This window comes from Mangifera indica, chromosome 9 (genome assembly GCF_011075055.1).
Source record: "Mangifera indica cultivar Alphonso chromosome 9, CATAS_Mindica_2.1, whole genome shotgun sequence".
In the NCBI taxonomy this organism is placed as follows: domain Eukaryota; kingdom Viridiplantae; phylum Streptophyta; class Magnoliopsida; order Sapindales; family Anacardiaceae; genus Mangifera; species Mangifera indica.
Genome location: NC_058145.1, coordinates 15,609,949 through 15,894,627, shown reverse-complemented (window position 1 = coordinate 15,894,627; position 284,679 = coordinate 15,609,949). Strand labels below are relative to the sequence as shown.

The 284,679-nt window shown below is 33.2% G+C and overlaps 30 protein-coding genes, 1 long non-coding RNA gene, 1 other non-coding gene and 4 pseudogenes across 47 annotated transcripts; 24 read left to right on the top strand and 12 right to left on the bottom strand.

Moving 5' to 3' along the window:
• Positions 1–1,449: 1,449 nt before the first annotated feature.
• On the bottom strand, positions 1,450–3,056 carry LOC123226143 (transcription factor bHLH106-like). Its single transcript, XM_044650633.1, has 2 exons — positions 2,666–3,056; positions 1,450–2,162 (listed from the first exon to the last, which is right to left on the bottom strand). Exons 1-2 carry the CDS (start codon positions 2,966–2,968, stop codon positions 1,740–1,742), a joined length of 726 nt encoding a protein of 241 aa, XP_044506568.1. The 5' UTR covers positions 2,969–3,056; the 3' UTR covers positions 1,450–1,739.
• A 2,551-nt stretch (positions 3,057–5,607) lies between these two features.
• Positions 5,608–9,629, top strand: LOC123225261 (armadillo repeat-containing protein 7-like). The gene is given in 7 exon segments (XM_044649183.1): positions 5,608–6,292; positions 6,386–6,422; positions 8,107–8,180; positions 8,286–8,379; positions 8,522–8,604; positions 9,213–9,303; positions 9,506–9,629. Coding segments are annotated over 6 exon segments (423 nt in total). The 5' UTR covers positions 5,608–6,220; the 3' UTR covers positions 9,276–9,303; positions 9,506–9,629.
• A 4,209-nt stretch (positions 9,630–13,838) lies between these two features.
• LOC123225223 (probable auxin efflux carrier component 1d) lies at positions 13,839–17,318 on the bottom strand. Its single transcript, XM_044649131.1, has 6 exons — positions 15,821–17,318; positions 15,061–15,334; positions 14,894–14,979; positions 14,658–14,815; positions 14,481–14,557; positions 13,839–14,181 (listed from the first exon to the last, which is right to left on the bottom strand). Exons 1-6 carry the CDS (start codon positions 16,941–16,943, stop codon positions 14,115–14,117), a joined length of 1,785 nt encoding a protein of 594 aa, XP_044505066.1. The 5' UTR covers positions 16,944–17,318; the 3' UTR covers positions 13,839–14,114.
• Positions 17,319–22,543: 5,225 nt separating this feature from the next.
• LOC123224796 (3-oxoacyl-[acyl-carrier-protein] reductase FabG-like) lies at positions 22,544–25,785 on the top strand. The gene is made up of 3 exons (XM_044648520.1): positions 22,544–22,924; positions 23,981–24,210; positions 25,401–25,785. Exons 1-3 carry the CDS (start codon positions 22,603–22,605, stop codon positions 25,677–25,679), a joined length of 831 nt encoding a protein of 276 aa, XP_044504455.1. The 5' UTR covers positions 22,544–22,602; the 3' UTR covers positions 25,680–25,785.
• Positions 25,786–27,467: 1,682 nt separating this feature from the next.
• On the top strand, positions 27,468–46,322 carry LOC123225473 (hydroxymethylglutaryl-CoA lyase, mitochondrial-like). Of its 7 annotated transcripts, none has more exons than XM_044649423.1 (8): positions 27,468–27,703; positions 28,188–28,386; positions 28,657–28,836; positions 29,761–29,841; positions 42,382–42,545; positions 43,849–43,985; positions 45,240–45,355; positions 45,873–46,322. In XM_044649423.1, exons 1-8 carry the CDS (start codon positions 27,576–27,578, stop codon positions 46,122–46,124), a joined length of 1,257 nt encoding a protein of 418 aa, XP_044505358.1. In that variant the 5' UTR covers positions 27,468–27,575; the 3' UTR covers positions 46,125–46,322. The 7 variants fall into 7 exon arrangements, with proteins under 7 accessions (XP_044505358.1, XP_044505357.1, XP_044505361.1 ...); XM_044649422.1 differs by lacking the exons at positions 28,657–28,836; positions 29,761–29,841 and adding exons at positions 41,139–41,318; positions 42,209–42,289 and having other exon boundaries at positions 27,469–27,703; XM_044649426.1 differs by lacking the exons at positions 28,657–28,836; positions 29,761–29,841 and adding exons at positions 41,139–41,318; positions 42,209–42,289 and having other exon boundaries at positions 27,558–27,696.
• LOC123225474 (3-oxoacyl-[acyl-carrier-protein] reductase FabG-like) lies at positions 35,667–38,768 on the top strand. The gene is made up of 3 exons (XM_044649429.1): positions 35,667–36,066; positions 36,986–37,215; positions 38,385–38,768. The coding sequence occupies exons 1-3, from the start codon at positions 35,745–35,747 to the stop codon at positions 38,661–38,663; spliced, it is 831 nt and encodes a 276-aa protein (XP_044505364.1). The 5' UTR covers positions 35,667–35,744; the 3' UTR covers positions 38,664–38,768.
• Positions 46,323–56,935: 10,613 nt separating the features above from the next.
• LOC123226408 (putative SWI/SNF-related matrix-associated actin-dependent regulator of chromatin subfamily A member 3-like 1) lies at positions 56,936–61,886 on the top strand. The gene is made up of 3 exons (XM_044650926.1): positions 56,936–58,723; positions 60,112–60,403; positions 60,891–61,886. The coding sequence occupies exons 1-3, from the start codon at positions 57,206–57,208 to the stop codon at positions 61,694–61,696; spliced, it is 2,616 nt and encodes an 871-aa protein (XP_044506861.1). The 5' UTR covers positions 56,936–57,205; the 3' UTR covers positions 61,697–61,886.
• A 5,121-nt stretch (positions 61,887–67,007) lies between these two features.
• LOC123226203 (probable mediator of RNA polymerase II transcription subunit 26b) lies at positions 67,008–70,659 on the top strand. Of its 2 annotated transcripts, none has more exons than XM_044650737.1 (9): positions 67,008–67,976; positions 68,073–68,141; positions 68,252–68,334; positions 68,721–68,773; positions 68,893–69,011; positions 69,137–69,164; positions 69,281–69,591; positions 69,667–69,757; positions 70,085–70,659. In XM_044650737.1, exons 1-9 carry the CDS (start codon positions 67,506–67,508, stop codon positions 70,207–70,209), a joined length of 1,350 nt encoding a protein of 449 aa, XP_044506672.1. In that variant the 5' UTR covers positions 67,008–67,505; the 3' UTR covers positions 70,210–70,659. The 2 variants fall into 2 exon arrangements, with proteins under 2 accessions (XP_044506672.1, XP_044506671.1); XM_044650736.1 differs by having other exon boundaries at positions 67,015–67,976; positions 68,884–69,011.
• Positions 70,660–75,757: 5,098 nt separating this feature from the next.
• TRNAR-CCU lies at positions 75,758–75,830 on the top strand. The gene has a single exon. It is a non-coding gene; the product is annotated as a tRNA-Arg (tRNA).
• A 44-nt stretch (positions 75,831–75,874) lies between these two features.
• LOC123225898 (tubulin beta-5 chain) lies at positions 75,875–79,563 on the bottom strand. The gene is made up of 4 exons (XM_044650229.1): positions 79,429–79,563; positions 78,262–78,660; positions 77,766–78,035; positions 75,875–76,877 (listed from the first exon to the last, which is right to left on the bottom strand). The coding sequence occupies exons 2-4, from the start codon at positions 78,653–78,655 to the stop codon at positions 76,198–76,200; spliced, it is 1,344 nt and encodes a 447-aa protein (XP_044506164.1). The 5' UTR covers positions 78,656–78,660; positions 79,429–79,563; the 3' UTR covers positions 75,875–76,197.
• Positions 79,564–88,633: 9,070 nt separating this feature from the next.
• Positions 88,634–96,057, top strand: LOC123225897 (stomatal closure-related actin-binding protein 3-like). Of its 3 annotated transcripts, none has more exons than XM_044650226.1 (13): positions 88,634–88,834; positions 89,832–90,134; positions 90,454–90,582; positions 91,103–91,195; positions 91,356–91,496; positions 92,052–92,120; positions 92,753–92,836; positions 93,523–93,703; positions 94,476–94,592; positions 94,780–94,838; positions 95,255–95,389; positions 95,478–95,630; positions 95,789–96,057. In XM_044650226.1, exons 2-13 carry the CDS (start codon positions 89,850–89,852, stop codon positions 95,825–95,827), a joined length of 1,485 nt encoding a protein of 494 aa, XP_044506161.1. In that variant the 5' UTR covers positions 88,634–88,834; positions 89,832–89,849; the 3' UTR covers positions 95,828–96,057. The 3 variants fall into 3 exon arrangements, with proteins under 3 accessions (XP_044506161.1, XP_044506163.1, XP_044506162.1); XM_044650228.1 differs by having other exon boundaries at positions 88,638–88,834; positions 95,481–95,630; XM_044650227.1 differs by lacking the exon at positions 88,634–88,834 and adding an exon at positions 89,401–89,525.
• A 1,428-nt stretch (positions 96,058–97,485) lies between these two features.
• On the top strand, positions 97,486–100,051 carry LOC123225896 (G2/mitotic-specific cyclin S13-7-like). The gene is made up of 6 exons (XM_044650225.1): positions 97,486–97,642; positions 98,140–98,357; positions 98,448–98,837; positions 98,938–99,345; positions 99,437–99,615; positions 99,714–100,051. Exons 1-6 carry the CDS (start codon positions 97,606–97,608, stop codon positions 99,883–99,885), a joined length of 1,404 nt encoding a protein of 467 aa, XP_044506160.1. The 5' UTR covers positions 97,486–97,605; the 3' UTR covers positions 99,886–100,051.
• Positions 100,052–100,452: 401 nt separating this feature from the next.
• Positions 100,453–109,001, top strand: LOC123225895 (calmodulin-interacting protein 111). Of its 3 annotated transcripts, XM_044650222.1 has the most exons (12): positions 100,453–100,609; positions 101,057–101,369; positions 101,583–101,741; positions 102,048–102,940; positions 103,688–103,892; positions 104,397–104,604; positions 105,850–106,376; positions 106,933–107,359; positions 107,448–107,528; positions 107,646–107,836; positions 107,909–108,096; positions 108,309–109,001. In XM_044650222.1, exons 2-12 carry the CDS (start codon positions 101,079–101,081, stop codon positions 108,355–108,357), a joined length of 3,219 nt encoding a protein of 1,072 aa, XP_044506157.1. In that variant the 5' UTR covers positions 100,453–100,609; positions 101,057–101,078; the 3' UTR covers positions 108,358–109,001. The 3 variants fall into 3 exon arrangements, with proteins under 3 accessions (XP_044506157.1, XP_044506158.1, XP_044506159.1); XM_044650223.1 differs by lacking the exons at positions 100,453–100,609; positions 101,057–101,369 and having other exon boundaries at positions 101,601–101,736; XM_044650224.1 differs by lacking the exons at positions 100,453–100,609; positions 101,057–101,369; positions 101,583–101,741 and adding an exon at positions 101,782–101,956.
• A 3,479-nt stretch (positions 109,002–112,480) lies between these two features.
• LOC123226168 (transcription factor MYBC1) lies at positions 112,481–114,634 on the top strand. The gene is made up of 2 exons (XM_044650676.1): positions 112,481–113,756; positions 114,059–114,634. Exon 1 carries the CDS (start codon positions 112,816–112,818, stop codon positions 113,749–113,751), a length of 936 nt encoding a protein of 311 aa, XP_044506611.1. The 5' UTR covers positions 112,481–112,815; the 3' UTR covers positions 113,752–113,756; positions 114,059–114,634.
• A 2,826-nt stretch (positions 114,635–117,460) lies between these two features.
• On the bottom strand, positions 117,461–122,870 carry LOC123225865 (cAMP-regulated phosphoprotein 21). The gene is made up of 4 exons (XM_044650176.1): positions 122,490–122,870; positions 119,407–120,022; positions 118,523–118,805; positions 117,461–117,704 (listed from the first exon to the last, which is right to left on the bottom strand). Exons 1-4 carry the CDS (start codon positions 122,593–122,595, stop codon positions 117,654–117,656), a joined length of 1,056 nt encoding a protein of 351 aa, XP_044506111.1. The 5' UTR covers positions 122,596–122,870; the 3' UTR covers positions 117,461–117,653.
• Positions 122,871–123,970: 1,100 nt separating this feature from the next.
• Positions 123,971–127,661, top strand: LOC123225422 (probable nucleolar protein 5-2). Its single transcript, XM_044649364.1, has 8 exons — positions 123,971–124,196; positions 124,431–124,472; positions 124,705–124,884; positions 124,973–125,137; positions 125,904–126,104; positions 126,259–126,756; positions 126,833–126,967; positions 127,047–127,661. Exons 1-8 carry the CDS (start codon positions 124,119–124,121, stop codon positions 127,425–127,427), a joined length of 1,680 nt encoding a protein of 559 aa, XP_044505299.1. The 5' UTR covers positions 123,971–124,118; the 3' UTR covers positions 127,428–127,661.
• A 1,314-nt stretch (positions 127,662–128,975) lies between these two features.
• LOC123225421 (bZIP transcription factor 17-like) lies at positions 128,976–132,137 on the top strand. Of its 2 annotated transcripts, none has more exons than XM_044649363.1 (2): positions 128,976–130,998; positions 131,555–132,137. In XM_044649363.1, exons 1-2 carry the CDS (start codon positions 129,243–129,245, stop codon positions 132,001–132,003), a joined length of 2,205 nt encoding a protein of 734 aa, XP_044505298.1. In that variant the 5' UTR covers positions 128,976–129,242; the 3' UTR covers positions 132,004–132,137. The 2 variants fall into 2 exon arrangements, with proteins under 2 accessions (XP_044505298.1, XP_044505297.1); XM_044649362.1 differs by having other exon boundaries at positions 128,976–131,007.
• Positions 132,138–149,244: 17,107 nt separating this feature from the next.
• Positions 149,245–150,765, top strand: LOC123226329 (annotated as a pseudogene).
• A 2,454-nt stretch (positions 150,766–153,219) lies between these two features.
• LOC123226328 (bZIP transcription factor 17-like) lies at positions 153,220–158,458 on the top strand. The gene is made up of 4 exons (XM_044650836.1): positions 153,220–153,406; positions 155,231–155,443; positions 155,540–155,852; positions 158,314–158,458. The coding sequence occupies exons 1-4, from the start codon at positions 153,220–153,222 to the stop codon at positions 158,456–158,458; spliced, it is 858 nt and encodes a 285-aa protein (XP_044506771.1).
• A 9,648-nt stretch (positions 158,459–168,106) lies between these two features.
• On the top strand, positions 168,107–188,613 carry LOC123226327 (annotated as a pseudogene).
• Positions 172,636–179,878, bottom strand: LOC123225282 (protein FAR1-RELATED SEQUENCE 5-like). 3 transcript variants are annotated; one of them, XM_044649206.1, is made up of 5 exons: positions 179,369–179,878; positions 173,797–175,828; positions 173,608–173,705; positions 173,356–173,420; positions 172,636–172,986 (listed from the first exon to the last, which is right to left on the bottom strand). In XM_044649206.1, the coding sequence occupies exons 1-5, from the start codon at positions 179,798–179,800 to the stop codon at positions 172,794–172,796; spliced, it is 2,820 nt and encodes a 939-aa protein (XP_044505141.1). In that variant the 5' UTR covers positions 179,801–179,878; the 3' UTR covers positions 172,636–172,793. The 3 variants fall into 3 exon arrangements, with proteins under 3 accessions (XP_044505141.1, XP_044505142.1, XP_044505143.1); XM_044649207.1 differs by having other exon boundaries at positions 173,356–173,417; XM_044649208.1 differs by having other exon boundaries at positions 172,791–172,966.
• Positions 188,614–203,830: 15,217 nt separating the features above from the next.
• Positions 203,831–208,134, top strand: LOC123225462. Its single transcript, XR_006504126.1, has 4 exons — positions 203,831–204,143; positions 205,161–206,450; positions 206,545–206,891; positions 207,724–208,134. It is a non-coding gene; the product is annotated as an uncharacterized LOC123225462 (long non-coding RNA).
• Positions 208,135–208,725: 591 nt separating this feature from the next.
• LOC123226194 (psbP domain-containing protein 6, chloroplastic) lies at positions 208,726–212,062 on the bottom strand. Its single transcript, XM_044650715.1, has 3 exons — positions 211,681–212,062; positions 210,399–210,715; positions 208,726–209,014 (listed from the first exon to the last, which is right to left on the bottom strand). The coding sequence occupies exons 1-3, from the start codon at positions 211,976–211,978 to the stop codon at positions 209,012–209,014; spliced, it is 618 nt and encodes a 205-aa protein (XP_044506650.1). The 5' UTR covers positions 211,979–212,062; the 3' UTR covers positions 208,726–209,011.
• A 2,562-nt stretch (positions 212,063–214,624) lies between these two features.
• On the top strand, positions 214,625–217,110 carry LOC123225440 (annotated as a pseudogene).
• Positions 217,111–219,322: 2,212 nt separating this feature from the next.
• Positions 219,323–222,556, top strand: LOC123224888 (exocyst complex component SEC15A). 2 transcript variants are annotated; one of them, XM_044648640.1, is made up of 2 exons: positions 219,323–219,492; positions 220,042–222,556. In XM_044648640.1, exon 2 carries the CDS (start codon positions 220,056–220,058, stop codon positions 222,414–222,416), a length of 2,361 nt encoding a protein of 786 aa, XP_044504575.1. In that variant the 5' UTR covers positions 219,323–219,492; positions 220,042–220,055; the 3' UTR covers positions 222,417–222,556. The 2 variants fall into 2 exon arrangements, with proteins under 2 accessions (XP_044504575.1, XP_044504576.1); XM_044648641.1 differs by having other exon boundaries at positions 219,984–222,556.
• A 3,074-nt stretch (positions 222,557–225,630) lies between these two features.
• LOC123226326 (protein NRT1/ PTR FAMILY 3.1-like) lies at positions 225,631–230,113 on the top strand. The gene is made up of 4 exons (XM_044650835.1): positions 225,631–225,763; positions 227,478–227,695; positions 227,856–228,415; positions 229,007–230,113. Exons 1-4 carry the CDS (start codon positions 225,631–225,633, stop codon positions 229,962–229,964), a joined length of 1,869 nt encoding a protein of 622 aa, XP_044506770.1. The 3' UTR covers positions 229,965–230,113.
• An 8-nt stretch (positions 230,114–230,121) lies between these two features.
• LOC123226528 (cytochrome P450 94A1-like) lies at positions 230,122–232,053 on the bottom strand. The gene has a single exon (XM_044651053.1). The coding sequence runs from the start codon at positions 231,953–231,955 to the stop codon at positions 230,435–230,437; it is 1,521 nt and encodes a 506-aa protein (XP_044506988.1). The 5' UTR covers positions 231,956–232,053; the 3' UTR covers positions 230,122–230,434.
• Positions 232,054–234,547: 2,494 nt separating this feature from the next.
• Positions 234,548–236,357, bottom strand: LOC123225341 (cytochrome P450 94A1-like). The gene has a single exon (XM_044649277.1). The coding sequence runs from the start codon at positions 236,317–236,319 to the stop codon at positions 234,799–234,801; it is 1,521 nt and encodes a 506-aa protein (XP_044505212.1). The 5' UTR covers positions 236,320–236,357; the 3' UTR covers positions 234,548–234,798.
• Positions 236,358–239,698: 3,341 nt separating this feature from the next.
• On the bottom strand, positions 239,699–240,706 carry LOC123226325 (annotated as a pseudogene).
• Positions 240,707–244,074: 3,368 nt separating this feature from the next.
• On the bottom strand, positions 244,075–245,967 carry LOC123226446 (WAT1-related protein At5g07050-like). Its single transcript, XM_044650963.1, has 7 exons — positions 245,742–245,967; positions 245,605–245,667; positions 245,398–245,514; positions 245,055–245,304; positions 244,824–244,982; positions 244,585–244,736; positions 244,075–244,486 (listed from the first exon to the last, which is right to left on the bottom strand). The coding sequence occupies exons 1-7, from the start codon at positions 245,942–245,944 to the stop codon at positions 244,282–244,284; spliced, it is 1,149 nt and encodes a 382-aa protein (XP_044506898.1). The 5' UTR covers positions 245,945–245,967; the 3' UTR covers positions 244,075–244,281.
• A 9,158-nt stretch (positions 245,968–255,125) lies between these two features.
• LOC123225430 (70 kDa peptidyl-prolyl isomerase-like) lies at positions 255,126–258,676 on the top strand. Its single transcript, XM_044649371.1, has 11 exons — positions 255,126–255,343; positions 255,518–255,604; positions 256,349–256,609; positions 256,866–256,943; positions 257,014–257,094; positions 257,222–257,416; positions 257,494–257,580; positions 257,665–257,828; positions 257,911–258,033; positions 258,131–258,405; positions 258,478–258,676. The coding sequence occupies exons 1-11, from the start codon at positions 255,181–255,183 to the stop codon at positions 258,575–258,577; spliced, it is 1,614 nt and encodes a 537-aa protein (XP_044505306.1). The 5' UTR covers positions 255,126–255,180; the 3' UTR covers positions 258,578–258,676.
• Positions 258,677–260,213: 1,537 nt separating this feature from the next.
• LOC123224750 (cytochrome P450 98A2) lies at positions 260,214–263,680 on the top strand. The gene is made up of 3 exons (XM_044648453.1): positions 260,214–260,792; positions 262,088–262,485; positions 262,959–263,680. Exons 1-3 carry the CDS (start codon positions 260,309–260,311, stop codon positions 263,601–263,603), a joined length of 1,527 nt encoding a protein of 508 aa, XP_044504388.1. The 5' UTR covers positions 260,214–260,308; the 3' UTR covers positions 263,604–263,680.
• Positions 263,681–267,317: 3,637 nt separating this feature from the next.
• LOC123224752 (cysteine proteinase inhibitor 6-like) lies at positions 267,318–269,853 on the bottom strand. The gene is made up of 4 exons (XM_044648455.1): positions 269,489–269,853; positions 268,983–269,202; positions 268,015–268,160; positions 267,318–267,640 (listed from the first exon to the last, which is right to left on the bottom strand). Exons 1-4 carry the CDS (start codon positions 269,687–269,689, stop codon positions 267,515–267,517), a joined length of 693 nt encoding a protein of 230 aa, XP_044504390.1. The 5' UTR covers positions 269,690–269,853; the 3' UTR covers positions 267,318–267,514.
• Positions 269,854–270,025: 172 nt separating this feature from the next.
• On the bottom strand, positions 270,026–276,687 carry LOC123224751 (phenylalanine--tRNA ligase, chloroplastic/mitochondrial). Its single transcript, XM_044648454.1, has 10 exons — positions 276,282–276,687; positions 275,984–276,174; positions 274,985–275,191; positions 274,774–274,891; positions 273,486–273,562; positions 271,794–271,973; positions 271,611–271,655; positions 271,265–271,369; positions 270,371–270,484; positions 270,026–270,273 (listed from the first exon to the last, which is right to left on the bottom strand). The coding sequence occupies exons 1-10, from the start codon at positions 276,466–276,468 to the stop codon at positions 270,223–270,225; spliced, it is 1,275 nt and encodes a 424-aa protein (XP_044504389.1). The 5' UTR covers positions 276,469–276,687; the 3' UTR covers positions 270,026–270,222.
• Positions 276,688–278,078: 1,391 nt separating this feature from the next.
• LOC123226324 (zinc finger protein 1-like) lies at positions 278,079–278,810 on the top strand. Its single transcript, XM_044650834.1, has one exon. It carries the CDS (start codon positions 278,079–278,081, stop codon positions 278,808–278,810), a length of 732 nt encoding a protein of 243 aa, XP_044506769.1.
• Positions 278,811–282,902: 4,092 nt separating this feature from the next.
• LOC123226322 (zinc finger protein 1-like) lies at positions 282,903–283,649 on the top strand. The gene has a single exon (XM_044650833.1). The coding sequence runs from the start codon at positions 282,903–282,905 to the stop codon at positions 283,647–283,649; it is 747 nt and encodes a 248-aa protein (XP_044506768.1).
• Positions 283,650–284,679: the final 1,030 nt, after the last annotated feature.

Genomic DNA, 284,679 nt, shown 5'->3' with positions numbered 1-284,679 from the left:
TGTTAACATGTAGTTGCATTAAGTTAAATTTATATAAAATGATGTGATATTGGGAAGAAAGAGCATGCGGCAGGTGGGGCTGAGAATATAGCACGTCCCCCGACAAGAGAAGCTCAAGAATCTATGGAATTGTCTTGTAAGTTTACATGAATTCAAAAGGGTGTTTGGTTCAGAAGGAATTTTCCGACCCTAATTCCATTACACTTTTCTTCTTTGTCCTTGTCTCTTTTATCACTTCACTGCCCATCATTGCTCCTTTTTGTCAGCTCTCCTTTATTCACGCCTTCTCCTCTTTCTCAATCATCATCCCACGTTTCCCCTTTTATTTTTCCCCATTCTCCCCACCTCAATCTATCACGTTTGCTGGAATTATTGATTATTAATTTCTTTATCTCCTCTTTGCGACAATGTTGTGAAAACCAACTAGATCTATACCTGCAGAGAGTAAGAATTTTTGAGCCCCACCTCACGTAAAGCTGTTTCAAGGAACAGATTTTTGACCAAAAGTCCCTAGAGCTTACTTAACAGAAATCTAAACTAGTACTTATTGGATTCTCTCTACAGTTAAAATATTGTTTTTTATTGACTGAAGAATTATTGTACGAGCTCACTTATTATTACTGTTTAATTTCGTATTATCAAACTCTATTTTATCAAAAGTCTTTGAAACTTGAATCTTGGTTTTCTATTCTGGGCAGGAAGTAAGTTTTGTCATGGGAAAATGGAATCTCGAAGAATTAAAGTTATATTCTTCTTGTCTCTTAATATAACGTATGAAGAATAAATAATTTACCAAGCTTTGACTCCGAGGTAGATGACCAATGGAATTTCTCAACAAGTTCACAGTAAAAACTGATCACGCAGTCTAATTCGATAAGACTGACCTTGCATTTTAGTCTAATAGACAATAATTAATAGTTGAATAGAAAAAAAAAAAAAATCAAGTAAGAGATTTTATTTTTTTGTTGATTAAGTCTCAAAAAGATGATATCCTAGTTTCTCATGCTTTAAACAAAAAAAATTCCTGTCCAGATCAAACCAAATGGCTTCTGTATTCTGGTTTACTTTCAGGAAGAAAACAGTAGTAAAGATGCAACTCTAGTCTACACTGGATTGTAGAAATGAGTATAATAAAAAAGCTGAAAAAATTTAGAGATCCTCCTTTATTTTTGTAATGGGAAAAAGAATGTTTTCATCACAAGAATCAAACGCAGTGTAAATTATTTATTCTCGTGAAGGTATATAGTATAACTCCTGTCACGACTGCTCTCTCAGTAGGTGTTTCAATAAAACTGTACAGAATCCTCAAACAACATTGAAGTCTTTCGACTTTCGGGTTTTTTTTTTTTTCTTCAAATCGAGCATTTTACAAACGAATAGATGCTCAGGAATGACCTGCCCGCAGTCCCATGAAGTGAAAGAAGTAAACAATAGACCAACTATTAAATATATATGAAACTCGGGAAATCACAGAAACATTTCTTTTAGAGACACATTACGTACAAATTTCTTCATCTTCATCACAGAGGGATTCTTAGATTCTCTCACTTTTTACCCATGGAGGAAGATTATCATACAATAACTAAAACCATAGCCTGACAAAGTTAATTTTTTTTCCTTTCTAAATTCCTTTTTCTTGGGTTAAATAAAACAAACCCACACAACTAGAATTACAAAAAGCTCAGACACACTAAACCTTGAATTGAAACATGAAGAAAAAATTAAAAAGAAATGAAGCATTAGATCATTACTTTCTGATCTAATACTCGTCTTCTTTTAGACCGTTCACTAGTATTAGATCTTTCAAGCAAAGATTTTAATGCATTTTGCAAGAAATGGACTGATTCGATGCTGTGATCTTTCTCGGCTGCGACGATAAGGACATTCCGGATTCTTCCTCCTAATGTAACCATTTCTGCTTTCAATGTGGTTAAATGAAGAGATTTTAGTATCTCAATAATGTCGGGTAAAAGATCAGATCGATCCTCGCAGCACAAAGAGGCCTTGAAGATCAATCTTCCATCGCTAGTGTAATTGCCCGAAAGCACCGTAATTTCATCGGTTTCCGATGGGAAGGATTCGAGGTCTGTGAGCTCAAGAGTTTGTTGTTTAAGTTCTTTCACTCGTTGAACCACCTTTGCCAGGAGAGAAGCTTTGTCTATCTGAGAACATTTAAAATGAAATTAAACAAAGACGAACGACACTGAAAAAAGATTAAGAGAGAAATAAACAGCGAAAATATTTTATAATTTTAATAATTAATTATTTATATTCTCATTAAAATTAAATAAATTTATAAAATAATTATTAAAAATATATTTTAAATCCTTAAAAAATTATAAAGAATTATTGTTGTAGCTTCTCACAACAAAAATATTCATGTTTTCCCTTTTGTCAAAATTTTTTTACTGTAGAAAAAGAAAAAGGAATATTCATAAAAACCCTACTTGTAAAAAGTTTAGGCACTTTCCCAAACATTCTTAGCCCCATAAACAAGGAGGGTTATGTTGCTTTTTCTTTTTCAGAAAACTGTACTTGTAATTTGAACGTTCAAAAGCTTCAAACTTGAAGGTTTCACAATACTGAATCATCCAAGATATAGCCAAATTTATAACAATAATTTGAAAATGGCATTTGAATTCAGTGCATGCGCTTGATGAATTACCTTAGAATTACACGGAAGAATAGTTCTGAGCTTATCGAGATGAGAGTTAATTCTCTCCCTCCTTCTCTTTTCAGCTTCCTTATGATTCTTCAAGGCGGCAAGAGCTCTATCCTGCGGCGTCGTATCGGTGATTCCTGAAACCTCCAGGGGGTAATAGGAGGAGGATGAACTGCAGAAACTCTGCTGCTGTTGAAGCAAAGGATGATTAGAGAAGTCATGACAAGAAGCACCGGGATAGCCGAAGTATTCGACGCCGTTTTGGGCAAGAAAGCGGTAGAGTTCAGAGTTTTCCGGCTGCATCATGACGATGATGACGATGATAATGTCGTTTTGACTGAGTGGAAGTGGGAAGACTGAAAATGCAAATGAGAATGTTTTTTCAATGCTTTCGGTGGGTGGGTTTTTGATTTGTCTTTAGGGGTTTTTATCTGCGGAGAAAAGCTAGTCCCACTTTCGAAAGTGGGGCCCCATAAATTTATCAAATATTAAATTTTGTTTTTTTAAACATAAGATTATAAAATAAAAATTTATTTTAAAGATTAAAAAAAAAACAAAAAAAAAAAAAGCAAGGCAATAGCTGATAGCCTGACAGCTCAAGGACGAAGTTTGACTCATAAAAAGTAAGGAATGCAGGAGTTTTAGATAAATAAGATTTATGTTATAAAATTATATATAATAATTTTAATATTTTTATTGGGAGATATAGAAAGCAATTATTGATTATATGTTACTGATAATATTATGAATGTACAACAAAAATCTAGATGATTGATCTTTTGATTGAGCTTGTTTTTCATATGGTTAGAGAAAAATCTGAGAAATAAAACTAGAAGAAATTTTAGTAGATTATTCAGAGATATCAAATTATTTAAGTTTAAATTAAATATTAAACTAATTTTTTAAATGAATTGATTTGAATATTCAAATTAAAATAAGTTTCAATTGAATATAAAATTATATTATTTTTTAATTGAATTTAAGTTTTTATTTGTCAATATCAAGTTTATTTTATATTAACTATTTTAAATTCAAATAAAATTTAAATTAGAGTATTGTTCAAATTTAATTCATATCAAATCTAACCTCTACGAACAAGTGGAATTAGATTTGATTTGAACAATTTAGGCATGAATCATAGTTCAAATTGTAGTTTAGGAAAAAATAAAGGCCAAAGGACTATTTCCCACCTAAGGTATGCTACAATCTCAAGTTTTCACCCTTTAACTATGGAAATACCAAACACCTACCTATGAGCAGTTAAAATTAACGGTGGTAAGGGTAAAATCGTCATTTTCTTTATAATATTAAAAAATAAATTAAAATATAAAGTATTTTTGTCCCCCTAAACTTTAAAAACTAAAATTTTTCCCCAGCCTAAAAAATGGTAGTTTCACCCTAGGGTTTAGTTTTGAAATCTTCGACGACATCTCCGGCTCCATTACCGATGACCTCTCCCTTTCGAAGCATCCTCTCCTTCCGACGATCTCTTTCCTCCCATTTGGATGCCTGATCGACGTCGGAGAAGCCTTGGGAGACGAAGAACTTCGTCGGGGAAGACGATGATACGAAGATTTCAAAACTAAACCTTAGGGTGAAACTGCCATTTTTTAAAACTTAGGTTGGGAAAAATTTTAGTTTTTAAAGTTTAGGGGGGCAAAAAGAGATAAAATTTTCAGGCATTAGGGTTTTGTTAAATTTAACCGGTCATGGGTAGGTAAACGATATTTTTATAGTTAAAGGGTGGAAACTTGAGATTGCAGCATACCTTGGGTGGAAAATAGTCGTTTGGCCAAAAAAAAAAAAGCCTAGTTTGAGCTTGTAACCTAACTCAAATATTAGAATTTAAATCCAAACTGATTCATATATTAAACTAAAAATAGATTCTGTCTCACCTTGTCTGATCACTTCTTATGGAAGGGAATTCCCCTACTTAAGCCGGGATATAGATTGAAAAAAAAAAAATCTTAATTATGGTCCTTAAATTCTTCCTACTTACTACCTGTTTTCACAATATAATTTATAAAAATATTTATTTGTTATAAACAGTCTGAACGATATTGTCTGTTTTAGGCTTCAAGTCTGCACGACTTTAAAACGCATCATTCAAGTTAAGGGCTTCTGGCTCCTGCCTATATATACGTTTAGTAGACTGCACGAGAGCGATGTGGGACTTCAGGTCACAACACACCCCCCCATCGCGAATCGTGCTGATAACGTGTTATAAACAACCTGAACGATATTGTCCACTTTGGGCTTCAGGCCTGCATGGCTTTAAAACGCGTCGTTCAAGTTAAGGGCTTCTGGCCCTTGCCTATATACACCCTCAGTAGACTGCACGGGAGGTGTTGTGACCTGAAATCCCACATCGCTCCCATGCAGTCCACTGAGCGTGTATATAGGTAGGGGCCAAAAGCCCTTAACTTAAACGACGCGTTTTAAAGCCGTGCGAGCCTGAAGCCCAAAGCGGACAATATCGTTCAGGCTGTTTATAACACGTTATCAGCACGATTCGCGATGGGGGGTTGTGTTGTAACCTGAAGTCTCACATCGCTTCCGTGCAGTTCACTGAGCGTGTATATAGGCAGGGGTTAGAAGCCCTTAACTTGAATGGCGCGTTTGAAAGCCGTGCGGGCCTGAAGCCCAAAGCGAACAATATCGTTTAGGCTGTTTATAACACGTTATCAGTACAATTCGCGATGGAGGGGTGTGTTGTGACCTGAAGTTCCACATCGCTCCTGTGCAGTCCACTGAGTGTGTATATAGGCAGGGGCTAGAAGCCCTTAACTTAAACGACACGTTTTAAAGCCGTGCGGACCTGAAGCCCAATGCGGACAATATCGTCCAGACTGTTTATAACATTATTAAACTTTTAATTATTTATCAAAATGTTGTTTTTATGGTAGTATTTAACAAAGGGGACGAGGAGGGACAATGAAGGGCCAAAAAGAGGTGGGGATGGGAATAGAATAGAATTATTCTCAGCAGGTAAAAGACAAGGATTCCCCCATACTTCCATTGAAGGGACGAGGATTATCCCACCATGCGGGGATGGGAGTCATCCCAGCGCTTTCTCTACCATCTCATTTATCAGTATGGTGTAAATGCATTATCAATGATCAGACCAACCATTCAAATTATATATGTTTGATAATTAATTAAATAAAAATGTTTTGAGTGTTTTTTTAATATTTATTTAAATAGTTAATCAAAATGGGACTAGATAGCAGGTGACGGGTGGGATATGTTGGAGTTGAAGATGGAAGAGAATTGGGATTATTGGGTTCTTAGACGAGATGGATTTCGCTGATGGCTGAGAACAAATGTTGTGACAACAGCTTGGTGGAGTGCTCTTGTTGTTAGGTTAGGGTTTTCTGTGGGATGAGAAATTTGTTAGGTTCAGGGTTTAGATCAGTTTTGTTTTCGAAATACAGGATCTAGGGGATAGACGGAAGCCTCAGGGGGGTAAAAGGTTATCTCTTTTTAGATTATTGTGGTCTTGAGAGGTTCACAGCAATATGACGGAGAAAAGGAAAATATTAATTAATTCAACAATGTATGTTCACCAATGATCAAAGGCAAGAAGAGCGAACAGGCCAGTATGGGACTCCAAGACTGTAATATCTTTAGGTGTTCTTTCAGATTGTTTACATGAATTGCTCTATCACTTTTTGACAAACGATTTTCGCTTTTACTAAGGTCCGTTTTCTAACTATTTTGTAGGAATTGGTGAGCCAGTTTCAGAACGCAACAGATGAAGGTATTTTTTTCGATCGTGTTTTATGATTTTATGATTAAATTTTAATTTTGCCATATGGGTTAGTGTTGTTTCAGTTCCTTTTGACTTCTGCGTTCATATAGAAGAGTGCTTTGTTTGCTTCTTGTCAATTCATGGATTGCTAAAACTATCTTCTTCAAGCTACTATCAAAACCAGGCCAAGTAGTCTAAAATTTTCAGGAACTGCTGGCATGACTTCTTATTTGCATCAATTGAAATTTGCAGGGATGATATTCATTAAATCATCTCCATAGCCTGTGACTGCTCATTCTTTTTGTTGCCACTTTTTGGATATAAATTAATCTATATAATTAAGGTTCTTCCACAAAATAAATCCTTTTGTTGAGATAAAATCTGTAACTTTTATTTCTTTGCACTGCTAGGTTGAAACTCTAAAAGTCTCTGCAAATGCTTGATTGTTTTTTTGAACTTTGACGTATTGGAATTTCTCATACCGCTTTATAGCTTTCTTTATAAACATCTTAAGCTTTTGACCTGTAAAGAATATTCCAAGTTGTTGTTCTTCTTTACAGTATTAGGAATGAGAGCACTTCTCCCATTTGGTAGAAATATTTTTGTGAGGGAAACCTAGCATGAGTAAGTGCAGAGCTATTCATTGTAATTTTGTTATGTCTAAACTAGTTGTTTGCGGATCTTACAATGGAATGTATGCTTGTAAACATTGAGCCACCTTTCCTAGCTTAACTTTTTACCCATTGCTTTTATAACAATCAATCCTGTTTGTATTCTTCTGTTCAGTATCTTGTTTGTTTTGAGCTAAGGCCTAAAGGTCATTCTGACTTTGCTAGATTAAGTTGATAAAACCTTAATATACAATTTTTTCTCTCTTGTCTGTATAAATAAATAATTTCTGAAACCATGTGGAAATCCACCTTTTATCCTTCGCAAGAAGTGAATCTCCAGAGTTTAGGTTTGACAAATTTTCTGGATTTAGATTTATGATGTCATGTTATTATTTTCATGTTTTAGAAAGGTCTTCTCCTTCTCTTTATGCTTGTGTGATACCATGAGCAGAAAGTAGTATTTTAAGGCAAGTTTCTGGTACTTGTAAATTTTTTTTTAAACTTTCTCTTAAACAAATTATTGAGACTGAAACAACTTTAAAAAAAAAAAAAAATCATATTTATGCACCTCGTTGGAAGTTTAAGTGAACATAACATCAAACATTATCATTACATGTGTTCTATGTGTTTTAGAATTTAAGTCCTTATATTTTGTTAATAGTTTTAAGTTTAACAAACATCAGGGTGCATTGTGTTCCATGCAAGTAATATTTTATTAAGCATCAATTCCTCCCCTAGGAAAAATGACTTAGGATAAGAACCCATGGATTTCAGTTGATGTAGTATAGTAAGAGGTTAAGAATGAGATTAGGAAAGGAAAAATCAGAAATTAGACAGAAAGTAATGCGGAGAGATGAGCAATTGTGAAGACTTAGGCTACTGTATTCAAAATCAACCATACATTCTCCCAAGAAACCAAAATCCTTCTAATATAATAATCTGCCTTGAAGAATTAATATTCCTAATCCTTAAAAAATAATGTTTCTTACCCAAATGATAATCCTTAAGTTAGAGTGTGCATTAAAAATACTCATATTTGAAAAGTATTGTTAAGAAATTGATTGGCTTTCTCCCTTTCACAGGGACAAAGGAGAAGATTGCTGCAAATTTAGCAAATTTTATGTATGATCCGTACAATTATTCATTCCTGCGCCAGGTGTCAAAACCCTTACTTTCAGACTAGAACACTTTAGTCATATATATGAAATAAATTTCTTTTTCTTTTTCCACTGATCTCCTTCTATTGATGATTTTTAAACAGCTTAATGTTTTGGAACTCTGCCTGGACTGCATAACAGAACCAAATGAGAAGCTTGTAGAATTTGGGATTGGTGGGATCTGCAGTGCTTGTGTTGGTAAGCCTGGCAATTGGAACTTTTTTGGTAGTCTTTCTAGCAACCATGAATACTGTTTTCTTAATCTGCAAAGATTCTTCAAACTATCCTACTTTTTATCAACTGATTACAATTTATCCTTTTCCTTTCTTTATGTTGGCAGATCCAACAAACAGTGCTATAATCACTCAGTGTGGCGGTATCCCTCTTGTTATTCGATGTTTATCAAGTCCTATTAGTAACACCGTAAGTGGTTAAAATGTAATGTTTGAGTGAATCACATCTTTGCTCTATAATTATTTTGGTTACGAAATTGAATTTGGTACTTCATAAGGATGTAATGCAAATTGAATTATACATCTGTCAAAGAACTCTGTATAAAATTTTTTCTACCAGTTTCATTCATGTTTACCAAGTACATTAGCACTCTTTAATCATAAAAGTTCCTTCTTTTTGATAGTTAATTGAGAAATGCATTTAAACCTCTGTTTCATGTTCCACCATTTGGTGTTCTTGTCCCGCTTTTTGTAAATAACAAGTAATATCTTTGGAACAATTTCAGATTCCTCATTATGTCTATGATTTTAAACCTTACATATTTTGCTAGGAAATTATTTGGGTCATATTGTGATCATCTTTTTATTTATTTTTTCTTTTTTTTTTTCATAATTATAAATTTCTTTGTTTCGTAATTAGTCGATAAGCACTCAACCATGCTAGTGTTTTAATTAGATCAAGTGTTGTTTTGAACTGAAGTTTCCAAGTACATAATTCTTTAAATCTATAAATAATAATAATAATAATAATATACATCTTTATATGTGCATCTAATCACTTCCTTATTATTGTTACAGACGAACCATGCTCTTGGGCGCTTTACCATCTGTGTGACATTCCTAACAAGGAAGAAATTTTGAAGCCAGAAATGGTTGATGTCATTAGGAGGTATGCTACTGCCAAAACTGTAAGTGTGAGCTTCAGTAATCTTGCAAAGGCATTTTTAGATAAGCACGGCCTTGAAAGTAAATGAGAAAAAAAACCCGCTCTCTGGTAGTGAACCATTTACTTCCATACATACTTGTATGAAATTTTATTTCTTCTGCTGCATCCATAATTTCTGTAACGACACCATTTTGCATAATTCCAGATTCAAGATAGGGCATTTCGGTTTTACTTCCTACCAGCAGTGAAATTGTGCAATATTTGAGTTGTACAAAGAGTCTAATATGATTGGCTGGCAACTACAATGAAATTACCTTTTCATGTTGAAATTTATTGTTTGAAATGTTATAGCAGATAGTTGGGAAGCTATAAGTAATCCTGAGAAGTACTTAGAACACAGAATTTACAGGGTCTATGATCTTGTATTATAAAATATAAGATTAAAGTAATATTGCACTTAAATTTATTTGTCGGTAAGTTTCTGAAGAAGTTTATACAATCTGGGAAGGGGTTCACTGATCAGAAAGTCTAACATACTTCAACCCAGATGCCCTTAGACACAGCCATACATTACATAGGATTCACACTAGGAAAGAATGGACAATTAGCTAGAGCCGTGGGTATTGTAGCGAAACTAATTACAAAAAATATTTGAAACATGAAGTTGAGAATGAAACGTTACTTTCTAAGTGCAGTATTTTCTGATTATAAGCACATATTATTATACATAATTTGTTATTTAATTTTTTTTTTTTTTTGTTTATGTTAATATTCCAACTATGGGATTTAACATTTTCGTAGAAAAATTTAGAAGAAAAGCCATCCTTTTAACTGTAACATGTCTAAAAAGATAACTGGGTTTCCAATGGTAAGGTCCTTCATGGGCTTCTCATGAATCAAGGGAACAAAGAGTGTTGCAGTCATTATTTTTATTGAAAGAGAAAGTAATTGAGAAGTTAGGCATCATAATTTATTTATTAAGGGTATTATTATTTTCATAAAGTTATATTGAATGGTATTATTGTATAACAATTTTTAATCTTATAGTGTGACTAAGGGACATGATGAAAGAAAAAGGTTATATTGAAGTCATAATATATGTATAAATGAAATTAAAACATGAAAATTTCTTGAATTATTGAAGAAAAGTAATTTATATTATGATATGGGACTAATAATATTATCTATCAATCAACCAGTATGAATCAAATAATCACATCTTTATCAAAGTGATCTCAATATATTAAGTACAATTAAAATTAATTTTATCTTTACAACTAATTAATTAATTATGTAAATAAATAAAAATGAATTAAGAGAGTCTGGCGACCAATGGAACATGTGCTGCACTGTACATTCATAAAATACATAAGAAGTTGTTGGTTTCATCATTTTGCTCACTATGGTTACATCAACATAATAATTTTCTTTATGGGTATCAAAATAATATAAACTTTTTTTAATAATTTATATAATTTGTTTATTCAAAAGTATGAATTTAGAATAGAAGCAAAGCTGAACCACTTACATTATTACACCAACAATTATATAATTATATCATACATTTCATAAACACCCTTTTAATATTCTTTTAAAAAATTCTCTCAGAACCCTTTCAAATTTTATAAAACTTCCTTTGTTCTTAGTTTGCTGAGGAAATATTATCGAAGAATATTCAAACTCTTATTTTTATATTCTAAATCTTAACTCTTTTACCATTCAAAATATCCTTTTGAAATATTTTTATTATTTTTTATTTTTATTTTTATTTTGTGGGTAACAAGAGATCTTATCTGAATCAAATCATCTCTTTGAAATTGAATTAATCATATAAAATATGTCAAACTCTGAATTCAATCACTGGACCTACCATCATAAAACCAAATAAGTTATAAGTTTAATTTTTTACATCTATATTTTTATCATCCAAACTACTTTTTAAAAGAATCATTCTTATTGTTCTTGTTCATGAACATCTCCTATATGTTTCCTGATTTTTTTATTTTTTATTTTAAGTTTCCTGATATTAAAAAATGAAATAAGCAGCTTTTTTCATTGTGAGTTGAGAAGCATGAAGAGAGGGAAAAGCTGAAAGCACTTTGGCAATATAAATAGGCAAAAACAGTCACAAGTTGTCTGCTTTTGATGGAGATTGATGAGGCTTCCAGTCCACACAAAAGCACTGTCATAAATAAAACCACATTTTTTGCAGGTCCTGTTTGGCTTTGCTGTCTGTCTCTATTCAATCAATCAATTTAGAAAAGGATTTCCCTTTTCCATAAATTAGGCATGCTACTTCTTAAAATGCGGCTTTTCATGAATTGAAATGATATAACATCATTTGTTTCTCCATTTTTCAATGGGTTTGTTTGATTTTATTTTAACTATTTTTCTTTTTATTTTTTTATTAAAAAGAAATTGTTGAGAAGATGTAACATCATTTGTCTGTCCAGTTCTCAATGGGCTTGATTTTATTTAAATATTTTATTTTTATATAGTAATTAGATGCCAGGTTCATTAGAGTCTGTTACTAAAAATTATATATAAAAAATATATAATTTTATTATAATAATATTATTAAGATATCTTAATTAAAAACAAATATTTTCTAATTCTTATTAAAAAACACTTAAATCTAATAATACTCTTTTCATTTTTACTCTTTTTTGTTTCCATCTTCACCGTATATCTCTATTTTCGTTTGTTTTATTTGTTGTATTATTTGATAAATTATTATGTTATTTATCGTTAATTAAATCATGCAAGTTTACCATTACTCTTAAGATCTCCGGTTTGAGGAATGTCTAGAGTTCACTTCAATGTTTCCTAGTTAAATCAAGTATTTCTGCTAAAAAAAACTAAGCTTTCTATAAGGTTGTGTTTTTTTAATAAAAAAGCCAATGAATTCAATCAAAAAATATAAAGATGAAAAAAAGTTAACCAACGGAGAGGTGTTAGTAAAAATTCATGGATTCAATTAGTAAAGTAACTTTCTTATCATTTCAATTAATAAAAGTAACGATCGAAAGTGAATTATAGATTAAAAATTGATATTTTGAAATTTAGAAAGTCAAAACTGCCATTTTGACAAATAATGGGTGGGAAATGTCTTTGGGCCATTTAGCATCAAACTATTAACTAAGCTATTTAATTTACTTTATGAAATGGATTTGTAAGTGTAGCTTGCTTGCTTAATAAGAGAATCATCTACTATTATTAAAGTATTAAAGCTTTTCATACAAACTAATGTAGTATAAAAAGAAGAGTTGAAGATTTCTAAAAGTTTAACTAAATAATAACTTAATTAATATAAATAAATGATGTGACCAACCCATTAACTTGTAAACTAATGTTTGTACACTTAAATTTTACATATTTCACTTGAAAAGTACCAAAATTTTCACGTATCAGTATTAAATACATTTTTTACGGGCAAATGCTTATTTTTTATTTAAGTTTTAATGAAAAAATAAATATATACTTACGATAGATGAAAATTTTAAATATCTATTCAAGTTTTAGTCCGTTACAACACACATAATTTTTTTATTATGATTAAAATGTAAAATTATCATTTTATTAATAATATTAAAATTATATCTTTTTTTAATTTATAAAATTAATAATTTTGTTCAAAATTAAGTTTTAAAAAATTTATTTTTTCCTTAGAATATCAAACCTAAAATCTGGTAACTCCCTCCAACAAATGGCAGCTTCATCCATCTTTCCCTAGAGGAAGTGAAGAAAACACTTAAAGATTTGAAGAAAAAAAAAATATGTATTTTTAAATATTATTATTAAACAACGATTTTATCTTTATATTAAAAGATAATTTTAAAAAAAGTTTAGACATTAATAAGGTTTTTGAATTTTTACCTGTTACAAGTATAATTTTGAAATTAAGTAAAACTTGAATGAAAATACCCCTTTGGCCTTTTTTTAAATATTGAATAAATATGTAAGCTTAAATGTTTTTCCAAAAGTAAAAACAATTTAAGCCGAATTATGTTTTAGGACTGAATCTCATCCGAACCGAACGACCCCCTTAAGACCGGACCGACCACACAATTTTTTCATCTTAAAATTTCTAAGATTAAAGTGACCGAATCTTCCCTTTGATTTGAAATAAAAGACAGCCGTTGCAGAGAAATATCGAGGACCAACTAAGCTACGAAGGCTGCGGATACAGAGAAAAGAAGCCAACTTTGACAGAGAAGGCATATGTATGGAGGCACAGCCTTTATCACATGAACATAAACAAGAATCCGACAGGAGGTGGCTTCAGCTCTAAGTTGCCAGCATTCAACCAAACAAATCCTGTAAAACCTATCAGCCATAGCCTCTGCTTTTTGATTTTCTAATAGTGATTTACAGCTGGTAATTCAATGGCAGTATAGCCTTCGTACCTTTTGGACAATGCCTGTTTGTTTGGTTTCATATTAACGCTTTTACAGACAGAACTTTTCATTCTCACTTTCTGCATAGAGATTCCATTTGGGTTATTTTATCTTTTTGACCATAGAAATATTGCAGAGGAATTTAGAGGAAAGGTAGAACGAGTTTCATACTTTCTTCTTTAATCAAATGAGTGAACAAAAGCTAAACTGAACCACAAGGCTTGTTGGAGATAAAAATAAACATAACAAAAATTTCCATGCCCCAAAGATTTTTATGCTTCACAGCTTAGTCTTTCTCTCTCTCTTCTTCTTCCCCCAAGTCAAGAAAATTCTATATTCTTCTGTTAGAAAAGTCCAAAAAAACCCGAATTTCAAATGGGTGAGATTACTGCTTCAACTAGTGTTTTAATATCAGCTTCAGAGCCCAAGCAAGATGTAGTAAACAAGAGTAATGGGAAGGGCTACTAGCATTCCAAAAATGACCCTGCAACAAAATAAAAATAGAATTATGATGATCCATCATGATACATATGCATGCTTGTACATTTAAAATTAAATTGAGTTCTTAATCTATCTGTATTGAACTTGATGAGTTGAGTGGATGTGCATATGTTAAAAGCACGCATGGCCAACGCTACAGTAAACATTCATAATGACCCAGAATAAAGTTGAAGAGTATCTCTAGCTGTAAAACTAGCATGGGCATGCAATTTTTTATGAATAAAGGTGATTCCACAGAGATATAATCTGTAAGTGAATACAGTAAAGTTTTTTTGCACTAACCCTGTGCTCAGTATGTCAGGATGAACATTGTACTCCTTGGCAAAAACAAAGGGCACTATGCCTTGTGGAAGGGCAGCCTGAATATCAAATCCAGTATTAGTTGTAGATTAACAACGGCAATATCAGTAACTACAAGATTACGCTATACATGGTTTAGTGTTTTGAAACATTATTCACCTGCACTATAGCAATATGCAATAAGGGGCCGTGAAGGCCAACTGCAATTGAGGCGGCAGCCATAACTGCAGGACCTGCGAGGAATCTCACAGCCATTGCAAAGGTTGCAATTGAGTTTCCACAGGCAATAATCTTTGGCTGTAATGCCATGAACAAACCTACAATACACCACCGATTATGAACAATAGGTCTCAAGCAACAAAAGAACAGTTTCTAAAGGTAAGTTTGTAGCATACCAAGACTAAACATGGCCATTCCAAGACCAGCATCAGACAGAATGGCTATTGACCGAGCAATTATCGCAGGCATCTCTACATTCCACCTGCAAAACCAGAGTATTCATATAAAATTTTGGCCCTCAAAGGCTGTCTGAAACTGAAATGATGATTTATTCTCTGCATACTTGAATGAGACAAGAGACCAGGTGAGACCAATGAGGCTGGAGTAAGTGTTAGGATTCCTAATGAGTTTTCGCCACACCATAATCAGAATGAGTCTGGTCATAACACTAGCAGGTGGCATAGCTGTTGGCTTGGGTTCACCAGCACCAGCTTTCGGGTGAAGCTCAGCTGTGGAGCTTGAACCAAGTTTGGAGAGAACTGGCCCTTCATGGTCAGCTCCATTCGTCACCGGCTTGTTCCCAAAACTAAAATCATCTCTACCTAAGTCATCATACTCTAAATAAAACCACAAATCAAAATTGTCATAACGCAACAATTAAAAAGTAAGATACAAAGATCTTTCTTATAATAAATAATATGACAAACAAAAGCTATCACTTAAACTTAAAACACTAACTTTTAAAAGTGATCACATATCAAACAAAGAAACAGATTACTCTGTTTTGGAAAGTATCCTAGCAAGCCAATACTAAGTAAAATAAGCAAAATGAAAAGACAAATACAGTTACCCCAATAGTAGAAAAAAAACAAACGAAATCCAACAAAGATTACTTCACCCACAAAGGAAAACAAAGTAAAACAAGCCATCCAATCCTAAACCAAGATTCAACAAGACAACATGGACAATAATCCAAAACTTTCTACACATGAAAAATTATTTATAACAGAATCACAACATATAAGAAACAATCAAAATTTGAAAATAACAGTAATAATAATCAGTAACCAGTAACTAATAATTTGAAAGACTTGTGATTATACCTTTCTGGTGAGGAATCCCACCAAGCTCATTCCCATATTCAGATCCACCTCTGAACACATGAATTCCTCCTTCTGAAACGGGAGAAGCACTTGAGCTCCACACAAACATATGTAAATCCTTGCCGTTTTCACCACCATTTGCCTTCCTCTTTGCACCAGGCCCGGCCACAGGAGAGAATATACCTGCCGCTGTGGGAGCCGGATAAGTGCCTCCATTGGCTCTGTTCACATTACCAAATACACCGACTCCATTTTCTTCATCAAAACCCAAGTTCCCAAAGTTAGATTGTCTTGGGCTCACATTGCTTATATTTTTCCCATTAACCATGGAATAGAAATCTGTATGGTTGAAACTAGAGCCTCTTGGAGTTGGGTTCCTTGATGACTGGAGAGAATAAATCTCTGCGTTGGTTAAGTTTGATGGCCTTGGGGTTAAGGAAACGCCTGAGTTAGGTCCGTGTGATCTTCTTGAGAAAATTTCTGATCTTGAACTTGTTGACTTCCTTACTGTCACATGAAGCTTGCCATCTTCACCAACTTCAGCCTCAGTTTGCAATGGCTCTTTACCATCCAAAGAAATGATATCAGAATCAACTCTAAAGGAGATAATAGAACCAGCAGTGTCAGGAAATTGTTCGGCAATTAAGAGTCTAGCTCCTCTGTATTCAAACAGAAAGAGCATCAATGTATACCATATTATACACTGAAGCACAACTATTTGAACCATCAAGCTTCCTGAGTACTCTCCATACATTCCCTTCAACAAAGGGATGCCCATAACAAGAGTGTTGGGTAAAGTAGAGAGCGAGAACAGCGTTATAGACCATTCAAGAGAACCTCTTGAGCTGGTTCTAGACCAGATAGCCAGCACCCCCAAGACTATGATTTTTTGAAGAGTGTCAGCAGCTATGAACCTTAAGTTCATGGCATAAGGGTTGTTTGTTGAGATGAAGTGAAAAGACAACAAAGGTACGGCAAAGAGAGCAACAAATCGGTTGATGCCCGAACACTGATCCGGGCTAAAGATTTTCCACCATTTCACGGAGCCATAAGCTAAGATCATAGCTACATAGAGCGGCACAACGGCTGTGAGCACATGGTAGAGATCTGTTACCGAGATCATTGTTTCTGGTGGATTTTACAAGATACTAAAATAGTAAAATGAGAAAATGAGTAGAGTTTTGAGAGAAGAAAAGGAATAAAAACTGAGTCTTTATAATGTTGAAAGAGTTTCAGACTGATTTTCTTTCGCTTTCTCGCTGAAAGAAAGAAAAAACAGTCCTGGAAGCCAAAGGAAGATGAGTCGCTTCAGTGATGAACTATAAAATTATACAGATAAGTAGAGCAAGAATCAACCCATTTGCAAAAAGAGCTAAACAAATAAAAAAGCGGTTGCAATCATCGGAAAGATATAATTTTCCGGCGTGGTTGAGAGGGGGGATACAGAGAAGAGACCAGATGGAAGGTGAAGAGTTATATTAATGGGGATTTAAATAGAAGAAAGGAGACACAGACACAACTAAAAGCTACTGACTTTTAAGCGCCTTTTTATAGTCTTTTCGGAGATGAAAGAGAAAGAAAGTGTCAAATGAGTCAAAAGACCTCTGTTTTTTCCGATTTCGAATTCCAACTATTATTACTCCGGAATTTAATATATGAAAAGAAAATTATCTTTCTGCAGTGAGATTAGCAGAAACATGTCTCAAAAGTTAAGTTAATTACTGTGACCGGAAAATCTAAAATCATATATTTTAAAAACTAAAAAGAAAGTTTATTTACTAGGATATTAAATTAAAATATGTTAAATATTTTTTATTTAAAATAAATTATTTTTTAAAAACTAAATCAATTATATTTACTAAGCTAAATTTTAAATTTATTGATTAATTTTATAATGAATAAATAAGATAAATTAATAAATCAATCTTAATATAATAAAAAAAATTTGACCTATATTTTCTTTTTAACTCAAATTACATATAGTAGATATATCAATTACATTAGATTAAATAGAGGCTCGACTTAGAGTTTAGAATTCAAGCTTGACCCATAAACCTTTCAGATTAGACTGTAAGCTTTAATATTAAGTTTATGGGCCAATTCGACCCATTTTGTTTAAAAATTAAAAAAAAGGGCAAAAATAAGACTTCTACGCAGAAGCCTTATGGCTGGCTTTTTTTTTAATTTTTAAATTTTTCTATATACAAATATTTCAATTTTAATTATTTCATTATGTTTTCTCTTATCAATTCTCTTTTAAAAATTGTCTAAATTTATAAATAATAATTTTTTGTATTTATAATTACATTTTCATTTCAATTTTATCATTACAAAATATTACAAATAAATTTAACATTAAATAAATCTAAAATTTTAGATATTAAAGACGAGTAGATAAATTGTATGATATGTATATTTTATTTATATTTATAATTATATAGTAGGTAAATTAATTTATTTATACTATATTATAAACTTATAATTTTTTTAATTATGTAATCACGGTATTCTTTCATTACAAATGAAAGATTAATAATAAAATATTTAGAGTATTATCTTTGATTTTAATAATTAAAAATAATTTATATTTAAAAATTTTAATTAAAATAAAAAAATATTATTTAAATAAATTGACTCAATTAAGACTCGTCCTGGAATGTAGGGCGGCCCATTGACTTGTATAATGGTTATTTTGTAAGATTTTACTTCAACCTTACTGTTTTTCGCCATTGTTACTACAGATTTAAACTCCACAGCCTTCACCCACGGCAAGAATGGTTTTTAGGCACATTTTTATAATAAATACTTAAAATTTTCACATGCCATCATCTATATATCTTTTCGATAACAGAGATGATTATTGAAGAAAATCGAGGTAGATTTGCATAACACTTTGGATAATTAGTTTATTTTTTAGGGGAATAAAATTAATTAGGAAATAAGAAAAAGACAAATTAAGAAAAGGGCAAAATACAAAGTCAAGAGACAAAAAAGAGAGGAGGTGAAAACGAACAAATCAAAAGAAAATCCTGAAAATTGGCAGCATCCAAGGGGGAATCAAATTCCCTCACCACGTGTAACTTTCTTAATTAAAGTAACTCTGTATCTTTTTTTTTTAAATTAAACAATTATTTTTAAAAATGTAATATGAAAAATTATCTAATTTTATTATTACTTTTATTAATTATATTAAAAAATATTCCAAATATCAATGTATTTATTCAAAAATAAGTATAAAAAAATTACTTTTCTCGGGTCAGAAATTCTGAATAAAACGGGGGACCAACCCAGTACGAGGCTGTCGTTGCGTGATGATACGTAATCATTAACAGCCGGTGCCCTTAATGTCTTTTCAAATCTCCCTTCGTAATGGCAACCCAACACCAAATCAGACATATTCATTGGGTTTTTCACTGCTTTGTGCTCCTTTCCCAGTCGCAGGCGGCGCCGCTGTCAATTATAAACATAATTTAAACTTTTCACACTCTCTATCTCACCTACATCCCTTGTACTCGCTCTCTGATTGGTTTATAAATTTGATTGTAAATAATTAAAATTTATTTGGCGAGTGTAATGAGTTTAGAAAAAAAAATCAGAAACAGAAAAGTGTTTTCATTGTTTTCCAAACTGTGTTTTCTGTCTGTAAATTTATTCAAAATGACAACACTGTCCCTATCTTTTTTACCTCGAATCCTACTTCAAGATTATTCTGAAACCAATAAAAAATGTTCGTATTTTCTAATTGAATATGAAATAAAATATTAAAAATGAATAATAATGACATATAAGAATGATATATTGCAGGGAGGAAGCATTGCTGGGGTGTTTTTGAGATTCGAGTGCAAGGCAGACATTAATTTCCTTGCAAATTAAATAAATAAAGAAATAAAATAGTTGATGATAGCAGTCACTCCCTTCCCATTAAAGAAAGGCTGATTGAATGATCAAACGATAGAGGACGGCCCAAAAGGAGTAGTTCCAGTTATAAAAAACAAAAAAAAAGGAGATCGAATTTTTATTTATCCGGTATAATTAATTCGACTTTAAGAAAACAATTTAAATTCAGTGAGATTACTCTATAAAATATATATATATAAAGAAAAAAAAGTCAGGTGTGAGAGTATAAATATATCAAAATTAAATTATTAATTTCTTTGATATAATAATTATAAAATTAATTAGTAGATAAACAATTTTTCTATTTGTGACCGGTCTTGTCTCGAAACCAAAGCCCAACCACCTTGACTGACATATTTTCTTTTTTAGACAACGCGGTGTATATATACATGAACAGAAATTAAAGTCAGGTATCTCCCTGAGCTTTGCGTTGGACATGTGGATTGGGCCAGATTAAATTGGCCCGAAAGTCATTTATCAGGGAGTTCTGTTGTTTGAACCTACGTAATATATATTTTTTAAAGCACTTATTTTAAAAATTAATTTTTAAACATCCTTTTCTTGTAAATAAAAATTTTGATAATATAATCTTTTAACTCCCATATTACATATTGGAGGGGATATGTGGTATTAAGATTTTCTTTTGTATTATAATTTGAGGAGGAAATTCTTAATTCTTTGTAGAAATATGACTTAATTTGTACACAAATTACTTGTTCAACGTGTTTGGGTTGAGGCGAGTCAACCAGTCAACCTACCCATATATCCATTTGTATTATTATAACAATTAATTAATAAAGATAAGTAAGATAGTGAAGCGAAGTTGGAAACTTCCTTGACTGCCCTCCATTTCCATAAAAAAATCTCTCATGCAAAACTATATATTAAAATAGATTGACTCCAGCAGCCTAGCTATCAATACCCATGTCACTATTTATGAATGACGCAAATAAAATAAAATATATATTTTTTAATATATATTTATATATATATTATTATATAATTAGATATTATTTTATTTTTAATTTAAAATTATCAATTATTTTATTTTATTTTTAATTTAAAATTATTTAATTATATAATAATACATATATATGTATATATATTTATATTTTTAAAATAAATATTCGTAATTTTATTTAAATAAAATTGATATAACATGTATTTATAAATAAAATGTTTTAGGGAATTCTTTCGTTTTAAGTTGCTAATAATTTTAGGAAGAATATATTGCATTTTCCTGCCCAAAGTTTGATCTACGAACTTCTCCATCCTCAGTGACACAAATATACTTTTCCATCCGAATTGAAAAACTAATGATTCACAAGATAAAATACTAATTTCATGGTCTAAAAATAAAAAATAACCTTTACCTAATATAACTTAATGTTTTAGATATAATTGTAACCTTTATAGGTATTAAAACTTGTAATTAAGTCCCTATGAAACTTAGCCACCATTCCATTATAATCTCATTATTGTCAATAGCAAAGTCGATGTCAAATAAGTGAGAAAGATTGATATTTGTGGAATAAGTTATTGAAAGTTACAATTAGTATCAGATGAAGTTGAAAATGAGAAGATTATCTTGTAAATATTTGCCAAAAATACATTAGGAAAACAATAATATAATTAGTCGAAGATGGAGAGATTCGCATTGAAAATCTCTATGAAAGTCGAATCAACGGTTAATGTAACTGAAAAAAAAAAGAGACCAATGCGTGAGATATGTCTTTGAAGTTTTGTTGACTTGAAATGAATGAAAAACAACAATATTAATAGGGAGCCAACGATAGAGAGATTGGTGCAGAAAGTGTGCGTTGAAATTGAATCATGATTGGAAAGGAGTTGTCAAAAATGAAAATGTTGGCTAGGTTTATGGGTGGATTTGGGCTAGGCCGAACTTGACCACCCCTTAGCTAGAGTTTGACTTAGAAAAAAAAATGATATGATTCGAACTCAACCCAAGTTAGTCTAGCCAAAAAAAAGTTGGTTCAAGTTTGACTAGAATAAAAATGGCTTGGCTCAGCTCGATTTGAGTTTGACTCGATTTCGTAGCTCGAATTAATTATTTGAATTAGTAACTTGATTCTGTTTGAATTAATAGTTTGAATGTATGACTCAGATTTATAACTTGAGTTTGTGATTCATTAATAAAATAATATTGTTTTATCCAAATAATATTCAAAATTTCTGATTCAAGTCACAAATTAGAGTTGAACCGAGTCGTGTTTTCGAACTACCAATTCAAACTATTAAATTCGAATTGAATCGAATCACGAATTCCAACAATTGATTCAAGCCAGGTGTTTGAGCTGGATTCCAGTCAAATGCCCTTTGGCTCGAATTAAAAAATGAGCTAAATCTTTTAGTTCAAGTTCGATTCAAATTTTAATTAAATGAATTTGAATTGAATTAAATTGAATCGAACTGATTTTCAAGACTGAGATGATTTAGATCATATCCAAACCTAGCTAGGTTATAAAAAAGAAGACGATGAGTGTGAAAAAAATCTAGAAAAAGAGAGTTTTAATGTAAATTTAATATTTAAAAAACTTTTCTTCAATTTTTGTTTATTTGGGGTGATAAGGTTATTTTGGAAAGTGAAATAATTAGTGGTAATATGGTAATCTCATTTTGTAACAGTGTTTTAGGATTTGGGTGAGATAATCTAATATATACAATTAAGGGGTGGAAATTATTTAGGCTAAATTTGGGTGGAAACATGTTATTTACTATTTTAGGGAAAAAATTATTTCCAACCCTTCCACTTTTGACAAAATAGGCAGTAAATAAATAAAGTTAAAATCCCCAAAAGAATCTTAACGTCATCTTCCACCCTTCTAAATAATATAAGGTTTTTCACTTGACTGACTTTTACAAGAATGGCGAGTGAGGTCTCGGATCGCTTGGAGCCCTGGAGCCAGATCAACGACAAGGTCGTAATGGTCACCGGTGCCTCTTCCGGTTTAGGTCTTCAGTTCTGTCTCGATTTGGCCAAAGCCGGCTGCCGGATCATAGCCGCGGCTCGGCGCGTCGACCGCCTGAAGTCTCTCTGTGACGAGATCAACAATTCAGGAAGTATTAGAGCTGCAGCTGTGGAGCTGGATGTCTGCATGGATGAAGCAACAATTGATAAGGCCGTACAGGAGGCTTGGGATGCGTTTGGGAAAATCGATGCTCTGGTTAATAATGCAGGTGTTCGAGGTAATATATGTAAAATTTTGGGTCTTTTACTTTGTTTTTGTTTGTTTGCTCTCAGAAATAATTGAATAAAGGTTGTCGGTCTGTTAGAATCATCATAAAGTGTCGATGTCACGTGGTCACTGAGGAATTTTTTAGGCATTTAGATGGAAAGAGACACAATGTTTTTGTGTGAACACACCGGATGACGAGGTATGGTCGTCTCACCGAAGTAATTGGAATAAGGGCATTTTTTTGTTTGTTTATGCTAAATTGGGTTTTCAATTGAGTTATTTATTTGAAGCTTATATTGAAGGTTCTTATTCAGTTTGTTTGGGAACTTAATTCTGGTTTTGAGAGAGTGATTTAATAAAAACGGTTTCTAGTTGACAGTTCATTTGCATCCCCATGTCAGTAATTTTACCAAAAACTCGGTGGATCAATATCTCTTTGTTTTTGTTTTACATTATTTATTGATATTGGCATGTCTATGTTTCTTCCAGATGGCCCTATGCTTAGCTTACTGCTTTCCTTTATCCTTTCTGGACATGAGAAAAAGATGGTGTGGACACTACAAAAATGTTGTGGAAAGTGTCTTCTCTTTTATTAATGGTTGCACCATGTCTAATCATTTCATAAGTTTTGCAGTTAGTGGGCTATGACTGTCGACTTTTTTGTTACAGAAGTTCTTTTTGTGTTTTTTTATTTTTTGCAAAAAAAAAAAAAAAAGATGAGACCCTCTTATCTCTCTTTTCTCTCGAATGAGTTTAGTATTTATAACGTGTTATGGATTCTGATGTGGTTACTTATGGTATCAATATGAGGTGACAGACCAAATTACAAGTACACTTACAAGTATGCTTACATGATTTGGTTTATTCTTCACCTGATAATTTGTTTACAGTGATTCTGATCAGTAGAATCAGTTTCAGCTTTCTTGACTTGAGATTAATTTTTTTTCTGTATTGTAGCATGATTTATTTGCCTCTTTCTACATAGTTTTGATTTCTGATTATGTTTGATGTACCTATGAGTGATAACTATGCCTTATTTTTTCTGTGTCTTTGCTGTGTATCTCAGGTAATGTGAAGACTCCACTGGATTTGTCTGAGGAGGAGTGGAATCATGTTCTCAAAACAAATTTAACAGGATCTTGGTTAGTGTCAAAGTCTGTCTGCATACGTATGCGTGATGCAAATCTGGGAGGATCAGTAATCAATATCTCTTCCATAGCTGGTCTTGAACGTGGACAACTACCTGGAGGTGTTCATTATGCTTCTTCAAAGGCAGGCTTAAATACCATGACTAAGGTAATATCAAAAGACATTTTTTCTGGTTGTTCTAGAATAATAATTCTTAATGTTTTGTTTCCAATTGGTTCAAGGAAGGTCATTGTATTATGCCTATAAGATAGAGTTGTACTTTCACTGAGTGTTAAATTTTAATGCTTCTACCTTTTAGCCTCAGAAAAAAAATGTGAACACTGTCAAGTAAATGGGGAGAGTGGACATCTAAGCTTTATGTACAAATCATGGAGTAGAGATAATGAGACTGAAAATTTATGGTGAAAACATGTATGGTCACAAGCATTTAGTTGCTACACAAATGGTGATTGTTATGTACATAAACCATGTGAAAAGTATAATATGGTTATTATGTTAGAGTCAACTTTAGCAAGGAAACTCAATCCTGAACCCACATTCAAGAGTAATTAGAGTCAGAACTCAGCTCAAGCCGAAAAAGCTATGTTTAGCCACAGTATAAAATTCTGTATTTATGAATTCAAGATTCTTTCACGTATGAAGTTTATGATTTTTCTGGGAAAAAGTTGCTGTTAATAGGTTTTCCCCCAACAATGCTTATTTAGCTGAGACGTTGCACCAGCTTCTATTTTCTTATCTTCCAAGGCCCAACATCTCTTTCTTGGCAAAAACTAGAAAAGCTGAACACAGTAACTCCAACTGTTGGAAGTGCCTGGTAAAGCTATCTAGCTCATGCTAGCTCTTAAAAATCTGACATAGTTGTGGACTATTAGATGAAGCTAAAAAATTTTCACATTAAGATGAACATAGCTGCATCGTGTATCGTTTTAGTAATTTTCATTTTCAACCTCTTTTTTCCTTTCTCTTTACCTATAATTTGTTACAAATACGTTCATAATTCTATCCCAACAGGTAGATTTGAACATCTTTTAGTACATCTATTGATTGTCTTGAATAGGCTATAAATTTTGGAATCAGATTCTCATTTTCTATTATTTTGTGAAATGGGATACCACTTTACTATTGGTTTAGCGTTATGCCTTAATTTAGGATGGGAACCTAGCAATTCTTGGGCCTTTATCCAGTAATATGCACTATAATTTGCATTGCTTGTGTTTTATTTCTCAGTTCACACTTCAGGCGTTTTTATAACCACTGTCGTTGATCTGTTCATTCATTAAACTGTTTTCTGCTGAAGATCTATATTATGTTGCCATAATGATAATGCTGGTTGTTAGGTTATGGCTCTGGAATTAGGGGTATACAAAATCCGAGTGAATTCAATATCACCTGGACTTTTTAAATCAGAGATCACTGAGAGTCTTATGCAGAAAACCTGGCTAAATAACGTCGCCTTGAAAACAGTCCCTTTAAGAGATCATGGAACCCCAGATCCAGCATTGACATCGCTTGTCCGATACCTAGTTCATGACTCTTCAAAGTATGTGACAGGTAATATATTTATTGTTGATGCGGGGGCTACGCTACCCGGTGTGCCTATTTTCTCTTCCCTTTAATTTCTCACGAAAACTATGAAATTGTATGTACTTGCCCTTATGGATGTTAGCAGCACTCTGGCTTGAAGTTTGTTTAAATAATAAATGGAGAAACCATATTTTGTCATGTTTTGGTATTTCTATTTTCTACCAGTTCATTTTAAAATCTTAATTGACAAGCCGTGTCAAGTCTTCAACAGGGGGATACAGTTGTATTGATGGGTTACATAATTAATTTAGCAAAAACAACATTATTTGTAGCGATGACTGCGATTAAGTATAAGATGAAATGGTTTTATATAATTAAATATTATTTTATTTTTAATTTAAAATAATCAAAAACATGTTATTTAGATATTTAAAAATTAGATGGCATAATTTTATAATAGAATTGATGAAGAAAAAATTTGTTTTGTTCTCAATTGTGGTGTAAACATGGCGTATGTTGTCTTTGTTGTTCCCTATCCCTAGATTTATTTTGTATGTACTTGAATACATAGCAATATGGTTATATTTTTTTTCAATATATTAACCTTAGTTTCAATTAAGGTTAGACTTGAAAATTTCTTCTTGTGTTTAAAATTTATGTTAGATATTGCATCGTTGGCTAAATATATATCATCATCGTTTTTCTTTCTAACTAAACTTGGACTCATTTTTTAAGCATATATTGATGATGATTTCATAATTAACAAGTAAAAAGATGAAATGATGAGATATATAAGGTGAAAGTAAAACATATGACCAAAAAACTAAGACCGAATAACTATTTTTTACCCAAGGTTTAGTGCAGACCGACATTAGCTATAAAAAATTTAACTATTTACTTTTTCGTTAAATTTTTTCCATTATTATTAGAAATAAAATTATTATTTAATAAAAAATATTTAAAAATTATAAATTTATGATGTTTATCTTTTTTTCTTAGTTTAAAAGCTAATAATTTATTTCTCATCTTCTCCTAATCTAAAGTTTAAAAAATGATTATTTTTTTTTAGGGATTGCATTTTTCTCTTGTTGTTCCACTGATAATCGGAGTAGGGCAATTTTTATCTTCTCATCTTTCAGATAAAGACGAATCATCGGTGAAGATCTATGTGATATACAAATCAGTCAGACAAAGTGTTTAAACCTTTCTTTGTAAACCTTTCTCTGACCAATGTGTGTGTGAATCAATGCATATATCAGCTAGTGTAATTTGACAAAAAATTAACAGTGAAACTTAACAGATATAAGTATTTAAATTTTTTATAGTTAATAAGTGAAAAGTTGAATATACATAAAACCTTGGATGAAAAATAATCATTTGGCCAAAAACTAATATAACCGTCAAAACTTGTAAAGAATTGCTTTAATGATAATAAATCTCTTTTAATAATTTTATAAATTAAATTTTTGACTTATGGTCACTTTAATCTGAAATTAGATTTGTGGTTGATTTCGTTATAAAAGACAATTGAACTGAAAAAAAGCAAGATGCTTGAATCCTTATCACGCGTAATCGACCTAGGAAAGCAAGCTAGAAAACGAACAAGTAATGATATTGTAGTTCAACCCCTATAATACAAATTCAAAATAAAGGATACTTATGTCTTCATAAATAAAAAATTAATGGTTTAATGAATGGACAAAAAACAAAAATAAGATTAATATTTATTTGTTTCGCATTTAGCCTCATTAAACGAATAACATTAATTAGAGGGGTATTGCTAACAATTTGCAGAACAACGAGGACACGCATGGAATAATACAGATATATTAATCCACGTGGCTCTTTTTATTGGTGCATATAAATACCTACACTAGATCTTCCCGCAATTTGGCCAATTCTGTTCATCTTCTTCCATGATTACGATCCTCTTCAGTTCATCATAATCTCATCAGACCTTGTGATTACTGTTTTACCCTCAAGATTAAATGCTGAAAGCGAAGGCATTGAGCAAGTATTCGGGTCGTGTTATTGCTCCTTTAATGTCTAATTTCAAAGAATCTCATGGCGTTGACGACTTCTCAAACTTCGGACTCAATACATTAAACGGTGGCAAGCAAGCATCTTTTTTTTTTTTGGTATTTTTTTGTACTAAAATTCTTTTTACTGTGAAATTTTTAATATTTTTTGCGAATTTGGTATGACTTATTGAATATTTGGTGGTACAGGAAATGCTCAAGTAATGAATTTTTTATTGAATTAATTTATTATAGAAGACAAGCGAAGAATTTGATTGATACTAGAATATTCAGTTAGTGATTATATAAATTACACTTTTTAGATTTTCTTAATGTAACTTTTTATCCTAGTGAAGATCGCGTAGTTATTTGATAGAGGTTTTTTTTTTCTTTTTGGAAAAGACCTCCCAGTGGCTTGCTTATTTATTTATGTTATTTTTTAGTAGTTTTAATTTTTTGGGATGTGCATTTTTGGTTAATGCTGAGCAGATTGAGCATGATATTACTAAGGAACTTCTTCTTTTCCTTTCTGTTAGGATCGTTCTGTAACTGTTCGTTTTTTTCTTTTGCTTCACCTGGCAGTGATGAGTATACAGGAGAAACTTTGTTTTGGAGTAAACAAGTGGGAAATATACCTCAGGGGAATTTCATTCATCATAAGTATGGCAACATACAATGGAATAATATGGTGCATGGTAACAGTCGTGGTGCTTTTTATTTGTCAAATGGTCATTATAGCTCCAATTCCAATGATAAATCAACAAGAGAATTGCCAAAGAAGGTGAATCAATTTTATATGGAGTTTATATACCTATATTCATCTTAGCTCAAAATTTTATTATGGTAGAGTTATGATCCTTTTTTATGTTCTTTTGAGTGGTTAATTTAGTTTGAATGAATTCTGTTGTTTTCTTAAGATGAACATTATTGTCTTGAAAAATTTATATTTCTCAATTTTCTTTTCCATACTTGCTTCATATACATAATCCTTTATGGTTGTTTCTTTTTTGGAAATGTAGTCTAATGCAGTAACACTACAATGATCATGCAGCTTTTAAGAAATATTCCAGAATTTGTGAAGATTGTGGAGATTGGCCCAAGGGATGGTTTACAAAACGAGAAGGATATAGTACCTACTGCTGTGAAGGTCAAGCTGATAAAATTGCTAGTTTCTTCAGGATTGTCAGTTGTCGATGCTACGAGTTTTGTCTCACCAAAATGGGTGCCACAGGTAGCGGAGGCTTGGTTGTTTATGAAATGATCAGTCTTTCTCTATACTCTCTTCCATTTGGTGCCCAGGCTTTTATTTTTTTGCAGGCTGGATTTTCTTGTCATTTAGTTTACTCTGATATATGACTCTCATGTTGTCTTAATGTGTACTTGTACTGTATTTCGATCTCTTTGCTTTTGATATGAAAAATCATGTTACTGGTTTGAATTTGTTGATCCACCTCATCCTGAGGTCTTTGGTTCAAGTATAGGATTGGCCCATGTGCTCCTACATAATGATTAGAAGTATGTGATTCCTCCTTTATGTTGGCTTCACTGACGTCCAGATGCAGGACTGGGATAAAGATGTGCTATTAATTGTGAATGATTTTTCAATTGAATCAAACCTGTGATCATGAATTAGTGCTTGGTTGCATGGTCCTAAATTGATTCAGGAGGATAGTTGTTTAAGTGATTTCATTATGCTGTGGGAGCTGCAAAAAGCAGCACCCAGCAGTGCACTTTTATGAGTTGGCAAGAAAATAATCATAAAATGATAAATGCACTCTATATAACAGATAGTCAAGTTATAGAATAAGGGAATTAAACAGATTGTATGTTTTTTACCCTGGATTTACAGTTAATAGAAGGGTAATATATTTGTGTTGATTGGCTTCTGCGAGAGGTTAGAAGGTCGTAGATGAAGTTTATTTTAAAAGTGGTGAAAATTACAGGCCAGTGTGTGGTGGAATGTCCTTTCAATTTTTGTATAGCCTAATTTGTACCCTTCAATTTACATTGGATAAAGATTAAACTGCTATACTCATGCTTCCATATTTCTTGCTTTGGATTTTGATGTTGGTTGTATGTGTGCAGTATTTGAAAGAGGCTATCCTCCATAATAAGCTTAAATGAGATATTGAGCTCTTTTAGGGTTGAACCACAGCTAGCAGATGCAAAAGATGTAATGGAAGCTATTCGAAATGTTGAAGGTGCTAGATTTCCAGTGTTAACTCCAAATCTTAAAGTAAGTTTTTTGTAATTCAGAAATCTTCAGTCATAATCATGCAAATATTAGTGTGAAGTGAATTGTTGATAATTCTTCCAGGGTTTTGAAGCTGCTGTTATATCTGGAGCCAAGGAAGTTGCCATTTTTGCCTCAGCTTCAGTCATTTTCAAAGTCAAACATCAATTGTAGTATTGAAGATTGTATGATTCTATACCGTGATGCTGCGTTAGCTGCTAGGAAGCTCTCAATTCCTGTTCGTGGGTATGCTTTTTTTTTTTAAATTCCTGTAATAGATACTTATTTTTTCTCTCTCGAAAAGGAGTCCTCTGCCTGTCCTATGTGTTCACCAAGCCTTAAACTAGGTCTACTACCAGACCTTACAACCTTGGCTGCCAAAAACTAACAAAATATAATATCCAAGTAGTTGGCCCCTGCGGGCCTTTGCCCTTTTAGTTGAATAAAAGTGTTTTCCCTTCTTGATTATAAGTTATCTGACTTTGATACTCTCCTAGCCCCTTATTCTGGTCTGTAGGAATAACAAATTTGGTTACTCATGTGATTTTTGTAACTAACATTCAAATAAAATTGGCCTTGAATTAAAATTTTGAAGTTATTAAATTTTGTCTTTGGGATATTATTTTACAGCAGTACTAAATGTACAAGCGGCTCACCATTTTAAATGTTTGGACTTGAGTGTTGTTGAAGTAGAGCAGGGTAAAGCTTCTTCCTGACAAAATATGGAGAACTATAATGTCCTTTCCTTGAGAAGCATTTGCTGTTGTTTTCTTACTACCTCTGGTGAAATTCTTATTTCCTTTGGTGAAGCTCTAAGCACGGATCAGATCAAACTCAACTCAGCCCTCCTCTTCCATGGTTGAGTGAATTTGAGAAATAAATTGCATAATTATTTGCTCTTATGGAATTAGGATTTTCAAAATTATTCATTGCCTTGTGTTCCTCTCCCAGTCGCAGGCGACGCCGCTGTCAATCATAAACATAATTTAACCTTTTCACACTCTCTGTCTCACCTACATACCCCTGTACTCGCTCTCTGATTGGCTTATAAATTTGAATGTAAATTATTAAAATTTATTTGGCGAGTGTAATGAGTTTAGAAAAAAAAATCAGAAACAGAAAAGTGTTTTCATTGTTTTCCAAACTGTGTTCTGTCTGTAAGACAACACTGTTCTTTTCCTTTTTCCCTCAAATCCTACTTCAAGATTATTCTGAAACCAATAAAAGAAAGTTCGTATTTTCTAATTGAATGTGAAATAAATTATTAAAAATGAATAATAATGATATATAAGAATGTTATATTGCAGGGGGTTTTTGAGATTCGAGTGCAGGGCAGACATTAATATCATTGCAAATTCAATAAATAAAGAAATAAAATAGTTGATGATGGCAGTCACGCCCTTCCGATTAAAGAAAGGCTGATTGAATGATCAAAGAGGAAGGCCCAAAAGGAATATAGTTTCAGTTTAAAATAAAACAAAAAAGAGCTCGAGATTTTATTTGTTTGATCGGCTTCGAGGGAACAATTTAACTTTGGTGAGGTCACTCTACAAAAAAAAAATATATATATATATATATAAAGAAGAGAATCTGGATGTGAGAGTATAGATATATTAAGATTAAATTTTTAATTTATTTAATAGAATAATTATGAAATTAATTATTAGATAAAGAGCTTTACCTGTTTTGATCGGTCTCGTCTCGAAACAATGGTCCGACTAACTTGATTGGCACATTTTCTTTTTTAAACCATGAAAGAGATACATGAACAGAAATTAAAGTCAGGTATCTCCCTGGGCCTTGCATTGGACATGTTGATTAGGCCAGATTTAAATGGGCCCCAAACTCATTTATTTGGGAGTTTTGTTGTTTGAACCTACGTAATGTATATATATATATATATTATTTTAAAGCACTTATTTTAAAATTTGATTTTTTAAACATTCTCTTCTTTGTAAATAAAAATTTTGATAATATAATCTTTTAACTCTCATATTATAAATTTGAGGAGATATGTATGTGGTATTAAGATTTTCTTTTGTCTTAATATTTGAGGAGAAAATTCTTAATTCTTTGTAGAAATATGACTTTATTTGTGCACAAATTACATGCTCAACGTGCTTGGGATGAGGTGAGTCAATCAGTCAACCTACCCAGAATCCATTTGTATTATTATAACAATTAATTAATAAAGATAAGTAAGATAGTGAAGCGAAGTTCGAAACTTCCTTGACTGCCCTCCATTTGCGTATAAAATTTCTCATGCAAAACTATATATTAAAATGGATTGACTCTAGCAGTCTAGCTACCAAGACCACCCATGTCACTATTCATGATTGACACAAACGAAATAAAATATATGTTTTTATATACACGTTTCTTTATACTATCACATAATTTTAAGAAATTAAATTAAATTAATATAATATGTATTTATAAATAAAATGTTTTAGGGAATTTATAAAATATCTTGTGTTATAAATATAATAAATAATTTATACTCTTACGGGTAAAATGGAAATTCGGAGTTTTAAGAAACGAAAGCTAAAATTGAGAACTTGAGAGCACAATGTACAAAGTTAAGAGTTGCAGCCCAGTGAAAATGAGGGAGGGGCCTTAATATAGACAAATTCTTTCGCCAGCCTCTGCCAAATATGCAACACTTCTATTTATATTTTTATCATTTATAAATAATTACATTAATTTTATTAAAAAAAAATCTAATAAAATAAAAATTAAAACAGAGAAACATAATTATTTAATATTTTATAAAATAAAATTGAATGTGTTTAAACTACTTTATTAAAAACCTTATTAAGAAAATTTAGTGGGACAAAATCTAGTGAAGAAAAAAAAAGTATAATATACAACGTACATTTTATCTAATATATAATAAATTTAAAAATTTGCTTTCTCTGATAAATTCTTCCCCAGATGAATGTTCCATTTTTTTATAGTGAGTTTAATTTGGTTACTTGTTGAGTCGTCGAATACCAATGTTATACACTAATTTTTCAGATGTTGATGTTGGTAATATCTTGGTAAATAGATCTGCAAGATTCTCACTAAATTGTATTTACCTTATATCAATCTTTCTGTTATGCTGGAGTTTAAAAGTGTATAAGAACTTCGGTGAGATATGTTTGACTCTGTCTCATTTGATGTCTTTATTTCTAATTTGGACAATACATGTTATATTGTCTTTATATAATATGAAAGAAGTATCTATTGTAAAAGAAAGACTGTATATATTTTGGATATGATGGATGACAAACTGTAATTATATGTAATCTTGACTGGCTTTATGGAACGCTATAATTTTTGAATGATTTGAAGAAGTTTCAACCAAGGTCTGTTTGGTGGAGTGCCAAGATTTGCAAGATTCTTACTGGATTGTATTTGCTTGACATCAATTTTTCGACTTTGTTAGAGTTCATTAGTGTAAAAAAATTTTGGTGAGATATGTTTGGTTCTATCTCTTTTGATGTATCTACTTTTAATTCGGGCAATATATGCTGCATTATCGTTACATAATATGGAAAAAGTGTTTGTTGTAAAAGAAAGATTGTATATATTCTAGACATGATAGATGACAAACCGTAACTATATGTATTCTTGACTGGTTTCATGGAGAGTTAGAATTTCTGAATGATTTGAAAACATTACAACCAAGGTCTGTTTGGTGGAGAGCCAGTATATTGTTGTGTTATTATAAGTAAAAACATATCCTATCTGTGAACGACCCTTATAAGGGTAAGAAAATTATCCAACATTTGCATATCCAACCAAATTAAGATTTTTAGGGGATTTGACAGAACATAATAATTTCAAATCTCTAGTCTCATATAAATAATGAAGTATATGTTTAATTCCGTTCCAGTGACAACAAATTGGTGCAAAGTTAAATTGGGTCAATAAATTGACTACGAAGGATATATCTAATCTAGTACATTGGGTCTAATATAATAAGACTTCAATGACATTAAAATACAGTATTTCAGAATCAAATATCTTTTCATCTTCTTCTTTAGAATGAAATGAATCCTTATTTGGATTGAGAGACCGAACAACCATTTATGATATTCAGACCTTCAAGTCCAAATTTATAATTTTGTAAATTTCAAGTTACAAATAATATTCAGGATTTTGGGTTCGTATTTATAACATTATAAAATTTAGGTCTAGATTCATGATTTTCAAGACTTTAAGTTCAGATTTATAATTTTTAAAACTTTAGATTGCAAATAGGATATAATTATAAATAAAAAATTAAATAAAAGAATAACAAAAAGTAAAATATAACTAAGACGTCTTAACTAGAATATCTGTATTTATAATATATAAATAAAATAATAATATAATTGACAAATAATTAATATAATAATATATCTAAACTAATCTTACGGCTAAAATGAAAATTCAGAGTTCTAAGAAGAAACGAAAGCTAAAATTGAGAACCTGAGAGCGCAATGTACAAAGTTAGGAGTTGCAGCCCACTGAAAAGGGGGAAGGGGACAAATAATTAATATAATAATATATCTAAACTAATAAATAATTTATAATCTTACGGCGAAAATGAAAATTCAGAGTTCTAAGAAGAAACGAAAGCTAAAATTGAGAACCCGAGAGCACAATGTACAAAGTTAGGAGTTGCAGCCCACTGAAAATGGGGAAGGGGTCTTTATATAGACAAATTCTTCCGGCAGCCTCCATTTCATTTAGTGCATTCCCGCCAATTTTTCCAAATTTACTTCTTGTCTTCTTCTCCTTTTGAACGCATTCCCAACCTATTTTTCAAACTTTACTGCATGTAGTGGAAAATCCACTGGACGTGCAACAATTGGTTTTAAGTTGCTAATAATTTTAGGAAGGGTAAATCACATGTTCCTGCCCAAAGTTTGACCTACGAACCTTCTCCATCGTTAATGACACAAATTATACTTTTACACCCAAATTGAAAAACTAATTATTCACAAAGTGAAATAGTAATTTTATGGTCTAAAAATAAAAAAATAAAATAAAAATAACCTTTAACTAATATAAACTTAACGTTTTAGATATGAGGATTTTACCTTTATAAGTATTAAAATTGGTAATTTAGTCTCCATAAAATTTAGCCGCCATTCCATTATAATCTCATTATTGTCAATAGTGAAGTCGATATCAAATAAGTGAGAAAGGTTGATATTTGTAAAATGAGTTATTAAAAGTTACAATTAATGTCAGATGAAATTAAAAATAAGGAGACTATCTTGTAAATATCTGTCAAAGATTTATTAGAAAAATAATGATATCAACTATATAATTAGCCGAAGATGGATAGATTGAGATAGAAAATGTCTATGAAAATCAAATCAATGGTTAATGAAACTGAAAAAAAAGGAGATTAATGTGTAAGATATGTTTTTGAAGTTTTGTTGATGTGAAATAAATGGAAAACAACAATATTAATAGGGAGCCAAAGATAGAGAAATTGGTGCAAAAAGTATGTGTTGAAATTGAACCATGATTGGAAAGGAGTTGTCAAAAGTGAAAAGGTTGGCTAGGTTATAAAAAAGAAGAGAGTAAATGTAAAAGAAAACTACAAAAAGAGAAAAAGAGGGTTTTAATGAAAATTTAAAATTTAAAAGATTACTGGTAATTTTTGTTTATTTGGGGGTGATAAAGTGATTTTGGAAAGTGAAATAATGAGTGATAATATGGTAATCTCACTCTGTAACAGCGTTTTAGGATTTCGGTGGGATAATCCAATTTGCTCTTTTAGGAAGACGTGTATTTCCAACATTTCTACTTCTGACAAAACAGAAAATCTATAAATAAAGGCGAAAATCGCCAAATGGGTCTCAACGTCATCTTCCACCCTTCTAAACAATATAAGGTTTTTCACTTGACCAGCTTTTACAAGGATGGCGAGTGAGGTCTCGGATCGCTTGGAGCCCTGGAGCCAGATGAACGACAAGGTCGTAATGGTCACCGGTGCCTCTTCCGGTTTAGGTCTTCAGTTCTGTCTCGATTTGGCCAAAGCTGGCTGCCGGATTATAGCAGCGGCTCGGCGCATCGACCGCCTGAAGTCTCTCTGTGACGAGATCAACAAGTCGGGAAGTATTAGAGCTGCAGCTGTGGAGCTGGATGTCTGCATGGATGGAGCAACAATTGATAAGGCCATACAGAAGGCTTGGGATGCGTTTGGGAAAATCGATGCTCTGGTTAATAATGCAGGCGTTCGAGGTAATATATGTAATTGAATAAATATTGTCGGTCCGTTAGAATCATCATAAAGTGTCGGTGTCACGTGGTCCTGAGGAATTTTTTAGGCATTTAGATGGAAAGACAAAAAGTTAAGTGCATGATAGGCATAATGTTTTTGTATGAAAACACCGGATGACGAGGTATGCTTGTCTCACCGAAGTAATTGGGATAAGGGCATTTTTTGTTTGTTTATGCTAAGTTGGGTTTTCAATTGAGTTATTTATTTGAAGCTTATGTTGAAGGTTCATTTGCATCCCCATGTCAGTAATTTTACTAAAAACTCAGTGGATCAATATCTCTTTGTTTTTGTTTTACATTATTTATTGATATTGGCACGTCTATGTTTCTTCCAGATAGCCCTATGCTTAGCTTACTGTTTTCCTTTATCTTTTCCGGGCATGAGAAAAAGATGGTGTGGACACTGCAAAAATGTTGTGGAAAGTGTCTTCTCTTTTATTAATGGTTGCACCATGTCTAATCATTTCATAAGTTTTGCAGTTAGTGGGCTATGACTGTCGACTTTTTTGTTACAGAAGTTCTTTTTGTGTTTGTTTATTTTTTGCAAAAAAAAAAAAAAAAAAAGATGAGACCCTCTTATATGTTATGGATTTGGATGTGGTTACTTATGGTATCAATATGAGGTGACAGACCAAATTACAAGTACACTTACAAGCATGCTTACATGATTTGGTTTACTCTTCACCTGATAATTTGTTTACAGTGATTCTGATCAGTAGAATCAGTTTCAGCTTTCTTGACTTGAGATTAATTTTTTTTCTGTATTGTAGCATGATTTATTTGCCTCTTTCTGCATAGTTTTGATTTCTGTTTATGTTTGATGTATCTATGAGTGATTACTATGCCTTTTTTTTTTCTGTGTCTTTGCTGTGTATCTCAGGTACTGTGAAGACTCCATTGGATTTGTCTGAGGAGGAGTGGAATCTTGTTCTCAAAACAAATTTAACAGGATCTTGGTTAGTGTCAAAGTCTGTCTGCATACGTATGCGTGATGCAAATCTGGGAGGATCAGTAATCAATATCTCTTCCATAGCTGGTCTTGAACGTGGACATCTCCCTGGAGATGTTCATTATGCTTCTTCAAAGGCGGGCTTAAATACCATGACTAAGGTAATATCAAAAGACATTTTTTCTGGTTGTTCTAGAATAATAATTCTTAATGTTTTGTTTCCAATTGTTTCAAGGAAGGTCATTGTCTTATGCCTATAAGATAGAGTTGTGCTTTCACTGAGTGTTAAATTTTAATGCTTCTATCTGTTAGCGGCAGAAAAAAAATGTGAACACTGTCAAGTAAATGGGGAAAGTGGACATCTAAGCTTTATGTACAAATCATGGAGTAGAGATAATGAGACTGAAAATTTGTGGGGAAAACGTATATGGTCATAAGCATTTAGTTGCTACACAAATGGTGATTGTTATGTATATGCACTACGTGAAAAGTATAATATGGTTGTTATGTTAGAGTTAACTTTAGCAAGGAAACTCAATCCTGAACCCACATTCAAGAATAATCAGAGTCAGAACTCAGCTCAAGCTGAAAAGGCAATGTTTGGCCACAGTGTAAAATTCTGTATTTATGATTTCAAGATTCTTTCACATATAAAGTTTATGATTTTTCCAGGAAAAAGTCACTGTTAATAGGTTTTCACCCAACAATGCTTATTTAGCTGAGACTTTGCACCAACTCCTATTTTCTTATCTTCCAAGGCCCAACATCTCTTTCTTGGCAAAAACTAGAAATGCTGAACACAGTAACTCCAACTATTGGAAGTGCCTGGTAAAGCTATTTAGCTCATGCTAGCTCTTAAAAATCTGACATAGTTGTGGACTATTAGATGAAGCTGAAAACATAGCTGCATCGTGTATCGTTTAAATAATTTTCATTTTCAGCCTCTTTTTTCCTTTCTCTTTACCTATAATTTGTTACAGATACGTCCATAATTCTATCCGAACAGGTACATTTGAACATCTTTTTGTGCATCTATTGATTGTCTTGAATAGGCTGTAAATTTTGGAATCGGTTTCTCATTTTCTATTATTTTGTTAATGGGATACCACTTTACTATTGGTTTAGCGTTATGCCTTAATTTAGGATGGGAACCTAGCAATTCTTGGGCCTTTATGCAGTAATATGCATTGAATTTGCATTGCTAGTGTTTTATTTCTCAGTTCACACTTCAGGCGTTTATATAATCACTGTCCTTGATCTGCTCATTCATTAAACTGTTTTCTGCTGAAGATCTATGTTATGTTGCCATAATGATAATGCTGGTTGTTAGGTCATGGCTCTGGAATTAGGGGTATACAAAATCCGAGTGAATTCAATATCACCTGGAATTTTTAAATCAGAGATCACCAAAGGTCTTATGCAGAAAACCTGGCTAAATAACGTGGCCTTGAAAACAGTCCCTTTAAGAGATCTTGGAACCGCAGATCCAGCATTGACATCGCTTGTCCGATACCTAGTTCATGACTCTTCAAAGTATGTGACAGGTAATGTATTTATTGTTGATGCGGGGGCTACGCTACCTGGTGTGCCTATTTTCTCTTCCCTTTAATTTCTCACGAAAACTATGAAATTGTATGTACTTGCCCGTATGGATGTTAGTAGCACTCTGGCTGAAGTTTGTTGAAATAATAAATGGAGAAGCTATATTTTGTCATGTTTTGGTATTTCTATTTTCTACCATAGTAAAATCTTACTTGACAAACTGTGTCAAGTCTTCAACGAGGGGATACAGTTGTATTGATGGGTTATATAATTAACTTAGCAAAAACAATATTATTTGTAGCAAAAACTACGGGCAGATGACTATTTCTTGCCAAAGGTTTGGTGCAAATTTAACTATTTATCTTGTTAATTATAAAAAAATTAAATATTTATTTTTTTGTTAAATTTTATTATTATTAACAGAGATAAAATCATTATTTAATAAAATATTAAAAAAATTATAAATTTATCATGTTTTTCTCCCTTCCCAAGTTTAAAAATCAATAATTTCTCTCTCACTTTCTTCTCGCTCAAAGTTTGAAAAATAATTATTTTTCTCTTGAGGTTTATAATTTTCCCTTGTTGTTTCTCTGACGATCAGAGTTAGTTAATCTCTATCTTTTCATCTCTCGGATAAGGAAGAATCATCAGCGAAGATTTGTAAGACACACAAATCGATCGGACGAAGAGTTTAAACTTTTGTTTGAACGATTTGATAAAAAAGTAATAATGAAATTTAACAAAATAAACAAATAAATATTTTAATTTTTGATAATTAACGAATGAAAAATTGAGTTTGTACCAAACTTGGGATGGGAAATAGTCATTTAGCCAAAAACTAACTAAATATATGACAAAGATAATCGTTACAACTTTTAAAGAGTTGCTTTAATGATAATAAATCCCTTTTAATGATTTTTTAAATAAATTTTTTGATTTATGCTCACTCTAATCCAAGATTAGATTTGTGTTTGATTTTATTCCAACAACGACTTAACTTAAAAAAAAAAAAGCAAGATGCTCCTGCTCCTTACCATGTGCGATCGACCTATGAAAGCAAGCTAGAGAATGAACAAGTAATAATATTGTACTTCAACCCATATAATACAAATTCACAATAATGGATATTCATGTCTTCATAAGTAAAAAATGAATAGTTTAAAGAGTGGACCCAAAAAAAAAAAAAGATTAATATTTATTTGTTTTGCATTTAGTCCCATTAAACGAATTAACATTAATTAGAGGGGTATAGCAATAATTTGCAGAACAACGAGGACACGCATGGAATAATACAGATATATTAATCCACGTGGCTCTTTTTATTGGCGAATATAAATACCTACGCTAGATCTTCCCGCAATTTGGCCAATTCTGTTCATCTTCTTCCATGATTACAATCCACTTCAGTTCATCATTATCTCATCAGACCTTGTGATTACTCTTTTACCGTCGAGATCAAATGCTGAAAGCAAAGGCATTGAGCAAGTATTCGGGTCGTGTTATTGCTCCTTTAATGTCTAATTTCAAAGAATCTCATGGCGTTGACGACTTCTCAAACTTCGGACTCAATACATTAAAAGGTGGCAAGTAAGCATCTTTTTTTTTTTTGGTATTTTATTTTTTGTACTAAAATTCTGTTTACTGTGAAATTTTTGATATTTTTGGCGAATTTGGTATGACTTATTGAATATTTAGTGGTACAGGAAATGCTCAAGTAATGAATTTTTTATTGAATTAATTGATCATAGAAAAGGAGCGAAGAATTTGATTGATACTAGAATATTCAGTTAGTGATTATATGAATTACAGTTTTGAGATTTTCTTAATGTAACTCTTTATCCTAGTGAAGATCGCGTAGTTATTTGATAGAGTTTTTTTTTTTTTTTGAAAAGACCCCCCAGTGGCTTGCTTATTTATTTATGTTATTTTTTTTTAGTTTTAATTTTTTGGGATGTGCTTTTTTGGTTAAATTCTGAGCAGATTGAGCATGATATTACTAAGGAACTTCTTCTTTTCCTTTCTGTTAGGATCGTTGTGTAACTGTTCGTTTTTTTCTTTTGCTTCATCTGGCAGTGATGAGTATACAGGAGAAACGTTGTTTTGGAGTAAACAAGTGAGGAATATACCTCAGGGGAATAGCATTCACCATAAGTATGGCAACATGCAATGGAATAATATGGTGCATGGTAACACTCGTGGTGCTTGTTATTTGTCAAATGGTCATTATAGCTCCAATTCCAATGATAAATCAGCAAGAGAATTGCCAAAGAAGGTGAATCAATTTTATATGGAGTTTATATACCTATATTCATCTTAGCTCAAAATTTTATTATGGTAGAGTTATGATCCTTTTTTATGTTCTTTTGAGTGGTTAATTTAGTTTGAATGAATTCTGTTGTTTTCTTAAGATGAACATTATTGTCTTGAAAAATTTATATTTCTCAATTTTCTTTTCCATACTTGCTTCATATACATAATCCTTATGGTTGTTTCTTTTTTTTGAAATGTAGTCTAATGCAGTAACACTACAATGATCATGCAGCTTTTAAGAAATATTCCAGAATTTGTGAAGATTGTGGAAGTTGGTCCAAGGGATGGTTTACAAAACGAGAAGGATATTGTACCTACTGCTGTGAAAGTCAAGCTGATAAAATTGCTAGTTTCTTCAGGATTGCCTGTTGTTGAGGCTACGAGTTTTGTCTCACCAAAATGGGTGCCACAGGTAGCGGAGGCTTGGTTGTTTATGAAATGATCAGTCTTTCTGTATACTTTCTTCCATTTGGTGCGCAGGCTTTTATTTTTTGCAGGCTGGATTTTCTTGTTATTTAGTTTACTCTGATATATGACTCTCATATTGTCTTAATAAGTACTTGTACTGTATTTCAATCTCTTGCTTTTGATATGAAAAGTCATGTTACCGGTTTGAATTTGTTGATCCACCTCATCCTGAGGTCTTTGGTTCAAGTTTAGGATTGGCCCATGTGCGCCTACATAATGATTAGAAGTATGTGATTCATCCTTTATGTTGGCTTCACTGACCTTCAGATGCAGGACTGGGGATAGAGATGTGCTATTAATTGTGAATGATTTTTTAATTGAATCAAACCTCTGATCATGAATTAGTGCTTGGTTGCATGGTCCTAAATTGATTCAGGAGGAGAGTTGGCAAAAAGCAGCAACCAGCAGTGCACTTTCGTGAATTGGCAAGAAAATAATAATAAAATGATAAATGCACTCTATATAACAAATAGTTCAGTTATAGGATAAGGGAATTAAACAGATTGTATGTTTTTTACCCTGGACTTACACTTATAGAAGGGTAATATAATTGTGTTGATTGGCTTCTGCAAGCGGTTAGAAGGTTCTAGATGAAATTTGTTTTAAAAGTGGTGAAATTACAGCCACTGTGTGGTGGAATGACCTTTTAATTTTTGTATAGCCTCATTGGTACCCTTCAATTTACATTGGATAAAGATTAAACTGCCATACTCATGTTTCCATATTTCTTGCTTTGGATTTTGATGTTGGTTGTGTGTGTGCAGTATTTGAAAGAGGCTATCCTCCATAATAAGCTTAAATGAGATATTGAGCTCTTTTATGGTTGAACCACAGCTAGCAGATGCAAAAGATGTAATGGAAGCTATTCGAAATGTTGAAGGTGCTAGATTTCCAGTATTAACTCCAAATCTTAAAGTAAGTTTTTTGTAATTCAGAAATCTTCAGTCATAATCATGCATATAATAGTGTGAAGTGAATTGTTGATAATTTGTGTTTCCTTCTTCCAGGGTTTTGAAGCTGCTGTTATATCTGGAGCCAAGGAAGTTGCCATTTTTGCCTCAGCTTCAGAGTCATTTTCAAAGTCAAACATCAATTGTAGTATTGAAGATAGTCTGATTCGTTACCGTGATGTTGCATTAGCTGCTAGGAAGCTGTCAATTCCTGTCCGTGGGTATGCTTTTTAATTCCTGTAATAGATACTTATTTTTTCTCTCTTGAAAAGGAGCCCTCTGCCTTTCCTATGTGTTCACCAAGCCTTAAACTAGAGCTACCACCAGACCTTACAACCTTGGCTGCCAAAAACTAACAAAATATAATATTCCAAGTAGGTGGCCCCAGTGGGCCTTTGTCCTTTGAGTTGAATAAAACTGTTTTCCCTTCTGGATTATAGGTTATCTGACTTTGGTACTCTCCTAGCCCCCTTAAGTTATTCATTATCTTATTCTGGTCTGTAGTAATAACAAATTTGCTAACTCATGTGATTTTTGTAACTAACATTCAAATAAAATTGGCCTTTAATTATAATTTTAAATTTTTTAAATTTTGTCAAGCGGCTCACCGTTTTAGATGTTTGGACTTGAGTATTGTTGAAGTAAAGCTGGGTAAAGCTTCCTGACAAAATATGGAGAACTATAATGTCCTTTCCTTGAGAAGCAGTCGCTGTTGTTTTCTTACTCCTTTTGGTGAAATTCTTATTTCCTTTGGTGAAACTCTAACCACGGATCAAATCAAACTCATCCCTCCTCTTCCATAGTTGAGTGAATATTGAGAAATAAATTGCATAATTATTTGCTCTTATGGTATTAGGATTTTCAAAATTTGACCAAGTAAAACTCTCAATTGTGGAAGAATTTTGGGCGTGGAAAGTGAACTTTTTTTAATGTTGTTCATGTTCAGCACGATATTGTTACTATTTGTCACTCTTAGTATTTTATGAGTGGATCTGATGGTTGAACAAAGGAGGAATTTAAGTACATGTACAAAAAGTGTCACTCTAGCTGACAATTTTAGTAAAACAATTGATTCCGGAAATTCTACAAACGAGTTGTGTTTGAGTGTAGAAAATATTTAGATTTCTTTTCCATTTACATGCGCATCAGATATTGAGATGATCATATGTTGGTGGATTTATTGCTGGGATTGGTTTGAATGAAATATACCATCTCTCTTATTGTGCTTTTTAATTACTGTGGTGAATGATTTCTTTAGTACTCTTTCTTTTTTGGTAAACCATGACTTTGTTTTAAGTCTTTGATTTGACATTGTCAAAATTAAACTGAGATACTCTAGGACTGATATTTTGAGTTTGAAACTCTTCTAATCAGCGCAATTTTGTGATTCCTTTTTATCACCTAGTTTATGTTCATAATTTTGTAATTAATTTTAGTATAAGCGTTTCAAGTAACTTGATTTAGATTTATATATACTTTCTAGTGATTTTATAGAACATCAAAGTTTGTTTCTTACCTTGACAGGTACATATCTTGTGTTGTTGGGTGTCCAGTGGAAGGAATGGTATCTCCATCAAAATTAGCATATGTGGCTGAACAGCTTTGTGACATGGGTTGCTCAGAAATTTCCCTCGGTGATACGATCGGTGTTGGTACTCCTGGTAATGTTTGATGCTTCCTTCAACCTTTTATAAATCAGATGATTGAAAATTTATTTTGCAAGTGAGCTATAATGTATCTTTACTGTGAAACTGTTGCTATAATATGATGCTTTATAGTGCTGGTATATCTATTTTCTGTTTCATGTAGTTTGTAGTATTCATAAACCAATAGGACCTATAAACTACTGAACTTTCTATTGTTTAGAATCCAATGCAAGGCTTTGTCAAAGGGATTTGCTTGGATTTTCTGGAACATATAGGCTTCCTTCTATGATATTGAGGAAACATTGACCTTTCAGTATTTCATCTGATTGAATGAAATAATGGAATTTAAATTTCTGTGATTTCTTATGAAAGAATGTAAATAAGACATCAGAGTTGAAGGTGAGCTATAAGATATTTGATGATGATTGAGAAATAAGGGTCTCAATGTTGGATCTCTTAAAATTGCTTGTGACTGGAGCTATTAAGTTAGAATCAAGTATCGCAAATTATTGTTGACAGATGGTGATTAAGCTTGTTCATTTAGAGAGGAAATGTGAGGAAATAATTTATAAGGTGACAAACACTTATTAAGCTTGATTCAAATGGTCTTACCATGAAATATTGACATGGGGTTAGGTGTCACTTTCAAACCCTTATCAGCTGTATTGATGGGATTGAGGAGCTTCCATTATATGAACAGTTTGAAGATGGACATCATTCAGATGCTGACTGTATTCATATTAAAGCAAACATGTTGGTTTATGCTACGATTGTACATGAATTAACTCCAGAACAGAATGTTGGTACATATTGTCACTGTTTTAAAATTTATATGGCAAAGGTGTACGATTCTTTTAGTAAGGAAATCAAATATGTGATCAGGCAGAGGCAGTGAGCTTAGTCATGAATTGCCCCTTACTCTTCTATGTTTTTATCAGAAGGTGTATTTGGATTGCTTTTCACAATGGCATAAGGAGGCAGTTTCAGTGAAACATTTCATAGCCAGACCTGGGATAAGTGTCATTGATCATTTGCAATTTTAAGATGACACTTCATACTATTGTGACATCTTGATATCCAACCTGAGAATTATTGAATCACATAACAGGCAATTTGAAACTTTTATCAACCAGCTTCTTAGAACTAATGTAATTTAAAATTGTAGTTGGAAAAATTATTTCAGCATCATTATTTAGAATGCATTATATTGTGTTACCTTGTGTGTATTAATGTATATTAAGTGTATAATTTTTCTTTCCATTGGTCCAGGTACTGTCATTCCAATGCTTGAAGCTGTTCTTGCTGTTGTCCCTATTGATAAGCTGGCAGTCCATTTTCATGATACCTATGGGCAGGCTCTCTCAAATATTCTTGCATCACTCCAAGTAAGGGACTTTCTATATATGACTTTGCTTGATTAAACAAATTGATATAAACTGTTTGAGAGGATCTTCATGGCCTTGAGAAAGATAAAACTTAGGTTGTCATTTTCTGCATATTGCATTTCTGCTTGAGACATTGTTCCAGTATTTATTGTCTTACACTTTTTTGCCAAAATCTTTTGACAGTCAAGATGTTATTGCTCAAGCTGAGAATTGTTTTAGATGACAATTCATACTTCTCAGGTCTTTTTTTTAAACTTCTAGACCCTGTTTTACATTTTATGAGTTGGTGAAGCTTTAGATGACTTCATGGTGTTCAATTATGACAATTTGTTCGATTCTTGCAAGTCTCACTCAAGTTATGTAACATGAGCTTTGTTTGTTCATTAAAGTTTGGCTGAAATGACTGACAAACTGAAACCAGAGTACCTACAACTAAAATTCAAATTGATTTCTTTAAGTGTTTGAAGCACATAGAATTTCAATAATTTCTTTATTTTACTTTTTAATTTTCTCCTAGATGGGGATCAGCACAGTAGATTCATCAGTCTCTGGTCTTGGGGGCTGTCCATATGCTAAGGGTGCTTCTGGTAATGTTGCCACTGAAGATGTTGTTTATATGCTCAATGGCCTTGGTGTCAAGACTAATGTAGATCTTGGAAAGCTCATGCTAGCTGGGGAATTTATCTGTAAGCATTTGGGACGCCTGTCTGGTTCAAAGACTGCAACTGCATTAAGTAAAACCACCATAGCTTATGCCTCCAAGCTGTAAGGTACTACAGCTAAGATCATCCTATGCTCTTCCACATTGTAAACTGAAATAATACATCTCTTTTTGCCCTTTCCATGAATTTTCTCATGTCTTGTTGGATATATTTTCATGTTATCCTGTAACTATTTTAATCTTAGCGTCCTTACAGGTGGCCCTCTATACATATTTTCTTAAATAAAAATCTATCATCTTTTGAAATTTCTGTATCATGTATGTTTGTTAAGTGGAATTTTTAGATCATGTTTAACGTTTCTGTGATTTGTACGATATCAGAAGTCCTTGTGTTATCACTGGGGTTGTCACCAGGCAGATTGCTGTTTGAAGGCAATGTGAGCATAAAATTATATTTTTATCTTCAAAAGGCTTATGGGGTTATTTTAGTATTTTGATTTGATTTGAATTTGTTTTGTTTCATTACCAAAAAAATGGTCTTCATGCTGATCACGGATCTATTTGGTGCTTGATATGTACACTATCAAGAAACTATGATATCAATGCAGAATGAAGACTTGATAAATATTTCCCGAATGGCTGAAAAATATCTCCATATTCCATTATTATATAAAGTGAAGCCAATGATTTAATTGGTGATATGATTGAGATTTAAAAGCTTTGTGTTTTTGTACTTCACTTGCTCTTCTTTTGCCGAATGGAACCCTGCTAGCTTCCAAGAAAATACTGAAACACACAGTACACACCCATTCGTGTATCATGAGATGGTCTCTGTTACAAACTTCTTATAGAGAGAACGACTGTTTCACATCTGTTTTATGGTGGGTTTAGTGAAAGAAATCAAGCCCTTAGACCTATGATTTAGTCAAGAAGGGTTGGTCTAAACTTATGTTTAGATGGACTAACCATAAGTAGACCCTGTTCTGACTGAGCCAAGAGGGATAACCAAGTTCAGATGGGTTCACAATATGTATAACAAGTGTTAATTGGAAGGGGAGAGTTGAAATATACACGAGGTAATAATTACCGGCGAGAATTCCAAAATAATAAAAATGAATTAGCAGCATTAAGGAAGAAAAGAGAGAGAGAGATTGGTAGGTGGGTTGAAGAAAGCTGGTTGATGGGAATATGTGAGTATGACAGTAGACTTCATAGCAAACTGAGGCTTTTACAACTCTTTAAATGCTATTACAGGCATCGTTTGTCCTGGGATTTTCCTCCACTGCAGATCAAATATACTTAACCTATCCAATGGAGATTGCCCTCCAGCTAGTGAATATAACCATTTTTTCTTCCCAAAAGGAAGAAGAAGAATTCAATTGTTCATGTCGCAAATGGGGAAGCCATAAAAGGCGAGCTTACGGGTAATATATGTTGTTAAGTGAAACATTTCCCTCCAATACTTCTTCTCAAAAGGAATAAATATTGCTATGGCGTCCTTCGATAAGATTGTGTTTTTGAGTATGATAGAAGGTAATTTTATTTAGAAGTAATTTATACATGATAAATGAGATAATTAATTATAGGAAATTAGATTATTAATAGCTTCATTCCAAGATACAGTAAAAACAAAAAGTAATTGATATAAATCTCATCTTCTTCCATAAACTTCACATCACACTGCCCAATTTAGTAGAAAATGTAAACACAACTAGGGCTCTTTTTCTACATGAAAACAACATTTTCTTTTTACACTTTTAGACTTGTTTCTTTTTGCTCATACTTTATGGAAAATGTAATTATACAAGGCGTGTACAAAAAGTATTTATAAAATACAGAACTAGAGACAGAAACCCTTTTTAATCGATCGCTTATTCATCATCAAAAGTCTTATTCTTTTCACCTTTCTTTCTTCTCCTCTCAATTTTCCCATTTTACTTTCTCCTGTTCTTTTAGCTCTCAAACCCAGCTTTCTTTTTCATAAATTTACCTGCATTGCATGGTACAATTTATAAATCTTACAGAGCACATTTCATTCACTTTATTAAAAGTGCCTGGTTTGAGTTTAATACACACTGAATTCCACATTCTTTGTAGATTTTTAGAAGACAGACGATTTCAAAATTTTATTTTCATTTTTATATTTGCAGTTATAATACTAATTATATTGAACTGTGCTGGGTTTCATGTAGTGGATATATGGCTGGAAAAGCAAGAATATATCAGTACCAAACATACAGTGGGGTCTGCCTCGTAATCATTCAAAGCTGGGAAATTAAGATGATTAGATGGTTGTAAGGCAATTCATTCATACTTTTACCTTCTTAACATTTCTGATATTACTGAAATATATTGCTATTAATCTGCAAATATTTTTACAGACTGACTGTCAAGAACTAAAGCTTATTTTATCATTAATTTTCGCCTAGAATCTTATAGATTAAAGACTGATCTCTGACTGCACCTCACATATAATTGTACGTTTCATAATTAAGCTAATATTTTTTTCTCTCCGCTTTCACTCAAGGTCACAAATCTATGTTTTGCATGGCAGAATTTATTGATAATATACATGTATTATTCTTTTACTGCGAATTATTCTTCTGAATAATGATGAAATAAACTCTTCATATTTAAAATGCGTAAGAAAGAAGAACATTATACGATAACTACAATCTGTAAGCAATCTTTGTGTATTGAAAGTTGGTTCTAAGTTAAAGGTTTCTGTAAAATTTGGAAGAAAAGAAGTAAAATTTACTAAATATAAAGCCTCCTATTAACTACATAGGAAGTAACAGGCGACTATCCGGCAGCAATATTAATGGCAGTAATAATGCTTCATGAAGAAATTTATATTTGGATTAATAACAATATATCTTCCCAGTTCTTATATAGTAATCTTTAACAAATTCATAGGTATATTTCCTCACAAAAAAAGGAAAAAGAACAAAAAAGCTTCGAAGTTAAACTTTCATATACATCTGTAATATTTGCTCTCAAGCATAAAAAATGCTCATAAGAAAGAACACGGAAAAGAAGAAAGGATAAAGAGAGAGCTTAAAGGCAAAGGTAACAGAAAAGAAGATTGCAAAGCTTAAAAGAGACGATCAGGGAGTCTCCTCTGCTAAACTTATCTGTTGTGTAGAGGGTTTGGACCGGTATAGACTTTTCTCTTTTCAGCACCAAAAATTTCATCTCCTTTTTTAACAGGTTGCGCTTTTAATCCTCCATGAAATCGAGCAGAAGTGTGGTGAGCGTAAGAGTGAGAAAGAGAACCAGGGCCTGCTTTAAATCTACTAAACGTCGCAAAACCTTCAGCACAAGGAGTCTCCAACTGTAGTAGTAGCAATAGAAGAAGAAGAAGAGACAAAACGGTTAACTCTCTTCTGAATCCCATGTGCCTGTTGGTGATGATGAGAACCAAAATCATGCCATGGAAATGATAAGAAACCGCTAGGGAAGTAGTGCAAATGGGAGGAAAAGTGTTTGGCTTATTTCAGAGAGACCTAGGAGTTTGAAGAATGGGAAGTCAATGGTGGAGTGAGAGTCAAAATGCATAGAACTTGCTGCACCCTGGTTAATTTCTATAACAATATGAAGCAGATTAATTGCAGAGGCTGTTATTGGAAACTTGATTTGCTACTGATTTCAGAGCCTAGCTTTGTGTTGCTGGGAAAAATGCCTTTAAAACCACGGGTAGAGAAAGAGAAAGAGAAAGAGAAAGAGAAAGAGAAAGAAGAAGAGAGACATAAGTGGTTTCAGTTTCATAAACTGAAAGAAAACCCCAATATCTCTCTTTCCAATCTTTATAAATCTTGGGCCATGTGAGATTTAATCATTTTCTTGGTTTTTTCCTTTTCTGTGCACAAACTAAAATAAATATTTATGTTTCTACCCAACCTTACCCTTCACATAAACCATATTCTCAGGGGTATTCTAGGCAGATTTAACCTTCACAAGGGTTTTGTTACGTACACACATTTTTTAATATATAATTAAATATAAAAAAAATATATTATTATGTTAATAATATATTATTTTATTATTAATATTAATTATATGATAATATATCATTTATATATCTAATTATATACTTTAAAATATATACATGCATATAGTTTTATTTCCCATCAATCACTAATCATCTTTAAAGTATATCTAAATTTTATTGGAAGTAACAAGAACTATATTTTATTTTATTCCATTAAATTTTACTAATAATAGAAAAAAAGTTCATCATATCTAGGACAACAAATTATCTATATGTATATGATAAATTAATAAATGTACATTATATACAATAATATAATATCAGATTAATTGATGGTTTTTAAGTACTTTTTCGCACAACTATTGCACAAATAAATTTATTTGATTGCCCTAGGTTTGATTTCCTTGGGAGAGACAACATTATTCAATAAATCTTGGCTAGTGAGGATTGCATATATAGAGAGAGTATTTTCTTTTTAATTTCCATGCGAGAGAATGAACATGATAGAGAAAAACAATTGTAGGCAGCAAATGTACATGGAGCTAGAACAAACTTAAGAACAAAAAGCTATTAAAAGTGTGTGTATGTATATATATTCCAAGTTCCAATCCTAGCTAAAAGTGTTGGTTCTTTTTAGGGTTTAAGGAAGATGGAAAACAAAAAGTTACAGACCCCTTAAGGAAAGAAACGCCAACTGCATCACCATCACCAACACCTTTAAACAAGCAGTAGATCCATGTAGAGCTCCCCAAATTGGAGAATTGGACTCTCTCTGCACCAAACTCTACCCCGCAAAATAAGCACACCATTTCCCCCTCTTTCGCACAGTCTCAGTCAGACCAACCACCAACATGTGGACTCGATGCCAATTTCTTATTTAAAATTGTGTTACTACTTTCAATATTTAGCTCTTCTTTAATTATGATCATAATTTAATCTTCACAATTTTCTAACAATCGACTATCTTCACAGTTTATGGTTGTGCATATCTAATCGTTAACATGTGTTCATATATTGCAAATTATCTCTGTGTTGAAAACTCAGCACTGGAGGAGTAGTGAGACTGCACTTATTGCTCACATGTTCAAAAGCTTTTTTCTCAAGTCTATTACCCTCCGCGTAGGTTGATTTGCTCAATCAATATTTTTTACATTAATCAATAAAATATAGACATAGGTGGAAAGCAGGAAGAAAGATTTGTCACATATCTTAGTCAATGACATAATTAAATCTGTGTATATGTCAAAAAGAAACCAAATATACAAAAGATATGACCTATTTATACATATATTGAAGACTGCAGCTTAGCTTAGCTTAGATTAGCTTTAACTTTAATTTTTCTGCATTATATGAAGGCTGCAGCCAGTCGATATTTCTTATGTAATTATATTTAAAAATGAATTAACATTTGAATTGATCTGGATTCATTCGCATACTGGGAAAACTTTTATTATTATCTAAAGAGAGAGAGAGAGAGGTGCAGTGGGCGGTGGGGCAGAAAGAGGTGGGGTTGAAATATTTATCAGAATGTTTGTAGTGGTTTCTTTCTTAGAAGAAATGATGATGTTTTAGGCTACTTTTTTTTCTTTATTTGTAGAAGAAATTGAAAGATTATCATCAGTACAACAAAGTCATTGTTGATTTTCACACCAACAAAGGTTGATCCAGAAATCCTGATACCACCATACTTGTAAAGTTTTAAAGCTTTTTAGATTTCAACCACTGACTTATTGTTATTAAGAATAATGAGGGAGAAAGATGGTCCGCCAAATAATTTTTTCAATTAATTCTTACAGCCAATTAAGGAGTACTGCAAATAATAAACGTGTATATTATTTATACATTGCGAAATTGAGTTGACTTAAATAGTTAATATTGCGCTAGATGGGGCCTTGCTCCATTCTTATTATGCCATGCAAATAACAAAGAGAATAACACACAAAAAGATTTGACTGTGCATGTGTTTCATCTTTAATCTTTATCTTTTCCACCATTTGTTTTAGCTGTGTTTGGCTCTCCAAATATATATTTTAAGATGAGAAAATAATTAATGTAGGCTTTGTATTCCTTCACATTTGTAAATCTTATTAGGGAAGTCACAAATTTCTTAAATAACTTATTGCAAAAGCAAATCAACAATCAAATTAACTCACTTGCATGTCAAAAATGATTAAAAAACATGTTGAGTTATGGAATTGAATTCAACCAGAATTAAATAATGCGATTTTTAAGCTTAAAACGAGTATTTTGAAGAAATGGGTAATTATGTTTGTATTTAAAAATCGAGTGTAATACTATTAACATCTAATTAAATTTTCTTTAAATCTTCTTTTTAATATAAGAACAGGTTTACAGACCTAAAAAAAACTCAAAGAAAAACAAATACATTAGTATGAAATTGAAACTTAAATATCCTTTGTCAAAAGTATCTTTTACAATCTCATTAATGTTAAATCTTTTAGAGATAATTAAATTGCGAAGACCCACACCACTTGCCATTAGAATAGGGCAAGAATGTATAAAAGGAAAATGAGTAGCGCATCTGCTTTGGGTGGCAACAAACAAAGATGATAAAATCCTTGGATGGGCAATGTCGCTATGAGTACACAGGGCATGATTAAGGCCAACAATATATATTATATTGCTCTACAAGCAATATGGGGTTTCTCCTTTTTATCATTTTGTTTTTACCTTTCTTTCTCTCTATTGCTTTCTTTTTCTCCAGTCAAACTCTACCTCTTTTCATCATTGGAACATAACTGCAATATGAACAATTTTTTCTTTCTGTGGACTTCTATAGTTACCCTTGTTAATTGCAATCATATATGCTCATTTTACTATTGTTAAATCATTCAGTCCAATTGTGATTATTTGACTTCTTTTAACCACTTGTGCTTGCTTTCATTTTATCATTCTTCTGCCCATATTTTCAATTCCCAGTTATTTAACCAACAAAATTATATGGATCCAGTTTTAAATACCTAGAAAATATGTTATCATATTATTAAATTATTTTGAATTAAATATAAACTACCCATTAAGCATTTGGGCACTATCTCTCTCAATTATTATATAATCATTTTATTTATCTAAAAACAGAGGTTTATGTTTTCCTAATGACTAGTATTGCCTGCCCATGAATCAAGCATGAAATCACATGCATCTAGAGAAAAATGAAGAATTAATTTAATTTTAATTACTTGATTAAATTCTTCAAGAGCAATAAGCTTAATCTAGGGTTAAGTTGCTTAGAATTAAGGTGGTCAAATCAAGCATGATGGCAGTCTAGCTGTCTCTGAATAATTCAACTTCAATTTTTTTTTGTTTTTTTGAATTTATGTTTCTCTTCTAACAGGCATCTAACATCTTTATGGTCTCTTAATCATAATTATAGTAATATTAATCGCTTTCTACCAGTTGATAGGCCTTCAAAACTTTATTAATTTCAACATTTTATTGTATGATAAGATTTAATCATTATCCTTTTCGGTGCCTCTTAACACAAGGTTAAGCCTCAATGCCAGTTAAAAAAAAAAAAAACCAAGAAAACAAAGAAAAGAGATAACAATATTATGATTTGGTATTTGAACATCCGTTTCTGTTTTCCAAATGAGAGTGTTTAATTATTACATGTCTATTCAATCTTAAGTATTCAATTGAATATTTAGATGATATATATGATAAATATATTATCTAAGTATTTAATTAGATACTCAAAACTGGATATACATAATATTATTATTTAGTTTGAACCTTCTTACATAAATATCAACCACTAGATAAATCAAAGAGCAATGTTATATGTATATACTTTTGGATATACAATTGAATACATAATTGATATAGTATTATATGATTGAGTGTTACTTTATCCTAAATTTAAAATTACTCAATCATATAGTAACACATTGTATATATACTTAACTGTATATATATAGTTTTATTGCAAGCCAAATATGTATGTGTATATACCTGTTATCTATGAGTATATTATAAAGTGACATTATTTAAAAGGGAATTTTATCACCTCTTCAAGGGTTTGGGATATGTATTAATCAAACCCTAAAAAGAACTAACAAATTTTAAAAAATTCTAACTCTCAAATCTCAATCTCAAAACATATTTAAATGTTAAAAATTAAGTTGTCTATAACCAAATTCTCAAGCCATTAAAATCAAAATTACCAAAAAAATAATTCTAAAAATCTACTCTTTCAGTCTCTTTGCTTTTTCTAATATATTTTTACTAAAGAAGAAAAATGATGTTTAAAATGTTATATATAAAGTTAGTCGAATTTAACGTCAAAGTCATATTATTAGTTTCTCAAACCAAACAGTTTGAGAAGTAGCATTATATGCACAAATAACGACGTGTCATCATATGATTGAATAGTTAAAAATTAAAAATAAAATAACATCTAATCATATGGTGATACATCGTTATTTGTGTGCATAGTTTTACTATATTTTTAAGTCTCTCCATTAAAACCTTGGGATGACACTATAAATTTTCCATATTTAGCATAACAATGAAGAATTTATTCTCTCCAATCTAAACTAACCAAGTTGTGAATTTATAAATATGAGGAGAGGAGTGGATGATTTCCTTTATCCTCGAGGGACGTGAGGGATAATAGGCCAAAAAATGAAAGTGTTTAAGGTATTAGAAGATATACATGGTTAGGCATGCATGGTGATCAGTTGAGATGACATAGCGGATTATGAGCCTGATTATGAGCCTAATTATGGTGCTGGGAAACAAGTTCTTGGTCAAAAAAAAAGCTGTAAAGTTGACATGGTTAAGTTATGCTAGCTTAAGCACAAAAGATCAATTCAGTATGCACATGTAGAAAGGACACATCTCATCATTTCGTTAGCCTATTCTTGATGACTTCATGTAATGCAATGTAGTTAGCAATTTTGTAAAGAACAATAAGCAAAAGAAATTGACTAGAATCCTGCAAGGAAAAAAATGCTCCATGAATTGTATTTGAAATTAGATAGACTTTAAGTAATCGCAGATTAAAAACAAATTACATTGTCTGCTTGATTTGCTCGGGATTAACAAAGATAATACCATGATGATTCAGGGATTATGGCCACCTACCAACAGCTCTACCAGTCATAATTTTTTCTTCAGGAAGCAACAAAAATGAAAGTGACAATATGTTTTCCTTATTTTTACCGGCATTAATAATAAACTCAACATTGGTTATTCATGAAATGGGTCGCTAGACCATTATGCTTCTGGCAGTGGCTTTCCTGCCAGAAATCCATTAAACAGAACAAGTTACTTCTCAGGCTGTGGAATTGGGGCTTCCTGAGATGCTCCTCTAATTGTAGCAAATGATAAATTATGGCCGTATTCTTGTGTCCATCCAGCAACCTGGGAAATAGCAGACACAGAAAGCCAAAATAATTGTTTGATGTTGGTTTCTGAATGATTTAACCCGAGTTTTTAATAGTGCCACTTCTGTTCAATTATATGGTTGCGCAAATTACTGACCTGTCTTCCCTCAAACCAGGCTCTATAAGGCACCGTTGTTTTCAGTCCCACCTCCTTTGCCAGTCCATTCACTAATTCAATCCTGATCTCCACTGAAGAAATTTAAAGCTTCTGTTACTACCACAAGAACCATACATAGAGTGTTGCAAACATAAATTATGAAAGATTTGATGAAATTTGTGCAAAAGAAGCTCTTGTGGCACCTATAAACCAAGACGCTGATGCCAGATTCGGTCAGTGTACCGGGAATATGAATGTTTGGTACTTCCAGATTTGGTACATCATATTTTATCACACTGTTGATAAGAGACAAGGTGTAATTTGAGCTCATAGTTTTGCCTTAAAATCGATCAAGAGGTACTTAACAAGATTCGGAAGACAAAGATAGTTGCATAGGAGTGAGGTCAAGATTCACTAGTTTACTCAGGAACTGAGACTCTGCAGAAATGGACGATAAACAAACATCGATGGTAACATCATAAGTGTTGATAAATCTGCTGACTTGTCTTGAAACTTCCTTTATAACTCCAAAACAAACAGTGGTAAGAGTTTCACTTTGAATCTCTCTTCTAACTTGAGAATAGTTACAAACTGAAGTTAACATTTCAAAAGCTGAATCTGATTCTCAATTTTGAGTTTTGTTGGGTATTAACGAAGCTTGGGCTGGCTTGATTAATGTTTTTTCTGTCAATTTTATGTGGTGTGAGCATCATTGTGGAACTGTCTGGATTCAATGATGAAATATTTTACATCCTGTTGATGAACATTCACACATTTGACCAATTGATTCTTCAGGGGAGTTGGAGTGAGTTAAGAATGTGATACTCATAGTGCCATAGATTGTCTATGACTAAAAACAATTCCCATGGATACTGAATAACTAAAGCTGCTGTGTTTAATTCTGACATGGAAGGCAACAATGTGTGAGCGAAAATTAGGAAAGATTCATCATAAATTGAATTTTTATAGGACTCTTTATTGAAACGAAAATGTCAATTTATGAAATTTCTGCTAAATAAATGTGTCGTCTCATTTAAATTCTGTAAGAGAGCTCTTGCGGATCACTTTAAGAACCTGTGAGAAATAAATTTGTGTTGATGTGATTTGAAATTGTGTGAGGTCTTACATTGGAGGTTAGACTGGATTGCCCCATCCATTGGAACGAAACTTGGGGGAAATGGGGAATGGATAGTAAATGTAAGAGTCCTTCCATAGTTCCATTCCATCGGAGCTGGTAAAAGGCTCAGCCCGTTAAGAATAATGTTTCATGAATATGGAATAATATTTTGCATATTTTATACATAAATCATATAAATATAAATTTTTATTTTTGTTAAATACTTTAAAATAAAATAATAATTATTATATGATAGCAAAAAAGAATTTTGAAAAAATTCAACAAAAATTAAACCGAGATAAACCGAAGATGGGCCGGGAGGAGCTCAAATTGAAGACGAGGCGAGGAGTCTGAATGAAGTGAAGGTACGAGAAGCCTTTTTTCTCTCTCCAAACCGCCTTCTTGGTTACATTCAAACTCGCACAGTCTCACTCCTCTCTGTCTCTTTCAATAACATCTAATGGTAACGCGAACTTTTTAAGTTTCTATACACACTCACTCACTTACTGTCAAAACCGCTGTCGGTTCATAGAAGCAAAACAAGACCTTCAAGATCAAGATCCAATTGCCCTCTTCATGTCTCTCGACGAATGGCAAGACTCCGACCCCGACCAATTCTCCCAATCCTCCAACGACACCTACTTGCTGGGCTTCGTTATCGCTAACATTGTTGGTCTCCAGTACTACTCTGGTACTATCAGCGGCCGTGAAATGGTGGGTCTGGTTCGCCAACCCTTAAACCCTTATGACTGCAACGCCATCAAAGTCGTCAATACAAGAACCCTTCAAGTGGGTCACATTGAACGCTCAGTCGCTTCTGTTCTATCGCCGTTAATCGATGCTGGGATGATTCATGTTGAAGGTATTGTTCCTAATTCTCGTGGCGGTACTGGTAATAGGTACAGAATTCCTTGTCAAGTTCATATTTTTGCAGGATTAGATTTGTTTGATGTTGTTAAGGATGAGATTTCTCGAGGTGGGTTACAGTTAATTTGTGATAACGATGTGTCATTCGGGTTGTCGGAGGCGGTGGTGGTGAAGGAGAAGATGGATGTGAAGTATGTAAAGAGCGTGGATGAGATATTTAAGTTGGTTGATAAGAATGTCAAAAAGAAGGCCAAAATGGGGGCTATGGATCCGCCAAAGGAGGTTATAAAGTCTGAGCTTTTTGTGCACCAAAAGGAAGGTTTGGGGTGGATGGTTAATAGGGAGAATTCTGAGGACTTGCCGCCTTTTTGGGAAGAGAAAAATGGGAAATTTTTAAATGTATTGACCAATTATTGTACTGATATTCGGCCTGAGCCTTTGCGTGGTGGGATTCTTGCTGATGATATGGGATTGGGTAAGACTCTCACTTTGCTTTCTTTGATTGCTTTTGATAAATGTAATGGTGGTGTTAGTTGCTCAGTAGATTCTAATAGTTTAGATATAAATGAAGTTGACGAAGTTGGTGAGGAGGGTAAGGAGTCATGTGCTTCAAGTGGTAAGAAACGTAAGAGTGGTCGAGTGAGTAAAAGGGGTACAGGAAGGGGAAAAAAGCGTAAATCGGAGAACAAATCTATTGATGGTGATGTTAAAAGGAAGTCTCTGAGTTTCTTTGATAAGTCTTCTACAGTTTTGTGTAAAAAGATGACATTAGTTGTGTGCCCTCCTTCCGTGTTTTCAACCTGGATAACACAGCTAGAAGAGCACACCATCCCTGGAAAGCTGAAGACTTATATGTACTATGGGGATAGAACTAAAGACATTGAGGAGCTAAAGAAGTATGATGTAGTGTTGACAACTTATAGTACTCTGGCTACTGAAGATTCTTGGTCTGATTCCCCTGTGAAGAAGATTGAGTGGTGGCGAGTTATTTTGGACGAGGCCCACTTCATTAAGAATGCAAATGCTCAACAAAGCCAAGCAGTAACTAATTTGAATGCTAAGAGGAGGTGGGCTGTTACAGGTACACCTATCCAGAATGGCTCAGCTGATTTGTTTTCATTAATGGCTTTTCTTCGGTTTGAGCCATTTACTATTAAGAGCTATTGGCAAAGATTAGTACAACGTCCTCTTACTCAGGGTAGTAAGGAGGGGCTCTCACGTCTTCAGGTAATGTTTCCTCATTAGTTTTCCTCTGTGTATGTTATAAATGGATTTTTGGTTGCTTGATCATGCATTCTATAAGTTTTGAACTTTGTCTGCTTGGTTCTTTGTTCCATCAAGCTGAGTTATTTTTTATTTTGATGATAATTCTCCCTTCTTCATCGCTTATTGGCAATTAGTTAGAGTTGACTGTGCTGTGCTTGATACATTACCGTTCTTTTATCATCATAATATGTACTTTTGTTACTGTATTCTTGTTAGTTTTCTGTTATTTCTTTCATTTATTGGTAAGAGATTTGTATAAGAATGCAGGAGACATAATCCTATTATACTTGAATTGTACAAGGTAAAACTTTAGTGATGAAGGAATGGTCATTCCCTCTAAAGGAACGGGTGTTCCTTCCAGTTGCAAGGTTTCAGAATCGAGGCAGAACCATGAACGGGCAGCTTAACAATTCTGTTCCACTGTGAATGACTATGCCTCAAATTCCGGTATCATGGACAGTCAGTGGAACAACCTTCTTCCTCTTTGAACTGCCATGAAGCAAAGTCCAAAGACATTTTGTGCATAATGTTGGACGACCAGACGAACAGTCCTGTACCTACTAGGAATAGCTACAACTGAAGCCTGAATGAACATTTCTTTGATGGAACAGTCGTTCCATCTTGTCTGCAGAGTCTTAGACATTTGAGAAACTGTCTGTTTTTTAGTTTTGTTTTAATTGTTTTCCTTTTTGTTTATTTTTTCGCAACTAGGGTTTTAGGACATTTTTAAAGGTTGTTTAGTCGTAAAAAACATCAGACTTCAGAGTGATAGTTTAACTCATTATCTGTTCCACCTCACAAATTTTCTTTTGTATTCAACTGTTTTTCCACTAAGATGTGAAAATACATAATGGACATAATTAATTGTGAATGATTGATAAAATACCTATTGTCTCCTGTTAGATCTTAGAATAAAGTGTGTACATTCTGTAGTTTGTAAAATATATTTTGTTTAGAAGTCATGCAATACTTCCCTTATCCTTTGCCATCAAACTATTCTCTGAGGCAGTGTAGAGAATTTTTCTTTTACCACTTCTATGGTCTGGAGAATCTTTTTCTCACTGCGACTCAATGGATTATAATTAGAGCCACGTCTTTGTTTATACAGCTTTGTATCATCTCATTGAATCCTTCCTTTCAATCATCATATTTAAACATTTTGGGAGGTTTGATTTCAGTTTAGGACATTTTGGTGATTAATTTCAAGTGGTTATCACATTTTATTTTCTTTCTCTTTCTTCCTGTCTCTTTTCTACTGACTTCTTTGAATTTTATAGTTCAGCATTTAACTTTTTTGCCTGTATTGTTTATTATACCTTGTTTTTCATGACTGCATATTATTCTTTCAGGTTCTAATGTCGACTATCTCTTTAAGGAGAACAAAAGACAAGGGTTTGATTGGATTGCCACCAAAAACTGTTGAAACGTGTTATATTGAACTTTCTGGGGAAGAACGTGAATTGTATGATGAGATGGAAAGAATGGCCAAGGGTGTTGTCCAGGAGTATATAAGGGCTGGTAGTTTAATACGCAACTATTCAACTGTTCTTAGTATAGTTTTACGACTTCGTCAGATCTGTACAAACTTGGCTTTGTGCCCATCAGATGTGAGATCATTACTTCCTTCCAACAATATTGAAGGTATTACAGAATTAGTTAAGCTTGATGCCTTATTTATTTATTTATTTATTTTGATATTTTCCATAATTCACCTTTCAGCTCATAGATTTTTACCTGCAAGACAGTCTGCTTCTGTGACTGTTAAATTTCACATAAAGACTCAATTTAATGTCTATTGAAATTTCATCGAGTTTTCTAAGTATCAGCAATTTGTATTATTCCATGACTTTGGTTGCCATTAAAAGCCATGGCAGCATAATGCAGCAGTGCCTTCTTAGAACTGTAATAGCAAGTTTGTGCATTTATGGGCTTAGATGAAGCAAATGGACAAAGGCATTTAGTGGTTGTAGTAAATTATCTGTCAGCATTTTCTCTTGGAATGGTTTAGACTCCCTGTGGTTCTTACCGGAAAAGTCAACTGTTTAACAGCATTGTAAATTATCTTTAGTACCATATTTTCTGCATTTCATATGACTGCGTACTTACAACCTGTATTTGATTCAAGCAGATGTATCCGACAACCCAGACTTGCTGAAAAAGCTGGTTGCAGTGCTACAAGATGGTGAAGATTTTGATTGTCCAATCTGCATCTCTCCTCCAACCGATATTGTAATTACATGTTGTGCTCACATCTTTTGCCGATCCTGCATCCTGAAAACCATACAGCGCACAAAACCCTGCTGCCCTCTTTGTCGCCATCCTTTATCGCAATCTGACCTTTTCTCATCACCCCCAGAATCATCTGACTCTGACAACACTTATAATTCTTCTTCTAGAAATTCCACCTCTTCAAAAGTCTCTACTCTATTAAAGCTACTACTTGAACTAAAGAACCAAAACCCTTCTATAAAATCAGTTGTGTTTTCACAGTTCCGTAAGATGTTGATATTACTTGAAGAGCCATTAAAAGCAGCTGGTTTCAAGTTCCTACGCCTAGATGGTTCAATGAATGCAAGAAAGAGAGCTGAAGTAATTGAGGAGTTTCAAATTCAAGGAACAGGTGGACCAACTGTTTTACTTGCAAGTCTGAAAGCTTCAGGTGCAGGCATCAACCTTACAGCCGCATCTCGAGTCTTCTTGTTGGAGCCATGGTGGAACCCAGCTGTTGAAGAACAAGCTATGGACAGGATCCACCGTATAGGTCAGAAGGAAGAGGTGAAAATTGTGAGGCTGATTGCTGGAAGCAGTATTGAAGAGAGGATATTAGAGCTGCAGGAGAGGAAGAAGAAACTGGCGAGGGAAGCTTTTAGAAGAACAAGAAAGGATCAAAAGGATGTCAGCATAGATGATTTACGCATCCTCATGTCATTGTAGGTCATTCATATCATCGTGTACGTGGTATAGTGCATAGTATATCTGGTATAATGTATTGTCTGAGACTTTATAACAGTTTTAACTAACTTTTGTGGTAAAGAGAAGGGTATGCATGATGCATCCACAAATTTTGTAAAGACAGCTAAGATGGGTAAAGGAAGAAATATTTGCAGGATTTTTTTGGTTTTTACAGGAAATTCTTGGAACTTTTGAATCAGCTGTTAGCGTGAGAAAACTGATCTTTTCTTGATTAGTTTTTCCCCGCAAGCTCACAACACATCAGGCATTGTTATTATTATTTCTGGGGTAACTCTCTTTTGACATATTTATGCTTACTTTTTCTTAAATTTGCATTAAGGTTAGTGAGATAGATATGCATACAACAAAATATTTAATTACTTAGCTGGTCAACTACCATATGTTCATAATTTTTTCCTATTAACAAACTTATTAATGCAAATTTTAAGAAAATAAGAATATAAATATGTAGAAGGAGAAAACTCAGTAATATTTGAAATATTCTTTCGAATTGTCTACATTCTAAATCATACAATTTTTCATGGGAAATGTTGTTGATCTCCAAGATAGAACAATAATTTATAATGTTAATGAAAATAGAGAGAAAACCTTTATAGGAAAACCAAAAAATAAAATAAAATAATATAAAAAGCAAAGGCAAAATATGTCAAAGATGATAAAGATCGAACAGGACTAAAGCAAGAATGTTTTATTAAGTTATCAAATCTTTATAATATATACTTGAAAGTGTCAAAATGAGGTCATGGGGAGAAACCCTTGAATTAGACAGGAAAGCCTCCTGAAAATTAAGTTTCTAATTAAGGATTAAGCAGTTCTTAAGTAAGGATTGAGGATCTAATCAACATAGGAAGTGTCAACATGTATACATCGTAGAGTTTAAGGAGAAGAACAAGTTGGATAGAAGAATTTGTAGTTGTTTCAATACATGTGAAAACTGAACCTGTCTTCAGTAAACCAAATGGTCAAGTTTGACTTTGGATGCAGCTGATGAATTCAAGTTGGTTCAGCAGGGAGAATTCTTAGGTTTGCTCTCACTTATAAATATAGTTGACCTTAAGACCATTGACTATAGCCTCTTTGGACTTTGGAGCTTAAACCATGGACACATGCAGCCAGTCTTAACAAACGCGGAATTTGACTTCTCATTTCTTACGTTTGAGTTCATTTTAAAGTCAAGATGACAACTTCATTATTGTTGTGCTAATTCTCTTTTTTTTTTTTTTATTGCAAATTTATATAGGTGGATACCAAATCTTGAATTGCATATAACAGACTAGTTAAAATCGTGAGATATTATTAGTTTTGATTTTTGTTAATTTTACGATTTTGTTATTAAAAAATATGTTGCGAGACAGACTCTTATTTAATATAAGATTTTGATATTAACATAACCCCCCAATGGAAGTCTTGAAGAGAACAATTAGTATTATTCTATAAATATGTTATTACTTGTATTGTTTCGATTTGTATATAATAAACTATTTAAATTTTTAAGATATTTATTTTTTATTTTGAGGTTTATTGGTTTCATAATTTTACTCTTAAAAACACATTACGAGAGAGGAGAGAATGAATTTATATTAATTTAAAACTTTCGATTTATGTTCAATGTAAGATATTTGACATTAATTTTTCTTGACAACGATGTTTAATGAGTTTTTATCTTGGTAAGTTATGTCCGCATTTGGTTGCCCTGATTTTAAAGTAAAGGTTGTATAAAACTTTACATTAAAAATATGTCAACCTCTAACATGCTATGCTAATTGATGATAGGTGAAAAGATATTTCAAAATTAAAAAGTTTTAAATGATAAAAGTAACAAAGTCTATGATTCAAGTATTAATTACACAAAAATTGACTTTGTCGTGCATGCTGTGTGATGATTTCTTTCAAAATTTTATTATATTTACCCCCTTAGAAATCTCCTTTTTTAAATATTATAAACAACAGTTTATCTCTTTTCTATTAGGTTTTTATTAATTAATCAATATGCTTTATTCTTAATCTGTTAAAATAAATAATAAAACCTTGATGAACCAACATAGACAAAGATGAGTTATTTTATATAAGATCAGATAAATTAAAAAAAAAAAAACCGATATATCAAGGTAAAAATTTCATTAAGTAACTCTTCTTTCAAAGGGTATCAGCCAACACCTATCTCTTAGTTGCTTGTACATTTGTCTATAATTGATGATCGTGTTTAAGAATAGATTTGAATTAAGTTAAACTTGAATATAGACCAATTGAATTTGGTTTAAATCTATTATAACAAATTTAAACTAACTTTGAGCTAAATGAATAAATTTAAAAAAAAAAGTCGTTGAGATAAATAATGTTATTAACAGAATAAAAAGTACTCCTAACAAAATATATAATGTTTTTATTAGGATAAATAGTTTCATTAACGTGATAAATAATGGTACAAGAAAAAGATTCTAATCAATTTTGAATTAAATTATCAAATTAGAATTTTATCTTAAATTCAATCTGAATCAAACTAAATACTAATTCAAAGCAAAAACAAAAAAAAAAGTGACATGAGATGAAAACAGTTTGTTTTTCGTAGCCACAAAAACACTTAGTGAAATATGAGCGAGTAGCAAAAATCATCATATATATATAAAAGATTAATGAAATAAAATAAATATTTTGTTTCAAAAAAATTATCGGTCGGTGATAAACTTCTCATAGTCAAAAAGTAAAATTGGGGTGAATGGTGTGACTTTTCCAAACTTATGGGTTTGGCGTTTTCACCAAACCTCGGGGCTGTCAGAAAACGCCGTACGTAAGAGTTTGACATTACATAAAGTAATGGTTAAGGACGGTCTCTCAAATACTAGGGTGTTTAAAGTTTCCCCCAGACTCCTAAAACATTTCCCCGTACCCAAGAAAGCGAAAGTACTTTCACTCACCCGATCACGTGCTTGAAACCCGACGAGCTTCCGCAAAAGATAATAAATGCACGTGGCATAAAACCAGTGGCTGTTTTCACCATCACCGTCGTGATCGTTCGTATGTTATCCAGTAAGATAGAATCATACGCGTCGAATTGTCGTGGAGTTGTGTAAAACGTGTCGTTTTAGTTAATCGCTTAAGCCACGTGTCGGATCTTTCGCCTTTGTTTGTGCTGTGCTGTTACGCTCATCCATACGCTTCATGTTCAGTGAATTTGATGAGAATTTCAATTTGACGGAATAAAATTAATTAAAAAAAAAAGGTACAGGAATGTGTGATTCTTGTTGAGTTTGTGTAAAACGTGGGCGTTTTGTCTATTTCTCATTGGTTCATCGTGCTTAATTCACTAAATCTACGGTTCAGGAAATCTTTCAGTACCAAAATTCAAAGATGATTAAGATAGATTATTTTAAATAAATTATTATTTTTTAAATAAAAATTATTATATATTTTTTATAAAAATCTATAAATATAAATAATTTTATATTTAAGTAATAAACAAATTATAATATTATTTTAAAACATTTTTATATTATTTATTAAATTCATTAAAAATAATAATATTTTAGTTTTAAAATTTAATAAATAAAAATAAAATTGTAACAAAATTAATATTACTTTGATATTAAAAGATAAAATCATTACCTATATTACTTATTATAATATCATTAATAATAAAAATATTATTAAAATTTTTTATTATTTAAAAATAAATAAAATAATATTAATAATAATAAATAAATTAGTAAAATATTTTTCCTTATTCCCACCCAACTACTCTCTCAAACTACATAAAAATTGGTGCAAGTACGTTAGGTCAAAATTAATATATAAAAATAATATTTTCGTTTCAAGAATAATTCATTAAAAAATAATTACTAATTTCAATTTATATTTAGAGGCTTGATCAATTTTAATTAATAATATTTAAAATTCCAAATAATATAGAATATGTTAATGTTTTATATAACTAATATATTAATTTTTAGGTTTTATTATATATATAATAATATTTTATCATATAAATAATATAATATTATTATATATTTAAAATTAAAAAATAGTATTTATATTTAATTTAAAAATTGCAATGTTTGACTTTTACTAGAGTTAGAAAAAAATGTTGAAAAGCTCAAAGCCATTTATTTGCAGTTGCCGGGGTGAAAAGTCAAAACATGTTTTAATTTAATGGTAGGGGGTAGCGTGTGAAGCAGGGGATTAATTGTACTCTTCAATGCTTATTTTCCTTTTATTATTCCCCTATATTGAAGATATTGATTGTGAAAACAAAAAAAAAAAAAAAAAAACATGAAAATTATTATAAAAAATATTTCAAATCCAAATGTGCAACTTCAATTTTGTAATATTTTTTAAATTTAATGTTTATGTTTCGTTCAAGTGAAAAATGAACCCATCCAATGATACATAAAATAATTCCAAAAATATTTTATTTCTGATAATTATTTTAACATTTAAAAAAATATTTTTTGATAAGTGAATTTTCTATTTACCATTTTAACCTTTTATTTTACATAAATAGAAAAATCCTACTGTTCGAGTTATCAATTATTATTTCAAAATACAATAAATCAATTACGAATCCTCTTAACTTTTTTTAAACTCTTAATTATATTCTGATTAATAAAATATTTTACATTTATTTATATTATTCCTATAAACCTGCAGATACCACTTAACAATTATACTAAATTAGTATTAAAAAGAACCATATTTTTAAAAAATCAGAGTTTTTAAATGTAAAGAGATTTTATAATTATTTTTAAAAAACTATTAAATTACCTTAATATCAACTGTAAAAATCAGCCTTTAAATGGCAAGACATCTAGTGATCTCCCCAAAAAAATTAGATGCTTAACACTTAATCATTGAAATAAACCCATTAAAATTAAATATGTTTACTTTTTTTATATTTGATGACATCAATATACGGAACAAAATATTCTCTATCTTTTCTCGTATTAAAGCGAAAATAATAATATGTATACATATTTTTATTTTTAAATATATAATTATATAAATTATATAATCAATTATTATTTTTTAATTTAAATTCATATAATAAATAATTATATATATTATATGAGCAAGAATTATTATATTTTTTTAATTTAAATTCACATAATTACTTATCATATTATTAAAAAAAGTCAGAGGTAGTCTAGGGTTTCAACTTTGGGGTAGATTTACCATTTTTTTTTTTATATATAAATTAAAAAATTTATTGGCGTCCTTGCTGCAGCTGGTAATGGTAAAAACAAAACAGGAACAGGAACAGAAACAGAAAAACAAAAAGCTGTCTGCCATAGCTTTCTTGTTTTGCACCTAATTTTAATTTACAAAATCTTTTCTTTGCTTTTCCCTAAATAAGGCTTTGGTTTTGGTTTTCCTTTTCTTTTCTCCACAGGAAACTACGTTGTTGGTGGTGATAGTTTAGTTTTGTGTGTGTGTGTCAGAGTGAGAAGTAATTGTTGTTCTCTTTGAGCATATCCTCAAATCCTATCTTGACGTAATCCATTTCCTCATCGGCATAAAAAACCCCAGAAAAAAACATGTTATCATTTACTCTTTCGTAGTCAATTTTGATAGGTAAAAACACCTTCAATCCTCTGTTTTTTATTAGAACACAACCAAATTAGTCAAACAGTTGAATTTTTAATATCTGGGCTCTCCGAAGTTCATCTGCAAATCAATTTTTAATTTCTGTGTATTGAAAAGACCCTATGAAATCCGTTTGAATCCTATATTTTCATCTAAAGTGACCAGTCTCGATCCGGGATTTGTTTGTTTAATCATGTCGGGGTCTTTAGATAAGTGGAGGAACTATTTCCGTACCGCAAAGGGGAACATTTTCGATATCATCGACCACGCGGTGATGGTGGCTGCTTTGGATTGTCCAAAAGAATTCAAATTGAGAAGGGACCGAATTGCGGAGAAGTTGTTTACCTGTAAAGTGATTTGGTGTTTAGGGTGTAAGAGGGAGGAGTTGAATGTTCCTGGTAATGATTCTGATGATGATGAAGATGATATGATTGGTTGTAAAATAGATGAAGGAGGTAGAAGTAAAGAAAATAAGGTTACTAGTAGTAGTGATGATCGTGATAATAATAATGATCTCCATGTGAGTATTGATAATGATAATCAAAATCTTAGTAATTTTAGCTATGGAGAAGCTGAGGCATTGACGGATGAGATTGAAGAGGAGTCACAGACTGTTGGAGAGGTGTTGAGAATCAAAGAAATTCTTGACAACAACCAAGATGAGGTTTGGATGAATGGATTGCTTTTGTTGAGATTTTTCAAGTTTCTTATGTGATTTCTGGTTTTTGATTGGCGGTGTTTTGGTTTGTGTTTGTTACAGTCTGATTCTGTGTTGTTTGATTGCTTGAGGAGGCTTCAATTGATGGCTTTGACTGTGGATGCTCTCAAGGTTTGATTGAATCTATCTTTAGTCTTTGAATTGGCTGGTCATTTGTCTTCTGTATTGCAGAAATTATTCTGGTTCTGGTTTTTGGACTAATGGAGTTCAACTCTTTTCAGGCAACCGAGATTGGGAAGGTTGTTAATGGCCTCAGAAAACATGGTTCCAAGCAAATTAGGCATCTTTCTCGAATTCTTATCGAGTATGGGTTTGCTTCTTGTAGACAACAATAGCTTTTTATGTACTTTTTCTGTTTGTTGATAGGGAACTCAGTGGTATTGCCGTTTGCTAAATTTGATCTATAGGATCAATTGCCTGGTTGGTTAACTGTATTTTCACTATTTCTTTTTTTTTTAAATGTTTTCTTAAACTTTCCTTCAGTTCATCTGTACATTTGCTCAGATTTATTGATCAATTATGTATCCTTTTGCTTCTTCAACTTTGTTAGTTAAGTAGTGGCTTGTTGGATTCACTTCTGTGATGGAACATAAGATGATGCTTGATTTTGTTCATTTTCATTATAACCACAGTTGAATGCAGTATAAAACTTCTATGATGGTTATTCTAAACTGGTTTTGTGAATTGCAGTGGCTGGAAGGATTTGGTGGATGAATGGGTCAGTGCTACAAAAGCTGTTGCAGGTGGGAACATGGTTGCAAATTATTTTGTAATTTCTAGAAATTTGTTTTAAAACTTTTTCAGTTTTGTTAATTGAAACTGCTTTTTAAAATTACTTTTATCGTTGGCTTAGTCGTAGCAGAAGGTACTCCAGATTCTGTAGACCCATCTGTTCTTGACGAAGAAGAAGGGCTTCCATCTCCTCCTCTGGATGATTTAGCTTTCTTCACTGCTCCAAGTGCTGGAATAGAGCTCTCAGAGGTATTGTTTTTCTCCTGCTCTATTTCAAATTTAGTTCTGAACCTGGTTTTGTATTTTTGTTTTATAACCATATGCTGACTAGATTATGTTTCTTTTGGATGTCTCTGTAAATGCAATACATGAAGTTTTTCGATGGCATGGATGATGATGGAAGTGAGTTCAATTTCAATTCTCTTATGCTTCTCTTATATAGCTTTAGCTATTCGGTTCTTTTTTGGAATTCCCCACTTCTAAGATCCATAATCATTAATGAGGGAATGTTGTTTCAGATCCTCGGAACAGTGGGGAATTCATCAAGAACCGTGAAAATGGAAGAAAACCACCAGTGGAGCAGCAAAATATTGTGAAGCGAAAACAGAGAACTACAGACGAGGTGAATTTGCATGCCAAGGAGAGTAACCGTCAACAGTTGAAGAAACAAGAATCTGTTGTGAAACCTAATAAACCACCAAGCACCAATTCTGGACCTGGTAGACCTCCCAAGCAAAATACAGCGCAAAGAATAAATAGTGAATCCATGTTGCATCAAAAAACAGATAAGGCTGCCATCCATAAGAGGCAACTGAATAGTCAACAAGATGTAAGTGCAAGTATTCTTTTATTTTTAAATCTATAACCATGAATTGTATCTAACCTATATTTCTTATTCTACTAGAGATTCAAGTCTTCAGATGAAGTTGCAGTCCAAGAAAAACTTGAAGCCACAAAGAGAAAACTTCAAGAGAGTTATCAACAAGCTCAAAACGGTTCGCCTCTTCCCCTGCAGATTTTGTTATTTATTCTGTTTTTTTATGGGAGATGTGGTTAATGCAAAGAAAGAATTGGGATTCTCATGAATTTAATCAGAACGAATTTGAAATGCATTTCAGAGAAGTTTCTTCAAGGTATAAAGAAAGATAGAACAGGAAATACAAGAATTAGACAAAAGGATTAGTCGAAATAAACTCAATGTTTAAACTCTGAAAACTTTGGCATAAATTTGAAACAAATGTGAAGTCTCTATTCAGCTGCACTTATTGTAGTGAGTATCAAGCTACTCTGACATTGGACTGTAAACTTTTGTGGTTCAACAGCTAAGAAGCAAAGGACAATACAGGTCATGGAGTTGAGTGATCTCCCCAAGCAAGGACTTGGCCATAGAAATCAACATGCAAGGCCTGGGAACAATAACAGGAATTGGGCAAATGGCTGGCGGTAAAGTCTTCAGTTTGCAGCCTGTTTTGATAGCCTTGGAAGTTTCTTCCATTTATGAAGCTGATGGGAGAAGACCAAACCCTCGGGTGACTGTCTTGCTTCTCTCAAGTTTCAGCATTAAGATTTTGTTCACTCCTGATGGAAGGGTTCATTCTGATTCTGAGAGAAAACAACTTTCAGAACTCCCATCGTACATTTTCAAACATTGAGTTATAGAGACTTACTTTGACAGAATTAGGGGGTGGGTTATCTCTTGTTCGTCCAAACTTCTTAAATTTGTACTCGGATGAATTTCTGTAAAGAGTCTTGATTATTTGCACCTGCCCATTAACATTATTTTTCCTCACAACTGAACATTTATTTGAAAGGATAATGTAGTAACTCTGCACATAATAAGTGCTCTTTTATGTTATGATAGGTTTCTTTGAATGAGCATGTAAGAAGATTGAATATATTTTCAAACTGTCTTTTGTTTTCTCTTTTTCCCCTGTTTATATGTTAGGTTTAAAGTTGTACAAGGGATTAAAATAAAAAGATGTAGACACGGGTGAAGTGAAAATTTGATTGAAAAAGTTAGGGGGGAATTTCGCCGTTTTTTATTGTTGAAAAAAGCAAAGGGAATGAAGAAAAAGAAGAGAATGAATTTGCTTTTATTGAAAAGAATGTAATAGAATGCATGTCAACATAGGTGATTTGGAATATCATAAAAGGTTCGGCCTAATCACTATTCCCACCCAAAGTTTAATGCAAATTATTTTTTGTCTGTTAACTATTAAAAATTTAAATATTCACTCATCTATTACATTTTCTTTCTAAGTTTAAAAATCTAATAAATTTTTTCATACATAACAATTTTATCCTTAATAGTAATAGTGAAATTTAATAGATAGATAAATATTTAGATTTTTGATAATTAATGGGTAAAAAGTTGAGTTTGCATCAAACTTTGGGTGGGGCATAGTCATTTGGCCAAAAGGTTTCAACTTTCTTCATTAAATTCTTAGTGAAGATGCTTAAAGTCTTTCTCACTTAAAAAATCAATAAAACTATGTATCTAAATTTGACAGTATCTAATTAGATATTAAAATGATATGATATTATATAATTATATAATTTTGACATAAAAATATAATAATATTTAATTACATACATAAATATTAAAAACTAATCAAAACTAATTGAAGCTAATTAATGAGGTCACTGAAGGAAATACGGGAGATTTGGTAAATATTTAATATCTTATTTAGACAAATATCAAACCTAAATTCTTATTTGAATTAAATTATCTTTTCAAAACTAAATCAATCAAATCAAATAGGTAAAATCTCGAATTTAATAATTCCTCTCGTGACCATTATTTCAAATTAAGTCGGCAATGCAATTTCAATCTGATCAGAATGGACCTCCCCTAGCCTACTATTTTTGACTACCCTTCCACTTTCTTTCTTTGTTTGATTGGTGAGAACTACTTCTTCAACTTTGGGAGTTAGATTTTAATACGACAACTCTTGACTATTTAGTCGTGAGTTAGTTGGAATATAAATGAATTCATCTGTATTTATATTAAGAAAATTATTTAATTTCATATACATTATGGAATAAGTGGAGCATCAATCAACTTTCCAATGAATTAAATTATATATGATGGGGTCTTTGATTAATTTAAAAATTTATAACCGTAATAAATAAATTACCTCATAACCTTTTTTTTGGTAGGTAAAAAATCTTATTTGAGTTAGATATATTGTTTCTTTAGGTTTACTAACTGATTTTACAATTATTATATCAAATAAGTTAAAAATTTAATTTTGATATGTTGTTAATAAATTTCAAATCTATGCTTTTATACTTGAACACCGCCCCTTCGTCATTCAAACTAATTGTTAGAGGCAAATTATCTCGCACTTGTCAATGTAAATTACGTAATTCCTCACACGTAATGTGATAAATATTCTATTTAAAAACTAAACATGTGGAATTGAAATCGACTTATTTGACACCTTTTATGTATTTTCAGACGTATTATGATGTATAGGAGATATGAGAAAATGTGTAAAATTGTTTACATGTGCTTTGTTTATGTTGATGTGAAACCCTAAATTTAGGAAATGCATATATCGTGGAACATGTGATATGAAATCAAAGGAAATATATGCATTTGTTTTAAGAAAAACATTCAAGTAATTGGATTGTTGGATGGTAGTTTAGTGGTTGGAGCTAATTATTCAAATCCCTTGAGTGATTATTTAGACCGGACTTACTTGTAAAGTAGATTCGAATCGAATCAAATTCAAACAAGAATCGATTTAAACTCAGCTCAAAATTACAACGCTTAATTTGAGTATGTTTGAATCATGATAGTCAAATTGTATATCGTATCAATTATCGAAAATCAAATTTTTCATATAGAATATTGTATGATATAATTTTTAAAAAATATATTAATAAAATAGTAAAAATTTTAATTGACACATCATTATTTTAAAAAATATTACAAACACTTTCGAAAGTTTAATATTTCTCAGATATGCGTTATTATGTCATCATATTCTTTAAAAAATATATTGATTTATATAGGTAATATGTATCGTATCGAATAATACATTTACTGTATCATATTAATTCGATATATTTCATAATATGTATCATTTTTTATCTGTATTATATTATATTATAAAATATATATCATATATCATAGGATATTGATAACAATGAAAAATGACATTACGAAATTAGCAAGAGTTACATTCGATAAGTCATATAACTTAAATTTTAATTATCTCTCAATGAATAATTAAATTAATTTGCATTGTAATTAAAATAATTAATCACATAAATAAGAATAAAATCAAAATCAGAGTTTTCTTATTGACCAACTTTAAATAATTAAGAGTGCCAAGCTCCCAAAATTTCCTCCATTTCGTCCACATATAAATTTAAAAAAGATTGGTGGCGTTGTTCTATTCTGACCTTTAAATATTCTGGTTTTGTCCAATTTATTAATTATTTTGTTACAGAAAAAGGGTCAAAAGTAGGTTAAATTGCGAATTTGCCATATTCCTTGTCTAAGCAAAAGATGAGTCTCTTTCTTGTTTGGTGGTGAAAGATCTCTCTCCTTTGATCTTTTGCTTTCTTCTTCAACCAAAGAATCTGTCACCTCACATCTACTTAATTATAAGAATATGGCGTCATCTCTAGCCTTATCCTGATAATCTAATTTATTATTTAAATAATTAATTAAATATTTAAAACTAATATAAATAGTTTTATTAAATCTAATATAACAGAACCTTATATTATGTTGTGGCGTTACCGATTAGAACATCTGAATTTTTTGTGTCCCAAAAGGATGTTGAGGCAATTTGAAAATCTTTAGGTGTGAGATATGACAACTTTGCAAACACACATGCAAGATATATCCTAAGCTGTGTTTGTATTTCAAGAAAGATCATAGGGAAAGTTGTTGAAAGTGTTCACTGGATTTTGACTGGACTAGATCCAAGGCCAGCTGAAAATTCATGGTAGGACATTTAGGTAATGTATTATTATGTAATGGAATAATTTTAAATTAAAAATAAAATATTATCAAATTATATAAATATATAATAATAAAAAATTTAATTAAATATTTAAAATTAAATAATTATAATATTTTTTGCCATGTGTACATGTTTAACTAAAATGGTCTTGTGGATATGGGTAGATATAAAGCGAATCGAATCCAAATATCTCTTAGTTCAAATTTAACTAAAATAAAAAATAGTTTAGTTTGAATTTATCTAGCCGATATTAAAAATTGTTCGAGTTTGATTTAAATAAAAATAGTTTAATTCGAATTTGATTCAAATTTATAGCTCAAATATGCGGTTAAAATTCATTATTTGAATTCATGATTCATTACAAAATAATATCGTTTAATAATAATTTAACATAATTTAAATCAAATTATGAATAAATCTGAACTAAATTAAGTTATTTATCTAACTCATCAATACAACAGAATCGAATTCTCTATAACTTAAATTTTACTCAATTTTAAAATAAATTAAACTTCCTAATTTAAACTTAATTTATATTAAAAATAAATAAATTCAAATCAAATCAAATTAAATCAAGTTAACTTTTGAGCCTACACTAACTCGTTTTGGATCTAGCGCTACTTGTGGAAATGTGTAGCAATCAAGTAACAAAAGGGCCTGGTGGTGTCGGTAAATTGTGAAGTGGGTAGTCAAAATCAAGTTGAATTGTGATGAATATAATTAAGTGGAAAGGAGAAAGTCTCTTTCAAAGGCATTAATGGGCTGAGTTGGGTGGGAATAGCTCATTGCTCCACGTTAATTATCCTATCCAACAACATTCCGAAATAGATTGAGGAGATTGAGGTTCACAAGTTTGCCATTTTTGCCTCCATATTTCTTTATAATCTGCCAAATTTCAGGTAAACTCACCAATTTATTATTTTATTTGCTCAACCCATAAAGCAAAATAGTAAATGTAGGTCTAATTTATCAATTTCTAATGTGCATTAATCAACTATCATCACCTTCCCGTTTCTTCAAATTTAGAGATGCATTTCTTTTAACTGATTTTGACCTTGTTAAAAGTGCTTTTAAGAATGTAAACAAAAGTGTTGAAATCGATGCATTTCTTCCAATATTTATGCAAAATGCATTATACCCAAAAGAAAATTTAATTAAAAAAGGTTAAGAAATGAAGTGACGTGAATGACATTTGAACAAGAAATTGAAGGCCCAACCCCCTTTATGATAAAGTGATTTAGTGGAAATGATGTGACTTGAGAAATAAATGACAGAGATGTTGACTTTAAACCAAATCCCTTTACCCCGATGCCCACCACTATCGTGGTTCACGCATCAAGAGTCAAAACCTTCTGCCCATGTCCAAACAGACCCTCTTATATTAAGTTTAGATTCCATTAGTATTGAAATTACATTTCTTAGATCTACTTTTAATCTCATATAATTTTTATATATTTGGTTTATAAGAGAATTATACTGATGCTTTTCTTTATAATTACTGTGCCATAAAAGGAGGAGCCGATATAGATGATGCAGAGATTAGCACAGTAGTATCCCGCAGGTAAATGCACAAGGCCAAGCAGCCAGTTTCAGGACAATTTTACTCCAAGAGAAATTGCGTAAAGCCTAAAGGAACAAACTTCAACGCAACATAAAGCTTAATGAATCAAACAATCATTGACAGATAACATAGTCCAACAAAGAGAGGTGCAATCAGTCGCCTGTTTTACTTGTGGTGGAAGCGGGCTTATCGCTCAGAGAGCACCATAACGTGGAGCCAATTGAAGAGGAGCAAGAGGTGAAACTACGAAAGGAAGGAGAGTTCTGGCTGTTGTTTAAGGTTTATTACAGCACTATTGGAGTTGGAAAGTGGTGCTGGTGAGACAGATACTGCATGCAGTTTAAGCCCAAGTCTGAAAACCCCATCGAACACCACCTGAAGCTCAAATTGTGGTCAACTCAAAACACTTCTCCTTACATTATCAGATTCCAGAGGATTCCAGAAAGCTAAAAGCGCCTGTAGCTCAGTGGATAGAGCGTCTGTTTCCTAAGCAGAAGGTCATAGGTTCGACCCCTATCTGGCGCGGCAGTTAAAATTTTTAATTACCGACAAAAGAAACAGTACTAGAATAAGGCAAGACAGAATTCAAATTGCATATTACCAATATAAAAGATAATACATCAACCTGGAATAAGATAATACATCATCCTGAAATTGAATAACAGAGACGGTGACTTTTATACAATCAAATCCATAACAGATAGATAAACTTAACACACTACTTCTTCCAAACTTTTATACCATATTCATCATCTTTCTCTTCTTCATTTTTACCCGGGAGCCAAAAAAGAAATACACTTCTTTCTCAACCCCCTATATCTGATACAGGCTCTCAATTCACATATCCAAAGCAAAAAAAGGTACGCCAAACACACATTCTACTTTAACATCTTCACATGTGCTCCATTGCTTCCTCTTCCTCGTCTTCATATTCACCTTCCTCATCAGCTGTAGCATCCTGGTACTGCTGATACTCAGACACCAAGTCGTTCATGTTGCTTTCTGCTTCTGTGAATTCCATTTCATCCATTCCTTCGCCTGTGTACCAATGCAAGAAAGCCTTTCTCCTGAACATAGCAGTGAACTGCTCGCTCACTCTTCTAAACATTTCCTGGATGGAAGTTGAGTTTCCGATGAAGGTAGATGCCATGGAAAGCCCCTTGGGTGGGATGTCACAGACACTTGACTTCACGTTGTTTGGAATCCATTCCACGAAGTAGGAAGAGTTCTTGTTTTGTACATTGATCATCTGCTCATCAACTTCCTTAGTGCTCATTTTACCCCTGAACATGGCAGAAGCAGTGAGGTAGCGACCATGCCTTGGGTCAGCAGCGCACATCATGTTCTTTGCATCCCACATTTGTTGGGTCAATTCTGGGACTGTAAGAGCTCGGTACTGCTGAGAACCACGGGAAGTTAAGGGTGCAAACCCAACCATGAAGAAGTGGAGACGAGGGAAGGGAATCAAGTTCACAGCAAGTTTTCGCAGGTCGGAGTTAAGTTGACCAGGGAACCTGAGGCAGCAAGTGACACCACTCATGGTTGCAGAGATCAAGTGATTCAAGTCACCAACTGCATAAATATATAACATATGAATCCATAATTAGAGTGATGAAACATTTTCCTCGTAGAACTTAGATTGCACAAATAATACTAATCAATAAAGTGAACGCAAGATAAGTTGTGTAAAAGTATTCAGTAGAAAATTTTTAATAAGGTTCACAAAATTACTATTGAATAACGACAACAATACTTTGAAATTCACAGCTGTGGTCCTATCAGTAGCTGACAATCTGTAAAGATAGCACTAGCCATTTATCAGCCACAAGGATCAGTAAAAAGTAATTCATGATTTGTCAGCGGGGACCATATTTATTTGCAATGTCAGACAACCCAAACTTACAGACAATGTGGTCCCTTTGTGATAGTTTTTGCATGACTACCCAAAAGTTAAAAACAGAAATCTAGGAACACTAAATAAAACCAGAAATCTAGGAAACTACAGTCACAACATGTTCATGGTTTCAGCATATCAAGAAATTTATATATAAATTAATGAAACAACCAAAAAATCAATATTACACCCATTCCCTCCATTCATGACACCTACTTAAAACAATATTAAAAGTTTATGCCAATCTTTAGATTAAACCCAAGGCTACTAACGCAAACCACCACATCAAGTACACAATAATTGAAAATCAGAACCAAAATCTTATTCAGAATGTAATATATCTAACCAACACAAACCACATTGTGTATTTATTAGGAAGTAATTAACTTATCCATTTTCCATGAGAGTAAAATTAGTGCTTGTTTTCATTTCTAACATAAAATAGTTTACATTTATATTTCAACAACAGCCCATTCAAAAGAAATTTCATGTTTTCATTTGCCATATCATATCATCAAACTAAATGCATAGATAAATCAATATACTAGATTTTTATAGTTACTTACAGCTAGGTGTAGTCAATTTAAGAGTCCTGAAGCAAATGTCATATAAAGCCTCATTGTCAAGGACCATGCACTCATCTGCGTTCTCAACGAGCTGGTGAACAGAAAGAGTTGCATTGTATGGTTCAACCACTGTGTCTGAGACCTTTGGTGAAGGGAAAACTGAGAATGTGAGCATCATTCTGTCAGGATACTCCTCCCGAATTTTAGAGATCAGCAAGGTACCCATTCCAGAACCGGTTCCTCCACCCAAAGAGTGGCAGACTTGAAAACCTGGAACACAAACAGTTGAATTACTTTTCCAGCCTCACTGGCTAAATATTGCTTAAGTTTGAATTTAGAGATAATTTAATCCAAGTTTAAAGCCAATAATCATTGGCACACTGGCAAAAATCATACTACTATCTCAACAAGAAAATGAATCCACAAAAACAGTAACAATTATGTTAATAAAATATCATACATTAGAGCACAAAAGCTAAGACAATGAATATTATACCTTGCAGACAGTCACAGTTCTCAGCCTCTTTTCTCACAACATCAAGAACTGCATCAATAAGCTCTGCACCCTCAGTGTAGTGCCCCTTGGCCCAGTTGTTTCCAGCACCAGATTGTCCGAAAACAAAGTTATCTGGCCTGAAAATTTGGCCATATGGACCAGTTCGTACACTATCCATAGTACCAGGCTCCAAATCCATAAGAACAGCTCGAGGAACAAACCTCCCACAAGAGGCCTCATTGTAGTATACATTTACACGCTCCAGCTGCAGATCTGAGGTCCCAATATATCTTCCAGTTGGGTCAATACCATGCTCATCGCAAACAACCTCCCAAAACTTGGAACCAATCTGGTTACCACACTGACCACCCTGAACATGGAGGATTTCTCTCATTTTTCCTGAATTTAGAAACAAAATTGTTAAAATATTAGAATCTTGAATGATCCAATGGAAATTACATAACAGATAAAATAGCGGTAATTCATTCAACCAATAAATCAAGTACATACCATTTGATTTTTCAATTAAAAAAAACCACAAGCATATTGCAAAGAACTAAAACTACTTCTATCGTATCAAAACAACAAGTTAACTAGATCTCAGCATATAATGGCAGAAATCTCACCCATGGAATCCAACAATTTTAAGCTATTTCAACAAATAAACAAAAATCCATTAGTATCAAGAACCTGAAATTTTTTTTTTTTGGTTAAAATGATAACGAAACACACGTAATTCAAGAAATCAAGTAGGTAAAAGTATTACAATTTGCGAAAAACTTATAGATCGTATACAAAATCTTCACTGGTAGTAAGGAATGTAAAATTACTAACTACAACTACATCTATTGAAATGTAGTACAGATCTATTAAGACTTCACTAAAATTAACTAAATGTCGAGATAACATAAGAATTCTAGAATCTTCAAATCAAAATCAACTAAATGACACTTCAAACTTGACTAACAACTAATAGATCTAATCCAAAACACTAACACAAACTTCAATTATCATCAGAAATCACCGGATTTCCTAAAAAAAAGTACCGGACCAGAAAGTCAGACGAAATATGCATGATTTCTTCAACAAAAAACAGAACAGTATGCAAATTTACAGTAATGTGATAAAAAAATCGTAGATCTAAAGAATAAGAGATGGGAAACTTACCTGAGTGAAGTGAGAACTTCAAATTATTGAGAGAAATGAAATTGAAATTAAAATTGAATGGGGTTGGTACCTAGTGAGGGCTATATATGCAGAGTGGAGAGTGAGGAGTGAGATCTGACGGTTTGTGTTACTCACATCCTGAATTTTTAATCACCATTGGATGCCGTCAGATGAAAATTATTGACGGTCCAGATGGATAATTGTCTGTTAATGATTTTTAAAACGGCAGAGATTTAAAGACAAAAACACCCTTTCTTTAAAGGACGGGTGGGAATGCCATTCGAGTGAAATTTTAAAATATTTGAAAAATTATTTTATAAATGAATTATTTTACAATAAAATTATGCATACAAGTTATAAATATCAATTTATATATAAATAATAATATATTATTATACATTTAAATAATTTAAAATTTATAATGTAATAATATTCAATTATATAATAATATTATATCATTTATACATAAATATATGCACATTATTTGTAGAGATAATATTTATCATTATTTTAATAATTTATTTATATAATATTCAACATTTCTTTAACTTTGGGTAACAATAACAAATCAGCAAAGAGTGTAATGCAGTAGGATTCTGGAATTTATCAAGGGGTAAATTGTCAGTGTGTAATACTTGAGGTGATATAGGCTTTAGGGGGGTATATTTTGATACTTCAAAATATACTAGGAGTGATAACGGTCTTCTCAAACTCCAGGCTCCAAAGTGATATTTACCACTGTTAGTATAAATATGGGCAAAAATGTCATTGAACTATTTGAAGCCATTGATTCTGGGGCCAAATGTGTCAATTGGGTGTGAGAAAAAATGGGGTGAGATATTTACCGCTGTTAGAATAAATATGGGTAAAAATGTCATTGAACTATTTGAAGCCATTGATTCTGGGGGCCAAATGTGTCAATTGGGTGTGAGAAAAAATCAGATGACATGTCAACTAACAAATATTTAAAGATGCTTCAGATGCAAACAAATGCATATACCGAACCACCGAATAGGGGCGCGTGAGGACAACCGCCTCCTCTATTGGAAAACACCAAATCGCGGCCTATGACAACCGCATCACGGGTTATTTAAGATGTCATAGGGGCGTGAAGATAAACATGAAGGCAAATAAAATTGGCCCGAGACTTTGCGGCAGGTCACACGTGATAAAGGGAGTTTATGGCATGTGACCTGTCTCTCTTGGCTCTTGCCAGTGAGGATTTGATCAAGGGTTAAGATTTAACTGTAGTTAAAATTAACAATAGAGTGAGGTTAAAGTTGTGGCTTCACTATCTCAGATCTATTTGTGGAGTGATGGGTTGCTTAGTTTGGAGATAAACTGATTAAGCATCTTCATCTGCATGTGTTGGTTAGTAAATGTTCTTTATAAAATAGGAAAAATTAATTAGATGAAAATATAATAATAATAATAATATAAAGCAAATAGGATGTTGAGGGCTTAAGCACATGATGGCAAGAGAGCTGATAGTTGTTTCCTTTTAGTTTTGGGCTTTACAGGGTCAAGTTCGAGTTGAAGAGGCTCTGAAATAAAGAAAGGTGAAATCAGTACCATAATATAGAGCCCAAGAAAATGTACCAATTAGATTGACTATCCTATCCTATCCTGTTGGGTCATTTGGGCTGCCGTAGGCCCTTTTCCCTTTTTTTTTTTAAATATTACTGTGTTTCTATTATTCTATATGCTTCATCTATACTTAAATTTGTTATAATGTGAAATCTATGTTCAGTTTGAAATTCAACAATATAAGGGTTCTACAAGTGACACAATCAATTGATGTTTCAACAACGCAAGAAAGACGATTGGGCCTTCAGCCTTCCAATTGAGGACACATTTGCAAGAAAGCAAACACTAATAGGTTTTGCAAACCAAATCGTGTATCAAAAATTTAATTTTTCAATATTGTATATTATATTTTAATTGACACATTATCATCTTAAAAATATAACAAAAATCTTTGATATTCTAAAATTTCTTTAATAAACCCCTTCTATGTTATCATTTATCTAAAAAAATATATCAACTTATATAAATAATATATATCATATTATATCATATAATACACCTACTACATTATGTCATTTTAATACACTTTATAATAATATTATTTTTTATTTGTATTGTACCATAAGATTTTAATACCCTTGCTTCACCTATTTGATTCTCTCCCTCTCTTTTTCAACTTAAAAGTGTGCTAATAGTTTATGGCACAAATGTTAAATTATAAGATTAAAAATAAATAAATTAATTAATTACCAAACTATCACCTCATATACTTCAACTTATCCTTAGATCGGTTTAATAAAATATTAACATTACATCACAAAATACTGCAGAATCCAGCTAAGCGTTGTGGGGGTCCTTGTGCTACAGATAATTTTAATTAGTAAATAATTAATACAAATTAAGAAGAGCGTGTTGGTGAAGTTGGAGCGGCCATCCCCATTATCTAAATGATGACTGTTATTAGAGTCAATGTTTATCAATGCGGTTGTGCCTAAATTCGTTGCTTAATTAGCGGAGTTTGTGGTTGTTGATCAAGCAAATGCCTTCAAACACAAGCCCTTTAAATTATGATTAATCAATCGGGTTTATTTTATTTTTCTTCATTTAGTATTAAACGTTATCGTTTTGTTCAAAAAAAAAAATTATATACTCTTAAATAGGGAATTTTCGTAGTTTTATAAAAGATTTTTTAAAAATATTTTTAAAGGGTTTTTGCTAATTATAAGTGGGTTTTTAATAATATTTTATCTGCAAATAATGGTTGCCAGAATTTATACTTAATTTTATAGGATCCAAGGCAGTTTCAAATTCCGTACAATTTTAACTTATTATTACTAACGCCATGGTTTTAAGTTACAATGATCATTCACAATAACAGATTTATATAATTAGGCCATTTATTTTGTTTCCCTCAAGAATTAGATTGATTAAAGGGTAATTAACGTTTGGTTTGATTACATAGTATGCCCCCAATTAATCAAGTTTTTCTCTTTTTGGTAACTTTACAAGATTTATTATTTAGTTGTTAAAGTTGAAATTATTAAGTATTTATCAATAAAAAATATATATTTAATTAAATATTTAGATAATATATTATTATATAATTAAATAATTTTAAATTAAAAATATTTAATTATATGATAACGAATCATTTGAATATTTAATTAAATACTTAAAATTGATAAATTACTTAAATTATATTTAGATAAAAGTTTTGTGATATATTCATTTGTAATTAGGTCAATAATATGTCATTAATACGTTAGAAATTTTCCTTTTAATGGGTCTTTTAATATAATATTATTTTATTTGCTCTTGAGAAAGTTTTTAACCTTGAGCCAATTAAGAAGAAGTTTGAGGATGACAAGGTACATGAAAATGCTTCAATCCAACCAAAAATCTCGGCATTTTGAGATTAAATAACATAATCGTGGGGTCAAGTAAAGACAGCTTCTCTCCTTTGGCCCCCTCCAACAAGTTAAGCTATACTTATAACACCTTTAATCACCTCCAATTTCTAAATGCCTTTTCAAAGGCCTCCTTCTCTAGGTATATGCTTTTCTAAAAAGCTATCTAAATCATTATTTATAGGCAAAATTAAAGCATAAACATGTATTTACTTCATCTAATTCATAAAGATAACAAAACAATTATGTAAAAATCAGTATAAATTAACTTATATAACTATAAAAATTCTTATTTGAATTGAATTGTTTTGTTACAATTGAATTAATCATATTAAATAGGTAAAATTTTAAATTTATAAATCGACCCATATATTTATGCATGCTAATTAACCTAAATTTTGCATCCTTAAGCAATTTTATTTGTTTTATCATCCCTACGCACCTGTGCATTGAATTACATAAACACCAAACTTAATGCCCAAAATTGGAGAGAAACTTGTGGGTGTTATCCTTGTGCATGGGAAAAAGATGCTAAATGAGAAACACTTAAAAAAAAAAAAGGAAAATGTAAGGCAAAATGGTGCCATAAATGAGACGCATAGGCTTCCAAATTAAATACGTTGGGACTAACACATGGAGTTCAAATTTGGACCCTACCCATGTGCTTTGTGTTGAAGATTGTGAACATTTTCATGAATTGCTATTCAGTAAAGCAATTCACCTTCCTTCAGGAGAAAAAGCTACACCCCAGCCCAACTGATTTCCAATTTTCCAACCCCCATTATTGCCTTCAACACCATCAAAAGATTAAAATGAATACAAGACAAGGACATGAAGACAACCAAGGACTTCAACTGCTGGTATTGCATCATTTTCTTTGGACTGCTTTCATTTAATCTTCATTTTTCAATAAATTTCTTAGCCAAACTTAATTGATTACATAATTATTTTTTATTTATCCTAGAATTGTTTTGAAAACTTTTGGAAAATGGGAATTTTGCAAAACTCTAAAAATATTGGTAATGGGTACAACTTTTTTCTGGGCAGGTGATGTTGATTGTTGAAAAATTATCGCAGTCTCTTTGTTTTAAAAATCAGATAAGGTTAGCCAGTCTGATATGTTAGACCGTCACCCACCAAGGAAAATGATTTCAGTTTATGGAAAATTTGTCTTCGGGAGTTAAATCGAATCGAATTAGATTATTCAAATAGTTAAATGGGGTAAAAATTGAATTTAAACTGTTTAACAAAAAATTATTGGGTCTTTATCCAAAAACTAAAATAATCATTATAGGTATATATCATCAAATTAAATTTATTTATATATAAAAATAATTAAAATTATATATTTAATGATTGATTATATAAAATTATTTTAAATATTAGTTTTAAATAATTAATTAATTAAATTATTAATCAAATAATCTAATGATTGGTTATATCAAACCATCCTTTTCACCGTATTAATGTATGATACAATTCTGAAAACATTTGTCTAAAGTCTGTGAATTGCCCAAGTTAGAAATAGGCTTAAACCTGAGGAAAAAAAGTAATAGCTTGATGAAAATCATTAAAAAATTTAATTACCTTAAACGATACGTAAAAGGGGGTGAAGTGAAAAGTGTGGATTGACCTAAATAGTAGAAAGAAAAGGGGTTATTTGAGGAAAAGTCGAATAAAGTGGGTAAGATTGCAAATACAATTTGGGATTCCATGGGCCACACCACAACTTAGCCAATCCTAATCATGAGTTTAAAGTTGATTTCTACTGTTAATTAATGATTAGGGACAATTAAGTTTCTGTACCAAATGCCCCCCACCCACAATTAATCTTTATTTATTTATTTATTTCCATTTAACCATCATTTCAACAACATGCTTCTCTCCAACCCCCACATTCACCAACTTCAATTTCTCCCTTAAACTAATCTACGTCTTTTTATTTATGATACAAATAAGTTCACTAATTGAATTATAATATTTTGTCCCCATGTCGGTTTCGTATAAAATAAGTGATAGATTTATCTAATTCTTTGATAAATTAATTGATTTTGATGTCTCATATATATATATTTCTAATTGTTGGTTACATAGAAATCATTGTTTTTTTGGTGGGATTGTTGGTTAAAAAGTGACTAATTGATAAAAGAACGCACCAATAAAAGATATTGTTTGTTTTTAATTTAATATTTTTTTATTGAATGTCTAAACCAAAATAATGTTTTTATTAACAAAGAAATCAAGTGTTGAAGCTTTTATTAGGGGTGGATTCGAATTGAATTAAGTTTTAATTTGATTCGATTTAAAAAAGTTAACTTGTATTTTAACTTAAACTCGACGAGCTCTCATTAAATCAGTTTAAATTTAACTCAGCTTGAGAGAAGTAAAGTTTTAGTTTAGCTACAATATTAAGACTTAAGTTGGGTTAAATATAAGAGGAATGAACAACGTTATTTTAGTTAATTTTGACTCAACTGCATTATCAAACTCATGAGTTTAGTGAGTCGAATACCTACCCCCTAACTCAACTTTAATATATACTTTTAAACTTGAGTTTATTTAAATTGATTTCATTTTAGACTTGTATTGTGTAGAACTGAAAATCTAGTTTGAGCTAACTCAACTGAAACCCACCCTTAGCTTTCGCTCTAAAAACACACACTCACATATTTCTCTATCAAACGTAATTTGATTTCAAGTTGACCCTATTCATGACAAATATTAAATGAGAAGATTATGCTAAAAATTAATGTAACACATTGATGTAATTATCATCTCATATACAAACATAAATATTGGCATAGTGTCATAAAAGTGATTGAAAACAACAAATTTATATTCTACCCTAGTTTGGTAAGACAACTTAGATAAAGCTAATCTAATAAAATACTCCAACTTAACTTACCATTCACATGATCATAACTTCTTTGACAAAAGAACTATTATCATTTCAATTCAATTTTCTTATATTATCATCATCTAACAATGTTTTTGATGTTTTTCTTATAGTGGAGCCTGCCTACCTGCCCAAAAGTAAACATTAATCAAACCCACTTTACATTTTTTTTTTCTTGAATGGAGAAACTTAGCCCTCATCATATCTCATTGTCAATGTGAGAGAAAAAAGAAACCCATCACATTGAAAAGCTTTGATTACTTAGGGGGTATTTCGTATTGTTTTGTTTTGACCTTTTACATGTCAAACACTAAGAAGCCACCTCAAATGTATATATATGTAACAAGTTATTATGTTTGACTTATCTGATTTAATAACTGTGAAATCGGTCATTACATTATGAATTTGTTATATTTAATATGATTTGTTCAATTTTAAAAATGATGATTCTGCTCCAGTAGAGTTATTTGTTAAAAAAAAAAAGCAAATTCACTACCTGTCATGGCCATTTTTTGGTTCACTTTGTCTAATTTTAATTATTTAAATTATGATAAATAGAAAAAAAAATTCAACACTACATATTAAACACTAACAATGTTGACATTTTTTTTTTTAAAGTTCCGTGAGGAATTAAAAATAACTTTCATAATTAAAATATTATCTAAAAAAGTTTTACATGTGATCTCGTAGAGAAGAAGAAGATTTATAAAAGATTATTATTTTATTAGCACAAAATTATTGTAATTCCAAACAAATATAATTTACACAATGTTGGATGTTTATATATATATATATATAGTGGGTAAGAAAATATTTATTTGAGGAAATAGAATTAGGGTTACTAAAAAGTTGGGAAAAAGAAAAAAGAGTGAAAGAGGTAAGTGTTTTGATGGAGTTCAATGTGATGTCGCAAATCTCCATGCAAAGGAAGACCCACATTTCTTTTACAGCTTCTATGGACCCATTCACTTCTCCTTCTGCATCTCCATTATTTATCCTGCAACTAATGTTTTTAAGATCCTATTTATTTATATTTTGATCATATAAAAACAATATTATAATCTTTTAATGCCAGCAATTATAGTAAATTTCACAGCAGACAACCCTTAATTTGGGAGATTTAGAAATATTTTTTATTTTTCAATTGCAAACAACTTTTATGCTAATGTTATAACAATTTAATTATTTCAAAAATAATATAAAAATATAGTTATTTCGAAATCATCCCAAATTTATTCTGCCCGAAGACTCCATTTCACTTTTACATTTTTACCCAGGGATGACATTTTCGTAAATAGCTTAAAAGTTAAGGTTTGCCTTCCAATATTACGTTACGCGCCATTTTTTCACAGCCTGATAAAGCCAGTACCACGCGCACGACTCCATCCGCCGTCCACGTTCTACTCGTGGATGGCGCAGGTTGCTGATTATTGGTTGAAAAATCCTGGGTTTTTTTATGAAATCAAATGAACACCTGAAGTTTTCTTTAAAACATGCTAGCTCCCATTCCATTCAATTTTGTTAATAAAAACTATTACATTTGGAAAATGTCTTATTTGCCCTTCATTAGATTACTTGAAATTTTTTGAAAACTCCCATTCACCATATTGTGTAAGCAAAAATCCCCCATCACCAAATTACAAAATAAAAAATCCTCATAATTTATAAATTGATAATTCCTTCAACAATGGTTAATAATTATAACAGACTTATTAGGATCCTATGACAATTGTAGAAGATCATTTTCTAGCAAACATATGAGATCACTTTGTGACATTCACTGAAGACCACTAAAGGATAACAATAATCGTTTGAGATTGTAATAAACATGACAATAGATGCAAAAATTAAAAATGTCATATAAAAACATTGATTAAGCCTAAGTATGGCCTTTTGACATTTGTCCAACAATGGGTTAGCCATAATTAGTGTAAGATCCAAAATTTTATTTTTATTGATGTCAAAAGATCAAAATTAGCCTTCACACTATTAAGAGGTTAGATTTAGTCTTTATTATAAATTAAGAGGAAGAAGAAGAGAAAATAAAAACGAAAAAAATGGAGAGAAAGGGAAAAAAAAATGAAGGTAAAAAAATTTTAGGGATTCATAAAAAGGTTAAATGTTAAAAAATACCCTCTATAACAAAATAAATATCAAGTTTACCTAACCTCACTATAACTTTTAAGGAAAAACTTAATTGAATGAGGGCTAGTCATGTTTTAACAAAAACTGTGGGTGCTTGAGACATTTCATGAAATCTATGGGAGTTTGCTCAATAATAAAAAAAATATTTATATTGACCAGAGAAAAGAAAAGAAATTGGAGGTCAACAGATATAGAGTTTAGTTTATTTTTTACAAAAGAATTATAAATTTATTAAAATATATTTTAAAAATAAAATAAGAGATTTCTTGTTATCATTGAAAATAATAATCAAATTAGGTCTTCATCGAATATCTTAATTAAGAAATATAAATAATAATGATAATACATTATTTAATAATATAAAATAAAAAAAAATTCAATTCATAAACTTATGATTTCATTTTAGAATTTTTATATCAAATTGGGGTATTTCAAGATAGTTGGAACATCCTATATTTCACAAAGTGGATGATCCGAATCCATGAATGGAAGAAACCGACGACCCAACTCACATATTGTGATTCTCCAACCAGATGGGACCAGCGCGTGGAGTTAAAAAAACCAGGAATCCTGCTCTTTTATTGTTATCAGCGGACATTTTTAACATAATTACAATGATGCTGTAAAAATTACTTAAAAAAAAAAAAAAAAAAAAGAGAAAGAGACATTCAAGTTGCTCGGGTTGGGAGTGTAAGGAAGGGGACAGACGAGTCAGGAACAAGAGGCTTTCCTATCTTTAGTTTCTCTTTCTTCCTTTTAAAAAAGCCTAACCCAATACCCACCTTCTTTAGATTCTTCTTCTCTCTTGGTTTTAGTTTTACTTCTCATCTCCTTCAACAATCTCTCACCATGTACCTGTTTTGACATCTCACATTTCCTTGTTTTCCTCACACTCCACACACATTGTGCCTTGTTTTTGTACTACTTGTTTGTAAGTATTGTGTGTTCTCTTTCTCTCTCTTTTTAATGCTCATTTTAGCTGCATTCTGGTTTTGCATCTGGGTTTTTAATTTTCACCATGCTGGTGATGTTTCATGGGGAAAGTTTCGTTCTTTTCTGTAACAAAGTTTATGTTTACTTTGCTTGTGCTTTTGAGTTCTGGGCCGTTCTTTCTTCTTTTAGGGGCATGCAATGGAAGAGAAACAGAGTAGCATAAGTGCTTCAGTTGGTTTAGTAAGAATTTGAGTAGACTGATGAAGGTTTTTCGTTTAAACATAAAAAGAAGAAGGTTGCGAGTGTGGTTTGAAAAGATAAGAGTGTAGTTGTTAAGTTGGTGTTTGGTGATTGCTTCTAGAAGTAAGAACTAGTATTTTTGGACATTAAGGAATATTATTTTCATTTTTCACCATTTAAAATGTAATTGTCATTATTTGTTATGTTGATTTTATGTCATTCCTTTGATTTATTTTCAGGGGATATTTTTTTTTCTGCTCTTTCTTTTAGGTATATACCTCAGAGTGTAATACATTTTATCAAGCTTGTATTTTTTTTTTTAAATTTCTTTTTAACTCCAGACGTTTGAAAATTCTGATGAAGAAAATTGATCATGAGTTGAGTTATATATATCCTTTTTACAACTAGACGCTTCATAACTGGATTGGATCAGCGAGTTCCATATTTGGGTATAACTGATAAATAAGTGCCTGCTACTTCATGCTGTTCTCTTTGTGACTTTATCATCATTTACTTGTATAACTAGCCTTCTTGTTTGTTGTACCTACTTGGTTGTTTGCATCTTTGGTGTGTTGTTACTCCTTTTCTCTTTCATGTCATCACGAGGTTCTCCTTTCTTTTTTGTTTATTGGGTGAAATTTTGATGCATTCTTAGATTTCAGCCTTTTGTTTCTCGTGAAACCTCAGCTTTTATGATATGATTTTTTGGAGGTCCAGTGCTAATATTGTCTTTTGTGTTTAATTGTGATGATCAGAGAATTTGATCTGAAACAATGACAAAGATAAGTCCTGAAGTCGAAGAAAATATGCCAACAGTATCTGTTCTGCCGGTTTCAGCCGATGTGAGTTTTGCTTCTAATTGCTTCCCAAAATATAAATTAGGACCAGATAATCAGATTGTGGAAGAGCCAAAGGAGGATAGCAAGGGTTTATCATTGAAGGAAGTTGTTGAACAAGAGACTGCCCAGTTAACTGAGCAGCACAAGCGGCTGTCAGTTCGTGACCTTGCCAGTAAATTTGACAAGAACTTGACTGCTGCTGCCAAATTGGCTGATGAGGTTCTCATCTTTTGGCAATTTTAATTTTCCTTTTCACCACACATGTACTTATAATTGTTTTCCTTCCAGCATTTTACAAAGCCTTGTCCCATTCACTTAAGATTGGCATGCTATACAACATCTTCTTCTATACAGTTTATAATGCCAGACCTTTGCTGAACTTGAAAATAATGCATGTCTTTTCATATTGCTCTGTCATGATTCCTTGCTTTTGTCTATTTCACCTTCACCATTGTCTGAATGATGAATAACCTCTGATGATAACATATGATCAATTCTATAATATATGATCAATTCCATGTTACTCACTTGTATTCAGGCAAAGCTAAGAGAGGTGGCTTCTTTGGAGGGACATGTTCTTTTGAAAAAGCTTAGAGATGCATTAGAAGCTCTGAGAGGGCGTATGGCAGGGCGAAACAAAGATGATGTAGAGAAAGCTATCTCTATGGTCAGTTGATAATTTGTAATTTATTCTCTTAACAAGTTATCCAGTTTCAAACTTGATATTCCAGGCCTCTAGATGTGTTAAGTACTTATGTGTTAGAGGCGTTAGCTCTTAGATTGAATAAAAATGTAATTTCTATTTAAAAGACCGTTATTTAGTATTATTTATTGTGCATTCCTAAAATTATCGGTGTCCTTGCTAGGAGTAGTTATACTTGTGTTCTTTCTTCTTGTGGTGGGTATATTTGTATTTGTTTGGATTTAAGTCATTGCCTTTATCTATATGGTACATTTAGTGCTGATAAATGATGTAGACCACCTTCATGGTTTCAAATCTTGAAGTGAGGTTTGACCATTGGTGATTCTTAGTTACTAACTAAATAATGATGCACATGACTCCATTGATGACTTTTGTTTCGAAAAGTTTTTGGTACAATTTATGACCCGTTTTTGTAAAATGTTCCTTGTGTTTGTCAACTGTTCCAATATAATAATTGCATTCATCTAAAAATATTTTCATGCAGGTGGAGGCTCTAGCGGTTAAGTTGACCCAAAAGGAAGGAGAACTAATTCAAGAGAAGTTTGAAGTGAAAAAGCTAGCAAACTTTCTTAAACAGGTGATAAATGGTTTGTAATCTTGGTCACAATTTGCACATACATGTGTACATGGTCTAGCAGACTAAAACATAATTTCTTTTTGGTACACTCCAGATTTTTCATGAGTCTACATCACATTTTTATCTTTTTTATTGAAATTGTGTAATGTTTCATGTACAGGCTTCTGAAGATGCTAAAAAGTTGGTTAACCAAGAAAAATCTTTTGCTTGTGCTGAAATTGAAAGTGCTAGGGCTGTGGTACAGAGATTTGGGGAGGCTCTTGAGGAGGAAGAAAGAAATTCTCCTAAACCTAAAACTCAGGTCCCAACAAGTTCCCTTACCTTAAAATCTTCTTTTGTCTAGCTGATAGATTGAATTGATGGCAGGCACAAATTTGTAGATAATGTTTGAATCATCTAAGTTATTATGGGATGTGTTCATTTATCATGTGGTAATAAAGGGAAATGGTGTTGTATATTCTATAGTTATCTTATTTCTTGAAGAATCTTAGCAGGTTATTTATAATGATCTTAATATAATCACGACTATCAGGTATCACACATTTGGAACTCTAATAAATCTTGTATAGAGCTGCAAGATTGCTTTGACTCATGCTATAAAGTTTCACTAATAATTAATGAAAAAATCTCATAATTTTTCTTCTCATGATCATCCAAAGCCTTCTTTGAATTTCTTATGGGAGGTCTCTCGTTGTGTAAGATTTCACTTACATGTAACATTATTATCAAGTTTATGATGTTGATAAAAAACATTATGATGCCCTTGAGAATGGGTGATTCATCTGCCCTGAGGACATCTTTTGATATAGAGTTTCGTAAATACTCATTACTGCTAGACTTGTGTTCTTTGCGGCAGGATGTGGAGGAACTGGTAGAGGAGGTTCAAGAGGCTAGAAGAATTAAACAACTGCATCAACCAACCAAGGTGAACTAATATTATCTCCTTAATATTGGTATTGCATATAGGTTCTTAGTGACGCAAACACTTGGCTTTATTATGAGAAAGTTTTGATTGTAATTATATAATCAGTGATGTTTTGCACCAACCTTAATTTTCAATTTACTATTTTTCTTTGTATTATGATTTTGTTTTAGATAATTTCCCTGGCTTAATGAGTTGAGGGTAAACAAGGTTCTTAGACGTCATTCTTGCTTAGTACAAATAATAAAGGAGATCTTTTATTAAATGCTAAACGGGAAGTGTGTTTTTTCTTTTAATATCTTAATTTTCAATATCTTGGCTAAGTTTTGAGTTTCAATATAGTCTTGTGGCATGAGCAAAACAATGAATCCCACAAAGGTATGTGTTGTAAATTTACCAAAAATAACATAAAAAATGCTTGTGCTTTAGATACATGTTTTAGACACATCTTAATATGTTAGTGCAAATCTTTTTTCTAGGGATCTAAGTCATCGATGCTTTTCTTGTAATTAGGAATGATGTCATAGAAATACATTATTCAATGACTAGACTCATTTAATTATGTATTTGATGTTCCATGTTTGGTTATGTAATGACATTGCATTTAATTATTAGAGATTGCACCATTTTTGCAGGTTTTAGATATGGAACACGAGCTTCGTGCACTAAGAGCTCAGCTACGGGAGAAGTCACTGTTGTCGGCTAAGTTTCAAAAACAGGTTTGTTGGACATTTTGCTTATACTTTTATAACTTTGATAGATATCATTTATCGAGTTTTAGTTGTCTGAGAAAACAACTTTTATATGACATATCATTGACAAGATAGATTGGGTATTTTAAGTATGTTAAATATAGGATCCCCAGGAATAGAATTTACTTCATATGAAGAGAATAAAACATATGCTTATAGGAAAAAGCCAAACAACAGAATTTAAAGATCTAACACTCAGTTCAAAATACAGGTACATATTGATAATGTTATCAGTTGTTTTACTTGAATGATATTATGTTATATAATATAAGATGGAGAACTAAAGCCAAATAATATTTCCCTTGTTTAATATTAAGCAAATCTGTTAATGGCTAATATAGAGGAAAATTAAGTTGTGAAAGCATTTGATAAAGGTTCAGGTTTTGCGAGACTTTCATGCTTTTGATATTGCTTATCATGACTGAAACTGTAGACAGTAAGATTTGTTACTCAAAATGATGGGCAACTCTTACTCAAACTCTCAGCTCTTTGTTATCCTTTGGGACATCTATTTTGGCTTTTGTTTCTTAGCCAAAGATCTATTGCCTTCTCATTTTAATTGTAAAATCTGTTTTCCTAGTTCTATTAGTGAAAATGCTATACAGTTGGCTTGAACAATCTTCTTGCACTATCTTATGCCATATTCTTTCCAGCTGGCAATGAGCAAGAGAGCTGAGGACAATAAGTGTCACTTGTACTGCTTAGATGGTTCTGAAATGCTGGGCTCATATCTGCATATTCAGCCTTGCTCAGATATTTCTCCACAGCTTTCAAAATGTTCAATTCAATGGTATCGTGTATCACCTGATGGCAGCCAAAGGGAAGCTATCTCAGGTATTTGTTTATCTCAGGTATTCAATAGTAACAGTCCTCAAATAGAAGGCTTGAGCTTTCTTGTTGATTTTTCTGACAACCACCCAAATCTTCCCTGTAATTGCTGCTCAAGTACAAGTTTACGGATATGGCCATTGGTTCAATGTAAACCCGCAAATTTAAAAGTAAGAACCATTCACAGCCAGCCCAAACCAAAACCATTTTCTTTTAAATCTAGGGAGATAAACCGAATAACTTTAGGTTTTGAATTGAGCTGACATTCTCAATTACATTTCTTGTCATCTAAAGAATGATTATCTTTACTTTTTTTTTTCTTTCTGCAATCAGGCTTCTTCCCAATTGTATAAACATACTACTTAAGAAGTTGCAGCCTATCCAACTGGCCAGATACTTTGACACATTCATGCATTTAGGCCCAGTAATATGGGTGTGTAAAAAGAGCAGAGGGAATTTACATAAAGATTAATGACATATAACATATATTGCAGTCTGCCCGTTTCTTTGTTTGAGAGATTGTTTCTATATAATTTTATATGATTATGTTCTTGGTCTAATTTGGTTTCTGGAACGGAGAGCTTTACCCAACAGTTGAGGCTTTAAAGACTGTTAAATTCTGCTTGATTTCTTTACTATTTTGTTTCAATGTTGTGAATTCTTTTATCTGTAACCATCACTTCAGTGGGTGCTGGAAGAATTAATGTATGCACCATAGCCTAAGATTTTGATATCATTTCATCTTACTGCACCCTAAATTTATTTTCTGATTTATCAGGTGCCAATAAGTCAGCATATGCTCCTGAACCATTTGATGTCGGACAAGTTTTACAGGCCGATATTCATTTAAATGGCCAGAAAGTCACAGTTTCCTCTGCTGGTCCCATAGAACCTGGTTGGTTTTGATAATTAGTATTTAATTCGAGATCTTTCTTAATTGTTATTTATTTTTGTCTGCTCTTTTTTTCTAATTTCTTTTCCTAAAAAGCATTTTCCCTTTCATGTTATCTGGATCCTAATTATGCTCCCCTAAAGGTTTAATGCAAGTTGAGAAGAAAGGCTAACTCTATTTTCTTTTACAGATACAGGATTGGGAAGCCATGTGGAGACACTTTTGCGGAAATCTAGCAGTGAATTTAATGTATGTGCTTTAGTCATTTCTAACTATTACATTGAGAAATATGGTCATCTCTTTTAGACAGAAGTTACCTGGGGGGAAAAACTGGCAAAAACATGAGTGCCTATATAGCTTTGTGTTGACTCTTTCCAACTTTAAACTTGTAAACCTTCATTGCCCACAGTTTGTACGCCACTTATCGAGCCAATGGACGATGCTCTGTTCTCTAAGCCTTGGCAAGATATACTTATCACATCAGATTCTTTTGTATCACCTGGGAAAAATTTTCGCAGTTAGTTTACAGCATAAAATTGTTGAAATTGAGGAGCCTAATATGATGTTGAAGCTATAGATCATTGGTTTTCTCAACTTACTAGTTTGGAATAGAGTAATTTTAATGTCAAATATTAATCAAGCTTTGACACTGGATGTTTTTATAGGTGGTTGTTTCTCAAATGAATGGACAAGATTATTCATCACATTCTAATCATGTATTTAATGTGGGGAAGATGCGGATTAAGCTCTGTAGAGGGTGGATCACAAAGGCCAGAGAAAATTATCACACATCAATGCAGGTACAAATTCTGCACCTTTGATTTCTGAAGGAAAGAAGTGGAAGAAATACTTTAGACAAGCATTTCTTACTTTGCACTTTCTTCATAGCAGCTGTGTGGATTTAGAGGCGACGGTAATGCCGCAGCCAAGTCATTGTTTTGGCAAGCAAGGAAGGGACTCACATTTGTATTAACATTTGAATCAGAGAGAGCGAGAAACGCAGCAATTACAATTGCTAGAAAACATGCTCTTGATTGCAATGTAAGTTATCTTGTATCCTTGTTGAGACCAGTTTTGTGCTTGTATTTCTTCAGATTCTAGGAAATTAACAAACCAAGAACCAAAACTTTCGAGAGTTTGCAGAGTGTTTTCAGAATATCACATGCTTATGGTTGATCATAATTTCTTCCAATTTCCAGGGACAGGTGATGCTTGCCGGACCGGAGGATCGAGTATAGGAGTAAATGTTAACTAACTGAGAATGTGAGAAGTTAAATTAGGTTTTTTTAGTGTGAGAAATGTGTATGTGTGTGCTTGGCATATGATTGAGAAAGAAAAAAGTGTTTGTAATTGGTTTCCAGTAATTTTATTTTCATTGTTTTAGGCATTGTTTTTGTTTTGCCTAAGCATCTGTTGTAATGAGTTTCTCTGCTTTGATTAATTGGTTCATTTTGCTGATTTTTTACCATTTTTCTTCTTCCACTAAATTTTCTTTCAACTTAATTTGTTTATATCTAGAATTACCCCACTGGTAAGACTTGCATTTTTTAAAGAACAGACAATGCTGAGTAAATTTTTTGATAATTCTATTAGGAAATGTTCAGGCCTACTTCCATTTCATTAAAGTCGGGGGCCAAAAAAGTGAGCTATTCCTAGAATCTGTTGGAGATTTTCACAATAATTAGATATCCCTTCTAGAAAGAAAAGAAAAGAAAATAAAATTAAGATAAAAAGAAAGAAAGAAAAGATAAAAGCAAGAATGGTTTATCAATAGTTTGAGACGATCTCTTCTTGACTTGATTGAACTCGAATGTTTTTCAATAACCTAGAATGAGTAGTTCAAATGATTGTTTTTCATTCTAAATATTTTGAAATGAGCGTGCAATTTTATGATTAAATGTTTCAACTTTAATATCTAAATTTGCTCAATTTGCATTCTACGCATTCGAAAACATTTTTAGTTCTTTAATCCCAATAACATTCACAAAACCCTAAGTCTTAAACATCAATAAAATCCAAGAAAATCCATATATAAACCTAAAATCCTAACTTTTCCAAAAAATCTTTGAATCTTAAAAAAATGCATTCAAACCAATATAGTATGTAAACAATCACAACTAACATTAACACTTCAAATATATAGATTTAACATCGAATAACAGAGATTGACAATGAAAGGTGGATGACGGAAAGAATGATGAATATAACTTTGAAATATACTCTAAATTTTATGTCCAAATTTTAATTTACTATATATAGTTAGATTTTGGCCAGAAAAGCGAATTAAAGAGATCGAAATTGATTCTTGAATTAATACAAAATGATTGAAAACTCAGTTTATTTAAAAGGTAGTTCCGACAAACTTGAAACTAAGTTTTTACGGATATAAAAATATGAGATTTGTTTATTTTTTACTAACTCGTTGAACTTGGATTATTTTCTTTAACACATCTATATAATTATGAATTTAATTAATATAATTAAAATTTCTAATTTAACTATATAATTTATAGTTTGATCAATTAAATTAGATTTATATTTTATATTGAAAAAAATATTTTTTCGCATGAAGCAAAGTAGGAACTTTTTATTTATTTATGCTTTTTTATTTATTTATAATCACCTTCTCTCCAGGAAATAACGAACGCATGCTTTTTTAATATGGACGTGTCGCTGAATGACATGCGTAGCACGAAAGTTCCAAGAAATTATACATTACAGAAGCAACTCCCTCTTATAACCCTATATTTTAATTTTTATCGCAAATGGTAACTTTTTGCTGCACTTCTCAGATGGCCTAACGGCTATAATTTTGCGACGCCATCGTTATCCGTTGAATCACAAAGAAATCTGACGGTCCAAAATAAAAAATAATTCGACCGTTGTATGTGAAACGCCTTCTTATAGCTTCCAAAAGAGACCCATTTCTCGCGTTCTCCATTCGTATTTCTCACAACGCAGAGACAGTAACTCTCTCAGACGAAGAGCAAGAAGAAAGAAGAAGAAAACACGAAATATGGCTTCAAGACCCATTGTTCCACAACAAGCCAGAGGTATATTTTACATATCGAAGATAAAGATCTTTAATTTTCTTGATTTCTGTAATCTTCTACTGTTTTATTTCATTTGTGTTCTTTTTTGTGTTTATTTGTTTGTTTCCTCACAACCCTTGTGATTTTGAGCCCTTTTTATGTTTGATTCGAATTTATTGAACTCAAAAGAGATTCTTGATGACTCCTTTTGCTAATTTGTCATGTTTTGAATCTTTTATCTGAAAACTTTTTGTTTATTTCTATTCTTTCTGCGAAGATCTTAATCAAAGGAGGGATTTGGTTTTCTCTGTTGATATTAATTCCTTGATTATCTGTTTGGTTGACGAGAAGATTTGATAAAAGGGCTAGAAATCGATATTCATATGACTGTTCTATTAGTGAGAGTTCTCAAACAACTGATTTCATTTGTGTTCTTTGTTTCTTTTCACTTAATTCCTTAAACTATTTTCTTGCATTCTTTAAAAATTTATAAAAGTTGTTTCTGTCGATTATTACAGGTGAGGCAGTCGTAGGAGGAGAAGTCAAGCAACAGAAGAAAGCCGGGGCTGCGGGTGATGGAAGAAGCCGTCGTGCTCTAGGTGATATAGGCAATCTCGTGACTGTTCGAGGAGTAGAGGGCAAGCCTCAGCCTCAGATTTCTCGCCCCATCACCAGGAGTTTTTGCGCTCAATTACTCGCCAATGCACAAGCTGCAGCAGCAGCTGATAACAAGAAGGTTGGTTGGCCCAGATGTTCAATCTCTCACTTAAATCTCTTTTGTTCTTCTTTGCTAACAACTGGTTTCTTTTGTTCCTTTGAATTGCAGAAACAGGTTTGTGCTAATGTAGATAAAGCGCCTGTTCCTGTTGACGGACCTCCGGTGGGTAAGAAACCAGTGGCCGCAAAGGCAGCTCAAAAGAAAGTCAATGTTAAACCAAAACCCCAGGAGGTGATTGAGATTAGTCCGGATACAGAAGAAGAAGTTAAGCTCAATAACAAGGAAAAGGAAAAGGTTCACGTAAACGCAAAAAAGGAGAAAAATGGGTCGTCTAAGAAGACTCTTAGTTCAGTACTTACTGCCAGAAGCAAGGCCGCTTGTGGTCTGGCTAACAAGCCGAAGGAAGAGGTCGTTGATATTGATGCAAAAGATGCTAACAATGATTTGGCTGGAGTTGAATATGTTGAGGACATATATAAGTTCTACAAGCTAGTTGAGGTATCAATCATATTCTTCTTCATTTTTAATCTTTCCATTTGTTGTTTCGGGGTAATCTTTTGTGACTGATCTTTTTTGTTTTTTGTAATTTTTTATGCAGAATGAAAACAGGCCACACAGCTATATGCATTCACAGACTGATATTAATGAGAAGATGAGAGCCATCCTGGTCGACTGGTTGATTGATGTTCATCAAAAGTTTGAGCTTTCTCCTGAGACTCTGTATCTTACCATCAGCATAATTGATCGGTTCCTTGCTGTGAAGAATGTGCCCAGGAGGGAATTACAGTTGTTAGGCATGGGAGCCATGCTTATAGCTTCTAAGTACGAAGAAATCTGGGCCCCTGAGGTCAATGATTTGGTATGCATTTCAGACAGAGCTTACTCTCATCAACAGGTTTTACTAATGGAGAAAGCTATACTGGGCAAACTTGAATGGACCTTGACAGTGCCTACACATTACGTCTTTCTTGCTCGCTTCATCAAGGCTTCAATTTCTGATCAGCAAGTGAGTAGTAAGCTAAAGCTACTTGGTTTGAAATAGTTTTGATCAGTTTGAAGAAGCCTAAATTTACTTATTTTGTTTTTAACTGTGTTAGATGGAGAACATGGTATATTTTCTTGCTGAGTTGGGGCTGATGAATTATGATACCTTAATCTTCTGCCCATCAATGGTTGCTGCTTCGGCAGTCTATGCCGCTCGCTGTACACTGAACAAGAGCCCTGTTTGGACAGAGACACTTAAGCTTCATACTGGTTACTCAGAAGCACAAGTGATGTAAGTTTATTTTGCATTCAAAGTGCTAACAGATGCCATTAGTGTGTATGAACTTGCTCATATTTTTTTCTGGTTTCTTTTTTTTTTTTTTAATACAGGGATTGTGCTAAGCTACTAGTGTACTATCACTCGAAAATTGCAGAAGGCAGACTTCAAGTTGTATACAGAAAGTACTCAAATTCTCAGCGAGGGGGCGTTGCACTGATTCCACCGGCTAAAAGTCTCTTGTCTGGTGATGCTTCAGCTGGTGCAGGGAAAAACACAGCTTAATTCAGTGCTTTACTGGAATTCAATCGCTTGTGTAACAAAGTATTATTGTGACTGTATGTAACTGGAAAGTTGCAAAGCTGATTCTTTTGTTTGAAATATGTTTGTTGTTCAACTGATTGATTGAATTTATTCCCGAATTACAACAGAAATTGTCAATTTTATGACAGACATTGAATCCATGGCTTTATAATGTATACGCCATATAAAGCTATCCCAGCTTGCTCAGAATGGAGAGAGATTTGTATACGCCACCCCAACTTCTCCACTACTATTCCAGAATGGAGACAGAGAATAATAATAATACTAAAAGCTCCCCAATTTTGTTGTCTTAGCTTGTAAATTTATAAGTGCTTCAGGAGAAAAGAATGCATTAGTGGGGTTATTATTAATTTAAAATTATTAGATTATATGAAAAATTCGAATTTACTTATTTTAATATTAATTTAAAATTGTAATATTCATGTGTATAAACTTTTTTTTGTATATAATTTAAATATTATTATATTATTTGATATTATTTTAATTTAAATTTAAAATTATTATTTATATATAATTACTTATCTAAACCGTCTTTTTGTGCCGTTCAATCCCGACCAACCGACGCATCGTTAGTTCTTTCAAAACCCTCTGCCAGGGTTTAACACAAACGCCTCTTCCTCTCTGCTGCATAAAATTTATTGCGCTTAGCTGGCTCCTTCTTGTCAGTCCGATCAAAATATTATTTGTGAGTGCAAGTGATCAACTCTTTTTCCTTCTTTTTTTTTTTTTTTTTTACTTTTCTTTCCTGGCCCTTTTATTTGATTTTTTTGTTGTTGTCTGAAATACTAAGAATTTTAGTGAAAACGATAACGATATCAGGAACCCGATACTTATAATTCAGCGTTTAGTTTGTCTTCAAGATTGACAATGCAGAGTAGAAACTTTATCACGTGTTTGATGAAATGCCTCTGTGAAAAATTGTTTTGTTTATTTAATATCATAATCTAATTATATGGATTTATCTATTTAAAGTGTTGTTCCTAATTTCTCTGTTCCAAATGTTGAAAAATGATGATTAGAGCTCTTAATCTGTACAAAAGAAGTGTCTAATTTTTGAGGTTATTTCAGCTCAGCGTATTCTTTATGTTTACTTTTTTGTAATTGAACTTTAAATTAGTATTCCCTTTTGCAGATACTGAATTGTGAAGGAAGAGATGCCTTCCAAGGCAAAGAAGCAATCAAAGACTCCATCCAGGTTGTCGAATTCTGACCCGGCTGCATCTCCTAAAACTCCTTCACTGTTCTCTTCTTCTGATTCTCAAGTTATTGAGGAAGATTTCCAAAGCGTTCTTGAGGAAGCTTCTAGTCAATACCCTTCACTGATTGGGAAGTCTGCTTTCATCGGCCAAGTTACTGACGTTGAGACTGAGTCCAGGGGCTGTAAAATTTGGCTTTCAGAGTCCTCCATGCTTGCATCTTCCCTTGCTCCTGGTTCCATTGTATCGGTAATTTTTCACCTCCTTTGTTTATTGGATGATAATTACTGTAGAAAATTTACTTCATGTTAGTTTCTCAAATGTGGATTCCTTTCGTTTTTTTTTAAAACTTGTGTTTGCTTCATGTTGTCTATTGTAATGATGTAGTTACTTGTTTAATCTTAAGACTTGGTTTCTTACTAATTTCAGCTTCTGTCTTTATCATTTTAATCCGACTTGCAGGTGTCACTTTTTGCTTCAGGGAAGAGATGTTCAAATAGTTTTTCTCTCAGTTCATTAGGAGATGAATGCGTTCAACAATTCAGGATTGATACTTTGGATAAAACAGCTAATGACGTGGGCAACTACTTTGCTCTTGCTACAGTTTTTCCTTCTTGTAAGGTTTGAATAATAATTATATTACTATATCACTTTTTTCTTTTTTGGCTTCGCCATGTTTTTTATTAGAGCAGCAGGGAAAATAGAGTCTAGAGAAGAAGCAGAAGTTTTGATGAAAGATGCAACATATGATTTGGCTTTGGTGTGCCATGACACTTTCTCCACAACTATTTTTGATGACATAGTATTTTATAGTTGATAGATGCAGATGGTTTATGGTAACCTTGGAATTGTGATAATCCAGTTGTAGATGATTTACGGTAACCTTGATTTATTATACTCATCTACTGTATCATTTGTTTTCTTTAGGTTGTGAAGAATGGAGTACGATTGTCATCTAACCTTTCATACACAATGGGTTGTCCAGTTTCAGGCAGGATTGTGTTTATTTATGCTGTACAGAATCAGTTCCTTAGTAGTCCAGAAAATAACAGTGATAAACTACATAAGATAGATGCTAATCATGTCTCATTACACACCTGCAAAGAATTGCACTTAAAGTTGGTTCCTTCTAAGGACAGAGTGAAAATGAACACTGATATGTTCTCTGCAATGCATGCTTCCACTGGAAAAAGTCATGATCAACTTGGAAATGGAATTATATCATCTCCTAAGACGCCGTCGTATCAGTCGAAGCTCAGTTCCCCAATTGTTAATCACTTAGCTTCACCAATACGTGAATATTCAGTGTCTAATTCACTCAATTTGAATAGTTCAGCACTTGATCCATTTGATATTTTAGAGGTATTAAAGGATGAAAGTGCTAAAAAGCTTCTGCAGATCTGCGCTGCTTCATGGTTGTACTCTCGTAGTTTACTCTATGGGAATCTTGTGGCCATCCCAATGCCTGTGGAGCATTGCATGTTCCTTGTGATAGGTGCTAATATGCTTCCAGAAGATAGTAGTAGTCAACATTTGACTAGTGATAGAAGTCAGAGTCTGTACCCTCAAGCTTCTGAGTTGGACAACCATAGGAGTGATGCCTTTGTTGTAAACCGTGAGACAAAAATATATCTGTATGCAGCATTGAATTCGGTATCTGAATCTTCACAAAAAGGAGCTTTGCCACATATGCCGTTTGAACGTGAGGATTTGAGAGCAAATGAAGAATGTAATATCTTAAAACTGGGTGGTTTATCTAAAGAATGTGCAATTTTGAAGGATATTATTATTTCTTCATCTGTGAAGAATACATTGTCGGGGTAAGTTGTGTTACAAAATTTTTACCTCTTCGTTTTCTTAAGTAGTGCGTTTTTCTCTCATATGTTAGTGCATACATAAATATTCCATATTGGAAGTCAATTTAAAATAAAGACAGCGTAAATAAATATGTATGTTCAAGAAAGGTTTAAGAATCAAATTGCAAATTGCCAATTTTCATACTGATTGTAATTTACCCTGAAGAAGTTTTGTTTTCATGTCAGATTCAAATAGTTTTAAAAGGTTGTTTCAAATTTGAGATCTTACTGAGTGAAAGATATAAACTTAGGGCATACTCTGGTTATCCTAATGAGATCAATTTTCGATTTAACCAGTAAACTGTGAGCTTGTCAGCTTGAGTTTTAAAATTTAGGCCTTGCCCCTTGCCTCCCTCGGACTGGATTGCCTAGAAGGTCTATGCATCCATGTTAGTTTCAATTCAAGTGATCTTACACACTAACATTCCAATGCAATGACTATGAGACATGATACTATTTCTTTTTCCATTTTCATCTTTAGTTAAGCTTCTGAGTGCTTCTATAATTTCTTTTAGTCAAGCATAGCTCTTTCCAATGCTCCTCTCCCTGTTTTTTTCCTATCCCTTTTTTTATTTATTTTTATTTTTTGAATATTTTATTATGCCTTCAACTTCTTATAATCTGGCAAAATTATATGCATCCATATGTTAAACACTCTTGTGGTTTCATATGTTGAAAGTTAAAAATTAATATATGATGTTACTATTTTAGTCTCGGTTTACGACCTACAAAAGGAGTTCTTCTTCATGGCCCACCTGGCACAGGAAAAACTTCTTTGGCTCAACTTTGTGCCCATGATGCTGGTGTCAACCTTTTCACCATAAACGGACCTGAGATCATAAGTCAAAATTATGGTGAAAGTGAGCAAGCACTGCATGGAGTTTTTGATTCAGCTAGCAAAGCTGCTCCTGCCATGGTTAGTTCTCCTCTTGAGGACACCCAAGTACTTGTTCTTTTTCTTATTTTTTTGTTTAAATGATCATTATCACTCCGTTGTTGGGAGAGTTGAATGCATGGCTCAGACATGTTGCAGATGCGCAAGAACCAAACTTTTAGCCTATTTTTCTCCTAAAACTTTCATTACTGATATTGACCATGGCTTCTGGCCATTTTCTTCTCTATTGTCCCTATTCATGTTTGTGATAGTGCATACAATTTTAAGCAGTTTTATATCAGTTGGCTTTTTATTTTATATTCCAAGTTGTTAAGTTATTTTATTAAATTTAGGACCTCATTTCTATGCTGTTTGTTCTCTAATAGCTAGTGCAGCCGATATTACATCTAATGCTTATGTATTATGTTTAACATTTCACAACTTTTCTGAACCTAAAGAATTACTTGTAAAGTTATCTGCGTATTATTTGTGTCCTCAAGGTTATATTTAATAGAGACTTACTGTTTAAATGTCTTTATTTTTCAGGTGTTCATTGATGAGTTGGATGCCATTGCACCTGCACGGAAAGATGGAGGTGAAGAGCTCTCTCAGAGAATGGTTGCTACATTGTTGAATTTGATTGATGGGATTAATAGAACTGATGGAGTAGTTGTTATTGCTGCTACCAACAGGCCTGACAGTATTGAGCCTGCTCTCAGGCGGCCCGGAAGGCTTGACAGGGAAATTGAACTAGGTAACATAGGAATCTTCTTCTTCCTTTATTTTCTTTTTTGGTTATTTATTTTTCTATGTATTTGTCATGTTGGGAGCCTTTTTACCTCATATTTTAACTTTCTGTTTGAGGTTTTGCTTGATTAGTCATGCTGTGCTTCAGTGTTAGCCATACATCCATAATTCTTGAGATACCTCATAATGTTACAACAGGTCCAAGTGTAAATGAATAATTTCAACATGTTTAGGGTGCATGCCCACTCATGAATGTGCAGTAAAAGAGTTCAGATTTTTTTTTTGATGACTTACATCTAGCATAGTACTGCTCCGCATATGAGATGATAGCGTTCATAGCTAATGTACACATAATTAGAAAATTTTCCTATATATGACTGGATTATATCTTGAACTTGCTCACATCAACACAATAAGGTAGGTTCATTAACTGATGATGTCTGAAGAAATCATCTAATAAAGGATAGTGGCACTTGTTTCTTGTAGCATATTAGTCTGACTTGGTGTCTAATCACTGAAACTTTGGGGCTGGCCCCCAGTGATTTGTCCTGTATACGCCTAGTGTATGTGCACCAGATGGAATACTTGTGCTGGTAGTTTGTTGGGTGCTCAAATAGTATAACATAGAATCCATTCTCCTTCTATTGTTCTGCTCTAAGTGCTAGATAAATAAAACGGGGCAGGAATTTTTCTCATAGAGACTTCTGGCCGGTGACATTGGAAACTTTGGTAATCTAGGAAAATGTGTCTTTGATAAGTCTTTCTGTTTCAAGTTCATCCTCAAGAAGAACATCAAGATTCAAAACTATTCCTGTGAATGGTTAGTCACCGAACTATTTTTCTTTAACTTGATCCTCTAAGTTACTTAATGGGCGCATTACATTGGATGTATCTATTTATGCCAGTGAAAACCTAATTAAAGATTACTAGATGTACATTTTTTTTGCATTTGCTGTGTGTCTTCAGACTGAAAGTTCTGAAGGGAGTGATTAAACACCAAGTCCATAAATTTCAGCAGATAACACTAATATTATTGGTGGATAAGAAACATATCCTAACTAAACATATTTGTTTAGTAGAAGAGCATGAAGTTTGAAGAATTAGAGAACCATGAATAAATTTGGAGAAGAAGACAAAATAAAACTTTTTTTGTTTTCTTTTAATTGGTTCAAATGCTTACTAAACTCCCCTGAGGTTACCATCTTTTCCGGATATGATAGTTGGTTTCTTTCATTTAAAAATTCATCTGCAGGTGTGCCATCACCAATGCAACGATTGGAGATACTGCAGACACTTCTTGGTGGCATGGAACATTCTCTTTCAGACCTGCAAGTTCAACACCTTGCCATGGCTACACATGGTTTTGTAGGTGCTGATCTAGCTGCCCTTTGCAATGAGGCTGCCTTGGTATGTCTTAGGTTTTATGCTAAATCTGAAAAGCCTTATGATGGTTTGCGCTTTAGTGGAGCACTTAATACATATGAAGGCCACTCTGACATTATAATGGAAGAATCTGATCAGTTAGGAAATGTTAAGGATACTGCAAGGGAGTGTTCAGACTCTGCCTCTTCATGTGATTCTGGTTCTCCTATTTCTTCAGAGATTCTACCATCTTTTCACTTGAATGGAACAATGTCAGAAATCACAGATAATTTCCAGAGTGGTGTTTATACAACTTCTGCAACAATGCTTATTTCAGAAGAAGAATATACATTGAAAGTGACTTTTGAAGATTTTGAAAAGGCCAGGATGAAAGTGAGGCCTAGCGCCATGCGAGAGGTATAATTAATGCATCCATGTTGTTCAGGAAATCATTCAGTCAGTCCATGTAATTGGAACCATTGTTGAGTTTCCAGTGTTAAACACCTAGCATATAGGATTTAATGGATATATTTCAATATGGACCTATATAGATATGAAAACTGTTTGATCAACTACCTGCTAGAATGTTTTGCATTAATTGTTATTTTAGTGACAGAATGATGTGAGGTTATTTTTCTCTCACAACTCTAGACTAATTGTCTAAAATTTCTTAATGTTAGATGTTAAAGTTCTTGGTGTTCCAGTTGTAGGAGAATATGACTCACTTAAATATAGGTTACTCATCCAGGGATTTTTCTGGCTATAAAGCAGTGTGTCATGTCTAACAATATTAGCAATGTTACATCAAACTCCCATTCTTGCAGTTCCTAGTTGTAATCAGCATCTTATTTTGACTTCCTGATTATACGTCCTTATAGATGCTGTCTACTAAATGTGTGAAGACAGAATTGGCAAATTGTAGCTTCTTGCCCTGTTCATCCAACTGTTAACCAATTTTTTTTTTCACTTCTAGGTAGTACTTGAGGTGCCAAAGGTCAATTGGGAAGATGTTGGGGGCCAGCGGGAGATCAAAACTCAATTAATGGAAGCAGTAGAATGGCCTCAAAAACACCAGGAAGCATTCAAGCGTATTGGCACTCGTCCTCCGACTGGAATATTGATGTTTGGGCCTCCCGGCTGTAGCAAAACCCTCATGGCACGTGCTGTAGCTTCTGAAGCAGGATTAAATTTCCTTTCTGTAAAGGGTCCTGAACTTTTTAGCAAATGGGTTGGTGAATCAGAGAAGGCTGTGAGATCCCTATTTGCCAAGGCACGGGCCAATGCGCCATCAATCATATTTTTTGACGAAATTGATGGTCTTGCTGTCATTCGTGGGAAGGAAAGTGATGGAGTTTCGGTTTCCGATAGGGTCATGAGTCAACTTCTTGTGGAATTGGATGGTTAGTAACTAGTTGTGAGGTTTTGGATTATGTAACAGTCTCTTCTATTTCTATGTAGTTAATGGATATTTAAGTTTCCTGATTGTAGGTTTACATCAAAGAGTCAATGTCACTGTTATTGCTGCTACGAATCGGCCTGACAAGATTGATCCTGCCCTTTTAAGACCTGGTATCATCACTCACTATTTTCTGTCAAAGCACGTGTATTCATGTTCACCACTTTCTAACTGCACTTTGCCCCACAAACTTTATATCATTTCAAATAATTTACCAAAGATTTGGACAGGACGCTTTGATCGCCTGCTATATGTGGGACCTCCAAATGAGGTTGACAGGGAGGAAATATTTCGTATCCATTTACGGAAAATACCTTTCAGTTCTGATGTATACATAAAAGAGTTGGCGTGTCTCACCAAAGGCTATACTGGGGCTGATATTTCATTAATTTGCCGGGAGGCAGCCATTTCAGCTATTGAGGTTTGTTGAATTCCTATTTCGTATTCTTGGATACATTTTGATGTTCATTAATTATCAATTTTGTTCCATTAGGACAACCTTGATGCATCAGAAATAACTATGGAACATTTAAGGACTGCAATTAAACAAGTACAACCGTCAGAGATTCAGTCTTACAAGGAACTATCAGACAAATTTCAAAGACTTGTACATTCTAATGCTGAAGGAGATAGACTAAGAAATCAGCATTGTTCAAGTAAATCAACCAGGTTCCATATCTGGTAAACAATTTTTCTTCTTCTCTGTCTTTGATTGTCTTAGCTGTTAATATTATAATGTTGGTTAGTGAACTGGATTGGATAGATGGTGCTTGGTGAGTGTAATTATTTAATCTTCTGTTTCCCTTTGTGCTTTTGTGTGTATTTCTTGAAAAATCTTCAGTACCTGTGGAAATCACTTTAGATAACATCTTTTCATTACTATGATGCAACAGGACCATCATAAAATCTATCTGGCAAAAAAAGTCTGCTTCAAGTGAGTAGCCTCAAATTGCCGTCAAAGTTTTATTGCCTGTTGTTTTCACTCAACCAGCTGCATACACGATCCTTATTTCCCACAGAATGGGGCAAGCGAGCTTGGAGCATGATCCACCGGCGTCTTTGTCCGAGAGCTGTATTTTAAACAATCCAATAAATTCACAACACGAAAGGAGTTTCATAAACATAGTTGGGTGGAGAATTAGTTTTCCCAATATATTACTCCAAGCAGATTGAGATGATATGATTTGAGTGAGATCTTGCACATGATCAGACACCTTTACATGATGGGTTGGTTGATGGTCCCCCTAAAAATTTGGAAATGGATTCCCTTGTGATTAGAGGTTTGGAATAGTAAATGAGATGTGGGACTGTGTTGTGTTGATACTAGGAATATTGTGTTGGTCCTGCACAGTCATTTCCAAAATTTATGGTATTGTGGATATCCCTGAGGAATAATTGCCATCATTCATGTAATGACAAGATTCACTTGACCAAGGTGTGCTTGGATTGTTAATGATAAGAGAGAGATGGGGTGGGGTGTGTCATGCTGGATTGGTCTTTAAAAGGAGTGGATCTTCTTTAAAGTGTTTGCTGTGCCTATACCCATAAAGTAGATCTCAATTTTAGTTTCTTATAAATTTGATTCATCTGGGTATCCAACAAAACTATTGAATCATTATCACTTTGACTCCATGATTTCCCATAGGATACATATTTTTTTTTCTCTCTTTCTTTGTTTTCCATCTAAGGCAGTTGATCATTAGTCAATATCTGTAGAAGGGTAAGTAGGGTTTAGTATCAAGTGATTGAGAGATGGTCAAAAATTTGGCCTGCTGCCATTATTGGGTTGGTGGCATTCTTTTCACAAATGAGTGCACAACAGTAAAACATGCCCTTGGTGTAAGCATTAATTGGGCGAATTCTCTGGCTGAAAATAGGTACACAACAACCTCTTTTGTTCCACTCCTATAGATTAATCCGCCCAAATCATGTTTTTAAACCAAACAAACGACTTATTGTGTTAGATAATTTTTGTTTCTTCTTTGGGCTTTGCGGTCTTGTTTTAACTTTGAAAAGATAGATACTTCACTTTTGATTTGTAATTACCATTTGTGCACTTGTCAATTCACTTAACCATATATATTAGAAACTAAGCAAAATCAATTATGTTTTTATCATTATATTTTAACCCCTCAAAATTTGGTTAGAATTAATCTTATGGTAATTTATTTTTTATTATTTATATTATCTTGTTTAGTTTACAAATTATAAAAGATTATATTGATTATTTAAGTCATTAAAGATTTGGTTAATATTCTATTACTAAAAATGATCTGTCACTAACAGTTTTGTTTAATAACTTCAAGATAATGACTTTTTGCAACCCAAAGGTGCAAGGTTCGCAAGGTGGGAACTTAGGTTAGCATATTTGTCTAGAATTCCCTTAAAGTGAGTGTTTAGGTTAATTTATATGTCCTTGCTTCATTCAAAATTGACATGGTACTGGTTCCCTTAACTAGAAATAAAAGTGTTTCAATTGAAGACAAGCCTGAGTAAGGGTTTAGGTCAATTTATATGTCCTAGATCCACTTAACTAAATCGTCAATGTCATAGTCTTAGTCTCCTTAATTAGAAACATATGTTTTAGGTGAAAGAATTTTTTAAAAACAATGTTATATATATTTAATTTTAAATATTTAATTAGGTATTTAAATAATATATCATCATATAATTTGATATTATTTTATTTTTGATTCAAAATTATGATAACACTATTCAAAATTGGGTGCATACAATCTTAAAATTTTTTGAATGATGCTTGAAAGAAATTAGGGATGGTTAAGACAAAATGAGGATATTTACTTGGTTAAGCTGAAATCAACGGTTGAAAATTCAAGTAATTTTTAAGTAAAAACAACTACTTTTTTATAATTACATACAATGATTTCAGTAAAATTTTTACTTGGACCTTGTTTATTCATAATCTAATTATTGCCATTCATCTTGTTTTTGAGTTTAATGATTGAAAAATTATAAAATTTTATAGATTTTTTTGGAAAATTTAAGGGTGGACAGCGGCCCACCTTGGGCTCATGTTGGCTGGCTGGCTCCTTCACTAGCTCAGTGTGACCAAAATTCATGACTCAATCATGTAGTGTGACGACATGCTCTCTTGGCTTGATAATACTTTAATTATAACCCAAAGATATGGTGTGATCATCCCACAAGGGCACGCAGAATTATAAAAAGAGAATTTTATCACGCTAACAAATAAAAGTTCCCTTATTAAATTCTCTCAATAATTAGTATTATAATTTAGGAATCTTAATAAATTAATATTATTAATAAGATAACTTTATTTGGGATATAGAGTTTTTTATTTTCAACTTTTGAGATGTGTCCATTATCATTTTTCAGAATTAATAACATAAAAAATTAAGCAATGTCATATTAAATAAAAAAATTTAATTTTAATATATTGTTAAAAAAATTTAAATTAATATTTTTTTTATACACGAAACCATTTTTTTTTTTTAATCTTTCAACCTATCTTTTGGGGGTACTATGACGTCATACTTATACTGGCTTTATATGGGGCCAAAAAATAGAAGGTTATCCTCACAACCAAACACAATCTCACTTGATTCCCCAAAAAGTATTTCCCCAAAGTCACCAAACTTTGCATTACCCATCTTCCCCCGCTTTATTCCCCTACAAACCCAACCCAACCCAGCGCTGCCCCTGTTCCAACTTAACACATTCCCACCACGCGACTACCCCACGCGCCCCCAACCCAAACAAAATCTAAACTACTAATCAGACAATAATCATTATTTTGTAATAACTTTGGGTACTGAGTGTAATCACGCGCCTCGGAAAATCAGTGGAGTTTTTAAGGAAACAAAATCTTAAAAAAAATTTTGGTAACACTAACTCTGAAGCATAAGACCCCCAAATCCCGGACTTTAATCAATAATTACGGGTTGTCTATTTTTCTAATTAAAGGATTATTTAATTCTGTACCTTCAAATACGGTGCCGTATTTAATTTATTCCCCCATAATAAATACAGATTTAAAAAAAAAAAAAAAAAGCATTTGTCTGATAGTTTCAGACTGATAGAGAGCCTCCACCATCACGAATTAATATTTTTTTAAAAAATTTTAAATCTAACAACTACCTGTTTTTATCATGACATTTACATTTAATGTTTAATTCCATATGTTACAACTGTCACATTTTAATTTCACATTATAATTAGGTCAAAGGACTTATTTCTCAAATTAATACCAGTTGAGTATTAAAAATTTAAACATTTATTTATAAATAGTTAAAACTAATGAATTCAATCAAGTTTTAAGGATAAAATTATCATTTTAGGTAGAAATATATTAAAAAATAAAATATTATCTATTTCCCCATGAGTTTAAAAAATTAATAATTTTATCTTTGAATTAAACTTTGAAATATTATATTTTTTTCCCCAAGGTTTGTTTCCTTTTTTTCCTCCCATTTTCTAACGCTATCATTGATCGGCTTTTCTTTTCCTCCCTATGTCATTGCTAAAAACCATAACAAACCGGTCTTCATTGTAGTGACAAAGACAACATCTTTGTCTCTGGATAATGACTAATTTGTTATGGTTTCTAATGCTGGCAAGGGGAGGGAGAAGGAAATTAAGTGGTGATGGCGCTGAAAAAAGGGAGAGAGAAAATAAAATAAGCCCAAAGGACAAAAAATGAAAGAAACCTAAAAGAAAAAAATATAATATTTCAAAGTTAATTAAAAAAAAATATTAATTTTTTAAACTTTGAGGGTAAATAAATAATATTAATTGATTTTATTAGTTTTAATCACCCTTAAATAAGTATTTAAATTATTAATACTTAACGGATATTAATTTGAGAATACAATAGAATATGGGTGGGAATAAATCCTTTGGCCTTATTATAATATTAATTATGTTGTTTAAGAAGATGCAATCTTTGATCAGTGATGAGTTTAATCATTGGATTGGTGATGTGTTTAGTCAACTAATCCAGTGGTTGGAAATGGGGCCTGCAAAGTTACCGGTGAAGTAATATAGTAAAATACATTGATCCGGTAAGTTAATGGCGAATCGCAGCATTTTCTCCATAAAAATCATGAGGAAAAGCATCAGCAACAGCAACAGTAGCCCACAATAAAAGCTGAAAAGAAGAATACAAGATCCACCTCGAACCTCTCTCCACTCCCCCACCCTGAATTTTTTCACCACCATCACCACGGCCACCACCGTCTCCATCGCCGCTACCACCACTCCCACCGTTTCCTCTATATCGAACAACAAATTTTCAATCTTTTTGTCATCGGCCCCTCTTTTTACTTTTTATCATTGAATTCGTTAATCCAGTAACAACCTCATACAACATTTCCCATTAATCAATCACTTGAGATTAAAAAGCGCCAGTTTTGTGATATAATGAGAGAGGAAGACTCGAATTGGTTCTCGAGATCGGAAGAAGAGCTCCCTTCTCCTGAAGAACTCATGCCACTTTCTCAAACCCTAATCACTCCTGATCTTGCTCTTGCTTTCGATATTCGAAACCCCATCAATAATAATAATAATATTAGTACTTCACCCAACCATCTCTCACAGCCATCGCAGCAGCCGTTGCAGCAACTCACTCCTCCTCTCAGCGGCGGCAACAACCCTCTGGCCCCGTCTCCCCCCGAATTTGCTGCTGAGAATTCGGCGGAGTTGGGGTCCGGTGCCGGAAGCGATGAACCCGCCAGAACCCTGAAGCGGCCCAGGCTGGTGTGGACCCCACAGCTGCATAAACGATTTGTGGACGCTGTGGCCCACTTGGGGATCAAGAATGCTGTGCCCAAGACTATAATGCAACTCATGAGTGTGGAAGGGTTAACGAGAGAGAACGTCGCCAGTCATTTGCAAAAATACCGCCTTTATTTGAAAAGAATGCAAGGGTTATCCGGTGGTGGTAACGGTGCTGGAGGAGTAAATGGTGCTGGAGGCGGAGCTGCCTCATCTGATCCGGCTACTGACCATTTGTTTGCCAGCTCACCGGTTCCGCCGCATTTCTTGCATCCGGGCAGGGGTAATTCGGACCATTTCTTGCCTTATGTTCCGGTCGCTGCGCTGCAGCATCAGCAGCAGCAGATGGCGGTAGTGGCAGCTGCTGCAGCGAATCCACATTATCATAGGCAATTGGGTCATTTTGGGTCACCACCAAACGGGCAATTCGAGCATCCATTTCTTGCTAGACAACCGTCTCAGCAACCGGTTCATAGGATAGGGGCACCAGTCCATAATTCGGTACCGGGTTATGTGGAGGATTTAGAGTCAGCTAATGGAGGAAGGAGGGTTCTCACTCTGTTTCCTACCGGGGATGATTGAATTGGGTAATTGATTAAACCTTCTTTCTTTTTTTTTCTTTTTGGGACTTTTGTTCTTCTGGGTCGTTGTGTAATTGGAGTTTGATGGTTATTATTGTTGTTGTTAGTTGTTGGTACTAATCTTGGTGGCAGTCGAAGTATTAAGGGCTTAAATTGTTATCTGAATTGCATCTTTAGATCCAAAAACTTCTGTTGTTGGGTATGTTGAGTTATTCTTTGTGAGTGACTAGTATTTGTAGAGCAGTGTTCATTGTCTGTCCTTCAATTCTAAGGGCTTCTACTTATGTAAATTAATTTGTCGGTAGCAGCCTGTAGTTTCTCCAGTTAGCTTCTGGTGACGGATATTGGTCATGATGTCACTCTGAGCGTTAATAATGTTTCTAAGCTTGTCTATGGAAGCAGTTGTTGCGGTCTTGTGATATTGTTAGTCTGCGTTTCTTGGAAGTGGCTTAATGCCGCAGTAGTTGGGGGATCAGCTGCACTTTCTTATGTTACAGAGTCTTCTTATCAGGGACATAATTCTTGATGGTATTGGTGGTGGGGTTTACTGGAGCAACAAATTGACTGAATTTTGAGCTTGCAGGTGAGGATAAATAATGCTCGCAGGTTCTATTTATGTTCACTATAAATCGAAAAATATGGAAGTTGCTATCCTTGGTTTCCACATTTGTACTGAATTTCTTGGCAATATCCAAAAATCTCCTGCATGAGAGTTATCTTTTCTATTTCTTAGTTCAATGTTTTGTAGAGGTGAGTTGTCCTTGTTGTACATTGTGTGACTCCATAGAAGACTTTAGCTGCCCTTGATGTAAGGGAATCATCAAACAATTCTGATGTTATTAGAATGCTAAATTTAAGTTCATGCCCCATGGAACGTTAAAGTATCTGAATCTTTCAAATTTCCTAATATCCATATCTTTACTGTGCTGTTGCTATTGATTGACATTTTCTTGTGGAATGTAAATAAAGCAATCTAGATAATCCTTCTCTTGTTAAGTATTTTTGCGTATTATCTTAAGTTCATGTCTCTATTAAAACCATGTTTAGTCTACTTCCACAGTCATTTACAACATAAATGTTGCATGAGTACAAACATTAGACTAAGGAATATTAGTTTGAGTTCATTTCTGCTTAGTTCTCACTTAAATAGTCAAATTATATGGGTAAGAAGTAAAATCAAGAATATTGTTGGAGAATGGAGACTCCATTTATAGCTATTTTATTGAGCAGTTTGCATTACAGTCATTACATTCACACTTTCTTCTCCATTAGTTATTAGGATCTGATTTAGATTGGTTATTTTTTAGGATACCCTATGAGTAAAGCAAACAATTTATGCACCAACTTGGGACAGAGATAAACTTATAACCAAAATGATAATTTGCTTTGAAGTGGATGTTTCAAGGTTTCAAATTTCTAGTTTTCCTTCTTATGGCTTATATAAAATTCTGCCCATGGATCTTAATTTTCACTTAATAATTTCTTATATTATCCCTTAATTGATTTTCTCATGATAGTGCATGCACCTCACATCTCTGTCAAGATCTTCTTATGTTGTCAAACATTTTTAATCTATAGAAAATCTAAGACTCCTTACTGAGGGTTGATGAATCATGTAATAGTTGATCGACCTTTCGGATTATTTGCTTGAAGCTTAAATCACTCTACAAGGTGAGAAGATTCTGAGAGATTTTTCTGTCAATTTTTTATGGTTCTTGCAGTATGGATGAATGAGATCAGTGTTGTGACATAAGAGACAAATATATTTCTGTCAAATTATATGTTTTATGCAAAAGTAGAACTCTGGCTTTGAGGTTAATAGTTATTCAGATGATTATTCTGTTTCACACTGATGTTTATTGCGTCCCAATTTTTACCATGAATGTGAATTACTACAGTTTTGATAATACTTATGCTTAGGTTAAATGGTCATCTTCCTTTCAACTATTTGGTGATAGGTTGTTTGCCACTAACAGATGTTCTGTATTGATATGAATCTTATCTCAACAAACAGAGCATAATATTGTCATATAAAATTTGTTCAGCTTCTATAGCACTTAAAGTTTTTGGGCATCTTGCTCTTACTTATTGTGCTACTTACAACTTGACCCTTTTTACCTAATTTGAACTTTTGTGTCCTAGCTTTGATAAAAATGGGGCAGGAAAGGTCATTTATTTATTTAGTAATACCAATATATTGCTGACAATTCAAACTAAAAGAAGAATATTGGATTGGATTGGATTGGATGGTAGTTCATAGCATGTGAGAGATTTAGTTGGATTATTAATCAACTAAATTGAAGCATGCTGATAGCCAAGTGCAATTTTTTATGGGACGTTGAAAAATGATAAGTTTATTTAGCATTAGGTTGAAGCATAAACGTGCGCACATGGGCAAGCAAGCAATGAAATTGAACGAATGGGCACCGGCAGGCACTCAGAACTGACACAAACTGCAGACTGACCAGGCCAGCTTGCCCATGTTTCTTCAACTTATAAAATATTTATAAAAAAAAAGGGCCCCACTTCCTTTATGTTTAATTTGATGATAATGTAGCTTCTCCTCTTATCCTTCTTTCTTTTTCTTGTGCTTCTTTGGTTTGGTAAAACTTTTATTGGAGGGGCAGACATCTGTCCACTGCTTTTCTAATTTAGAACAGAAGTGAATAAAAGCCCATTTTAGGAGATGCAACTGTAAAGCAAATCCCAAAAAGTAAAATGGAATGGGTGAATTGAGGCTTAGTTATTTAATAGCAGGGGAATAAAATATTGAAATTTTGGCAGGTTGTCTACATGTGGTTAGCAAAATTCCTAGAATGCCTGCTTCCTAGAAACCCCCCTGCTGTTGTCTTGTCTTTATGAGTTACCCCATAAAAAGAAACTTCATATTTGAATAATTATTTGAAATACTGGGGTTGTTTTAGAAATAAAAGCTTTCCTTCAATGTGTCTCTCCTTCTATGGAGAAACATAAAGCAGTTATCTTCATCTATCTGTCTCTTTGGACCTATAATTTCATAACTCTTTCCATAGTAAACACCATTGATTTGAAATTTTAACAACAAAACTTTCATTCCAGACTTTTCTTTTATGATTGATTGGTCATTTCGATATACAATCTTTAACACTTTTTATCTTGTCTCCATGGACTGGGTTTGAACCCAAATCTGACTTCAACTCCACTCAAGGTACCACCAGTGTCAAATCACATAAGAAACAAACAAATTAAATAGTTATAATTACAACATTTTGGTGATAATCTTACCACTAGATAGCTGATCTGATTGCCACTATAAGACATTTACCTAAATTAATTCATATTTATTAATTGGATTTGGTTACAATCAATTTCAGTAGTTTGTGAAACTCATTAAAAATTCGTAGTGACTAAAATCTTAATGAACTCATTGCTGTCAATGATGCCTTTATAATCCCATTATCCACACTTTAGTGCAGAATTCTAAGTGACTCAACTTAATATTTAACTTAGTCACTTTATCAATAAAAAAATTTTTAAGTAGTAATGTTATGACTCTCACTTTTAAATATCCAATTGAATTTTAAAATAATGTGTTATAATGCGATTAAATGTTATTTTATTTTTTATTCAAAATAACTTAATCGCATAATGACACATTATTTAAACATTCAATTGACACAGATAGTTTTATTTTACGGAGAATAGCTAAGCACTAAAAAAGAAAACTAAAGTTGGAAAATGACGCAGTATTCATTACAGTCCTTGCTGATATCAAAATCCACAGAAACAGTTCATTAGAGAAACTGGAAACGAAGGTCTATAAAGGTCAAGTCTTGGGGAAATAAAAACTACAAACAACATCTCCTAAAAGGTAACGAGAAAACGGCATATGAATCTGTGATACATTCATTCCTGACCTAACTGTCAACCGTTTTGTGCGTAATCAAAGCTCAGAGGCTGCTGACAGAAGGGAGGCTGCAAAAAAATAATGAAAGTAGATTAGAAGAGAAACAACAAAGTGATAAGAATTTGCTGTTCCGCACAGCAAATGAAACCCTAATTCCTGAGAAAATGACTGGCCCAGAAAAACTTGAAAAAAGTTTGGAACGTTTTATAAGACTGATATAGAGCAAAGTTCCTTAAGCCTCACTGCCAAGAGCAAAATGGTTAGATTGAAAGGAATGGTTATAAGTTTCTAAGTAACCTCAACCCATTAAATCAACAGTCTAAAACATGTGCTGATAAAAAATTTCATTAAGTAAAGGGCGATGAATTTCACCCAGAAAGCATCAACTTGAGATAGACATTCAGTAAACTGTATTGGCAAGCCTATAGACTAGTCATCAATATATTTCAACACCATTCATCATTAACTAGACAAAACAAAGGCACAGAAAGTGAAAAACAAATAAAATGCTGGTCAAAGGCCAGGTACTTAAATGTTAAAGCTAAACCACAAATACAATTTTAAGGGTCAGATACTCCGAAATTCAATGTCAAATGTCGTATTGGTAAATTACTAGAGTGATAAAACCAAAGAAAAAACTCAGAAGTCGCACATATAGAACACATGCTGTTAATCATTTAAAACCAGATATTAGAACTCACAACACAACATGTAACATGTAACCACTAAGGGGTGGGCCTAATGTTAAAATCAAACAAATAACAAATAGGAACATATCATCAACATAGGCACATACTATGGCAGTCATCCAGTTATTCTCTTTCCTAAAGGTAAAAGCTAATCATTTTTCAATTGAATCAAGAGTACAAAAATAACTGCACTCTACCTGAAAAACAGCATGTCTAAACTGCTCATATGAATTTGCATACATCATTGCAGCACTTGGCCATTGTACATATGCAGCTTCCATAGACGTTTGTTGTCTTGGGGCACAATAGGGGCTCATAATAGGGTTTGCTGGAGGCCTATAATTTAGGGAAGCTTGAGTCCTAGGGATCTGACCCAACTGGGGAAAACAGGAGTCATACTGTATGAATGGAAGTTGAACTTTCTGCATGTTGAAGGGTGCCAAGCCAAAGCCCTGATTAGCTGGAAGGCTCCTAACATACCTGCATCAATTCATAATGTAATTCAGTTTGATCTAACTAGGATATATATTGATTTTGTGACATGCCAATGATTAATCAAGAAGATGAAGAATGAAGCCAACAATTAATTTCCCCATTTCTAATTGAAATTTAAGATGAAAGGAGGGTAAATGACTAGGACAGAAGTCAAAGTAGTATACAAATACCATAGCCTCGCAACAAAATCATATAAAGAATGTCCAGCCAAGTAGCACAGCTAGTGATCATTAATGATAAAAATCACAGTAACCCTGCGAAAGGGGGCCCATAATAACTTATAAATGCATAAATGCATGCTCACACACACACATATCAATCCTAATTCATCCATATATTCAACTCCATACACCCACAAAAACAGATAATGAATGAAACCCAGATATCTACATGTTCAATTAGATTTGGTAAGCCATCTACTTTTCAAAGAATATCATCAATAAAGCAGCAACGAGCTCTAGTGCCAGAAATGGTGTCACATATGCATGTTTGTCAGATTAACAAAAAAAATGGCAGCCCTGCTGCAAAGCCATCAACCATTAGAACAGCTTCACAATCCCAAATCATGAAAAAAAATAAAACATACCTATCATAACTCCGATCATAATCAGGATCTGTACGATCCTTCTCCCTATCCCTGAATATAGCAACTCGAGAAGAACTAGCATCTCTGATGCTACCAATCTTTTCTGTCTCAATAACAGAATTTCTGCTAACTTCATTCTCATCTCTGCTCAAGACCATAGCTTTCCCATCATTAGGAATCTGAGACAAAGTATCCTCTGAGTCAGGACTACTAAATATGCGGGCACGTGCCCTGTCATACTCCTCCTTCCTCTCTTCAACACTTCTGACAGGACTTCGTTTGACCCCAAATTCTTTAGCTTCATTAATAGATCCTCTGTTGGGCCTAGGCCTAATGACAATTTTAATCTGATCAATCTTATCACTTTCCTCGGACTGTTTAGCAGGAATTTCAGATAAATGAACAGCTGGATATTTGCTTTCTGCCGTTTTCCTCACCAGAATTCTATTACCTGACCCATCTAATCCATTCTCCTGGACCATGGTTACCAGCCCATAGTGTTGAGAAACACGGTGTGCAGCTAGTCGAAGATAAGAAGTAGGAAAATGCTGGAACTCAAAATGCTGCTGATCAGGATTTTGCAAAAATCTCTGGATATCAAGTTCCATCCGCAGAACTGCTCAGAAGAGAAAATCAGAAAATTGATGGTTGACTCTTGCAGTTCCAAAGAAAAAACCCATACAAAAATATACAATTATGGAAACAAATGGAAGGAACTTCTAAAAAGTAAGTACCATGATATAAAAGGCATACAAAAACATATAACACACTCCAGTATTTAGAAACTGTACAGACTCATTAAGCAATGTAGCATCATCACCTAAAATCCTAAATTATATACTAGAAAAATGTTCAATGCTATGTTTACTAGGACTCACATTTGGTTGCGCATATCATTCTTAGCTGCGGTTGAAGGGTGAACATAAGAGTATTACTAATGCATGAATGCATCTTACAGGAGATGAAAATTAAGAGACAAACAGTTTGAGCTTCAAAAGTTAATTGCCAAGAGCCAAACTATAATCAAGTTCTTAATAAAACAACCATTTCAATTGATGCCAAAGCAAATTCAAAACCAAACTTAAAACTGAGCAAATTGTACATAAATGAATTTTATACTAACTTTATTTCTATGTGGTTCTACACTTCTTGACATCCTCTCAAAAATCTTTAGAATTCTCTTCATGGCTATTTAATCATTATGCCTCATATTAAAAAAATAAACAAGAGGAAGTTGTGTTTTCTTTGACAGAACGAGGGCTAGCTTTAAATTGTCTGTCTAAAGCAGAGTTAACATGGACTTTCATGCATTGGACATGGAAAAGTCAAGAAAAAGGGATATTCGGTTTATCATAATTAACAAATATATAATGAAAGCAACAAAAAAGGAACAAAAACTCTGTTCCTTCCACCATGACAGGGCAATCAAACTCAGGTTCAGTGAGAGAATTAAATTTAATACTTTGCCTCAATGAGAGTGCTCTTTAGCTTAAACTCCCTTATCTAGAATGAATAAGTACAATGATAACATGATTTATACCTAAAGAGGGGGATTAATTTGAGGTGCAAATGAGCAGAATTGGACAAATACTTTGCTTGTCAAGCTTGGCTTAAACAAAGATTTTGAGCTCATATTCAATCAAGCTTCAAAATTAACAATCAGGTCTGTTAAAAAAGGACCTAAAAATACCTTGATTTTCAGTCAATAAGGCTCCATGATAATTGGAGCTTGAACTAAATTCATATTTAAACTCAACACTAAGCATGAGTAACAATTTCAATAGCTGAATCATAACAATTCACTTAATAGAAAATATTATATAACAAGAACCATATAAATTTTCATAAAGATAAAGAAATTAAAAAAATGCTCTAACATTCATGTTTGAGTTTAGAAGTCTTTCATTATCCTAGCTGTTGAGGAAACATTTAAGAAGATTTCTTAGTCATCAATAACTTCCCCACAAACAACTGTACATGGAAAAGGTTCAAAATTACTTCCTAAAAGTACATAAGCATACCTAACAAACTCTGATGGATTAGAATTTAGATATTTTTTATATGAGTTTCTTTCCCATCTAAGCTAACAGAGGTACATTCAAACGTGCAAATCTCTTGGCTAAACAATGATACTTAAATAATAAAAGGTTACACAGTAGACTCCCATAAACAACTTCAACATAGTAAGTGTGGACAAAAATAATGGTCATCATACTATTGAGATTCAAAAAATAAACAAAAAGAGTTTAACAGGCCAATACCAAACCAAGTTGAACTTAACAGGCATCAATCCACCAAGGCATCTTTTTCTTATATCCATAAAATTGAATTCTCCTAAGAGTAAATGAGTTCAAAACTAGAAACTTACTGGATCTACTGTCACAATTGTCCCAAAGAGGTTTGAATCCCTAAATTATTGGGTTGAGAACTAAATTTCTAAATTACTGAATCCCAACCCCAATACCCTGGGTTAATCCATCACAGACATCACAATTCAACGGAAAAAATAATAATAATAATTCAGATCACAGAAACAATGCATATCAGATCCTTGGTACCTTTGGAACAAGAATTGAAGTGTAACAGCAGAATTCAAACTAGACTATGAATATCATCAATGATATGCTAAAGAGAACCAAAATACAAAACTTCATCCTAAACTATCAGTAGCTTGGCCCATTCAAAACAGGGAGAATAAATTACTTAATCAGCGTCATTCCATCTCAACTCAATCAATTCAGCTGATATTTTCCCTCCAATTGATGCATAAGTTGAGAATTAACATGAACAAACATTGATAATAAGAAATATAATTTTGATTTTCCTTTACTTTAACCCTGAATTTTCTAAGCAACCCAACAAAACTCACATCTGAGACAAACCCAATTCTCCAAGAATGGCATATAAACCATGACCTAATCCAATTCAACTAAAAAAATCCACCAATCTCACAAAACCCTAATATCCAGAAACACAAATCGAATCCACCAACCACTAAACGAAAACAAAAACCATTAACAGAAATAATGAATTCATGAAGAATCAGGGTATATATATAATGAGAATTCGAAAAGGGTACTAACTGGTGAGACGATGACGAGGGTTCTGAAGAGCCTCGACCAAAAATGGATCCACCATTGACTCTTTATCATTGAAAACTGTTGTAGTGGCTGTAGTCGTGGAATCCATGAATAGCTCCTTCTCTATCTCTCTCTTGAATTGACCTGGTTTTCTTCCCCTATAATCTTCTTCTCAAAATCACTTATCCAATTCCCCAATAAGAGAAAAAAGAATCAAGAAGAAGATGTAGCGGGCGGCTTCGATTTAAGCATTAGATTACGAAACAAGAGAAGAGAAAAGAGAAGGAAGCGTGCTTGGGAGGGAGGGATGGGTGGTTTTAGAATTGGATTTGGCTTTTGTGAGATTGTTATTATCCTTCTCAACCGAGAAAGAAAAGGAGAAGAATAACAGGCTTAGGATTTTATTTATTTATTTTGTCCCAAATTTTGGTCAATGTGAAAGGGCAAAAAGTCCAACCGCCATGTCTCTTGGTTTGGAATGGAAGGGTCAAATTTTGTTAACAAGTCTTCTCCTAAACAATTTTTTTCTAATTTAATCAAATATTATTGAATTGTTATCTTCATGTTCGTTATAATATTTTGGGCATATAAATGTTTTATATTATAAAGTTTCATAGAATGATTTATGTATATTATATGCTATATTATTTCTAGTAATTAGATTTTAGCTTTAGGTTTAAACTTTAGGGTGTATATGGGTTTATTAAGATGCATTAATTTAGTATGTAAAGTGTATTATCATAATGTTATTGATTTTTTATTTAATAATAATATATGTGATTTTCACATAATTTATGTAGAATATAATTAAGATATATGTTTGGTTCCAATAGTACTAAAAATAAAAAATCATCATAAAAATATATTATTTAGAATATTATTGTGTATACATTATTATAGTATTTATTAAAAAATTATACGTATAAATAATTATTGTGTTTATTTTAATGTAATAAAAAATATTATTTTATGGTAATTAAATTGTGCATCTATTTTGAGTATATAAATATATACATATTTAATATATATTATTATATGATTGAATAGTTTTAAATTAAAGATAATATAATACCTAATTATATGATGATGCACATAAATTATATCAATTAATGTATTCAAAATGAATATACCTAGTATTATTTTAAAAAATTATCAAAATATTTTATTCACATATAAATCAAATAAAATAATATTATTAATAAAAAATAGATGGACACAAGAACCTTAATTTAATTTAAACCAAAAACCTTAACTTATACAAATCAATTCCTATAATTGTCCCTGTGCATAATCAAGCGTGCGAGATCCATGATCTATACGTGGGCTGTGGTTGTATTTGTATAGTTCCTTTTTAACTTTTAAGTCTAATAAAAATTGCTTTAGACTAGAGAACGATTTCGTTAGCTGGGCCGTAATGGGTCGTATTATAAATACAGCAGCCAGGCCTAATGTGTACGCTGCTGAAATAAAGATTTTGGCCCGTCTCCTCCCATCAACACCAACCCTAGCCTAGGTCCTCATGTTCTATAATAAAACCCTCGTTGTCTGTCCCTTAAAATCCTAGAAACCTTTCTCCTCTCTGCCTCTTTGAAAGCCAAGCAACCGAGTTGCAGTACCAGTTGTGGTCCAGACATGTTAGTTTTGTTCGAAACTCCTGCGGGTTTTGCCCTTTTCAAAGTATTGGATGAGGGGAAGCTCTCTAAAGTTGAGGTGCTCATCCTTCAGCTTCATTATGATTACTACAGAACTTATATTTTGGGTTTCTTTTACTAAGGTTTCTACTAAAAATTTCTCCTTTGCAAGGAAAACTGATTTCTGTGAAGGGTTTTGCTCTTTGTAACAAATAATGAAAGATTTTGAAAATCTGAAACTTTAGTATACACTGGCCAGTGGCATTTACAAACGCCTTCTAAACTGCTGATGATGATTTTACGTGTGTCGCAGGGCTTGTGGCAAGAGTTTAACAGCCACGATTCAGCGAGAAAGGTGATTCTTTTGTTTATCTTCTGTGTTTATTAAGTTGCTTCTCGCGTGCTTTTTTTAAATCCTTATCGTTGCAAGTGATAATGTAATGTCAAGTTTCAAACTAAGGACATATATTTAAAAAATGAATTCAAAAAATATAAGCATTTGTATGCTTGTTTTGTAGGGTTTCATAATTGCTGAAGTACTATGTGATTAGTTTGGTATCTAACATTTTCTTTGGTACCAACGATAGGTGGTGAAGCTGAAAGCATTTTCCAAGTTTGAAAATACATCAGAAGCTTTGCAAGCAGCCACTTGTTTATTGGATAGCAAACCCAGCAAAGATCTTAGAAAGTTCTTGCGTGCCCATTGTGATGGTGAAACGTTAGGTGTGGCTGATTCCAAGCTTGGAAATGCAATCAAGGACAAATTGGTTTGTAAATATTCTACTTATTTTAAAGATGGATGATAGTTGCTTGTTTCTTATTTATATTGAAGTTGGAGTGGTTATTGCTATGTAGAAAATAGAATGCGTCCACAACAATGCTGTGATGGAGTTGATGAGAGGCGTGAGGAGTCAGTTGACCGAACTCATAGCTGGTCTAGCTGTTCAAGATCTACAACCAATGAGTTTGGGTTTATCTCATAGCTTGTCTAGATACAAGCTCAAGTTCAGTGCTGACAAGGTACTTTCATATTCTAAAGTTGGTATTTATCTTAATATATTTCCTAATTTTAAATTAAATGGTATAAAGAAAATTGATCTTGGTTGATCATATAATCTGCTTAGTTTTCATTGTCAATATAAATCTTGGGATGTAAATTAGGGGATTCAGATATCTTGAATGTCACAATTATATGTAAGATCTAAGTTGGGGTCTGTGGACATATTGATGTATTAAAAGAACAATGTCTGTTGCCTAATTGCCCCTGGCCCTTGGGGAAGATTGGTAGCTCTGCCATCTTTAAGTGAGAGGTCTCAGGTTTGATCCCTTTTGGTTGGGGGATGGGAGAGGGATGAGTGATGCCCTTTGTTCCTGTCATTTAGGAGTGTTTTTTTAAAGTCTTTGTTTATATGTTTTTACACTTATTTGAAGTTTCCTTTCTAAAACAATTGCATGCCTCCTGTCTGCAAAGTCCGAAAAGTTAGTACCTCTTATGCTCTTTTAGGTTTTTAGAATTCATTGATTTGGTGATTAGGGTTTGGTTCCAAGCTTATCCTCAGGTTAGAAAATCAGGTTGTTGAATCAATAGTCTATATTTTTTTGCGTATCATTAAGCATTGGATGTTTCTATTCTCCCTAAACATGATTGTGTTGCCGTTATATCTGGATGATATAAGTTTAGGAGTATTTGACTGATCAACACATGCAGTGCTCATTTATTCTCTATTTCATTATTAATGATTTTTGAAGATTTGGTCAAATTGTAATTTAGTTTTTCTTGTTTTAGGTGGATACAATGATCATTCAGGCTATTGGTTTGCTTGACGATCTTGATAAAGAGCTTAATACTTATGCCATGAGGGTTCGGGAATGGTATGGTTGGCATTTCCCTGAGCTTGCAAAGATTATTCAGGACAATATACAATATGCCAAAGCAGTAAAGATGATGGGTAACCGTACTAATGCTACAAATCTTGATTTTTCTGAGGTAGAGTTTTGACAGATTGACTAAGTAGATTTTGATAGTGCATCATATACAACCATTAGGGTGATGTCAATCATTTAGGTCTTTTTTTTTTTGGTTCTTTTTGGCTAGAACAATGAGATGATGCTAATCTCTTTGTTTTGTTTGAAATGTACAGATACTACCTGAAGAGGTTGAGAGAGAATTGAAAGAGGCGGCTATGATTTCTATGGGAACTGAAGTTAGTGATCTTGATTTGATAAATATTAAAGAGCTATGTGATCAGGTTTTGTCTCTTGCTGAGTACAGAGCTCAGCTATATGACTATCTGAAAAGCAGAATGAACACAGTTGCACCAAATTTGACTGCACTTGTTGGAGAGCTTGTTGGTGCTCGCCTGATTGCACATGGAGGCAGCTTGTTGAATCTTGCGAAGCAGCCTGGTAGCACTGTTCAGATTCTTGGTGCAGAAAAGGCTCTCTTCAGGGCTCTGAAGACTAAGCATGCAACTCCAAAGTATGGGCTTATATACCATGCATCCTTGATTGGACAGGCGGCTCCAAAGCATAAGGGAAAAATTTCTCGGTCACTTGCTGCAAAAACTGCATTGGCAATTCGATGTGATGCTCTTGGTGATGGCGAAGATAATTCAATGGGACTTGAGAATCGAGCCAAGGTAATTTCCACAGTTTATTTCATTCTTGCTTTTCTAACCACCATGAAAGAATTTTCTTACCCATGATTATTTTTAGCTGGAAGCACGTTTAAGAAATCTTGAGGGGAAAGAATTGGGTCGTGCTGCTGGGTCAGCTAAAGGAAAGCCTAAGATTGAAGTTTATGACAAAGACCGGAAGAAAGGGCCTGGGGCGATGATAACTGCTGCAAAGGTATGCCTTTAATTATATTTTAAAGTCTTCAGTTTTTGCCCCTTTATCCAGATTCATATTATTGTTCTCCTTCTTGTAGACATATAACCCTTCAGCAGATTCCATACTTGGTTTGATGGCTGAAGAAAAAGCTGTGGAGGAGGTTGATGTTGGTGAAGAAAAGAAGGAGAAGAAAAAGAAGAAGAGTGAGGAGAATGGTGATCCTGAAGCAGAAGGTGACGAGTCAATAAAGAAAGAAAAGAAAAAGAAGAAGAAACAGGCAACTGAGGATGATGGCGAAAATGTTGAAGGAGGAGACAAGAAGAAAAAGAAGAGAAAGCATTCCGAAGAAAATGAAGAAGAATCAGAAGTGCCAAGTAAGAAGAAAAAGAAAAGAAAGCACTCTGAAGAAAATGAAGAAGAATCAGAAGTGCCGAGTAAGAAGGAGAAGAAGAAAAAGAAGAAGAAAAGCGAGGATTGATAGGCTTTTGAAAGGAGTTGCCGCAACCGGGAACCCAACAATTTTGGATGAAAGGCAACAACTTTGGTAATTCCTTATGTAAAATTCGGTACTTGTTTATTTTTATTTTTCAATGTAGCCCCTTTTCGTTTTAGTTATTTGTAGTGTATTTTGCTGAGTACTAATGGGTAATGTTTGGTGGGAAGAGTTTGGGGAGAGGACTTATTATTGCAATCATATTTTGCAGTTCACTTATATGTGTTGTGTGCTTAGATTATGGCAGAGTTATTCCATATCATTTTCATTTTCTTTCATCAACATTTGCCGAATTCTTACATGATAGCTTTGGTTTCTAAAGCATTTGTCATCTACACATCAATGTTTATCAAACTAACCGTATGTTTTTCTGAGTCAACTCGTACACAGGCAACACAAATGATTGTCAATTGTATGGTTTGTTGCTTTGTGGTAACTGGTTGGATCTTGTGTGTCAAATTCTTGAGTTTGATTAAAACAAAGTTTTAACTGCGTATAAATTTAATGTTAAGATTAATATTAATATTTGAATGTCGTGATTTTTTTTGTTTGATGTCATATTTTTGGTGTGATATAAAATTCACATTTTAGTTTATGTTTTTTTTTTTAAATTAGAAACGATGACAAATTTTCATTTAAGTTTGTTAATTAGGTCAGCATAAGATTAGAATTATTAATTATTTTTATATACTTAATTATTTCAATTAGTATCCGTAAATTAAACACATTTAAAAGTGATGGCCAAAGGCCCAGACTATGAGAATGTAAGGAATGAAAAATGTCACGAAGTCAGCACTTATGAAACACGCTTAACGGCAACGTAACTTTCCGTCAAAGTTAGTTTAGTCTGGGCCCCATATGGATCGGGCGAAGTTTCCAGACGAGACGAATAGTGTCATCGGGCTGTTAGGATAACAAAATTTAAATCTTCCACTCTCTGACACGATCCTCTCTGCTATGACCACGTCAACCTCACATAGGCCTGAAGTTTCTGGGAGCTCGTTGGTTGCATGACACATGTATTACTTTTTAGAAATCACTACCGCGCGCGCTAAAGTGGACTTGGCATTGATGGCCCCTTCTGGATAACGGAAAAATAGAGATGATTAGATGTTAATTTATTTTTTATTATTTATATTATTTTATATGATTATTAATATTATTATGATAATAATATAATAATAATTTAATTATTATTTTTATTTTAAATATTAAAAAATTATTAAAATTTATTTTATTTTATTATAATTATATTATAATTTATTAATTTTTTAAATCAATAATAAATTTATTTTTAATTAACATAATAAATAATATAAAAATAATTATATTTAAACATATTTAAATAAAATAATTTATTAATAATATATTATTATTATTATTAATTAAATATATTAAATATTTATATTATTTATTTTTATCAAATTTTATTAAATATAATAATTATTTATATTTAATAATTTATTTTTAAAATAATATTTTTATTTTAATAATAAAATATTAACCGAACTAAACACCCGTTATTACCAAACGGATAGGACGGCACCTGGACATCACTCTGTTCTTCAACTGAGAACACGGGACAGTTGCCCCGGGCATTCTGTTGTAACGGGACAAGCATTGGAGCTTGGCGCAAATTCTGACGACCCAAAAAACCCTAAACAGAACCGCACCCAAGATCTTCGTCTTCAATGCTCAAGACTTCCATGTTGAAATAAATTTCAACACCAAAATTTGCGTTTTCCTATATCTTCTCAACACCGAAAGCCCTAATTGAGTTATCCAAATTCGAACCACGGAATGGCTGATCCACCTCCAATCCCGAATCTCTCTGATGACTTCAGTTCCCTGCCAATTCCGCCTCTCGATTCCATGTTCTTCTCCGGACAGAATCATACCTCCTCCTTCCCCGACGATCTCGACTTCGTTCTTGAGGATAACTGTGATTTCGATATCTCCTTTGGTGATCTCGACAACCTCTACTTCCCTTCCGAGTCAGACAAATTTGTCCTCCCCGACGGTCAGCTTGGTAATTTCACATCCGATATGGACCAGGTCACGTGTTTGAAAAATGATGATACTAGCCCCGACGAGGTCAAACTCTCGGTTACTGCCTCGCCCGAGTCGGGCAGTTCTGGAATTTCGGGCAATCGCGAGTTGTTAGATGTTGATACGTACATGAATTATTCGACATCGCCGCAAAATTCGGCTAATCAGAGCTCGAATTTGGATTGTAAATGCTGCGAACCCTTGTCTTCTCAGGGATCCGGGAATTCCGGCTCGGGTGCGTCATCTGGGAATGCTCCTTCTCTGGATTCGGGTAATTTGGTGGTTAAGCAGAAAATTAAGGTGGAGGAAGAGAACAAGAGCATATCGAAGCGGAAAAATAATAGTGATGAGACTACTAGCGAGTTGAGAAGCAGTAAATATCATAGATCGTCGTCGGCTAATGAGAACTCGAATAACGAAGGGGAGATGAAAAGGAAGGCTAGGCTGATGCGCAACCGAGAGAGCGCCCAGTTGTCTAGACAAAGGAAGAAGCATTACGTGGAGGAACTAGAAGACAAGGTGAGAGCTATGCATTCTACAATTGCCGAATTGAATGGTAAAATATCGTTTTTTATGGCTGAGAATGCCAGTTTAAGGCAACAGTTGAATAGCGGAAGCGCAATGCCACCACCACAGGTACATAACCATATTGGGATGTACCCGCCACCTCACATGGCGGCAATGCCTTACGCATGGATGCCTTGTGGTACACCTTATATGCTGAAGCCTCAGGGTTCTATGACTCCATTAGTGCCTATTCCTAGGTTGAAGACTAAACAGATTTCTTCTCCGGTTAAGGCTAAGAGGAATGATAGTAGTAAATCTAGTAGTAAAACTAAGAAGGTTGCTAGTATTAGTTTTCTGGGTTTGTTGTTTTTTGTGTTGTTATTTGGTGGATTAGTGCCTCTTGTGGATGTTAAGTATGGAGGTATGAGAGATGGTGCTTCTGGTAGTTACTTTAGTAGTAGATTCTATGATCATCATAGAGGAAGTGTTTTGATGGTTAATGGGCATATGAATGGATCTCATGAGGATAGGGGTATTGGATTTTTCAATGGGAAATTTGATATTGTTAATAGCGTACATGGCGAGAGAGGTTTTGAACAGGAAGAGAGAAGGTCACAGGCTTCTCCTGGTTCAGACGTTTTTGTTAATCTTGGCAATGCCAGTGAACCACTGCTTGCCTCTTTATATGTGCCAAGGAATGATAAGCTTGTGAAGATTGACGGCAACTTGATAATTCACTCTGTTCTGGCCAGTGAGAAAGCTAAGGCTTCTCATGAGGCTTCTTGTGAGTCTTCTAAAGTGGATAACAGGAGGGAGACTGGTATGGCTCTTGCCAAAGCTTTAGCTATTCCTGACAGATGGAATAGTGGGAGGCAATCAAATGTATACAGAAATCCTGTTGAGAGACAGAAGGCTATCTCTTCTGGTTCTGCTGATACCTTGAAGGACAACATGAAGTCAACTGCAGCACATGGTAAGCTGCAGCAATGGTTTAAAGAAGGTCTGGCAGGTACTCATTGTCTTTTTTTTTTTTTCCCATTTATATTAAATTCTTCACATATTCTTGTATTAGCTACTCGTACTGTTGAAGTGCTCCTTGTGATTTAAACTTCAATGCCACGAATCTGAGATTATATAACATTTCTAGTACAATTGTTTGTGATTATTGGTTGCAGAAAATATGAGTAAGTTTTTGTTTGGCAAATTTTGTTTAATTAAAAAGATCATGAGGGCATTAGATCATCTTTATTGATAATTTGGAGTTTTGCATCCTTGCTTAGTTGACATAAAGGATGTATTGTATAATCATTCTTTGGGGGAGCCTTTTTTTTTCCTTTTTTTTAATAGTACGGTAAATGGTTTATTGTGTGCTTCTATTGCAAAGATATCTGTAGTGTGACTATTGACTTTGTTGTGATATTTCTTTCCATTGTGGAGGTTGTTTGACAACATTCACTATTGATGAATAGCTTGGATAGACTTACATTCTTTTAAAGTTTCTTCTACCAATGCTGTCTGTGTTTGTTCTTTGTGCTTATACCTAATACTTTTGGCAGGGCCGTTGTTGAGTTCTGGAATGTGTACAGAAGTGTTCCAGTTTGATGTGTCACCGGCTTCTGCTCCTGGAGCCATTATCCCTTCATCATCAGTTGCTAATATATCTATAGAAGACTGTCAGAATGCTACCCAACTTAATAATAAGGGAAAGGATAGAAGGATTCTCAACGGCCTTCCAGTTCCTCTTGCTGGTTCCAATCTAAATATTAGCAGAGAACATTCTGAAAGAAAATCTCCAAAGGAGAGTTTTCAAGGTAATAAATCTGCTTCTTCCATGATTGTCTCTGTGCTTGTCGATCCCAAAGAGGGTGGTGATGGTGATGTCGATAGCACAATCACTCCAAAGTCATTTTCTCGGATTTTTGTTGTTGTGCTTAAGGACAGTGTCAAGTATATCACATATTCATGTGTTCTTCCTCGGTTTGGTCCTAACCTAGTGACCACTTAGTATTAAAATTGGCTCAACCATGTCGAGCACCGGCTAAGGGTTTGGTATGTAAGAGAACAATTAGGAGGTGTTTGGTTTGGGTAATGTTTTATTACCAAAATAGAAAGATTACTTTGAAGATAAATTACTTAAAAGATTACTGAGTATAAATGATTACTATGTTTGATAAAATTTGATAGGTATAAATAATTATTGTGTTTGGTTAAAAGTAATAAAAGATTATTAGTAAATTATTTTATTTAAATGCCTTTAAATATAATTATTTTTATATATTTTTATATTATTTGTTATATTAATTAAAAATAAATTTATTTTTATCTAAAAAAATTAATAAATAATAATATAATTATAATAAACTCAATATTATCTCAATAATCTTTAAATACCTAAGGTAAAGGTGGTAATCAGATTACCACCTATATTACCTGTCACATCAGCATTGGTAATAGAAGATTACTGTAATCTTTTATTACTGACAAACCAAACAAGGGAATAAAAGATAGATTATCAAGATAATCTTAAAATCTCTCAACCAAACGCCTTTTAAAAGTTTATTTTACCTTGTTCACCTTTTCGTGCACTCTGAATTTCCTATACTAGTTTACCCTTACCATTCTAACCTAGTAAATAAGTCAACATCACATCAACTTGTAAAGTAGGCTCTTTCCCTAGGCTTTCCTCGTTTACACCGGTCATTATATGGATTTTTTTATGTCAATCTTATGGTATTAAATAAAATTTTAATAATAAATTTTTTTAGTGGATCTCAAAAGATCTGTGAAAATTGAGTTACCCGAATGCGAACAATGTAGAATTCATTGTTTAATAACCAAATTTAGGCCATATGGGAGTTTACTCACTTAGGTTTATTTTTATATTAGCATAACTAAAATTATGTATTTAATAACTAATTATACAAAATTATTTTAAATTTTATTTTAATATTTATGTAAACAATTTATATTTTTGATTATGAATTGTTGCCACTACATTGACATTTGGGTTAGCTCTAACCATAAAATTGTATGTATATATTTTTAGTATATAAATGATGTAAATGAATAATTTTGAATTAAAGATTAAATAACATTTAATAATATAATGATGTTTAATTTATACATTTAAATTATATACTAAAAATGTGTATAATTAGACTCTAAATATATTGATGCATACAAAATTATAAGTGGATATATTAATATAAAAATCAAATAAATATTCGTTTAATTGTCAATACCTGTACATAAATTGACTTTTACTTCAGCTGAGAGAATTAGATTTCAAGTATGATCCTTACAAAGAGTGAATGACCTTGTCCCCCCCCAAAGTTTAGCCTAAAAGCTGTTTTCCACCCTAAGATGGTCCAGTCCAAAATCAAACATAAAGAAAAGATAGCCATCATATCATGAGGATTGTGATATTAATTCAATTTAAAAAAGGCCAAAAGACTTATTCCCACCCAAGTGTTATTGCATTTCCAAACATGCAAATTACAAGGTTTTAAATATTTCAATATCCATTTATTATCTAATTTTTGTTAAATTTTTTAAATAGTAATAAGAGTAAAATCATTATTTTATCATTAATATTAAAATTAATAAAATTACATCTTTTTTTTCCTCTTAGTTAAAAAAATTAACAATTTCTTTCATCTAAAAGTTTAAAAACTTGTAATTTTTTTTCTAGGATTTGATTTTTTCAAATCTAATGATCACTTCGAGAAGGTTGTTGGTCGACCTTTCGATCACATTCCTCTCCGATGGTTTCCCAGCGTGAAAACCACCAAAAAGCCAACCAAAGTAGCCGACTACGTCACATAGATTCGTGCAACATTGAATGGATTTGTGCAATGTCCGATTGTATGTGCATCGATTGAACAATGCACGAATATGACACATATGTCTATGCGTCGTTTGACTGGCACACAGGTGATCGGATTGCACAACTCCATGGACGTGCATAGATCTGTGCAACATCATAGACCATTTCAATAGGTTTTTAGGTGGTTTTCACACTGGAAAACCACTGGGGAAGAAGGTGGTGGAAAAGCTTGCCAACGACCTTTCCAAAGTGATAACCAAATTTGAAAAAATCAAACTCTAGAGGGAAAATTATAAGTTTTCAAATTTTTGAATAAAAAGAAAATTGTTAACTTTTTTAACTTAAAAAAAAAGATATAATTTTATATATTTTAATATTAATGATAAAGTGAGAGTTTTACCTTTATAATTAATTAAAAATTTAATAAAAGTTAGATAATGGGTAACTGTTTAGGTTTTTGAAATCTCATATATGGATGTTGGAAATGCACTAAAACTTGGGTGGGAATGAATGTTCGGCCTTAAAAAAAGGTCATTGGTAATTGGTTAACTTTAACCATGGTCTTATTACGCGTTTGCCATCCTTAATTTTTAAAATTTTATTTTATTATTTATTACACCAATCCAGAGTAAAATGCCAACATATTTAACTTTAACCATGGTCTATAATTAACTCATTAATTAACATTTTAAGATGGCTAATCCAAACAAACTGATTAAAAGTTTCTATATATATATATATATATACACACACACACACACACAATTATGAACTCATTGGAATATGGTTTATACTTTTTATGATCATATTATAACCAAGCCATTAGGGTTATAATACACGTCACTTTATTTATCATGGTATGATAATTTTTTTTTTTACAGTGGAAGCATGTTTCTGTGACTAACAAAATTACGTTGCAGAAGCCAATGAGTATCAGTTGATGTTCCTCTAACACGCCTTTCCTGCGGATATGATGCACCAAAGAGTTTAGCCAGAATCATCTGTGGAATCATTCTGTATGGTAATTTGAGCTGACTGTGAAATAAGGCACACAAGGTTAGCAAGGTGTAGAGAAAGAAGAAAGAAAGTTGAACTGAATCTAGAAATATTATCGACGCTGAAGATCCCACCGACAGAGAACCAAGCAGTATCATAACACAGTGAATTGCTTGAACTTTAGTTAGAGACGAAAAGTTGATGAAGCGGGCGAATTCTATTACATAAGCTAACCAATATGTTAGCAAGCAAGCAACGCTCACCGACATGAGTACAGGGTGCTTATCAAATGGAGAAATTTCTTTCCCTTGGTACTTCAGTTCAGTTAAACTTAGAATGGATGACATGATAAAGGCAAGAACTGTCTGAAGATTAGTGGCTGCAGGTTGTTCTTGTGGAAAGTTGTTTGAAGTTGCAGGCATGAGGGCGATATTGAAGGAATAATGTCCCTGTGATAAGAATCTCCCCAATGGGCGGCTAGGAAGAGAACTAATAGTATTTGTTCTTGCAAAATCAGCCATGAGACTGATCAATTTATTGGATGTAATCACTGTTTCTAGGGGAGAAAATTGTAAGCTTAAAAGCGTGAGTCAGTGAGGGAATGAGGTTGCCAAATTCATACTTAGTCTTGTTTTATAGAGATATGGAACATGAGTACTATGGCCTGAGCTAGTCCACCCAAAAGACAGTGGCTTGTCTATAGTTTAATAATAAAATATTCAGACAGCATTCATTCTTATACTACTTTTTGGAAAATTAGATAGTGGTTTAACGGGACCCACCTATCTATCATAGGGTGTTTTGTTCTGTATACCCTAGGATCTAGTTAAGCTATTTCGAAGTATTTTCATTGACATGACCTTTTTTACTGTGGTTGGTTCTGAATCATTTGGCATCACAAAACTTCTTCCTCAAGAGGGACTTCTAGAGTGCTGCAAGTTGTGAACTTCTTCCTGCACAGTGGTAAACGGGAAGCCAGAGTCAATGCAATGTTTTTCTAAGACATATCTATCAACATGTTGGTACCTAAAAGGTGATGGAATTGTAATCCATCGCATACTTTTTGGGCTGAAGCAATCAATAATGCAACTAAGTTCCAACAACGACAAATTACTCACGCAAACTCTTATGCACACGCTAGTTAAATTTCCTAGCAAATTACTCACACAAAAGATACTCCTCTTTGTGGGTGCCCATTTATCAGACAATGTGGTAATCATCAAAAAAGCTGCTTTAGAGGATAAAACTGTTTTATCAAAACCTTGGGTGGGAAGTGATCATTTGGGCAATTTAATACGAAAGTAGGTTGCACTTAAAGTTTAACAGTGTCATTGCTCTCAAAAAGATGACAAAAATTTTGAATGAATGAAACAAATTATACATTTTTATATGCATTAGTACATGTTTATAAGATGGGTCATTAAGCATTGAGATATGTTTATCGCTATCATACGGTGAGTTTATGTTTATGAAAAAGATTCTTAATATATTATAGGAGTGAAATCTCGGGTGCTTAAATTCCAGAAAGAGAAAAAGGAAATTTACAGAAAATGACAAAACTGAATGGTTTTGATTGTCAAAAGTTTTAGGACTTTAACTTGAGTAGAAAGAAGAGACTTGACCAGCAAAACAAAGTTGAGGAAAATGTGGGGGGAAAAGTAGTAGGAAAATCAGCAGTCTTTTGACGCGGTATTGTCAGATCAGTGGAATCTTGAGGGAATAGTTACGCCACTTTCCTCTGCAAATTATGGTGGTGGCTCTGGAATGTATAGCTGGAGTAAGTGTTGGTCGGCTGGTTCAGAAGCTCAACGTGAAAATATGTCCATACACTCACAAAATGACTCTATCATGGCTAGGGTTTATCTCTCTTTGTACCTTGAACTTACAAACTGGAATATGTCTAAACTTATATTATAGGGTTAGGATGTACAAGACTTCCCTAAATAGTTTATGACTTCTTATAGAAGAAATCCGCTCAAAATAGGATTGATCTGACTGTGTTAGCTATGGCTAGTTGTTCTCTGAAGTTTGCACTAGTTTACTTTCACTAACATGAACTGTTTTTTGCATCATTGACTCAGTGATACCTGAGTAAGTTCTCGAGTATAGAATCCTGACAACAAACTATTAAACTTAGTATTTCTTTACAGAATACTATTAACATAATTGAACCAGTTTCACTTTTAAAATAACAAGTTAAATAGAAAAAATATGACCATTATCTGTGCTCTTTTGTTTGGAGTTAATCATCATCAGCAATTTTCTACTTAATTATAACACAAACTAGTTGTTTAGAACTTCTGTAAAAGCAATGGGCAAGGATCAACCGGGAGCTGTTTTCTGTTCAAATGAGCATCAGTCAGTTTCTGTGCATTGTATTGTAACAGGACAAGCATTGGAACGTGCCGCAAGCATTAAGCAAAACTACGACAAAAACCCTAAACAGAACCCTACCCAAGATCTTCCTCTTCAACACTCAAGACTACCATTTTGAAATAAATTTCAGCATCAAAATTTCCATCTCTCTATATCCTCCCAACACTGAAAACCCAGCTATCCAAGTTCAAACCACGGAATGGCTGATCCACCTCCGATCCCGAACCTATTCGATGGCTTTAATTCCCTCCCAATTACGCCTCTCAATTCCATGTTCTTCTCCGGACAGAATCAAAACCTCCTCCTCCGATCATGATCTCGACTTCGTTCTTGAGGATGACTGCTACATCGATATCTCCTTTGATTATCTCGCGAACCTGTACTTCCACTCCGAGTCAGAAGACTTTTTCCTCCCCGACGGTCATCTAGGTAATTTCGCCTCCGATGTGGATCGGGTCACGTGTTCGAAAACAAAGAGAGAGCTCCCAGTTGTCTAGACAAAGGAAGAAGCATTGCGTGGAGGAACTAGAAGACAAGGTGAGAGCTATGCATTCTGAAATTGCCAAATTGAATGGTTAAATATCCCTTTTTATGGCTGAGAATGCCCGTTTAAGGCAACAGTTGAGTAGTGGCAGCGCAATGCCACACCACAGGGACATACCCATATTGGGGTGTACCCGCCACCTCACATGGCAGCAACGCCGTACCCATGAATGCCTTGTGGTAGTGAAGGCTCAAGGTTCTATAACCCATTAGTGCCTATTCCTAGGTTGAAGACTAACAGATTTTTTGTCCGGTTAAGGCTAACAAAAATTATAGTACTAAATATAGTAGTAAAACTGAGAAGGTCGATAGTATTAGCTTTCTGGGTTTGTTGTTTATTGTGTTGCTAATTGGTGGATTGGTGCCTCTTGTGGATGTTAAATTTGGATAGCAGTAGATTCTATGATCAACATAGGGGAAGAGTTTTGACGGTTCATGGCATATGAATGCATCTCATGAGGCTAGGGGTAATGGATTTTTCAATGGGAAATTTGATATTGTCAATAGCGTACACGCCGAGAGAGATGTTGAAAAGAAAGAGAGAGAGACACAGGCTTGTCCTGGTTCAGACACGTTTGTTAGTATTGACAATGCCAGTGAACCACTGGTTGCCTCTTTATATGTGCCAAGGAATAATAAACTTGTGAAATGATCTAGCCGGTGAGAAAGCTAAGGCTTCTGAGGAGGCTTCTCGTGAGTCTTCTAAAGTGGATAATAGGAGGGAGACACGTATGGCTCTTGCCAAAACTTTGGCTATTCCAGACAGAGGGAACGGTGGGAGGCACTCAAATGTATACACTATACAGAAATCCTGCTGAGAGACAGAAGCCTATCTCTACTGGTTCTGTTGCTACCTTGAAGGACAACATAAAGTCAATTTTTTGGTTTCTTTGGGTTGGAGATCTGTATTTGTTTGGGTTTGTAATTAATTAGTTTCAGATCTCCCGATAATGTAGATGGAGAAACTCGACGTCATCAAGGACGCCGATGGATAATGGAGGCTAGTTCGACGACTAAAAAAGTGAGAAATCCGAGAACGGTAGGAGAACAGAATTTGTTTCTATAGTAAAGGTAAGGAGGACTCTGTAAACACAAGTAATCATGGATCGTCCTTATGGTAAAGAAAGAAGATTTGAATGGTAAGGGCTTCCTAATCTTGTTTGATTGAAAAAAAAGAGAGAGGAACCTGAGTTAGCCCATTTTGAAGGAAGTCCGACGTTATCTGAAGATCCATCAATGAAAAATGACTATTGGAATGAAGAAATAGCAGAATTCGGCGAGATCTAGCCATCGGAATACCTTCTTTCATATGAAGGTTTGACTCAAATGGTGGCAAAAAAAAAAATTACAAAGAGAGGAGATAAGCGAAATGAAGAGATTTGAAGAAATAAGGGGAGAAGAGAATGAAAAAAAATCTGGGAGAAAGGAGGGAAAAAAAGGAAAACGAAAGAAGACACAAAATGGAAATAGGGATGGGAAAAGAAAAAGATGAAGCAAGGAGAAGGTGTTTTGATGAAACTCACCACTAGGCGCACAATTTTCCTTTTATCCCAGTCAATTTAAACATAATTTTTTTGTTCAGCCCTCCAGCCAAACTTTTTACAAAGCAACCACTCGACCCATTAACCCACATGTCAGTAAACCAAACCCAATTAATAGGCCTGATCTAAAACCAAACTGACATATTTTATCATTTAACAATCCAAACTCATTTCAATTAAACCTACACTCCAATACCCATTTAAGCCCAATCATAATTTCATTAAACTCAAATAAACCCACTCACTTAAATCCAACCACTAATCCTAACTCAAAACTCAGTAGGGATAACTCAACATTAAACAATCTAAACATGGCCTAAAGGATAAGCATCAAGGCATTCAACTACGCTAGATCGCACTCGAAATAGGTGATGAACAAGCTAACAAAACTGGTACAGACACTCTTCACCTATCAATGTCCAAGCGAAAAATAGTCAAGGACCTTGCTTTCAACTCAATGCAAAATACAACCCAAATCAGATCTATTGATTCTAGTGATTGAGAGTTCTATTGTTTCACGAAGATGAAAGCAGAGATGAAAAGGAGGAAATTCAGTAGTTTGAGCTGAGGGTAAAGTAACTGACACAAGGTTAGCAAGGTGTAGAGAAGGAAGAAAGAAAGTTGAACAGAATCTGGATATATTATCGACGCTAAAGATCTCATGACACAGTGAACTGCATGAGCTTTAGCTGGAGACGAAAAGTTGGAGAACGCTATTACATAAGTTAAACCAATACGCTACCAAGCAAGCATCGCTCACCCACATGGTTATGTGATGCTTATCAAATGGAGAAATGTCTTTCCCCTGGTACTTCAACTCAATTCAGTTGAGAATGGCTGATATGATAAAGGCAAGAAATGTATGGACAGTAATGGTTGCAGGTTGTTCTTGTGGGAAGTTGCTTGAACTTGTAGTCACGACGGCGATGTTGAAGGAAAGATGTCCCTGTGATGAGAATTTGCCCAATGGGCGGCTAGGAAAATATAATTAGTAATTCTTGTTCTCGCAACATTAGCCATAAGACTGATCAATTTGCTGGGATGCTATGACTGTATATAGAAGAGAAAATATTAAGTTTAGAAAGGACGAGTGAGCGAGGGAGTGGGGTTGCCAAATGCAGAATTTCAGTTGCGTTTTATAGAGATTTGGAACATGAGTACCATGGTCTGAACTATATATAGACCGCCCAATAAACACTGGCTGGTCTTTAGTTTAATAATAATAATATTTTTAGATGACCAATCCATTATTATTATTCTTTGGAAAATAAGAAAGTATATTTTGATCGCAGGGTCTCTTTCAACGACGGATTCTGCAAAATAATTTTCTGTCTAACCAAACATGTCTCGGATAAATCTATAGCTTTAACTGTTAATATTCTTAAGACTACTTTTTGGACTCAAGCAATCAGGCATCTAAGTTCCAACAAGATCTTGATCATGATCAACCTAAATAATAACAAAAGAAACTATCGCTAACCATATTATTCATGCAAATCCTTGTGCAAAAATGAGAAAAGAGGCGAACGAAATTTGAGGCCAAAATATCTTTTCTGATTCACTGCACACATTAGTTAAAGTTCCCAACTATGAAGATCCCGAAGAGGCCGTCGTGGCTGTTTAATTTTCATCAAGATGATGGTTGGCTATCATCGTTATTGCCGTTTAGCTACTCTATTGGTCTGCTGAAAGTGACATAAGAACTTAGAAGCTGCTTGGATTTTATATATGTGATCAAATTAACAGTGCATATTTGAAAATTTCACTTGTTAGACAATATGGTAATCAAAACAGATGCTTTTTGGTTTGGGATTCAACAAAACCAATTCAAATTTGGCTAAAAGATAGAAGGTACACGAGGGTTCATCCGTATGTATCCACAGGGTTGAGATAAAAGTCAGTATTTTTAATACCCTTTTAATACCTGTTTAAATTGATTTGTTTTAGACCAGTATTCCTCCCTCTAACGAATTGGAACTGACCTTAATCTATAAAATAATATTATATGTATATATTTTTTGTACATAATTTAAGTATATAAATGATATATCCTCATATAATTATGTGATATTTTATCTTTAATTTAAAATTATTCAATTACATAATTATATATTATCCGTGTACTCAATTTTATACCAAAAGTGTGCCTATATAATTTTATTATAATCTAAATTATTCAAAGCATCATCCTTCCTCATCCAAACAACTCTTTGTTGATTTGGATCATGAAGCGTCATATGGACGATAGGACAATGCTTCATCCGGTTTGATGGTGGCACCAGAAGAAGAAAGAGACCGATGGTCATTGAAGACAAAGATGTGGTCGAAGAGGTAAAGGAAAAAACCTAAAATTGGGAAAAAATATAATTTTTCAAAAATTGAAAATTTTATGTAAGGGTAAAGTTATTTGTTTTTAAAATCAGAAATGAGATAAATAAGATAAAATTATATATTTTTAATATTATTATTGAAATAACGATTTTACTCTTACATTAAATTGGAAATTCTAACAAAATTTTAAAAATTGATAGGTATTTAAGTTTTTGAAACTTTGCGAATGTGAATTTATTTTTTCACTAAACCTTAGATGAGAAATAGTCCTTTGACCAATATATGTATATATATATATATATATACATACACACACACATACAATTTTTATTTCGATAAATTAGTAGTATATTTTCACGTATATATTTTATCCTTAAACCAGCTTTACTTATAAAATATAATTACATTATTATGTGATCATTAAAGTGTTTTTTTAAAAAATCATATTATGCTCTTTTATGTTTGAGTTAAAGTTTCAAACTTTTGAGTCATTCCAAAAAAATAAGATGACCATGCATGTGATCTTTGCTAATAACTTAATACCATAGATTTATCACTATTATGTTTTTCTGCGTGAAAATGACAACTTACGATTTAGAGTCAACAATCTATTTAGAGGATAAAACACTCGAAAAGAATTTTTAAGTACCAGAACTTGTGATGGAGTTTTCATAAGAGAAGGAATGATATGAGTTTTACTCAAATTATTTTTAAGTATTGGAGTTTTGCATCCTTGCTTAGTAGACATTTGGATAATCATTCTTTAGGGGAGCCTTTTTTCAATATGGTAAATGGTTTATTGTGTGCTTCTATTGCAAAGATATCTGTGGTGTGACTATGGACTTTGTAATGTTTTTTTTTTTTTCCATTGTGGAGGTTTGACAACATTCACTCTTGCTGAATAACTTGGATAGGCTTACATTCTAATAAAGTTTAATCTATGAAAGCTGTCTGTGTTGGATCTTTGTGCTTATTCCTAATACTTTCGGCAGGGCCGTTGTTGAGTTCTGGAATGTGTACAGAAGTGTTCCAGTTTGATGTGTCACTGGCTTTTGCTCCTGGAGCCATTGTTCCTTCATCATCAGTTGCTTGCTAATATATCTGTAGAAGACTGTCAAAATGCTACTCAGTAAGGGGAAGAATAGAAAGATTCTTAACGGTTTTCTAATTCCTTTTACTAGTTCAAGTATAAATATTAACAAAGAATATGTAAAACGAAAATCTCAGAAAAAGAGCTTTCAAAATAATAAAACCTCTTCTTTTATGATTGTCTTTATTTTTGTCGATCTCAGAGAGACTGATGATGGTGATAACACAATTACTCAAAAATCACTTTCTCAAATTTTTTTTGTTGTGCTTAAGGATAGTGTCTGATATGTCACATACTCATGTGATCTTCCTCCGTTTGGGCCTAACCTAGTGACCACTTAATATCAAAATTGGCTGGAAGTAAGTAGGCATTGCCAACCATGTCAAACACCAGCTGAGGGTTTGGTATATAAAAGAACAATTAACAGCTTATTTTGCCTTGTTAACCTTTTTTATGCACTCTGAATTTCCTATACTGGCTTACCTTTTACCATTCTAGTCTTTGTATATAAATCAGCATCACATTAGCTTGTCAAAAAGGCTCTTTCCTTAGTCATTCCTTTTTTACACCAATCATTTTCTGGACTTTTTATGTCCATCGTATGGTTTTATTATATCTATACTTCTCAAATGAAATTTAATAATCCAATCCAATAAATCTCCAAAGATTTGTGAAAAAAATTGAATGTGAAATATGCCGAGTTCATTGTTTAATAACCAATTTTGGGCCATATGGAAGTTCATTTGTCTTTATTTTAAATTTAACCTATCTTATATATTTTATAAAGAAATAAAAAAAATTGGAATTGTTTGATTTCGAACCTAACACAACAATATAACATTTGTATGCTATTAGTTAAATTTATTTTTATATTAAAATAATTATGATTATATATTTAATAATTAATTATATAAAATTATTTTTAATTTTTATTTAAAAATTTTATCGATTGGATTGAATTGTACTCATCAGATCTATGTTTAGTCTGACGTTATAAATATTAATTCATATCATACAAAATTATAAAAATGTAAGTCAAAGCAAAGATTGCATAGATGATCACATATATTGTGATATAAATTCACTTAAAAAAAATCATCAATATTTTCTTTTAGGTCAAAGGACTTATTCTTACTCAAAATTGACTTTGTTTTTTTTCATCTGTTATTTACAAAAAGAAAAAAAAACATTTATCTATAAATTATTAAATCCAATAATTTTTATTATTTTATTAATAATATGAAAAATAAATCAAAATTATATTTTTAAAATTTTAAAAATTAATAATTTTTCTTTAAAGTAAGTTTTAAAAAATAATTTTTTAAATTAAAATTTAATTTATAATCTTTGACATCATCTCTAACGAGGCTCTCTCTTGACACTTTCTCTCCTTCCATTAAAGCCGGTGAGGACGAAAACGAGCTCATGGAAAGACCAGGGGAGAAGACCAAGGATCAAGACTGGAAATAAACTGAATTCAAGCCGCCGAAAGCCAAGTCGGAACCCAGGAGCCCAAAAAGGAAAGCAGCGAGCATCAGTCCAAAACCCACACAAGCAGAGCAAGCCCAAGAACAAGGGAACGATAAGAGGTCACACCCGGCCCAGCAAAGAAATCCAGAACACAGCCACCTCAGCTCCAACGCAGCAAGGGACACCACCCCAACCAAGCGCAAGGAAAGACCACACCATCCATCACCCAAAGAAAGCTGGAACGACACCTCCCAGCCACCGAACCGAAACACAGGGACACCATCCACAGACAAAGACGGGAACGCCCAACCACCGGAGCCCAAACCAAAGCTCAGGAAGGAGAACAAAACACACCTGCAGCAACGACCAGACGGCAAAACGAGAGACAGAAGGAGCAGGAACACACACCCGGGACAACCACCGGCAGTAGGCTGGCTACCAAGACAGACAACACCCATCAAAGAACCCGAAGGACAAAAACAAGTACACGAACAGCCAAACGACACCACACCGAAGACAAGAACAAACAACCTAAGCAGAACTAAACACAAGAACGCCGGAAGGCAGGAGGCCAGCCGGAGAAACAACCAAGGCCCAGATCACCCGGGAAACAAACGGAAACCTAGAGACAAGAGGAAGACGAACGATCGCACATGCGACTGGGTAACCTTTATGATATTTTCTTTCTTTTATCCTTGCTTCTGCCTTTCTTCATTTACAGTGGAAGCATGTTTCTGTCATTAACAAAACTACGTTGCACAAGCCAATGAGTATCAGTTGATGATCCTCTATCAGGCCTTTCTTGTGGATATGATGCACTAAAGAGTTTAGCCAGAATCATCTGTGGAATCAATCTCCACTGTAATTTGAGTTGAGTGTGAAATAGGCCACACAAGGTTACCAAGGTGTAGAGAAGGAAGAAAGAAAGTTGAACTGAATCTGGAAACATTATCGACGCTAAAGATCCTACTGACATAGAACCAAGCAGTGTCATAACACAGTGAACTTTAGCTGGAGACGAAAAGTTGGTGAACGCTATCGCATAAGCTAACCAATATGCTAGCAAGCAAGCAACGCTCACCCACATGAGCAAGGGATGCTTATCAAATGGAGAAATGTCTTTCCCCTGGTATTTCAACTCAATTAAACTGAGAATGGCTGATGTGATAAAGGCAAGAACTGTATGCACAGTAATGGTTGCAGGTTGTTCCTGTGGGACGTTGCTTGAACTAATAGTCATGAGGGCGATGTTGAAGGGAAAAAGTCGCTGTGATAAGAATCTCCCCGGTAGGCTGTTAGGAAGAGAATTAATAGTACTTATTCTCGCAAAATCAGCCATGAGACTGATCAGTTTGCTGGGAAGTGATCACTGTTTGTAGAGGAGAAAATTGCAGGTTTAGGGAGGACGAGTGCGTGAGTGAATGAGTTTACAAAATGCATAAATCAATTTCAGTTTTATAGTGAGATCTGGAGTATGAATATTCTGGTCTGAACAAGAGTGGCTGGTCTGTCGTTTAATTAAGGGGGAAGGAATATTTCCCATGTCCCACCCAACTTTAGATGGGGTTTTCAAAGTCCCAGATGGGTTTTCAAAGTCCCAGATGGGTTTCTCAAAGTCCCACCCAACTTTAGGTGGGTTTCCAAAATCCCACCCAACTTTAGATGTGTTTTCAAAATCCCACCCATGATAGATGAAAATCCACTTTTCCCACCCATGGCCAAACTGCCATCCAATTTTTCAGTTAGGGACAGAGGCAAAATCGTCATTTACTATTTAAAACATTAAAACTTTGAAATTTTATCGTTTCCCCCTCCAGGTTTTAAAAACTAATAACTAACCCATCCTCAAAGTTTGAAAAGTTTAGATTTCACCCCTAAGGTTTGCTTCCTTCACAGGCCACCACCGACGGCCGACGCAATCAACCGATCTCCCATCTCCGACTACAAAAGATGACGAAGGATGACCCTTCGTCGTCCAGATCTGGAAGAACAGACGAAGGACAACGCTTCGTCGTCCTTCGTCGTAGCCTCTGGACCACGCAAAGAGCGACGAAGGATGGCGAAGAGTCGTCCTTCGTTGTCTGGGTGGAGCGACGAAGAGAGACCTCTTCGTCGCACGGTGGTGCGACGAAGAGATCTTCGTCTCTTCGTCGCACCGTGTAATGAGAAGATGAAGATCTCTTCATCGCACCAGAAGAAGGAGGAGGCTGGTGACGACGTCGGAGACGACGTCAGGAGATAAAGTTAAAGAATAGGGGTGAAACTGCTAGTTTTGAAAGTCATGGGGGTGGCTGTATTTTGAAAAATATGGAAACCCTAGGTTTGGGGGTGAAAATGATAGTTTTTAAAGTTTAAAAACTTTAGGTAAGGTAAAATATTGTTTCTAAAACCTAAAGGGGGTGAATGGTAATACCCTTACATCAAATTTGAGATGAATTTTACAGACTAAATTGAGGGGTATTTTTATCATTTCATCTAACAAGGGTAAAATAGACATTTTACCCTTATGCAAACAGAAAACATTCATATTAACGGCTTATGGGGGAAAAAAATAGATTTTCATCTATCGTGGGTGAGATTTTGAAATTGCATCTAAAGTTGGGTGGGAAATAGTTGTTCTCCCAATAATTAAATATTTTTAATACTACTCTTTGGAAAATTATGCCCTTCTTCTAGTTTGAATTCCGACTAACGAACCTTCCTACGAAACAAACCTTCTAATTAGGAGCACTGTTAATTCTTTTAAAAAGGAAAAAACAGTATGAATTCTTATGAATAACATTCACTCGTTTCTTCGAAATTCATTAATAACGGCATTCACGCCTTGTATTCACTCCTTTCTTCGAAACTCATTACTAAGAGTATTAACCCCTTTCTTCGAAATTCATTCGAACCTTTAGGTTTGATATTTTCTTCCAAATCTGTCAGAATATAAATTGGATTAGCGCATATGAGTAGAGGTTGAAATCCAATTAATTCATATTAAGATTTAATTTATCACACTTACATACTATTCATTCTACTTATTTTTATTAAATATGAGACTCTTTTATTTTTAGTCTTTAACATCTTTTTAAAATTTTATAATTAATTATGAAATTATATAATAAAAAGATAATAATAATTAAATTATAAAAATTAAAATTAGAATTGATAAAAATAAAGCGAAAATTTAATGAAAAAATTGAGAGAATATTAAGAATTAAGAGAATGAGAAATAAGAATAAATAAATGATAAAGTTGAAAGATTGAACGAGCATTTATAAGTAAAATTTTGTATAAAAATTAAAAAAATTAAAAGACCTAACAGCCATCTATTGCATAATTTGCAGGGGACCATTACAGTTCCCTGCAAATTTATACTTTTTTTTTTAAATTAAAAAAATTGTAATTATTTTCCTTTAAAATTAATAAAATTTTTTAATTAAATTGTTAAACTGCTAATTCAAGAATTTGTGAACCGATGATTTAACTACCGGTTTCTGAACCGGTGGTTCGATGATTTAAAAAAAAGAAAAACCTGAACTAAACAGTTATAATTAAATTTCAGTTTTGGTTTAGATCAATTTTAGTTCTGATGGTTATGATTCCAATTTTACACGAATTGATTCCGATTTGATTCACGAGCCAAACTAGCATATGGCCAAGGCTAACTATAAATGATGTTGCCTGGCTTCCTCTAAGATTGACCGCTACAAACTGCTCCTCATGGAAAATCATCTTTGAATCTCTTTTGATTGATTATGATTTATTACAATACATTGATGGCACAAGTCCTTGTCCTTATGATAAAAACGTCTCCTCCAAACGAACCTATACTATTAGGGTGCAGTAAGACAAATTAATAGTCCATACTATTTTGGCCTCCTGCATTAAATCAATTGTCCCTCTTATTTCAAATGCTGTACAATCACCAAAACAACACGAACAACTTTGCAACATTCGTTTACAGCCATATCACGATCTCTTATAATGCAATTACAAGAAAACCTTATGATCATTTTTGTATTATTTGTTATATTATTATTAGTAATATAAAATTATCATAATATTTTATTATTTATGAACCAACAAAATAATGTCAATAACAAAAAATATATTAATCACCCCAATCAAACAAATCATTAAATGATTTTAGATAAAAAATTAAAAATTCTAGATACTCTCACAAATATATTTCAACTTATTGTTTTAGAAGTTTTTTTAGATAATTTAAGATTTTAAATAGTCTGAAACGTTTGCCCATTGCTTTTACCTAAGTCGCAAACAACCAAATGAATGAGTTTGTGCTATCATTGTGCAGAAAAGCGCAGCCAAAAAAGATATATTGTTGATGATGATTATCTCCCAATAAAAGAGCACAAGTTATGTCATTTTTTCTTTTCGAAATGTTGTGTCCAAAATCAGTACATCTCCAAAGTACTCATAGTCTATCCCACCGAAAGAAATTTATTATACGACGTTGGGCATCAAGTTGCATGATGTAAAAGAACGAAGGGTCCTCTGTGAGCATCTGAGTAAGCTCACGCTTAAGGTCTTGGAAACGTGTTCCATCTGCCATTTCGAAATTCAGCTCTAATACCACTGATACACAGCGTTGCGAGTCAATTGAACTAAGTGAAGAAAGAATGAGGGAAGAATTCTAGAAGAGATAGAACAGTGAAACAGGAGGGAAAATTCTTTAGCTGCCAAAAAACTAACTTTCATTCATTTCCTCTCCATTCTATTTACAATGCAAAATCATGAAAGGACGCTTTGCATGCCCCCAGCTATTACATTCAAAATTGCATCCAAATAAAACGCAATATATCTTGTAACTCTCAACAATCTCAAACGACGATGTTGTATTATTTAAGTAACTTTGCTACTTTATTCCTATAGCTAACAGCCTTCTGTGCCAAATCAACTTCCTCTCTTCATCTGCCATCTGCTGCAATTTTGTTCCAGCTGTTGTTCAAGCTGTATCAAAAACTGAGAAGATTGGTAGTATTAGCTTTCTGGGTTTGTTGTTTTTTGTGTTGTTGTTTGGTGGATTAGTGCCTCTTCTGAATGTTAAGCACAGAGGTATGAGCGATGGCGCTTCTGGTAGTTACTTTAGTAGTAGATTCTATGATCACCATAGAGGAAGAGTTTTGATGGTTAATGGGCATATGAATATAGATCTCATGAGGATAGGGGTATTGGATTTTTCAATGGGAAATTTGATATTGTTAATAGCGCACATGGCAGGGGAGGTGTTGAACATAAAGAGAGACGGTCACAGGCTTCTCCTAGTTCAGACGTTTTTGTTAATCTTGGCAATGCCAGTGAACCACTGGTTGCCTCTTTATATATGCCAAGCAATGATAAGCTTGTGAAGACTGATGGCAACTTGATAATTCACTCTGTTCTGGCCAGTGAGAAAGCTAAGGCTTCTCATGAGGCTTCTTGTGAGTCTTCTAAAGTGGATGACAGAAGGGAGACTGGTGTGGCTCTTGCCAAAGCTTTGGCTATTCCTGACAGATGCAATGGTGGGAGGCACTCAAATGTATACAGAAATCCTGTTGAGAGACAGAAGGCCATTCGTTCTGATTCTGCTGATACCTTGAAGGACAGCATGAAGTCAACTGCAGCTGATGGTAAACTGCAGCAATGGTTTAAAGAAGGTCTGGCAGGTTGTCATTGTCTTGTTTTATTTTCATTTATATCAAATTCTTCACATATCCTTGTATCAGCTACTCATGTACTGTGGAAGTGCTCTTTGAGATTTAAACTTCAATGCCATGAATATGTGAAAGATTTTTGTTTGACCAATTTTCTTTAATTAAAAGGATCACGAGGACATTAGATCATCTGTATTAATAATTATAGTGAACCTCTAGTATTGGAGTTTTACGTCCTTGCTTAGTAGACATGAAGGAGGTATTGGATAATCATTCTTTAGGGGAGCCTTTTTTAAATATGATAAATGGTTTATTGTGTGCTTCTATTGCAAAGATACCTGTGGTGCGACTATGGACTTTGTAATGTCTTCTTTTCTTTCCATTGTGGAGGTTTGACAACATTCACTATTGCTGAATAACTTGGATAGGCTTACATTATAATAAAGTTTCATCTATGAAAGCCGTCTCTGTTTGTTCTTTGTGCTTATTCCTAGTACTTTCGGCAGGGCCGTTGTTGAGTTCTGGAATGTGTACAGAAGTGTTCCAGTTTGATGTGTCACTGGCTTTTGCTCCTGGAGCCGTTGTTCCTTCATCATCAGTTGCTACTATATCTGCAGAAGACCGTAAGAATGCTACTCAACTTAATAATGGGAAGAATAGAAGGATTCTTAACGGTTTTCCAATTCCTTTTACTGGTTCAAATCTAAATATTAACAAAAAATATGTGAAACGAAAATCTCAGAAAGAGAGTTTTCAAGATAATAAATCTTCTTCTTCCATGATTGTCTTTCTGCTTGTCAATCCTAGAGAGACTAATGATGGTGATGTTGATAGCACAATTACTCTAAAATCACTTTCTCAAATTTTTGTTATTGTGCTTAAGGACAGCGTCTAGTATGTCACATACTCGTGTGATCTTCCCCGGTTTGGGCCTAACCTAGTGACCACTTAATATCAAAATTGTCTGGAAGGAGGGATTGCCGACCATGTCAGGCACCAGTTGAGAATTTGGTATATAAAAGAACAATTAACAGCTTATTTTGCCTTGTTAACCTTTTTATGCACTCTGAATTTCCTATACTAGCTTACCTTTTACCATTCTAGTCTTAGTATATAAATCAGCATCACATTAACTTGTCAAAAAGGCTCTTTCCCTTGTCATTTCTCTTTTACACCAATCATTTTGTGGACTTTTTATGTCAATCGTATGGTTTTGAAACTGATTTATTATATCTATACTTCTCAAATGAAATTTTAATAATCCAAATTTCCAGTGATCTCCAAAGATTTGTGAAAATAGAGTTATCTGAATGTGAAATATGCTGAGTCCATTGTTTAATAACCAATTTTGGGCCATATGGAAGTTCACTTGTTTTTATTTTAAATTTAACCTATCTTATATATTTTATAAAGAAATTAAAAAAAATTGCAGTTGTTTGATTTCGAACCTAACACAACAATATAACATTTGTATGCTATTAGTTATACATATATTTTTATATTAAAATAATTAAGATTATATATGTAATAATTAATTATATTAAATTATTTTTAATATTTATTTGAAAGTTTTATCAATTGGATTGAATCGTACTCATCAGATCTATATTTAGTCTGGCATTATAAATATTAATTCATATCATACAAAATTATAAATTTGTAAGTCAAAGCAAAGATAGCTCAGATGATCGCACCATGAATCAAAGCAAAGATAGCCATCAGTCACATTGATTGTGATATAAATTCACTTAAAAAAAGCCATTGGTATTTTCCTTTTAGGTCAAGGGTTCATTTTCACTCAAATTTTTTATTTCATCCGTTATTTTAAAAGAAAATTCCGCACATAAATTATTAAGTTTGATAATTTTACAACTAAAATCATCATTTTATCAATAATATTAAAAATAAATTAAAATTTTATCTTTTATCTTTTAAATTTTAAAAATTAATAATTTCTTTTTAAATTAATTTTTTAAAAATGATTTTTTTTATTAAGATTTTGTTTACAATCTTTAACGGCAACTCTAGCGGCTCTCTCTCCTGACACTTTCTCTCCTCCCATTAAAGCCAGGAGGACGAAAACGAGCTCAAGGAAAGACCACAGGAGAAGACCATGGATCAACACTGGAAATAAACTAGAATTCAAGCAACGGACAACCTTGCAAAACCAAATCGGAACCCAGGAGCCCAAACAGCAAAGCAGCGAGCAACAATCCAAAACCCACACAAGCAGAGCAAGCCAACCCAAACAGACCGCAGTGCAAGCCCAAGAACAAAGGAAAGACAACAGGTCACAGCCGGCCCAGCAAAGAAATCCAGAACACAGCCAGCTCAGCTCCAACGCAGCAAGGTACACCACCCCAACCAAGATCTAGGAAAGAACACACCATCCACCACCAAAAGAAAGCCAGAACGACACCTCCCAGCCACGGAACCGAAACACAGGGACATCATCCACAGACAAAGACGGGAACGCCCAACCACCGGAGACCAAACCAAAGCTCAGGCAGGAACACACAACACACCTGCAGCAACGACCAGACGGCAAAACGAGAGACAGAAGGAGCAGGAACACACACCCGGGACAACCACTGGCGGAAGGCCGGCCACCAAGACAGACAACAGACAACACTCACCAAAGAACCCGAAGGACAAAAACAAGGACACGAACAGGCAAACGACACCACACCGAAGACAAGAACAAACAACCTAAGCAGAACTAAACACAAAAACGCCGGAAGGCAGAAGGCCAGCCCGAGATGTAACATAAAACCAATTGGCTTAAGTTAAGATCCAATCCACAACACTTATATATCACTCATTTTACTTAAGTTTATTAAATGTGGGACTCTTCTTTATTTGAGTCCTCAACAGAAACCTAGAGAGAAGAGGAAGACGAACGATAGTACAAGTGACTGGGTAACCTTTATGATATTTTCTTTTTTCCTTGCTTCAGCCTTTCTTCATTTACACTGGAAGTATGTTTGTGTCATTAACAAAACTACGTTGCACAAGCCAATGAGTATCAGTTAATGATCCTCTATCAGGCCTTTCTTGTGGATGTGATGCACCAAAGAGTTTAGCCAGAATCATCTGTCGAATCAATCTCCACTGTAATTTGGGTTGAGTGTGAAATAAGCCACACAAGGTTGCCAAGGTGTAGAGAAGGAAGAAAGAAAGTTGAACTGAATCTGGAAACATTATCGATGCTAAAGATCCTACTGACAGAGAACCAAGCAGTGTCATAACACACTGAACTTTAGCTGGAGACGAAAAGTTGGTGAACGCTATTAACCAATATGCTAGCAAGCAAGCAACGCTCACCCACATGAGTAAGGGATGCTTATCAAATGGAGAAATGTCTTTCCCCTGGTATTTCAACTCAATTAAATTGAGAAAAGCTGATATGATAAAGGCAAGAACTGTATGGAGATTAGTGGCTGCAGGTTGTTCTTGTGGGAAGTTCATGAGGTTGATGTTGAAGAGAAAATGTCCCTGTGATAAGAATCTCCCCACTAGGTGGTTAGGAAGAGAAGTACTTATTCTCGCAAAATCAGCCATGAGACTGATCAATTTGCTGGGATGTGATCACTGTTTGTAGAGGAGAAAATTGTAGGTTTATGAAGGACGAGTGAGTGAGTGAATGAGGTTACAAAATGCAAAATTCAGTTCGGTTTCACAGGGAGACTTGGAACAACGACTGGGGAGAGGAGTATTTCCGACCCATTTTTTAGCCGTATGTGAAAAGTATACCCATATAAAATGAAAAATTCAAACATCTACCGATCTCTAACTATAGTTAAATTCTCCGTTAAATAAAGAGGTAAAATCGTTATTTTACTTTTATATTCCAGTGATATAATTTTATCGCATTTTTCCTTTTCGATATTAAAAGTTAAACATTTCCCTATTCCTAAACTTTGAAAGTGACTTTCACCCCTTGAAATCCCTATTTTTTTTTTTCATTTTCCCTTTAGCCACCGATGACGATTTGACTGGAGGAAGAGTGGCGAACGCTCGTCAATTCTCTGGATGATCGAGTGTCATCCATTATTTAAACGACGTTTATCGTCCAGAATAGATGACGATTCGTCATCTATAGATCTGGAAGACGCTCGTCATCTAGATCTGAACGATGGTCATCCTTCTTGGATGATGATTGTCGTCCAGAGATAGTCAACCTCCAGAGAAAAACTTTTTTGTCGTCATCGAAAAAAGTGATTGCATTTTAGAAGTGAAAGATGAATTTTTTAAAACTTAATTTAGAGAATAAATATTAGTTTTTCAAATTAATGAGAGAAAAATGAGATAAAATTTTAATTATTTAATATTATTGATAAAATGATGAATTTATTTCTTTATTTAATAAAAATTATGTGAATGAATGTGAATAGAATAAACTTTAAAGTAAATATTTGAATTTTTCAATGATACGTGAATATGTATTTGAGACAGGCTAAAAAATGGTGGGACATAACTTTTTCCCAACGCGACTACTATGGTCTGAACAGCTGGCCGGCCTTTGTTCTAGAACATTAAAATGAGTTCGAAATATTAGACTTTATTCAGTTTAGGTGTCTCTAGGTGAATGACAATCAGAATGAGCGACACGTAGACTAATGAGCTTTAAACTAAAGTGTCTGTCAAGAATGAGCAGTGACAGACAGTCAGATTGAGCGAGAAGACTAATGAGCTTGAAATGTTAAACTGGCGTGTCTGTCAGAATGAGCAGTGACAGACACTCAGAATGAGCGATACGCAGACTAATGGGCTTTTAATATTAGACTTTATTTAGTTTAGATGTCTGGTATTAACTAACATGTCCGTAAGAATGAGCAGTGACAGACACCCAAACTAATGAGCAGAAGATTTAAGTGGTGAGATTGCAACCCATTGGGTTTGTGTTACGACTTAATTTATTACACTTATATATCATACTTATATATTATTTATTTAATTTATTTTTATTAGGTATAGGATAATATTTTTTTAGTTTTCAATACTATTTTTTAAGTACACCCATCATAAGTTATAGATTGTTGAATCTATTGTTTGATTAAATTTGTTTGGATGAGTGTTTTGTCATTTCTATTTATAAATACTTTATGTTATTAAACCCGTCATCTGATTCATGTTTTGTTACTATATTAAAATATATATTAGACTTATAAGTATAAAAATTCAAATTCAAATTATATAAAACTAATTAATTTATATTAAAATTTAATTTATTATACTTATATATTACTTATTTTAATTGCTTTTATTACACGCGAGAGTATTTTATTTTAGCCTCCAACCAAGTCAATTAAGATAGAACTTCTTCCACAGGAGGGACTTCTTGAGTGCTGCAAATTTTAATTTCTTCCTCAAATGGGACCCTATATGCACTGTGGTAACTTACTCATTAAACCCAGCAAAGACAAAACTAAGCCTGAAGTTCTATGAACCCATTAGTGCTATTTCTCGGTTGAGTAAACAGACTTCTTCCCCGGTTGAGACTAGGAAGAATGACAGTACTAAATCTAGTAGTAAAACTAAGAAGGTTGCTAGTATTAGCTTTCTGGGTTTGTTGTTTTTTGTGTTGTTGTTTGGTGGATTAGTGCCTCTTGTGGATGTTAAGTATGGAGGTATGAGAGATGGTGCAGTTAGTTTAGTAGTAGATTCTATGATAACATAGATGAAGTGTTTTGAAGGTTAATGGGCATATGAATGGATCTCATGAGGGTTGGGTATTGGATTTTCCAGTGGGAAATTTGGTATTGTTAATAGCATACGTGGTGAGAGAGGTGTTGAAAGGAAAGAGAGAGGGTCACAGACTTCTCCTGGTTCAAACTTGTTTATTGTTGTTGGCCATGGCAGAGAACCACTGGTTGCCTCTTTCTATGTGCCAAAGAATGATAAGCTTGTGAAGATTGATGACAACTTGATAGTTCACTCAGATTTGGCCTGTGAGAAAGCTTTGGCTATTCTTGAGAGAGGGAATGGCGGAAGGCACTCAAATGTATACAGAAATCCTGCTGAGAGACAGAAGACTTTGTAACAAATTAGTGTCAAAGCTCCTGATTATGCGGATAGAGAGACTCTGTCGGAAATATAAATTGGGTTTATAAGTGTATCGATTGAATCCATATTATACAAAATCAATTAGCTTATGTTAAGGTCTAATTCACACACTTATATATCACTCATTTTAGTTAAGTTTATTAGATATAGGACTCTTCTTTATTTGAGTCTCCAACAACCCGCTTAAGTGCAAGCACCTAGGTTGTTAAATTTGCCTCTCGACTCAGCCGATTTTGGCTGGATGTATTATCACTTGTATCCAAGAACACTTAAGCTGTTAAACCTGTCGTTTGGCTCGTGCTCTGATACCATATCTAAAATATAAATTGAGTTTATAAGTGTGTAGATTGAAACTCATATTACACAAAATTAATTGACTTATGTTAAAGTATAATTCACACACTTATATACCACTCATTTTAGTTAAGTTTATTTGATGTGAGACTCTTCTTTATTTGACTCTCCAATAGACTCCACTTCATCAAGAATGCCAGTGGATGATGGAGGCTCGTTCGGCAACGGTGGAAAACTGGAACAAAGTTTGTAGGTAAAAAGGACTCGTACTATTACTATAAACACAAGTAGTCTTCGGTTGAAGACATCCTAATCTTGTTTGATGGAAAAACAAAAAGGGAGGAAGCTGAGTCGGTTGATCCCGGATGAAGTCCGACGTAAGCTAAAGACCCATCAATGGAAAATGGCTATCGGAATGAAAAAATAGTAGAATCCGACGAGATCTAGCCGCCAAAATACCTTCCTTCATATGAAAGTTTGACTCAAATGGTGGCAGAAAAAAATTAGGAAGAGAGGAGGAAAACAAAATGAAGAGATTTGAAGAAATAAGGGGAGAAGAGAATGGGAAAAAAAAAAGGCAGAAAGGATAAACAAGAATAAGACGAAGAAGACATATACAGGAAGTAGGGATGAGAAAAGGAGAAGTTGACGGGAGGCGAAAGTGCGTAAATGAAACTCGCTGGGTCTGCAATTTGGTTTTACAACGCAGCTCATCTACACACAGCTTTTTATTTGGGCCTCCAACCAAAATTAATACAAAGCACCCATCTACCCATTAATCAAACCCAATCCATATATTAATAAACCAAGCTCAACTAACAGGTCTAATCCAAAACCAATAAAAACTGTTAACAATCTGAATCCATTTCAATTAAACCCACGCTCCAATACCCAATCAAGCTCAAACACAATTTCATCAAAGTCAAATATACCTATCCACTTAAACCCTACCACTAGGCTTAACGTAAAACTCAGTTGGGATAACCCAACACTAAACAATCCAAACATGGTCCAAAAGGCACGCCACACATTAATCCAATTTCTTCTAAAATGAGTGATTGCAGTGAATCCAACCCACAATTGTCCAATCTAATAATAGTCAAAACATTAACCCAAACTTATTTAGTCAAACCCAATTCCAATGTTTTGGAATTCGATATAACAATTTACAGCTCAGACTCCAGTTATCATAAACCCGAACGTAACTTTCAGACCTTTTAACTCGACCCAATGTCTTGTACCCAATCCTCCACCTAAAGATTTATCAACCCAACCCAACTAATTTAACGCCACCAACACTCACCCATTAAAAAAAAAATGAGCAACCCGCTTATTCAAAAGACCACAGCCCTCACCCAAATAAGATAATTCTACAATACAAAATCATTTTACACCCAAATCAAACACTCCACCAAGACATTCAACTTTTTGGGACCCCACTTGAAATAGCTGATGAACAAGCCAACAAAACCGGTACTAATGCCGAATTCCAAGTGAAATAGAGCCAAGGACCTTGCTTTCAATGCTATGCAAAATACAACTCAAATCAAATATGTCAGATTCAAGCAATTAAAGGTTTTATTGTTTTATGAAGATGAAAACAAAGATGAAGAGGAGGAAAATTAGTAATTTGAGTTGGGTGTGAAATAAGCCACACAAACAAGCCAGTTATAGAGAAGGAAGAAAGAAAGTAGTTCAGATTTCCTAACTATAAAAATCTTGTAGAGGCCCTCGTCATGACTGTTAGTTTTCATCAAGATGATGGTTGACCATCATCGTTATTGTCGTTTAACTATCCTATTAATCTGCTAAAAGTGATGTAAATATTTTGAAGCTGTTTGGATTTTATATATGTGATCAAATTAGCAGTGCACATTTCAAAATTTCACTTATCAGACAACATGGTAATCCAAACCGTGATTATTCCTTCATTATCATCTGCTAATATATCTGTAGAAGACCGTTAGAATGCTACTTATTAGGGAAAGAATGAAAAAATTCTCAATGGTCTTTAACTTCTTCTTATTGATTCGAATCTAAATATTAACAGAGAACATATGAAAAAAAAAATTTAAAAGGAGAGCTTTTAAGATAATAAATCTGTTTTTTTCATGATTGTCTTTGTATTTATCGATCCCAGAGAGTGTGGTGATGGTGATGTTGATAGCACAATCATTCTAAAATCATTTTCTCAGATTTTTATTGTTGTGCTTAAGGATAATGTCAAATATGTCACATACTCATGTGTTGTTCCTCAGTTTGGTCCTCACCTAGTGACCACTTAATATCAAAATTGGAGGGATTGCCATCCATGTCCAGCACCAGCTGAGAGTTTGGTATATAAAAGAACCATTAACAGCTTATTTTGGCTTGTTAACCTTTTTATCCACTCTGAATTTCCTATACTAGCTTACCATTACCATTCTAATTTTTGTATATAAATCAGTATCACATTACCTTTTCAAAAGGGCCCTTTCCCTACTCATTCCTCTTTTACTCCAGTCGTTTTTATGAACTTTTTTATGTCAACCGCATGGTTTTAAAACTCATTTATTATACCTATACTTCTTAAATGGAATTTTAATAATAAAATTTTCCAGTGAATCTCAAAATGTTTGTGAAAATTGAGTTATCTGAATGTGAACTATGCTGAGTTCATTGTTTAATAACAAATTCTAGGCCATATGGAAGTTTACTTTTTCTTTTTTTAAATTTTAAATTTAACCTATCTTATATATTTTATAAAGAAAGAAAAAAAAATTTGCAGTTGTTTGAATTTGAACCTAACACAACAATATAACATGTGTATGCTATTAACAAAATTTATTGTTATATTAAAGTAATTAAGATTATATATTTAATAATTAATTATACAAAATTATTTTAAAAATTTATTTGAACAATTTATCAATTGAATTGTTTTCATCAAATCTACGTTTGGTCTGGCTTTAAAAATGTTAATTCATACCAAATAAAATTATAAAGAAGTCAAAGCAAAGATAGCTCAGATGATCACAACCAAAATCAAAGCAAAGTAAGCCACAATCACATTGATTGTGATATAAATTCAATTCAATTAAAAAAAAGCCATTGGTATTTTTTTTCAAGTAAATATATACATTGCACTCAGAAAACACAAACCCAAAGACAATACAACAGAGAATAGCAAAAACACCGGAGGACGGCGAAAATACCGGCATTCAATGAAGCACGCCTTATGACATGTCCAGTAATTTTACCATTACCCAGTCAAATCGTAAGCCTAAGTCTTTAATGCATATGTCCACTTTAAACCCATTCCCAGCCAGGCAACAGACACATAACATAACATACAAACAGCAAACGCCCCGTGTAGAGAACCCAGCATCCAAAACGGTGTTCTCAAATAAAGTAATTAAACTATGCACTTCTTAAGGATTTTCATCAAGTAGTTCACAATGGCAACCACAAGAGCAGCTGAAAACCGGAGCCATAGCAGACGGAAGAAGCCAAAGGAGGCCTGGAGCTAAAACACAATGCCAAACGCAAGGAGGCAGTCCAGCAACAGATCCAAGTTGAAACAACAGAAGCAGAAACAGCAACCTTCACTCAGCATCCATAGGGAATTACATTGCTCTAGAGTAACTGCATCCATACACTCGCAAACTACTGCAACAGCATTCCAGAAATCTGAATTCCCTCCCAGACAGCTCCAGCCGGAGGCAGAGCATGAAGCCACTGAGTGAGAACACTTGACACGAGCCCAGAATCGAGCGGACAAATTCTCCTCAGCTTGCAGAACCTGAATCGCAGACCACAAGGGAACCCAGCCTCCAGAGATGATTACACCAAAGATGCACAATGCACTTCATGATGGTTTCCATCCACCGAACAAGACCCCTGGCGGTAAACAATGGAAGGCAGAGGGGCGACCAAGGCTGAAGCACCACACCAGTATTGAGAGAACAAGGAATCCACACCAAGCAAAAACCGCCACAAGCAAGCAGAGACTGCACCAAGCGGGGAGAACCTGCAAAAAACCAGACCACAGACACATCGGGAGACAGCAACATTGTTTAAGCGATTAAACCGAAGAAAACAGAAGCCAGGGGCGAAGCCCAAGGATCAACACTGGAAAGAAACTGGAATCCAAGCAACCGACAACCTTGCAAAACCAAATGGAAACCCGAAAGCCCAAACAGCAAAGCAGCAAGCACCAATCCAAAACCCACACAAGCAGAGCAAGCCAACCCAAACAGCCCGCAGAGCAAGCCCAAGAACAAAGGAACGATAACAGGTCACACCCTGCCCAGCAAAAATGTCCAGAACACAGCCACCTCTCCAACCACCTCAGCTCCAACGCAGCAAGGGACACCACCTCAAACAAGCGCAAGGAAAGACCACACCATCCATCACCAAAATAAAGCCGGAACGACACCTCCCAGCCACCGAACCGAAACACAGGGACACCACCCACAGACAAAGACGGGAACTCCCAACCACCGGAGACCAAACCAAAGCTCAGGCACGAACACACAACACACCTGCAGCCACGACCAGACGACAAAACGAGAGACAGAAGGAGCAGTAACAACACACCCAGGACAACCAACGGCAGAAGGCCGGTCACCAAGACAGACGACACTCACCAAAGAACCTGAAGGACTAAAACAAGGACACGAACCGGCAACGACACCACACCAAAGACAAGAACAAACAACCTAAGCAGAACTAAACACAAGAACGCTGGAAGGCAGAAGGCCCGCCGGAGAAACAACCAAGGCCCAGATCACCTGGGAAACAAACGGACACCCAGAGACAAGAGGAAGACGAACGATCGCACGAGAGGCAAGAGAGAGGAAAGAGTATTTTCTCTCACAAGAGGTAGACGGAAGGATTAAAGCCATTGGTGTTTGGCCAACTCCAAACATAAAGCATTGTGATGTCGTTTAACTCTTTAAAATATTATTTGATTATTACCATACTGATCCAGAGTAAAGTACCAAACTCAGATCACCCACAGTACAATGGGAGTCTATAATTAACTAATTATATAACATTTTGAGATGGCTAATCCAAACGACTTAATTAAAAGTTTTCTAAATAATTTATGATTGTGATTATTTTCAAATAAACTTTGGAAATCCTATTCATTTGAATGAATTATTTTCAGTATTATGATAAATATTTAATTATATATATAAAATATGATAATGAGTTCCGATCTCATTGGAATATGGTTTATACTATCGTGATCATATTATAATAAGCAAGTCATTAAGGATACAATACAAGTAACATTATTTATGAATGATATTATGACATCGGAGACACAAGTGACAATTATAATGATATGTTGACTGGGTATCCTTTCTGGTATGCTCAAGCAGCTGCATCTATGATATTTTCTTTCTTTTTTCCTCGCTTCAGCCTTTCTTCATTTACAGTGGAAGCATGTTTCTGTGATTAACAAAACTACGTCGCACAAGCCAATGAGTAACAGTTGATGATCCTCTAAAACGCCTTTCTTGTAGATATGATGCACCAAAGAGTTTAGCCAGAATCATCTGTGGAATCAATCTCCACTGTAATTTGAGTCGAGCGTGAAATAAACCACACAAGGTTATTAAGGTGTAGAGAAGGAAAAAAGAAAGTTGAACTGAATCTGGAAACATTATCGACGCTAAAGATCCTACTGACAGAGAACCAAGCAGTGTCATAACACAGTGAACTTTAGCTGGAGACGAAAAGTTGGTGAACGCTATTGCACAAGCGAACCAATAGGATAGCAAGCAAGCAACGCTCACCCACATGAGTAAGGGATGCTTATCAAATGGAGACATGTCTTTCCCCTGGTATTTCAACTCAATTAAATTGAGAACAGCTGATATGATAAAGGCAAGAACTGTATGGAGATTAGTGGCTGCAGGTTGTTCTTGTGGGAAGTTCATGAGGGCGATGTTGAAGAGAAAATGTCCCTGTGATAAGAATCTCCCCAATAGGTGGTTAGGAAGAGAAGTACTTATTCTCACAAAATTAGCCATGAGACTCATCAATTTGCTGGGATGTGATAACTGTTTGTAGAGGAGAAAATTGTAGGTTTATGAAGGACGAGTGAGTGAGTGAATGAGGTTACAAAATGCATAATTCAGTTCAGTTTTATAGAGAGATTGGAACATGAATATCATGGTCTGAACAACAGTGGCTGGTCTTTAGTTTAATAATAAAATATTTTAAACTTTAGATGTAGTGCTTTCCCGGGGCCACTTTAGAAAATTAGACTCTGGAAATATTATACATTATGAGACTGGAACGGTGTCTTTTTTACTTTACATTAGACTCTGGAAATATTATACATTATGAGATTGGAACGCTGTCTTTTTACTTTATATTGGACTCTGGAAATATTATACATTATAAGATTAATATAATACATTATATCTGACCCCTCCTTGCGAAGATGAGATTGGAACGGTGTCTTTTTACTTTAATTATACATATGAGATTGAAACGGTGCCTTTTTACTTTATATTACACTCTGGAAATATTATAGGAACGTTGTCTTTTTCATCTAGATTATATCTGACCCCTCCTGGCCTTGCGAAGATGAGGCGAAGATGAGATTAGAGGAACGTTGTCTTTTTCATCGACCTGTAGAATATAATATTGGATTTTTCATTCTATTGGATTTTTTAACTGGGTTTTGAAACTTGATGGTGGGGTATTTGATGGGTATTGTATTGTGTATTAATTGGGTTTTGAAACTTGATGGTGGGGTATTTGACCGGTAAACTGGGTAAACTTGATGGTGGGGCATTTGATGGGAAAAGTTAAACGGGGTTTTGAAACTTTGATGGTGGGGCATTTGATGGGAAAAGTTAAACTGGGTTTTGAAACTTTGATGGTGGGGCATTTGATGGGAAAAGTTAAACTGGTTTTTGAAACTTTGATGGTGGGGCATTTGATGGGAAAAGTTAAACGGGGTTTTGAAACTTGATGGTGGGGCATTTGATGGGAAAAGTTAAACGGGGCTTTGAAACTTGATGGTGGGGCATTTGATGGGTAAACTTAAACAGCATCTGAAGGCATTTGATGGGTGAACTTAAACAGGGTTTTGATGGTGGGGCATTTGATGGGTGCACTTAAACAGGGTTTTGATGGTGGGGCATTTGATGGGTAAACTTAAAGAGCATCTGAAGGCATTTGATGGGTAAACTTAAACAGGGCTTTGAAACTTGATGGTGGGGTGTTTGATGGGTAAACTTGATGATGCGGTATTTGATGGGTAAACTTAAACTGGGTTTTGAAACTTGATAGTGCGGTATTTAATGAAACTTAAACTGATGCACGTCTGCCTCCATGGGGATTAGAGTCGGTGGGTGTATCAGAATGTATATAATCAGTCACATTTATATATTATTTATTTAATTAATTTTTGTTAGATATATATATTTTTTAAATTTCTAATATTTTCTCTTAAGTATAATCATTATAAATTATTAGATATTTTATTTGTTTGAATCTATTTAGACTAATGTTTTATTATTTATATTTTAAAAATATTTTATATTGTTAAGTCTACTATTTAGTTTGTATTATGATATTATATCAGAATATATATTAAGTTTATATATATGAAAATTGAAATCGAAATTATATAAAACTAATTAATTTATGTTAAACTTTAATCCATCACACTTATATATCATTCACTTTACTCATTTTTATTAGACATGAAAATATTTTATTTTAGTTTCGAACAAAGTCAATTAAGATAGAACTTCTTCTACAGGAGGGACTTCTTGGGTGCTGCAAATTTTAATTTCTTCCTCATATGGGACTGGAAAATGGGAAGCCGGCGTCAATGCAACGTTTTCTAAGACATCAAATAACATGAAAAGGAGATGTAATTGTAATCCATCGCATACTTTCTGGTTTGAACCAATTAGCAAGGCATCTTAGTTCCAACAACTACAAATTACTCACGCAAACTCTTATGCACAAGCTAATTAAATTTCCTAGCAAATTGCTCACACAAAAGATATTCCATTTTTGTGCGTGCACATTTGAAAAAATTCACCGAACAGACGATGCGGTAATAAAAAAAGCTGCTTGGCTGGGAAATGAGCAGTGTAATTGCTCTTAAAAGATGACAATAATTTTGAATAAATGAAACAAATCATACATTTTTATAAGCATTAGTTCAGGTTTATGAGATGGGTCATTAAGCAGGGAGATTTGATATGTTTATCTCTATCATACGGTGAGTTTATGTTTATGAAAAAGATTCTTAATATATTATAGGAGTGAAATCTAGGTAAAGCCCGTCGGGGGTCTCGTATGAGTTTTACTTGGGTTGGTAAGATGATTAAAATTCCAGAAAGAGAAAAAATAAATTTACAGAAAATCAAAAAATTGAATGGTTTTGATTGTCAAAAGTTTAGGAAAGTGTGGGAGGCAAGGAAAATCAGCCGTCTATCGACGCGCTATTGTCAGATCAGCGGAATCTTGAGGGAATATTTACGGCACTTTCGTCTGGAAATTATGGTGTTGGCTCCTGAATGTATACATTGTATAGCTGGAGTGAATGTTGGTCAGTCGGTTTAGGAGCTCAACGTCCAAGCTACCCTGAAAATATGCCCAAGCGCTGACAAAATCCTACACCTTATCTCTCAGTACTTCACAATGACTCTATCATGGTTAGGGTTCATCTCTCTTTGTGCCACGAGCTCACAAACTGAAATATGTATAAACTTATACTTTTTTATGTTTATTCTAGGGTTAGGATGTACAAGACTTCCCTAAATAGTTTATAACTTCTTATGGAAAGAAGCCCGCTCAAAATAGGGTTGATCTGACTGTGTTAGGTTTGGCTACTCGCTCTCAGAAAATGTACTACTTAACCTTCACTAACAATGAGTGTTATTTTCATCATTGATTCTCGAGTATAGAGACAAACTATTGAACTTAAAGTCTTTTTTCACGGAATACTATTAACATAATTAAACCAGTTTCACTTTTAAAATAACCAAGTTAAATAGAAAATACATGGCATATTTTGTGCTATTTTATGGGGGATTTAATCATCATGAGCAATATATCTTCTTTACCTGCACTTTTGTACGTATGATGGCACAAACTCATTCGTTTAGTTGTTTAGAACTTTCAACACTGAAAACTCTAATTCAGTTATCCAAATTTAAACCACGGAATGGCTGATCTACCTCGGATCCCGAATCTATGCGATGGCTTTGGTTCCCTCCCAATTACGCCTCTCATTTCCATGTTCTTCTCCGGACAGAATCAAACCTCCTACTCTTGAGGATGACTGCGATTCCATGTCTCCTTTGATGATCTGGCCAACCTGTTATTTTTATAAACGAATATATAAAAATACAAACGGATGCTTAAAAATACAAAATGGGTGTGTGAAAATATAAACGGGTGCTTGAAAATGTGAAGGGGTATATGAAAATACAAATAGATGCGTGAAAATACAAACGAATATGTAAAAATACAAATAGATGTGTGAAAATACAAATGAATACGTAAAAATACAAACAGGTGCTTGAAAATGTGAAGGGGTGCGTAAAAATATAAATGGGTGTGTGAAAATATAAAACGAATACGTGAAAATATAAATGAGTGCGTTGAAAATATAAATGAGTGTATGAAAATGTGAATGAGTACATGAAAATATAAATGAGTGCATAAAATATAAAAGGGTTGCGTGAATTATAAAAGGAGTGCATGAATATAAAAAGAGTGTGGAAATTATAAAGGGGTGCGTGAGATATATTATATATTATATTATTAAAATATATTATATTAATAATATAACATATAATGTGTAATATATTATATATATATATATAAATATATATTATATTATATATATATATATATATATTATAATATATATTATATTAATAATATAATATATAAAATAATTTATATATTATATTATATATTAATAATATATATGATTTTTATGCACTTCTTCATATTTTTACATATACTTTCACATTTTTTTGCACCGTTTTATAATTTCACATACCTCTTCACAGTTTCACGCACCTTTTTATAGTTTTATGCACCCCTTCACATTTTTTTACACCTCTTCATAGTTTCACGTATCCTTTTACATTTTTACGTTACCCTTTACATTTTTCCACATCCCTTCATAGTTTCATGCACTCCATTACATTTTTACGCATTTCTTCACATTTTTCCACACATTTTCATAGTTTCACGCACCTCTTTACACTTCGTATATTTTTGCAGCATTTCACACATTTTCACACCATTTCGAAAAAACATACATCCATTTGCACATTTTTGCACCCTTTTGAAAAAAACGTGCACCTTTAGCACCCGTGCACAACTCGCACTCACTCTCTGTATAGTTATGTTCATCATTTCTATAAGGATATGTAAATATCAACTGTTACATTAGAAATTAATCTATTTTTGATATGTAAATCTTAACAATTACAAAAAAATTAAATTTAATCCATATACTCTAAAAAAATAAAACATTTTCTTATAAAAACTAATCTAAATAAAAAGAAATAGGATAAAAAGTATTATTGGAATAGAAAATAAGATTTACTTAAAAAGGTAAAACTACACAAATTTTGTCAAAAAAAGTTTACACAATAAATTTCATGTCTATTTTAATTCATTTCCTTTTTTATAAGCATTAATACATGTTTATAAGAGGGATCATTAAGCATGGAGATTAGATTTGTTTATTTCTATCATACGGTTAGTTAATGTTTATAAAAAGATTCTTAATATATTATAGGGGTGAAATCTAGGTAAAGCCTGTTTGGGGGCTCGTTTGAGTTTTACTAGGGTTGGTAAGATGATTAAAATTCTAGAAAGAGAAAAATTGAAGTTACAGAAAGTGAAGGATATTTACGGCACTTTCGTCTGGAAATTACGGTGGTGGCTCTGGAATGTATACATTGTATAGCTCGAGTGAATGCTGGTCGGTTGGTTCAGAAGCTCAACGTCCAAACTACACTGAAAATATGTCCACGCGCTGACAAAATCCTAGACTTGATGTCTCAGTGCTTCACAGTGACTCTGTCATGGTTAGGGTTCATCTCTCTTTGAACCATGAGCTTATAAACTGGAATATGTCTAAATTTATACTTTTTTATGTTTATTCTAGGGTTAGGATGTACAAGACTTCCCTAAATAGTTTATAACTTCTTATGGAAAGAAATTCGCTCAAAATAGGGTTGCTCAGACTGTGTTAGCTATGGCTACTCGCTCTCAGAAAATGTACTATCCTTCACTATCATGAAGTGTTATTTTAATCATTGATTCTATAGTATAGAATCCTGACAACAAACTATTGAACTTAGCCTTTCTCCACAGAATACTGTTAACGTAATTAAACCAGTTTCACTTTTAAAATAACCAAGTTAAATAGAAAATATATGGCACAATTTGTGCTATTTTATGGGGAGTTAATCATCATCAGCAATATATCTTCTTTACCTGCACTTTTGTACATATCATAGCACAAACTCATTCGTTTAGTTATTTAGAACTTTCAACACTGAAAACTCTAATTCAGTTATCCAAATTTAAACCACGGAATGGCTGATCTACCTCGGATCCTGAATCTGTCCGATGGCTTTTGTTCCCTCCCAATTACGCCTCTCATTTCCATGTTCTTCTCCGGACAGAATCAAACCTCCTCTTTCTCCGACGATCTCGACATCATTCTTGAGGATGACTGAGATTTCATATCTCCTTTGATGACCTGGCCAACCTGGTCTTCTGCTCCGAGTCAGACAACTTTTTCTCCCCGACGGTCATCTCGGTAATTTCACATCCGATTTCGACCGGTTCACGTGTTTGAAGACCGAGAGAGCGCCCAGTTGTCCAGACAAAGGAAGAAGCATTAAGTGGAGGAACTAGAAGACAAGGTGACAGCTATGCATTCTGAAATTGCAGAATTGAATGGTAAAATATCCTTTTTTATGGTTGAGAATGCCAGTTCAAGGAAACAGTTGAGTAGCGGCAGCGCAATGCTACCACCAATGGGACATACCCATACTGAGGTGTACCCGCCACCTCACATGGCGGCAACACCGTACGCATGATACTTTGTTGTACATCATATAAGCCTCAAGTTCTATGAACCCATTAGTGCTATTCCTCGGTTGAGTAAACAGACTTCTTGCCCGGTTAAGACTAGGAAGAATGATAGTACTAAATCTAGTAGTAAAACTAAGAAGGTTGCTAGTTTTAGCTTTCTGGGTTTGTTGTTTTTTGTGTTATTGTTTGGTGGATTAGTGCCTCCTGTGGATGTTAAGTATGGAGGTATGAGATGGTGCAGTTACTTTAGTAGTAGATTCTATGATAACATAGAGGAAGAGTTTTGAAGGTTAATGGGCATATGAATGGATCTCATGAGGGTTGGGTAGTGGATTTTCCCGTGGGAAATTTGGTATAGTGAATAGCATACGTGGTGAGAGAGGTGTTGAAAAGAAAGAGAGAGGGTCACAGACTTCTTCTGGTTCAAACATGTTTACTGTTGTTGGCCATGCCAGCGAACCACTGGTTGCCTCTTTCTATGTGCCAAAGAATGATAAGCTTGTGAATATTGATGGCAACTTCATAGTTCACTCAGATTTGGCCGGTGAGAAAGCTTTGGCTATTCTTGAGAGAGGGAATGGCGGAAGGCACTCAAATTTATACAGAAATCCTGCTGAGAGACAGAAGACTTTGTAACAAATTAGTGTCAAAGCTCCTGATTATGCGGATAGAGAGACTCCACTTCATCAAGAATGACAGTGGATAACGGAGGCTAAGTTCGAAAACAGTGGAAAACTCGAACAAAATTTGTCGGTAAAAAGGACTCGTACTATTACTATAAACACAAGTAGTCATGGGTTGAAGACATCCTAATCTTGTTTGATGGAAAAACAAAAACGGAGGAAGCTGAGTCGGTTGATTCCGGATGAAGTCCGACGTAAGCTAAAGATCCATCAATGGAAAATGGCTATCGGAATGAAAAAATAGTAGAATCCGACGAGATCTAGCCGCCAAAATACCTTCCTTCATATGAATGTTTGACTCAAATGGTGGCAGAAAAAAATTACGGAGAGAGGAGAAAAACAAAATGAAGAGATTTGAAGAAATAAGGGGAGTAGAGAATTAAAAAAAAAAAAAAAGGCAGAAAAGATAAGCATGGATAAGACGAAAGAAGACATGTACAGGAAGTAGGGATGAGAAAAGAAGTTGACGGAAGGCGAAAGTGTATAAATGAAACTCGCTAGGTATGCAATTTGTTTTTACAACCCAACCCATCTACACACAACTTTTTACTTAGGCCTCCAACCAAATTTCATACAAAGCACCCATCTACCATTAATCAAACCCAATCCATTTATTAGTAAACTGAGCCCAACTAATAGGTCCAATCCAAAACCAATAAAAACTTTTAACAAACTAAAGCCATTTCAAGTAAACCCACAGTCCAATGCCCAATCAAGCTCAAACACAATTTCATTAAATTCAAATGCACCTTTCCACTGAAACCCTACCACTAGGCTTAACGTAAAACTCACTTGGGATAACTCAACACTAAACAATCCAAACATGCTCCAAAAGGCACGTCCCACCCGTTTTACACACTCATTAATCCAATTTCCTCTAGAATGAGTCATTACAGTGAATCCAACCCACAATTGTCCAATCTAATAATATTCAAAACATTAACCCAAGCTTATTTAGTCAAACCCAATTCCAATGTTTTAAAATCCCACACAGCAATTTACAGCTCGGACTCAAGTTATCATAAACCCGAACGTAACTTTCAGCCTTTTTAACTCGACCCAATGTCTTGTACCCAATCCTCCACCTAAAGATTTATCAACCCAACCCAACTAATTTAACTCCACCCACACTCACCCATTAAAAAAAAGGAGCAACCCATTTATTCAGAAAACCACAACCCTCACCCAAATACTCAAATAAGACAATTCTATATAAGGTGTTTTGTTTTTTCTCACCCAACACAAATAATTTTACACCCAAAATCAAATACTCCACGAAGATATTCAACTTCATAGGATCCCACTCGAACTAGCTGATGAACAAGCCTACGAAACCGGTACTAATGCCGAAGTCCAAGCGAAATAGAGCTAAGGATCTTGCTTTCAATGCTATGCAAGATACAACCCAAATTAAATATGTCGATTCGAGCAATTAAAGGTTTTATTGTTTGATGAAGATGAAAACAAAGATGAAGAGGAGGAAATATAGTGATTTGAGTTGGTGTGAAATAAGCCACACAAACTAGCCAGGTATAGAGAAGGAAGAAAGGAAGTAATTCCTATTTCCTAACTATGAAGATCCCGTAGAGGTCGTCGTCGTGGCTGTAGTTTTCATCAAGATGATGGTTGCCCATTATCCCTATTGCTGTTTAGCTATCCTATTAATCTGCTAAAAGTGATGTAAATATTTTGAAGCTGCTTGGATTTTATATATGTGATCAAATTAGTAGTGCACACTTCAAAATTTCATTTATCAGATAACATGATAATCAAAATTGTCATTACTCCTTCGTCATCAGTTGCTAATATATATGTAAAAGATCGTCAAAATGCTACTTATAAGAAAAAGAATAGAAGGATTTTCAATGATTTTCCACTTTCTCTTACTGGTTCGAATCTAAATATTAGCAGAAAGCATGTGGAAAGAAAATTTCAGAAGAAAAACTTTCAAAATAATAGATTTGATTCTTCTATAATTGTCTTTGTATTTGTCGATCTCAGAGAGGGTGGTAATAATGATGTTGATAATACAATTACTCCAAAGTCACATTTTCACATTTTCATTATTATGTTTAAGAACAAAGTCAAGTTTATTGCAAATACTCGGGTTTTTCCTCGGTTTGGTCTAAACCTATGATTGCTTAATATTAAAAATTGGTTGGAACTAAGTAGGGATTGCCATCCATGTCAAGCACCAACTGAGAGTTTGGTACAGAAAAGAACAATTAGCAGTTTATTTTGCCTTGTTAACCTTTCTATGCACTCTGAATTTCCTATACTAGCTTACTTTTACAATTTAAATCCTAGTAAAAAAATCAATGTCACGTTAGCTTGTAAAAATGGCAGTTTCCCTGGTCATTCCCTTTTACACCAATCATTTTATGGACTTTTTAGGTCAATTGCATGGTTTTAAAACTTATTTATTATATCTATAGTTCTTAAATGAAATTTTAATAATCAATTTTTCCAGTGAATCTCTAAAGAATTAAGAAAATTGAGTTATCTCAATGTATTAAGTTCATGGTTTAATAACCAATTTTTGGCCATATGAAGTTTATTGTTTTTTTATTTTAAATTTAACATATCTTATATATTTTATAAAGAAAGTACAAAAATTTGCAGTTGTTAGAATTTGGAGCCTAACAGCACATCCATCGGTATAAAGTGCATATGTTATCAGTTGAATTTATTTTTATATTAAAATAATTAAGATGATTTATTTAATAATTAATTATATAAAATTGTTTTTAATTTTATTTTAATATTTAATTGAAACTATTTATCAGATTGATCATCTGTTAGACTAAATTGTTCTTACCAAATTGACACTTGGCTTGGTTCTAAAAATACTGGTATTTATTAAACAAAATTATATATATATAAAAAAAAAAGAAAAACACATTTTCGAACACTACACATGTCAATGAATAAAATTATATAAAAAACAAAAATATTCGTTTAATTGTCAGTACCTGTATGAAGTTTGTGTTTCACTTCAGCTGAGATTCAAATTTCAATTATAATCCTTCAAAGAGTAAATCACATTGTCCCACCTAATATTTGACCTAAAACCCCTTTTCACCTTTAAATGATATAAAGTTACTTTTCCACCCAAAATCATACATGTCGAACCGTACTAGGCTTGAATTGGTATTCAACTCGATTTAAGTTAGATTTGAACTAGAATTTTAATTTGGTCTCAATTGAGAGTTTATTAAATTCCTCTTTAGTTATATTATTTATTATAATGATAATTTTATTTATCTCATTAAGAATACTATTTATTTTATCGACGATCTCTAAAGTTATTTTTTGTCAATTTCAAAAAACTCAAATCCGAAATCGAATTGATTATTTAATATTTAAACTAAACTTAAACTATATTTAAACTATATTTTTGTCTTTTCAAGTGAATTCGGTTTAAACACAAAATTCTAACCAAATCAGACAAGTAATTGGAAAAGATATTGTCTTATTTAAAAATATACAAATTGATTCAAAATAATAATACAAATACTTCAAATATAAATAAATTATTCGTTAGTCATAGTAACAAAAGGGAAAGTTAAATTTATACCCACTTTTAAGTTTGTCGATACAAATTTACTCAACTATTTTTTTATTAAATATTCATACTACAAAGTTTAATATAATATTAAATTTACCTCATCGTTTTTTAACAAAATAACAACTATTTTAATAAAATCTTGTGTTTTTAAGGATAAAAACGAGGATAAACTTGATATTATCCTTAGACCTTATTACACAAATGTTTAATGAAAAAAAGTTAAATTAATTTGCATAGACTTAATTAAATGTAGGTAAAAATTTCAATTTCCCGTTACAAAAGCCCGGTCTCGTATTTCACTCCACATGCAATACACAACTTGTTCGGCCCCAATGGTCCTGTCCTCCCACAGTGACTGCACGTCCCCTGCTTCTCGCGGCCCATAGGCTGTCTGCCGCCATTACAGTCTTTCAATGCCACTTGCGATTGATGATTTTCTAGAGAGTCTTGACGAAGATAAATCCGGCTTGCAGCAAAATCATTAAAATCAGAATAAACTAAATTACTAGTATACTCATTTAGTGGACCAATTGATCTTCTATGACCTTATTTTCTCTACACTACTCAAAACGTGGATGAATGTAATTTACTGAGGCTTGTATTATTGTTGTCCATTGGTACATTTTGTTTGGCTTATTAACTAGGCAGATTTTGGCTTTGTAAGTGTCAAAAAATTAGGAATAGTTTTTGTTTTAAGATGTAAACCAAACCCTAAATGTAGCAAATTTGTATTTTCATAAGGGTACGTAGATTGTATCATTTCAAGAGAGGAAAATGTTTTGATTATCACCCTAATAAGATTCAAAACAAATGAAACACTAACAAAATATCTTACCTTGGCCTTTTGTCTGGCAATTTTCGTTTATTTCTCGGTGGTTTTTGCATAGCCAAAGGCATCTTCTGATTTTGAAAACAACAAACACCATCTATTAGTGAGAGTCAAAATTACAGAATTACCAAACTAATTAATGGAAAGGGACCTGTTTGTTTCCTGAAAAAACATAAGAATGTTGCGGAAAGAATTTTGATACTAAACACAGTGCCTCAACCACAAACCAGTGATCACATGGAATATTATCCATATTACCTGCATATTCTCTGTAGGCATGCAAGGATGTTTTTGGGAATTTTCTCCAACATTATGTTGACTGCCAGAACTAGTACAGGATCCTCGATTATCTCCATCTAATTATACATTCATAATATTAAGCATATTGGCACCAAACAAACAATTGGGAAATAAATTGTTAAGCAAGATTAAAGTGACAGTACTTACCATTTCTTGCTTCTTTGAGTGGCCAACAGTGGATAACAGCATCATCGCATGATTTTCTTTTAGTCAGGCTCTCTTGACTAGAACATGGCGGATTTGACACCTTCCTTTGTGCTTCCATACAATCAATGCCATTTAAACCACCATTTCTATGATGAATTTCAGCATCTCTTCCATAAAGATTTATTGTTGCTTTAACTTTCAAAACATCTTCCACCTCTTTGAGTGCCATGTCCAGATATTTTTGAACTATCTTTTGACTTTCCTCAACTGCTACACTTTTAGTAATGATATTTAAAACTTTATACATAACTCTACTTGTAAATGAACTTGATTGCTCTTTACTCTGATCAACAATCTTTTGCTTACAATCATTTGCCACCATCTCATATTTGGCAGATTTCGTCCATCTCTTTAGTATATAGTGAGCGGGTAGATAGTCAATATCTTTTGCAGCAAGTACCTTTAAAGCATGAGAGCACAAGATGCCAGTTGATTCAAAATTTTTACAACTGCATGTCACTTTTAATTCAAAACAATTAAATTCCACAAAATTGTGTCGATGACCTTCATCTGTTATCTTGAACATAAAAATTACCCCATTACTTGCAATTTCTTCTACAACCAATAATTGACATCTATGTAACTCTTTTTGGAACAATTTGAAGATTGTCCCGGTATATGCATCAGCTGCATGTTTCTCCAATTTATTGTTTTCCAAAATCATCGGCCATTTGTTTTTATTGCAACAAAAATCTTCATATAGCTCTGCTCTACGCAGTTGCTCTGCTGCTCCCAGATATCGCTCAACAAACTTTGATAGAGTAGTGGTCTCGCGCACCAAGTTATGGAAAACATTATTTATGTACTCAAATCCATGGAACGATTCTATTCCAGCCGAATAAGTACTCCCCGGTGACCATTTTTCCTGCATCTTATATAAAGTATTGACCCATGGGTTTTCTCGAAGTTTGTAAATCTCAAACAACACTTGCCACCTAAAAGAAAACTCATCCTTTGAAGTACAACTTGATATGTATTTATTAAATTCATCCTCAAAATGAGGTAGCTTAAAAGCTTCAGAAATGTGTTTTCTGGCATTTTGGTTGATATACCATACACCAATACGATGCTGTGTCTCATGTAGCTCCAGCTCTACTGCTTCAGAAATTGATTGATGCATGTCAGTGAAAATCGCTCTTGGCTGACACTTGCCCATTGCTTTTACAAAAGTCTTAAACAACCAAATGAATGAGTCTGTGCTATCATCAAGCAAAAATGCGCAGCCAAAGAAGATATATTGCCGATGATGATTAACTCCCAACAAAAAAGCACAAATTATGTCATATTTTTCAATTCGGAATGTTGTGTCCAAAATCAGCACATCTCCGAAGTATTCATAGTCTATCTTTGACCTGCCATCCCTCCAAAAGAAATTTATTATACGACTTTGGGCATCAAGTTGCACAGTGTAGAAGAATGAAGGGTCCTCCAATTGTAAATGATTGAGAAAATTTAGTAAACTTTGACTATCCTCGGGTGATAGGATATTTATTTTCTCATTACACAAATAGTCCTTGCTAAAATTAACAAAAGGGGACAACCCCGGAGAATTTCCAACAACAGTCTTTTCCACCATCACAACATTATTTGCAGTATCAATCCCTGCATTTTCCTCAGAGATATTAGTAGATGAACATGTTATATGCCCATGATTTGGAACATTAGTGTCATGATTGTGTTCTAGAACAATGTGAGTTATCACCCATTTTCCAATGTCAGTGTTGTGTGTAAATTGAACCATTGCATTACAACCTATTCTTGTTTCTTTCCTCTGATACTTTCTTGCCTTGCCAGACTTACTCTCTGATCGAAATCCTTCTTTTGAACAGTAAAGAGAACGTTTACGTATGGTTCCATCTGTCAACCGCTGTGTCTTCCCTTTTCTTACACTGAAACCCCTTTTTGTAGCATAATTTGTGTAGAACTCATATCCTTCCTGCTCAGATGAAAACACCATCCCAAGCTTTGGTACCTAAAAATTTATTTAAGATGTTTTGTCCTTTAAATAGATTGTTGACTCAGATTGTAAGCCATTATTTTCACACACTGATGGATTTTCATTAGCCACATTATTTTAAAGGCCAAAGGACTATTTCCCACCCAAGGTATACTGAAATGTCAAGTTTCTACCATTTATCTTTGATAATACTAAACACTCACCCATGAACAGTTAAAATCAACGGTGGTAAGGGTAAAATCGTCATTTTCTCTATAATATTAAAAATAAACTAAAATATAATCTATTTTTGCCTCCCTAAACTTTAAAAACTAAAATTTTCCTCTAGCCTAGGTTTTAAAAAATGGCAGTTTCACCCTAGGGTTTCGTTTTGAAATCCCCGGTGATATCTCTAGCTCCATTACGGACGACCTCTCCCTCCCGAAGCATCCTCTCATTCTGGTGATCTCTTTCCTCTTTGGAGGTCCAATCGGTGTCGGAAAAACCTTGGGAGATGATGAACTTCGTCAAGGAAGACGAAGTTCTTCATCTCCCAAGGCGTCTCCGACACCGATCGGGTCTCCAAATGGGAGGAAAGAGATCGCCGAAATGAGAGAATGCTTCGTGAGGGAGAGGCCATCGACAATACAGCTAGAGATTTCAAAACGAAACTCTATGGTGAAATTGTTATTTTTTAAAACTTAGACTGGGAAAAACTTTTAGTTTTTAAAGTTTAGGGGGGCAAAAAGAGATAAAATTTCAAGATGTTAGAGTTTCATTAATTTCAACTGCTCATGGATGAGTGTTTGGTATTACCAAAGATAAAAAAGTGAAAACTTGTGGGAAATAGTCCTTTAGCCTATTTAAAAGTGAAACTGGTTAATCCCTAACTACTATCGTAACCGCCATAAACCGACGCATATTCTCAGAAAAAATATTTTTACTTGGTTTTTCAATATAAGGGTAAAAAGGGTAAAAAAAAATATGGTTTGCTTATTTTGGTAAAACTTTTCTAGGGTGGCCTAAAAACGTATAAACGCTTAAAATTTTGTTTATTTTAATTAATTACCCTCATGGATGAGTGTTTGGTATTACCAAAGATAAAAAGGTGGAAACTTGTGGGAAATAGTCCTTTAGCCTAATTTAAAAGTGAAACTGGTTAAATTACTTTTACAATATTTTATCATTAAACATTTAAATTAAGCGCTATATATATATATATATATATATATATATATATATATATATATATATATATATATATATATATATATATATAAAGAAGTAACTTACCTAGAGCCTCGAGGAAATGCTAAAAATTGAGATCCAAGTAAATGCAACTATGTTGAAACTTTGGTATCCTAACTTTTCCATCCTATTGATACGACACTTGATTAGCAATTGTTATATCAAATATCATATGACCCTCTCAATTATATAGTAATTGCTTCCTATTTCACTATTTTCATGACAATTTTTGAGTTTCATGTGGATTTTTTTCAAATATCCAGTTTTTTATTTGATTAAAATCAACTGGGGGTCAAAATTATTTGAGTTGAAGTTACAAATGCATTTATTAACTTCAGCTATTTTGATGAGTTGTAAATCTAGGCTTAATGGCATTTTTATGACTTGTAATTATGGTAAAAAAAAATTTATATTTTTAAGGATAAAAGTAGATATCATGGCCATATTGAACAAATCCTCCCGTCCTTTCAGTCCTTCTCAAATGTTCTTTTAATGATCTATGTTTCAGTCCCAATCCCAAAGAAAGACAAAGTTTTATGGTTAGTTTTTAGGACTCCATGCAAGAGAATTCACTCAGGTACCACTGAGTCAATGACGCAAAATTGCAAATAACACTTCAATGTTATTGAAAGGCGAATAGGACAAATTTTTGATAGCAACTAGCCATTGCTTACAGAGTCAGATTATTCCTATTTTGAGCGGATTTCTCCCCATAAGAAGTCATAACCTACTTAGGGAAGCCTTGTAATCCTAACCCTATAATAAATATAAAAAGTAATATTATTTACATTTATAACGAGTATCAATAATGATGTGCCATTATATAATTAAATATTATTTTATTTTTAATTTAAAATCACTCAATTAAATAATAACATATTTTCATTGGTATTTATTATAAGTACACATAACATTATTCAAACATGAAAGAATATAAGTTTAGACATATTCTAATTTGTAAGTTCAAGGTACAAAGAGAGATAAACTCTAACCATGATAGAGTCACTCTGAAGTGAGAGCTAAGGTGTAGCAGACGTGAAAAGTTAATCAACAAAGGTTGAATTCCTATTTCATTGTAATTTATGTTATCCAGAGAAACTGATCTATCTATTTCCTTCGTAGATGTACCAATTATGGTGAATCACGTAAAATATAACATGTTCATGAATGGTTTTGTCCTAAATAAACTTATTTATCTACAAAGATTTTTCCATTAAATCTATTTCAAAAGATTCTTTATGGTACACCAAACGTTCATCGATTACTCATTTAATAAAGGCCAATAGACTAATTCCCACCCAAGGTATATTGAAAGCCCATTCCTACCCTCTAATTTTCAAAAACCTAAACATTCACCCATAAATTAAAATTCTTTAAATTTTTCAGTTAGGTTAAGAGTAAAATCATCATTTAATAATAATATTTAAAAAATAAAAATTTATATCATTTTACTCTTTCAATTTAGAAAATTAACAATTCTTCTTAAAATTAAGTTTTGAAGAGTGACATTTTCCCCTATCTAGGGTTTCTAATTTCGTCGACAAATTTTTAACCAACGATGGCTAATTTCTCTCCCTCTTGGTGTCGTCTCTCCCTCCAATATTCAATATTGGACTGACGATGTTTGAATTTGATAAAATTTAGACAAATAGTTGAAACTCTTTGTCTGAATCTTTGTTGTCCAGACAAAGTCGACTTTGTTTGGATGATGATAATAGTCTATCTAGACCATCATCGTCATTATTCAGATGAAATCGACTTTGTTTGAATGACAAAGAGTTTCAACTTTTTGTTTAGATTTCGTTTAGATTTTATTGTATTTAGACATTGTCAGTCTAATATTAAAAATCGAAGGGAGAGATGACACCGAGAGGGAGAGATATCAGCCATCGTTGGTTGAAAATTTGTCAACAAAATTAGAAACCCTAAGTAGGGCGAAAATGTCACTTTTCAAAACTTAATTTTAAGAAGAAATTGTTAATTTTCTAAATTAAGGGGTTAAAATAGTATAAACTTTAAATATTATTATTAAATGATAATTTTACCCTTAACTCTAACTGAAAAATTTAACAGATTTTAATTTATAGGTGGGTATTTGGGTTTTTGAAAGTTAAAGGGTGGGAGTTAAATTTCAGTATATCTTGGGTGGGAAAAGGCTCTTGGCCTTTAAAAAATTTTGCGTCAGAAACAATAGGTGAAGTGCTAATTACTGCCAAATTTAAGTTATTGTCGCCATGGAATCTAAAACAACATTAAAAAAAATCCTAAGTTCAGAATTCGAAAGTTGACTCATAAATAAACAGTCAATATAAAATCACGAAAAGTTACCTCATCGCCGGACGGTAGAGCCGACTTCTGATTAGATTCATCCTGGTCTATTTTTTGGCCATAAGAAGCAATCCACGGTTGGAAACCTTGTACGGAACTTTGACTTTGAGCTTCTGAACCGACTGACCGACACTCACTCGAGTTATACCTTCCTGAGCCACTACCATAATTTCCCGATGAAGTGCCGTAAATATAGCCCCAGTCACGATCGAGTATCGATGACGATGTTCCCTCAAGATTCTGCTGATCTATCATGGGCGCGTCTGGTTCTTGCTGCGTGAACAATTCATTGTCAGGAGGAAGTAAACCGGGCCATAAATTGTCAACGATCGGGCTATCTAACCATAAGTCATCGGCGTCGGTAAACAAGTCATTTGAAAAATCAGAATCGGGAACTCTAGTTCCAGTTCCAGATGATAGATCATCTGCCATTAACTGATTGTGAAAAACAAGTGAAGCGAAGACGCTATTCTTTTCCGCTTACTAGTGTCCCCGACCCCCACATTTTTTTTAATGAGCCTCCAGGTCTGGTTGACGCTGAAGATAGATAGTCATCAACAGTGTCTGGGTGGTCCGCTCCTTTTTTTTTTTTTTTGGGCCAAATGACTATTTCCAATCAAGGCATAGTATAATCCAAACTGATATCTAATAATTTTCAAAAATTTAAAATCTCATTAATGAGCTAATTTCTATTAAAATTTTTAGTTAGAATTAGAGGTACAATCATTATTTTGACAATAACATTTAAAAAATCTATAATTTATTATATTTTCATCTTTAAGTTTTAAAAACTAACAATTTCATTTTCGGTTAAAGTTTTCTAGTTTTAAAAATTCGTATTCCCCCTGAAACTGAGGGTTTTCTTTTCAATCTTCTCCGGTGATATCTCTGGCCACCGACAACCTCTATAAAATTCTCTAACTCATCTTCGACCACCATCTTGGTTTGGATTCATCTAGATTAGATGAATCCAGACAGTCTAGATGATGAAAGCATCATCTAAACCGTTTGAATTTGTCTAATTCAAATGAATTTAGACCAAAGTGGTGGCCGAAGATGGGTTAAGGAGTTTCGTAGAGGTTATCGATGGTCAGAGATGTTGCTGGAGACGAGAGGAAAGGTTTTAAGGGGGAAACTGTCATTTTTCAAAACTAGAAAACTTTAACTAGGGGTAAAATTGTTAGTTTTAAAATTTAAAGTTAAAAAAATTGATAATGAAGACATAAATTAATATCTCTTATTGAGACAGGAACAAAGATTTCTATCATGTCCCGCCCCTCTCCGTTGTCATTCTTACAAATTAACCTCTAACTTTCTTTGTCCCCAAACCCCTATCACTTTTCTCCAAAGTCATATTATATATTTGTTATCCTTAGCACTTTAAATTTTATATTATTATTTCTACACTCCAAAGTTGAGTACCAAAACTTTAGATCACCCATTGCACAATGGGTGGCCTATAATCAATTGAAAGCAATTTTAAGTGTACAAATAATAGATATTATTTTGTGTATAAATAATGATAGTATTTAATTAATTAGATGTTGTTTCCATACATGTTGCTCTTCTAAGCACCCTTGGTCCTTTGAAAAATATTTAGAACAATATTATGTATACCCACTTTAGATATATAATTGTATACACACTTATATATATTATTATATGATTAAATATTATTTTATTTTTATTTTAAAATCACTCAATTATGTGATAATATATATGAGTGTGTACATATTTATATAGTTAAAATATGTATATGTAATTTTATTGAAATATTTAATATTGGAAATGGAAAGCGCATTTTTTCCTAGATTTATGTAACCCAATTGCATTGAATATTTATTTTTTAAAATATTTCTAATTATGTTTTATAAGGGGTTTAGTTGAGACAATCTTAATATGGACTAATTGGATTATTGCCTCCACCATTAAAAAATTATTAAGAGAATTATGATATTATTATAATTTTATCTTTATTTATTAATTTTAAAAATAAAATACCTTAATTTTCAATTGAAACAATAAATTATAAAAAAATTTTGAAAAAAAATATTTTTGAAAAAGAATTAATTCAACAGCATAAAAAATAATTAATTTCATGATTTGATGAAAAAAAATCTTAATATATTATTAAAATAAAAAATATTTTAAAAAATACACAAAACAAAAAATTAATATGAAACATGTTAGTTTATAATTAAATACAATAATAATTTATACCCATTAATTTTTAAAGGTATTTAATTCAACTAATAAATTAGTATTCATTAATCAAACAAAATAATTGTTTATATATACTAAATTTTACGAAATATAATAATAATTTATATTTAGTAATTTTTTAAGTAATTTATCTTTATAATAATATCTCATTTTTTGTAATAAAAGAATACTCCAACCAAGCATGTCTTTATCCCTTTAAATGATTTTAGATAAAGCATCAAAATTATAAATATACTTTGGCAAATATTTCAACTGATCCTCTTGAAAGTTTTTTAAATAATTTAAGATTTTAAATACTCTCAAACAAACTTTTGAAATCCTATCAGTTTGAATTAATCATGTTCAGTATTATGATGAATGTTCAGTATATCTACAATATGATAATAAGAAATGTTATATACTTTTAACATCATATTTTAACCAAGTCATTAGGAATACAAAACATGTAACATTTATGATGATAGTACAATTAAATGATATGATTACAGGCTAACATTTTGGTTTAAGAGCTTAAGTAACTTTGCCGGTGAGTAGTTCCTATTTCCTTTCTTGTTTCCGTGCTTCTGCCCTTCTTCATTTACAGCGGAAGTAGGCTTCTTTGATTAACAAAACTACTTTGCGCAAGCCAACGAGTGTCAGTTGATGTTTGTCTAACACGCCTTTCCTGCGAATACGATGCACCAAAGAGTTTAGTATGAATCATCTGTGAAATCAACCGGCACTGTAATTTGAGTTGAGTGTGAAATAAGCCACACAAGGTTACCGAGGTGTAGAGAAGGAAGAAAGGAAGTTGAACTGAATCTGGAAATATTATTGATGCTAAAGATCCCACCGACAGAGAACCAAGCAGTGTCATTACATAGTGAACTGCATGAATCTTAGCTGGAGACGAAGAGTTGATGAAGCAGCCCAACTCTATTGCATAAGCTAACCAATATGCTAGCAAGCAAGCAACGCTCACCCACATGGCTACGAGATGCTTATCAAATGGAGAAACGTTTTTCCCCTGGTACTTCAACTCAATTAAATTGAAAATAGCTGATATGATAAAGGCAAGAACTGTATGGAAAGTGGTGGCTGCAACTGGTTCTTGTGGGAAGTTGCTTGAAGTTGTAGCCATGAGGGCGATGCTGAAGGAAAAATATCCCTGTGATAAGAATCTCCCCAATGGGCGGCCAGGGAGAGAATTATAAGTACTTGTTCTCGCAAAATCAGCCATGAGACTGATCAATTTAATTGCTGGGATGTGATCAGTGTTTATAGAGGAGAAAATTGTAAGCTTAGAAGGGTGAGTTGAGTGAGTGAACGAGGTTGTCAAATTCATAAGTCAGTCTTGTTTTATTTATAGAGATGTGGAACATGGAGTATTATGGTCTGAAGTAGAGTTGTGAAGCTGACGTAGAGACCACCCAATTAACGCTGGCTGGTCTTTAGTTTAATAAGAACATTTTTAGATGACCCATCCATGCATTCTTACTAGTCTTTTGGAAAATTAGAAAGTGGTCTCACAGGACCACCTATTTATATATATATATGAACCCTTAATTACTCTGGTTCATTTAACTTTTTGTAAGTATTTTGACATTGGAAGCTCTCTTTCAACGACTTCTACAACATGATATGGTAATTAATTTCTAATCTCTCTTGCAACAATAAATCAAAATAAAACTTTAGTGCAGCAAGTTTTGATCTTTCTTCCTCAAGAGGGACTAAATATTTTGTGGAATCTCTATGAAGTTATTTAGTTGTTGTTTTACTTGATCGCTGCTTGGATTTTGTGTATGTGATCAAATAGCGGTGCATATTTGAAAAATTCCCTTATCAGACAATGTGGTAATCAAAGCAAATACTTTTGGTTTTAGATTCAACAAAATTTAAATTGGTTAAAATATCGTTAAGTACCTGTGGTTTCATCAATATCTATAAAGCTGAGTATAAATATGTATTTTTATCGTCTATTTAAATTAATCTATTTTAGATCTATATTCATTATTCTAAGGATTTGAAATCAACCCAAATTTAGTATGTCCGATAGATGGTTTTACAAAGATTAATTTTGACTTAAAATTTATTTAAGATAGAATTTTATGATGAGTTTTTTGACTATTTAAAAGTGAGTTTGAACAAATTTTACGGTCGCAACCTAATCATATAAGCTGTTAAAAACTCAGCGAAAAATAATTTTTTTAAATTTAAGTATAATATTTATAAACACAAGAATCATACGAGAAAGATTCTTAATATTGGTGAACCCGACTAAACTTAGATTGGGCCTGTACAAGTTGGACTTGGGTTTGGTTGACATGATAGTTAAAAGTTGAGAAAAAAATTAGATTTAAAGAACGGACGGATAGTGTTGGGCGGTGCGTACCAGTTAACAAAACTGGTTTTGAGAGTGGCGTATTCTAGTCAAAAGTCCAGAACAATTAATAAGAAGGGAAATTTTAAAAAATGGCCAAAATACCCTCCAATTAAGCAAAACTACCCAAAATCACTATTTTCAAGCAAAAATGTCCAAATTCACTATTTTAAAGCAAAAAATACCAAAATTACCCTTTCCCTTATTTATTTAACTCTCTCACTCATTATGGGGGTTAAATATAATTTTAGATAAATATGAGAGGTTTTTGGATATTTGATATTGTAACAACTCTGTTATTATATGACATATTTCCACAAAACCCGCTGTGTTCTAAGAAATCTCCATTGGCTCTCCAATATTTTAAAAAATCTATTTTACCCCCCTAACCCACGGTCAATGTCTGCTGACCGTGGGAGAAATCGTTTGACCGTGGGAAACACTGTTCCCACGGTCGAACTGTCGATTCTTTGCAGCCATTTTCGGCCAAAATTTGGTTGTTTCGGCCTCCGATTTTCACATAAATCAAATCTACACGTTGTATAACACAAAACCCCTCAATCAATTCAACAAAAACAACCAAAAATTAAAACATTTTAAGCATTGTTCAAATCAAAACCCTAAAATTTCAAACCTCAAAATCTCAATCAAATCTCAATAATATGAGCAATACCTTGATTTAAATAAGATTACTGGAGATATACTAACCTTATTTGTCATTTGCCGTTGTCGGAAAGCAAGAAAATCGGCGAAAATCTGATTGGGAAGTTTCGAACCGTGGGATGAGCGTGGGAGAATGGAAAACCCACGGTCACACAGTAAATTTCAGAAAAACCTGTCGTGGGCTAAGGACTTTCCCCGACACCCCAATATTTTAAAAAAGCTATTTTACCCCCCTAACCTACGGTCAATGTCTGCTGACCGTGGGAGAAATTGTTTGACCGTGGGAAACACTGTTCCCACGGTCGGACTGTCGATCCTTTGACAACCATTTTCGACCAAAATATGGTTGTTTCGGCCTCCGATTTTCACATAAATCAAATCTATACGTTGTATAACACAAAACCCCTCAATCAATTCAACGAAAACAACCAAGAATCAAAACATTTTAAACATTGTTCAAATCGAAACCCTAAAATTTCAAACTTCAAAATCTCAATCAAATCTCAATAATATGAGCAATAACTTGATTCAAACAAGATTACGAGAGATATAATAACCTTCTTTGCCATTTGCCATTGTCGGAAAGCAAGAAAATCGACGAAAATTTGGTCAACCGTGGGATGACCGTGGAAAAGTGGAAAATTTTGAATTTTCTTTGAATTTGCACAGTGAAATGACCGTGGGAAGTAAGGAAATTTGTTGTGTTTATATATGGGGGCAGTTTCATCATTTCACAAAACCTAGGCATTTTTGCTTAAACCTGAATATTTTGGGCAATTTTCTTAGAACCCCTAAATTTTGACTATTTTTTATAATTTCCCCTAATAAGAAAGTGATCTCACAGGACCACCTATTTATCCATCATCCAGTCTTGTCTTGTCTACCATTCACTCTGGTTAGACGTTCACGATGTTTGCCAGTATTTTCATCTCCATGATCCATGAACCCTATCTGCTCCTTTTACTGTATCGAAGATATTTTTGGAGGGTCTCTTTCCACGACTACTGCAACATAATATTAGTTATTAATTTCTAATCTCTCTTGCAACAGTAAATCAAAATAAAACTTTTGTGCAGCAAGTTTTGAATTTCTTCCTCGCAAGGGACCATATACGCGCTGCGGGAAATTGCATAAGCAATGTTTTCTAAGACATCTTGTCACATGTTGATACCTAGAAGGAGATGAAATACTAATCCATCGCATCACAAGTTTACAATTTCAGGTGTTTTGATATTGACTGGTTTCATTGATAATAGATGGAATACAGCCAGACATGTGTCCAATAAATGTAAGCCTTAATTTTTAACATTCTTCAGACTGGCCAAAGGACTCTGTCCCATCCAAATTTTAATATAAAGACAAATACATCTCTATAGAGTTTTAAAAACTCAAACATTTATTTATAAACCAATTGTTGTTAAAATTTTTTGTTACGGCTAAGGGTAAAATCAACATTTTATCAATAATATTAAAAAATATATAATTTTATCTCATTTTTTCCTCCAGATGTTGAAAACTCACATTTCAACTCCTAACCTCTACTTTGAAAAGTAACTTTTCTCTCTCTAAATCTCTAGGGTTTGCTGCAAACTTCGATGATGGTGGTTGTGGTGACCAATCAGTTTCGGCATGTACTAGCCTTCTGTGCGTCTCCCTCTGCTAGCACTAATGAACTATCCACTTTTATATAATAAATAAATTTAATTATATAAATAAATTATATGATTAATTATGAAAGGTAATAAATAAATAATAAATAAAATTAATTATATGAATAAATAAAAAATAAAAAATCAAATTAATTATAGGAATAAATTCTATAATTAATTATGAATTGTATAATAAAAATTGAAATTGAAATTAATAAAAAATAAAGAAAGAATTTAATTAAATTTAAGAGAATTTGATTGAAAGATTGAGAGAGTATTAAAAATTAAAAGAATGAAAATGAGAGAGTTTGAAGGATTTAGTGTGGGAGAGTTGAGAGATTGAATAGATATATCATATATATAAGAAAAATTAAAAAAAAAATTTTAAAAGAGGGGGAGTGAAACGAAATTTAGAAAATATACAAGAGACCTCCCCGACAAAAGATTTTAAAATATGCAGGGGACCCGGTCCCCTGCATATTTGCAAGAACCGTTGGTTCCCTTTTTTTAAATTTTTTTAAAAAAAATACCTATTTAGAAGAATGTAAACCGCCGGTTCATAAACCTGATATGAACCGGTGGTTTTACAGTTTAAAATTATGTAAACCGAAACAGAACCGTCAAAATCCGGGTTCGATTCCGGTTCTTTCGGTTTTATCCGGGCCGGTTTCGGTCCAGTTCAAGGGCCAAAGCGGCCCGTGGCCAGGTCTAACTTAGTGGTACCTGATTGAGTTCTCGAGTATAGAATCCTATTAACAAACTATTAAGCTTGGTCTTTCTTTGGGATTGATACTGAAACATAGATCTATAAAAAGAACATATGAAAGGGATTGAAAGGATTGTCTACTTTTTTACTTGAAAAATATAGTTTTTTAAACCATAATTGCAAGTCATAAAATTGCCATAAAACCTAGATTTACAACTCAAAAAAATAGCCAAAGTTAATGAATGCATATGTATTTTCAACCGAGATAATTTTTACCTCCAGTTAATTTTAATCAAATAAAATTATGGATATTTTGGAAAATATTAATAGAAAGCTCAAAAATTGATGGCAACTTGATAATTCACTCTGTTCTGGCCAGTGAGAAAGCTAAGGCTTCACAGGAGGCTTCTTGTGAGTCTTCTAAAGTGGATAACAGGAGGGAAACTGGTATGGCGCTTGCAAAAGCTTTGGCTATTCCTGACAGAGGGAATGGTGGGAGGCACTCAAATGTATACAGAAATCCTGCTGAGAGACAAAGGCTATTTCTTCTGATTCTGCTGTTACCTTGAAGGACAACATGAAGTCAACTGCAACTTATGGTAAACTACAGCAACGGTTTAAAGAAGGTCTGGCAGTTAGTCATTGCCCCTTTTTGTTTGTTTCCATTTATATTAAATTCATTACATATTCTTGTATCAGCTACACATGTACTGTTGAAGTGCTCTTTGCGATTTAAACCTCAATTCCATGAATCTGAGATTTTATAACATTTCTAGTACAATTGTTTGTGATTGTTGGTTGCTGAAAATATGTGCAAGTTTTTGTTTGACCAATTTTGTTTAATTAAAAAGATCATGAGGGCATTAGATCATCTTTGTTGATAAGCATAATGATCCTCTAGTATTGGAGTTTAGCATCCTTGCTTAAGAGACATGAAGGATGTATTCTATAATCATTCTTCAGGGGAGCCTTTTTTTTTATAAATATTTTATAAGGTAAATGGTTTATTGTGTGCTTCTATTGCAAAGATATCTGTAGACTGTAGTGTGACTATAGACTTTGTAGTGTTTTTTATTTCCATTGTGGAGGTCGTTTGACAACTTTCACTATTGCTGAATAGGTTTGATAGGCTTACATTCTAATTAAGTTTGATCTACCAAAGTTGTCTGCGTTTGTTCTTTGTGCTTATACCTATTACTTTTGGCAGGGCCGTTGTTGAGTTCTGGAATGTGTATAGAAGTGCTCCAGTTTGATGTGTCACTGGCTTCTGCTCCAAGAGCCATTATTCCTTCATCATCAGTTGCTAATATATCTGTAGAAGACCGCCAGAATGCTAATCAAGTTCATAAGGGAAAGAATTTCTTCCAATTCCTCTTATTGGTTCTAATCTAAATGTTAGCAGAAAACATATGGAAAGAAACTCCTAGAAGGAGATTTTTCAAGATAACAAATCTACTTCTTCTATGAATGTCTTTATTCTTGTTGATTTAAAAGAAAGTGGTGATGGTGATGTTGATAGTATAACTGTATAATCACTCAAAAGTTGCTTTCTTGGATTTTTGTTATTGTGCTCAAGGATAATGTCAAGTATGTCACATACTAATATGTTCTTCCTCGATTTGGTCCTAACCTAGTGACCACTTAATATTAAAATTGGCTGGAAGTAAGTGGGATTGCCAACCATGTCTAGCACCAGCTGAGAGTTTGGTAAATAAAAGGACAATTAACAGCTCATTTTGCCCTTTTAACCTTTTTATGCACTCTCAATTTCCTATACTAGCTTACCTTTACCATTCTAATTTTAGTATATATATCAGTATCACATTAACTTGTCAAAAAGGCTCTTTCCTTAGTCATTCCTCTTTTACACCAACCTTTTTATGGACTTTTTATGTCAATCGCCTGGTTTTAAAACTTGTTAATTGTATCTATACTTCTTAAATGAAATTTTAATAATCAAAATTTCCAGTGAATCTCCAAAGATTTGTGAAAAGTGAGTTATCTGAATATGAACTATGCTGAGTTCATTGTTAAATGATCAACTTTAGGCCATATGGTAGTTTACTTGTTTTTATTTTAAATTTAAACTATCTTATATATTTTATAACGAAAGGAAAAAAATTTTGCAATTGTGTGAATTTGAACCTAACAGAAGAATATAACATGTGTATGCTATTAGCTACATTAATTTTTATTTTAAAGTAATTAAGATTGTATATTTAATAATTAATTATATAAAATTATTTTAAAAATTATTTTTAATATTTATTTGAACAATTTACCAATTGAATTGAATTGTTCTCATCAGATCTGTCTAGCCTGGCTCTAGACATAAAGCAAAGATAGCCAAGTTGATCGCACCCAAAATCAAAGCAAACATAGCCATCAATCACAGTGACTTGGTATTTGGTTAGCTCTAGACATAAAGCATTTCATACCTTTCTAATTCTTAAAATATTATTTTATTGCTACTATACTGATCCAGATAAAAGTATTAAACTCAGATCACACCACAATAGAATGGGTGGTCTATAGTTAACTAATTAATTAACATTTTGAGATGACTAATCCAAAAAAACTAACTAAAAGTTCTCTAAATAATTTAAGATTGTGAATATTCTCAAATAAACTTTGGAAATCCTATTTATTTGAATGAATCATTTTCAGTATTACCATGAATATTATAGATATATAATATGATAATGAATTACGATCTCATTGGAATATGGTTTTTACTATTATGATCATATTATAATAACAAGTAATTAATGATACAAATACACGTAACATTACTTATGAATGATATTATGACATTGGAGATACAAGTGACAATTGTAATGATATGATGAGTGGGTAACATTTATGATATGCTAAGAAGCTGCATCTATGAAATTTGCTTTCTTGTTTTCTTGCCTCAGCCTTTCTTCATTTACAGTGGAAGTATGTTTCTGTGATTAACAAAACTACGCTGCACAACCCAATGAGCATCAGTTGATGTTTCTCTAACACGCCTTTCTTGCGGATATGATGCACCAAAGAGTTTAGCCAGAATTATCTGTGGAATCAACTTGCACTGTAATTTGAGTTGAGTGTGAAATAAGACACACAAGGTTAGCGAGCTGTAGAGAAGGAAGGAAGAAAGTTGAACTGAAGCTGGAAACATTATCGACGCTAAGGATCCCACTGACAGAGAACCAAGCACTGTCATTACACAGTGAACTTTAGCTGGAGACAAAAAGTTGGCAAATGCAATTGTATAAGCTAACCAATATGCTAGGAAGCAAGCAGCGCTCATCCACATGGCTACGGGATGCTTATCAAATGGAGAAATGTCTGTCCCCTGGTACTTCAACTCAATTAAATCAAGAATGGCTGATATGATAAAGGCAAGAACTGTATCTGTACGAAGAGTAGTGGCTACAGCTGCAGGTTGTTCTTGTGGGAAGTCACCTGAACTTGTAGTCACAGGGGCGATGTTGAAGGAATAATGTCCCTGTGATAAGAATCTCCTCAATGGGCGGCAAGGAAGAGAACTAAATATAGTATTTGTTCTCGCAAAATCAGACATGACACTGATCAAGTTGCTGGGATGTGATCACCGTTTATAGAGGAGAAAATTGTAAGCTTAGAAGGGTGAGTGAGTAAGTGAATGAGGTTGCCAAATTCATATTTCAGTCTTGTTTTATAGAGATGTGGAACATCGAGTATCATGGTCTGAAGTAGAGTTGTGAAGCTGATATAAAGACCACCCAGTAAACGCTGGCTGGTCTTTAGTTTAATAAGAACATTTTTAGTACCCATCCATGCATTCTTACTAGTCTTTGGAAAAATAGAAAGTGGTCTCACGGGACCATCTACATAAATATTTATATGGCCCCTTATTTACTCTGGTTCATTGAACTTTTTAAAAGTATTTTGACATTGAAGGGTCTCTTTCACCGACTTCTACAATTTGATACAGTAATTAATTTCTAATCTCTCTTGCTACAATAAAACTTTAGTGCTGCCAGTTTTGATCTTTTTCCTCAAGAGGGACCATATATTTTCTGGAATCTCTATGAAGTTAATTAGTTGTTGTTTGACTTGATCGCTGCCTGGACTTTGTATATGTGATCAACTTAGCAGTGCACATTTTGAAAAATTCACTTATCAGACAATGTGGTAACCAAAGCAGATGCTTTTGATTTGAGATTTAACAGAACTTATTTAAATGGCCAAGGATTATTTCCGATATCAGAGCGCAAAACAATCTTCATCTTTTATTGCTTCGATTGCTCATTCGGGTAATTCAGTTGTATGCCTCACTCACTCTTCTTCTTCTGAGTCATGGATCCTTGATTCTGGTGCCTCTGATCACGTCTCTGGTAACCCCCGTCTACTTTCTCACTTTACTAAGACTACTTCCTTATCTACTGTAACATTAGCTAATGGATCTATCTTTACTACAAAAGCAATAGGTTGTGTTCATCCTCTTCCACTCTTGCCTTTGGAGTTTGTCTTCTACCTCCCTGACTGTCCATTTAATCTTATTTCTGTTAGCAAACTTACTTGTTCCCTAAATTGTACAATTACATTTACTAATAACTCTGTTCTTATACAGGACCGCAGTACGGGTCAGATGATTAGCACAAGACGTGAGTCATAGGGCCTCTACCGACTAAATCCATCTGATTTTGTAGCATATGTCATCACTGAGTCTCCAACACTTCTTCACAATTGTTTGGGTCACCCTAGTTTATCAAAACTACAATAGATGGTCCATGGTTTGTCACATTTATCATCTTTTAATTGTGAGTCTTATCAACTTGGAAAACATACTCGTATATCCTTTCCAAGACGTGTCAATAATCGGGCTATATCACCTTTTGAATTAGTCCATTCCGATGTATGAGGTCCTAGTAGAGTCATGTCTACTTTAGGTTTTCAATATTTTGTTATATTTATTGATGATTATTCGCGTTGCACTTGCTTATTTTTAATGAAGAATATATCTGAATTATTTTCTATTTTTCAATCTTTTTGTGTTAAAGTTGAAACACAATTCTCTACTACTATTCATACACTTCGTAGTGATAATGCCAGTGAATATTTTTCTGCTCCCTTTACTAAATTTCTGGCATCTAAGGGCATTCTACATCAATCCTCTTGTGCTTATACTCCTCAGCAAAATGGAATTGTCGAACGTAAAAATAAGCATCTTATTGAAACTGCCTGTACTTTACTCATACATAGTCATGCACCTTTTTGTTTTTGGGTTGATGTTGTTCTGACTGCTTGTTTCTTGATTAATAGAATGTCTTCTTCAGTCTTGCAGGATCAGGTACCTCACTCTATTTTATATCATAATTAGTCATTATTTCCTCTTCAACCTCGTGTCTTTGGGTGTACATATTTTGTTCACGACTTATCTCCTGGTCGAGATACATTGTCTGCTCGTTCTATTAAATGTGTTTTTTCTTGGATACTCACGTCTTCAAAAAGGTTATCGATGTTATTCTCCTACTACACGTCGCTACTATCTTTCTGCAGATGTTACATTTTTTTAGTTTTCTCTTTATTTTTCGTCTTCTTCTCAACTAGACAAGTCTCTTATTACAGAAGTTCTTCCTATGTCCTATATTGTTCCCCTAATAAATTCACATTCTTCAACTAACCAATCTCCGACTAGTGCAGATCTTACACCCACTAGTCATTCTACAGGTGATGGCCTTGCTTCTCCTTCAGGTGAGACAGTCTCTCAAGACCTGGTGCACTCGCTTCCTACTCTAGAATCTTCTGTCTTTGTGGTCTTACCTCTTGATGATCGATTTCCCATCGTTATTCGCAAAGGTATGTGCTCAACTCGTAATCCTCATCCCATCTATAATTTTCTAAGTTATCATCGTTTATCTTCACCATACTATGCCTTTGTGTCCACTTTATCCTCTGTATCTACCCCTGCTACTGTTCATGAGGCATTATCTGATCCCGAATGGCGACAAGCAATAGTGGATAAGATGTCTGCTCTACATGCTAATAATACTTGGGAACTAGTTCTTTTGCCTCTTGGTCACTCAACGATTGGATGTCGGTGGATCTATACTATTAAAGTTGGTCCTGATGGTCAGGTTGACATGTTGAAAGCGCGATTGGTTGCTAAAGGATACACTCAGACATATGGTCTTGATTATTATGAGACTTTCTCTCCGGTTGCTAAAATGTCCTATGTTCGCCTATTTTTCTCTATGGTTGCCATTCGCCATTGGCCTTTGCATTAGTTAGATATCAAGAATGCCTTTCTTCATGGTGAACTGTAAGAAGAAATTTATATGGAGCAACCTCCTGGTTTTGTTGCTCAGGGGGAGTATGGATTGGTTTGTAAACTTCGTCGCTCTCTATATGGTTTAAAACAATCTCCTCGCACTTGGTTTGATCGGTTTAGTACTGTTATTCAAGAATTTGGTATGCTACGAAGTGAATCTGATCATTTAGTATTCTATAGACATACTCCATAAGACAAATGTATCTATCTAGTGGTCTATGTTGATGATATTGTTATTATAGGAAGTGATCAGGAGGGTATTGAACAATTAAAGAAGCATTTGTTTAGTAATTTTCAAACCAAAGATTTGGGTCCACTCAGATACTTTCTTGGTATAGAAATCGCCCAGTCTAAACCTGGAATTGTCATTTCTCAAAGGAAGTATGCATTGAAAATTCTGCAGGAAACAGAGATGTTAGATTGCAAACCTATAGACTCTCATATGGATCCTAATACTAAGCTCTTACCTGGACAAGGGGAGCCACTTGCAGATCCTGGGAGATATCGAAGACTCATTGGAAAACTTAATTATCTCACCATCACACGACCAGATATTTCTTTTGTTGTTAGTGTGGTAAGTCAATTCCTTCAGTCTCCATGTGACAGTCATTGGGATGCAGTTATTCAGATCTTGAGGTACATTAAGAGGACACCTAGAAAATGATTATTATATGAGAATAAAGGACATACTCAGATTGTTAGGTACTCAGATGCTGATTGGGCAGGTTCTCCATCTGACAGACGATCTACTTTTGGGTATTGTGTATTAGTTGGAGGAAATCTAGTATCATGGAAAAGTAAAAAGCAAGATGTTGTCGCCAGATCTAGCACAGAAGCAGAATATCATGTTATGACTTTAGTCACTTGTGAGCTTATCTAGTTGAAGCAGTTGATCCAATAATTAAAGTTTACAGAAATATCTCAAATGTCATTATTTTGTGATAATCAGATTGCTCTTCACATTTCCTCAAATCCTGTGTTTCATGAAAGAACAAAACATATAGAAATCAATTGTCATTTTGTAAAAGAAAAGATTATGTCTGGTTGTATCTCTACAAGTCATGTCAGTTCAAATGATCAGCTAGCGGATATACTTACTAAATCTCTTCGAGGGCCTCGAATTAATTTCATTTGCAACAAGCTTGATGCATATGATTTATATGCTCTAGCTTGAGGGGGAGTGTTGAATTAGTCCATTTAATTTTGTTATATTAGAAAGGTTATCAGAACATATATTATTGATTTGATTCTATTATATTAGAAAGGATATCAGTACATGTTAGGATATAATATATTTTTAGGGATTTGATTTGATTTGATTTGATTTGATTCATTTCCCGTTATATCTTCTCTGTAAACTATATATATTGTAATGTTCTGTACTCTGAAATAATAAGAAAATGATATTCTCAATTCATAGTAACATTTCGTGATTTTATATTCACCGTATATTTAAGTGTCAACTTTTTGAATTTTGAATTTGGGATTTTATTATGTTGTTTTAGATTCCATGCGCTGAGAATAACTTAAATTTAGCAGTAATTAGCACTTCACCTTTTGTTTCTGACGCTAAATTTTTTAAATGAGTAATTTTTGAACAATCAATTATGTTAGATTTAGCTCATCACAACAGCAGAAACGTTTGTAATTTTAATCTCCTTTACCATTACTGAAAGTTTGTTTGCCCTTCATATGGTTTAACCTCTAACTTTCACTGCCCCAAACCCATATCACTTTTCTCCACCATTCCAAACTACCCTGACAGTATGTCCATGCGCTGACAAAATCGTAGAGATAATCAGGGTAACCTAGCTTTGATACAACTTGTTGGTGGTATACACAGTAACTCTGATTCTAATCTATATGTTAGGGATCTAATACCTTGAGCTAATCTAGGAGTTTGATTAAACATGCAGTATACTCCAAATGTACCATAAGAATCTTGTGAAATGGACTTAATGGAAAAATCTATGTAATATAAAATGTTAATTAGGACAAGACCATTAGTGAATATGATATATTTTACGTGATTCACCATGATTGGCACATCTACAGAGGAACTAATGTTACTAGATAGATCAATTTCTCTTGATAATCTAAAATTACAATGAAATAGGAATTCAACCTTTGTTGATTAACTTTTCACATCTCTTACACCTCATCTTTCACTTCACAATGACTATCATGGTTAGAGTTTATTTCTCTTTTTACATTGAGCTTACGAACTAGAATATGTGTAAACTTAATGTTATGTGCATATATAATAAGTACCAATTTTGGTATCAATGATAATGTATCACCATTTGTTTGAGTGATTTTGAATCAATGATAAAATAATGAGCAATCACATTGTGACACATTATTATTGGTACTCTTTATAAGTACACATAACATTACTCTTTATGTTTATTATAAGGTTAGGATGTACAAGACTTCCCTAAGTAGGTTATGACTTCTTATGGGGAGAAATCTGCTCAAAATATGATTGATTTGACTGTGTTAACTATGGGTATTTGCTCTCAGAAATTTGTACTATTTAACATTCACTAACATGAAGTGTTATATTGACTCATTGATACCTAAGTGAATTCTTGAGTATAGAATCCTAATAAAAAACTATCAAGCTTAATCTTTCTTTGGGATTGATACTAAAACATAGATCTAGAAAAGAACCTATGAGAGGGGTTGAAAGGCTATGATATCTACTTTTATACCTAAAATATAGTTTTTTTTAACCGTAATTGCAAGTCATAGAATTGCCTTTAAATGTAGATTTACAACTCATGAAAATAGCCAAAGTTAATGAATGAATTTGTGTTTTCAACCGAAATAATTTTTACCCCCAGTTAATTTTAATCAAATAAAATTATGGATATTTTGGAAAATTTTAATATAAAACTCACAAATTGTCATGAGAAGAGTGGAATAGTAAGAGTCCCAATTATTGTATAATTGAAAGGGTCATTTGATATTAGATATAACTATTGCGAATCAAATGTCGTATCAATGGAATAGAAAAGTTAGGATCCTAAAGTTTTTATGGCATTTCTCTTTATAGAATATTGTTATATATATATATAATTAATTAATTCTTATTTCAAATATTTTAAAAATAATTGAACTAGTTTCACTTTTAAAATAATCTAGTTACATTATTCTGTTATCATTAAATTACTTATTTTTATCTTTTTATACTCTTTTATGTTAGAGCCAAAGTTTCAACTTTTGAATCATGCCAAAAAAAATGACCATGTACTCGATATTTGCTAATAGCTTAATATCATAAATTTATCAGTTTTATGTTTTTCTGTTCAGAATGTGATTCATGACATTCCTTTACTCTTATCAAATTATCAGGGTGATGGAAATCCATCGGTGTGTGGAAATAACGGCTTACAATATGAGTCTACAATCTATTTAAAGGATCAAACATCTGAAATGAATTTTCAAGTGCCAAAGCTTGGGATGGTGTTTTCATCAGAGGAGGAAGGATATAAGTTTTACTCAAATTATGCTACAAAAAAGGGTTTCTGTGTAAGAAAAGGAAAGACACAACGGTTGCCAAATGGAACCATACGAAAACGTGTTCTTTATTGTTCAAGAGAAGGATTTCGATTAGAGGATAAGCTTGGTAAGGCAAGAAAGTATCGGAGGAAAGAAACAAGAACAGGTTGTAAAGCAATGATCCAATTTACACATAACAGTGGAAAATGGATGATAACCCGCATTGTTTTGGAACACAATCATGACACAAATGTTCGAAATCACGGGCATATAACATTACCATCCACTAGTGTGTCTGAGGAAAATATCGAGATTGATACTACAAAGCAAGCTATGATGGTGGAAGAGATAGGTTTTGAGAATTCTCCAGAGTCATTCCCTTTTGTTAATCTTAGTAATTATTACTTGAGCAATGAGAATACAAACATCCTCCCACCTGAGGATAGCCAGAGCTTAGTTAATTTCCTTGATCATTTACAATTGGATGACCCTTCATTCTTTTACACTGTGCAGCTTGATCTCCAAAGTCGGATAAAAAATTTCTTTTGGAGGGATAGCAGGTCAAAGATAGACTATGAGTACTTTGGAGATACACTGATTTTGGACACAACATTCCGAATAGAAAAATATGGCATAATTTGTGCTTTTTTGGTGGGAGTTAATCATCATAAGCAATATATCCTCTTTGGTTGTGCTTTTTTGCTTGATGATAGCACAGAATCATTCAATTGGTTGTTTAAGACATTTGTAAAAGCAATGGCCCAGTGTCAACCGAGAGTGATTTTCACTAATGAGCATCAATCAATTTCTAATGCAGTAGAGCTAGAGCTACATGAGACACAACATTTTCTTGCTATGTGGTATATTAGCCAAAATGCCAGAAGACACCTTTCTGAAGCTTTTAAGCTACCTCATTTTGAGGATGAATTCAATAAATGCATTTCAGGTTGTACTTCAGAGAAAGAATTTTATTTTAAGTGGCAAGCATTGTTTGAGACTTACAAACTTGAAGAAAACTCATGGCTCAATGCTCTATATAATATGCGCAAAAAATGGTCACATGTTTTCAATTCTGCTGGAATAAGATTTCTTCAAGAATGTGAGAACATAACTAATGTTTTCCATAACTTGACAAGCGAGACCATTACTCCATCAGAGTTTGCTTGGCAATATATGAGAGCAGCAGAGAACTTGCGTAAAAAAGAGCTATATGAAGATTTTTGTTGTAATGGAAGAAAACAACCAATGATTTTAGAAAACAGTGAATTGGAGAAACAAGCAGCTGATACATATACTGTCACCATCTTCAAATTGTTCCAAAAGGAGTTACATAGGTGTCAGTCATTGGCTGTAGAAGAAATTGCAAATAATGGGGAACTTTTTAAGTTCAAGATAATGGATGAAGGTCACAGGTGCAACTTTGTGGAATTTAATTGTTTGAAATTAGAAGTTACATGCAGTTGTAAAAAGTATGAATTAACTGGCATCTTGTGCTCCCATGCCTTAAAGGTTTTTGATGTAAGAAATATTAATCGCCTACCTTCTCACTATATACGAAAGAGGTGGACGAAATTTGCCAAAGATGGGATGGTGACAGATGATCATAAGCAAGAGATTGTTGATCAGAGTAAAGGGCAATCGAGTTCATTTACTTGTAGAGTTATGCACAAAGCTTTGAATGTCATTACCAAAAGTGTAGCAGTCAAGAAAAATCAAAAGATAGTTGAGAACCATTTGGACATGGCACTCAAAGAGGTGGAAAATGTTTTGAAAGCTAAAATTACAGGACATCTTGATGGAAGAGATGCTGAAATTCATGGTAGAAATGGTAGTTTAAATGGCATTGCTTGTATGCAAGCACAGAGGAAGGTGCCAAATCGTTCATGTAATAGCCAAATGACCTTGGCTAAAGGAAAATCATTTGTTGATGCCGACCATTGGCCACTCAAAAAAGCGAGCAGAGGTAAGAAGTATTGTCACTTTAATTTCGCGTAACAATTTATTTCTCAATTGTTTGTTTGTTGCCAATATGCTTAATATTATGAATGTATAATTAGGTGGATATGATCAACCATCTTTGACTCGTTTTGGCCGTCGAAACCATGTTGGAGAAAATTCCCTACTAGTGCCTCGAAAGTGTAGGCAGGTAATATCTAGCATGCATGTATTTTATGTGATCAATAGTTTGAGGTTGAGGCATTGTGTTTAGTATCAAAATTCTTTCTGACATTCTTTTTTTTTTTTTAAGGAAACAAATAGGTCATGATTGAATGTCCATTTCCGTCAACTAGTTTGGTATTTCTGTAATTTTGACTCTCACTGGTGGATGGTGTTTGTTGTTTTCAATAGGAAACCCTGTTTTTGCGTTGGTGGAAAGCACTGACAAATAGACAAACTTTGTCACATATAGGGATGGCAATGGGGAGGGGAGGGGAGGGGAGGGGCGGGGAGGGGATATCAATCCCCGTCCCCGTCCCCGTCCCCGTCCCCGTCCTCGTAGGGGATATCAATCTCTGTCCCCGCCCCGTCCCCGTTACTGAGATAATAAAGAATCTCCATCCCCTCCTCGTCTCCGCGGGGAAAAATCCCTTTCCCATACCCGTAAATATAAATTTTAATTCCTTTATGCATTTCAATAAATAAAATAAATCATATTCTCCCAAAATATCACTTGCTACAAGAGCTACAAAATATTTATTGTTATTTTAGTTCAAATATAAAGTTTTCATAAAATCTAACAATATGCAATAATCAATCTCTTCATTAGTAGCTCTTCATGTATGTGATTTAGGATAATTTTATAATAACATTAAATTTAACACTTTTCATTCACTTCAGTTGATTTTATCAAGTTTATAATTTTTTTTTTTGTAAAACCTGGTGGATTGACTGACTAAGTTTTGAAGTTGAAATAGAATTAATTTGGTGCATTTGCATTTTATGATAATGAGATTCTGAGGTTTTTTTAATATATTAGATTAATAGTTCAGAAATTAGTAAAAGTTGTAATTGATAATTCAAAAATTAGTAAAATTAAAGTTATAATTTTAATAAATCATAATGTAAAAATTTCTAGAACTTAATAGTTTAGAAATTATTATATAAATATATTAGATTTAAGAGGTGGGGAGGGGATGGGGTGGGGCGGGACGGGGACATATGTATCCCTCTCCCCGACCCGTCCCCGATTACGGAGATTTTTTTCGTCCTCATCCCCATCCCCGCCCCTTTTTCTGTTTTTATCGGAGAATCCCCTCCCTGTTAGGGTCGGGGAGGATCGGAGCCCCTAAAGTCAGTCTAAATTGCCATCCCTAGTCACACAGAAGGCCATGGTAAGATATTTTATAAATATGTTGAGGCTGTTTGCGCTGTTTCATTCAGTTTGCATCCTATTATAGTGGCAGGGTGATAATCAAAACAGTTTCCTCTCTTGAAATGATACAAACTACGTACCCTTATTAAAATAAAATCATACTCCATTTAGGATTTGGTTTACATCCTAAAACAAAAGCTATTCCTAATTTCTTGACACTTGCAAAACCAAAGTATGCGGATTGACAACAGTAATGCAAGCCTCAATAAATTACTTCCATTGATATTTTGAGTAGTGTAGAGAAAATAAGGTCCTAGAAGATCAATTGGTCTATTAAAAGTAAGAGTATACTAAGTAATTTAGTTTATCTTCTTGATAAAGCTTTTTAGTTTTTAAATATGAGTTGTGTGCCAATATCAGACATATCCTAGCTTTTTTTCTGCCATTTAACTGTCACTGTTCGAGGCTTTTGGTTTTGGTTTTTTATTTTTTTACTATAAAGATAGGAATTTTGTCGAAATACTGAACTCAATTTTGCGTATTTAACGGGTATTTAAATGTGTCAGAACTCATCTGCATTACTCTCGTGGGAAAATTGTGAGTAAAAGAGATAAAGCAAGTGGCAGCAAGGGATTAGAGCAAGCAGGACAGTCAGCAATTATTTTATTGCAAAGAACACAGGCAGCTGGAGTACCAGTAGGCAGTATGGAGCAAAATCAGAAGGTAAGTAGGGAGAGTACAGGCCTCTCGAAGCCTAAAGTGAACAGTGTGCTTGTACGTTTTGCAGGTTGTTCTGGGTTGGTTTTTTGCAATCCCTTGGCTGGAAAACGGAAGCCATAACTTTGTAAACTCTATTGAATCACAATCAATACAACAGTTATCTTACACTTAATCTATTTATATTTGTGTTCTGTTACATTCAACCGTAAAATTGCTGTTGTGGAGAGTTTTGGGCATGGAGCAGATTGTAGGGAAGTCTGCAGGAGAGGAGTTGTGTTTCTCTAAGTTTATCAAAGTGATATGTCAAAATATAATTAAATGACATGACATATTATTTGAGTAAATATTTAAAATTGGATGTCCATAACATTAATTTGATATGTAACAAAAACATCAGTGGCCTAATCAAAATAAAACACATTACTTAATAGATGCCTAAATAAATTAAATTATTAAACTTGTTTGAGCCAATAAATAGCCGCCACCTGTCTTAAATTTTCTGAAGTCTCTCGAGGTTCCTCTGTATTTTGCTATATTCTCTTCTTATTGTCAACGATAATGTCGGATGTATTTTCATTGAAAGAGTTAGACGACTTGGAGATTAATGAAAATGGGGATTATGATTATTATTTTGATTTTAATGATTTTGCTGCAAGCCGGATTTGTGTTCCTCAAGACCCTCTAGAATTGTTGCAAGAGGTAATGATGTTAATGAATGACACCAAGCCGGAGTAGAGAAGGTGCAGTCGCAGTGGGATTACAATGTCTCCGCAGTGGACCAGACCGCTTCGGTTGTGTAAGTCTTGTGGAGTGAGGGACAATTCGGGGATGCTGGGTTGAAATTCTCTTATGTTTTTGTTACAATGACTAACCTATTATTTATTTCTATTTAAAATATTTATATTATTATTTTGGATCGATTAGTATAATTTTCAGTTTAAGGATTTTGTTTTTGCTGTTTAGTAGTCTTTTAACAAATAAGAAATATAAGCATATATTCTTTTACCATGTCTTTTCCAGCTACTTTCTGTGTTTGGTTAGAATTTTATGTGTTTGAGCTTGTTGGAATTAGCAAGGCATGTTTTTAGAGATCGCCAACGGGATAAATAGAATAATAAAAGAGATAGATAATATTATCGGAAAAATTAACAATATAATTAGAAAAGAATTTGAATCAAATTCAAATCGAGTTATAAAATTAAAACCCTAGTTCGAATTCAATTTGAATCAAATCAAATATTAATTCGAGTTTGGTTCAATTGGAATCCAAACCGAAATTATGTGTTTCTAAAACAATCATAATTTTGGGATTCTGAAGAGAAAACAGATGGTTTTGTCAACAACACAGAGTCCATATCCTCATTACTATTACTGAAGAAGGTTCTGTTGCTACCAGAAAGACAAAAAAATTGTACAGGTGAGCTAACTTTCACATTAGAACTAAAGCTATCTAAAAAGTTATAGTAAAGGAGAAACTCATGGCAAAGAGATTATCTCAACCTCTTAACCTGAACTAGTCATAAAAGTGAAATCTAGAAAACTAGCATTGTAGCCTAGTTTAATTTCATGCCAACATCCTCTGTGCTAAGACACCTAAAGATCAGAGGAAACATATAATTTTAACTCAGTAGAACCAACATATATCAAGAGCTGGTGATTTGCAGATTTATAGACTCATACATGTGCAAGAATTAAATGTAAAAGATAATGACTCTAACCTTCTCTCAGCTCAAGAAAGAATAAAACCTGAAAAGAATCAGGCATTTCTTTCAAAATTTTTGAGATGTCAGCCACTGCTTATCATTTGCACTAGCTACAAACAATACGACAGTGTTTCCTTTTGTCGCCTTTGCGAGACTGTGCGAACCCGTCAGAGCATACCGTGTCTCGAGCACATACTTGTAATACTGCAGACAACATGATAAGAAGATAAATTGTTATTTATCTGGTGTAAATTTATAATATTTTATAGGCCAAATTAAAATTCCTGCCCAAGGTTTGTTGGGTTTTTAATTGGTACTAATTAAATATTAAAAACCAAACATTCATCCGTAAATTGATAAAATTAATAAACTTAATTAAATTCTAAAGGTAAAATCATTATTTAATTAAAATATATTAAAAATAATAAAACGTTATTTATTTCCTCTTTAACTTAGAAAATTTATAATTTTTTTTAGATTAAATTTTGAAATATTACCTTCTCCCTTTAGGATTTTTTTTCTCCCTTTTTCAGCTCTGTCTTTAGCCAGCTTTTGTCTCTCTCCCCTTTTGTAGTCCTATCTCTAAATAAAGACATCATTTTCGTCTAGGGATGGTGTCAAAAATGGTGATAGAGAGAGAAATTGACTGAATATGACACTAAAAGAGGAAGAGAGAAAGAAAAAAACTCTATAAGAGAACATGTAATAGTTCTAAGTTTAATTTTGAAGAATGATTATTAATTTTTTAAATTTAAAAAAATAAATAATATTAATTGATTTGATTAATTTTAATTATCTATACATATAAATTTTTAATATTTAATAAGTACCAAATTTGTGAGTACAAGAAGCCCCCGGCTGGGAATGAGTCCTTCGGCCAGATTTTATAACAGGTTCTGTCAGATCAAGCCTAGAGACCTTGTCTCACGGTCTGGGTCACAACCCAATAAACCTGCAGTTCTAATATGACCGTGCCAAAATTATGGGAGTCGGACCGGTCTGCCTCTACTGACATTTCTAGATAAAGCCCATTAAACATGAATTGGGTTTCGAATGAGTTGAACTTGGGTTGGTTTTTGTTCGTTTGATAATTAAAATTAGAGAAAGAGAAAAAGAAGCTGACAAATCAGGTTTTGAGCGTGACTCTTTAGTCAAAAGTTAAAAATAATAAGAAAGACATGACCTGACCGCCCAAACACTGTTGAGGTGGGGACTGTCTGTCTTCAGCTTCAACCAAACTTGGAGGCTTATAAGCCATAGTAGTAGAAGAAAGTGTGTGTGTGGGTGTTTTTTTTTGGGGGGGTGGGTGGGTGAAGGATGATTTCTTTTCCTACGCTGATGATTTGTTATTTAATAACCAGAATGTTGACGAGTTATGGTCCGATTTACATCCTCCTGACAATGATTTGTCAGATCAGCAGAATCTTGAGGGATCATTGTCGTCGTACAGCACTTCGTCGGGAAATTATGGTGGTGGCTCAGACATGTATAGCTTGAGTGAGTGTTGGTCAGTCAGTTCAGAAGCTCAAAGCCAAAGTTCCGTACAAGGTTTACTACCGGGGATTGCTTGTTATGGTCAAAAAATAGCCAGGGATGAAACTAATCAGAAGTGAGATCTACCGCCCGGCAAGGAGGTAATATTTCGTGATTTTATATTTACTGTATAGTCAAGTGTCAACTTTTGAATTCTGAATTTGGGATTTTATTATGTTGTTTTAGATTCCATGGTGAAACTTGAATTTAGCTGTAATTAGCACTTCACCTTATGTCTCTGGTGCTTTATATTTTAAATGAGTAACTTTTGAACAATCAGTTTTGTTAGATTTAGCTCATGACTAAAGCAGAACGCTTTTACTTCTAATTTCCTTTTCCATAACTGAAAATTTGTTAAATTTGTTTGCTCATCATATGGTTTAACCTCGAACTTTCACTGCCTAAACCCATATCACTTTCTTCCACCATTCCAAACTACCCTGACAATATGTCCATGCGCTTACAAAATCCTAGAGATAACCTGGGTAACCTAGCTTTGATACAACTTGTTGGTGATATACACAGTAACTCTGATTCTAATATATATGTTAGGGATCTAATAACCCTGAGCTAATCCGGCTTTTAATCAAACATTCACTACACTCCTAGACTCCTAGTGTACCATAAGAATCTTGAGAAATGGACTTAATGGTGAAATCTTTGTAGACAAAAAAGTTTATTTAGAACGAAACCATTAATGAACATGATATAGTTTACGTGATTCACCATAATCAGTATATCTATGAGGAACTAATGTTACTAGATAGATCAATTACTCTGGACAACATAAAATTTCAATGAAATTGGAATTCAACCTTTATTGATTAACTTTTCACATCTCCTACATTTTATCTCTCACTTCACAGTGACACTATCATGGTTAGAGTTTATCTCTTTATGTGACTTGTGCTTACAAATTGGAATATGTCTAAACTTATACTTTTTTATGTTTGAATAATGTTATGTGTACATATAAAACTTATACTCTTTTATTCTCTATTTTCATGTATATATTTTGTGCTTAAATTAAATATTTAATGGTAAAATATTTCACTTTTAAAATAGTCGAGTTACATTACTTTGTGATCATTAAATTTCTCATTTATTTGGTTGTCTAGGAATTTTGTAAAAGTAATGGGCAAGTGTCAACCAAGAACAATTTTCACTGATGAGCATCAATCAGTTTCTGATGCAGTAGAGCTGGAACTAAATGAGGCACACCATCTTCCTGGTATGTGGTATATTTGCCCAAATGTTACAAGACACATTTCTAAAGCTTTTAAGATACCTCATTTAGAAGATGAATTCAATAAATGCATCTGACATTGTACTTTAGATGTAGAATTTTTTTAAGTTGCAAGCGTTATTTGAAAATTACAAACTTCAAAAAAAGTCATAACTCAATGCGTTGTATAATACGTGAACAAATGGTCAACCCTTTTCAGTAAGGGTATCTATTTTGTTGAAATATGATTGTTTTAAGGATGTGAAAATATAACTAATGTTTTTCATAACTTGATGAGCAGAAATGTTACTCTATCAAAGTTTGTTTGGCAATATTTGAGAGCAATATAGCAATTGCGTAGAGAAAAGCTATATGAAGATTTTTATTGTAATGAAAGTAAACAACCAATTATGTAAAGAAAAAAACAGTGAATTGGAGAAACAAGTAGTGGATGCATATACTAGCAAAATCTTCAATTGTTCCAAGAAGAGTTATGTAGGTTCAATCACTAGCCATAGAAGAAATCATATTGGTTGTTTTTTAAAATCATTTTCCCTTTGCCTTTATTACAACGAAAATCTTCATATAAATCTTTTCTATGCAATTGATCTGCTGCTCTCAGATTTGCCAAACAAATATTGATAGGGTAACATTCTAGTTTGTCAAGTTATGGAAAACATTAGTTATCTTTTCACATCCGTGGAGCGATCCTATTTCAACATAATAGATACCCTTAGTGAAAACAGTTGACCATTTTTTTTGCATCTTATATAAAACATTGAGCCATGAGTTTTCTCAAAGTTTGTGAGTCTCAAACAACGCTTGCCACCTAAAAAAATTCCTCTAAAGTACAGTGTGAAATGCATTTATTGAATTCATCATCAAAAGAAGTAGTTTGAAGGCTTTAGAAATATGTTTTCTAGGCATTGTTGATGTACCACATACCAAGATGATGTTGTGTCAAAGTTACAATGACAAGACATCTTGATAGACATTGTCGTTCAAATGGCATTGATGGTATGTAAGCATAGAGGAAGGTGCCAAATCATCCATGTTCTAGTCAAGAACAGAAGGTTATTTTAGATTTTACATTAAAGAGAAGAGAATCATGTGAGCCTGGCTGAAAGAAAATCATGTGATGATGCTGATATCTGCTGTTGGCCACTCAAAGAAGCGATAAAAGGTAAGAAGTATTGTCACTTTGATTTTACTTAACAATTTATTTCTCGATTGTTTGTTTGTTTCCAATATACTTAATATCATGAATGTATAATTAGATGGAAACGATCAAGCATCGTGGAGTAGTTCTGGAAGTCAACATTATGTTGGAGAAACTTCCCTAAAATGGCCTTGAATGCCTACAGAGAATGTGCAGGTTATGTCTAGTATGCATAATATTCTATGTGCTCACTAGTTTGGGGTTGAGGCACTGTGTTTAGTATCAAAATTCTTTCTGTGACATTCTTATAAGGAAATAAACAAGTTCTGGAATGTCCCTTTCCATTCATTAGTTTGGTATTTCTGTAATTCTGACTCTCGCTAATGGATGGTGTTGTTTTCCAAAGCAAAAGATGCCTTTGGCTATGCAGAAAGCACTGAGAAAATTGCCAAACAGAAGGCCAAGGTAAGATATTTTATATATGTTGAGGGTATTTGCAGTGTTTCATCTAGTTTGTATCTCATTATGGTGGTAGGCGATAATCAAAACATTTTCCTCTCTTGAAATGATACAAACTATGTACCCTTGTTAAACTAAATCTTTCTCCATTTAGGGTTTGGTTTACATTTTAATAAAAACTATCCCTAATTATTTGATAAAGTTTTTTAGATTTTAGATGTATGTTGTGTGCCAATAACAGACATACCCCGGCTTTTTTTTTTTCACTCTTTCCATTTAAAACAAAGTACAATGTTGGATGCCACCTGTCAGAGACTTTTGGTTTTGGTTTTATATTTTTTTTTCCTATAAAGTTAGAAATTTTGTTGAAATACTGATAGTGTACCCAGTTATGAGTACCCAATTGGGTATCCAGGTAATGTCTTATAATAAAATTAGTTAATTTTGAATTAAAGATACCCTATGAGTCAATTACATGATAACACATAATTTGAAAAACTAATTTGGTAACTTAAAAGTGAGTGCACCTAGCATTGCTCTTACTAGTACAATATAACAAAAACATCAGTGGGACTGTAGCCTTATCAAATAAAACACATTACTTAAGAGCTACCTAAATAAATTAAATTATAAACTTGTTTAAGTTAATAAATAGCCGCTACTGGTCTTCTGTAAATATTCTGAATTCTCTCAACATTCCTCTGTATTTTGCAATATTCTCTTCTTATTGTTAACGATAATGTTGGATATATATTTCGTTCAAAGAATTAGACGACTAAGAGATTAATTAAAATGAAAATTATGATTATTATTCTGATTTTAATGATTTTGCTGCAAGCTGGATTTGTCTTCCTCAAGACTCTAGGCATTGAAAGATTGTAATGGCGGTGGACAGTTTATCGCCGACAAGAAGCAGAGGAGGTGCAGTCACTGTGGGAGTACAAAGACGCCGCAGTGGAGGATTGGACCGTTGGGGCCGAAAACTCTCTGTAATTTTTGTGGAGTGAGGTACCAGTCTGGCAAGCTGGTTTGAAATTTTCCTATGTTTTTGTTACACTGACTATATTATTATTTTGGATCATTTGGTATATTTTTCAATTCCTGTGTAAGGATTTTGTTTTTGTTGTTTAACAGTCTTTAACAAATAAGAAAAATAAGCATATATTCTCTTACCATGTATTTTCCAGCTGGTTGCCGTGTTTGGTTGGAATTTTACGTGTTTGAGCTCAATTTTCTTGAAAAGCTGTAATTGGATTTCAAACTTTGATCAAAATTTGCAGATTACATTAAAATCATTCCATGATTGGTTTAGTTTGTTATAGTAAGTTTTGGTGTTGTATAGTGAATAATATATAGTAAGGTTGGATTTGAATTGAACCAAATCAAGCTCAAACATAAGCTGACTCAAGTTCACTTTGATTCGTAAATGGTCTTCCCCTGTTTGTTAGAATTTTATGTGTTTGAGCCGAATTTTCTTGAAAAGCTGTTGTAGGTATCAACCTTTGATCAAAATTTGCAGACTAAATTAAGATCATTCTGTGGTTGGTTTAGTTTGTTCCAGTAAGTTACAGTGTTGTACAGGGAATAATATGTGATAAGATTAGATTTAAATCAAGTCAAATTGAATCGAACTCAAACATAGATGAGCTTTCAGCTGAATTTTCTTGAAAAGCTGTAACTGGATTTCGAAGTTCAATCAAAATTTGCATATTAAATTAAAATCATTTCGCCATTGGTTTAGTTTGTTCCAGCTCTAAATTATGTATTACTAAATCAATTGTTTAATTTCATATCAACATCCCCTGTGCCATGGCACCTGAAGATCAGATGAACATATAATTTTAACTTTGCTGAACAAACGAGGATCAAGAGCTGGTGATTTTCAGATATATAGACTGGTACATTTGCAAGAAATATAAAAAATATTGACTCTAACCTTCTTCGAGCTAAAGAAAGAATTACACCTGAAAAGAATCAAGCATTTCTTTCAAAATTTTTTGAGATGTTGGCCACTGTTTATCATTTGCACTAGCTACGAACAATACAACTGTGTTTCCTTTTGCCGTCGCTTTTGCTAGGTTGTGTGAACCCGTCAAAGCATACGGTGTGTCGAGCACATATTTGTATTACTGCAAACAACATGAGAAGAAGAATTGGTCACCAGTAGCATGGTAAACAAAGTAAAGCTCTTGAAAAAGAAAAAAAAGAAAAGAGTTCTGTAATGTAAACCAGTCACTGGTCATCAGTCTCAAATGCATCTATACAAGAAATTGCATTATAAACAAAATACCATTAGCAAAATACTTGGGTAATGTTCTAGCACATAGCTGTCAAAGGCAAAATACGCCAAAAGGCAATAAAGGGTCTTATTACCTAATGGTTATTGTATTTAGACATCTCAAGCAACTATATAAAGGATTAGTGATAGGTAACCTATTAAATAATCTTAAATCTCTCTAGCAAGCTCTCCAACAACTTTATAATTTGTTAACAACCTCTTCGGTGAGCTTAGAACTCACTATTTACTTGTTGACGACCTTAGAACTTGTTGGTGATCTATTAGGTAACCCTAAATTTTATCGAAAATCTAAAAAATTGTTAATAACTTTTATATCTGGTTGAAAATTATCCAAAATATGTCGGAAAGTCTAAGAATATGCTAAAAATTGTTTGGAAATTGTTGGTAACCTTCAAATCTAGTCGAAAATACCTTCGGTTATAATAAAGTGCGCTTTTCTAACTCCTAAAGCTTCTCCAAAGGCGTAAAAAAAGCGCTAACGATAATCTCCTTTGAACCATTAATCGCCTTGACTATACTCAAGGTGATGGCCACATTACCTTAAGTAAAATGTCACCTAAGTGTGCCTCAGGTGCACATTTGATAACCATGTTATAGCATATTCCTTAACACATCGAAAACAACACACACCATTCGGATAAATCAATCTACTCTAGCCATTCTCGAATACATCAATACGCATAATCCCAACCGTTGTATGTCTCTATGATTAAATAGTCACAACCACAATCAAGCATGGCTCAAAACTGTTTCTAGTTCCCTAATTATAAGTATGACAACATGCAACGATGCTTTTTCAGTGCCCTCATGTGTTCATGTTTGTAAGCATACGTCTGCACATCTTAAAAAGGTGTTTGGTGCCCCTTGAGCACCAGACTAATCCTTGTGCTTCTGCAGAAGCAAAACTTTGAGTCTGCATGGCAATTGAATAGATGTACATCATTTTTTAATTGAATCAGATACAGAATTTCTTCTTCATAGATCCATAAAAGTTTTATGAGACACTGTCTAATTATAAGCAATTCTTATCAAGACATCTGACGTCCAGTTGCTTAAAAGAAGGCTCATTTTTGGACCAGTTGTCATTTATAACTGGTAGTTTTCTTTACCCTTTCGAAACACCAAGAGAGAAAAACTCGGTCCCATACTATTTAGACAAGAGGAAATGCAATAAAAGCAGCATAAGTACTCAGTATGAGTCAATAGGAATTTACCGTCTGGTTCCCAATTTTTTCCACAGATGTTTCTAAGAGCTCATCAGGGTCATAGGAGTTTCCAGTGACAAAAGGACCAAGAGAAGCAATCAATTTCTCAGGGGTCCCAATTTCTTCAATTGTTGCATTTGGCTTGTTGGTAAGGCGTATCAAAGGTGAAGCCACCACTTGGACTTTACCCTGATTTTCATCTTCAAACTTGACTTCAACCCAAGGCTCTGCACACTTGGGTTGGCAATAATTCCCTGATAATATGTTGGCTACACGGGTCTGTTTCCAGGTCGGAGGGAGAATGAACTCATAGGGCTGCACATTTCCTGCAAGAAACTAATTTTCAAGTATTATTCATTAGCATATACAAACAAGAATAACCAACAACAAATACAAGAGAAACAAAATCAATTTGAACTCCTGGTAAGGACTTGATTTGTTGTTCCTGATGATTATATTACAGAGATAAACTTCTATAAAATCTTAGAATGGGAAGCTGTGGCTATAAATTAATGATTCGATTATTCCAGCAGAAATTTTGATGTAAAAATAATTAAAGAACACATGCATTTCATTATTCATATAGCATAAATGAACCTAAGCTACTCAAAGTTATATAAACCCTATATAAGAAACCGTCCAAAGTTATATAAACTTCATATAAGAAGCTTTTGCTTTTTAATGTGGGATTCAAGTCCCATATTGCTTCGTAGCCTTGGCGTCCAGGCTGCAATGCTGATGTCACCATCACCACCCACACCGCATAATTGAGGTTGAAAGATGTGATGGTGGATTTGACATTAAATTATATAAACCTTGGAAGAACAATAATTGTTGAGATTAGAGAGTTTAAAACTATATGAACTGCACATCAAAAGCTCATACTTTACAATGTAGGGTCCAAATCTTATATCTTGCACTTAGGATCCTAACACATAACTCATAAGTTTTCATGACCAAAACAAATCTCTACCTTGTGCAAATCAGCAATTACACGCCCGCCTCAATTACAGAAGGGAAACAAACTATGGTAACAGAGCGCTATATAATGAAACACATTTACCATTTGTATATCAATATAGCTTAAAATTTGCTACAATAAAAATTGAAGATTCTAATAAATCCTTGCTTTCTGTTTTCTAAAAGTGAACAAAAATTTTGTTTTGTTGCTTCTTTAACTTCCTATAAAGGCATTTGAATATCAATTGTAATTACAAATTACGAACAGCGAATAACACTTACACAAATTAACAAAAAAATAAAACATACAAATGCAGGCAAATGTACGTACCAGCGCGAAGAGCAGGGGTGTCTTTAGGGGAGGCTTTAAAAAGAACGAAGGAAGGATCAGATGAAGATTTAGGGAGATAGGAGCCCACTTCGACCTCTTTGGCTTCAGCAGAGGAAGGTTGTTTGAAGAGTGTAGTTGCAGTGAGTGGAAATATTGCGAGTCCTCTCAAGATTTCTCTTCTGGGTAACAGAGTGAGAGTGAAGTCTTTGCAATTACTCTGATGAGATGTTCTTTCAAGTGAATGTGAAGGTTTTGGTGCGTTGGAGGCAGAGAATATGGGTGAAAACAGACAAGCCATTTTGGAGAGACAACTGAGAACCGACTAACAAAAGCTGAGACTTCAAGTTAGTTTTCAAATGTTATCCGTTTTGGATGGTGGGAAGCTCAACTGCTTTCCCTGTGTTGGGGTCCAATTCCCGTAGTTAAGGGCTTCTTTCCGGCTTTTGCCATGCAATTTTAATTAATTTGTTTATTTCTTGTTCTTCCACATCAGCAAAATTATTATAAAAAGTTTGGAAAAATTAATTAAAACAAACAAGTAAAAAGTGGTCTACACATATTACTCAATACTTTATAGATTTTTCATATATATATATACACACGCACAAAAAAAGAAATGAATAATTCAAATTAGAGCAATGTTATGTATACCTATTTTTGATATACAATTCATGTGTGATGTATCATCATGTAATTAAGTGATTTTAAAACATGTGTCATTATATGATAAAGAAACATTTAATCACATAATAACATCTTATCTGTGTATATAAATTATGTATCAAAAATAGGTATATATAGTTTTATTGTTCAAATTAATACCATTTTACTCTTATTTTTAACCTTAAGAACAACTGTTCAAACATTTATTCATTCATAATTTCATCTAAACTTTAATTAAATATCAAATAAAATTTACAACAAATTCATCATAATCAAAGTAAATATTTTATTGTGTTGTTTGTTTTTTTTTTTTTTCAAAAACTAAAATTGTAATTTTTTTAGATTACTTGGGTTAGGAGCGACAATAAGAATGGTAAGAGTAACTAATCTTACCCTTCATATTCAACACTTAAGCTATGGTTTTTTCGGTTTTGTCTCAATTGTTATTATTGATATGAGTTATAAGTATGATATTTAACCATGTTCATATGATTTAGAATTAGATTTTATTCAAAGATGTAGAAATATTAGATTGAATTAAAGTAGGAATAGTAAGATTTAGGGCTGCATCTAAACTGAGTTAACTTAATCATGAAAGTTGACTTACCTCAATGGATTTTAGCTCAAATTTGAGATAAATGACTTCAAGCCAAGTTCAAGCTGAGGGGTTTAACTTGTTTTTGAAACTGAGTTAAACTCAAATTAAAAGAAATTTGATTTGGTTTGACTTACGAATTAGAGGATAACTCAATTCATTTTGAATTTAACTAGTGATTTATGGTTTGAATTTACCTCACAATTTGATTCAATTTGACCTTGGCCCATTATTGAGTAAAATAACATTACTTTGTTAATAAAATATGAACTCGAGCCACAAATTTGAGACAAGATTCAAATTGTAAATTCAAGTCAGACTGAGTTAAACAATTTTTTATTTGAACTGAACTTGAGCTATTTTTAATTTTGATTTGATAAACTTGAATTATACTTGAGCCTAATCATTTTTCATTCAAATTAAACTCAAGCCAAAGCATATATTACTCAGTTTGATTTATATCCATACTTAATAGAAGTGATCAATCCTACATTGTTATTTGATCAATTATAGTTGTTTTGTAATTAATTTTTAGTTTTAAGAATGATTAATATACTTCAAATCTACGTTAGAATGAAACCGTGATTTGATTTTAAGTTATTATAAGAAATTGAAGGTAGAAGTAATTTGAGCAAGCTGGGTGCCGTAGGCAGGGTAGACTAGGTAATTGTAATAGGACCAAAATATATAAAAATATAGGCTTTTTCAAGATTTTACAAATATGTATTCTATCACATAAAATTTGTCGAATATAACATTATATTTATTGTGAGACATACTGTTATAGTCAAACTTGTTTTGTTATTAGCGGGAATTTTTCTTTACTCGGAAAATGCTTCCTTGAAATCTTTGGTCTAATGGTGAATGTCTATGTATCACCGAAACATCCCCATCTGATGGATTGCAGGAAGCCTGCCTTGATGGTTGATCAATGGCTGCAGCTAAATCACATCACAAATCGTTCTGTGTTGAGTAAAATAAAAGTTGTTCCAGGCCTGGAATGGTCTTCCTTTGGAACAGAAGAAGGCTGCTACGAAGGCACAATCGATCTCAACACAAAGAAATAAATCAGTTAGGGCCATCCAAGTAAAGGGACAGGCAACTATTCATTCAAATTATTTAGCTGGCTAGCGAAGTTGACCAGCTAAATAAGGCATCTCAACGCTGAGAGGTCTGAAAGTCCAGGGGCTCACTGACTTGAGGAACCCGAGTCATTTGAGCTAGCCGCCTTTCAACCCTTATCTTCCAACCCTTATCTTCGGTCCTATCATCTATTAAAACCTTTCAATTTTTCTACCTTTGCCTTTCCACCTATCCGAAGGTAGGCTTGGAGTCCTTGAAAATCAACTTCAAAGAATTTTCAATTGCAGACGAGTAATAAATTAGTTTTGTCCTTTATTTTTTGTTTATTTGTGGAGAAGATTCTTCCAGCAGTCTTTATATGACTTTTCAACTAGCCTAGCTAGTATATATCAAATATGGTTCTCCCTTTCTAGTTCTTATTCAATTACTTATCAATTTCTTGTCTGGAAGAATAATAGAAAGGAAAAGTCTTATTTGATTACCCATTGACTATAAGAAGTCTAGGAGAAAAAACAAAAACAATGCACTTTCCTGGTAATTAAATGCTCATGTGGAGCATATTTTACTTCTTTATATATTCAGTAATTTTTCCGAAGGACATCAGGTGGCAGATAATGGGTGTTCAGCAGCTGTTTCTGGTGTTGTTGAAGTTCATTGTGTTACTCTTGCCAATCAAAGCATCAACGCCATATTCATGTCCCCAGGTGTGTGGTAATATCAGCATACGGTACCCCTTCGGAATCGGAAAGGACTGCTACTTTAGACCAGAATTTGAAGTAACCTGCGACAACTCTAAACCTTTCTTACCCAGCATCAAGTTGCCACTATCGGAGAGTTTATCGTATTCAACAAGCTATAAAATTGGCGTAAACTTTCCTATAATTTCTTTGAAAAGTAGCAGCAGCAATATTACTGAAGGCTTTACTGATCTGTCAAGAAGCCCGTTCTCCATTTCAACCCTGGAAAACAGCTTTATTTCAGTTGGTTGTGATAGCTATGCGAGTCAACAATACCAAAATGGTTCAACTACCGCTGCTAAAAGTCGGTCATTCTGCAATTGTGATCCTTCTAAAAATGCTGCCGGTTGCTGTGATGTCATATGCACCCTTCCTGAGAATGGTAAGTTTAATAACACTTCTAGCATATCAGACTTTTACTCAGAAAGAATTCCACCGGACTGCGATTCTGCCTTCATTGTTGACCAACAATGGCTCCAGTCAAACTACCTCATAGACCCAACTGTTTTGAGAGGTAAAAAACAGGTTAATGCTAGGCTGGAATGGGGAACATATAAAGGGTATTGTGTGGAACTGTATTATGAGTCAGGCAACACATCTTGTGATAAGGATGACTACTGTATAATAGAATTAAGCCATGGCCATATTTGTCTTTGCTACAATCGCTTTTCAGACAAATACCAAGGATGCTCAGGTAAACATATCCTCTATTCATTTAAACGCCATTAATTAAGGAATATATAAGATTGTACAATTTTTGTGTGTACGTGGTATTACTTTTTCAAATTTGATGCACAATATAATTTTCATTCGTGAATTGAGCAGGTGATTTGATCTGTCAAACCAAGAGTGGCTATAATTGCTCTGCAATATGCCCTGATGGCTATCAGTTGTCTAATTATTCTGATCAAACTACTTGGTGCTCTTCATCAAAAAATTTTAATGATATTTGGATAAAGAAATCTCGGGTCACATTTTTCACTGTCATAGGTAATATATATAGTATAAGATCTTCCTGATATTTCCATGTCTATTGGATGATAAATTGATATATTATATACTTATATCCTTATGTTGCGCAGGCTGCTGTGCTGGGCTTGGATTGTTATTACTCCTCATTGGAACATGGTGGCTGTACAAGTTCATAAAAAGAAGAAAAGCAATCAAGTTGAAACAAAAATTCTTCAAAAGAAATGGTGGGTTATTACTCCAGCAACAATTGTCTTCCAATGAAGGTAACATTGAGAAAACAAGATTGTTTACTTCAAAGGAATTGGAAAAGGCCACAGACAACTACAACGCAAATAGAATCCTTGGTCAAGGAGGTCAAGGGACTGTGTACAAGGGAATGTTAGCTGATGGCAAAATTGTAAAAAGTCCAAAATAGTGGATGAAAGTAAGGTTGAAGAATTCATTAATGAGGTAGTAATCATATCTCAAATTAACCACAGAAATGTGGTTCAGTTGCTGGGGTGTTGCTTAGAGACAGAAGTTCCCATTTTAGTGTATGAATTCATTTCCAATGGAACCCTCTTTCAATATATGCATGGCTATAATGAGGAGCTTCCATTGACATGGGAGCTACGCCTAAGCATTGCCACAGAAGTTGCAGATGCTCTCTCATATCTACATTCAGCTGCTTCCATACCTATCTATCATCGAGACATTAAATCGACAAACATACTTTTGGATGATAAATATCGAGCAAAAGTTTCAGACTTTGGGACTTCCAGATCTGTGACAATAGACCAAACTCATTTGACCACACAAGTTCAAGGGACCTTTGGATATGTAGATCCTGAATATTTTCAATCAAGCCAGTTTACTGATAAAAGTGATGTTTACAGTTTTGGAGTGGTTCTCGTTGAGCTCTTAACTGGGCAAAAGCCAATTCGTTCAACCAATAATGTTGAAGAAGATAGAAGTTTAGTCACATATTTTCTTCGAGCGATGGAAGAGAAGGGCCTATTCCAGATCCTTGATGCTCGAGTTTTGAAGGAAGGTGATAAAGAAGAGATCATAAAAGTCGCTAATGTCACGAGCAGATGTTTGAACCTTAATGGAAAGAAGAGGCCTACAATGAGAGAAGTAGCCATTGAATTGGGAAGGAATGGAAGAGCAGCCAACAACGTTTCAGCTGCGCAACAAAACTATCAAGAGATTGATTTTGTTGATAGTGAGATAACTGATCGACATAGAACTGGTTCATCTTTGGGCACTGGGTCGTTTGTCAACAATGTCACTTTAGACGCGAAGCCTCTGATTTCAAGTATGTGGTAAATGCGGAGAACATTTGTTTACTGTTCATTCTATCGGTAAATTTGTGATATTTTTGTCAGAATATTCTCAATAGCGGGGTTTACATGTAAAAACAATAAAATATAAATTTAATAATAAATTATAGTGTTAAGTATTATGAGGCAATATAAAAGAGTTTATATAATAAATAAAATTATGTATATATAATTTGGATATATAAATGATGTATTATTATATGATTTGATAATTTTAAATTAAATATAAATACTTAATCATGTGATGATATGTCATCTATATATTTAAATTAGGTATTAAATATGTGTATATATAATATTGTTTTTATATAATATAATACAAAATGAAGGGGTTTATATTAGAGATAACAATTTCAGCGTAATTTTATGAGCTCCGACCCTCTTTGACACTAACGAGTTGGGAATTTCCCAATAGAAATGAGAAAGGAGACAGAGACAAGAATGAAAAACATTTTCACAATCGTAGATGGGGATATATGTATTCCCCTCCTCGCCCCGCCCCGCCCCACTCTTTCCCCTCCCCGTCCTCATCTCTACCGCCTTATATTAATATATTTACTTAAAATAATTATATATTTTTATAGTTTTAGAATATTTATGTTTTTCAAATTTACTTAAGTTTTTGTTGTGCATATTAAAGTGGTTAATATATTATATTTATAACATTTGAAATAGTGGATTGGTTTTAATTTTACTTGATTTTGTTATTTGATATATTTATATTATGTTTAGAGGATATAAAAAGGTGATTTTTTCTTGTGGGTATAAGAAGGTGATTTTTTCTTATGGGTACGAAAATGAGATTTTTCTCTGTTGGGACGAGGAGGAGATGAGGAGAAGATTTTTCTTCATAAGGAGAGGATAAAGAATTATTTTTATCCCTATAACAGGAACAGTTCAAAGATAGAGATTGATATCTGCTACGAGGATGGGAACGGAGATTAAGATCCCCTCCCTACCCCTCTATGTTACCATCCCTAGTTTATATGGTATACAACAACAAATTTGTTTAAAATAATTACGGGAGAAGTAGATTGTTCCATAATCGCTTTCTAATTGTGTTTACCAAATAAGTTCAGGATGAATGCTAAAACAAAAATAAATAGATAAATAATAATAATGGAAGAAATTACAATGTCCCTAAACTTACCCTTTGGCTTGAAGTGTTTTATTCCTTTTTTAGGATATGCTATTTTCTAGCTATGATAAATGACTCTTAATGAATATTTATCTCCACACTTGTATTAATAAATCAGTCAAATGGATAGTAACCAATTCATGATGTTAACATTGACATTTTGCTAGAAATGATTTGGATCCTTATTCTTGTAAATCTATTTTCTTTATCATTCAAATTAATCTTTGTATGTTTTTTTTTCTTTCGAGTGGACACTAAATCTGAAAAATCGATCTGACCTAACCAATCTGAGCATAATAAGTTATTTTAGGTTCACTAACAAAAAAAAAAATACCAATCATTCTTACTTACTGATCATACTGGATTGGTTCTCGTGTGAACAGATCAAAATAAAATAACTTAACCAAACTTTACAAACCACGAAAGGTGTAGACATCTTCTGTCTCTTGTATTTGATTCCACAATCTGTCACAAGCTGCCCACCATGGCAATTTTGTCCCCTTCTGTCTCTTGTATTGGATTTCCTGCTTTCTTTTAACTAATATTAAATATTTTGAAATAGACAAACCGATCCAAGGTCATCCAAAGTGAACCCATTGAAACAAAATGGTGAAAAGTATAAAAGAATTAAGGAAGAAGAACTAAGGAGAAAAATCCAGATGAAAGAGACAAGAAATATAGCAAGGAGAATGATTGAAGGAAACAATGGAAATTGATGTAGAGGTGAAAGCAACAATGTCGCTCTTTCATTTGAAGGAATGTATGGCTGATCATTCTAATACTTTGATTTGAAGCAGTCAGCTTCCAAATTCCTCGTTTATGCCGCTTTCTCACAAAGCTCTGCTCACAATTCTTGGCTTCATGTCAATCCAAGGACTATCCAAAGAAACAACCACTGCATTCCATTGTAAACTACCATTTTAATTTATACAAATAAATTTGAATAATTTTTTTATAGGTATAATTTTATTCTTCTCAATTTTCCCCCCTTAAAAACTCATTTTGCATTTTCTATTATATGTCATAAAATATTAAAAAAAGTTTTAAAAAATTAGCAAAATAAATTGGTGAAGTATTTATATATTATTATGTTATTTCAGTCAAAGCAATTCATGATGTGGAAAAAATAATTTTGCCAAATTAAGATATCCAGGGGTGAAAGCAAAGCAAACAATAGGCAAACGAAAATTACGAAATTTTCTCATTACGAAGAGCATTAATCTCAACGAAACCACTCTTTTCTCACTTATTCTCTTACTCTCTTCCGAGAAGCTGACAGTTTCTTTAATCATCCATCTTCCTGTAAGTCTCTGTCATAATCACAACTTTATTTTCATTGGTTTTTACATCTGGGTTTCGTTTCGTTTTGAGTATTTTATTTGTTTTACGTGTTTGTTCAAATAGGGATTCATATCTTCTTGTTGTAGTGTTTTGTGATTGATTGAATTATGAATGATTGCTCTTATGAAAACCCATTTCAGAAATGCCCATTTCATATTCGTTTTACTATCTTTGTTGTGCAGTTTTTGTTAGATATATTGATGAATTTATTTAAATTTAAATATTGTATCTGTGTTGAAATCTTCGTCAATGTGCTTATTTCCGTCTTTTTATGGATTTTTTTGGTTTTATTTTTTGTGTTTTATTTTTTGGGTGATATTAAATGCTGGAATTGGAAATTTGTTAACACTGGTAGCTGGTATCTTTGTAAACGGTTAAACAAGTACCCGTTTGGATATGAAGATAAATGTTTTGTGGTACATGCTTTCCATTTTCATGTTACTTCAAAATAGGTAATATAGAGCTTTTTTGGTGTTGTGGGCGTAATCTATTTGATTTTGGAATTGAAAGGAATTATTATCATAATGGATGCAAAACCTAAGAGGAGAAATGTAGCAGAGAATGGGGATACAGCAGAGGAATCGGTCCTTGCAACACTGATTGGTAATGGGGAAGATTTAGGACCTATTGTCAGACATGCATTTGAATCAGAACGGCCTCAAGCACTTCTTCAACAACTTAAAAATGTTGTCAGGAAGAAGGAAACTGAAATTGAGGAGCTTTGTAAGACCCACTATGAGGAGTTCATTCTTGCAGTTGATGAGCTTCGAGGTGTCTTAGTTGATGCGGAAGAGTTGAAAAGTGATCTCTCAAGCGATAATTATAGGTTGCAAGAGGTTGGGAGTAATCTATTGATCCAACTTGAGGATCTTCTAGAATCTTATTCCATTAAAAGAAATGTGACCGAAGCTGTTCAAATGACAAAGATTTGTGTACAAATGTTGGATCTTTGTGCAAAGTGTAACAATTACATTTCTGAAGGCCAGTTTTATCATGCTCTGAAAACTGTTGATCTGATTGAAAAGAATTACTTGCAGAATATCCCTGTTAAGGCACTCAAAATGGTGATAGAGAAGACAATTCCGATAATAAAGTCACATATTGAGAAGAAAGTTACAAGTCAGTTTAATGAATGGTTAGTTCATATTAGGAGTTCTGCGAAGAATATTGGACAAACAGCAATGGGCCGCACTGCATCAGCTCGTCAAAAAGATGAGGAAATGCTGGATCGTCAGAGGAAGGCTGAGGAACAAAATCTTTCAGGGTTTGGAGATTTTACATTTACTTTAGAAGTTGAAGAGATTGATGAAGATTCCATTTTGAACTTTGATCTCACACCACTATATCGGGCATATCACATCCACACTTGCCTCAACCTCACAGAGCAGTTCCGTGAATATTATTATAGGAATCGTTTATTGCAGCTTACTTCAGATTTGCAAATCTCTTCAGTACAGCCATTTGTTGAATCATATCAAACTTTTTTGGCTCAAATTGTTGGCTACTTTATTGTGGAGGATCGAGTCCTGAGGACTGCTGGTGGGCTCTTGTTACCTGATCAGGTTGAGACAATGTGGGATACAGCTGTAACTAAGATCATATCAGTGTTGGATGAACAGTTTTCTCATATGGATTCTGCAACACATCTTCTCCTAGTGAAGGATTATGTCACTCTTCTTGGGGGAACTCTTAAACAGTATGGTTACCAAGTGGGAGCTATTCTTGAGGTTCTGGACAAGAACCGTGACAAATACCATGAAATTCTTCTTGAAGAGTGCCGGCTGCAAATTACTAACGCTCTCTCTAATGATACATATGAGCAGATGGTAATGAAAAAGGATACTGATTATGAGAACAATGTTCTGTTGTTTCATCTCCAGACCTCAGATATAATGCCAGCTTTCCCATATATTGCACCATTCTCCTCGATGGTGCCTGATGCCTGCCGCATAGTTAGGTCATTCATTAAAGGCTCTGTTGATTATTTGACTTATGGAACACTTAATAATTATTTTGATGTCTTGAGAAAGTATTTGGACAAACTTTTGATCGATGTGTTAAATGAAGCCATGCTTAATACAATTTATGGTGGTGCAATTGGTGTATCTCAAGCCATGCAGATGGCAGCAAACATAGCTTATCTTGAAAGAGCTTGTGATTATTTTGTTCGACATGCAGCCCAACTCTGTGGGATCCCTGTCCGATCTGTTGAAAGGCCTCACGCTACTTTGACTGCCAAGGTAGTCTTGAAGACTTCTAGAGATGCAGCTTATATTGCTCTACTGAGTTTGGTGAACAAAAAGTTAGATGAGTTTATGGATCTTACTCAAAATATCAATTGGTTTCAAGAGGAGACATCCTCTGGTGAGAATGAATATATGAATGAGGTAATTATCTACCTTGACACAATTATATCAACAGCTCAGCAAATTTTGCCTATGGATGCTTTGTATAAAGTTGGGAGTGGGGCACTTGAGCATATTTCCTACTCTATCGTGGCAGCATTTCTTAGTGATAATGTCAAGAGGTTTAATGCTAATGCTGTCATGGCTCTCAACAATGACTTGAAGATGCTGGAGAATTTTTCTGATGAGAGGTTTCATAGCACTGGTTTGAGTGAGATATTTAAGGTAAGTTTCAGAAGATGTTTGATAGAATCAAGGCAATTGATAAACCTTTTGTTGAGCAATCAGCCAGAGAATTTCATGAATCCTGTGATAAGGCAGAAGAACTACAATACTTTGGATCCTAAGAAAGTCGCGATCATCTGTGATAAGTTCAAGGATTCTGCAGATGGGATTTTTGGAAGTCTATCAAATAGAAATCAAAGTTCTCGAAAGAAATCTATGGACGTGCTGAAGAGAAGGTTGAAGGACTTCAACTAAGCAAGATTCCAAAGTCTTGATTAGAACTAGCAGTTATATTTTAACTTAAATTTTTTATTTATATATACTTTTTTATTTGATGTTTAAACAAAACGTATTCTTTAATTTTCATTTGAGTAAATTATCATGCAGTTGGGCCATATTCTGTTCATGTCACATTGCCTTCATGTATATGCATGCACTTTTTAGTTTTTAATCGAATGTTGTGTGAAAACATTTGTGGGAGCCTTTCGTTCTATTGCAGTCAGAATCTGCTTGGTTATCAAGGTTCTATTAGAAAGTACCTGTAGGTTGCATTTGGTTCGAGATAATTTTGATTACTTTAGTAATTTATCTTTTATAACTAGTATTATCTTTATCTAATCTGATGATGATTGGCTGACGTTGTTCACTTGATGAGAGGTTTGTCCCATTGGTCGAGAGATGTTTCCTGTTGAGGTGCACTCAACCACCTTATTCGAAGAGGTCTGATGGACATCTAGGTGCTCGTGTACCAATGACCTTAAGGTTGGGTGATCAAAATAGCTTATCCTATTGTTGACCAAGGTTGTACTACTACTAGGCCTGTTAGTGCCCTGGAAGGTAGTTGTAGGCCTAATGTGTCAACTTGGTTGGGTACATAGGATGCAGTGTCTTACACGTTTAAGTGTTCTAAGGTCTTCCTTACTAGAGGGAGGGGGAGGGGAAAGGGTATCTATTGGGAATTGACAAGTTCAGGGTGTGTGGTACATCAAGGAGGATTAGAGATCCTCTAACTATTGTTATTTTGTTGTTATCTTCAGCGGAGAGACCAAGTAGCATTTAGAGGTGGTATGATTCTTATGCAGTTACACCCCCATATAAGGATAAGTCCTCCTGATGTGGATGCTACTAGGGTAGCATTATGTGTTTGTTAGGCAACAATGGGAGGGTTACGGTGTGACTACAAGTAGTTAGTAGTTGAGGTTAGTTGACCGAGCTCCTCAAAACATAATGGTTATGGATTGTCAAATGTTTCCCCATATGTCTCTGGTTTGTCCAAGGTCTTCTTATGCCACCTTCCACGAGCCATCAGGGGATGTTAGTGCATTGGATGTCAAAATTTGCAGTGGCTAATAAATGGCAAAGGTCCTCCGTCTCTGGATGTCCAGGGTCTTCTTATGCCACCTTCCGCTAAGCCATCAAGGGATGTTAGTGCATTGAATGTCAAAATTTGCAGTGGCTAATATATAGCAAAAGTCCTCTTTCTAAAGTAAATACCAAGATGAGATTTTCATCACCAACTAAAATATACAATCTAAAGCCTTATTTAAATTAGACTATGGTAACACTAACAAGTATATGGTATGACCTATTATAGTGTGATGTGAGTAAACTAAAGAGAAAAGAAGAGAAAAGATGTAAAATTTTTAACATAACTCGATTCAATAATAAGAAAGTTCACATCTACAGTATAATGATTAATTGATATTATAATATATTTTAAAAAGGATATGTATATATATGAGTATATGTATTTTTCTCTTTTTATTTTCTTTATTTGCCGTAATCATGAATTTAAAAGGAGAAATTATATTCAAATATTAATATTATGATTCTCTTATTATATATATTTACTCATATTATAACTGGATTGAAAGAAAATATCAACAACAATCGAATTATTTCGATTCGGAAGGATGCGATTGGAAAAATATTTTCTGGAAATTCTGAGTTAACTCACTGTTAAGTAGATGTCCCTTCGCTATATTACTGGCTAGAAGGTCTGTCCACGTTCCTTGATATATATTAGACAAGAGATACTCTTTGTTATGGGTCACAGGCCATAGTTGTTGAAACAAATTTCTTCAAAGAGATGCATTTCGGGAGATGTCCCATGGTTAAGATGCTAACATTATTCAAGATTATAAATCCAATTTTTATATTATAATTTATTTAATCATAACAATAAAAAAATAATTTTAATATTTAATAGTATTATTTAAAAATAATATTAACATTTTCCATTTCAAAATAAGGATTCCTTGCCTTGAAATTTTAAATATTGTATTCATCCTGGTCCTAACATACAACGACAATATTACTATATGTATGATTAAATAATATATACTTTGTTTATACAAGAATCTTAAAATCTGTTCAGAAATGAATCATACGATGAATAATCACGCACACACCCACACACACACACACACACACACATATATATATATATATATATAAAATACAACTTGATTATTCTTTGGACTATATAATAGGGCAGACAGCTCATTTTTGGACTGATTTATCGATACAAGTAAAGATACAGTAACAAAATCAGTCTTATATTCTATATTGGTCAGCATGTATAATTACTCGTGATGTGAACGTGGACTTAAGCGAGATAAAAAATGATTTTGCCAAAGACTGAAGTCTTCCATTCCATGTTGAAAAAAACAGTCTATGTCCAAAGAATACTTGAGAAGCACTGAGACTGAATCAAGGATTCAGAAAATGGAGTTGAAAATAAAAGAAGAAGAGAGAAATGGACTAAATTAACTACATTATCTTGTTCATGCCATGACAAAATCAGTAAGAGACGTCTCCAATTCGCTTTCTGGGTAGTGTGGTTTCACTTTCACATACATCTTACAGGATTCAGGATCCTACCTTATTAAGAACAAGAGAATCCCATCTGTGCAAATTACGATATTGTCTTTTGACACTTGTAATTTTCTCAAGATTCCTCAGTTATTTTCAGAGGTGTTATTCTGTCGGTCTTACAGATTAGGCGGTAGGCATCTAAATAATATCGTCTTTGTTTGGTATAATCTTTATCTTATTTTATTTTATCTCGCACTCATATATTTTAAGCTCTCGAACCCAGAATCCTTTAGAGTTTTTGAAATATTTTTTTTGCAAGTGGCTAATGTTTAGTACATCTGACATAGTAAATAGTTCGCAACCAAATTCATCGGAATATTCTAAATTTTCTTCCTGGTTAATGATAACCACCAACGAAGCTGATTGCAGTAAAGACAATGTTGCTAACATTGAAAATGGGTAGAAAAACTATGACATAAAGTGGGGCTTCACATGACAATGAAGTCAAATCTTGGACCCCTACATTCTCCCACATAATTTGCCATCTTCATTTTCACCACTGGCTTGCCTTTTGGCCTAACTTTCCTGTGCCCACATATATATAGCTATCTGGCTTTCTTGAATACTCTGTCCAGTGGCATTCAAACCAGAAATGGAGTTAGGCAGAAATAATTGCGAGACTCAAAATAATATGTCTAAGTCGCAGCAAGAAGAAGAGAACAAAGAGCAGGATGAAACAAAGACGAAGAAGCTTGGAGGGATCAAAACAATGCCGTTCATTCTTGGTGAGTTTTCACTTCTTTCAATATTATTATTATTATTTCACTAAAATTATATATATATATTTTTGAGTATACAGTTAGAGACATATATGATATATTATTATATAAATAAATAATTTTAAATAAAATATAAAATAATACCAAATCACATGATGATAAATTATATATATGCATAGTATTACTCTTATTAGTTTTGTATACTAATGTTGCGTTAAAATGTTCTCTCTCTCAAAGAGACAAATTTTTCAATCATGTTACTCCTGTTATTAGGGTTAGATTCTATTCGAACTCAAATCAAATAAGTTAAGTTTAAGCCGATTCGAATAAAATTTAAACTTAAATTCGAGTCTTATTATATTATTCTTAAACTAGTTTTTTTAGATTTGAATTGATTTCAAATTAAATCTTATTCAAATTCAATTTAAACTTAGTCCTATTTATAATTTTGCCAAAGTCAGCTTATTTTCTAACAATATTGCCAGTTTGATGACAACATGTAAATACCATAATCTTAATTTTCATTATTAAAGATTTCTTAACTCTTGAAAACAAAGTTGTGAGCATGATAAGAAAGTGATTTGCATTAACAAACTCATATTAGAGTGATTCCCTCTATAGATTAATATGCATAACTCATTTTACGAGAGTCATTAGTCAACTTAATGAAGTAAATAGTAGGCAAGTCACAGCCTGTAAATTGATCAAAGACAAGATCCACAAAGCAATGGCAGTGAGATGATGACGAGACAGGAAGGGTCCTGGAAATTCACTTCATCTCAAAAATTTGAAACAAAATTGAAACAATAATTTTTCTTTTATTTTATATACTAAATTAAAGATGAACTGGGTAGGAATATTCTTTATTTTTGTTTTTAAAAACATTGGCCTTGAGGGAGATGATCCTATCCTATGTCTCATCAATTTAAAAACTTTACCTCCTTGTTCGAAAACCTATGCTCAAATAATTGAGTACATTACCTAGTTATGCATGCATGCTGTATTTTTTACTTCAATATTGGATAGCCTATGAGGCAAGTTGGTAATATTTTAATTGGGGGATTTTGATCATATGATATAATTTCTTTCTCTGATAGTAGCTATTCGTAGGATTAGAAATATAACTCTTGCTTTCCATTAATTTATTAATACAAATTATACAAAATTATTCATACAATCTGATGTGATAACATTTAATTAGGCGATTTTAAAAAGAAATAAATAATAAATAATTACACTCTAAATAAAAAACTTCCACCTCAGCTTGCATATATTAATTTGTCAATTTGTGTATATATATATATATATATATATATATATATATATATATATATATAGTTTTATTTTTACTTATTAGTGCAGGTATTTTGCTTCTACTATTGGTTGGTCGAGCAACAAAAATATCAAATTTTTGATACATCATTATGGATTATGAAATGAACAATGTTATATGTACTTTTAAATAAAGTATTATCATATGATAAAGTGTTATTTTATTTTTAATTCAATTCAATAAAATGATGATTTATTATCTGAATATCTAATTAGACACTTAATAATAAGTTGTGAATCTGATTAATCTTTCTAGTTTTTATTTTTATTTCTCTCATTCCTTGAAGCTATTTGATCTACTTCTATCAATGAAATGGCCCCTCCAATAAGTCATCTACAAATTGACGAGAACAAATAATTAATTGATGGGTTTTGGTTATTATTTCAGCAAATGAAGTTTGTGATAGATTTGCAACAAGTGGTTTCAACGCCAACATGATAACATACCTAACCCAAGTGCTGAATTTGCCGTTAGTGCAAGCCTCCAACACTCTAACTAACTTCAGCGGAACCTCCAGCCTTACTCCGATCATTGGTGCTCTCATCGCTGACTCTTTTGCTGGCAGGTTTTGGACCATCATCGTTGGCTGCATTCTCTACTCTTTGGTAAGTAGTTAATGTCAATATGACATATACAAATACAATCTGATGTGAAAACATATGTAATTAGATGGTTTTAAAATATGAAAAATATAAAAAACAATCGGATCACTTAATCTTATACTGCTACTTCATTTTATACAAATTAATAATTTTGCTGTCACAGGGACTACTTTCTATAACTTTGTCAGCAACTGTCCAGTCGCTGCAGCCTCCGCCATGTCCAACACAACAGAACTGCACGGAAGCCTCAACATTGCAGCTATGGATCCTCTACATCTCACTCCTCCTCACCTCTCTTGGCTCAGGAGGCATAAGGCCTTGTGTAATCACCTTCGCAGCGGATCAGTTTGACATGAAAAAGTCGACTGTTTTATCTCGAAAATGGAACTTCTTCAACTGGTACTCCTTCTGTATGGGAATGGCGAAACTCACTGCCTTAACCGTTGTTGTTTATATACAAGATAACGTGGGGTGGAGCTGGGGTTTCGGTATTCCAGCCATGGCCATGGGCTTGTCGGTTCTGGCATTTGTTGTTGGGTCATCTCTTTATGTGAAATTGAAGCCTGGGGGGAGCCCCTTGACAAGATTGGCTCAAGTGATTGTTGCAGCGGTGAAGAAGAGGAAAGCTGTGGTACCTGAAGATCCCAAGCTCTTGTACCGAAATAAGGATCTTGATTCAGCCATTTCTGTGCAGGGAACTCTTTTGCATACTGACCAGCTCAAGTAAGTTATGTTACTTGCATGATAAATGATATTTTTAAGCGCGCATATAGGTGGTTTGAGAGTTTTTTCAAACTAAACTAAAAAAATAGCTTAAAAATTTTTAAATAAAATCAAATCAAATCATTTTATAATTGAAAAAATATGTTTTGATTTGATTTAGATTACAGTTTAAACCTATAAAAATTAGTCACCGTTAAGTATATATTATTTAATAAAGTTAATTATATTATAGTTATTTGGAATATAATATAAACATATAAAATAAATATGTTCCAAATAATATATTTATATACTATACATATAAATAATTAATGAAAAAATAAATATAAATGAAATAAATTGTACATTTAATTATTTATTAAAAAATTATATTAAATATAATTTTATATATATATATTTTAAAAAATATAACTTACAGTTTAATTTGGTTTAAAAATTGTTCAAATAGCAATATAAACTAAAAATTATTTTCCAAAATAAATCATTTTACAAACTAAAATTAAACTAAACTGTAACTTTTAAATGATTCGGTATAATTTTATAATTTAAACCAAATTATACATGTCCTTTATATTTTTCCAAATCCCGCAGGTTTTTTGATAAAGCGGCCATAATAACAGAAGGTGAAGCAGGAAATTCCAATCATCCACCAAACCTGTGGAGGCTAGCCACAGTCCATCGAGTTGAAGAGCTAAAATCCATCATTCGAATGCTGCCAATTTCGGCAGCAGGAATTTTACTAGTCACAGCCTCATCACATCAACACAGCTTCACCATCCAACAAGCTCGAACAATGGATTGTAAAATAACTCGCTCCTTCAAATTCCCACCGGCTAGCTTATCAATCTTTGACAACATAACCATGCTAATAGGGATCGTTTTATACGAACGAATATTTGTTCCATTCGCTCGTAGATTCACCAAAAACCCTGCAGGCATCACCTCCCTGCAAAGAATGGGCGTCGGCTTCACAGTTAACATTCTAGCCACTCTTGTTGCTTCACTTGTAGAGATCAAAAGAAAACAAGTTGCCGCCAAATATAACATGTTGGATGACCCAAAAGCAACCATCCCAATTAGTGTTTTCTGGTTGGTTCCTCAGTTTTGCCTTCATGGATTAGCTGACGTTTTCATGTCTGTAGGGCACTTGGAATTTCTCTACGATCAGTCACCAGAAAGCATGAGAAGCACAGCTGCAGCGCTTTACTGGATAGCAATATCAATTGGGAATTATGTTGGGACATTGGTGGTGTCCCTTGTTCATAGGTACACAGGAAAGAAAAACAATTGGTTGCCTGATAGAAAATTGAATAGGGGAAGATTGGAATATTACTATTGGCTTGTTAGCGGTGTTCAAGTGTTGAATCTTGTCTACTATGTAACATGTGCTTGGTTGTATACTTACAAGCCACTGGAAGAAGAAGGTGGAAACGGTGAGGAAGAAGATAGCAAAGTTGTTGATCAGGGAAAAGAAATCCCGTCTAATAGATTGAATGAAGCGAACGGAGAGGTGGAGCTTGCAAGAAATGAAGCTGTCAAGAATTGTTAAATTGTTAAGCAAGGGATTTCTTTTATTGTACAAGATTACAAAATAAAACAAATTTAAGGAATTAATCTAGTAAGTTTTTTTTTTATTTTCTCAAAGTTCTAACATCTTTACCAACATCTATTTAAGGTACATTCATAAATCGCTTAACAAAAATTGATACTAGTGAGAAGAAAAATAAAATAATAGATAAATAAAAAAGTACACTATATTTTATCATATTTTAGAATCATATCTAAGATATTTCTGCGAGCTAAAGCCATTAACGGCTCTTGCTCCCGTGATACAATATAATTCACTGCAAGTGGGGTCGTGTTTACATGCTTGTCCCATTGCACTTTGGCTTCTTCTACAGCAGCAAGAGCGTCACGACTTTCAGGTCTGCATTATTCGTTGATAGTTTATTTTAATTTTTTTTTTTTTTTAAAGCACGGCCGGAATCTACAGAAATAACCAACTTCCTTTCCGGGAAGTCAAGCTCGTTTGATCTCGTCCACACATCTCGCCCTCACCCTCACGTGCAAGCCATCTTTCATCCTCAGAGTCAAAGATAACACGTGCTCTGGAGACTTATCTTTCTTCTGCACGTCAATCACGAATCTCTCAATGACAGATGCTGCAATTGACTTCATCTGAATGTACGCCATGTCTTTTCCCAAACACATTCTCGGCCCGGCGTGAAAAACCGGATATTTAAACATGTTTTCCGGCCGATATATTTCATTTTCCAGCCACCGTTCCGGCAAATATTCTTGGCAATTCTTGCCCCATATGCTCTCTATTCGCCCCATCGCATATGTATGATAGGATATAAACCATTCCTTGCCGATAAATGTCCCGTCCGGCAAGATATCGTCGCTGTTGCTAGCTTTTGTGTCGATCGGTACAGGCGGGTACAATCTCATCGCTTCAGATATTGCTGCGTGTAAATAATGCATGTCTCGTAGCTCATCAAAACTGTAAATATCGCCGAAACTTTTCCCGTTTCGGACCCGAATTAACTCTAGTTCTTTCAGTATCTTTTGCTGAACGTCTGGACGGGAAGATAATAACCAAAAGAAGTAACTTAAAGCGGAAGAGGTTGTGTCTCGGCCTGCAAGAATGAAGCTTATGACGATATCTCGGAGAAATTCGGGTGAGTGCTCATCATTTCCGATAAATCGGGAGAGTAAATCTTCGTCCTTATTTTTTGCTCTTGCTTCCATTCTTTTGTGAATAATATCATTAGCAAATTCATGGACGATTTTAATTGAATTCCTCAGTACCCTTTCTGATCCTATGTTTAATAACTTCTCGATTTTCCATATGAAAGAAAACACAGCCCGAAATCTCGCTGCACTAAGCGTTGCTGCATCTTCAAAAGCTCGCATAAAGTCGGAACTGCCGGTTCCATCTCCGTCGAGACAACCAGGATCAACATTAAAAGCTACTTTACAAATGTTATCAAAGGCAAACCGCTCTAGAATATCTTGTAAATCCACCACTTGTTCTGATTTTGAGGCTTTGCTTAAAATCGGAACGAATCTTGACATAATCTCGGACCGAACATTCTCCATGACGAAATTTCGGAGCGATTTTGTGTTGAACTCATAGCTCGCAGTTTTCCTCTGGACTTTCCACAACTCCCCGTCGGAGTTAAAGATTCCTCGACCGAGAAAATCTTCAAGAAGGAAGATGAACTTATCGCCTTTTGGGTAGTTCTCAAAGTTGGTCTTGAGAATATGCTCGACGTTTAACGGATTCGCCGTGATGATGCCGCGAATTTTAGGAGGGCGGTATAAGAAAGCAGTGTTAGTGGGACAACTTATCAGTGTATCGGTTGACCACTCAAGGAATCGATGCCTGTTTTTAATAAAATCCGGTAAGATTCCGATAATAGGGTAGTTTTTGAAGCCTGTGTTTATGGTTCTTTTGTTTGAAATGGTGAAGTAAAGGTGGAAGGATAGAAAAATGAAGGAGAAGAAGAGGATAGTCTGCAGAGTGAAGAGCTCCATGGCTACAGCAAGGTAGAGAGACTTTTCCTGTATCACTTTGGCTAAAAGGATAAGAAATTGTATGGCCAATTGCACAACGGAACTTGTCGTCACTCTTTAGGCTACTAAAAAGAGTGCCACCAAATAATTAATATATTAATTATCTTAATTAGCTTAAAAAGCATTCTAAAAATGACATTTATCTAATAAAACAATTTTTAGCCTCATATTCTGTATTGGAGTCATGACGAATCTTATCTCTTCATAAATTAAAACTATAATTTATTGATGATGTATTTAATGTTAGAAAATACATATTTATAGAATGATTAATCCCCACATTTTATCTTATCTTATTAAAACCCACAGCTTAAAAGACCTTATCATCAAATATATCTAAACAAACTATTTCTATCTATTATGCTCTATATGGAATTGGATAACAATCACATATTTCTCTCCTTTGATAGGATATAAAATAAGTTATGTAATTAATGTGATGACAAAATGGAATATTGTTTTATCATTTTTTAAGCTATCAATTTTCATGTTCTCTAAATAGAATGATTCGCTGCTCCTAGTTTTTGTGGGTGGATGAGAGGAACAGTGACACTCGCGAATCGGCTTTTCTTTTACACTATCTATCAACTATCTAAATCTAACCTTCTGTCATCCACTGACTAAAGCATTACTTTTATGGCATTTGAAATTGTGACATTTTTTGGTTTACATACATGGGAATTGGATGGAGGGCCCGAAAATAAACCAACTCCCACTTTCTTTAAACTAAACTCGGTTGATCATTTTTTCGGAGAAATTAAAAAAATAATAATAATAACCTAACCCAACCACAACATTCTCAAGTGAAAGGAAAACCAAACCAAGTTAAAGACAGAATGGTCTACACCAGTGAATCGGACTAAGAACACTTAAAAGGCCGTTTAGTTTAATTTTTAAGAATTATCTTGATAATCTATTTAGTTTATCGATAATAAAAAATTACAATAATTTTTTATTATCGATGTTGACGTGACATATAATATAAATGATAATTTGATTATCACCTTCACTTTAGATATTTAAATATTATCAATATAATCTTGATTTTATTATAATTATATTATAATTTATTAATTTTTTGAGACAAAAATAAATTTATTTTTAATTAATACGACAAACAATATAAATAATATTTAAAAATAATTATATTCAAGGGCATTTAAGTAAAATAATTTATTAGTAATCTTTTATTATTTTTGATCAAACATAATAATTATTTATACTTATCAAATTTTATCAAACATAGTAATCATTTATATTTAGTAATCTGTAATCTATCTTCAAAGTAATCTTTTTATTTTGGTAATAAAACATTATCTAAATCAAACACTTCTTTGGTAATCTTATTTTCCTCTTGAAAACTTATAAGAGATTTTACTATAATAGAGTTCAAGAGAAGAGGAACATCAGAGTTTGCCATCCTAAGAGTATGAACTATGCAAAAATGATCATATAAACCGCATAAAAGATACAACGGAAGCAGAAAATAGTTCTGCCTAACCGAGCAAACTGCAACAAGGCTGGAATTCTTTGTAGAGGCTTCGCAGCTTTGAGACCAAGAGCTACAGTAAACTGAGTGGACTTGCTTCAGGTTTCCAGGGTAAGCGCAAGCTGCTTTGAAAAGTTGGAAGTAAAACTTGAGACAAGCAGGTAGTGAGGAACAAGGCAATGGAAAGTCTTCCTGCAGGGGAAGTGCAAACAGCAGACAAGCCTGAAAGCATAGGCGCTGGAGAAATTGTAGGCAGAGAAAATACTACACATATATATACACATTTGAACATACAAATAATATATGATTATATAATTAATTTTTAATTTATTTTTAATTTAAAATTATATAATCATACGATATATATTATCTTTATATCTAATTATATAAAAAAATTATATACCCACACATAATTTTATGGATGGACATGATTGTAATATATGCCATTTCTTTCTTTAGGCAAATTTTTAGCCTAGCTTGGAAGATTGGATATCGAGATATGTTCTATGACCCATAAATTCCATTTCCTAGTAAGTTTCAGGTAAATACCAGGGCAAATTTTTTAGGATATTATTTAAAACAGCCTATTTTTTTCTTTGTATATATATAATATAAAACATAAAATATTTAAAATACGTTTAAATTTTATATTTATTCAATCAAGACTTATCTAATTAAACATAAACTCATTCAATTAAAATATAAAACTCACTTATTTACCTAATCACAACTAAAATAAGAAATAAAATGAAATAAAAATATAAAAAAAATTGGTTGAATGTTTGATCCGATGGTTAACTAGTTGACTAAATATTCATCTAACTAATTTATTTTAAAAAATTGATTAATAAGGTATTTAATTGAATAACTTATCCAATCAATCATAAATCTCATAATCTTTTTTTTTAATATAATTTAAAAAATAATTATATTTATCTAATAAAAAATAATTATATGTACATAACAGACAAACAAAATTGATATTTTAATCCATATCCCCCATTTTCGCCCCAAATGATCTCCACCGTTCCATTGCGCAGTTTTTTATTATATATAAAAATAAATTATTAAAGTAAAATTTATCAGATACGTATTTTAAATAAGATAACATTTATCTTTAGAAAAAATACAAACTCAAGATAAAAGCCTGGCACAGACAACAGTGACACAGAGAACTTTTGTTTCACTCTTTTTTTAATCCTGACAAAACCATGTGAACTCCAATTGTCTGGATATTTTAATTCACGGCTAATGTTCTTTTAATAAATAAAAGGGACTCATCCTCAGAGGGCAAGACCATGTTAACTCCTGTGCCTTAATTGATCACGGCCACACATCTTTCCTTCAGTCTCACTGATAATCCATTTTTCATCCTCAGAGTCAAAGATAACAGATGTTCAGGATACTTGTCCTTGTTCTGTACGTCAATCACAAACCGCTCTATCACACTTGCTGCAATCGATTTCATCTGAATATACGCCATTTCTTTGCCCAGGCATATTCTCAGCCCCGCGTTAAACACCGGAAACTTAAACACATTTTCCGGCCGAAAAATCCCATTTTCCAGCCACCTTTCCGGCGAATACTCACAGCAATTCTTCCCCCATATGTTCTCCATTCGCCCCATCGCATACGCATGATACATAACAAACCATCCTTTGCTGATAAATGTACCGTCCGGCAACACTTCGTCCTTCATGCACGTTTTCGTGTCGGCCGGTACTGGCGGGTACAATCGCATCGTTTCAGATATCGCTGCTTGCAAATAGTGCATATCTCGCAGCTCGTCGAAACTGTAAATATCGCCGATGCTTTTTTTATTTAAGGCCCGGATCGACTCCAGCTCCTTCAAAATCTTTTCTTGAACATCTAGACGGGAAGATAATAGCCAAAAGAAGGAACTTAAAGCGGAAGATGTTGTGTCTCGGCCTGCAAGAATAAAGCTTATGACAATATCTCGGAGAAATTCGAGTGAGTGATTGCCGTTTCCGATAAACCGTGATAATAAATCTTCATCCAAGTTCTCTGCTTCTGATTCCATTCTTGAACGAATAATATCGTTCGCAAATTCATGAACTGTTGCTATTGATTTCTTCAGTACTCGTTCTGAGCCTATGTTAAAGAACCTCTTGGTTTTCCAAATGAGTGGTAACAGAGATCTGTATCTCTCAGCACTAAGACAGGCTGCATCTTCAAATGCACGCATAAAGTCCGAACGACTGGTGCCATCTCCATCAAGACAACCCGGATCAACGTTGAAAGCCACTTTGCATATGTTATCAAAGGCAAACCTCTCTAGAATATCTTGTAAATCCAATAATTCTTCTGTTTTCGATGCTTTGCTTAAAATCGGAACTAGCCTTGTAAGAATCTCTGACCTAACGCTTTCGAGAACGAAATTTCTGAGGGATCTTGTGTTGAACTCGTAGCTAGCAGTTTTCCTCTGGACTTTCCATAGCTCTCCATCGGAGTTAAAGATTCCTCGGCCGAGAAAATCTTCGAGAATCAGGATAAATCGATCCCCTTTTGGGTAGTTCTCAAAGTTGGTCTTTAAAACATGCTCGACGTTCAATGGATTCGCCGTGACAACGCCACGCACTTTGCCTGGACGGGACAGAGTAGCAGTGTTAGTGGGGCAACGTTGAAGAATTTCGGTTGACCAGTCGAGGAAGCGGTGCCGGTTTTTGATGAAATCCGGTAAGACTCCTACAATGGGGTAATGTTTGAAGCCTTTGTTAACGGGTTTTTTGTTTGAAGTGTAGAAGTAGAAGTAGAGGGAGACTGAAAAGAAGGCAAAGTAGAGGAGAATTTGAAGAGAGAAGAGTTCCATGGCCATAACAAGCTAAAGACGAACTTTTTCCTTTTTCCTTCGGAATGGAAAGGTTGGCAATGGTGATTCGCGAACCAAGTAGTATTATAAACTCACCTATAAGCAGCTTTTTCCAGACACCCCTATTGTTTGATGAAAGAAAAATGAGAAAAATAAGTTTTGAAATTGAGCATTTACATCCTTATAACTGAAAATTAAATTTTTACACAAAGTCTTCGTAGAATTAATATACCCTTATTTTGTCTTTAATCCTATAACAAAAAGATGATATATGAAGCTTGTCATATAACTGAAGTATTAAAATTCTATATCATTTGAAGATTAAAATTTAAGATATTTCGAAAATATATTGTATTCTTTATAGTTGTATATTTTACCCTTGTGATTGGCATTTTTGACAAACATCGATTTTTCATGGGTATGAATAAGCGGTCGATCCAATTCAGGTGAAAAATAATTCGTTTAACTTATAGGGGTGTATATTTATTTAATAAAACAGCTATTTGAGGATGGGAAGGCTCCAATAAGTGTTTTATTAGAGTCTAACACTATAATTTCGCATCAATACCACCAAATTAGATATATTTATTATTTAATATTATCAAATAAATATATTTAATAAAATCTTTTAAAATTTTTAATTCTCTCATTCGACATTGATCCGCCTAGTTGATCAAACTGGTCAACTTGTGCATCCAATTTTTTGATCAGTCCATGGCCTGATTAAAGTCTAAAATTCAATGGGTATAAATGTATCATTTTAAAACCTGTGAATCTATTCGTTACTCCACAGCTAGAAATATTGAAGTAGTTTTTTTTTTTTTCCCCTTACAGGTAAGAGAACCAATAATTATCAATAAAATATTTGTTACTAATTAATTTAGGAATTTGTATAAAGTAGGGAGTAGTTGATACACATTTAAGCTTCGAAATGTGGGTATAAGTTGAAAAGCATTGTAATTAAAAAGAATTTATTCACTTTCCGAAAAAAGGGGATGTCACGTTTAAGTTATCAGTGAAAAATTTAGCATTATTTCAATTACTAAAAGGGTTTTTTTTTTTTTTTATTTAGGATCTATCCATATTTGTTAAACAAATATATTTAAAATAAATAATTAAATTCATAATTATCATATTAAATAAACTAATATTTACCGAGAATTAAAACATGAATTTAGTTAAAAGCAAGGTTTTTAAAATCGGATTAGAGTAAAAACCATTTTGAGTATTAGTTCTGATTAGACCGATCAGACCGTTTGGATTAGTCGATTCAATCGAAAATCTAATTTTATGTAATAGCTTAAAAAAAATATATCTAATTATATGTGTTTTATATACTAAATTTTATATTATACATACTTTTCATAATTAACAAAATATATGTGATATTGAACATAAATATTAAACATAAAATTACAAATTAACAATAACATATTAACTTGACAAAAACAATTACTCAATTACAAATTAACAATAATAAATTAACTTATTATTAAACAATAAAAATCATAATATAAATTGATAAACCCCAAAGTCATAACACAAATTCATAAACACTAAAACTCAAACCCTGTTAAAGGTAAAATTTAAAATATTACATGTTGACTTGTTGGCCATGTTACCAGAGAGAATTGTAGTACAATCATCTCACAATTATCAAAAAAATTGTTATACACCATTTGACCAAAATTTTAAAAAACTGTAGTAAGCGCTTCAATGTTGAAAACTTCAAACAAACTTCACAATAAAAAGTTTACAGTGACAATGGGATTTTAAGGCTTTCAAACAACCAACTACCGTTGTTGCAATCTTGTGAGCCTGCGATTGAAACCAACACCTCTCGGCATTGTCGTCGGCAAAAGATGAATCAACAACGCTGAAATTGGAGAAAGTCGTCACCTACAACAACTCTTATCCTACGTGCACAGCAAGGAAAGGAAGAAGAAAAAATAAAAGGTTTTATAGTTTTTATATAAAACCTTGAACCAAAAATCGTCTAAACTGATTGGACCACAGTTCAGATGTGAACCGGTGTTCGACCGCAGTCTAATTCAATTTCAAATCTAAAACGATTGTATTTTTTACAGTATTCGTCTACAATGTCAATTCACAGTCTGTCCAGTTCAATCGATTGATTCGATCCGGTTTTTCAATCCTTGGTTAAAAGTGAGTAAATTCATACGATGAATTCAAAAGGCTGTCTGATACATGGCCGCCGCATGTTTGTTCTTGCATTGGGATACTTTATATTAATTATTGAACTCATATGTAAAAAAGTTTACTAGTAGGTACCGTAAGAATGGTTTTTTTTATAAGGCATATATACGGTTGCTTCTAATAGGTTATAATAAAAAATTTAAAAAAAGTGGTTGACATGGTGTGAACTTTGGCTTACATTTTAAAAGTTTATGCTTTTATAATACTCAAAAGTCACAACCACAACAAAAACAAAAAATCAATAAAACATAATTTACCTTCTTAAACATTATTCTAATATTTGTTATAAAAATTAAGTTTCCTTACTACATTTACATTTAATTTTTTAAAATACACTATTAAATATACGAGAGCATTGAATACAATTTTAAAGTAAAATGAAATTATTTTAATTGTGTACGTAAAGATTGAAAAACATTTATTTGATACAATTGATGACAAATTTGACATATAGTGAGAAAATACATGTAGAATAATTGTAAATATCTTTATAGAATTATTATAAATAAATATAACAAACATATCAGCTAGAGATGACAATTTCGATTTTATTTTAGGGGCTCCGACTATAATAAAAAAAATTCTCTGATAAAAATAGGGAAAAGGACAAAAAAATCTCTGTAATTAAGGATGAGGATACATACGTCTCTTTCTTACTCCATCTTGTCCCCACCTCACCTCTATCCTTACCATTTTATATTAATATATTTATTTAAAATATTAACATATCTTTATAATTTTAGATTATTTATGTTTTTCAAATTTATTTAGGTTTTTGTGTTGCATATTAAAGTGGTAATATATTATATTCGTAACATTTGAAATAATGGGTTAGTTTTAATTTTATTTAATTTTGTTATTTAATATATTTATGTTGTGTTTAGAGCATATAAGGAGAAAATTTTTTTCTTTCATATGGGAAAGGGATCTTTCATCATGAAGACGGGAAAAAGATTTTTTTTCATAGAGAAATAACGAAAAATTATTATTGATATCTCATATAAGGATAGGGATAAAGATTGAAATCTCCTTTCCGTTGTTATCCCTAATCTCAGCATTTATTAAGAGTAAGTCAAAATACGGTAAACTATATCAAAGCCAGTCTGACACAACTTATTTCTAGGTTTTCTACTTTCTGTTAATTACATTCATACTTAAAAGAGCCCCTCTAATGTCTGATGATGAAGTTTGCAATATCTTCAATCAACTTATTGGCTTGAATGGCTGTCTCCGGATCCATATCCAGGGCGAAATAGAAACAATGTCCCATTCCATTATTTATCAATATGTCCACTTCTTTACCGGCCTCCTTCATAGCTTCGCAATGTTCCAACTCCGAGTCCCTCAGCAGATCCATCTCCGCCACTACCACAAGCATCGGCGGCAGCTTTAGATCGGCCAGCGGCGGAGCATTTGGCCCCATTGGACAAGTGATTGGATGGTCTTTTGTAGCACCAATAGGAAGTGCTATAGACATGAATTTATCCACCATATCACGAGTCAGCAAGGGTGTTTCCGGTAATTCAACAAATGACTTACTCGGCTCGGGTCGTAGGAAGCCGGGATGTATTGCTATCCCACCGACTATCTTCACCGGCTCCGTATCCATTTCTCCGGCTCGACCCGCTAAATCGTGCACAACGTTTCCACCAGTGCTATCGCCAATGAGAAAAATTCGTTGACAATTGGCGAAATTTTTAAGCCATGGCTCGGATGACTCGCCACGAGCCACTGATGAAAGCCATAGGAATGCAGCATAAGCGTCCTCACATGCAGCTGGGAGACGATGCTCGGGTGCAAGCCGGAGGTAGACAGAAACACAAACAGCTTGAGCCTACCTCACAAGGCGTTTATAAAAGTTGTAGTACATATACCAATCAGGACGGCTGATGCAAAAGCCGCCACCATGAAAATGAAGGATGAGGGGTAGCTTATTCTCTCCCAGGATATCACTATTCTTCTCCGGGATGTAAATCCGAACGGCTAGGCCACTGTTAGAATCAATTATCACGTCTCGAGTAGCAACCCCATCAATAAATTGAGGGTGGGGTGGAACACTTTTCATCAAGAACTCGACCTCCGGTGGACCTGTCCATGAACGGTCGACCGTCCCGTCGTCGAAAACTCTGAGCCAGTTAGAGACTTCCTCCACAGTATTGTTATTTTCGGAAGCCATGACTATTTTATGGCTAGGTTAATAGTTTTGCTGGTTACTTAAATAGAAGAAGACAACCTGGGATTCCTTTCTGCACTGGTGATATTATTACATTTCAATTATTGAATCTTTACTGATGATAACCTTATAAAACTCAGCCGGGCCAGCCCTTCATAAGAGCATTTGTTCCTTTAGGTTCGTGGAAAATGGGTTGATGGGATCTTTGATGAGGGAATAAGTTTCATTATTATTTTATGAGAAAAGGAGTTACTGGTAATTAACTTTGATGAGAAAATCAATTTGACGAAAAAATGGTTTAGGTTCATGTGTTATTATTATTATTATTATTTTTTTTTTTTTGGGTTGTCAATGTTGATGAACTTGAATAAAGAAAAATGTTTTTTATTATATATAGATAGATTTAAATCAGATCAAACTAGAATTTTTTTGTTAAAGCTCATTGAATCAAAAGGGCTCTATAAAAAAAAAAAGCAAGAGAGAGAAAGAAAGAAAGAAAAGCGAAGCAGTCCAAAGGAAACTCAATAGAGGGGCAGATTGTGACACCAAGTCTTACCCCAAGCCCATTCCGGACAAGTCTACAACAGTCAAAGCCCTTAAAACAAGATTAATGAAATGGACTGAAGAATTGAGTGAGCTCGACAGCAAATAATGGGACTCCTTAACCAATTTTCAAAAGAGACAAATAGCAACACACTCAAATGAAAAATGGGCCATTTGGTAGGTGTGAGGAGGCCCATATAAACTAAGCAGAACTGCCAATTTGCCGTCCATTTAACTGAGTAGATCAGTAGACTTTTCTTTTTCTATTTTTAATTCAAATTATAGTTTCTTAAATGAAATTAGTGACTTGTTCTTAAATAAGTTTCCCCTTTTATTTTCAAAGAAAATACAAAGTCAATACTCTTGAAATAGAAAAAACCCAATAAAATCTCAAGTCTATTAAATTGATATATTTATATTGCCAATTAATATGTTTAGTGCCCACTAACTAAATCATTTAAAATCAATATATAATGAACAATATGGATAAATCGTTTTAGGATGAAATTATAAAACTTATTTTAAATTTTAAAATATTGAGAGTATTTTTTCCAATACAACTCTTTTATTATATAATATATAGTTTCAACATTTATATTTAGTTATTTAATATTCAATCAAGCATTATTATATAAAGTTTATCTTATAATCGAGAAAAATATACTTAAAATATAAGTGTTGAGAGTAGTTTATTTTGTGCAAACACCGGCTCCCAAAGGTCGCTGGCCGAAACAAAGGTGACTCGGGCGTTTAGTTCTCATCCCACTAGACGATAATTAATAAGTACTAATTGTATTAAAGATAGTGGGAAATGACACTAATTGTGATTAATGGGTTGTCTTGAGTGTCCCCAGGCAATAAGACAAAGGATATTAAAGAGTGATTAGCAATAAAACAAAATGGTAGATATGGATTTAAAAAAAAAACCGACGTTGCTGATTTATATTTATTTTCAAATCCTAGTGGTTTCCATGCAACATGCCCATGTTTCAAGCGCCTCTCTCTCAAGACTTATTATACCTTTACTCACTAGTCAAATTGAAATTTAGCTAATCTTCCATTAAGTTTCTAATCTGTTAATTATTTACACCTAATCTTCCATTAAGTTTCTTTTAACTAATGAACATTATTCAGCATGCTTTGCTTTGCTTAAATAAACATGAAAGAAAGAATATTCTTGGTATCTCACTATATATCTCTCAACGTAGATCTTGTTTGGCATTTATGCAAATTCTCTTCTAGTAGAAGAAAATATATATTAGCAACTCTTTAATTAGGCAAAAACGTTAACAATGTGACAGTCCCTTATTAAATGGATTATAATATATAGTTTTCCAACATGCCAAACCAATATGGATAAGGTGAAAAAAAGGATATCTGCAGAATCCCTATGATGCTTAGGGTTGATTTGAAAAAAAAATTTAAAGCATTCCATTAGAATTTTATTTAGGGAAAGAGAGAGGCATCTCATTCTCTGCCTATTAATTTTGATTGAAGCCTGACTCCAAAACCAAAAGTACGATTAATTACATTATTCCAAATATACTATTCTTTAGCATAAGATTCTAAGCTAATGCAAAATAGAGTTGTGACATATTCTGATATATCAATACATCTTAGAAGTATCAAACTTAGGGCATGCATGGGAATCAGCCGTGACATGTTTTCACAATCTAACGATTTGACAATACGAAAGCAATAAAACTATATACATTAAGTTTTGAATACTCAATTAAGTATATGAATGATTCATTATCATTTGATTATATGATTTAAATTAAAAATAAATTAATACTTAATCATATAAAGATATATTATTTAAATACTCAAAATTGGATATATATAGCATCGCATTGAACAAGGAGTTGATGGTTTTATCCCTGACAACTATCTACGTGACAGCTTGGCCACTTCTGTGATAGGAATCGGATTTAAGCTTTAATTTGGTTGTGGGTGCCTGTAGGAATGTTGGCCCCCTGAGTGCAGAACATCCATGGATGCTAGCTATCCTGACAAGACTGGAGACTAATCACTACTTAAATATGAAATTCCGTAGATGATTTCTTAGTGAAATTACTAATAAACAAAGACAAGTGGGTGAAATTAATTAATCAACCTTTTGTTTGGTTTCCTGGAAAGTACTTTCTCGATACAATGCACTCTTTGTTTCCTGTCAAAGTGCTGGGCTGCTGCAGCTTCTGTTCTAGGTTTATTCTTTGATATGATAAAGCCTTAAATGTATAGGCTGTATCTTTAATAGCCTAGGTTTTATATCCGAGCTTAGAAATTATATTACGGATAAGAATATTTAGAAAGAACATTCATGAAAATTTTAATAGGATGATTATTTAACTATCATATCATGATTAAAGCCTTAAATTTACAGGTTATTCTGATAATCTTTTTAGCTGATCTTCTAAATTAACTGAGAAAAGCATAAGCATCTAAACATATTTGCCCATAGAGTAGCGTACGTCCACTTAAAATTCGATGCCCAGCAGCTATGCGAAACTTTGTCCATAATTGATAGTTTGAATGATAATCATGAAGGTGTTTACATATATAAGAATATTTTCGAAATCTTTTAATAACATATCAATATTAAACTTTAAACTTAATTGATACGACAGATTGTTAGACTCAGGTTAGCGTTTTTGATTCAATCCAAAAAAAGCTATCTGACTCAAGTCTTAAAATAAAAAATCAGCTACTGCCCTCTGGCAATCTTAGTGGAATCTGCATCAGACGTCAGCAACTAACAAGTTTCGAATAGTAATTCAGTGGGACAAACAGGTTACCTACGTCGCAATCTCATACAACATCAAGACTAAAACAAGAACAGGATTCTTCATTTTCACAGAAAATTAGCTTACATGGAAGATTACAAAAAGACTGCATAATTAAACTCGAAAAATAAAAAAAGGAAAATACATAAAAAAGTCTGTCATTTTCTCCTTTCCAGCCACTTTTTAGTTAATCGCACTATTATTCCTCTTTTTCTTAATAATTATTGACTGATTATCACTGTCAATTAATTAAGCCGTAGTAATGGCAGGCTTTTGCATTTCGATGTCATTGGGTTCAGAATCAGCAACCATATTTGTGGGAGTGTGGCCATTAGTTTCTCCACATTCCTTAATGGCTTCAGGAATTGTCTCGGCTTTATTTTCTTTGTACTCCTTGTATTTGCCCCACAAAACAGCGTAAAGTCCCATGACGATCAGAACAGCCCCAAGAACTCTGAAACCCACCAAAAAAAAAAAAAATTTTTAAATAAGTTAAAAAGATGTTGACTTATATATTTTGATGATCATGAGTTCAGAGGAAACAGTAAGTACCCTCCAACATAAATTTTCTCAGCCAGAATAAACGAGCCCATGATTGCCACAATTATCATCATCAGAGGGCTGAAAGCCGTCGCAAAAACAGGACCTCTTTTCTGCATAACCAGCCCTTGAACATAGTATGCAATGCTTGATGAAACAATACCCTGAAAATCAAAATATGATCGATGTGTTATTTAATTACTTACAGTGAAGGGAATTGAGAGAGAAGGATGAAAAAGAGAGAGACTTACAGCGTATGCAGCAGCTAGAAGATTCATGTCCCAGCCAATTGCCCACGCAGAGGGCTTGTGCTCCATAACAAAGGTAACAGCAATGGACTGTAATGTTCCCAGAAAGCACACAAGCGCTGTGAGTGAGAGTTGCGCCGTGTATTTCCTCAATGTCACTGCCTGTATTTACCAAATTTAGTTGAAGTCTTGAATTTTACCATTTGGGATTACTTATTTGCAATCTTTTGTTACCTGGAGAATGAAAAATGCGGCCCAAGCGAGTGTCGCCAAGATTAAGAGAATGGAGCCCTTAAACCAGTCTTTGTCAGAAGAACCAGTAGCTTCAGCGGCAGAGGATGTGTGAGCATGGATGCCGACTGACCAAATCATATTAACGACATGGCCTTTGTATAATGTCATCAACATAGCTCCAGCCACAGTCACTAGTGTTCCCACAACTTTAGCTTGGCATCTAACTTTCTTGAAGTCCACCTTCTCCATCCTTTGTTCCAGAACATTAAACCGCATAAATGAACGGTTCCAAGTTCCAACATAAACCAAAGAAAAGACAGAGCAATGTCAAATTTAATAATACCTGCAGAGAAGTGCCATGACAAATGTCATTGCAGGCAGCATATTACTCATGGCGCAAGAGAAAGTGGGGGATGTGAACTTCAACCCGGCGTAGTAGAAATTTTGGTCTATAACAGGCCTATAAGACGAAGAAGAAAAAGACTTAAACCTTTGTTAAATGGACTAAATTATCGGAAGTATGTGTATTAAGGAGGAGACAAATACTAACCCAAGTAAACCCAGCACGAAGAGTTGCAGGAAAATGGTGAATGTAATCTTTGGCCTCACTTTCCTGGAAACAAAATTGAAATGAATTCATATCCGAGCCAAATAGATAAAGGTTGGTGATGCATATATTAGTTGTACCTCTCAAGAACGAGAGCAAAAGGAGCAATGACTGCAGTAGCGAAGGCATGCCTATAAACGACCAAAACGTAATGGCTCATTCCTCGGTTTAGAGAAACCTTGGTAATGATATTCATCCCGGCATAGCCGAATTGCAGAGATATCATGGCAATATAAGGCTTACACCTTTGAAGAAAACTGCCACAACAAACTTGTCCTTCCATTTTTTTTCACTGCAATTTAGGGGACTAAGAGCTGCTTGTGTCTCCCAAGTGTAAAATGGCAGGCCACATTTATAGGGAGTCGAGGGCTGTCTATCCATAATAGTAATTTTTATGTGGATTTTCGAGCGTGTGAAAAAATGAACCTCAGCCTGTCGCATGTGAGTGTTGCACTAAACGCTGAATCTATTTGAATGTTCTGATCGATTGGTGAGGGTTCCACGTGTCAGAAAATGTGAGGTGGGATCCACTTGGTTTTAATATAGTGGAGTGGCAGTGGATGTGGAGGTGCCAAACGTGCGAACTTGGTGCATGCTGATGCCATGGTCCACCGTCGCCACTGTGGGACCTCCATCATCCTCCGCTTGAAGACGCGGCACTCCGACGCATCAAATCGTCGGTACTATTACGCCAACTTCACCAGTGCTTCAACTATAGTTTATAATTATAGCACTCAAATTATTTATGATTCCATAATCATGGCTTAAAAAAAATTGACTAACAATAATCTACATGCTAGAAAGTTCTACAGAATCAATTTTACGTGTTAATTAGACACCGTAAAAAAAAAAAAAAAAACACCTTCTGGTTGTTTATTAGCAAGTTCACTGGAATTTTTGTTAAGTTCCCATTAACACAAGGCAATCTGCAATATTAGTTGCTACACTTTTTATAAAGTTGGCCGGAAGGGAAAGTTTTTTTTTTTCTTTTTATACGACAGATTATATATCTAATTTTAAGTATTTAATTAAATATTTATATAATATATCATCAAATACATATTAAATATTACTTTTTAAATCAAAATCATTTAATATATCTTCTGAATACTCAATTAAATATTCGAAATTAAGTGTATATAATTTTATTATTTTATCATATGATAGATATATATAATAGTGCATTTCTCTCACGCATCAACACAATTAGTAAATTAATGTGTATTTGACTCTTCAAGAATTTTTCCAGTGTATACTAGTGGGAATTCTTTAATTTGTTGAAACAATAAATTGAAATTTCTTTTAATATCTTGCAGAAGAGTTAGTACAAAGGAAAAATAACTATTTTTCATCCACATTTTAACTTAATCTCAAAATTATATTTATGATAAATAAAAAACTTAAATACTCGTTTATGGGCTAATAGTCATCTAAATTCTCAGTTAAAGGTAGGGGTAAAATCATCATTTTACCCATAAATCCTAAAACCTTGAAATTTATATCATTTTCCCCTTCCCAAGTTTTAAAAACTAATATTTCAACTCATTCTCAAAGTTTAAAAAGTTTAAATTTCACTTTTAGGGTTTGTTTCCTTCTCCGACCACCATCCTTTTGACGGATGGCTGACACTTTTCACTCATCATCCAGAATTGACCACAAAGGACAATGAAGGATAATCATTCCTTCATCGTCTGGAAGACTCGATGATGGACGACTCTTCGTCGTCCTTCTTCTCGTTGTCTTGACGCAACCAAAAAGCATTATCCTTCATCATATCATCCAGACAACAAAAGACGACACTTTATCATTGTGTCTGGATGACGCAACGAAGGACAACAAAATGTCATCCTTCATTTCTTCTTCTCGATCTAGATGATACTTCGTCGTTTAGAAGGGTCATCCTTTGTCAAGAAAGACTTTCGCTTCTGTTCAATCACCAATTGTTCCTTAAGTCACCAGAGATGAAATCTAAAAAGGGAAAAAATAAATTTTTCAAAGTTTAATAATGGGAGATAAATGTGAGTTTTCTGAACTAAGGAGAAAATAATATAATTTTTTTTATGTTTTAGGGTTTATGGGTAAAACGATGATTTTACCCCTGCTTCTAACTGAAAATTTTGATGGTAATTAACTCATAGATAGATATTTAGGTTTTTCATTTACTGTAGATATGATTTTGATATTGGACTAAAACTTAAATGGGAAATTGTCTTTTTTCTAAGTACAAAAGTCTAAATCATATATTGCCAACTAGCAGTCACATTTGTAATTGATGCTTTGCTTGAAGCTTTTCGAATAAAAACGTCATCTTCCTTTCTTCCTTTAATTTTTTCTGCTTAATTTGTAACAAGTGCTAATATAAAGTTAAATTCCATTATGGAAGCTAAACGGAGACATATAGAATTAATTCCTTATGGGATAAGTTATATGACCCAGTGAAGGCTTTTATGATGAAAATTTTATGCCTTATCAATTGATCGTCATAACGTAGATGCAGAAAGGGGAATAAATAAAGCCAATGATATGAAGAGCAAATTTTTTTTCTCCCTAATGTGTTACATATGGATTTGTAGAGGGAAGGTGTTTGATTTTTCGATTGTGATATGAATTTTGAAACTTGCACGACTCTGATAGAAAGCGAATTAATTTCGGAAAGAAGGTAAGATTATTTGATACATACATTTTTTATTAGATGCTTGTTCTCATGCTATTCGATAGCATTAAGCATAGGCAAGAATATGTTAATCATAATTATTTGTATTTTACGATATAATACAATATAAATAAAAAATAATACATATTATAAAATATATTAAATTAAAATGATACAATAAATATATCATATGATATAATATATATATAATATATATTATCAATACGGATTGATACACTTAAAAAAAATGTAATATAATATATATAAAAAACCTTAAATTTTTAAGGATATTTGTGATATTTTCTAAAATAAAAATATGTCAATTATTTTTTTTATTATTTTATTTTTTAAAGTTGTATCATACAGTATAAAATTCAATACACAATATAAAAAATGAAATTTTTTATATACGATATGATATACAATTTGACTATTATAATTCAAACTTATATAATTAAATTTATTATTAATATATAAAAGGAAATTAATTAAAATAGGCACAAAATTTGTTGCGTAAACTTTTTTCGATAAAATTTTTATAGTTTTACCTTTTTAAGCAAACCCTATTTTCTATTCCAACAATACCCTTTATCTTATTTCTTCCGATCCAAATTAGTTTTTACTAGAAAATGTGTTATTTTTGAAAGTATACAGATTAAGATTAATTTTTCTGTAATTGTTAAGATTTACATATCAAAAATAAATTAATTTCTAATGTAATAATTGATATTTACATACCTTTAAAAAATGATGAACACAACTATACAGAGAGTACGTGTGGGTTGTGTACGGGTGCTAAAGGTGTGCGTTCTTTTGAAAGGATGCAAAAATTAGAGAAATTGTGCGCGTTTTTTCAAAAGGGTGTAAAAATGTGCAAAAGGGTGCGTGTTTTTTTTAAAGAGTGCAAAAATATACAAAAATGTAAAGGGGTGCGTGAAAATACAGACGGGTGTATGAAAATGTGAAATGATGCGTAAAAATATAAACGGGTGCATGAAAATACAAACGGATGTGTGAAAATACAAACGAGAAGGTGAAAATACAAATGGGTACGTAAAAATACAAAACGGATGTGTGAAAATACAAATGGGTGTATAGAATATAAAAAGGGTGCGAAAAATATGAAAAGGGTGTGTTAGTTATAAAAGGGGTGCGTGAGATATAGTATATATTATATTATTAATATAATATATTATACATTCTATATTATACAATGTATTTTCATGCATCCGTTTATATTTTCACGTACTTGTTTGTATTTTCACGCACCCAGTTTGTATCTTCACGCACCCCATTTGTATCCTCACGCACTCGTTTATATTTTTATGCACCTTTCACATTTTCAAGCATTTGTTTGTGTTTTCATGCACCCATTTTGTATTTTCACGCACCCGTTTGTATTTTCAAGTATCTCTTCACATTTTTACTCACTCTGTTTGTATTTTCAGGCATCCGTTTGTATTTTCACGCACCTCTTCACATTTTCACATACCTTTTCATATTTTTGTGCACCCCTTCACAGTTTTACGCACTTTTTCACAATTTCACGCACCTCTTCACATTTTCATGCATCCTTTTATGCTTTCGTATATTTTCTCACCATTTTGAAAAAACATACACCCTTTTGCACATTTTTACACTCTTTCGAAAAAATGTGCATCATTTCCCTAATTTTTGTATCATTTCAAAAGAACGCATACCTTTAACACCCGTGCACAATCATATGCATTCTCTGTATAGTTATGTTCGTAATTTTTTAAAGGTATGTAAATATCAACTATTACATTAGAAATTAATCTGTTTTTAATATGTAAATCTTAACAATTACGAAAAAATTAAACTTAATCTGTATATTCTCAAAAATAAAATATTTTTTGAGAAAAAATAATCTTGATAGGAAGAAATAAGATGAAAGGTATTGTTGGAAGAGAAAATAAGGTTTGTTTAAAAAAATAAAACTATAGAAATTTTGTTGAAAAAAGTTTATGCGATAAATTATGTGTCTATTTTAATTAATTTCTTATATAAATTAATATTTACGATTAATACATATAATTTTATTATATTTATATAAAATAGAGAAATTTACCGTTTCTTCTTATTCTATCTTTTACCTATTTATTTATTTATTAGTGTTTTCACCTTTTGATTAGTTCCTTATCATGTATTCAGAGTGAAATTCTGGCTATGTACCGAATGGAAACAGTATCCTTCAAAACTTTATAATTTTCCCTTTTTTTTTTTTTTTTTGACTTTTGACAATTCAAAAAGATTGATGACGCACTTAAAGCATTTTCTCTTAGTTTTGTCTGGTGACCGGTGTAAATCAATCAGATTCACAAGCTTGGCTATTCGCCACAACTCCCACCAAGTAAAAGATTTATATAAATGGTAATTGCCATTGTTTTTTGCCAAACACAATTTAATTTAATAATAATAAAACTATATTCACACGTATTTTTGTATATAATTAATATACAACTAAATATATATATAATACATCAAAATATAATTAAATAATTTTAAAATAAAAATAATGTATAATAATTTATTGTAATTAATAGTAAAATAAATAATATAAATAAACATAACTTAATTAACCATTTAGTGTTATTTTTTATTATAAAATTATGGATATAAATAATAGGTATAAATTTAATTACACGTAAAAATCTTTTTTAGTTTAAAGGTAAATTATAATACATTGAATGCGACATTTCATCGCACCATGGATGGGAAATAGTGATCTGGCCTTCTTTATGACATATAATTTCGAGTTACAAGAGTGACAAATCCTACGCAAAAAATCCTGTACACAAATTGATGACACGGCTCCGGCGCCGAAAGAATTTCCAGAACTTGCGAAGTCTTACCGTCGACTATTGCAGCGCTCGTATCTGTCTGGTGGTCTTCCGAAAGAGTTGAAGCGGCAAGACTAGCAAGACACGCCTGTTTGCTTCATCGTTTCGATTTTCAGCTGTGCGTGATTGACAGAGCTGGCTACTCGATATCATCTTCATGAGCGCATAAAATCAAGGGTTCACTTTTGAAGACAGATAAATATCTCACCAACCACCATTCTTAATTTGAAGCCATGAACATTTCATGGCCATCACCCCACATGGATCTCCAGACAAGAATTTTTTCTAAGCAATTTTTTATGTAGATTATTATACAAAATAATGCTTATATTTCATGTGTTTTAGCCATAATTTAAATAAGATTTATGAATAACAGATTTAATCTATGCAATAATGTAAGTAATCCATAGGGACGCACCGTTGAAGTAGCTTTCAAGCGCAATGTAGATTTCTTCTTCACTTGTTTCTTAATGCTTTTGCAAATCACAGGTTTCTAGCCAGCATGCTATCACTTCTCACCTTTATGATGAGGACCTTGAAAATGGCCGAGGCAAAATTCGAAGACCACAATTTTGTTTGGAATCTACCTTTCAATCTGCTAACCACACAAAAATCAACTAAGGGCTCCACACTTAGCTAAAAACTTTATTTTGCAAGTGCCATTTTCTTTTGTCTTTGTTTCAAATAATCCAATAATGTAACAGTCGCGTACTGCTTTATTAATGAAATGACTCCAGCAACCTCGTGATATCTAGTTGATGATGAGCAATGTTCACAATTGGAACTCCAGAAATGCAATGGCAATCGAATCACTTCACTATTACCACGATATAGTCGAGTCGTCTAATGTAAGACTGACAAATGGTGCGACAAATTGCAGTGACGACCAACTATTAATAGTCCGATCACTTTTGTCAAGGAAAAATAATGGTTGATGGTTCGGAGTGGTGGAGATAATGCTTGGGCAGTCATTGGTAATAGATAAATTTTACAAGGGAACATGATGAGTTGGGTTTCCCTTAGCTTGAGATTAGGGTCATAAAGGTCAGGAGTCGGAGGAGTGGGCTGTTAGTACTGAGATATTTGAGGCTAGACACGGCGGTGGGTTGGCTGAGACTAATTTGGTGTGGCTCCCCGTGCCACAAATTGTGTCGCGCTAAGGGTTGGCCCTTTGAGTTGTGCTGATCCGCTGCAAAACCAAGGCACGGGGCATGACCCATAGCCCCTATTCCCCCAAGTTGTGCCTTCGTAACCCACCAAAGGCTAACTATTTTATTTTTTAGTTTTTTAATTTATTCAATTTTTTAACTCAATAATGACACTACCTCTGAAATTATATTGAATACAAAAATATATATAAGATCAAGTTCAATAAAATGAAACATGAAACATGAAAAAGTACCAAGTGAGTGTTAATAAGACACAAGAAACATTCAATAATAAGTAAAAAAAATTAGTTTAAAAAAATGGTCTGATTTGATCATTGTGGAAAAAAAAAAACCCCTCTCTGGTCATCACGTCTTGTGAGAAAAAAAAATAATTCTCCCAAACAACATGAACTCTCCATAAACTTGCCGTTTTGCTACTTCTCGCCTTTGACATAGGGATTGCCAAAGATCACATTCTTATAAAAAAGAAAAAAGAACTTCCCCCAGAATTTGTATATAAGGTTTGTCAGATGTAATTTTCACCAGTCAGTAAAATTGAAGAAGAAATTCATAAAAACATTTTCCTGTTTTGATTCTAATTTGCTTGTTTCAAAAAGGCAAGAAGTAAATTTTCCATTTGAGCATAATAAATTGTTTTGCTTCGTTTGTCGATTTCCCAAGTAAAGTTGGGGTAGGTTACGAGTGAAGCATGTATGGCCAGGTGCATTGATAAATTAACCAAAAGAAAAAAGAAAAAGTTGACATAAATACATTGATTTTTTAATCAAATAAATGTGGGATTCCTTTGCTATTCAGGTTTTTTATTCATTTTTCACATGTCTTTAAAACATTTAAAACTACCCACCCTTTCATTATTAAGTCAAATTATACAGTTTTTTGGTTGCAAGTTATATTCATTATCGCCAATGTGGATGACTTTGGTTTCTGTATACACTTGGAAAAAGGAATTTGGATAATGAAGATGGTCCGCCAGTGCTCGTGCATGCATTAACTTAAAAGTTAAAACTCTCTTGTTCCTTTAGTAACTTTATATCAACCTCGACGTCCTTCAATGGTTGTTTTCACATTTTTTTTCACGTTCAATGTAATTACGACCAGCAATCAGATCGATAGACCGTCCTTTTCTTATCTTCTTTTAGGCAGCTGGGCAACTTTTATTGTTTATGAACAAGTAAACACAATAATATGAGCACATCACAGCATGGTTTTGCTTTCTTCCAAACATCCCAAGTTTAAAAGTTGCAATTCTTCCTTATCGTTCGTTCTTTTGCTCTCATGCTTATCGCTCCAGAAAAAGGGATGGCTAAAGATTTATCTCTGTACATTTACAGACTCCAATTATAGCAAAATTAAAGTGGATTCTTTACAAACTTTTCTTGTTAACTTGTAGCTTCAGATGAATTACTTTTTCTTTTCCTTGGAAAGCCAGGTTTCCGATTGATTGAAAGCACAGACAAGTTCTACTGCTATTATTTAGTCCCACGACAAATGGCTGATTGATCGCCTATGACGGTGTAGATTTTTATGTTCATTAAGAGAATGCACAGGCAATAGAAAGACAGTGTCACAGTGTGTCTGTTTTATTCTAAAGACTCGGGACCAAAAGTAACTTCCATTTTAGGTTTGGGGAATTCAGTTTAATTAAAAACAAATCTTAATTTCAAGAAGTTTTTGTTTAATCGATTATTTTGTTTTTCTGCTTCCCGAAACAATGGTTGTTATTTTCTCCTTTTCTTTCGAAGAAAGGAAAAGCTTAGATTATTGTCAAAGGCTCAAAGCCAATCAGAATATACGAGTACTTGACTTCATGGCCTATGCTTTATTTTGTGATGACTACTAGATTTTTTTTTTTTTTTTTCAAAGCAGATATCATGAAAACATTTTTCTATTTCCTGAATTTTCTTTTGTCAAGGCATACACAGACAAGATCGTCGTCTTAGATTTATATTTTGAAAATAGCTTTAAGATGGAAGAAATCCATTCTCTATTTGTTAGTGGATATAGACTCAACAAAAATAAATATTATTCAAAGTATATATGGACAGAAATTATACATGTGAATGCAGACAATTAACATGAATCCTTAGAAAATGAAGTGCATTTTATTCACCTTTTATCTAAAGCTTTTTTTAAAGATAGCAACTTCTGCCTAATTGTTTTGTGGACAAAAAGCAAACCCTAATGCAGTTGATTTCTTCTCCAGATGCATCTTTCTTATTTCAACCACCACCACAACACCCCCTTGGACAGGTCTTGGCACGGCTCGGCACGACCGTGTGTATAACCGGTTACATCAATTTGGCACACTATAGCCCGACATGACCCTCGGCTGTGTCTACCCATGGCACCTTAATGCAAAAGATCAGCTAACAAAAATGAAAAATATTCACACACTGTGTAGAAAGGGTTTATTCGGAGTTTATAAAACTACGCACACTTTTGAACATATAATTAAATATGTAAATGATATATTATTATAAAATTAGATAATTTTAAATTAAAAATAAAATAATATTTTACTATATAATGATAATTATCTATATACTAAGCTGTGTAATGTGTGTATGTATGTGTGTGTATATATATATATATATAGCATTATTCATTCAGAAATTAGGCAATTTGTCTTTATTAATGGACCCATATTTTTTATTTGGCACATTGGGCTCTTACGGGCCCATGGAGTTTTCCAAATTGGGGTAAAGGCTGGCCTGGTCCAATAGTCGTGTCCCCAACAGAAAAATCTAACTGAAAGTATGATAATAGGAGGGAAACCAAGAACGGCTTATCTTCAACTAAAGCACGTACACAAAAACACTCTCTCCATACAATTTGAATGGCAATCTCAATCTCTTCTTCGAAATCCCATCTGAATAATGAAACAAAAACCATAAATTCCGAATCACTCGAGAGAGAAATTGGAGACCAAGGCTTGAGAAAACAAATTCTCAAACGAGGAACTTCATGGCAGACTCCATTTCCAGGGGACGAAGTTGAAGGTTCGCAGAAAATTCCGTTACTCTTAAGAAACTGAGTTTGAACACCAAGAATCAATAATTATCTTCTTTTAACTAAGTTTTTGACTCTTTTCAAAACCAAGAAGCTTGTCCATATTTAAGCCTAATATTGAGAGAATAACTGAAATTTCATATTATCATTTTATAAATTTTCAGTTCATTTCAGTGGTCACGTTGACGGCGGGGCATGTTTAGATTTGAGTCATGATGAAGAAACTCCCTTTCGTTTCAAATTAGGCCAAGGTAAATGGGGAACTCCACTTAATTTTGTGGTAATTAATTTACTTTGCACATTACTCTGTATTAGTTAGTTGACAAATTCATTTTCAGTCCATAGAATTTCTTGAATTTCATTGCAAAGAACTGAATGAAATAGTTTTTAAATATTTAATCGTATAAATATATGAATTTATGCATATTTTAAATCTTGTATACAAAATAAAAATCAAAATAATTAATATAAAATAATGTATAATAAACAACAACATATTTAGAACATGTTTTAATATTAAAAACCGTAAATATTAATTATAAAAACATTGAAGAGAGTGAATTTTGGTGAAGACGTTAACCATATGAATCAATGAGAAGGAATGATTAATCAATGAGAGGGCATATATGAAGACATAGGTTTACGGTTGTTAGAAGAAGAGAGAGACATGGAAAAATAGCTAACCAGTCAGAAACAAAGTTCTAAATCCTATACCGAAAAACAAAATCAAAACAATCAATATATAAATAAATATAACAAAATAATTACATATTTAAAATATATTGAAAATATTCTATAATTCGGAATTTTTTTTTTTCTTGAAGTAGATGAATATCCGAAGGCATTTTGAAAATATGTTTATATTTTCCTCATATTTCTAAAATAAAATTAGAGAGGCTGTCGGAGAGACAATTTGGGCAGTTTTATTGCACTTCTGATTGCTTGAAGTGTTGCTGTTTTGTAATTTCAATGTCTGTTTGACACTTGAATTTCAGGTGAAGTTATTAAAGGATGGGATGAGGGAGTTGCGACTATGAAGAAAGGTGAAAGAGCAATCCTCATAATACCACCAAGCTTAGCTTATGGGGAAGCCGGTTCTCCACCACTCATTCCTCCCAATTCAACTTTAGTTTTCAATATTGAACTGCTCTCTTGGACCACTATCAGAGATATAACAGGCGATGGTGGAATATTGAAGAAAGTTATTAAGGAGGGTGAAGGATGGGCTACTCCCAGGGACAATGATGAAGTGTTCGGTAATAGTCCTGTTGAAACCACTGAAGTTTTAAGATGGTATACTTTTACATGATAGTAGATAGATACATGTTAAAAATGGCTACATCAGAAATAGAAATGGCTCAGGAAGATGAGTCGATATGATTTGATCAGTGAAATTAAGAACCCTAATGTAGAAATGGATTCAAGTTTTGATAATTATAGTTGAAGTTATGTGTCCATGATGGGTCAAAATGTTTAATTTCGATCATGACATTATGAAATTTATTCTTATAGTTAAGTATGAGGCTTGGCTTGAGAATGGAACACTAACCTCTGAATCCAAGGAAGGTGTAGAGTTTCAGATAAATGATGGTATGTTGAGCTTGCTCTGTGAGTTAAAAATTCTTCAATGTCACACATAGATAATATTTTATGAAATCAGGTTATCTGTGTCCTGCAATGAGCAAGGCAGTGAAGACAATGAGAAAGGGTGAGAAAGCAGAGCTTGCAGTGAAGTTCTCTTGTAAGTCGTTGGTGTTACTTGTTCCATCCAGAGCAGTAAGAAATTTCACTTAAGAATTGGCATTTCCTCCATTGTATCAGTTCAGCATTTGCTAAGTTATAAATTCCACCATTCATGTATGTTGCAGATGGCTTCATAGAAGATGGATATGGGACTACTAACACTGGCAACGTTGTGCCGTCCAATTCTAATTTGACCATTCGAGTTGAGCTCTTATCCTGGAAAAGTGTCATTAACATCACAGGAGATGGAAAAGTCTTCAAAAAGATAACAAAAGTCGGTGAGGGATTCGACCGGCCCGGTGAAGGATCCTTGGTAAAAGGTAATAAGAAAATTGAAATTTGAGTTGAACGTAAAGGATGTTCTAATGGGGTTTCTTGTTTGCTTACGTTTTATCAGTGATGTACATTGGCAAACTTGAAGATGGAACAATTTTTGAGAGGAAGGGATCTGATGAGGAGCCTTATGAGTTTTTAACTCTAGAAGGTTGTTCTGTTTTGTAATGTGAATTTATTGAAGTGAAAGACTGAGTTTTCTACCAGTAACTTTGCAACTTTTTTATGCCTGCAGAAAACATAAATGAGGGCTTAGACAGAGCGATTATGACTATGAAAAAAGGTGAACAAGCCATAGTGACTGTCAATGAAGAGTATTTGTGCAGCCGTGAAGTTTCAGAATTTGTCGCTGCAAACTCAGTATTATATTATGAAGTACACCTCATTGATTTCACTAAGGTCTCCTGCTCCTAGTGCTCTATTTCATAACCTTTAAATTGCCATCTTTTCTTGTCTCATCTTGCCTATCTGTTCCATACAGGAAAAGCCATTTTGGAAAATGGAGTCTAAGGAGAAAATTGAAGCATGTGAAAGGAAGAAGCATGATGGAAATTTGCTGTTCAGGGCAGGCAAATTTTGGCGTGCCTCCAAGAAATATGAGAAGGCAAGGGATATAGCTTTTAAACTGAATATTGATAAAAAGTTGATATTGCTGTTGATTTCTTCTAAAACTGAAACATTTGATGAACTGCAAAACACAGGCTGCAAAGATCGTCGAGTTTGATCACTCTTTTACTGATGATGAGAAGCATACAGCAAATGACTTGCGGCTGTCATGTTATTTAAACAATGCAGCCTGTAAACTCAAACTAGAAGAATACTCTGAAGCCTCAAGACTATGCACAAAGGTCATAGAACTTGATCCATCAAATGTGAAAGCACTCTTTCGAAGGTCCCAAGCTTACATGAAAACATCAGAACTAGAAAAGGCCGAGGCTGATTTGAAAAGAGCTCTAGCCATTGACCCCAATAACAAGTAATTGCCTTTCCTTCTGTCATCTTGGTTAAATTTGCTTCATCTACAAATTCATTTAATTTGAACTTGCAGAGATGTGAAACTTGGGCACAAGGAGCTCAAAGAGAAACAGAGAGACTATGCCAAATTTCAAGCTGAGATTTTCAGTGCCATGGTTTCGAAGATGGGTTAATAGCTGTAAGTGAATCCATGAAATTGATGGTACTAAATATGCTTTTTTTGTAATGAGAAACTTTATCCAAATCAAACCGACTTTTCAATTTCGAATCAATCATATTAAACAAATAAAACTTCAACTCCAGTTACTAACTTTAGGATTTAAGCTTGTTGGGGGGAGTGGATTGGGTTGAGTACATGGGGCGAGTGTAATGTTGTTTTATGGAAATTTTAGGTATATGATTTTGTCAAGGTAGCGTCATGCAGAAATGATAATGGTGAGGTTAGGCGGTAGGTCACCGGAAGTGCTTGGTGGGGTTTATCATTTTGCTTGACAAGTAAGAGTGGAAGGAGTGTCTTCAGTCAGATTAAAGGAACCGAAAAAATCAAAACTTCTCAATCTCACCAACCCCCCACTAATAACTAGTGGGTCCTATAGACCAACCACCCACCCACACCGTATTTTTTAACCAAATCCATCAACTTATTAACAACAAAATTGACCTTTTATTTGTATCACCTTATCCATATTACAACTCCCCGGTTCAAATCCGATCAACTAAAATCAAAGTTTTTGGATAGGATTGTACGAGTTGATCCGGTGGAGGGACAATCCAATCCAACTGAGGGTTAAATCGTTAAACTTGTAATTAGATTGATTAATTATTTAAAAATAATATCTTAAATAATTTTATATAATTTATTATTTTATCATTAAAATAAACTTATTTAGTGAAATATTTGCTAAAAATTTAATAGAGGTGATCTTCCATTAGAACCTTTAAATTTTTTTAAAAATGATTTTTTTATAAGATAAAACCTAGTTTTTACTCTATTCAAGTATTTAATTTAATCTGATTTAACTTTAAAAATAATTTTTAAATAAATTAAAATCATTTTTATTGATAGATGATTATCTAATCCGTCAGATCACTCAATCCAACTATTAAAACCATTATTAAGATATTTATATAATTTAAAAATATTGCAGCGTTGGCCATGCAGGCCATGACCCGTGATCCATGTTGCAGACTTATCAGATTATAGCAGCCACGAAGCAAGCTATACGCATACCCATACACTTTGCAACGTAAACGGCGAAACCTGTGGGCTTCAAACAGTTTACAAAACTTGTGGTATTTCTTAAATATGTAATATTATATATACATATTTTAAAAATATATATTTATATATATATTATTTTACTTTAAAATTAAAATAATTTAATAACATAATAATATATATAAAATGATATAAATATATATTTGTATATATTATTAAATAATTAAATAATTTTAAATTAAAAATAAAATAATATCTAATTTTATTTATATATTTTAAATAAATATAAATAATATTAGTCTTTCCTTGAAGTGTATGAACAATACAAATAATCAACGGGCGGAAGAATAGACAAAAGTCTCACTCTGTCACCTCACCAACCTTTGATTCCAACTTAAGTCCAAACAGTTGCTAAAGCATCTCTCTTCACCAACCACCGCACACCTACTGAAAACTTTCCCCACCACTTTCATCTATGACCTCAACACACGGCAATCCACTTCAACAAAATTACCAAACCATCCCAACCCATCTGCTGACATGTAACATTTTCATTGTTCATCCAGAAAATAATTCAATTTGCGACTTAATTTCTCATGCAAATTTAATTTCACCGACTCCGGATGCTCCATCCCTAGTATATATATCAAGCTCCCCTTGCCCCTACATTTTCTTTCAAACCAGCATGGCTCTCCCTCTGGTACTTTCATCCATTCTCTTGGCCCTTCTTGCATACAAATTATTCCAACGCCTCCGATTCAAGCTCCCACCGGGGCCGCGCCCATTGCCCATTGTTGGGAACCTCTACGACATAAAGCCAGTGAGGTTTCGGTGCTTTGCCGAATGGGCCCAAGCATATGGCCCAATTATATCGGTTTGGTTCGGTTCGACTTTAAACGTTATCGTGTCGAATACGGAACTGGCTAAAGAAGTGCTCAAGGAGAATGATCAGCAGCTGGCTGATAGGCACAGGAGTCGATCAGCTGCAAAGTTCAGCAGAGATGGACAGGATCTTATATGGGCAGACTACGGGCCTCATTATGTGAAAGTTAGAAAGGTTTGTACGCTTGAGCTTTTCACACCGAAGAGACTGGAAGCTTTGAGACCAATAAGAGAAGATGAAGTCACCGCCATGGTTGAATCCATTTTCAAAGACTGCACAGATCCTCGTATGTTTCTTCTTCTTCTTCTTCTCCTTTGCTTCTGTTGTATATTATTTTACTAGATTGGTGTATTGATGAACCTAATTTGACGACTGTTATTGATTTGCTTGCAGTTTAGGTAAGTGATAGTCTACCGAATTGGTTTTTATATGTATACTTACTTATTTTTAATTATGTATTATTATATAGTTAGATATAATTTTATTATGAATTTAAAATTATTTAATTATATAAAATATATATTATATGGTTATATGTTTATATATTTAATATATATATATATATAAAGAGAAAAAAAAAGGGAGACAAGTCAGATCCCTTTGTTACAGGCGCATTAATTGAGCACCGCTAGTGATCTGTGAACTAGATCTTTTTCATTTTCGCATTAGAAAAATTGAACTGTTGCCTTCTGCCATGTGACTTCCTTCAAGCTTTACTTCCAAAACTAATCAAATATTGGCCAATTACCATTTACCACTCACAGTTTTCAGAAATGCTTATTTCCCTCCCATAAGTTTAAAAAATCAAATTTTTATCTGTCATCTACTTTTTTTAGTCAATTTTATAAAATAAAAAACAAGAACGTAATTTTATCAAAAGTTTTCTATTTTCTCTTGCTCGTTTTATTTTTCTTATTTCCCTTTTCAATATTTTAAGAAGCAAACTAAAATTTTTAAAATATTAGAGGCGTTATTAAAATTTTTTTGAAGGTTTTAAAAATTCAAAATAGTTTAAAGGTATTTTTAAAATTTCATTATATCTTTCAATAATTTTAAAAATAATAATTACAGCAAAAAAAAATAAAAATGTAATATTATAGTCTTGATATTTTTTTTGAATCTAAGTGAAAATTTTTAATATATAAGATTATATTAATAATTTGATATTTATATTAAGTGGTAATAATAATTTTGTAATTTGAATAAAAGGGCGAAATTATTTCTAAGAAAACTTAACAAATTCTTAAATGTAAGTGAATGGGAGATAGTAATTTGGTTTTTTTAAATATAAATGGTAGAAAATTGTGGTTTCATCAAACATTGGGAGGGCAATAGTCATTAAGAATCCCCACATATTTATTAGAAATAAAAGGCCACAAATTTAGGAGCATGATTAGTTGTTGGATGGCAAAAGTCTTTTCATTAATTATCATCTCACCTTTCGGCATTTAAGTGGAAAGTTTGGCTAACCAGGCTTGTTTGAGTGCAATTAATGGCCATTTTCTTGGAACAAAGAAGGCCAAATTTTGGTCTAAACATGGGCCAATGCTAAGTAATTTTCTAAACATAATGTCATTGCAGAAAATAATGGAACAGGCGTGACGCTAAGGAAGCACTTGGGTTTAGTGACTTTCAACAACATAACAAGGCTAGCATTTGGGAAGAGGTTTGTGAATTCGGACGGAGTAGTGGACGAGCAAGGTTTAGAGTTCAAGGCAGTAGTGGCAAATGGGTTGAAACTTGGAGCTTCATTGGCCATGGCGGAGCACATTCCATGGCTCCGTTGGATGTTCCCATTAGAGGAAGAGGCTTTTGCTAAGCATGGCGCTCGAAGAGACCGTCTCACTAGAGCTATCATGGAAGAGCACACTCTTGCCCGCCAACAAAGCGGCGGTGTCAAGCATCATTTCGTCGATGCTTTACTTACCTTAAAAGAAAGATATGACTTAAGTGAAGACACTATTATTGGACTCTTATGGGTATGCATACTTAATTTTAGTTATATTGTGAACTATTTTATATAGAGATGGCAACAAGTCAAATAGAGATCGAATATCTTAATCTCTATTATTATTTCTATAGGAAAAATCTTTCTCATTTGTTCTCTTCCTGTCGGAAATTTTTTTTTAATTTCCCCTCCCTATCCTTGTGAGAAAATTTTTTCACATTTTTCTCTCTCTATCTCCGGTTGAAAAATATTAAAGAGTTATTCAATATGGAAGAGAGATAGCCAACCAAGGAGGGAATAAGTTAAATAAGGGACAGATCAGGGATACAATTATCTCATTTAAGAATTTTAGTTATCTGCATCCTAATGTATGTATTTATCAAAGCATCTTCTTTCTTTTCGAAAAAGAGCAGGCCAAAGACCTGATTTTATGGGCAAATTATCATTTCTAATTTTGAATGAGGCATAATAATCCAATAAATTGAATGATTTGCACTTGTGCAGGACATGATCACAGCCGGGATGGACACGACAGCAATCACAGTGGAATGGGCCATGGCAGAGCTGATCAAGAACCCAAGAGTCCAACAAAAGGCCCAAGAGGAGCTTGACCGAGTGATTGGATTTGACCGTGTGATGACAGAGGCCGATTTCCCCAGCCTCCCATACTTGCAATGCGTAGCCAAGGAGGGATTAAGGCTGCACCCTCCAACTCCACTAATGCTGCCTCACCGTGCCAATGCTAATGTCAAAGTTGGAGGCTATGACATCCCCAAAGGATCAAACGTCCATGTCAATGTATGGGCTGTTGCTCGTGATCCAGCAGTGTGGAAGGACCCGTTGGAGTTTCGACCGGAGCGATTCTTCGAGGAGGATGTCGACATGAAGGGCCATGACTATAGGCTACTTCCATTTGGTGCAGGAAGAAGGGTGTGCCCAGGTGCTCAACTTGGGATAAATTTGGTGACATCTATGTTGGGTCATTTGTTGCACCATTTTACATGGGCTCCGGCCGGGGGAATGAAGCCAGAGGATATCGACATGTCAGAAAATCCTGGATTAGTGACTTATATGAAGACCCCAATACAAGCCGTGCCTACTCCCAGGCTGCCTTCACATTTGTACAAACGTGTGGCTGTTGATATGTAATTTTTCTTTCTTTGATTTGGTGCTTGATTTTGCTTATGGAAGAATATTTTAAAGCTTCAAATATGCTTTATTCGGTATGCTTTTGTTGAGTAAATGTGCCGAATCTCAGACATTTCCACTTCCCTAATTGGGAATTCAATATAAAATAAGAAACAAAATTTATTAAGGATAAATAATCTACTTGCTCATCTAATGTTTTTGAGTAATATAACTTTTCTGGTTGAGAAATCAAACATTTCTTCTCATTATATTCCTATTATTTTTATCATAATTTCACAAGAAATTAGAATATCAATCAAAATCGGTTAAATGACTTATTCCCATCAAAGGTATAATGAAAATCCAAAGTGACCTCTGCTAACTTTCAAAAACTCAAATATCCACTAATCTATTAGTTTTAGTTGTTATAATCAGGGGTAAAATTGTCATTTAAAGATTTTTATTTAAACAAAGAAAAGTTATTTTTTTTTCCCCTTAGTTTTAAAAATTAACTATTTCCCTCTAACTCAAACTTCAAGACATTATATTTACACCCCAAAAACTTTATTTCATTTTTTGGTGTCGTTCTTTTTGGCATTCCTCTCCAGCGGCATCTCCCTTGGAAACCACCAAAAATTTGATCGAAATAGTCAGATTTTATCGCATGAATCTATGCAAAAATAGCATAGATCCATTCGACAAATTTGTGCGTCAATGATGCACAGATTATCATATGGATCTGTGTAATTTTTTCACAGATCTGTACATAAAAATCTAACCATTTTGCACAAATTCGTGCATGATAATCCGATTGTTTGAACATGATTTTTGATGGTTCTATGTCAAAAAACCACCAAGGAGGGATGAGAGATGCTGTCAGAGAGGAACGTTGAGAAGAATAGTCATCAAAAAGATGGAATGAAGTTTTTGGAGTGTAAATGCAATATTTTAAAGTTTGAGGGGCGGCTATTTATTCTAAAATATAAAACCTTTAAAATATATATAGTGGGGGTGAAAGATTAATTTTTTAAAATTAAGTTAGGGGAAAGTAGTTAGTTTTTAAAACTAAGGGGGAAAAAATTAGTTTTTGTTTGTTTAAATAAACTAGGGGGGAAATGATTAACTTTTAAAACTAAAAGGTTAAAAAGAAATTAATTTTTTTTATTTAAATAAAAATCTTTAAATGACAATTTTGTTCTTGATTGTAACCGTCAAAACTAACAAATAAATAAATATTTGAGTTTTCAAAAGTTAACAAAAATTATTTTGAATTTTTACTATACCTTGGGTAAAAATAATTCTTTTGGCCATCAAAATAATAGTTTAATTTTTAGAACTCCTTAGGTTTAGGGGTGACATCAACGCCTAACAAAACTCAAGCTATATATGCGCGTGTGCAAATGTTTGACTATCATCAACAAATTAACATATCATAAAATTATAATTATTTATATTTAAAAAAATTATATACATTTATAGTGACTATTAATTTTGGGGAAATTATAAAAAATAGGTAAAAGTAAGGGTGTTTAAGAAAATTGTCCAAAAAATTTAGATTAAAGCAAAAATATCCAACTTTTATGAAATATCGAAACTGCCCATATATAAACACAACAAATTCCCCCTGTCCTTACTGTAAGTTTACTGTTCAAAAACAGAGGAAAATTTCCCACTGTTGATCAGATTTCTGGCGATTTTCGTGGTTTTCGACGACCGAAAATAGCACAGAACATTAGAATATCTTCTGTCATCTTGTTTTAATCAAGTTATTGTTCATATTATTGAGATTTGAGTGAGATTTTACGGTTTAAAATTTTAGGGTTTTGATTTTGAATAATGCTTAAAATGTTTTGATTCTTGGTTGATTTCGTTGAATTGGTTGAGGGGTTTTGTGTTATAACCTATGTAGATTTGATTTGTGTTGAAATTGGAGGTCGAAACGATGAATTTTGGTCGAAAATCCCTTCCGAAACGTTCGACAGTCCAACAGTGGGAACAGTGTTTCCCACTGTTGACAGTGGGTTAGGGGGTTTAATAGTGTTTTCAAAATATTAGGGAGCTATATGAGAGTCCTCATTCAACTGTAGACTTTTTTGAAATTTGCCACGTGACAGTGGGCTATTGTTGACGCTATCATGGGATAGGGGGGAAATTTAACGTTTTCAAAATTTTAAGGGGAGGGGGAACAGGGGGAGATCTACGGGGGTCCATGTGAAATTTTACACTGAACAGTGGGCAGGCCATGAAAACCGTGGGTTGGGTGGAAATTAACTTTTTTAAAACTATAGGGTTTATATGAGACAGACTTTGAACAACCATAACTTTTGATCCGGGAGGAGTTACGGGGCTTGTAATATATCAAAGCGAAGCTCATTTCGAGCTCTATAACGACAACTAGCTTTGCTGGTTGCACCGAATTTGGAGGCCAAAATAAAACTGTTTCAATGTGTATTATGCAGTTTTATTATTTTATCAAATTTAGGATTTTCGGTTTTTATGATTTTGAGTTTGTTTGTGACCGGACCAGACTTTTTTCATATGTAATTTTCAAATTTGATATTTGTAATTATGATGTGTTTTTTTAGACACATTTTACGATGTAATTACGAAATTTTGATCGATTTTTCGGTTTTCTCGTTCATAAGCTATTTGAACGTGTAGTTTTATAAATTTAAATCTGTTTTTTAGATTTTCGAGTAATTTTTTTATTATTGACATTCTAGGATATTTCAATATATCTATTTATTCATAACACGTTATTTTCAATATAGTTTTCACGAATTGATTTTTTCGATTCAAATTCAAAAATACGAATTTCTTCTTTCCGAATGAACCCGTAGTAATTGATATTAAATAAAAATAAGAGTGAAATTAAGTATTTAAGTGATATAAAAAATGTATGTAATGAGAGTGAGAGTGAGGAGGTTTATATATATGAGGGGAAGGGTAATTTTGGTATTTTAGAAAAAGCTATGGGCATTTTTGCTTAGAAATAGGGAATTTGGGCATTTTTGCTTGAAAATAGTGAATTTGGGTATTTTTGCTTAATAGAGGGGTATTTTAGGCTTTTTTTTATAATTTTCCATTAATTTTGATATCAATAATAATATATTATATTATAATTAAATAATTTTAAATTAAAAATAAATTAATAACCAACTACATTCCAATACATCATTCATTATAACACTGTAAAACTACCTAACCTAAGAACTGACGGATTAATTACCCGAAAAGGGGAGAATTGATGGATTATTAAGCTAATAATCAAATAAATAACATGAGCTCCCTAATGCAGGAAAGTCAGTTGTCGTCCAGCGGTTAGGATATCTGGCTTTCACCCAGGAGACCCGGATTCGATTCCCGGCAACGGAAAATTGATTTTTTTTATTATATTTTCCGATATGTTTTCTCTGATAAATATGCCTTCATGTTGTGTTGAATAGGAGCAAATTGTAATACCAATCTCAAAGGTTTCCATCATCACTAACTGCAGATGTTTTGTTGGATATCTAAAACCCCAAAAATTATCTTCTATGTTTTCTTACAATTAATCATTACTATGCTGTCAGACAATGATAAAATGATTCACTCCTTTATTACCAGTTCTTCTATGTTTGGATCCCAACCAAACAACTGACTCTAAAGTGAAACAATTAGAACTTCCATGATCCTCCTCAACCATCAATATGAAGATTGGTGACACACAAATGAAGTATTTAAGACACAAGAAGAAACATTAATAAAGTTGGCTCATATTTAGACATATAACACTATATAAAGAGGCAGCAGCCTGTTTATTCCCTATCCACACATATCACAAGAGTAGATATTAAAATTTACATATTTACTAGTTTCTGGTTCTTATTGTTACAATCATACTGTTGAAGATAGCAAGCCTCAATCCATAGTTTTAAACAGTAAACATTTATCTAATAGAAATATTTCAAATGAAACTTTCCATCACTGTTCTTTATTACTTCAACCTGGAACTTCACTTCTTCAACTCCCCACTGCAACTTCAGATGCAATTCATATCTGGCATAATCTTCAATAACCTGCATTTAACCAAGATTACTTCAGTGAACCACAAGTTTATAAATTTGAGATTGAGCAGACATTCAACAGATGGAGAAAACCCAGTCCTAGGGAAAAGAGAGAGGTGGGGAGCATATTGTTTGAAAGAAAAGGAGATAACCAATCAACTTAATCACTTCATATGGTTTCAGAGAAGTGCACCATTATTGGGACGCAATCTTACCCCATCATTAGTCAATCTTGATCTTGGTCAAAGGGCTGTCAACACCCCTTGGACCAAGATCAAAGGTGAAAAGTACTCTAATCCATGGTTATATCATTGAAATTTATTAAGAATCAAAAGCTGCATACTATTAATCTAAACCAGATATGCAAAACAATGTGAAATGCCAACCTTGGCCTTAGCATGAAGGATCTCTAAAAGTTCATATGGATTCAATGAGTTGGAACTCTGCTGGATGGACTTCACAGCATAACTTGCTGCACCTTGGACTTCTAAATCATTCGTTGGTACTTCATGCCATTCTAGATCACGGCCATCTGATTTAGAGGAATGCATCCAACCAGTCACCACTTTCTCTTTCTATTTTACTTGTCTAATAACCAAATAAATGAATGCTCACCAGAACTCTCAGTTCTCAGATAATAACATGAAAGAGGGAAATCATCTTGTATTCAATAGTAGGTTGCAATGTGTCTAGCCAAAATATTTAGCACATTACAGGACAACAACTTAAGGATCCAGCATTCATGCCCTTATCCTTTGTAAAATGGATCAAATTCAATAACTCTTAGTTGGAAGTCATGATGCAGGAATTATGCGATTTAATCCCTCCTCACAACATATATAATATAATGAAATTAATCCCCTTGGAAAACGTAAAAGACAGAAATAACCAATTCTCAAAATAGCTTCTAGCAACTGTAAGACACTTAAAAGGTATGATGAATGTTTGGCAAGACAGTTTTGAAGCAAGAAGTCTTGGTGTCTGATAGACCACTCAAGCCTCAAGGTTTTTTATAGAAGGAGAATAAAAAGGACACATCAGCAAGCAGCAAATATGGATATAAATGATTCACTTCAGAAAAATAAGGGAAGAGACGATTCATTGGAAGATTCAGCCACTGTGCCAGTGAGCAAGAGGGCTGGGTAACTTGGGTATAAAAATAGCCAAGATTTCGTTCTGTGTTTCTTTAGACTAGATTGCCACAGACAAAGAAGCTATTAACAATATCTACTAGCATCAGAATCCCAATAATAGGGGAAAAAGAAAAAAAATGATTCTGAGTATCAAAGGGACATCAGGCATAGGTATCAGCCAGATACTTCAAGATAGCAACACAACTAAAATGATCCATTACCGTGTTTGACGCCAAGGTCTGAAGTAGTGAATGAAGGGCCATCCTTGGCATGCTTGAACTCCTCTAACTTCTTGAAGTTCATCCATGGCTTCACCCAGACTTTGGCTTGATATATCTTCTTCTTGCCAGCATCAACTGCTTCGAGAGTAAGATGATACATCATGCCAGCAACCACCTGTTCCCTGGCCTTCAACACCCTTGAGAACTCAAGAAGGGAATTCTGTAAAAATTCAGAAACAAATCAATTTAACTTCCACCAGAAAATTGCAAACAACAAATTAGCAAAGTCATGAGCATATCTAATTCAATTTGAACATTAGAGACGAAAAAACTAACACTAAAATATTTTACCAATTAATTCAATCTCATAAATTAATATATTTAGGTCCCGAAACAAAACAAAAAAAAGGCAAACGACCAAACTAAAACAAATCCGAAGCAACACAAAAAATAGATTATATTTTAATCAAGAAACTAAAAATAAAAAGAATTGAAAAAAAAAAAACCTCCTTCTTGTTGTGTTCTTGAACAGCGAATCGTGCAAGGCTTTCCATCTCAGCGCCGTTTTGGGAGCCCTTGCATGTCTGAACGCCTCCGAACTTCATCTTGTGGAAACTGTCCTCTCGAGAAAGGCCCAATTCAACGAACCCACAAAGCAAAACCGCAGAACTCAACAATATGAAAGAATACCTGTTCATCATCTTCATAGTGAAACAATCTGCGTCAGCCGCACGCACTGGATTAAAGTTATCTTGAATTCTGTCGTAACTTGTAAAACCAAATCCGCCCTTTAGAACGCTAGTTGGAGCCTTAGACGTAACGAGTAAGTTATTTCGTTGATTCCTTTATCATTGACTGCGTTTACGGGCTCCCGGTGAAACGAGTTGCCTATGACTCGGCCATGGGCCTTGGGATATTTTATTTAATATTATTAAGTATCAACCAGAGCACTGACTTAATTTTCTTTATAAAATTTAAAAAGAGGAGACCAAGCCCAAGGTTTCTCCAAATTGTGGGTTAAAACACCTGGCTTGGAAAATATATACATAAATATCCCCCGTTATCTCAAAAAATATAATTTCAAACATGAGTTACATATTTTTGTTTGTGGGTGTAACATCCAGGCTCTCAGGTTTTTGGCACAGTTTAACTTACAATCAAAATCTAGTGTACAAATTAAAGACTAAAATCACTTAATTTAGAATCCTGCATACGGACGGTAGCACCCGGCCTGAAACTCTCATCTTAGAACAACATTTAACTTCTTCTCCACCTGGTCCCTCACATTCCACTGCATTCACAGTTATGGATGTTAATAACTTGAAAGAATATAATATCAACTGCACAAGGAGAAAAGGGCTAAAGAAGTACAAAACATAAAAACCTACTTGCAACTCATTAATTTCCTCATCTGTAAGTGATCGCTCCATTGACCTGTACGCGATTCTATAACAATGGCTAGTCATTCCTTCCTTGTTGGTAAAATTGTCTATCAATTGTACCTGGCAATCACAAATGAAATTAACAATGAAGGTGAATTTACAGCAGAATATTTATTATGCCAAGAGATATAAAGCCGCATTTATGGAACTATTCCACAGGTCACAGATGAAAAAGAGAAACATGTTATGATTCATTGCTATCAGTTATTCTAGAGCTTTGTATTACGTAATCCAAGACCCTGCAGTCTCATATCGCAAGAGTTTTCCGAGGAATTTCTATAGACATTGGCTTCACTTACTCATCTAGTCCTGATAAAAACTGCTGAAAAGCAGAGTTGCATGCATTCAAGCCTTGCTTTCCTCTTCCCTTGCACTATCGGATTTTCAGTTCTACACTAGGTTAATACTAATATGCATATCTGTGCGGGAGGGTATGATATAGAAAAAAACCCAGTAGAAACATGACCTAATTAAAGTAAGAAATTGAATAAAAATATCTTAAGTTGCACAAGATAGAGGAATTCAAGGTTATGCTTCAAAACCTTTCAGCATTAATCACTAGGAGGAGATATACTACCATGTTATGCCTCATCATATCAGGTGGTTAAGGACATGGATGAATGGGGATGATGGGCTAGCAACTCAATTAACCAGAGACTTAAATTTGTGCAGTTCAAAATTTTGACCAAGAAATTTGATTTAGATTCAATTGTACAGGGCTAGACACTTCCTAGGTGAAAAATTAACAAACACCAATAGGCATAGTTAATTTTTCTCATTTTAGTGGAGAATATACAAGTATATAGCTTCAGGAGAGACTGAAATTCTAGAAAGACTTACCTCCTCAACAAGATCCCCTGCAACTCCTCTTACAACCTCACATAAATTGTTTTCAGTGAAGGATTCATTGATCCAGAAACTCATGTCTTTGTAGCAAGGAGGAAACTGCAAAAGACAATTCAGCTTCTAAGTATGTGTTTACATGCAGTTATAACAGTTCCGTGCACATCCTTATCCAATATCTACATAACCACACTCGGAAGTAAAGCAGCTGTAACTCAGATTTGGCTACAATTTAAAGAAACAAAGACAAATTGCACTAAGAAACATCAACAATGTAAGCAAGTATGTGATTCAAACTTATCAGTCAAGCTTCACAAAAAGAAAATAAAAGACATAAAATAACCTTTGAGAATGGCTTGAATTTGACCCCGAGTTGACCCTGGGAAAACTGCATGAAAATAGATGTGCATTACAAATCTGTAGAATCTGAACACATAAATTTTATTTGAAAAGATTGAAACATTTCTAAAACATAGGACGGACAAGTAAAAACAAAACTAGTAACAAAAATCTATTGAAACTCTACCTGGGAGGAAAATCGCTCATCAGTCGACCAGAAAAGCCGGATATCTGGTATGTCAAATAAAACCATTGCTAGCCTCTCCAAACCAAGTCCAAAAGCCCAAGCAACATTATTTGATCTTCCAGCTCTCTTCAAAATTTCTTGCTCAGTAACCCCACAGCCCAAAACCTCCATCCACTTTTCCTGATACATGATTCAAGGTCGACCAGTGAGTAATATACAGAACAAAAGGTACCAGATGAGGTAACTCCAAGCACAATAATTGTTCAGTTCAAAAAAGAAATGAATACAACTAAATTTGTGAGAATTAATTAAAACAAGATTAGAACATATTAAAATAGGTAATAGCTATGCTAATTGCAAAATTCAGTAATTTGCAAACTAGAAACCTCCAAACCTTGACTTAGCAAACAGATGTTCATTTCTTTTATTTTAAATAGGTAATATGAAATTGAACCCACCAAAGATTAAAGATATACTTACAAATAAGGAGCCTGCAATCTACTGCAATGATCAAAACATACAACAAAATACAAAATCAAAGCAAAGAACTCCAGACTAAAGCTAAAACAGAAACCTATTTCTAAGAACATAAAGGAAAGTATCATAAAATTATTTTAGATACCAAAACCCATCGTTGGCTAATCATGACTTCCAATGGAATACCACACATTACATCTTTATGACTTCCAATCAACACTTTATGACTTCCAATTAAAAAGGTCACACGACCTTGGCAACACCCAATAAATGTTGGAATTGAAGAAATAAGTTGAAGCAAAAACTTAGAATGCAATAGTGTAGGAAGACATAATATATGCATTCAACTTTTTTTGTGCACATAATGCACCATGAAGTGGTAAGGCAGATCCTCACTCTTTTCCTTTGCATGGTATAATTTGTATTGAACTTTCTTTAATCAATGAGCCAAACCCAAATCTTCACCTTATAAAAGACTCTAGCCTTCCACATAAACTTGGAGGCATAAAAACAAAAAAAAGTAACAGTCCATGTTGTTAAGCAAAAAGCCAATGTCAACAAAAAATTATACTCCATAATCTCATCAGCAACTAGAGCAAATCCAAGGTTTGTCAATTCTCCAAAAGTTCCTTAGGTTGTTAAAATAGTTTCCTCAACTCCAGTTTAATTCTTAAAGGCAACACTTATGCAATCATCTTACAAAGGGAGGCAACAAAACATATAAATCTATACTCATGAAAGAGATTCAACCCTGCTATAGTTTCTATTAGACTCCAAAGAAAGATTCAATATCATGAGAACATCCACAAACCAATTCCATAAGATTTATCAAATAAAATACCTCGGTCATTATTAAATCACCCACCACTGAAAATCTTTTTCCATCTTCGCTACCTTTTTTGAACATTGTACAAAAAATTCTTCAGCTACTACTTAAAAGTACTTTATTCTCCTTTCTACATGGGTGATTGTTAGCATTTAAATCACAAAATACACATCTCCTAGTTGAACAAATCTCATGCTACCATCAATTTATTTAATTCACCTGTTTTTAACATGAAAAAAAAACCTCTTTTAACAGAAAGGCCAAGAGGCCTTTTAGCATGAGTAATATAAGATGGACAAAAAAAAAAAATCTACAGTAAATGGCTGAAACTTTATAGGAAAAAATCAAATAACTAGGACATTATCTCGTAAAGATGATAATTATAGTACCTTAAAGTATATCTCTAGTTCATATGATGGATTGGTAAATGGAAAATATGCATCAATCCATCGTATTTCCACAGAACCTGAAATGTAATTACATTTGGCATAATGGGATCAACAAATAGTGTGTTTAGTAAGTAGATAATAAGCTCAAATACAATAAAACCAGTCAAACAATATGGCATATCCATAAAATTTTCAGTCTAAGATGCTTTACATGATTCATACATTGTTCACGGTAGAAATTTTAAGAATTGCAATTTTCCATGTTCTTGCATCAATCGACAACAAACTTCAATTAGACATTGACATTAGATAAAAGGAAGCAGCCATAACAGAAGAAGAGTTTACTATTCTGTTTATGCACTTTCAAACATCATGAATTTTGATAATTTTATAATACATATGATGAGATTGTGTCTTTTTCTTACTGTGGAGAACGGTAAAATGAAGAAAAAAGCTTCCACGAAGATTAACATGCAGATTAAATTTTGATAAGATTTGTTTATGCCAAAACCAGAAACTTCAAACTACTTCTCAACTTGAAAATTTTTTAAAATGAAATAATCTTTAGCAGAGTTCTAATATTGTTTTCAGTTCAGATCATTACTTTAGGAGTGACAAGTATTTCTATATACAAGAGTTGAATTTTGATTTATATGTTACTTGATCAAGTGGAAAATGAATTATTTGATAGTTATTTTTCCTTCAACTGGTTAAGGTAAAATCTATAAGAATATAATTCCCTTTAATATTGTTTTTCTAAAGAAAGATAAGACTATAAATGCCTAGTAATTTTGCATCAAGAAAAAAAAATAATGTAAGACCCTTGATTATTCTAGTTCCTCGCATCACTCTCTCATTAATTTTTTCTCCATTCATAATCTATTTTGTTTCATCTTTCTCTAAATTCTTTGTTCAGTTCTAACTTTCTCAATTATCCCTTAGGATTAGCTTCCAAATCCAAGTTTAGAGAGAAACTTTGGTTGAGCAAATGCAAGTGCATTCAGAGAATCATAGGGCAAGTGTCATGCATGGTGCTTCTTGGTTGGCCAATGTACATGCACTTTTTGCAGTAAAATTTTTTTTCCAGAGCAACATCTTTATTTAGCAAGAATCCCCTAAGAATCAATAATATGAAGCAAAACTACATCATTAAGCCTATTTACACATCATGCCAACATCTTTCTTCTACAATAAAGCCTAAAAATCAAGGATAGAAAGATTCTTTTCTATTTTGGATAAAAAACATAAGATTAAAGATAGCAAAGTGACAGTAAGTCATAGCAGTTACCAAATAAATGGCGTGCCAAACCCTCCAAACATTTTTCCAGATCTTCCGCAGCATAAGCTGTGCCATCAAGACCAGAACCCTCCCAATCCTCTGGTGAAAAAACTCGAACACCCTCCATCTGTATGGCCATAACAAATTTATAAGAGAAAAAAGAGAAATTTTCAAAAAGACTATTTATTTTATCCAATGACTTAAATTAAGGACACAAAACCTGATGAAATACAGGGTAATGTGTTGAATCAATAGAATCTCTACGATAAACATCTCCAGTTACAAGAAAATGATTATGTCCCCCACTCAGAATCTCAGCTTGATGGGCACTAGTATGGCATCGCAAAACAGTTTGGGGGTCAATATAGTAAGTATCATTATAACTCCTACTTACATGATCAGCAGGAACCAGGACATCATCAAAATTCTGCAATAAAAGGATGTAGTATCATAGAATGAACAAAAATTCTTACATAAACTACCTACCATGGCAGTATGTCAAAACTAAGAAAAATAAATAAAGTTAACTAAGAGAAATGCAACATCTTCTTTATGAAAAAAATTGCTTAAGGCATGCATGGTAGAGACTTAGCGGACATATCGGACAAGATAAAGAATTCACTACCACTTACTAGAAGTTTCACAGAGAAAGTATAAAGATTTTTCCAGAAATGTCAAACTTTGTCCAAATGAAAAAAGAACCACATATTAGGACAGAAAAATACAGTTGTTTTAGTTTCCAGCATGATAATATTCAATATTTTCTTTAAAATTTGTAAGCATTCTTTCAATTTAAGGCTTTTCCTAAATTTCTCCTTAAGAAATGTTATCTCCAATCCCATTTAGACTAAAACAGGATCAAAGTCTAGTGTGAACAGTAGTAAGCTATACCTATTTTCTAATTGTGTCACTTCCACTTTCACCAAATGTCTTCCATTGGCACAAACTATAATGAGCGAACAATGAACCTACACAATATTTAAACATGGAGACGAGACAATTTGACTAAACATAACTACCTAGAGACCTCCAAGCTTTTGTTCTTACTTAAGCACAAATGCAAACTGCCGCCAATTTCAAACACTTGGCACACATTCCTTACTATCGAATACTAACTACAATCAATTGGATCACTAAATACCAAACTCACTACATTATAAACAAAATAAGTATCAGTGACCCCCACTTAAAACTAAAACTTCCAAATTAGCAGACAAACCTGTTTCACAGAAACAATTGGGCACAAATCATCAAATTTATCAAACTTATTCGGATAATTGGTATCAAAATAGTCATATATAGCATTCTTCAAAATCCCAAGCGGGTGTTGATTCCTCTTATGAAGTTGCATCCCCAATTTCGAAAATATCGAATCCGGAACATTGTTCGTTGGATCATCCCTCACCACATCTACGAAACCACCATAGAAAAAGCATTATAAACCCAGAAACATATATCAAGCAGCAGTAGTTCTCCTCCAAAATGCAATAAATAACAAGTTTAACAGTTGAAAATACCGTCTTTAGCCATCTTGACTCCGCCAAACTCCAGCAACGAAGCCACCGGCTGTGTGAACTTCTTTTTAGTAGCAAGAGTTGAAACAGAAGATACATGTATCCAAGAAGCGAAGCTTTTCAAGCCACAGCTATAGTGAACAAGCGAGGCTCTAGCGAAGAAAAAGGAGTGTGAAATGGGCATAACCATTTTTCTTAAACTTTATGGAAGTATTCAACTTTTCGGTGCAATAGAAATGAGTTATCAAGCTTTCACTTGTTCTAATTCTTTTTCAAATCGAAAAACGATAAGTGAAGATGAAAGAATCAGACGGAAAAGCGTCGTGGTGGTCGTGGTGGGGCGTGCGCGCTCGTGTGTGTTTTGCGGCAGTGAGAGGTTTTTGTAGATTGGTGTTTGTGCTTGGGAATTTGCCATGTTACTGCACATTTAGGTGGTTTCGTTTGAGATTAATCCAACGGATGAGAAAAAAGATGAAGAAGTTGGGGTGGATTTGATAAAATTAAAAAAAATTGCCTTTTTTTAAAAAGAAAATTACAATTTTGTATTTTTAACCTTTCAACAAATTTTAATAGAGTTTATATATAATCTTTCAAACAATATTAAAATATATTTATTTTAAATACATAAAATAGATATATAATTATATATATTATTATATTTTTAATATAATTTAAAAAATAATAATTAATGTTATCAAGAATGTTTAAAATTTTACTAGCCGTGGGTTAGTATTAATTAAATTTTAATTTAATAAAAATGGGTAATAATATATTTAAATGAAATGTTAATGGATTTAATAGGATCATTAAATACAAATATGTATTTAAACAAATGTATTATTCCCACCCTAGGATTAACCTATTCCCAAATATGTATTTAAAAAATTCCAAAATCTCAAAATACTCATCTATAGATTATAAAACTTAACCAAAATCGTTAATTATAAAGAGTAAAATTATTATTTTACTATTAAACCTAAAAACTTACATCATTTTTCCTTCATATTTTGAAAAATTAACATATTCCTTTAAAAGATTAAGTTTTAAAAGATTCACTTTTTACCTCAAGGTTTTTTCTTTTTTCTGTTGCTACTGAAAGTTATTCCTACCATCAGTTGACCTTTTCATCATCTTCTTCTCTCATCATCGACCTTTCTATCATTGAAGTTTTATCGAACAAAGACGACATCAAAAGATTTGTCTAATGTCAATTCATTGACATAATAAATTATTTGTCTACGGATTCACGTTTTCATTTAACGATTGAAAATTTTTGCATTGTGACTCAAACAAATATTTTGTATCTTAAATTAATTATCAATTTATGTGTTTAATAATTATTAGGTGATCTAACATGTGTGGTTGATTTATTTACACATATGTTTAGGGTTTTTTATTTTTTTATCTACAAGGGTTTTTTTTAAATCTTTAAGGGGAATAAATGCTTTTCAATAACAATAGAGAGGCTCATGTATACTATGGGATTTAATATATGGTATATGCCCAAAACCATCAACTCTAAAATTCTGCGCGTAGAGACCAATCCTTATCCTCCTAGTCATAATAGAGCCCAAATGAATCTTATTGTACGGGCACACAAAACTCATTAAACTTGGTTTTTCTTTGAGTATCTTACCATTTAAAGGCCATACAAATTTCCATAACTTGTACTCAGATATCTTTCCATATGATGAAGATTTACTTGCTCTCTATAAATCTATCATAGGTCTCTTTAGTCAATATAAGTAGTTTCAGCAACTTCTAAGTTCCAAGAGTTGTTTGGAGTTGAGATTTGTAATAATGTCAGAGAGAGTTTCATGTTCTGATAAAATGAAAGGAAAAGTTGGTGAAGAGGTCACTTCAGAGTCTGCAGGTTCAGATGGTCTTTCGCTTGACTTAAGGCTTTTCAACAACAGTCAAACTGATCGTCCTGCATTGAATCTTGAACTCAACTTGCTCGGTTGCCTAGATGGAGGCTCCAAGGACGTGTTGGAGTCTTTTGATCATAAGAATGATGCGAATAAGACGGAGAAGACGAGATTCTTTGTTTGCAAATACTGCGACAAGAAGTTCTCGAACTCTCAGGCATTAGGGGGGCACCAAAATGCTCACAAAAAAGAACGGGCAGCAATGAAAAGAGAGAAGGGACTCGAGAATCTGGTCACTTTTGATCAAAACCCGGCTAGCCTTTACCCATATTCACCACCAAGTTTCTCTAATCAATACGGATCGTTTGGGAGATCTCTTGGTGTTCACACCAACTCTTTTATCCATAAACCGTATCATGCATTTTCTCAATCTCGATGGTCTTGGTCAGAATTCGCCATGCAAAGGGCAGGTGATTATCTGGTTCCTCCAGATGGTAGAGGATTTGAAGTTCAACGGAAGAACCCATTTGGTATGTTTGAAAGTTCTTTTAATGGGAATGGGATGTTAAGAAACTCTTGTTTGAATGGAAGATCTTTAGCTGAAAATTCAGAGGCTGGAACTAGCAAATTGGGTGGCTCTGGAGGGCTTAATAAGTATCAGTAATTACATTTCTTTGGCTGAGGGTTAAAGCTGCATAATTTGTGGTTTTTAACACACAAAAATTTGTTTTCTTTTTCATGTTTCATAACAGAAAATGTAAAATCAATGCAATAAACAATGTCATGGGAGTTTTACAAGTAATTTTAAAGCATTATATATCTATCTCTATATATTATTTTCTTTGATACTAATAGACCATCATCCTATACATTAGGCAAAAAAAAAAAAAAAAATTAAGCCTGCCCCCAATTTAAATCTACTGTTAATTGTGTTATATGAAAGTATTTATTTCATATAATACTATATGTACTTACTTTGTATATATATAAATAGATACATATTAATGTATATCATTAAATAATTAAGTATTACTTTATCCTTAGAGTAATATTATGTGTACTTATTTTATATACACAAATAGACGTATATTTGATATGTATTATCATGTGATTGATTATTACTACTTTATCTTTAATTTAAAATTATTAATCAATCGACAACACACGTCAAGTATGTATTAAGTTATATATTCAAAGTGAGTACGTATAATTTTATTGTTATCCTTAATTTAAAATCATCTAATCATAAGATATCATATATAAATATATACTCATTAATATACTCAAAATAGGTAGAAATGAGTTGCTATACATACTATCAGTCAATTTCACTTTGAGTAATGCTTGTAAATGATTAACGATTGTCTTCAAGCACTAAAAATCAAAGATTTAAATAGAATTTTTAAGAGAAAAATTGTTTAAACTTTTGTTTTATTAATATTTTATTATCAATAAACAATTAAATTTAATGATATTTATTACTAATAACTAATCAAATTTAAAGATGGTTAACTTTTTATAATTGGAAATACAAAAATACTCTATTGGTTTTTTAGTTTTAACTTTCTTTTTAGGAACATCGCAATAATTAAGATTCTCTTTTAGTATAGCCGGAAGAAATGTATCAGCGCTGTAGTTTGTCTTGATGACTCTAGTCCAATATGGAAATTTCCTAACTTTCATGTTGCCCTTCTTCAATAATTGTTTTATAATTTTAAGTTTTCTTTTTATGCCAGTTTTGAAATTAAAATTTTATTTTTAAATTAAAAAAAAAAAACCTTTACAAAATCTCCTAAAGACATTTTATTTTAAAATAAATTCCTATCCTAAATTTTACGCATGAAATATTTCCAAGCCTGGAATCGCATTCAAAGATGAGAAAAGAATGAACAAGAGGAATATAGAAAAGAAAAGAATCAGGACAGTTTTCTAAAATTACACGTATGCATTCTTAAATAAAATATCATTATCCATAGGTGGTCATAGGTTATGTATGCATTCATCACTATGCATATCGACCATTTGACAAATATAAAAAAACTTAAAATTAAAAGTAATTTTTATTATTATTTACATGGTTGTCAAATTCATTATGTACCCTCAATTTTAATATAATTACTTTTAGACCCCCAATGTTTCATTATTTATAGTTGATCAACATGGTTAAAATTGATTCTAACCCTTTGACCGAGCATATGTGCATGATGTATAGTCGTGCATCCCATCATTTTTTATATTTATCAAAATTCTATAAGTATATACATAAAAAGGTGTTATGACTTGTATGTTTGTAAAAAAAAATGTTTATGCACAGGTGCGTATAACTACACAAGGTATATCAGGAAGAGAGTTACAACCTATACATAATGAAAATATGTTTGTACATGAGCATGCATTCATTGTGCATGATCGTACACAATGTACTTTCTAGAATTTTGCTATGAAGCAAAACATTGGAATCTATTTTTTGAGAAGTTATTGTCATAATGAGATAATGTGACATAAAAACTTATCTCAATCCAACAATAACTCTCATTATGCGCAACAACACACAATAACAACAATTCCATGCAAAACATGAAATCAACAACCATACGACGAGATTTTGACAAAAACATACACACAATTTAATCAACAAAAATCCAAAATATAAAAATCAACAATATAACAACAATTTATGTTTTGTAGATATCAAACAAACAGACAACTAACATGTTTAGTGATCAATATAATATCAATATATGTAGAACATCAAATATTAAGATATACAAACATATGTATGCACATAATCAATCAAAATATTTTGCTTGATAATTGCTTAAATATGCTTTGATACCACTATTAGTGTTTATGGGGCAAGAAAAGTAATAGATTGCACTGAATCAATTAGGCCTTAGGCTTTGCCCAACCCAAATGGGATATTAATTAAAATAGGCAAAAAATTTTCCGCTTAAACATTTTTAAGCAAACCTACAATCATTTTACTTTTATAAGGAAATTTATTTGTAATTTCAAAAATACCCTTCCAACCCTGTAGGTGTCATACAGTGTTTGCGGAGTGCGTGGATGCGTGTGGGATGCGTGCGGAGTGCGCGGTGAGTGCTGAGTGTGCGTGGTGCGTACGGTGCGTATGAGTGCGTGCATCTTCATATATATATATAAACAGAATGCGAGAGTACATACAATATGTGCAGAGTGCGCACACTCTTTTATATATATATTTATTATATTTTTTAAATATTATATTATTTAATTATATATATATAAAAAACAAAACAGAGTGCGTGCAGTACGAGGGTGCGCGCACTCTCGCACTGTTTCTTTATATATATATATATATATATATATATATATATATATATATATATATATATATATATGCACACACTCATGCACTTCTCATACACCCACGCACTCTGTACGCATTTGCACGCACGCATGCACTCTGCACGCACTCATGCACCCTGTAGGACCTTTGACATTCCACACACGAAATGGTTGAAGATGATGTAATAAGCCAGAGGGTATTTTTGGAGTTACAAAAAAATTTGCTTATAAAAGTAAAACTACTGTACGTTTGTCTAAAAACGTTTACGCGGAAAAAATTTTACCTATTTTAATTAATATTCCCAAATAATATCTCTAATTATACACTTTTAGCGTACCCTATACGCTAATAGTCTAGAAAAGACCTTTTTGTTAAATGTTTTAGCGTCCCCTATAAGCTAATAGCCTAGAAAATATTGGAAAGTTCGCTATTTATAGACTAACATTAATTATATATTAATTTAATAGAAATAGATAGTAATATAACTCAATAATATAAATTTTCTATTACTAATAGAGAATTCCTATAATGTTCGGTTTTATCTCCGAAAGTCATCCTATAGAAGAATACCAATAAAAAATTAATTATTTGTATTTAAGGATTGAAAACTTATGCATTATGACTAAAACATATATTTTGTATCTTAAATTAATAATCGATTAATGTGTTTAATAACCATAACGTGGCCTTATATGATTTAACATGCGTGGTTAATATTTACTAATTGTTATGTATGATCAATTATGAAATTTTATAGCATGGAGGTCTAGTTATCAATTCTAGAACTTGTATGCTTGTAGATTCATAGATATGCATTATTTAGTAAGATTTCTTTATCATGTATAGGCTCATTGAACTTGTGATTTTCCATATATGGTCCACTAGACATGCATGAATTTTGAGCAAACTTGTTAACTTGGACTTTCTTGGTAGATTTTTTTACCTAAACAATGTTGTTTAGAAAACAATTCTTCCAAAAAATTATTTTGAATATGGCAATTTGTTGGGTTTTTAATACTTTTATCTTGGGTTACACATATTTACGAGGTTTTTTTTTTATTTACAAGTTTTTTTTTCTTGATCGATAAGGGGAATATATACTTTTCAATCACAATAGATAGGGGTGTGTGTGTGTATGTGTGTATTTAATATATGAGATATGCACAAAGCCATCAACTCTTTTCTGAATGATGTAAAATATCCTATTGTATGGACAAAAAAAATAATAATAATCAAACTTGGTTTTTCTTTGAGTATCTTACCATTTACAGGTTATACAAATTTCAATAACTTGTATCTCAGATATCTTTCCATGTAATGAAGATTTACTTGCTCTCTATAAATACATTCATATGTCTCTTTGGTGAATATCAGTAGTTGCTGCAACTTCCAAGTCCCAGGAGTTGTTTAGAGTTGAGACTTGCAATAATGTCAGAGAGAGTTTCATGTTTTGATAAAATGAAAGGAAAAGGCGGTCAAGAAGTCACTTCAAACTCTGCAGGCTTAGATGATCTCTCTCTTGACTTAAAGCTTTTCAACAACAATCAAACTGATCATCCTGCATTGAATCTTGAACTCAACTTGCTCGATCGCCTTGATGCAGGCTCCTCGAATGTGTTGGAGTCTTCTGACAATGAGAGTAATTTGAACAAGACTGAGAAGACAAAATTTTTTGTATGCAAATATTGCGACAAGAAGTTCTCGAACTCTCAGGCATTAGGGGGGCACCAAAATGCTCATAAAAAAGAACGGGCAGCAATGAAAAGAGAAAAAGGACTCGAGAATCTGGTCCCTATTAATCAAAACCTGGCTAGCCATTACCCATATTCACCCTTGGCTGCTGCACCAAGTTTCTCTAATCATTATGGATCACCTCTTGGTGTTCACTTCAACTCTTTCATCCATAAACCGCATCATGCATTTTCTCAATCTCGATGGTCTTTGCCGGAATATGCCATGCAAAGAGCAGGTGATTATGTGGTTCCTCTAGATGGTAGAGGATTTCAAGTCCAGCAGAAGAACCCATTTGGTATGTTTGAAAGTTCTTTAAATGGGAATGGCATGTTAAGAAACTCTTTAAATGGGAATGACATGCATGGAAGCTCTTTAGTTGAAAATTCAGAGGCTGGAACAAGCAAATTTGGCGGCTCTGGAGGGGTTAATAAGTATCAGTAATTACTTTTCTTTGGCTTTAGTGCTCATTAGATGATTGATGAGGGTTTTCAGTTGCAGAATTTGTGGTTTTTTATGCAATAAATTGTTTTCTTTCTCATGTTTCATGACAAGAAATATTATATGAATGCAATAAACAATGTTAGACAATGGAGAGTTTTACAAGTAATTTTTTTAAAGCATAAAATTCAATGAAATGTTTCAAACAGTATAGATCAAATTTTGGTTGTGATACATAAATAAATGAATAAGAAATTATAATATAATTAATAATTAGATTTTGTTTTACCTTTAATTTAAAATTGTTTATTCACATAGTGATATATTATCGTTTATATTTAGACATGACAGTTCATGTTAGAAACCTTTAACTTTAACCGATTCGAATTAAAATCATATCAAAATTTTTTACCCATATCCCAATCCTTTAATTTTCTAGTTAACCCAAATTGACCTGAAATTATATATTGTTTTCATTCTCCAAAGTGTTTTTATCGTTTTATTTTTTTCACTAAATTACTCTAACCTACTATTAATAAAACACATAATATAACAATTTGTTTTATTGATAAATAGTCTAAAAATTTACATATTAAGATTTTTAAAATACTTCAACAATTTGACTAATCAAATCAAATTCTAACTATATAATAATAAAATAAAATATTTAAATAAAAAAAAAAGAGTAGTTAGAATTATACAAAGATACAATTATATGTAATCTATAAAAATTTCAAATTATTATTATACAGATATAACATATAATTATAATATAAGTAAGACCTTAAAATACATCTATATTCGACTAATCAAATCAAATTCTTACTAATTAATAATAAAATAAAATATTTAAATAAAAATAAAAAGCAATATAAGTAATTATAATTATATAAAAATACAACTATATGCAGTTTACAAAGATTTTAACTAATGATTATATTGTCTTTTAACATTTTTATAATTTATATCTAACCAATTCTATTAAAATAATATTTTTCTAAAATATTCGAATTGATTTGAATTGTGTCAGATT

Bases quoted from the DNA above. Each gene is read 5' to 3' on its own strand.
- LOC123225282 (XM_044649206.1), bottom strand. From the start codon at position 179,800: ATGGCAGATGATCTATCATCTGGAACTGGAACTAGAGTTCCCGATTCT. The intron at 175,829-179,368 runs GTAACTTTTCGT...ATAAATTTTTAG, and splicing joins CTCTACCGTCCGGCGATGAG to GTACCAAAGCTTGGGATGGT. The intron at 172,987-173,355 runs GTAAGATATTTT...TTTTGCTGCAAG, and splicing joins TTGCCAGACAAAAGGCCAAG to CCGGATTTATCTTCGTCAAG.
- LOC123224796 (XM_044648520.1), top strand. From the start codon at position 22,603: ATGGCGAGTGAGGTCTCGGATCGCTTGGAGCCCTGGAGCCAGATCAAC. The intron at 22,925-23,980 runs GTAATATATGTA...TGTGTATCTCAG, and splicing joins TAATAATGCAGGTGTTCGAG to GTAATGTGAAGACTCCACTG. The intron at 24,211-25,400 runs GTAATATCAAAA...GCTGGTTGTTAG, and splicing joins GCTTAAATACCATGACTAAG to GTTATGGCTCTGGAATTAGG.
- LOC123225895 (XM_044650222.1), top strand. From the start codon at position 101,079: ATGCCTTCCAAGGCAAAGAAGCAATCAAAGACTCCATCCAGGTTGTCG. The intron at 103,893-104,396 runs GTTAGTTCTCCT...TTTATTTTTCAG, and splicing joins GCAAAGCTGCTCCTGCCATG to GTGTTCATTGATGAGTTGGA. The intron at 108,097-108,308 runs GTAAACAATTTT...ATGATGCAACAG, and splicing joins TCAACCAGGTTCCATATCTG to GACCATCATAAAATCTATCT.
- LOC123226528 (XM_044651053.1), bottom strand. From the start codon at position 231,955: ATGGAGCTCTTCACTCTGCAGACTATCCTCTTCTTCTCCTTCATTTTT.
- LOC123225896 (XM_044650225.1), top strand. From the start codon at position 97,606: ATGGCTTCAAGACCCATTGTTCCACAACAAGCCAGAG. The intron at 98,358-98,447 runs GTTGGTTGGCCC...TTTGAATTGCAG, and splicing joins CAGCAGCTGATAACAAGAAG to AAACAGGTTTGTGCTAATGT. The intron at 98,838-98,937 runs GTATCAATCATA...TTTTTTATGCAG, and splicing joins AGTTCTACAAGCTAGTTGAG to AATGAAAACAGGCCACACAG.
- LOC123225421 (XM_044649362.1), top strand. From the start codon at position 129,243: ATGGCTGATCCACCTCCAATCCCGAATCTCTCTGATGACTTCAGTTCC. The intron at 131,008-131,554 runs GTACTCATTGTC...TACTTTTGGCAG, and splicing joins GTTTAAAGAAGGTCTGGCAG to GGCCGTTGTTGAGTTCTGGA.
- LOC123225430 (XM_044649371.1), top strand. From the start codon at position 255,181: ATGGCAATCTCAATCTCTTCTTCGAAATCCCATCTGAATAATGAAACA. The intron at 256,610-256,865 runs GTAATAGTCCTG...TTATTCTTATAG, and splicing joins GGACAATGATGAAGTGTTCG to TTAAGTATGAGGCTTGGCTT. The intron at 258,406-258,477 runs GTAATTGCCTTT...TTGAACTTGCAG, and splicing joins GCCATTGACCCCAATAACAA to AGATGTGAAACTTGGGCACA.
- LOC123225898 (XM_044650229.1), bottom strand. From the start codon at position 78,655: ATGAGAGAAATCCTCCATGTTCAGGGTGGTCAGTGTGGTAACCAGATT. The intron at 78,036-78,261 runs GTATAATATTCA...TTTGTGTTCCAG, and splicing joins GAACTGTGACTGTCTGCAAG to GTTTTCAAGTCTGCCACTCT. The intron at 76,878-77,765 runs GTAAGTAACTAT...ATATTTATGCAG, and splicing joins TAAATTGACTACACCTAGCT to TTGGTGACTTGAATCACTTG.
- LOC123226143 (XM_044650633.1), bottom strand. From the start codon at position 2,968: ATGATGCAGCCGGAAAACTCTGAACTCTACCGCTTTCTTGCCCAAAAC. The intron at 2,163-2,665 runs GTAATTCATCAA...AAATGTTCTCAG, and splicing joins TTCTTCCGTGTAATTCTAAG to ATAGACAAAGCTTCTCTCCT.
- LOC123226203 (XM_044650736.1), top strand. From the start codon at position 67,506: ATGTCGGGGTCTTTAGATAAGTGGAGGAACTATTTCCGTACCGCAAAG. The intron at 68,774-68,883 runs GTGGGAACATGG...TCGTTGGCTTAG, and splicing joins TGCTACAAAAGCTGTTGCAG to TCGTAGCAGAAGGTACTCCA. The intron at 69,165-69,280 runs GTGAGTTCAATT...ATGTTGTTTCAG, and splicing joins TGGCATGGATGATGATGGAA to ATCCTCGGAACAGTGGGGAA.
- LOC123224888 (XM_044648640.1), top strand. From the start codon at position 220,056: ATGGATGCAAAACCTAAGAGGAGAAATGTAGCAGAGAATGGGGATACA.
- LOC123226168 (XM_044650676.1), top strand. From the start codon at position 112,816: ATGAGAGAGGAAGACTCGAATTGGTTCTCGAGATCGGAAGAAGAGCTC.
- LOC123226324 (XM_044650834.1), top strand. From the start codon at position 278,079: ATGTCAGAGAGAGTTTCATGTTCTGATAAAATGAAAGGAAAAGTTGGT.
- LOC123225897 (XM_044650226.1), top strand. From the start codon at position 89,850: ATGACAAAGATAAGTCCTGAAGTCGAAGAAAATATGCCAACAGTATCT. The intron at 93,704-94,475 runs GTATTTGTTTAT...CTGATTTATCAG, and splicing joins CCAAAGGGAAGCTATCTCAG to GTGCCAATAAGTCAGCATAT. The intron at 94,593-94,779 runs GTTGGTTTTGAT...TTTCTTTTACAG, and splicing joins TGCTGGTCCCATAGAACCTG to ATACAGGATTGGGAAGCCAT.
- LOC123226194 (XM_044650715.1), bottom strand. From the start codon at position 211,978: ATGGCTTGTCTGTTTTCACCCATATTCTCTGCCTCCAACGCACCAAAA. The intron at 210,716-211,680 runs GTACGTACATTT...AGTTTCTTGCAG, and splicing joins CACCCCTGCTCTTCGCGCTG to GAAATGTGCAGCCCTATGAG.
- LOC123224752 (XM_044648455.1), bottom strand. From the start codon at position 269,689: ATGAAGATGATGAACAGGTATTCTTTCATATTGTTGAGTTCTGCGGTT. The intron at 269,203-269,488 runs GTTTTTTTTTTT...GAATTTTTACAG, and splicing joins AAGAACACAACAAGAAGGAG to AATTCCCTTCTTGAGTTCTC. The intron at 267,641-268,014 runs GTTGGCATTTCA...GGTTAAATGCAG, and splicing joins TCCTTCATGCTAAGGCCAAG to GTTATTGAAGATTATGCCAG.
- LOC123225865 (XM_044650176.1), bottom strand. From the start codon at position 122,595: ATGGATTCCACGACTACAGCCACTACAACAGTTTTCAATGATAAAGAG. The intron at 120,023-122,489 runs GTTAGTACCCTT...TCTTCTGAGCAG, and splicing joins CCCTCGTCATCGTCTCACCA to TTCTGCGGATGGAACTTGAT. The intron at 118,806-119,406 runs GTATGTTTTATT...GAATTGATGCAG, and splicing joins TATGATCGGAGTTATGATAG to GTATGTTAGGAGCCTTCCAG.
- LOC123226326 (XM_044650835.1), top strand. From the start codon at position 225,631: ATGGAGTTAGGCAGAAATAATTGCGAGACTCAAAATAATATGTCTAAG. The intron at 225,764-227,477 runs GTGAGTTTTCAC...TTATTATTTCAG, and splicing joins AACAATGCCGTTCATTCTTG to CAAATGAAGTTTGTGATAGA. The intron at 228,416-229,006 runs GTAAGTTATGTT...CAAATCCCGCAG, and splicing joins TTGCATACTGACCAGCTCAA to GTTTTTTGATAAAGCGGCCA.
- LOC123225223 (XM_044649131.1), bottom strand. From the start codon at position 16,943: ATGATCTCGGTAACAGATCTCTACCATGTGCTCACAGCCGTTGTGCCG. The intron at 14,558-14,657 runs GTGAATAATGTT...TTTGATATTCAG, and splicing joins TGCATATTGCTATAGTGCAG to GCTGCCCTTCCACAAGGCAT. The intron at 14,182-14,480 runs GTTAGTGCAAAA...ATTTTGTTGCAG, and splicing joins CCTGACATACTGAGCACAGG to GGTCATTTTTGGAATGCTAG.
- LOC123226446 (XM_044650963.1), bottom strand. From the start codon at position 245,944: ATGGAAGGACAAGTTTGTTGTGGCAGTTTTCTTCAAAGGTGTAAGCCT. The intron at 245,305-245,397 runs GTATTATTAAAT...TCTGGAACAAAG, and splicing joins GTCATGGCACTTCTCTGCAG to GATGGAGAAGGTGGACTTCA. The intron at 244,737-244,823 runs GTAAGTCTCTCT...TTTGATTTTCAG, and splicing joins TTCTAGCTGCTGCATACGCT to GGTATTGTTTCATCAAGCAT.
- LOC123224750 (XM_044648453.1), top strand. From the start codon at position 260,309: ATGGCTCTCCCTCTGGTACTTTCATCCATTCTCTTGGCCCTTCTTGCA. The intron at 260,793-262,087 runs GTATGTTTCTTC...ATGTCATTGCAG, and splicing joins CAAAGACTGCACAGATCCTC to AAAATAATGGAACAGGCGTG. The intron at 262,486-262,958 runs GTATGCATACTT...GCACTTGTGCAG, and splicing joins CTATTATTGGACTCTTATGG to GACATGATCACAGCCGGGAT.
- LOC123226408 (XM_044650926.1), top strand. From the start codon at position 57,206: ATGTCTCTCGACGAATGGCAAGACTCCGACCCCGACCAATTCTCCCAA. The intron at 58,724-60,111 runs GTAATGTTTCCT...TTATTCTTTCAG, and splicing joins AGGGGCTCTCACGTCTTCAG to GTTCTAATGTCGACTATCTC. The intron at 60,404-60,890 runs GTATTACAGAAT...TGATTCAAGCAG, and splicing joins TCCTTCCAACAATATTGAAG to ATGTATCCGACAACCCAGAC.
- LOC123225473 (XM_044649423.1), top strand. From the start codon at position 27,576: ATGCTGAAAGCGAAGGCATTGAGCAAGTATTCGGGTCGTGTTATTGCT. The intron at 27,704-28,187 runs GCAAGCATCTTT...TTCACCTGGCAG, and splicing joins AATACATTAAACGGTGGCAA to TGATGAGTATACAGGAGAAA. The intron at 28,837-29,760 runs GTAGCGGAGGCT...GTTGAACCACAG, and splicing joins CACCAAAATGGGTGCCACAG to CTAGCAGATGCAAAAGATGT.
- LOC123225422 (XM_044649364.1), top strand. From the start codon at position 124,119: ATGTTAGTTTTGTTCGAAACTCCTGCGGGTTTTGCCCTTTTCAAAGTA. The intron at 126,105-126,258 runs GTAGAGTTTTGA...TGAAATGTACAG, and splicing joins CAAATCTTGATTTTTCTGAG to ATACTACCTGAAGAGGTTGA. The intron at 126,968-127,046 runs GTATGCCTTTAA...TCCTTCTTGTAG, and splicing joins CGATGATAACTGCTGCAAAG to ACATATAACCCTTCAGCAGA.
- LOC123224751 (XM_044648454.1), bottom strand. From the start codon at position 276,468: ATGGTTATGCCCATTTCACACTCCTTTTTCTTCGCTAGAGCCTCGCTT. The intron at 276,175-276,281 runs GTATTTTCAACT...GTGGTTTCGTAG, and splicing joins AGTCAAGATGGCTAAAGACG to ATGTGGTGAGGGATGATCCA. The intron at 271,974-273,485 runs GTACTATAATTA...ATCATGTATCAG, and splicing joins AACTAGAGATATACTTTAAG to GAAAAGTGGATGGAGGTTTT.
- LOC123225474 (XM_044649429.1), top strand. From the start codon at position 35,745: ATGGCGAGTGAGGTCTCGGATCGCTTGGAGCCCTGGAGCCAGATGAAC. The intron at 36,067-36,985 runs GTAATATATGTA...TGTGTATCTCAG, and splicing joins TAATAATGCAGGCGTTCGAG to GTACTGTGAAGACTCCATTG. The intron at 37,216-38,384 runs GTAATATCAAAA...GCTGGTTGTTAG, and splicing joins GCTTAAATACCATGACTAAG to GTCATGGCTCTGGAATTAGG.
- LOC123226322 (XM_044650833.1), top strand. From the start codon at position 282,903: ATGTCAGAGAGAGTTTCATGTTTTGATAAAATGAAAGGAAAAGGCGGT.
- LOC123225341 (XM_044649277.1), bottom strand. From the start codon at position 236,319: ATGGCCATGGAACTCTTCTCTCTTCAAATTCTCCTCTACTTTGCCTTC.
- LOC123226328 (XM_044650836.1), top strand. From the start codon at position 153,220: ATGATAAAGGCAAGAACTGTATGGAGATTAGTGGCTGCAGGTTGTTCT. The intron at 153,407-155,230 runs GTTTGTAGAGGA...CATTAAACCCAG, and splicing joins TTTGCTGGGATGTGATCACT to CAAAGACAAAACTAAGCCTG. The intron at 155,853-158,313 runs GTAACAAATTAG...TATCGATCCCAG, and splicing joins GCTGAGAGACAGAAGACTTT to AGAGTGTGGTGATGGTGATG.